Source organism: Odontesthes bonariensis, chromosome 8, assembly GCF_027942865.1.
Source record: "Odontesthes bonariensis isolate fOdoBon6 chromosome 8, fOdoBon6.hap1, whole genome shotgun sequence".
In the NCBI taxonomy this organism is placed as follows: Eukaryota; Metazoa; Chordata; class Actinopteri; order Atheriniformes; family Atherinopsidae; genus Odontesthes; species Odontesthes bonariensis.
Genome location: NC_134513.1, coordinates 17,714,535 through 17,948,209, shown reverse-complemented (window position 1 = coordinate 17,948,209; position 233,675 = coordinate 17,714,535). Strand labels below are relative to the sequence as shown.

Here is a 233,675-nt window from a genome sequence, read left to right as displayed (position 1 = left end):
AGAAAGGACAGGCGGCATGAGCGGGCATCGGGGTGTACGGAAGAGTATTAGGGCGAGGCATAAGAAAAAATATTTATCTTTTGCCTGTCGAGAATAAAGTCGACATGTCGAAAATAAAGTAATTAGATGATGGACCAGAGGAGTTGACTTTTTTTCGCGAAAATTCGACTTTATTCTCAACATGTCGACTTTAATCTCGACAGGCAAAATATTATTTTTTTTTCTTATGCCTGGCCCTAATACTCTTCCGTAGGGGTGCATGTCCGCTCTGGATCCTCAGCAAAGTTTTCTGTTTATTTAGCAAGAGTTTGGAATAGTCGATGCTTTTTAATAACCTATACGCCCTAAAGTTTTATCAGAGAGCAGTTTGCCTTGTTTTGCGTCTGAATAAGTAAGTGGAGCTGTTTGCAGTGCATCACACAGATTGGTCAGATAATGAAAACAGCAGACGGAAAGCTTGCGTGGGTCGGCCAAAATTCCTCTTTCCGTCAGGCGACGGAGACCGCAAGGGTTGTGATTGGTCGGTTGTACTCTAACAAGATGCTTCCGTACAATGCCAGATCGGATGACACAATCCCTTCAAATAGATCATGGCCAAGACATGGAGGCAATCCTGGCTGACAAACGTGAAAGTAATGCAGCTTATTGAAAACAGAATCAAATTTGACACCTCTGACTGACTGACTGACTGACTGACTGATATGTATTTCTTGAAAACCTTCAAAAATTTGTTGAATTACAGAAGATGGAAGCAACAACTTAGCTTTCAGTTTCAGGTAAAACAGAGCTAAATGTTTTAAAAACTCTGTTTCATCTACATTTTCCGGGTACACATCAGACTGCTCTCCATACGTCTTTTGGAGCATTAAGGTCAGTATCAGACAGTTGATCTGTTTGGGCACTCCCATGAAATGCTCCTGGTTGTACAACAGAGTCAACTAGACCATCTTCAGAACTGTGTCTGTGTTATATGTGAAGAGAATGAAGACAACACTCGAAATTGCTTGTCACACTGTTTAAATGGGCATGAATTCTCATGTGAATACAGTGTGGCACATTCACCAGCACAGACCTGACATGGGAACATTTTCAAAGCAAACATAGATGAAAACGTAACAGAAAAACTCTTTAAGTGATGACAAACTTGTTAAAACGTGTAAGAATCAACAGCAATAAAATACCAATTCAGCATAAGCTTCAAGCTGATTTACCACTGCATGATAAGTTAATGCTGGATTAACTTTCGTGAAAACTTATCCAACTGGTTGGCACATTAGTAACCCTAACCCATTTTCTTTTTCCTTTCAAATAGCCTATGTAATGACTTCGCGGAGGCTCCGAGACCTGCGGTTGCGGAACTGCTCTTTTATTAAAGGCCTACAGAAAGCTGACACTACACCCAATACATAATGATAATACATACACAGAGGAACAATAATGATCATTGGACTCTACACCAAAACATTTCATAAACGCATGAAATTTGCGATTTTAAATTTGCCGCTAGGAAACCTTCCTGGAATTCCAGACTGGGGGCGGGGCTTCCGTGTGACGTCACAAGTGCCATGGTTTTTCCTGGCTGCCTCAGTGTTGCCAATTTAGCTAGATTTAGCGACTTTTGGCCATCTCTGGCGACAAAAAAAAAAAATCTAGCGACAATTCAACTTGTTTTGTGAGTGACGAATCAGTTGCCCCACCATACAAGCCAAGACAGAAGCACTGCAGGACGGTGGCAACCCATAGACATATTATAGGTAGACGCCCCTTTCGCCTCTAGGTCGCGTTAAATGTCGCCGCCATCTTGCTAGGGAGTCAGTTGCGTCAAGATCGCCGGTCTGTATCGGGGCAAGCTGACAGTGTGTCGGTTATAGAGCAGTTTGTCCGGGCTGAAATTGGCTCAGATGATGTGTTTCTGCTCAAGGAGCACATTCAGGACACACAGTTTGGTATACTCAACCACCACTTTTCACTGTTGTCATTGGTTGTGTCCACATTTCACCAACTCAGGCTGCACCACATAGCCAAACTCAGTACACTGGAATTACAGAGTGGCAACAGCCGAAAAAGGCTTAGCAAAACCATACTTTTTAAAGGGTTCTAGCTCCAAGATACAAGCCTAGACACAAGCTTATATATACAAATATATACATACATATTTAAATTATTATATTATATTTTATAATACTACATGTGTATTAGAATTAAACTATTGAAATATTATGGTATTTATTTATAATAGCAGCAGGTGTTTTGATGTTTGTTTACATTTGTCTTCTGTATCAGAAGTTTTTGTTTGGGAAATTAATTTTTATTGTCAATTGCACTGTTGCTTGGATGTGAAAATCTTATGAGCATGATTGTATATATATATATATATACAGTCAAGCCCGAAATTATTCATACCCCTTGCAAATTTTGACTTAAATGTACTTTTATTCAACAAGCAATTTTATTTTTGACCAGAAATGACACAGGCATCTCCCAGGAGATAATACGCAAACTAAAGGCAATAAAGGCTTTTCTATTAATTATTGAGAAGGGTATGAATAATTTTGGACATGCCACTTTTTGTTCAAATGTGAATAAAAGCTGAGGAATATTTTTTTTCCACAATGATGCCCCTTGTACATCTTTGTATTATCTCCTGGGAGATGCATGTGTCGTTTCCGGTCGAAAATAAAATTGCTGGTTGAATAAAAGTACATTTAAGTCAAAATTTGCCAGGGGTATGAATAATTTCGGGCTTGACTGTATATATATATATATATACATATGTTATTCCATCACATAATACATAATACTGAGTCATTATATTATATTATATATTATGGTATTTATATTAGACTATTTAAATATTTTGAGATATGCATACTTTACTGCTATAGAAATATAGAAAGCTGCAGCTGTTTTGATGTTTGTTCACCATTGTCTTTTTTTGTAATGTTGTTTATTGTCAATTGCACTGTTCAAGGTGGTTTCTCAATGCACATATTTGAAACGCAACTAGCCTATAAAAAACAGACTGACTGCCAGTGTCTCACTATTTGATTTGTAGGCTATTTCTCTTAATGATGGTCAATACGTAGTAGCTAAAGAAGCACCATTTCGATAGTTTAGATTTGTGCACGAGCTGTGGGAGTACAAGAAAAGTGAGCGTCTATCAGCGATTATTATAGACATATGCACATGTGTCTACTATGGAGGTTAGAGCCTAATTAGCGAGATTCAAACATTCAAACATTGAGACAAATCTTTTGGGGGGTACTCCGCGTAGATCATACACCATTGAATGTAAAAACGACTCAGTGAAATCGGTTGCAAAATGTAAGACAATCGTGATTTTTATCCAGAAAAAACGATGCTCCCGGCAACTTGCGCTTGTTTGACAGACCTCTGGTCCAAATGACCCCCCTAGCAATATGGCGGAGACGTTTTACGTCACGGCAACGGGCTGAAGCAGTCAATGGGGCGTCTACCTATATATATATATATATTTTTTTTTTTTTTTTTTTAAATAACTTTATTGAAAAAGGTGGTACATACAAACAATTATACATTGAACAGCAGACATGTGCTTCAATATTTCTGTATCTATGTATCAACAAAAATAAATAAATGATAAATATATATATTTTTTTTTTAAACAATGTAAAGGACAATTTAGATTAGATTAGGCTACATTAAATCAACTAAAAGAAAAAAACAAACAATAAACAAAACACAAAACTAGAGGAATACATTAAAGAACATTCAAAAGTCTTTCATTTTTCTTATTATTGACAAACTAAAGAGACTTGAAAAGAGCGGACATTTCTAACATAAAAACATTAAAGAAAGGTTGATTTTTCTGCCATTTTTGTTTATGAATAAAAAACTTAGCTTGCAAAATATAAAAGTTAACTAAAAATTCAAACGATGGATCTTTTGAGTTTTCATAGTAAAAGAAAATATCTTTAAGAGAGAAAACATAATGGCCATGCTGTGCAAAAAGATAAGAACTGAGGTTTGCTAGAAATTGTTTCGCTAAGTTACAGTCAAAAAATAAATGTACAAGAGTTTCACCTTCTCCATCACAAAAAGAACAATTAAAACTTAAGTCTGTGTATTTGGAAATATATACATTTGTAGGATAAATCTTGTGGAGAATTTTAAAATGAGTTTCTTTTATTTTATTCGTTATACAATATTTATGAGGTAGCAACCAAGCCTTCTTCCAAATGATACCTTGAACTAAAGAATTCCAAAAAAATTTCCCTCTAGGAGTAATTCTGTTTCTTTGCTGAAGAGACTGACGCACATGTTTATTGGAACATTTTTTATCAAATATATTAATGCCATTCAATATTATTTCTGAATAGGGAGAAGGAGTAGGTAAATTATATGATAAGTGACTTTTAATTAGAAGAGCTAATCCTTGAGGGATTGCTTTGATTATTGTGTTAAATTGAAGGAAGGGTATAGGAAAGTAGTACCGTGACAAAAACTGCTCATATGTCAACAAAGTGCCAGAATTATCAAACAATGAAAAAATATTACATATACCATGTTCAAACCACTTGGGGTAAAATAAAGTTTTGTTTCTTACAGTGATGTCAGAATTGTTCCAGATAAACACTTTATGGGGGGAGAAGTTATGAACAAAGCACATTCTCCAAGCAAGTAGGCATTGCCTATGGAAATTAGAAAGTTTAATAGGCAATTTAGATGGGACAAAGTTGCACTTAAGAATAAAAGAAAGACCACCTAATTTGTTGAATATGTGATTAGGGATAAAAAACCACAGTGAGTTAGGTTGTAAAAGGCATCTTCGAATCCATCCAGTCCTGAAGGAATCAATTGTGTTAGAGAAGTCTAAAAAGTCTAGACCTCCATTAGCTTTACAATCTGTCAGCACTTCCTTCTTTAATTTATGAGGTTTATTTTTCCATATGAAATCCAGAAATATTTTGTTGATCTGTTTTATTGTTTGATCCTTCAGATATAGGGAGAGAGAGGGATAAACAAAATGAGAAAGACCATCTGCTTTAGATAGCAAAGTTCTTCCATATATACTTAGATCTCGTTGTAACCAAGAATTAAAGATGTTCTTGGCTTTTATTATTTTTCCTGCAAAATTCAGTTCCTCACTAATCTTGGGATCCTGAGTTAATTGCATTCCTAAATATTTAACTGTTTGTTTTACTGGGATGTTATCCAATATTGTGTCATTGCATTCCTTTAGGGGTAATATTTCACATTTTGAAGTGTTCAACTTGAGACCTGATGCATTAGAAAATTGCTCTACAAGAGCCAGCGCATGAGGAAGTTGTACTTTATCTTGTAAAAACAAAATCGTGTCATCTGCCAGTTGCGATATTTTGATTTCCCTCTCAAAAATGGTTAGGCCCTTTAAATCAGGATCATTAAGTATACTTAATGCAAGAAGCTCTGTCACTAATATAAATAAAAAAGGAGAAAGAGGACACCCTTGCCTTATTCCACGCTCAACATTAAATCTTTGGGTAGTGTTATGGTTAACTATTACAGAGCTGTTTATGTCATTATAAAGTGTCTGAATTACATTAATAAAGGGTTGACCAAATCCAAATAGCTTGAGAGATTGAAAAATAAACTGATGTTCAATGGAGTCAAAGGCTTTGTAAAAGTCTAGCAGTAGCATGAGAGCTTCAGAGTGTACCTCATCTGAATAATCTAAAAGATCAAGTACCAATCTTATGTTGTTTGTAATATGGCGATTTTTAATAAAACCTGATTGTGTCTCTGATATGATATCATCAAGCCCAGTTTTAAATCTTTTTGCATAGACTAATGCTAAAATTTTGTAGTCAATTGTTAACAATGATATCGGGCGCCAATTTTCAACAGAATGTGCATCTTTCCCTGGTTTGGGGATTAGAGAAATTACTCCTTGCTTCATAGTTGAAGTCATATGCCTCTGCTCAATGCATTCTTTCAACATACAAAATAATGGGTTCTCAATGTGTTCCCAGAAATGAACGTAGAATTCTATAGATAACCCATCTATACCTGGGGCTTTGCCTTTCTTCATTGAAAAGAGAGTATTCTTTATTTCAGCTTTAGTTATGTCAGAGTCACAGAGCGACACATAAGAATCATCTACGGTTGGGATGTATTTCTCTATATTTTTAATGAACACTTCCGCTGTACAGCTATTAAATTTGGATGTGTATAATTCTTTATAGAAATTATGAATATGTTTTGAAATTAGAGTAGCATCATTACAGATTTTCCCATTAATATTGAGAGAATTCAACATTTTCCTTTGACCATTCCTTTTCTCCAAAGCAAAAAAATAAGTGGAGTTTTTCTCCCCCTCTTCCAGCCATTTGGCTCTGGAGCGCACATAGGCACCTCTTGCCAAATTCAAATAAAGATCATCCAATTGCAAACTGATTTTTTTTTTCTAATTTTTCTTCTTCTGTATTATTTTCTTTGGTTAACCCATTTAAGCGTTGCAATAGCTCAGTTTCTAACTGATTCCTTCTAGCCTTAATCAGTTTACATCTTTTAGAGGCAATAAGTCTAGCTTTATATTTAAAAAACTCCCATGTTTGTTTGTATCCATCACTACATTCAGCAAATAGCTCTTTGATAAGTTCTTGAATACAGTCATTGAATTCCTCATCATTTAAAAGGGAATTATTAAATTTCCAGTATCCCCTTATTGCTGGTTTGTTATGTTGGTCACCAATCTTGAGAGTTATGAATTTGTGGTCTGTTAAAGGTGCAGCAGAGTGGGTGATATTTATAACTAGAGACAAAGCAGACTGTGAGACTAAAAAAAGATCAATTCTTGATTTCAATGTCATATTATTGTTAGACCAGGTGAAATCAACTAAGTCTGGGTTAAAGAAACGCCAAGTATTGGCGTCTACCTATATTATGTCTATGTGGCAACCCGGCATACCGTCATTTCCTGTCAAAACGGCAGTTTCAAGCTAGCTACAACGAGGGTAGGTTCAGTTCCTGTTTTCAAAACAACAGCACGTAATGGCTTTCCCTATGATAAAAGGCAACGGGTATTTTATTTTGTCAAAATAACCGGAAGTGCGTTGCTCACTGCGGCTAGCTTTAGTAGCACCGAATTCGTCGGAACAAAATGGTAAACAGCCGGTATTTTGTCAAGTTTTCAACACGTTGGGGATCTAAACGACTACTTTCTCACCTGAAAAGTTTCAAATGTTGCGGGGACAGAGGAAGCAGAGAGACCTGCGGTCTTGTGTCTGTGTCTCCCTGTCCGCCTGCCTCCTCTCTGGTGAAATCAGCCGGAGCCATCCCGCCGTGTTCAGCTCCCTGCGGTGCGGACACTCAGGGGGAATCCACCTGGCGGAGAGCGGACACACCGCGGGATGGTTGCCCTGAAATCAGCCGGCAGAGCGATCATCAAGAGCCCCGACGTGGACATGATCGCTCTGCCGGCTGATTTCCACTCTCCACCTGGCAGAGTGTGTCCGCTCTCCGCCAGGTGGATTCCTGTCCGACCGCGGGTCTCTGCTTCCTCTGTCCCCGGTGGTGTGAGCTGCTGCTGCTGAGGGCAACACACGCACTTCGTACATCTACTCGCAATTAAAACTGCACTGAACCCAACGTTTTATATTTCCAAGCGACGTCCCGCGGCACACATCGAAATTTGCCGTGAAGAAGCTGTCCAGGTCTGGCAAACTGCTGGCTTCGCTACTAGAACTACTGGTGATTGTTCCAGCAGCTGGTACTCGCGACGTCACGCACCTGTCGTTCCAGTTTGCCAAATTCGAGTCAAATGTGGTGATAGTTTATTGGGCCTAATCAGGACTATCCAGGGGCCTAAAATTATTTTAAAATCATAAAAAAAATTCCATGGTATATAAGGAATCGATCTGCTATTTCAGTTTTGTGCAAAAAATCACCTTTCTGTAGGCCTTTAAGCTTTACACTTCACAACTTCCTGTACAGTCATTCTGGCCAAGGAACACGGGTGACTCTCAGCACTGCTCCGCAACCAACCAGCAGGAAAGCCCCAAACCTGCACACAGACTGGCCCACGCCCACGCCCACTCCTCTCCACCAACCACCAGCCCACACCTGAGTGACAGTGATTGACAGGGAGAGGAGGAAACAAGCCAACTGTTTGCTTTACTTATGACTTACATACTACAAGTATTTTATGCTATTAGCTCTCCAACCACGGACGTGAAGAAGAATTAAAACAACCCTGATTACAAGTCGAATGTCAAGTAATAGTTCGCTAAAAAAAAAATGTAAAAAGGTTAAAGAACATTGCAAGACGGATTCTGTAATAGCTTTGTACTATTATATTGCTGTTAATACAGTATATCCATAACAGATACGGAACAACTTGCACACCTCTGCACTTCTTTATTGCAGTTCTCAGAAAACCCACAACCAGTTAACCTCAGGGTACCAAATGACTAGATGGCGGTGGTACAACATAAACTAAGCTAAGCAGTTATAGTATCAATATACTACAGATTCGATGACTTTTAACTTACCTGGGGATGTGCTCAGAAAGGGCAGATTAAGCTGGATATCCGTTGAAAAATAAAACGTTTGCTTTCACAATGTGTGCCCAAGAAATACTGTGCAGTTCTGCTACAGCAGAGCCTTCTAACCGTTCAATCCGACATCATTCCCTATCATTTATTTTTACATGGACTTGGATATCTTTCTTTTTTTACTTTCTCTAGAAAAGGTCCTGCTAAAAATCTGTTTCATCCATCCATCCATCATCTTCCGCTGGTCCGGGGATCGGGTCGCGGGGGCAGCAGCTTGAGCAAAGAGACCCAGACGTCCCTGTCCCCGGCCACTTCCTCCAGCTCTTCTGGGGGGACCCCGAGGCTTTCCCAGGCCAGCCGAGAAACATAGTCTCTCCAACGTGTCCTGGGTCTTCCCCGGGGCCTCCTCCCAGTGGGCCGGGCCCGGAACACCTCACCGGGGAGGCGTCCAGGAGGCATTCTCACTAGATGCCCGAGCCACCTCATCTGACTCCTCTCGATGCGGAGGAGCAGCGGTTCTACTCCGAGCCCCTCCCGGATGACCGAGCTTCTCACCCTATCTCTAAGGGAGAGCCCAGACACCCTGTTCACCATGGACACTCCGTTTGTTACTGTGCAGCAAAATAAATACGAACACGCAGGAATACTGAATTTCAAAATCAGGAGCTTTTATCATCTTTCAGTAAACATATCACGCTGTGGTTACAGGTGGAATATTTACCGCATAAGCAGTAATAACAACAACAGCGCATACATTGCTGCCCTCATCAAATTCAGTCTTCTTCTCAGAATGATGCAATGCGCTGCTGAAGTTGGTGTTGACACTTCAGGCTCATTTTTCCTCCCTATGAAAAAGAGAAAAGAGGCTTTTTACAAACAGGACATAGCCAAACACTTATTTGCTTTTCTACATAAGTTTCCCAAACTTAGTGTTTGGCAACCTGTGTGTTCTAATGTGGAGATGGAAACAGCTCCACTTACTCATTCAGACGCAAAACAAGAGCAAACTTCTCTCTGACAAACTTTAGGGCTATAGGTTATTAAAAAGCATCAACTATTCCAACTCTTGCTAAATAAACAGAAAACTTTGCTTTGGATCCAGGGCGGACACGCCCCCCGATGCCCGCTCATGCCGCCTGTCCTTTCTTTTGTTTAACTGTTTAACTTACATACGCGGTCTCCTTTTCTATGTACACTGGCTTATTTGAAGATGTTACTCTTCATCACACTCACAAATCACTCGAGCTCTTTCACCCACCTGAGGATAAGGCGGAGTGACAAATAGCGGCTAGGCCTACCTTCCGCTGTAAAAAGCAATTACCGCGGCCGTTTATGCAGCACCTTATAAGGAAGCAGCGGCGGCTTTTCTGTCCCTTACCTTCCGCAAGTGGTTGAAATGACTCCGGTTGCATCAGACCGAGCTTCCAGCAGTCACAACACACCTGAACACAGGTTGGGGATAAAGTGTAAGAGGTTTGAAAGAGGAAAGTGCTTCTTTTAAGAGTTACTGTGCTGTACTGCTGCTGATGCTGGCAGTGTGAAGGAGACACCTGTGAGATCCTCCTGTTGGATCCTGAAAAGAGGGGCCTCTTGCAGCCCCGTTGCCCCCGGGCCATCTTGATGCCATCATCGCAGGCTCTGCGCTCTGCATCAGCCATGCTGAAAATAAAGGAGATGGCACTCCTGATTATCTCAAGAAAACAGCGTTTTTATTTAAAAAAAAAAGTTTCTTTTTGCAGTATTTCCCCCCTGAAAATGTTTTCTCTGTGACCTCAGCGTTATGTTGCTCTGTTTCAGAAACAACCTCCATGTTCCGACAGTCAAACGGGCCCGTTAGTGTTAAACATGGAGCCAAGGAGACTCTTTGGTCGTCCTGCTGTTAATGACACAATTTAAACATGCACCTTTCACCTGAGATGTATCTGTACAGATGCCCCCGACTAAAGAGCTAATAAAAGTGTCTTTTGCTCGCTTCCTGTTGGCTTTATTTAACAAAAAGATATCCAGCACCCCCCCCCCCCCCCCCCCCCCTCTGGCTTTCTGGCCCTATGTGTGAGACCGTTTAGAAAGTTTTTTTTTTAAGTATTTTTTATGCCTTTAATGATAGGACAGTTGGAGAGAGACAGGAAGCAGGGGGCGGAGAGAGGGAAAGACACTCAGCACAGGGCCGCTCGGTGCGGGACTCGGGTCAGCTGCAGCGAGGACTATAGCCTCTGTACATGGGGCGCCTGCTTAAAGCGGCAGTAGGCAACTATTTTTTAGTCATATTAGCTTGAACTGTCATGGGATTCTGGAAGTAGAATATTAAATAGGCTGTTTAGGAAAAATAACGAAATCTGTAGCTCCCTCTGAAGCCTGTAATCATGCTTGCAAAAACCGAGCGCTCCCGGCTGTTTTTAACCAATCAAGTTAGGGTGAGAGGAATCCTACCTGTCAATCACAGCTTGTGCACACGCTGCTGAGCGTTAGTCTGCCCCGGCTTGTGTGCGCTCACACTGGTGTGAACTCACGTGCACAACCTCGTCCACAGAGGGGGAGGGGTTCGGGGGACGATTCGTAGCTTGTTAGAGGTTGGGGGAGGGACCTGAAAGTTGTATCAGTTCGAATTTTCCGACTTTAGACTCGTTATTTTGAAAACTTGCCTACTGCAGCTTTAAACCACTACGCCACCGACCGCCCCAGAAAGTTTTTTTGACCATTAAGAACGTATATGTGCTGCTTACTGGCATGAGAAGGGGTTACCACATTCCCGGTCTCTGGGAATCATCATTTCCCAAACATTAGAGCACTTTTCAGGAGTAGGTCCCCGCTGTCTCTCTACAGAGTATGAAAGTATACAGGTTTTAATAAAAGGCAGAAATACTCAGCATTGACTTAGAGTTGATTAAATAAACAGCACTCTTTCATTAAAAGTGTCTTCTTTACTCAAGCTAGAGGTTGGATAACAATGAAAATGAATTAATGCACCACAGAAAAAAGGTGTTCTTACCGTGTTCATCCAGAGGTCCGAACAGAGAAAACAATAGAAGCAAGGAAACAACACAACGGATTTTCCACCCCATCTGTCGTATCTTCTGTTTATGAAGAAATAAAACCGCGCGGGCAACCTGTGTCTCATTCGAGGCACTTTATTCTGCCTCATCATGTGACCCCACACACACAATCCCATTGGTCAACTGTAAATGAGAGTCAGTTGCGTCGAAAAGTTTGTTATTGTCGTTTTCTTGCAAACTATTTACATTTACTCTGAAACTGGGATCAACTGATTCGCTATAGTCACATGACTAATCAGCCATCACATCACATGATCGCCCTTGCATCTGGAGCATGAGCAACTGCTTTATATTAACAGATTTATCAGGGCTGCTCTGGACATTCGAAAGTTCTCGCGCCATTCTTCGGCGACAACAACTTGGTCCACGAAATTGTCCCACCATGCGCTGCTTCTTCCCGGTCTAACCGAAAAGCGGCGCTCCATGTAGGCTACGGCTTGCACTGCGGATCCTCGTTTCTCACCGTTTACAAGTGCTAAAATCAGCATCGTATGCGAATGCTTACGTGGGCTCCGGCGTCTTTGAATCCTTCCACCTATGAAGTCGTATTCCAGTATTTTAATGTAAATGGACAGTGCATCCGCGATAGAATAGAAACAGATTAGTATAAATGGCACTTTAGGTGCCACGGAAATGATATGAAACCAAAACGCAGAAGTGGTGTTTCGTTTCCACTTTTAAATCTGCATTTGCTGTAACTGCAAACTGTGTTGGATCGAGTACATTTACTCAATTCTGTTCTTAAGTCTTTAAGTACTTTACTTGAGTTTTTTTCTTTTCATATTACTTTCTACTTTTACTCCACTACATTTCAGAGGGAAATGTTATACTTTTTACATCACTGCATATGTAATAATACACACTTGATATATTATAAAAACCACAGGAGTCATTTCCCTCGGGGAAATGTCATCAGCACTGTTATATACAGAAATGTACAAAAAAGACAAAAGTGGAAAACACCCAACACCAGCACCCCTATAAAGATAATAATAATAATAATAATAATAATAATAATAATAATAGTAGTAGTATATAGTAAGTGTAATGAAAATAGTAATAATAGTAATCATGAAGCTAATAAATAATAACATGTAGGCCTATACATTTAAGTATAAAATTAGATTAAAATTATTAAAGGAAGATTATTGCACTGTCGGTTAGACAGACTGACTGCCTGCCACCTGTCCTAAAGTCTATTTTGTTGTTATTTTGTTTTGTTGTTACAACAAAATAGTTGATGGAGGCGTTTGGCAAACGCCGTTTGCTGTCTGTTTATCATAAGAGGGAAGTGGACATAAATGTCTTGGAATTCTTTTGAAGAAGCTGTTCATTTCGTTTGCCTTTTTCACTTCCCCCCACGACTCTGGTCTTTGTGTTGTGGCCTTCAGGGGTGTCAAAGTCAAATACACCGAGGGCCAAAAAACTAATTTGTTTCAAGCCGAGGGCCGGACTGGTTCAATGTTTATTAAAACATATTGAAATGATTGCACATAGCCTATTGAACCAAGACCTAACACACTGTATATTATTTAATGATTAAATAAAGCAATATTTTGTTATGGCTCTGTCAGTAACTTCAAGTGAAAACATTTTCAACGGGCAAACAGACAAAAACGAACTTCCTTCAAAGAAAAATCGCATGTAGGCCTACATTAAATGGATAAAGCAATATTTTGTTTTAATTATCTCGTTTTAATTCTTTCACCTTCTGTAGCCTTTGTTCTGTGTCCATATTCTTGTCTTTGTCTGTGTGTTTCTGAGACGTTTGATAGTGCCTTCTTAGATTATATTCTTTCATTACAGCCAAACTTTCTCCACACAGAAGACACACTTTGCCTTTTACCTCCGTGAACATGTAGCCTTTTCTGCCTTCCACTCGGTTTACGTTTAGCCACAAGACAAGCAGGATTTCCTTTTAACTCTGTGAACATGTATTCTGCATCTTAGCCACAGAAAATATAGGCTATTCATGTTGCTCTTAGCCACAGAAACATGCGCGTAATTTGCACGGGGGTTACGGGGGTCATGACCCCCTCAAAAATCAGATCCAGCTAATATAACCCCCCCAATATCATCAAATCAAATCATCAAAAAATATCATAAAATTCTGAATGAATAACTTTTGTTTGTTTTCTTTATTCATTCATTTCATTTCAAGATAGTATCATGTTTTAAATAATCTGTAATGTAAACACCCCCCCCCCCAAACCGACTACTTGGTATTCAAGGGCGTAACTTTGGGTCTACCATTGGGGGGGTTAAACTCGCAGCATATTTATTTATTTATTTAATCATTTTCTTGCTCGCTAATTTGCCATTCCTGTGTTAGAAATACATTGTGATACTTTTACTGATTTAGGCTACTTAACGTAAATGCAACAGTTCACTTCACTATTTATGCCATAACGACACAGTAGTTAAATTCAGTGTTTAAGCACTAGCCAACATTGGCAGATGACAAGAACTTAAAGATTAATCAATTTCATCACTGTATTGGCACCTACATGCAGCAAATGTATTATGCACAATGCAACTCTCGATACATCACACAATACAGGGTGGCACACTGGAGAGCAGCTTGCACCTTTATTCTGAACTGATTTCACATATTGCCCACTTACTATTACATTAAGATTGCTATAAATTAATAATAATATTATTAAAGGAGTCAGACCTGTTACTGATGGTGAACTTGTCTTTAATGTCGGGTGTGTTTCCAGAGCCACTAAAAACAGCTGTAATCAAACCTCTGCTGAAAAAGGACAATCTTGACAAGACACAAATGAACAACTACAAGCCTATCTCAAATCTCCCATTTTTAAGTAAGATCATTGAAAAAGCGGTTTTTCAACCACTTAATTACTTTTTAAAACAAAACAACTGCTATGACACCTTCCAGTCAACTTTTAGACAGAACCACAGCACTGAGACTGCTCTGACAAAGAGTTTAACAACATATGTCTGAATACAGACGGTGGAAAAATGTCAGTCTTAGTTCTACTAGATCTCAGTGCTGCATTTGATACAGTTGACCACAATATATTACTGAAACGACTGGAAAACTGGGCGGGTTGAACAAATTTCACGGAAAAACATGTGTTTTGACTGTTAAGCCCGGTGAAGATTTAACACATTAGCAGTCATTCCAGTTGTCAACGCCGCTTAAAAAGGTGATTTTCAGCTTTTTTTTCTTTGTTTTTCTTTGTTTTTTTTGTTTTCTTGTTTGTTTTTTATTACACTCTGTTGTGTATTGATTATTACAGTTATTACAACATTTGATGTCTCATCTTCTTTTGCCAAGCTATAATGCTGTAGATGTATGTCAGTAAGAGACAGAAGAATGTAACTGTGGAAACGTGTTGTTGGTAAAAAATAAAAATAAAGTTAAAAAAAAAAAAGGTGATTTTCTTCTCTTCTAGCATTATCCTGACAGGAGAACCATGCCAACTTTGGATGCAGTTATCTTAGCGATAGCAATAGCCTCAATATACATATCGTTGGAAACTTAGTTTATGGCCGTTCATGTGAGCACAATAACTTAGTTTTGTAAATTTTACCAAAGCGCCTGGTTTCGCCTTGCAGGATCACATATAAGGAACACATCAGGTGAACGTCTTGGTATGTGCAAGACAACATTCAAGATTTTCGCGCTAGCTTTGTGAACTTTCTGAGCAGCCGTCACAGCCCTTTTCCATCAATTTAACTCTCGTTAATCCACCTCTTAGCACAACAAACCCCAAAAAAGTGTGACTGTTTTGGAGCAAACAGCAACTTAAGATACAGTTCAGTGACACTGGTTCCACACAGTGATCCCTGGCACCCTCTGGCACCACTCACCAGGTCCAGCGGCTGCGCATAAACAAACTTTCGGTAGAGAAAGTGGGTTGGGTAATACCAAGTAGTCGGTTTGGGGGGGGTTTACATTACAGATTATTTAAAACATGATACTATCTTGAAATGAAATGAATGAATAAAGAAAACAAACAAAAGTTATTCATTCAGAATTTTATGATATTTTTTGATGATTTGATTTGATGATATTGGGGGGGTTATATTAGCTGGATCTGATTTTTGAGGGGGTCATGACCCCCGTAACCCCCGTGCAAATTACGCGCATGTTTCTGTGGCTAAGAGCAACATGAATAGCCTATATTTTCTGTGGCTAAGATGCAGAATACATGTTCACAGAGTTAAAAGGAAATCCTGCTTGTCTTGTGGCTAAACGTAAACCGAGTGGAAGGCAGAAAAGGCTACATGTTCACGGAGGTAAAAGGCAAAGTGTGTCTTCTGTGTGGAGAAAGTTTGGCTGTAATGAAAGAATATAATCTAAGAAGGCACTATCAAACGTCTCAGAAACACACAGACAAAGACAAGAATATGGACACAGAACAAAGGCTACAGAAGGTGAAAGAATTAAAACGAGATAATTAAAACAAAATATTGCTTTATCCATTTAATGTAGGCCTACATGCGATTTTTCTTTGAAGGAAGTTCGTTTTTGTCTGTTTGCCCGTTGAAAATGTTTTCACTTGAAGTTACTGACAGAGCCATAACAAAATATTGCTTTATTTAATCATTAAATAATATACAGTGTGTTAGGTCTTGGTTCAATAGGCTATGTGCAATCATTTCAATATGTTTTAATAAACATTGAACCAGTCCGGCCCTCGGCTTGAAACAAATTAGTTTTTTGGCCCTCGGTGTATTTGACTTTGACACCCCTGAAGGCCACAACACAAAGACCAGAGTCGTGGGGGGAAGTGAAAAAGGCAAACGAAATGAACAGCTTCTTCAAAAGAATTCCAAGACATTTATGTCCACTTCCCTCTTATGATAAACAGACAGCAAACGGCGTTTTGTCTGCCACAGACAGCCCACAGACCTGCTGCCTATTTATTCATTCAGCTAAAATTCAAAATTAGTAACCCGGATTTTTTTTAAGTAAGCGACGCACCTCCACGTTATCAGTGCTAGTGTACAGTAATTAATAAATTATAAACAGCATAGTTTGTGCCTGTATGAGCTTGCCCATAGGAAACCGTTTCATGGCCGAATATCTCAAGAGAGCAGCCAGACGCCTCTCGAATATCTTCGGAACAGCTCCAAATGACCAACAACAAGCAGGGGTGAGTAGAACATCATGTTATAATGTGAAATAAAGGGCCCAATGTCAAAAAACCGGTCTTATCCTTTAAATATCATCCAGGGGGCCATATATAATTAATTTGCGGGCCACGGGCCTTGACTTTGACATAGCGTGCCTGGGTGAGAATGGGTGAGACCACGTTTACTACCTTTGGCTGCCTTTGAACCAGGGGGGTTCTTCGGCTGGATCTCCCTCGGCAGATAATATGGCCGCAGGCTAATATCAAGTAGCCTGGCGACGCCATCCTACGTACTTCCGCCCAAAGATTTTGGCTCCGCACATAGTCTGGCCAAATCCCCCTACCTCGGTTCGCTCAGTGTTTTGCCAATCAGCAAACAGTTGCGAGTGGTGACGCAGAACTCACACGCGGAGTCCATTGTAGTCCATATAATTGTAGTTCAACCGCAGCGGAAATAAACATGGCGACGGAAGAACGCTAGAAGCTATCCATGAAGTTGTCTCAACTCTGGAGATCATTACACAATTAAAACGAGAGCAAGAGGAATGCCTCGTCAATTTTATTAGTGGCAAGGATGTCGAAGCTCTCCTTCCAACTGGCTTTGGGGAAAGTTTGACTTATCAAATGGTACCGGTATAATGAAAGCGGATGTGGGAGCCTCGCGAGAGTAAGCATGAACCTCGGCGCATAACCAACGTCATTTCTAAACATTATGATTGGTTAAGGGAACTCCGTTACTCCAATGAATTTAAGTTGCTGGGTAAGGTCCCGCCCTCCATGGAAACGGATTCCTCTTAGGTTTTCCCAGACTGTTTGACAGAGTCAACAGTCGGCTTTCGCCCAGGCTAAATATCAAGATCAGATTCTGATTTTCAGATACACGAAATTTGTCCTCCACTTTTAACCCATCCAGGTTGGCACCTGTTAAACAAACACGTCACAGTGATAGAGACAGACATCACCCAATCACAGCAGCCGGGGTACGATGCTGGGGTACGGTAAACTATTCTTTTTTGAGTGACGTTGACAGCACATGAAAAATTCTAGGAAACAGATTCAAGTGTTCCGTTTGCGGGACTCGAACCGGGGCCAGCTGCTGCGAGGACTAGGCTATAGCCTCTGTACATGGGGCCACCGACCGCCGACTAAATTAAAAAAATACTGACTCCGTAAAATAGGTACATATAACTTCATTCATTATCAGGCTAATGTCACTGTTATTTGCAGAAAGAGATTTTAAAAAACAAACTTAGGCTACCTTCTGTTCTCTCCTGCCTCTGTTTCTGTGGTGCATTAAATCATTTTCATTGTTATCCAACCTCTAGTTTGAGTAAAGAAGCCACTTTTAATGAAAGAGTGCTGTTTATTTTTATTTTTTCATTTCTTTTGCAGACGCTGATAGCGTTCAAGTTCAGTCAGATGGGGAGGAAAATCCGTTGTGTTGTTTCCTTGCTTCTATTGTTTTCTCTGTTCGGACCTGGATGAACACGGTAAGAACACCTTTTTTCTGTGGTGCATTAAATCATTTCCATTGTTATCCAACCTCTAGCTTGAGTAAAGAAGACACTTTTAATGAAAGAGTGCTGTTTATTTAATCAACTCTAAGTCAATGCTGAGTATTTCTGCCTTTTATTAAAACCTGTATACTTTCATACTCTGTAGAGAGACAGCGGGGACCTACTCCTGAAAAGTGCTCTAAGGTTTGCGAAATGGTGATTCCCAGAGACCGGGAATGTGGCAACCCCTTCTCATGCCAGTAAGCAACACATATACGTTCTTAATGGTCAAAAAAAAAACTTCCTTAACGGTCTCACACATAGGGCCAGAAAGCCAGAGGGGGGGTGCAGGATATCTTTTTGTGAAATAAAGCCAACACAAAGCGAGCTAAAGACACTTTTATTTGTTCTTTAGTTGGGGGCATCTGTACAGATCTAACTGAAACTTTTTTTTTAAAATAAAACGCTGTTTTCTTGAGATAATCAGGAGTGCCATCTCCTTTATTTTCAGCATGGCTGATGCAGAGCGCAGAGCCTGCGATGATGGCATCAAGATGGCCCGGGGGCAACGGGGCTGCAAGAGGCCCCTCTTTTCAGGATCCAACAGGAGGATCTCACAGGTGTCTCTCCTTCACACTGCCAGCATCAGCAGCAGTACTCTTTCAAACCTCTTACACTTTATCCCCAACCTGTGTTCAGGTGTGTTGTGACTGCTGGAAGCTCGGTCTGATGCAGCAACCGGAGACATTTCAACCACCTGCGGAAGGTAAGGGACCGGAACGCCTCAGAAGAAAATGCGCCGCTGCAGTCCACGTGCCTAAATAGTTTAGCAAAATGACTAAAGGGCGAAGAATGATGACACCGTGGCGAGGTGCACTGTATGCAATTCAGTATTTCCCACGGCGGACTCAACGACTGTAAAAGAGAGCTAAGTTGAACGCGCCATCATCTGCATTTTATTTCTGTAGGTTAAATGCTGTTGTAAAATAAAGCAAAACGTATCAAAGACTTATTTAAAGTATCAATACACATTTAGTTACTAAATTGTGTCTAACTATCCAGCTACATCCAGCCTATCTAACTATCTATATCCAGCCTGTCTAAGCCTTTTAAAAAATCCCCTATATGTTGATAAATAGGCAAAATAAATTAAGCGTAAATTAATTAAAGAAAATATGTAGAAATGATAGGCCTAATTATTATATTATATTAATTACCGTTAGTGAATAAACAGTTGGTGAAAAGTTGCTGGCCTTAAGTGTGTATGCGCGGGGCGGGGTTCGATAAGCATCTCCCTGAAATGAGTTTTTGGAACTTGAGATGTCTGATTAACACATTCAAATAAGCCAGTGTTGTACATAGAAAATGAGAGAACAAAAGCGGCCGCGTATGTAAAACGGACTGTTTTGTGTTTGTGTGAAAATGAGGTGTGTGTTTCTCTTGGTCCCTTTAGGAATGTTATCGTGTTGAGGCAGGTGTCTCTCTCTCGGTGCGGAGCAATAAAGAGTGAAGCAGAGTTGCATTGCTGGACACGCTCTCCCGTCTCCTGTCCCGTTGATCGGCTCGGGGTCCGTCGTTTGCGATTGGCTGTACGTCGTACAGACAGTTGTGATTGGCTAGTATTTTTCCTTCATCTTATAACGTTATGTGTGCCTTGAACATGTACAACCCGATTTAATTTTGTGTACACATGCCACATGTTTCTGTACATTTTGTTAAAAATCTTTGATAAAGAAATAAATAAATAATAGCCTAATTAAAAAAAGTTGTGATTAACTTAATCATTCCATATTCAAGGTATTCCTCAATGAACTTGTTTTTAATCATCATGCATCCTTATTTTATTTTTTCCTTTCTTACTTTTTGAATAAAAAAACCTTTTTGTATCACTACCCCTCTAATGCGCAACATGGGTCAAAAATGACCCAGCTTTCATTTTCTATGTTACTTCATGTATGGCTGAGGGTTTCTATCATATGTCTCTGAAATAAATTAATCATTTTCTATTCCAAGTATGCAGTAAATATCTTGTTTTTGTTCAGCACAAATCTTTATTTTTACTTTACTCTCTTACTTTATGAAGAAGCACACCTTTTGTATTGCTACATCCAGTTTACACACACATGGGTCAGACAGGACACACATGCATTTACTATTTCACAGCTCAGCACAGCTCCCATCACACATCTAAGTACAGTAAGTATTGTTTTTCAATTGTTCTAATATTACTTTAGAGATTTCTTGATGACAGTAGTGAAAGATAACATTACATTACATAATATGATGATTAGGTTTAGGTTACCTTGAGAGTGAGTACATTACTTGTCAGAAAGTTACAAATAATTATTATTAGCTAGCTGTTGACATATTCTATTTTAGTTAGGGTTAGGGTAGGGTTATCTGTTATCATGGTTCTGTTATTTCCTGTCTAGGTTCTGTTATTTAGTTCCTGTTTTATTTTTGTAGTGGTTGTCCTCTTGTGTTCTGTTCCATATTTACTTCCTGTCTTTGTCTTTTTCCTGCTCGTCCACCTGGTTCGTCACCCCAAAAACCTGACAGTATGTGTGTGTGAAAAACTGACAAACATGTTGCAAATACTAAATAATTGTTTGGCCCCACTCACTGCTAAAGTAACTACTTGAAAAGAGTTAAATAGTATTAAGTTTTTTTATTTTATGTCACACTTGGATGAATGGGTCATTTTTTGTAAATTCGATGTAGTAATATAAAAACTATTTTTGCTCATAAAAGTATGAAAGTAAAAATGAAAATAATGATCAGTGGTGATCAAAAACAAGATATTTAAAGAATACTTGGAATATTCAATCATAAATTAAATTGATTTCAAAAGATAGAACAAAGAGAAACTCAGTCAGCATGAAATAATCTGGGAAATGAATGCGGGTCATTTTTGACCCATGTTGCGCATTAAAGGGTTAAGCTCATTTTTCAGTGTGTGTATTTGTCTTATTTACTTAGACTGTATGTCTGTGTATATATATATATATATATATATATATATATATGTAGTTTATGTATGTACACACATATCCAACAGAACAATTTTTACAATTTTTATGTACATTCATATGCAGGAGTCCACACGCATATCAGAGGTGTGACCAGAATGGCATGTGTGGGTGGGCAGTTAATTCATCTGGGGGGCAGAAAACAATACCCGAAAAAAATTGGTGGAAAACCACTACTACAACTTCAAGCATAATAATAATAATAATAATAATTATAACAATCATAAATAATATTAATAATAATAATAATAATAGCAATCATAAATAATAATAATAATAATAATTATAACAATCATAAATAATATTAATGATAATAATAATAATAATAATAATAATAATCGTAATAATTCATCCAGCCAACTCCAGCTTTTTATTACCTTCATTAAGTCTACATTTCAGATCATTATATACAACAAAAACATCCGAAAATGTAAAATCGGCTTTTTTTTTTTCAGCAGCAAGGGGTTAAGGTTACGGAGGGGGGGAAACACGATAACAAAAAATAAATAAAGCTATAAACTTTGCAGATGTATGCTTTTTTAAAATCACCACCTGCATTTCTTCTATCAATACAAGACACAAACAGAGATAATAAATCGTGGCCTTTTTTCTGGCCACTTTTCTTTGGATGGACAGGGCATTTCTCAGGGGGGCAGGACTTGGAACAGTACTTGGTCCTTCGGTGATGACGTTTCAAAAGTACACGAGTACGCAAGTACAGACAAGTACACATATTGAGAAACGGCCACGGTGTATGTGTTGTCTCGCTTAAAGCAATACTATGTAACATTTCTATCTTAAAATAACAGCTTGAAAAAAAATTTGCGGCTAGAATGAGTTTTAATATTACGATTGGCCTGTCTCCTATTGGAATAACTGCGCTATGTAACTTTGCTGGACCGGCCCGGGAGCTGAGCGGAAGTACTTCGACTTGCTTTCTGGCACACCTACCGCAAAAACAAATAGATCCCTCTCACGCTCCCAGGAATAAGGCTAAGCTAGCGCAACATTGTCAGTACGATCATCATGGCAGAGGCACCCAAGAAACAGAAGAAGACGTTGACTGATGAAGCAAGGAAGAGAAAGAGAGAGGCCGACAAAGCAAGAGACCGTAACCGTACATTACCTCCAAGCCTGTAGGGGGAGCTCCATAGTGGGCTTTTTGAGAAGTTACATTGTATTGCTTTAATGTTATAATAAGCAGACGAGGCGTGAGAGCTGGTCTTTTTAATAAACGGTCCACAGCTTTATCAAACAGCTTAGCGCTACCTGCATGGCTACCTGGAACTGCCATAAGGCGGGGCTCCCAACATGCTCGTACCTATTGTGGCATGCTGGGTAATGGAGTTGTTATACTCAGAACATCACAGTATAGGCATAGAGGTACCAGATCGGCTCGGGTTCCGTCGTCTGCTGATTACGTCACACAATATGGCTGTCGGCTTGAATGGGAGTACATTGCGATTGGCTGTACGTCGGACAGTTGTGATTGGCTCGGACAAACTACGTTGCGTTCGACTTTCACGACAGATTGGTCCCTTTAGGCTTGACAGTCATGTGGCAGGGTGACACTCTCTGGACAAGATTTCTAACCAGCATGCACTGCTTCAGGACCATCACGAATCACATCAAGTCAGAGCTGCACAATTCTGCTTCCTTTTTTTTTTCCCATGCACCTACAGAACAAACACCAGGTGATATATATATATATATATATATATATATATATATATATATATATATATTTATATTGAGCTCATCATTTTTCTCATTGCAGAGTGCATAATGATATTACGAAATTGATCACTTGTCAATAATAATTACAGTTATTTGAAGATGCAACCAGCCTGAGTATTAATGATGGACAAGAGGCGTGAGAGCAATCAGAAGAGATTATTGTGGATTTTAGGAGGACCAGGAGTAAGCCAAACACTGTCTCGGTCTTAAAGGGAAAGTTCGCCTCTTTTGACATGAAGCTGTATAACATCCCATATTAGCAATATCATTTATGAACATTGACTTACCCCCCGCTGCGTCCTGTGAGCCGAGTTCCAGCTGAGTTTTGGCCACTGAACTCTGACCTATGAATCGTTCAAGCATGAAAAAGGCTCCTAACTCAAGGGATGAACCAGTGTCGCCTCTACATACAACAGACAGCTTAGTGAAGAACCAATTTGGATCTTTCGGCACTTTGATAAAAACAGCCTGTTACATTGATTCATAATTCTCCTGATTCATGCTCTCCTTGGAGGTGTGGCTGTCCAGCGAAGATTCTTTAGGGAGGGAAACAAGGAGAAAGGGTGAGAGAAAATCTGTGGCATCAGGTTTGATGGAGTGATGAATCCTCCCCAGAGCCCGAACCTCAAAGCTGTTGAAGCAGTGTGGGATCATGTCGACAAAAAAAAACTACATTTGTATATTTGTCAGGATGTGTAAATCTACGAGAGGGCACTTCCCAACACGAATATGCTACGCTGTCCATTAATGTTGTCGTCCATTTTTCCTTTTCTTTTTTCTCTCCTGGTGGGGGATTTACTGAGCCGTTTACACTGGATTAAATCAAAGTCTTGCCAAGTATATTTGTCTCATTTCTAGTCAAAATATCTCATTAGACTTAATATAAGACACAACTGCCTAACAAGTACTATTTCAGGGACTTGTTTGAAGACAATACATCTGGGATATCTTATTAAATGAAAAAGTCTTGAAAACAAATTGTTTTGAGTCGGATTTCATATGAAACAAGCTTTTTTTTTGACATTTGAAGAGGTTTTTAAGCTAATTTCAAGATCACTTTTATCTCAAAAGTCCTAAATATCACATCTTATTTCAAGAAATCTTGACAAGCCGATTGTCACTAGTTCCATTGGCAGATTTTTTTGCTTATTTCAAGCAAAAACGTCTCGTATTTGTTGTTTTTCTTACTTATTTTTGGAGGAGCATTTTTTCCAGTGTACAGTGACTGGTTCAACGTTGGAACCTGGTGAGTTTGAAATAGATGCAAAGCATGGGAGCTTTGTACACTATTGACTGTTTCCTTCATCTTGTATGAACAGGGTAAAATATAGAATAGTTTGTACATTAACATATGAAAGAACATTTCTATCTGAGATGTGCTACATGTGAAGATTTTATACGCGTTAGTGTTTCTTAAAATGTACTGAATTATGCATATAAACTACATTCCCCCCCCCCCCCCCCCCCCCCTTTTGGTCCGTACCAGTTGCTACAACTCCTGTAAACTATGTAAAATACAGATGTAAATTCTTGAACTACCTTTGAGCTGGCACTAGAAAGCAGTGGAGTTATTTATTTCTGCCGGTATATTGAATTGAATGAATGTTTTCAGCAAGAATCTGTACAGATAGTTTTAATGAAAATGATATGCATTAAGAAACAGAGTGAGTCTGGTCCATTTAAAAGGTGATTGAAAAGTAATAAAGCTTTTTATAAATCTAACATGACATGTTTTTCTCTCTTTTTTTTTTTTGTCTATTTCCCTTTATAGTTCTCTCACATTCACACAGAATCCAGGCCCAAACCTTTTGTTACATGTAGACTCATGCTGAACTCAAACTGGTGATGTACCTACATCCCTAAATATCCACAGACCATCATCTTGTGGGAGGCTGGGGGTTGAGGATGCAGCCATCAGGCCTACTGGCACTGCAAAATTAAGGAAAAAGGCAGAATCTATATGAATATTTGTTGCACACGTTTAGAACTGTCAAGGACGGTTATATATGGGAGCATAAAATGATTTTGTTTAAAACGGATGTTTCATGTCTTGACTGTATAACCACTGTTTATGTGTATAATCATTTGAAAGTCGACCTGTCATTAAACATTTCAATACGCACCACAAAAACTGATTTGTGTAGTGTCCTTTTGTGATGAAAGCCTTCACTGGTTATTCATAAACAATAACATTACTCTGATAGTACAGAAGAGGAAACTCAGCACCTCTATTGGGCTTTTATTAGTAGTATTATTGTTATCATTATGATTGCTATTCAACATCGGCGGAGGTTGCGGGAGGGTATTGTCCCCCCCTGGTGGTCAAAAGAGTTCATTACTGTGTTGCCAAATTAATTCGAAAAAATATAATATATATATAATATGATGAAAAAGATACATAAATATCAGATCTCGAGACTGCCTATTAGACAGGTGGTTTTTTTTGCCCTCCCTGGCAAGAATCTCAAACTCCGCCTATGCTCGTAACCATATGTGAGGCTTGTAACAATGAATATAAAATGTTTTATTAAATTATTATTATTTTTTTGTTAGTTCCTCCCTTTGTTGGCACTTTTCCAATATAAATGGCACATTTTCTGGGTTGTAGGGGGGGGGGAATGTTCCGCACACGTCAGTCAATGACGTTGTTATGGTTCAGCAGCAGGCTGACAGTGTGCTGGAACTCTTTCTTTGTGTTCAGTTACTGTTATTATCTATTTTGATCTAACATGATGAAACATGGCTCCGTTTTCATTATTTCATGACTGTTTTAATCAAATCACATTATTTAACCACGTTTTTTTTTTCTCAATTTATATAGATATTCACTTTAATTACTAATATACTTGTATCAACATGCATTTTGTTCAGCTCTGTTTTTATTGATTCATTTAGTTATTTAATCCCCTCGTGTATTACTGGTACACAGCTCTGCTCAGTAGACAGAATTAGGTCTAATAGGTCTCATGAATAGGAGTGTAAAGACACACTTGCGATATGACATTAGACTTTGAAACCAAAGTTATTTCAAAACACTTTGAGAACAGGCCAATTTGCCTTAAAAACTAAGCATTAGCTGAGCCAACAAATGAAAAAATAAAATTAAGTAAAGTTTTTAAACAAATGAACTTCACAGCATTATGAGCTTTGCGTATATTCAATGCTGGATTTAATACATTTCTATATAGGAGTTTTTGTTTTACAATCTAGGATTTAAGACTTTGGAATAAAACCACAGTGAATACAGCAGTTTCTATAAGCCGTACCGCTCAAGAAAGTCATTATGTACCACTTAGATTGCAGATTTTGACATGAACATATACACTGATCTGATCGAATACCAGAAAATTAACATGCAGAAACATTCATTGTGAAGCTTCATTGTTGCGAGAAAGTTAAAAAAGAAAAGCAAATCCATCCATTTTCTGTACCAGCTTAATCTGTCGGTCGGGCCGAGGGGGGCCAGACCCTATCCCAGCTGTCATCGGGTGAGAGGTGGGGTACACCCTGGACAGGCTGCCAGTCCATCACAGGGCCACACAGAGACAAACGTCTAAGGACAATTTTAGAGACACCAATTAACCTAACATGCATGTTTTTGGACAGTGAGAAAACCCACGCATACATGGGGAGAACATGCAAACTCCACACAGAAAGGCCGCAGCTGGGAGTTGAACCTGGAACCCTCTCGCTGTGAGGCGACTGTGCAAACCACCACACCACTGCGCAGCCCCAAATCCAAGTCATTTGTTAAAAAAAAAAAAAAAAAATGTACACGCCAGAAAAGGGACCAAAAACAAAAACACAATATGAGAAACAAATTAACCTTTAATTTAAGCTGTATAACAAATTACATTAAAACTCATGTATCCTTTAAAATGTGTTATGCTGCAACCCTTTGTGCAGCTCCACTCATAAAACACAATAGAAGACAAAAAAAAAATCTGCACACAATGGTACATATCACACGAACATAAATGTACAGCATTTACACTATATGCATTGGGGGGGGGGGTTATGGGGATGCATTTCAAGTGCATCACAAGATTGGACACCAAAATAAGCCCCATTACAGTCACTGAGGGCTGAGACACTGCAGATACAGCCCTCAGCCGGAGACTGAGAATCATCAAAGTGAAGCACCAACCACTGGCTCGTTTCTTAAAGTGTTCACTTTATTTTGATGTCTTACATGTCCTAACAATTATTACAAAGCAAAATGTAAGGTCAATCATCGATGGAAAAACAGTTTTAGAACATATAGAACACGTGTAGTGACTTAACGATAATACATCACCCTCGTTAAAAACAAAAGAAACAAGAATAAATAGAAGCTTTTGGTTTAATATCAAAGGAAATTGCTACAAAATACCAACTTTGAAGATGTCCAACTAAGAACTACGCCCAGGCTTTACTCACCTTTTAAACAATTTCTTTAATTTGGTACATTCTCCAATAAAAAAATAAGAAAAAAAAACCACATTCATACACACACACATATATATATATATATATCTATATATGTATATGTATGAACCAAAAGCACAAATTTAAGGCACAATCAGATCATCTGCTGCAAACTGTAGCTGCAGCCTTTGAACACGTGAAATGTGCACCGTTTTTGTACAATTTTACACCGCAAGAAGTGAATCCAGATTTTAAACTCACCGCATCAAATCGAAATATGCATAACTACTTGCATTGTGTTTCAGGAATACACAGCTGTTATATATAAAAAACACAGATGCAAACAGGAATCCCTAAGCTTAGTCAGCCTCCAGTGCTTGCAGTGGATGGGGATGTGTTTGAAATTAGTGTCGCAAACGTTTTTAACAAGTTCACTTTGCCCCTTTTGACCAAAAAAAAGAAAAAAAACAAAAGTGTTAGCATCTTTATAGGAGGCCTTTACAATAAAAAAAAGTAGTAGTGACACAAATGGGTGCAACCATGACTAGAAACATGTATCACCAACCAAAGTGTGAGAAGCACATTGTAAAATTATACATGAAACATCCCGACCTCCTGTGCGCTCCTGATCAGGTCATGTGCACCGAGAGACAATAAATACCGTGAATTAAAAATGTTCCGAAAAGGAATTCAATGAGGACAAAACACCATAAATGACCCAAGTTTAAAGAGGTAAACAAATTTATTAAGGATAGCATTAATTATAACGTGGCAATATAGTGGACTAAATCTGGAGAAGGCTTCAGATAACTGAAACAGAGATCGTGTCAAGTTTCTCACAAGCTCAATTTTGACCCACAATGATATGACTACAAAAAAAAAAAAAGAAAGAAAGAAAGAGGGGGTAAAGGCTCTTTTCTTCTAGCCAGAATGTCGAAATAGTCCTTCTCTGGCATTCCGCGTTTACCTTAAGAATACACATGTACACTGCTACGTTTAAGTGACATGCATGAAAAATGTGCCCTCAAGGTAAACTTTCAATGCATACGATGCAATCGAGCTTGTGCTTCAAATCACATGTACTCATAGCAGAAACTGGATTTATATTCCCATCTTCCACATTTCCCTCGGTAATGGTCATCATTAACAGGTTGAACTACTTCAGAAATGTTTTTTAAGTGTAGCACTGGAAGCTTACATATAGGACTACAGTTGAATATATTGCAGCCATTTTTCCATACAATATCCAAAATGAGCTCCACTGTGGCATTAGTTAAACTATAGAGGAAAAGGAGGGAAGATCAAGGTCTATGCACACATTTTAAATACTCGCGAGAAACTTTACTTAAGTTTTTAAATTCCGTAACATTTGAAATATAAAGATTATAGAAAAACACTGCAACCACTGAACAGCTTTTCTTGCAAATACGCTGTATTGGAAAAAAAAGACTGACAAAAGAAAAAAGGAAAAAAAAAAATAATAATCTTACATACATTTTCCCATGACAAAAACTGAAGTCTTCCGTGTTGTAAAACAGTGACTGAGCGACAGCAGAAAAAGTGCTGTGATGCTGGGAGGGTACAGCAGAATGTTAATGTACAGGAAATGGTCGTCTCATGCAAAGCCTGAAGAGTTGGCTGAGCCGTGGTGCTGCTGCTGCTGCTGCTGCTGGCAAGGAGTGGCGTTCGTGGTGTTCGTCATGTTCTGGTGGAGGCTGGAGGCCCTCAAGGGCGAGCTGCAGCCCTGAGCCTGTGGGAAGCGCTGATGGTACCGGTCCAAACGCAGATATTTCACCGTCACCAGCTTACCTGTCAAACAAAAAGGTAGAACCAACAACATACATGAATCACACGCTCAGAATAAAAAAATAAAATAAATATGGTTGCAAATTTGAGCTGCAATGTTTTCAGTATTTGTTTTAACTTTTTTTTTTTTTTGCAAAACTCAAAGTTAAACACATGGTCTCTTCATATATGAGATAGTGACCTTTTCTTCTGTAAAATGTTTATGATTTGTGTCCTCTTTTGACATGAAGCTGTATGACATCCCATATTAGCAATATCATTTATGAACATTGACTTACCCCCTGCTGCGTCCTGTGAGCCGAGTTCCAGCCTCGTTTTGGCGTTGACGAAGGTTGTCCGGCTAGTTTGCTGGGGCCACAAAAATAAAGCGTTTTGCTTCTCAAAACAATATGCGTTCAAAAGAGTAATACATTTGCATCACAAAATCGTTAGAAAGAAACGTTAGCCTCACAATCGCTTGGCGCTATTTTCTCTTCCTTGGTATCACTGCGTGCTGCCACCTAGCGATAGCAGCACCTGTTACAGTGTTTACTGCTCGGTCTGCACGGTCTACACAGCCCTTAGTGATACGAAGGGAGAGAAAATAGTGCCAAACGATTGTGAGGTCTGACTTTTTCCTGGAGAACGATTTTGTGATACAAATGTATTACTCTTTTGAACGCATTTTGTTTTAAAAAGCAAAACGCTTTATTTTCAGGACCCCAGCCAACTAGCCGGACTACCTTCGTCAACGCCAAAACGAGGCTGGAACTCGGCTCACAGGATGCAGCAGGGGGTAAGTCAATGTTCATAAATAATATTGCTAATATGGAATGTCATACAGCTTCATGTCAAAAGAGGCAAACTATCCCTTTAATGTAACATCAGTGTGTGTGTTTTAAGGTAAACATCTGGGGACATTTCATGTTAGGAGGGTTTCGTGTGTTAAGATAAATAAAATACTTGGAAGGAAACAAAGCATGGGATGTACTATGACAGAGTGGCAATTAAGTCCCAATCTAACAAAAAAATTTTAATATATTTTAGGTTTGATTGCATTTTTTAAATCATTTTCAAATACAAACATCATCACCGATATATATCAGAATCTATCACTAAATAATGATACAGAAGAACGTAAATTTCTCAAGCACTCCAACTCTTTGTTCCAACGGTCTTTTTCTTCTTCTTATCATCATAAAAAGGAAAACTATCACAATATCAAGAAGCACGCACATTCACGTGCGTTGTATGGGCACCTGCATGGGAGCAATTCTGAACAGTTAAGAAAAACCCTTCCATGCACATCTCAGAGCTCATAAATTTCAAATGAGAACACACATTGAGTAAATAGAACAGCAAGGAACGAGACAATAGAAAAGTGAAGTCTTGGGGAAAAGAGGAGAGGTTTAGCTAAACAGCTAAACTGACAGCTAAACCTTACTGAGATTGCATTTCTTTTAGTCTATGAGAAATTGGGTGGGTGCTGGTTAAACCCGTTTAAATTCTAAAGCCATATCCCTACCTTTCTCTGTGTGGCTGTGCAAATAGTCCGTGAGCTGAATACCTGTTCACAACTTCTCAGAACTTATCTAAACTCAAAACCGAGAGGCTTTCTGTTGAGGCAAGTTTTCAAAGCCCTGCAAAGACTGGTGTGTATTTCAAGTGAAAAGTCTGTCTGGACACACGAGGACAGCAGGGACATGGCTGTAGGACAGTAAGTTCAGAAGTAGCATGGCACCATTTGTGTGTGAAAGACTGGCAGACTTTCTGTGAGCTGCAGGAAAAGGACATTCATGGGTTTCCAGTTGCATCACGGACTAAATTTCTATTTTAGTGGGGTTTTTTTTTTTGAAAGGAATGAAAAGTATAAGTATGATTGCAATAAAATATATTTTTTAAATGCCTTACGTATCACCAGCATTGAAAACGCATAGTCATTAAAAAGGTACCTATTCTTTTTTTTTGGTTACTGCAAATATATATGTATGTATGTGTGTAATTTACCATCAAACCAGGAGCCATGAAGGGCTTTGAAGGCTTTCCCAGAGTGCTCTGCAGAAAGACACTTCACATATACACATCCCTGCGGAGACAAAAGGAGGCTCATTGTAAAGAAACTCCCTACAGCAAACAGCATTTAGGATAAACTGCACGTTTCACTCAAAGGACAAACCGTACCTCCCGTGAGTTCTTGTCAACAGCAATATGGACAATGCCATCATTGTCACTGCACTTCTCCAGGATGGCTTCATTGATGGCTAAATCCCAGTTCTCCCCAACCTCCCTTAAAAAACAGAAATACACACACAAAAAAAAAAAAAAAAATGAGCAAAAAGTAATACTGAACAAAAAAAAAAAAAAAAAAGAAATATATATGTACTCACATGATTGGGTCAAACATATTTCTTATCTTTAGGCATGGAGTAAGACTGTTGGGAGGTGAATTCCTCCGGTCCAGAGGGAAAGCTGAAAATAAAAAATAAAAATAATAATGTATAACTTGCCAGATTCCTTCCATTTGCCCAGACAAAGGCAAACCTTGATGTCAGTCACTGATGACTATAAATTCAAACTTGGGTTCATCTCAGATTTGCTTGAGAATATGAAATTGATAAGTACTGCATTGTGGTTTAATCAAATACACTGGTTTTCTACTCTGAAAAAAAAAAAAAAAAAAGAAGAAGATGCCGACACTCAGGAAAACTCAGAAAGTGATCGTGTTACTGTTCAAGTGGTTTCACCTTGGCAACTAGACTGTATATTGGTGGGTTCTGTTATTTTTGTTTGTGACATACATAAACTATGCATTTGAATAAACTTGTCTTAAATGAGTCAGCTGTAGCATGGAATGCTGGTGTGAGTTCCATGTGGACACGGCGATCATAGTTATCAAGTAAGAACAGAAACCACATGAATGGGAGGCTTTACATACATTTCCTCACGTTTGGTGATGTTTGAAACCAATCCAAGAAAAAAATACTTGAATGTTGTCAGGTTAAACAAAAACAAGCAAAAAAAAAGAAAAAAAGAAACTGTCAGAAGCCAACTACCATCAGCTCAGTTGTGGACACTTGCTCTATGCTGGTTCGCTGTTGATCCCATCATCAGCTCACTGATGAGCTAGACTTAAAATGCCTATGATTCTAAACTTGGGCCCCACTTTTATCTTATTTTGAGAAGCTTGAAGCCCTCCCACATGATTGAAAAGTAAACGGGAATGAAGACTCAGAGACCTCAGAAGACCTGTGTAGTGACAATTAAAGAAAGCAAATAGCCTACTGGTACTCTCCTGAATATCCAATTTTTCTTTATTTTATTTTGTATCATTATTGTCTTTTTCATTATTTTAATCTTGTATATTTTCATGTCTGTAACTTTTTTTCTAGTGTAACTCTTGGGGTGTACTTTTCACTCACTGTTTTTTTTTTTATTATTCAGCTTTTTTTTTTGTATATAAAGCATGGTGGGGTGGGGGGAAGAAAATAAGAAAAATATGTATGTTGAATAACTTTGATCAATACTCATTCTCTCAAATAAAAAATAAAAAAAGATAAAAAAAAGCCTATGATTCTGATGATGAATATAGTAACCGTTAAACTCATTCTACCGTTGCTTTACTTGGGAGAGATGGCCCCAAAATCCAGTTTAGATACAATTTGAGGGACTTATCAAGCAGGTGTTTAATGCCAACTATAAATATTAACTGACCAAACAGAATCTCAGGTAAGCTCTTGCTACAAGTAATGCAGATATTTGGGCTTTTGCCTCAAGCTTGTTGCTTGCTGGGGGACATTTGCCCAGAGGTCATAAAAGTGAGAGGGGAAACAATAAAGGAGCTGTGGTTTAATTACTAGTTCAGGGGTTATTCCATATCAAATCCAGCACTGGTGACAGGAGGTAGTTGGAGAGCCAGTGTGACAGTTTGCCTTTTGGATTAGAAATTCAGTTCAAATTACGCAATCTGTGGGGTTCCAAACGGTACCTACAGTGGGAGCTTAATGACCCATGACCTTAACCTTCCTGTAATAAGAACTACATGTCAGTCATCTGCCATGCACCTACTCTCTTTCTTGCCTCTTTCTCCTACTCTTCTGGTCTTCCTGTCAGTTACTGTTTCGGTTGACAGTGCTGCAGAGGATACGCCTGAATAGAGTATCCAGTAATATTTGCCAAATGTGTAACAAAGTTTTACCATTGTGGGGCGACAACTGTAATATCAAACCCTGAAAAATATCAGATCATGTACACCTACCTAATCATACCAATCTGTTAATGCGACAGCGAATAATTCCAACTTGTGTCACTTGTGTTATTTTAGGTTTCAAAAAGGTGGCTGTGCTCTAATTTGAGTTTCGAAATGAATGCCCGTGGTGTGCATTACCTTTTCCTTGCCAAACTTTCGAGGGCATCGAGTTGGTTTTATCACAACTGAGGGAAGGCTGGATCCACCTCCAAACCAGAAAATCTGCTCCACCGATCCTTTGAGTCTCGGTTCGAATTCTAGACTCGTTGGCTGAAAGAAAGCGAACGGCTCGCTCCCAAATCTTCTTCATTTTCTTCCTGTAAAACAATAACACTTCTGACACATATTCTTGACCAAAGATTAATGGAGTTAATGGAATCCAAATGTAAAATTTGTCTCAAATGTCCCTTTTCATCTTAAGGTCCATTTTCAGCGAAATATATCGATATTTCGTTTCCCGATAAAGTATAGATTTTTCAGCCGCGAGTATCGATTTATTTATTTTTTAAATTGATTTATTTATTTATAAAGCAAACTTTATTGAAAAGTCAGACGTTACAATTAGTGAAAACACAGAACAATAAGGTAATACAATACAATGCCAGGGGGTCACATTATACTAAACAGTGATAAATTAGTTCATAAAAATGTTGTACAAAGTGCACAGCTCTCAAGTTTGTGACATGTTCGTTTGCTTAATACTTTAAGCCGAATGAATGACTGGCGCGCGTTGATGGCGTCATCCCACTACACGCATGTGTAGAAAGCTTCCTATAAGAATAATTTTTAAACCGAAGTAATAATGCTTTGCCAGGCTCAGACATTAAAGACAGCATTGATAACATTGAATTGCGACACCTACTGGTTGTTAATGTAAATAGTTAATAATGTAAATAAAAAAGTGTTACAGCTCTTAAACAGCTTCGGTAATGCTCTAACAGACACCCCCCCCCCCCCCCCCAACCCCCACCCCCGGCCCATTCCAAGTAAACCCCCCCACCCCCCTGGCCAACGACTCACCACCTTGACTAAGCAATTTCCTGCGGGAAACACTGGATCTCGATTAATCCAAATATCTTCCGAAGGACGCTGACTTTCACCAAACCGTTATTAGTGAGTAGATGAACGCATCTTATGCCAGAAATAAGGTCCAGGTTTAAAAAAACGAACTTCCCCTTCAAGCATTTAACTCTATTCACACCATAGTTGCAACAAAGGACACAATGATTAAAGCAAAAAAAAAAATTAAAAAAAAAATTACCTTTTGTTAATCAGTTACAACTATTCAGTGGTTGACAATAGTTGCTTTACTTTTTACAAAGTCTAGAGAACAAAGTCTCAAGTGGAATTTATGTGTTACTTGTCTCTGATGTACAGAGATTAAAAATACAAAAAAAAAATATATATATACATATAAAACTCAAAATCTCAAGCTGAAGCACTGTTTGCACTCACCGCTCCTGTGGGTGGACCAGGGAATCTCTGACGTGAGGGATTGGCAGGTAGGGCTGCAGGTCCTGGTTTTCCTGGCAAGCCTCACCATGGTTTCTCAATACATCTGAACAACAACATAGTTGATCCTAAAGGATATTTGTTTTCACAGATCCCTCGGTGTATTTTGTCCCGATACATGTAGGTGGGGGGTACATCTTGGTATAGAAAACAAAACTAATTTGTGCGGAGTTCCTTACCAATGATCCTCTCCACCATGTCATACATTTGCCTGGTCTCCTCCTCTTCTCTTTTCCAGCGATATTTGATGTAGCAGACCACGCCCCACACAAAGCCAACCACTACACAGAGACAAGATTGACTGGTTCAAACATAGTTCATCAAAAAACTACTTTGCAGAAACTACACTTCACATCCAGGGCAGAATCATCATTGCATGTAGTATATGAAGAAGTCCCAAGCTCTTGAATTTAAGAAGACCCCAACCTATAACTGATGTTATAGAGAGGCATACAAAAATGCATGAGCCTAGAACGAGGCAACTTTGCCAACTATCTGGGCATCTGACAGATAAACAAGTGTGGAAATGTAAGCCAAGAGCCCAAGTAATTACCTATGGTAATGGAATTGTCCAATGGTTTGTGCAAGTACTTAATGAAAGTTACCTACTGTTGATAGCCACATGTTAAGAGGTTAGTGGGCCGCACACCTACTAAGAGACCCCCCAAGGTTTTTGTAATAATTACATTTATTTTTTACTGGGTGATCTGACGTGGTAGGCACAATGATTGAAAGCAAAAGATAAAGACCCAGACCCACCATTAATGATTCTGCAACTACTAATACTCATATAAAACTTGAGAAATCTTGAAAATAAAGCAAGACGGTGTATACCTGCGACCCCAAAACATAAAATCTTCCCTGTTCAGAGCACAGTAAAAGTTTTTTCTTGAGAAGAATTAAGATAAATGCATCTTCGGCCCGTTTCACATGCTATTCAGGGAGGGACCATTCATAAACTAACTGATGATTTGAGGCATCACATTGATAAATGAAGAGAAGCAAAAACAATCATTTTACCAAGAATAGACGAACAAATGTTACTTTCTGATTTTCTCATGGCGGTTAAGATTCTAAAGCACCAACTTACATGCCTGCACCTCAACTCAAATCTACTTCAATTAATGCTTAGTGCTCACTTTCCTCTTGTGACCTGTTGGTTTCTGCAGCATGTTTCTGGCCTAGAGCTACCTGGGTTACTCTCTGGTATCCGTTCCAACACAAGAGTTTATTTTGCTTTCTTTTTCTTATGTCTTAAGCAGATTTCTATTCTGCTTTCCATCATGTCAGCCATCGGTACCATTCAGTACCAATTAGTGACTCTGGCAGGAGTCGACACTAAGGGCTGCCGACACTCCACAGTCCTGCTATTGTTTGCTTTCATAATGTGGTCTACTCACCAACTCCAACGAGGAGGACTTTGCTAATGACCGCGAGGAAGGCTCGGCGAAAGCGGCATATGAAGGGCATCCTGGGATGTGTGGACTCCAGCCGTGAGATCTCAGACACGTCAGTCACAGGTTCATCGGGTACCTGCCCAGTCAGCCTGCAAATTCACAGAGTGGCGTACCACAAAGCAAGATCAATGTCATAGGAATTAGTGAGTCGGTGTCAAAAAAAGGTGGCTCTTTTAACCTGGCTTTAACTACCATGTTAACCTGAACACATAACCTGCTCTGGTTTATTTTTGGATTCAATTGTCTGTAAATACTTCCATCCTTTAAATAATTTTTTCCCTGATGATTTCCTAACAGCAATATTAGAATCAAGTGTCACCAGAAAGAAGTATTGGGTTTATGTTGATGTCTGACAATGTAAACTAACTTAAAGCACTTAACTGATGTGAAATAGATGTCAGATTGTTTACATTTTTTTTTTTTAAAGTGACAGAAAATCAAAATCTTAAATCGATCAGTGCATTTAAACACTGATCAAATGTTGGGATTTTTATAGCCAAATTGAACCAAAATGCAATGTCGCTTTATTCAGCGATAAATCTATCAAATAAATACTCTGTACCCTGAACTAACAAAAAAAAAAAAAAAAACAACATGGAGGCAACGTTCCTGTTATCATGGCACTTGAAAAAAATTATTTAAAGTTTCTGTTGTAATTTCAGCAGTGCAGCTTCCTGGAAACATGCCCCATGGTGTGTTTTTAAACCTTTCTAAAATTGTCATCATGTAGCTTATAGAACATCGGGAGGAAACGTAAACCTGTGTGTGTGTGTGTGTGAAAGTTAAATTCACTAAACGACCCTGTAATAAACATAAATGAAGGAAAAAAAAGTACATTTTCAATAGACAACTTATCTATTTTAGGGGACTTTTATTTCATAATAATATATCAATTTATTTCTTTGCCCTTTCAACTCTGGTGTACATCTTAAAAAAAAAACAAAACAAAACATTCAGTCCCCCGACTAGACAGTTGATAACTGTCTGACTTAATGATGAAGATAAGATGCGGTATCATCTCAGCATCAGGCAGATAATTTGCCCTTGTAGGACCCACTGCTACAGTGCACGCATATCTAATGTCATTCACTACATGTTGTTAACACTTATGTCATTTATTACCTTATACCAACATCCTGGCCTGCCCGGATGATCCACTCCAGAGAAGTATAAAGAAATTCCTTAAACTCACGATTTTGGCCCTTAAACAGACATGTGGCACAAATAACACTGATCAGAGAAATATCCATTTTTCTGATCTCGAATACAGAAAAATACACGCCAACTTTGCCAATTGCTTGATAAAAAGTTATGTTGAAAGCTAATTTTGCTTGCTACTCTAAATCTCATGCATTTTGCAGCTTTGTTTTTTGTCCGTTTTGTACTTCTATTAAACCAGTCTGAAATGTAAATTTGATAAGTTGCATGGTCGCAGCGAACAATTGTCTGCAACTAATTAACATGCCAAAAGAAATTAAGAGTCAAGAGAAACAGAAAACATTTAGGAAACAGAGGTCCATTGATGTTCTACATCAAAGTATTAACATTTTATCAAATGTTTTAATTTGTATTAACTTAGTCATGTACTTATTTATGCCATGGGCATATTTATTTATCAAAGCATTTACTCGTTTCTTTATTTTGGATTGAAACAGCAATCCATGTTTGTTGTGTGGACTTACCAGTAAATATGCAGAGGCCTCATCCATGGATAGACTCCTGTTAAGATGCTGATGGTCTCCACAGTCATGCTGGCCTGAAATCACAATGTGAAACCATCACTGATAAGACAGAGCACGCCTCTGCTCACTGACTTCTTGTATTGTATGAATATGAGATGTCTTGGTATCCAATTTCTAAACCGATTAGCATAGATGTTGACAGGAGAGGCACAAAGAGATGCTATCATCTTAATTTCAATATAACAGTCTATATTCAATGTAATTACAATACAATGTAATTTCAATAAGCAAAACATTATTATGCGTATATATATATATATATATATCTGTCACTCAATATCTATTTCAGCACTGATATCCGTTTCTACCCCGTCCATCAAACTGAGGATCTCTCTGGATCCTCGAACAATGTAGTTTCTTTTCTCAATCCAAAACATGAATACTTTCTTAATAAATAACAAGATTAATGTTTAGGTGTTTAAATGTCAAAGCCACTATAGTTCAAACTAACTTTAAGACCAGTGCTGGTTTGAAACTCAATTTCAGTACAGTGTAGTGACTCACTTATACTGCTATATAAGTGTTTGGTTGTTACAATCAACCTGGAGACACAGACAAATAATGCTTTTGTGTTACAACACTGAAATAGCCTAATGCTCAGCAGGAGGACTATAGCTACCAGCGATGATGGCCAAGTGGTCGTGAAGACTGAGGAGCAGCTTTAAGATGACATCTTTTTCTGCCTTGTCCTGCAAATGTAAATAATTAGTTGACATAAAAACAAACAGAAGTGCATATACCAGTCCAATCCAATACCAAGGCCATTTTCAGACATTATATACAAAATATCAATGGCTTCATGAATCTGATAAAAGTGATTAGTCGCAAATAAGGTGCCATTTCTCACATTTTTATTCCCACAAATCTATGACACAGATGGAGAGAGCAATGCTGGCCAACAATATGTGCCACTCAGACAAACTTAGACTAAGTTTAGAAAGTGACGCTGAAGGGGGATTGGATTTTCACTGGGAACAAGCTAACAATTTTATAGTATTTGTTCTTCTTTAGTTCTTGTGTGGCAGCATTCTAATCTAAAATCATGACCCGTCTACCATCTATCTAAATGAATAACCTGTTGCATTTCTCTGAAAAGCAGACCATAAGCAGAAGAAAAACAATTCCCCTGAACATTCAATCCACTAATGGAAAAATTGAAACATAAATGTTACCAAATAGGGCTGACGTTAAAAATTGTTAAGGAGAGCACAAGAGGGCGCAATAGTTGGCAAATACTCAGCTGCCATCTAATTATTGGAAAGCATTGAAGGTTTAAAATGGCTTTTTATTATAAGTGGTGGCATTTTTCCATTTTGGTATGGTTCGACTCTGCATTACTCTATACAACCAAACTCTTCCCTGCTCAATTTTCTTCTAAAACAAGTATCCCCTTGTCATGGGCACTAGAAGCTGATTGTCACAACTTTCATTTGTGTGCGTACGTCTATGCTGGGAGACATTACTAGACCAAATCCGAATTTGCAACAGACTTTCAGTATATAGAAGTTTGGCAAATATCTTGTAGGAGTGCTCATAACAACTTTGCACGTAGAGTCCAACTCTCGTCAGATGAGATAAAAGTAGGGCTGAGCTACGATTCAAATTTTTAATCTAATTAATCATATGATTTCCCTGATTAATCGCGATTAATCGCATTTGTACGCAAAATCCAAAAGATTTATTCAAAAGTAGTGTATAGCTTTTAGCATTTAGTTTTATTTTAAATGTGCTGCCATATAAATGAAAGTGCCATAACATTTGTTGTGCAAACACACTTTTAACATCAGCATCTTTCTGTAGTTTTTATGTAGAAGCCTCGCTCCACTGTCTGTTTCCTTGAATGACTTGCTGCTATCAGTTGTGTGTTTTTGCCTTTAAGTGATATTTTAGACTGGAACTACAATAGTGAGAAGACAATTCAACTTGGCAGTGTTTACAGATGACTTTGGTTCTGTCGACTCCGCCGGTTGGAAGAACTTTAAAATGAAAATGGCCGAGTAAAAGTTCCGTATCCTTCTCCATGTTTGGTGGATCCGCTGATTACTTTCTTTTCCGGTTCCACAGCAGACAGCAACAGACTTTTACAAAATAAAAGCCTGTGAGCAACAGACTTGTACATAAATAAAATAAATAATAAAACCTGAGCGAATGCGCAATAAAATATTTTTTGGCGTTAAATAATTAATGAGTTAATGCGATAATTATGAGTTAACTCGCCCAGCCCTACATAAAAGCCTTAATCTATACTCTTGATTGATTCATAATCCATCCCCATAATATCCCCTTGCACTCAAATGAGTTTTTCAGTTTGTGTCCTCAGAAGACATTGTGAATGTCGCTCTGTGCAGTACCATGGGCGACCTTCATAAGCACCGACTGCTCTTTGCAACACTTTCCATAAATGCAGACTGTACAATAAAAGCAAATAGCAGAGGCAGTAAGAATCACATTCCATTAATTACATTAATTATGCCCCATTAGATTGCCATGTACGCGTTGTCATTTGTGTGCCTTACATATTTATTAAAAACCTTGCAGTCCAAAGAATAAAAAAAAAAGGGAAGGATGTCAGAAGGGTGAAATCTATACTTACATATAAGGAGTCAAAGTCACTGCCAAATGGGTGGCTCTTAACTGTAAAGAAAGAAAAAAAGAAAAAGAGCATGGTCGTTAAACAACACTGCATACAATACACATCACATATGAAACCGCAAAGTGTATTAATAGAGGAGAAAACTAGGCCATTTACAAGCCGACTCGATATTTGTTTACATCTTATGCGAGTCAGTCCCTGCACATGAACCACACTGACCCCTACCACTTTATCTATTAGTTACGCTGGTTCAGTACAAATTTAGAAGCATTGCTTAAATCAACTCAACTCAAAACTTTGATATTTTCCCATATTAACTGCATTTGTGAAGAAGCTTTTGTAATTGGGTTAGGATAATAAACAACATAAGCAGTGCTATGTATACACTTCATTATGTAATTAATCCAATTTAACTCGTGACACAATACTGAGCTGCTTTGCATATCCATTTAGTAGCCAGATTCATTTAAATACTTCTGTGAACCTTTAGGCCTAAATGTGACCCTGGATGTTAGTAAATAGTGGACCCTTCTTCAGATTGCTATACAGGGCTTTGAATTATATTGTTAACAGAGAACCTTAAGGACACACATTGACAGTGCCTGTGTCCCCTCAACTGTTCACGTTTCAAGAAAGCATAATGTTGACTTTCTATATATAAAATGGATGGTGAAGGCAACTTAATGTAAACTTTTAATCTAAAATGACCTTCAAAACCCTGAGCTTTGAGAGAGAACTTCACTGTCCATAAAAAATAAAATAAAATTATTTGTCAGTTTCCTTCAATGGTTTAACCTTAAGCTCTTAAAATTGTGAAGCATTGTATTTGCCCATAAGTCTATCAAAAAAAGTTGATGCGTCATAAACACAGCATCAGGCTTAAAGCGACACTAAAGAAGTTTGCAAACATCAAAACTATGTGCTTGTGACCAGTTTTGAAGTGCACCAACCAAAACAACAAAGAACCCAAAACATCAAGTTTTTGTCTGACTTGATAAATAGCCAAATCCGCTTGTCTGAAATGAAAAACGAGGGCCTTCTAAAAACTTTTACTACCATGGACAAAAGTTCTGTTGTACGAGTCAACTCCACAAACACTGGACTCATACTTAGGATGTACAAGTCACAAACAGTGCGTTGCGCCTCCATGGCAACAGTGACTTCTCTCTGCACCACTGCTATATATATATATATGTTGTGAAATATATCACTTGTGCACACAAACAGGACTGTCAAACCAGACATATAAATAAGTTATACTGTGAGAAATAAGAGATTCACCTACAACTCATATTTGTATGAAAATGCATCCAAAAAGTCTTGGTTAAAAGTATCTTAAGGCCATACAATTTTGTTGTCTATTACATAAAATGGATTATGTTGCTTCTAATCCGATTGTGGTTTAACGACCAACCAAGGGAGGGGCAAACTGAAGAGCCAAACTTACCAAAAATACATTCATCTTTCAGAATTAGCTGTTTGAAATGGGGGGGGGGTTTACAGATTGGGGGAAAATATTATTTTACTATTCTATTTGCATTTTGTCACTTTACGCAGTGATGCGATTTATCCCTCTCTTTATCCTCTATACTGGTCATCTCCTTAAGCTCCATCAATGTGTTAAGCTCTTTTTATGCAAGAGATACACAACTTTGATGGCTTCGTCTATATGTTAAAGCTTTGGCATTCAGTCTTTCACATAATGGTCACTTTCACATAAATGTTTCTCACAAATCATTAAGACGTGAATAAAACATGAATGTGAGAAAGAACCACAGTGTGAATGCAATAGTCTAATAATGTCACATCGCTTTAATAATGGTGCCAAGCATTGCAGTGGATGGAAGCTGCTAAAAATATTAATTTAATACATTTTCACAGTTATAATTGTGAGGGTTTAATTACACAATGGCCTTAGCACAGTTGTTATCAACGTGAGAAAAATGGAATGTTTACCTCAACTGAGAACACCTTCTTCACACATTCTCTTCCGTTTGTCAGGAGAGAAAATGCAGCACTACAAAAAACCCTTTAAGTTTTCTGAAAGCTTTCCTAAACCTCTTGTTTTGCCATAAAAAAAAAAAAAATAAATAAATTAAAAAAAAAAATACTATCAAGCTAACAAACATGAAGCATTGTGTTAGAACAGAGAAACTTATTGCGCGGCTCCTCAAGTTTTAATTGGTGGCTCGCACCCGCATAGTAGCTTATAACAATATGGTAACAATAACAATACATTTTTTTTCAAATAACCTACAGCGAATACTGCACAGTATTAAGTATTTTTATTAAGTATTAATTAAGGCTTAATGGTGTTTCCTAAAGGGGGCTCTGTTAAACCTGGCAACGCAGCCCGCTTAAACCACCGTCACACTTGACTGCAGAGCACGCTAGCTCCTTTAGCCAGCGCGAGATGCAGGCACAATGGATCGGTTTTTAATTAAGAAAGGGCAAAAACCAGCACAAGAACCATGCCCATCTTGAATGTCTCACTATGATTACAACAACAAACCACAAATACAACATGAAGAAAGTCAAGGACATGTATGCCAGCTTCCGCTCATCCCAGTATTAAAGGTAAATGTGGTCTTAATTGAAAATGTATTGGCTGTGTTGTTTCTTTTTTGTGGGATGTTTTATATGTAGAAATGCATATTTGCAAAAGGGGACTTAGTATGTTGTCGTAAAAGTGGCTCTTCCCTTGATTTTGCTCTGCCAATGTGGCTCTTGTGAAAAAAAATAGTGAGTATCACTGTGTTAAAAGAATAGTGGATGAGAGCGGTTGAAAAAGTAAAGTTCTATGGGGGGGGGGTTGAAGTTGATCCATTGCTGAAATGCCAATGTGACAGCAAGGGAGGTGGTTATAAAGGAAAAACGGTCTTGATATGTATGTATGGGCAAGTTGGCATCACGAAACACGCCACTCTACTGCACGACTGTTGTCTATCTGAGCCTATTCCATTCCAACGACTTGACATGTAAGCACCCAACAACTGAGTCGCCCGTTGTCATGAATTACCAAAACAGATGGTAATACTGTGCGGTGGGTGAACGAGGATATCTTTCTTTCTCATCAATGAACCACATCTAAAATAGGAAAAGGACTTCAGTATCTAAACAGAGCCATGCACAAAGATAGCATCTCCTCTCAGCATCGTCATGCCCCTTTTGCTCTCGAAGTACTAACCTGCCTCAAAAGGTGCCTGCAGAGAAACTTGAGCGGACTTCCCATATATAGCTTTCCACCTCCGCTTATCCACATAAATACTATAATAGTGCAAGAATGCACAATACTGTTCATTACAGTATCCAAAAGCCAACCAAGAGCAAGAGATGGGTTTACATGCTTTTTTACATCTGTAACCGATAGCACTTAGCTAAACAGCAGAAAAAGCTCTTAATGACCTAAATTTATCATTTCCATCAATTCTAAAGCCCTTCCTGCTAAAGCTGTGTAATGGAAAATAAATTCTTATATGCATTGTATTAAGTGTTACTGTGTAGAACCTGCAGATGACCTTGCCACAAAAAAACCCCAACATATCCTGTTTTCTTTCCTCCCGAGAACACGGTGTGCTGGTTATATGATCAAAGTACTCTTTAAGGAGGATAGAAATGAAGCTGGTTCTTGCAGCTGTGTCTGTGCAACCTTGACTGTAGCTAGGGAGGAAAGGTAGACGAGATAAGAACGCTCAACTATACCCGAGGAGCAAGACGCGACAATGTGCATTATAACCGAATTGTTTTCGTCTCAGTGGTCAGAGCAGCTCTGTACCTTGTACTGTGTTGTTCTCTCTTGCAAAGCCTCTTATCGCCTCAGAAAATAACCGACTCTGTGTCTTACTAAAATTTCCACCACAGCAGCTGACATATCACTCTCAACATTGCTCAATTATAAACTGCTGCAGTCAGATAGAGATGAGCGCACAGCAGTGGTGGGTTAACTTGGCATTTGATGAACTGTTTAGAGAAATCTGATTGATCGTGCTATCAAATTAATAATTAACAAGGCTGTCCAACAGTACTCAGTCATGTTTTGACAGTGTCTAATGTAAATAAATTATACAGAAACCAAGAACAGCACCTGCTCTTTATCTGTCAATAATTTCAACTCCTCACATCCATCGCCTTTTTGTTTACATTACACAGCGGCTGTGTTCGAAACCGCATACTACATACTCATCGATCAGACAGTATGCAGAGCGTTTACCCACAATGCATTTCGCTCCTGCCCGAGCCGAAATCAGCCGGCCTGAAGCTGATTTTGCTTAAGCTCTAAACTCTGTAAACTTTAGCAACATTTGAAACATTTTCAGGCGAGAAAGTAGTCGTTTAGATCCCCAACGTGTTGAAAATCTGACAAAATACCGGCTATTTACAATTTTGTTCCGAAGGATTCGGCGCCACTAAAGCTAGCCGCAGTGAGCAACGCACTTCCGGTTATTTTCACAAAATAAAAAACCCGTTGCCTTTTATCATAGAGAAAGCCATTACGATACAATTGGTGCTTTTGTTTTGAAAACAGGAAGTGAATCTACCCTCGTTGTAGCTAGCTTGAAACTGCCGTTTTGACAGGAAATGACTATCGGCGAAGTCGAGTTACGTTGCATCTTGGGTAGTTTCAGTAAGAGTAGTAACCTCATGATGCATACCCAACATTTCGGCAAATCTAGTATGCATTCGGGGAAAAAGTCAGTATGAGTAGTAGGAGAAGTATGTGGTTTCGAACACAGCCAATGTGCCTGTTAGGCTGATAATGGTTTATAATTGCAAAAAGGACTTCCGGGTGACGCTAATGAGTAGACAGATGCGTACTCACAGCTCCACTAGACCAGTTTATAAATATCCAATAAAATAACAAAAAAACGATAAATGAGTACCACGCTGCAGGAAAAAAGTCGCAAAAGGAATGAGTTCAAGTCAGAAAACAGGCAAGAAAGATATGAAAGTTGGCAGAAATGACAGCGTTATAACAGCTTCCAAGCAGCTAATGTTAACCGAAGCTACACCGCTGAAATCAGCCAGCGATACTGGCGGGGAATTGGCGATGCTGGTGGAGCTGAGGAAACTTCCGACAGGAGAAGAGTGACTCCTTTCGGGACTTGAAAACCTCTCTCTACCGAGTGGAATCATCCATGGAGGAATTAAAACAACGAACTGAGGCTAGACCGACTAGATTGACCGACCGAACAGAGTGAGTACAATGGAAGAAAGAAGTATAATACGGCAAGCGCTGGGCTATCAGTTGCAGAGAGAGGCTAATTTCACTGACAAATGTGATGACACGGAAAACAGACTCCGCCGCAACAACATCAGGATGTACGGAGTTCCGGAGGGCACGGAGAAAGATGACATGGTATCTTTTTTAACAGACTTTCTGTAGAGTTTCAAGGAGAAGTCGACTTTAAACTCGAGATCCATTATAGTTCGGTTTCTGGACTTTAGTGAGAAACTAAAGGTGCTGCTGCAGGCTTGGAAGCAGAGAAATGTTCAGTTCCAAGAGCATACGATTTATTTTGACCATGATTACTCGCCTGACCTGCAGAGGAAAAGGAAGAAAGTCAGAGAGGTGATTAAAAAGAATCAACAGCTGAATCCAGCAGAGGTCAGCGCCATCATTCAGGGCGACTTCAGAGAGGCGAGAGGCGCTGGTGATTTCCGGTTTTATTTTGGCAAAAGCGAAAGCCTAGAATTGGAACGAAGTTGCTATTTAGCCCAAAGGGAAAAGGCGGTCTTAGCTTGCCTAATTTGAAGTTATACTATTGGGCAGCGCAACTACGTAGTATAGTTGAATGGGTTGTTCATGACGAGGAAACAAACTTGATTGGTTTAGAGAGCCATGCATGCCCGCTCATACCTTTTGGAGACAATGCCATTCATGGATAAAAAATATATAAATAAAAATGGAGAGATCGATGACGTCATCCCACTTGACGCATATGTCGAAAGCCCCCATAAGCCCCCCAATAGCAACACTGGCAGCTCTGAGCCAACAGTGCAATAGTACGTGTTCATTCATTCGGCTTAAAGGACTTATGAAACAAATTTTAATTGTTGGAATTTCACAGTTTTTGCTGCTGATTCTAAAGGTTCCAAGCCTTGCGATTAAAATGAGATATTGTCTGGATAATAATTTATCCGGGAAGTCATGTTAAAACGGGCTCAAAAGGAGCCACATTTTGTCTTTTTGTGTGAATTCATTTTTTTATGCGTGACGTCATAGGGTTGACACAGAAGTTCTAGTCGTCTAACTGTAATGGCGGCGTCTATGGCTAAGACATCAAAGCACGGTGGAAAATATTGTGTTGCTGGAGGGCCAAATGGTGTTAGTTGCAAAAATAGCAGCTTCACTGAAGACATCTCTCTGCACATGTTTCCCAAACTAAAAAATACTGGAACTGAGGCTGACAAGGAGAAGGCAAAGATAAGAGCACGGTGGATCGTATCACTGCCTGCTGCCGCCTGCCGATAGCTGCACCTGTTACGGTGTTTGCTGCTCGGAAGCAGGGGACTGCTCGCTCTGCACACATATCCAGCTAGAATTTGGCGACGTTGTGAGTGGCTGGCCGTCTACCTCTGCTAGCTTTTGTGTTTTGTCAAGTTTTTATCGTTTTCATCGCTACTGATGCATGATCGCCTGAGTCTCTTGAAAATCAGAGATTCTGTGGACATAATATCGATCACGTCAACGATCAGACAAAGCCACCGCCACCTGTTTTGGCGTCTGTACCCTCTTACCTATGGCATCTACCTGGTCGGTTACAACACAACAGCCGTCGCAGAAGACGTGGAAAGAGGTGGAGTAATATGCCGGCTGAAAGCCCACCTGGCTTTGCCCTCCACCAACAACGCTCGCCATCTGCTGTCTGGTCTCTCCGGTGATTGCGCCGGCTACGACATCCGAGGCTCCGTGGATCAGTCCTACCGATGGCTGCTGCCAGTCGTGCCGAGGCCGGGTGCCCATCTTCCTGCCGCCGACCCGTGAGGATCCGCACTGGGGCCGCGCACTGGAGGATCTCCGACCCGTTAATCCACGCCATTGTTTTTTAAGCTTACATTAAAACCATGTTATTATCACATACGTTTTTTTTAAGTGGCTGGATTTCAAAGTGCCCCTTCGTTAGGTTTCAACGTGTCAAAGACAGCGCAGCAGAATGCCATATCTGCGAAACCGGCATGTTCAAATCTTTTCCAGTTTACCACAGCAAACATACACTATAGTGTCATTTGATTGATAACATCTTAATAATAATAATCAGCGTGTAGTAGGAGCGATGGCTGTTTTGTGCCCGCCGATCCTGTGCCGAAAATGGTAACTTTCTTTAATTTCCATTACCCATACGGGAGGTGCAGAGAGCCTCTACAATATAGATATTAAATTGATTTGTGTGGCTTAAATTCAACGAAGGTTTTTCCACATAATGTTAGAGGTGTGTTCTTTCGACCTGCTGATGTTTGTATCAGAATTTTGGTTCCTTTATGAGATATAGGTCCATCAAATGTATGTTATTTTCGCAGCCAGCCATACTAGCAAATAAGGGAGTCAACCCTATGACGTCACGGTCACGTGGCCAATTTCGCTCCAAAGGCCACATAATTCACACTTTTAAATGGTTGTTTTAACAAGTTATGCCCGGAATATTTAGTTCAAGTTCGATTGATGGTTTTAGAAAAAGACAAAAATTTAATTTGAATGATAGATGAACATTCGTTTCAGTTCATCTTTAAAGTATTGGTGAAATAAAGACAGATAATGCCTTATTTAGAGGCTGTATTGTCCTATACACGGATCTCGAGTAATCTAAATATCTTCCGAAGGACGCCAACTTTCACCAAACCGTTATCGAAGAGTAGATTAACGTATTTAATGGCAGAAATAAGGTCCAGGTTTTAAAAAAAAAACCAACTAACTTCTCCTTTAACATGCTTATCTCTATCAACAAAAAATTAGTAGACTGGTGCTGAAGTTGTATGTGACTTAGGCCTACTAGTTATTTTTATTTGTTAAGTAGCCTAATTAATTGTTAGGTAGGCTATCTCTCTCTCGCCTATTTAGACTCGGTGCCTTTCGGATAGTTTTTGAGTTACATTTTGACAAAACCTGTCAGACCTAAGTATTATTATGTTTTTGGTCAAGTTATTGTTTAACAGGATTTTTAGTATTATTATTATTTTGGAACAAACAAGGGTCAATTGTGTTTAAAAGCGTCGGCTCCCAGCTGCAGGCTTCTCTGCTTTAGAGCACCGCAGAACACATCTTCAAGTTTAACCATTCAACGTCAGTTTAAACTGCCACAAGAGTTGTTCTTCTCGTAATAAAGATCTCATCGAGGAAAAACACGCTGTATTTTGTAATTTCATTGTGTTCTTAATATATAAAAAGTTAAATAATGTATTTTAATTAATACAGGTTTTAAGTGATTATTCGAAAATTGATCGTTAATTCTCCAGACGATCGATTAAGAAAACTTAATCGAATGCCCACCCCTAATTTGTATACTTGTTATTCCCCCTCCCATACCTTGGAATTGTATTGTTTTTTTTTTAACTTTTTTTAAATTTGTAACATCTAATTTGGTCAGATATTTAAACAGTACAAATACTAAAACAGATCATGTGGCTTGAATTATGGCTTAATTATTATATAGTATTGAACCACCCTTTATTTCTTCATATTACTTGGAAATTATGGTTCTTTGACAAGTTGTAGACACAAAACATATTCATTCTAATTATGGATCAGAGTTAAGCGACTTAAAAAAAAAATTTAAATAAATAAATCAGTTTCAACTGAAACCTTAACTCCGTGTTCATAAATCGACCAAGGCCCCACAAAAACTGTTCATAAAAGGCTAAAAAAAAAAACTTGACAAAGAGTCTGAGCAGTTCACCTTACCTCCAAACATCCCAGATACCAACCCTAATGGAATTTGATGGCGTCTGTAGAAGGAGAACCAAACCCACTAAGTTCTCATCCCATAACCCCACTATCTATTGCTAATGTCCCAGAGGCTCCAGTTAGAAGTTAGTCCACACCAAGGGCGTCGTTAGCCACGGCCATAGGGGGCTTTTTTGAATAGCCAACCCTGTATGTTTTTTTAATTGCCCCAGATATAAAAAGAGAACTGTTTGGAGAGGGGCAGTTATTTTTAAATCAAACACTTGGCAGGTGTCAGGATGAAATATTTGTCTATAACCACATGCTGAAAAATGGCAATACTCCTTTAAATGATTGGTTCATTTCTTCTTTCTAACCAATTTAATCTATCCCTAAGAACCAATGACAGCAGATCATTTCTCCCACTACATCCATCCACCTAGCTAGGCGAGTTGAGATGGAGGAAGATTTGCCTCCTTATGCTGCAGCAGCCGAGTCTGGATGCAAAGCGGCCTCAGACACTTGTTCAAGTATGTAAAGAAGACTGTACTTCTCAAAAGGTTTTTATCATAAGCTAAGCCCGATATCCAAAATGCTTGATCAAATTTTAATTAATTCCATTATTATAGTTGCTCAGAGTAATCCTCAGCCTTCAGCAGCGGCACCGTTGCTCCCCTCACTCTGTTATCCTGCCATTCTAAAACAATTGTTCTCGATGATTTTTTACGGTTAGTTGGGTCAAACAAAATTTGGAAACATACAATCAATGCTGACATATGTTGTAAATATATAAGCTGTATGTTGCTGCTGTATTCACAGCGGACCTAATGTCATCTCTAAAAGTATTAAAAACACCTTAAGCGTATATCTGTGTAGTCTTGTTTATATACAAATTACTGTTATTAAAAGATTATGTATATCTATTTGATCAAGATATGCTTATGATGATGGGTGATGCTGAGGTAACACACCAGATTACGTGTATTGAGAGGGCACAGAATTCACCGATTTCACTGTGGTCAGTAATAAATACTGCAACCAAAGACTGCTGACTGAATCTGTTGCTCCATTCAGCATTGGCCTGTTGCTGGCAACCTGTAGTGTTGCAATGTTATGACTGTCAGCCCATTTGGAACTGTGAGCTAACTGATGGCTAATTGGCCCCCACCACACGAGGCAGTACATTATTAATTTGCTTTTTTTTTTTTTCTTAAAACAAACAAAAAAAAAAAAAAAAAAAAAAAAAAGGTATTTGCTATAGCTGATGTTCAATCATTACATTTAACCATCAGAATTATTTAGAAGTTGTTTGGTATATACTTCGTTCATCCCTTTGATGATCAAGACAGGAGAGGGGAGCAACAGAACAGAGCAAGAGGTGAAGAAGGGGAGAGTATAAGAAAGTCAGAGGGAACTCCGTTTGCAACAATGCAAAACTAGCCTTTTAAAACAACAGAAGAACAACTGATCAGAATTAGTCAAGTTTAAAAACTGAACAAAGTACTGCCAGCAAACGATAAAGCATATTAATAGGCTACCTAAACACCTGACAGCAACCTTCAGACAGTACGGTGTCTTATTCTTAAATAACTTAAACATACCTATCAAGTCAACTTTCAAGTTAAAAAAAAAAAAAAAAAGTCTAAATATCTCTGGGCTGGGCTAAGCCCTCAATGTTTCAAGATCCTAAAAACGCTTCTGGTCAACATTGCCACTGGTCAGAGCTTTTTTTTGTGGCAACATGTGGAGGAACTTCTCAATGCTGTGTACATAGTTTAATGCACTTTTGTGAGAAAAACAATGTCCCTCATGAGATCAAATAAATAAATTAGAATTAAATTATCCATCTGAAAGCACATCAAATTAACCATCTGGACAGTTTTCAGGTAATCAAAACACGATATATTCCAAGTTTGATTGCGATTGGAACAATAAAGCAATATAATAATAATAATAATAATAAAGAGAGTACTGATTTAAAAAAAGTAAATAACTCGTGTTATTGCCATTATTTCTGATATCTGCACAAAACTGAGCAATAAACGCCTTAAGATGTGCAGTACAAATATGTCCCAATATGCAAAAGTAGTTAGGCTTCAAGAAACTGCAATTACAAAAATATATAATAATGATAACAACAACCACAACAATAACTGTGATTCATTTAAGAGGAAAATACAGGGTGCCGAAAGTGTGACCACCTACAGGCAAATCCTCTACTTGTCAAACTGAATGCCAAAACTATGGAGCCCATTCTGCCCTGCACACTGCATTTACATCAGGCAAAGCTGAAATAGCACATCTTGTTGAGATACTTACTGACGCCATCCACCTCAGAAGATCCAGAGCCCCTCATCCTGAGATACATTAGGCCGAGCAGCAGAAAGAAGAGGCAGGCTGCCGTGAGCAGGAACATGGACAGATAATGGGCGCTAAAGCTACCAGAGGAGGCTACTTCTTCCCTTTTAAACTGCAGAAGCAACTCATCCTCGGGTACTGATAGCTTTTTATTCAGCACTGCCTGACTGCAAGAGTGGTTTGGAGCGGAGGTGTGATTCGAGTGGTTGCCCTTGTAAATCTGTGACGGGCTGCTGTAGCCGGAGAAGCGCGGTCTCAGCCCAATGCTGAACGTACTTGTGCTATTACTTCTAAGTGTTCCGTCTTCCCCGTAAACGTGGTTGTTTTTCCCGGCCTTTCCTCCGTGGTCCTCAATGAGGGACACGTAGGATTTTAAGGGGAACCTGTGGCTCCGCGGGTCACCCGCTGAGTTGAAGTTCCTTCCCTTTGATTCATCTTCCTCTTCATCCTCCCCTCGGCTTCCCATCATGTTTCGAGTCCCCGGCGTGTAAGCCGCACAGTTTTTCTCTCCGATGTGGAACCCGGAATCGTCTACACGAGTAGAAAACGGCTCAATCTTGTGGCCGCGTCGAGGTTCCAATCTATTCCGCTGTCGAGCTCTGGCGCCAGGGCCCACAACTTCCTCGTCAGAGTCTGAGTACTCTCCGGCTAGTTTTGTAGTGTTCAGGCGAGACGCCCCGCGACCATTTACAGAGCGTGAATTCTTCAGTTCTTCCTCGCAGCCATCCTCGTCCCCCGATTCGTCGTAATGCCGAGAACTCTCAACAACTCCCCAACTCAACGAGACATTTCTCTGTCCGTCTGGAGCCGGGGATGAATTGATATTCAGAGTAGTCCCGGCGTCACGTTGCCTCTTGATAGCATCAGTCAGCGGTGAAACCGGTTTTGTCTTCGGTTGTTGTTGACAACCAGTGCCTTGGTTTGACCCCCCACTGTGACCAAGGCCCTTTCTTTTCAGTGGAATTTCAGCGTCAGACTCGTCGGAGCTGAAGCCGAGGACGGAGGACTTCCGGCCCGGTCTCCTGCTAGAGCTCGGGTGCGTGACGTCATGTCTAACTGGCCTGGTTACCGCCGTGTACTTACTGCTAGTAGTGCTAGTAATGGCCCCGCTGCCACGGGCTTTACCTGGTTTGCACCCTCGCTGTTTTTGCTCTTCACGAAACTTCTTCAATTTTTTCAAATACACCGGGCGAGTGTTTTCGGTGACTGGTCCTGGAGAATAACCAAAGTACTTCAATTGGGAAAAAAGCTCCTCGTCTGTTAACTGCGTTGACGCCATCTTGGGGATAAAAAAAAAAAAATCCCTTGAACAAGGTTCTTATTTTTCCGTTTTTATGGCGTGTGGCTACCAGCGTAAAGCTGCATTACTGCCACCTACCAGCTCGGAGCTTCGACCGACTTTTAATCCCCTATATTATTATATATTTTTTTCAAGTTTAGTTTGAATCCTATGTATTATATTCCATAAAAAATAAATAAAGGACATAAGAAAAACAAAACAAACAAAAAATTGAATAACACTTTTTCTGGTGATATAGTTCATTACATGAAGTCCAGTCTTGTTACACTTTTGGTGTTTTATAAGCTTAATTGTTGTGATATATTTAGTAAATTAAAGAATAATAGCAATCAGGTCAAAGTAATTTTCTTTGTTTTCTATTTATGAATATTAACTTTTTCCTGCAAAATCATATTCTGAATGTAATGCATCCAAAAGTCTGTGGAGTGCACAGATTACACTGATATGCCGGATATCTTAATTTTTGTTTCTCTTTGTGCCTGTCTATCTCTAAACTGTTTTCAGTTCCTTTATACAACATGTAAGTTGCCTCTTTTATGTCTACAGTCTGCCCTGCATACTGTATACTGTCATAAAGTTGGAGTTCAAATAATCGTATAATATTATGACACACAGAGCTGTCTTTGTTTGTTTATATATGTATGTACGTATACGTTTGTCCTTGTGCGGTATGTCGTGAGCCCATAAAAAAAGATTACATAGGACAAAACCTGGTACCACATCAGTGTCTTGGTGACTTGAACAGCAAAACAATATGACTAAAAATAATTAAGATAATGTTAAACATCCCATTTATTTAACTTTTGGTTTTGAAATCATGAAAGGGTACACTGCATAAGAGAATAACAATAACCCACAGCGGATGTTTTAACATGTCTGATCTGAGAAAACAGGTGTATTGATGATTTTTCTGTTAAGACCTCACTTACACTTTCTTGCAGACTTACAAATGGGCATCTGCGGACAACACGGACATGTAATGGTTGTCATTAGCTTATGTAATATTTTGCTTGAAGGCTGAAACATTTTTAATAGTTTTTTTTCAATGATGCATTTATTTATTTATTTTTTTATTTTTTTATTTATTTTAGTATTATTATTGTTTTAAATTATATAGCTGTTGTATGTCTTTTAATTTATTCTTGTATTTTATTCTTTAAATTTTTTGTTTTTTATTTTTTTGGTCAACTGAGGTTGTTGTAAAGTGCTTTATAAATAAAATTGGATTGGATTTTGGTTGTCAAGTGTACATGGAGTTGGTGCAATTGTCGGCTAGAGGGCGCACAGTCACTACAGTGTGAGGACATAAAAAACATCCACAGAACCTTGAGCTTTTGCTGCTGATCGTGTTGTTCTGTGTTTCTATTGTTATTTATGAGACACTGTGAAACTGAATGGTCCTTTTGGGATAAACACATTTGTCTGAATGGCTGAATATACAACCAAAATCAGGAGCATTCTGTCCCAGTGTGATGCAGAAAAAATAGTCTATGCATGTGTTTGTTCAAGATTTAACTACTTTAATTCCTTGTCAAAGGGCTGTTCCAGAGTGCTATGATCACATTTTTTTCAGTTTTAGCCTCTCTTTTTGGCTCCCTGTTAGATCCAGAAATAAATGAAAAAATCTTTTCTTCACATTCTTACATTATATCTCATATTTACGTAATTTCCCAGCAGAGCACTTCACTATCAGACTGCAGGCATATTGAGGTTCCTGCAGTTTCAAAAAGTAAAATGGGAAGCGGAGCTTTCACTTATCTGGACCCTCTATTGCAGAGATGGGGACTCAAGTCACTGTGACTTGGACTCAAGTCGACTCGAGTTGCTGTTTTGACTTGTGACTTGACAAAAAATAAAAGACTTGAGACTTGATTCGGACTTGGAAGTTAAAGACTCGGCACTTGACTTGAGACACGATGACTTGAATGACTTGAGTGTTAAGCATCTAGCATAACTTCAAACTTTGTTCGTCATTTGAAGATCCATTCTGACCAGTAAGTGCTTGTCAAATTAGCTAATATTATCCTGTTAGCCTAGTCGGTAGTTAGCTAACGTTAGCTTGATATGATACGGGGTGGACAGTTTGGACACACTGGCCAATGATGTTTACTGACAGTTACTTATATCTTGTCTTTTCACTTTATTAAGATCAGATTCTGCAGGTAAAATTGAAATAATAAGGTGACTTGACTTCGACTTGACGTGACTTGCCCAAGAAAAAAGTACTTGGGACTTACTTGAGACTTGAAAGCTAAGACTTGAGACTTACTTGAGACTTGCACATGTGTGACTTGGTCCCATCTCTGCTCTATTGTGAAACCAGCTGCCAGCATAGGTTCGAGAGGCAGACACCCTCCCTATCTTTAAGATTAGATCTTTCCTTTTTGATAAAGATTAGTTAGGGCTGGCTTTGGTGACCCTTAGCCATCCCTTCAGTTATACTGCTATTGTGGGAGAAGGATGTCATGAATTCTGGCCTAGTTACATCGTGTGCCTTGCTGACTGGTTCAGATGAATATTGTTGATAGCTAGAATGAGTTGTTTAACATTAGGCGCCTCCAAAGAGTGCCACGTACGGTTGTTTTGATAAAGACAAGCATAAAGAGGTATCACAGAAGGAAGACAGCGGACATTTTGTACATTCTGTATGCATATTTGCTGTGACAGTTTGTTCAATAAACTCCCCAATGGACGGCTGACCGACGCGTGATTCGTCTCCTATTTTCTCCACAACATAAGGCCTAAGCTGCTGGGGACCTCCCATGATGTATTAAGCACCTCTCTGTACTCAGCAGTCTTTACTTTACGTATATAAATGGGACATTACTGTTGTCTTAACTTGTTTTTTAATTTTTCCTTTCTCAGCAGGTATCTCTCCTTTAGTGTTATGATGCCTGTTGACCCCTCTTTCTTGTCCTCGCAACCCTCAACTGGTCATGGTAGATCTTAGTTTCATTCTGATTGAGGTTTCTTCCTGTTAAATATCTTTTCTACTCCACTGTTGCCTCATGCATACTCAGGACAGAGGGACTGAAACAAAGAGAAGATTTGGTGTGATCCATTGGTTTTTAATTAGCAAGGCAACTTTTTATGGAGTGGCATTATATGAATTGGATCAATTTGGATGACAATTTGGATTTAATTAGGTTCAAACTGGATTACAATGAGTTCTATTAAAGTGGACTATATTTTTAAACTACCTCAAATAACTTTTCGGTGAATTTGCACTACATATACAAATTTAATTCAATTGAATTGACTGGATATCTTTTCAGTGACAAGACAACATCAACCCAAACTGCTTGATTTAAAAAGCAAAGCCAGTTAAATTCTAATATGTAGGCTATCTTAACTATGTCATATATAGTTATGTAGTGGAACTAATGTTGCCACAGTAACAGTTACTTTGTAACGAGTGGAAGTGAATGTGTTGTTACAGAACATTTTCTCATGCCGGTATGTGTTGATATTTTGAGATGTCATTAAAATTAAATATAAACGGATCAAGCCGACCCTCATTTTACAAACTAAACTTTCAGATTTATGCAAAACTGTTTCCACTGACCGCTCTCATTTAAGATTTAGAGTGCACCATCTCGTGGTTTCACACACATTAAATCAACCCAATATGATGTTGCGTTTGATTTTTCCTCTCTTCCTTATAGTTCCACTCCTTGTATCCAACAGGTTGAAGATCCAGACTAGCAAACAGGATGTGGTTAGCCTCAACACAATTCATAGTGGGGGGTGGGGTGGCTGTCAGAGCGTACCATGTAGTTAGGAAACAGGAGGGTTATTAGAATGGTTTTCACTGAATGGTGAATGAATGAGCAATACGTTTTTCCTGCTAACACCACAGACTTATAGAAGATATGCAACATCTGGGTGCAGACATGAAAGGACCTACGCTTTTTGAAGAAGTACAGTCTCTTATGTTCCCTCTTATAGGCAGCTGGAGTGTTGAATTTCCAATCCAGTCTGCTATGCTATCTAGGTAAACCCCCAGGTATGTTTATTTCTCACCTCTACCTCTTATCCTCGAATTGTCATAGTCTTGCATTGGTTGTCTGTGGTTTTGGGTATTTTTTCTTCTGAATTGTAGGTTGGGTTGGGCAGGGGTGGATCCTCCTTCCTGGGAGAAGTCTAGGTTCCAGCTCCCCATCTGTCGCAACTGTTGCTCATCACCCTTATCACTGAAGCATCTCTTGAGGACCAGTTTGTGCACACAGTCTCTGCTAGATTGTTTGCTTGGTAATCAGGCTGCTTCACGACTCTCTCCTGAGAAACAAATTCATTGTGCTAACTAATTATCTCCTGTTCTTCATTGCCTGTCAAGAAGTGGCTCACTGACCTGTGCTTTTCCAGTACCCAACAAAGACAACCAGTGGCTCTCTTCAAAGCCTCCCTGACGATTACAACCAGTAAACGCAAACATTCAATTGAATACAATCATTCTGGATTATGTTTGGATTATCTTTGACCCTGCAACCGGATAGTTTCCTGGATCTCTCAATCACCCTGCTCAATCCTGCTTTCCGTATAAACCAGTTACCCTTGTAACAGCCTCCATTGGTTCAACATTTCATTGCTTTTCACGGCAGTGACAGATGGAGACAAATCTCTGCTCATGTTCCTCTTTCACTCTAATCTGTTTTAATAACTCCATCACTTGAAAATGAGCTGCAAAAATTCTTAAGCCTCGTTTCCACTATGTAGTCCGGTACGGGTCGGGTCGCTTTTGGGTCAGCTTGCGTTACCACTGTACAAAGGGGACCCTTAGGGGTGGGCGGAGTGCGTGCCGAAGCGTAAATAGCAAATAACAGCAAATAACAAATAACATCGCACAGCGCCATCGAGCTCCCGCTGCACAGCCTCCTCACCAACAACGGTGAGCAGAACCTGGAACCGGTCCTGTGTGCTAGGTACCCCAAGCAGAAGGGTTATAAAAATGGTAACGGGTTCCATGGGACCGGTACGTTTTCTTGGTAATGGAAACACTGAAATAAGCGAACCACTCCGACCCGACCCGTACCGGACTGCATAGTGGAAACACGCCATTATTTGCCATACATTATATGTTTAGCATATATCCCGAAGCTGTTCACACCACTGCAAGGGGTACTTTAAAGCAATGCTATGTAACTTCTCAAAAAGACCACTATGGAGCTCCCCCTACAGGCTTGGAGGTAATGTACGGTTACGACACTGTCGGCCTCTCTCTTTCTCTTCCTTGCTTCATCAGTCAACGTCTTCTTCTGTTTCTTCGGTGCCTCTGCCATGATGATCGTACTGACAATGTTGCGCTAGCTTAGCCTTATTCCTGGGAGCGTGAGAGGGGTCTATTTGTTTTTGCGGTAGGTGTGCCAGAAAGCAAGTCGAAGTACTTCCGCTCAGCTCCCGGGCCGGTACAGCAAAGTTACATAGCGCAGTTATTCCAACTCAGACCCCCGAATGGCATAGGAGACAGGCCAATCGTAATATTAAAACTCATTCTAGCCGCACAATTTTTTTCAAACTGTTATTTTAAGGTAGAAATGTTACATTTTGTTGTCAATTAATAGAAATGCTTTAACTGGTGCTCCTTAAATTCCACCAGCACGTTAGGTGTGCTTCTAGGTGAGATAATGCTCTGGACAAGGTTTACTTTAACATCAAGAGAGGCTACATGGCTAAAGCCACTATCACACTTGGGCCAGTCTTACCACTTGTCCCTACTCTTAATCCTAGCATATACGCCTCTCAGGAAAAGTGCTCTCACCACAAGGGACTGTTAAAACATGGCATAATGGCACCACTCATCAGCTCCAGGACTGCTTCGAGAAGACAAACTCAAAGCAGGATGTTTTTGAACAGCAGGACTGTCCTGGAGGACTACATCAAGTACATCATCACTGTGGATAAATGCAGCTGGGTCTATCCCAACCAGAAACAGGTGTGGCAGGAGGTCCAACAACCTCTCAGCGGCTGAGGATGATGCCTTGATGGTAGAAGAGCTGAAGGGGTGAACCCAAGGAAAGCTGCTGGACTGCATAGTGTTTCTGCATGAGTACTGCAGTGTTTTACCAGGATTTTGTCCAGTCCCTGTTCCAGTAATCTGTCACTGTCCCCCCTGCCTAAGAAGCCTTCTGAGGTACTGAGACAGTGGCACTTACATCAATTGCCATGAGGTGCTTTGAGACACTGGTTTGGGGGTCACATCATTTTAACTCACATACTTTGGATCCTCACCAGGTTGCCTACTGGGCTAATAGGTCCAAATCACATTTATTTGTATAGCACATTTCACGTACAAAACAATTCAAAGTGCTTTACATAAAATAAAAGCATTGCAGCAGGGAGTGGAAGCAGCATTAAAAATACATAAAAGAATATAAAGAGAAATAAATTAAATAATTTAAATTAATTTAAAAACAAGCAATAGTCCAGATAGATTAAAAGATATTGTGCAGATTTCATGCACATGAGAAAATAAATGTTTTTTTTTTATTATTTTTTGGGGCTTTTATTGTATAGGGCAGTGGAGAGAGACAGGAAGCAGAGAGAGGGGGAACAACACGCAGCAAAGGGCCGTCCGATGCGGGACTCGAACCAGGGCCAGCTGCAGCGAGGACCACAGCCTCCGTACATGGGGCGTCTGCTGTAGCCACTACGCCACAGACCGCCACAGAAAATAAATGTCTTTAACCTGGATTTAAAAATGTCTACATTTGGTGAAAGTTTAATCTCCACTGGCAGTTTGTTCCACTTGTTTGCAGGATAACAGCTAAATGCTGCTTCTCCATGTTTAGTCTGGACTCTGGACTGGACCAGCTGACCTGAGTCCTTGGATCTAAGGTCCAGAGAGGACACTATAGCCATAACTCTTCACACTGCTTCGAGCCACCTAGAGCAGCAGTGGACCCATGTCAAAATGCTTTTTGTGGATTTGAACTAAATCCTCTCCCACAGACTGGTTTTTGACCTAGCAGAACTGGTACGGTGTTCCTCCATCTTCTCTCCTGGACTTCCCAACAGATCACTCCCAGAGGGTGAGAATAGGCCTGATTCCCCCACCAACTATGTCCATGAGGAGGTCTTCCAGTTGCCGCCATGACAGGCACCGGCGAACTTCAGGCTACACCAGAGGAGGCCCTGAACATGGCCCATTCAGATTCCATGGCCTTTTCCCAGTACAGTTGAACATTTCTCCCAGAGATGTGGGTTGAAGATTTAATACTGGGGCAACTGATATTGACAAAAAATATTTTAACAAGACCTCAGGAAACTGTGCTCAATTCTTCTTCTTAAAGAAAAAAAAAGAAGCCAGCAATCTCCTTTAAAACTGCAAACATTGTTTTTTGGTGAACAACATTGAAAAAAACAAAAAACCTTGTTTTCATAACAAGTCAGCTGGTCTCCTTTATAAACATTTATTTAACATGTTTTTTTTATCTTATGTTAAATTTTTCAAGTTAGGGTTAACACAATATTTTGTTGTCAATTAATAGAAAAGAAAAAAAACAGCTTGAGTGAAGCAGTTTATTTATTCCTCTAATCCAAATGTATATGAAATGAAACATTTTACATTGCATTTGTAATGAATAACAGAAAATCATGTTACATACAGGTTAGGAAGACAGTCATGCAGTTAATCTGACGCATACCCCAAACTGTTGGTACCATAGTAAGTGACGCTACATTCCGGGCCATGAGGCTCTGAGGTTGAGGAGAATTAACACGTCACAAGGTGCTAAACAGTAAACCCCCAACTCATTCAGGACAGACTCTGGTGGAGGATCCCCTGCACCTTCACAATCTCTCGTCTCTTGCTCAGACTCTTTAAGGACAGACTTTAACAGAGCGGCAGAGCCTACAGGCAGACATAAGATGATGCTCGCCTCCTTCACACTGCAAAAAGAGAAAGACAGAGACCAGACAAATCATAATGCAGAAAGAAACGATGTTGTGTCTAATTAATCACATGATTTCCCTGATTAATCACGATTAATCGCATTTGTACGCAAAATTAAAGAATGAATTCAAAAGTAGTGTATAGCTTTTAGTATTTGGTTTTATTTTAAATGTGCTGCCATATGAATGAAAGTGCCATAACATTTGTTGTGCAAACACACTTTTAACATCAGCATCTTTCTGTAGTTTTTATGTAGAAGCCTCGCTCCACTGTCTGTTTCCTTGAATGACTTGCTGCTATCAGTTGTGTGTTTTGCCTTTAAGTGATATTTTAGACTGGAACTACTACGGTGATAAGACAATTCAACTTGGCAGTGTTTAGAGATGACTTTGGTTCTGTCGACTCCGCCGTCTGGAAGAACTTTAAAATGAAAATGGCCGAGTAAAAGTTCCGTACCCTTCTCCATGTTTGGTGGATCCGCCGATTACTTTCTTTTCCTGTTCCGCAGCAGATAGCAACAGACTTTTACAATAATAAAATAAATTTAAAAAAATGTTAAAAATCTTTTCTTTTTTTTTTTAAACTGCGTTAATGCGCAATAAAATATTTATCAGCGTTAAATAATTAGCGAGTTAACTAGTTATTATCGCGTTAACTCGCCCAGCCCTAGTAAAAACTGTGATAGGCCTCTGGACTACTCTCAAAGTCAGGTTTGTATGTACTTCTTCGTATTTTTTATACTTTGACTTTTAATGACTGTGATGGCCACACAGTCGGTAACCCCACACACCAACACGTTTTCACTCTGAGTTTCCATATACACACTTATTGCAGTACATGGGTTGTTTATTTTCATTTGACAATATTAAAATACATTAGTTCTATTTGTAGCGCGCACATTTAGTTAGCTTTTATATATTAAATTTTGTCAAATACTTAATTTGTTGTGCTTTCTTTTGTTGGTTCTGTGGGGGAGTACCTTGGACTGGGCTGAACCAAAGCACTCTGGCTGGCACACTCCAATCCCAGATTGATTGGGTGATACCATCTGGAGTTCCATGGGGGAAGACTATGGAGTCTTCATTCTAATTTTTGCATTAGTTCTCTTTGCTTTTGTGATTTGCTTATTTTGTTAACTTTGTTTGGTTATTAGTCATTTAAGTTGATTCTTAAGCTAACTGTGTTTAGTTACTTTTGTTAGTTAAATTTGTGTAGATGTTTCCCTTCTTCCTCAGTGTGTCACTATGGTCTGATCAGCCAATATTTAAGTCCCCTTTGTTTGTTGTGTGTCAGGTCAGTTTTGTTTGTTTTGAGCAGTTAGTTTGAGGTTTTGTTGTTAAAACCTTGATTTTTTGCCTTGAGTTTAGCTTCTTCATTTGACCTCTTTTAGGGGGCCTTGCAATGATTGTTTGAAGTTTGTTATTTTTGGGGGAATAAACCCATTTTTCTTGAAAATTATTCCTGTGTCCTCATGCTTGACCGGCTCGGTCCCTCACAATGACAAATGTTGTGAAAAGATGAGACAACAACAAACTGCTCCTCGTAAACCAGTAATGTGTATATCTAAATCTCAACTTTTCTTCTATTATTTTCAGGTCTTTGTTTGCCCCAAAAGAACACAATATTGCTGATTATAACATAAATTCACTTCTGCATCAGTTATACACACTAATGTAACAACATTAATGTTGTAAGAAGGTGTTGCAATTGACCACGGGCTATGTTGCTCCACAGATGTTATTGAAAGGTTGAAAAAAAACAAAAGAAAAAAACAAAAAAAAAAAAAACATCGTAACCAAATAAACAACCGAGTTGTTGATGCAGAAAGAACAGTCAGTGGGGTTACATGGCACTGAAAGGATCGGATAATTGGCTAAATTACAATAAGATTGAGTTATTAAGTGCACGTAGACACCTGAATCTGACAAGAAATTGGATCGGATCGGATTACTCGCGATCAGATTAAGACCCCGAGATAACTCGGTTGAAAGTGAGTTTGTTATTGGTTGTTGAAGGGATCAACCGGAAATGGCTCTATTAGCAATAGTTGAAATGGGTACAGCGCCACCTATTGTATCGGAGTATGACATGCTTTGTGCCTCTGATCCGATTCATTCACCGCCATATATCCAAGGATAATTACCCTTGCTCAACTCATTCTTATTGTAATTTAGCCAATTATCTGATCCTTTCGGTGCCATGTAACCCCACTGAGTGTAAAAATCAACAAGACAGTGTTGGCTCAGTGAGACATATATATATATATATATATATATATATATCAATATCAAAGCTGCTCTAAGCATAGTGCAGTGCAACTTCCACAGTTCAATTACCATTCAACACACAAGGAAGTATCTTTGTTTCCAGAGCTTCACTCGGCACAACAACAAAAAAGCTTATTCTAACCATATTAAATAGAAACTGAAGTAAAAAAAATCAAGCGGAAAGGACCCCCAATTGAGAAGGATGCATATCAAGTCTAGCTGTATCATAAATTAAAAAATTAAAAAAAAAAAAAAAAAAAGAATCATAAAAATCCTTAGTCGAGACTAACTATTGACACAATGCATTCCTTAGCCCTCCACCTTAACAACTGAAGGTGTAATCCTTATCAATACCTTTATCTCAAATATCAACTCCAACAAACACGAACACTTACTGCTTAAAGAAGTTCTCAGGTCTTTTGCAGTAGTGACCAAACAGAGGAAATAGGTTTCTGGTCATGTCAAACTGAAGTTGGGCTGCTCCACCATCACTGAAGTGATTAGTCAGGATCACCTGAAAGAGAGGTAAGTAGATAGACATTATTCAATTGAAATGGCATTGGTGAACAGTTACTCTAAGTATCAATCTGTATTCATAAAAAATATCAGCAGGATAGGCACTGTCAGTTATCAATTCCACAGAGCAAGGTTTGCTGTTCCATCAACAAATGCAGGTTAAAACACTATCATGCAAAGAAGAAGCAATGTGAGAACATGGGTCAGAAATGCTGTGGTTTCCTCTGGGCCAAAGCTAATTAAAAAATGGACTGAGGCAAAGTGGACAAACTGCTGTGTATACTTGCATACTTCAGCAAGACAATGCTGAAACTAGATAGCGCATCTACAACAGCATGGCTTCATAGTGGAATAGTCCAGGTGCTGGATTGGCCTGTCTGCATTCCAGACCTTTCACCAATTTTAAACATCGCTCCCGTGCCATCTCGGTGCATATCCCTTGGTGCCCTGGCTTCTCGTGGATCACCATTCAGAAACATGAAGGGCAACCCAGGGAGAGGAGGTAAAAGAGGCTGCCGAGCCAGCATACTGGTGAGGTTAGGGACAGCAGCCCTGCAATCCGCCACTTCCCAGCATTTTTCTCACCCACACAAGATCCCTCTAATCTAAGCCAACATAGATCAATTGAGGCTACAGGTTGCAATAAATAACATCATGAACGACAGCTGCATTCTGACCATCATAGACATGGTTTCACTCATTCATTCTTTAATTCTGGACAAAGCTATCAAGTTGGCAGGCGACACAGCACATCGGCTTAACAGGGCCAGAGACTCCAGTAAGAGCAGAGGGTGGGAGGTTATGCCAACAACAGCCGATGTGCAAACACTAAGACTGTAAGTCCTCGCTGTTTCCCAGAACTGGAGACAGCGTCACTGTTAAATGCAGACCTATCTGTTAGAGCAATTTGACTTCCTTGGAAGTACATTTGTCATGGTAACTGAAATGTACATGCCACAAGAGCTGCTAAGACTAGCCGGGCTCTTGGATATCGTTAGCAGTCGACAGAGCTTATTTCCTGAGGAGGTGCATGTCATTGCAGGGGATTTTAATAATGCTGATTCAAAGACAACTTTAAGCAGAGCTTCAGGGCTAAACTAAAAACAAACCTGGGTTTGTAAAACCACATGTCACTTGCTCTTGATTTGAGCATACAAACATGTAGACACCTGGCTGGGGTCTTTACCAAGATTTTCAACGAGTCCCTGTCACGCCCTGCCTGGTTTGACCCACAATGGTTTCTGACCTATCCTCTTAGCCCCTAATTGATTGAGGCAGATGGTTGCCCCTCTGCTAGAGATGTCTTCTTTTCTCTACTGTCGCTCAGCAAATAAATCGAATAAATCTAACTACGGGTAGAAATAAAGTCACCTTGACCTTGAACCGAACACCAAGTCTGAGTATCCCGATCAAATTGCAAAGATGGCAATCAAAGAGTTTTGTTCGTATGAGGAATTTAAATCTAAATAAAAGGAAAAAAATAGGACTCGTTTTGGTAAATCCCACAATATCTAAATGTATAACTCGATTGTTGCCTTTTCTACACTTGAGACCATACAGGGTTAGAGTTGGCGAAATATACGAGTTATAGATAAAGATGGACAAGCAGCTCATATGTACCTTGCACACAGAAACTGCAGAAAGGGGGCCAGAGCCTTTAAATGATAAAAAAAATCACATCTACCCATGCAATAGACCTCTTTCGGAGAAGCCTGCCAATCTCATGTCTATTTTCAAGTTTCTTTTTAAAATATTAGGTCACAAATGATCAAGGAATACAAACAGAATAGTGGGTTTTCAGTAGGAATTTAATGTCTTACTTCTTGGTAGAGAAAGTTGTCAAGTCGGTCCGCCAGGCCCTGCCAAGCCAATTGGAACAGAGACAGACTCAAGACCTGATGCAGGTTCAACAATCTGTCCCTCACACACAGCATCATGGGACACGCTGAACTAGACAGGGACATGGTGGACTGGTCCTGCTGGGATGGAAGGGACAACCACCTAAAGGTGTGAGTAAAAGTGAGAAGTGAGTAATATTTTTCTAAATTTTATACTTTGACCGACCTGTTCAAAACAGCAAGAAAACAGAGCAAAAAAAAAAAAAAGCATGAAAATATGATTGCATTGGCATGAACAAAACAGAGTTAATATTTTCTTTTCCTTCCATTTTAGAGCTCCTCTGTCTCTTGTCTTTGAATTGCAGCAATCTCTCTATGGGAAGCATTTTCATTTACCACTCAAATCACGCAACCAAGATATTTTTTGTTGCTGTCAAACCTGTAAACTTTGTTTAGACAATTAGATGCTCAGCAAGGTTGGCAGGAGCAGGACGGAAGAACGGGTGGAGTAAGTTCAGGCCAGGTCTTCCCTCGATACTAATGCCCAATGTTCCAGATCAGCGGTAAATAAAATGGACGTGCTTGAAGCACTCAGGAGGACACAGAAAGAAAAAAAGAGAACCCAGTTTTATGTGTTTTACTCAAACATGTTTGCAGGAGCATATACTGGACTCCAACGCCTCTCTAACTGGCTTCAAGACGATACATGCTGCCTGAGACATCAGGAGCCACAATCCTGGTCATCGTAGCGATTAAGGAAGTCTTCAAAATGCTCCTTATACTGCCTGACAATATCTCCAGATCAGGTCAATGGTTCTCCAAAAGACAAAATACAACCTGGTAAGGGCTCTGTTTTCCCCACCTGAATTGGTGAATAGTTTGCTATAACTGCTTTGAGGCCAACCAAGTCTTTCTCAAATTACTCAAGTTTTAGCCTCTTCAACCACCAACACTGCAAACAATTTGTCCGCTCCGTACTTATGAGCTGCTTTAGGTGACCTCCCAGACATCAGAGACCCGAAAAGCCCCCTTCTTCAACAGCTGGAAGCCTCATCTGCAACACAGGCTCTGAACATGGCCAAATAGCGTTCCGTGTCCCCAAGCTTTCCCTTTAAAAGGATCATATATGTTGTATGTAAATAGACACATCCGTTTGAAACATTTTCAAGTGTCACTGCCGACATCCTGCGTTAAGGCTCTAGCATGGTTGCCGCGTCTGCTAGTGGGAGCCGTGTTGATAACGTCACGATTTCGTGCCGGCTATATGCGGTGACGCAAGATGATGCGCCAGTAGTTGGAATTTTCTCCGTCACAGAGGTGTCGCTGCTACGTGAAGGTTACCGCTACTCTACAACCACGAAAGTCGAGAAGAAAACAATGCCACTGTCAAGAGCAGGAACACTGACATCAATGATACTGCTGCAGTATCTGGAAGATGAAATGCTTAGTGTGTTTCTGTGTTTGACGAAGTTCGTGAGCCAAGACAATTCAGTCAATAGAGGTGAAGGTCTGAAGCCCCCGGCATTACCACTTGGAGTCTCTGCCCTCTTCTTTGCCTTCACGTATCTGTCCCGTAGCTTCTTCCACACATTCTTACAGAACTCTCCCTCTTTCCCCAAAGTTCTGCCAATCTCTGTCCACGAGTTTTGTCCACGTGCTCCCTGTGCTGTTTCACTGCAGTTTCATACAGGTGCCTGTACAAACGCACCTCCTGACTGAGCCTGGTCTCCAATCGGTCCATCCGGTTTGTCGTTCTCGGCGCAGCCAAGTTACAAAAATCGACTGGTGCACGACAACGCGCTGCGCCGTCTTTTCAAGGCAAGCGCCAGGCCTGAAACGTCATTTTGACGTCACGGGTCGGCTGCGCCGTGAGCGACGCGTCAACTGTAAATCCAGCTTTACACTGGCATGGTTGTTAGGCAAAACATCTACCAGAGGGCAGTGCAGAGTTCACTTCCAAGTTCCGACATCAGTTTCAGACAGTAGCAAACATGGCGATGGTGGAGATCATGATAATGCACCTTCACAGAAAGAGACATAAGAAGGGGCAGCGCAGTAGATGGCAGTGGTCTGCGACATGTGAATGGAGTTCCAAACATTTTGGTTTTTATCTTCTTCTTGTTTGTTCCTTTCTCCGGTCGCATGCAAGTTATCCTGCGCAACACTGCCCCCACGATTATGGAATTCCTTTAAGGCTACAAAAGGAGCCATTTAAGTGCTGACCATTTACTATTAACAACCCTGGATTCTTTGAATAGACAGAAAAATAGACACACAGCCTTGAAGAACATCTGAAGTGTCTTTCTATTAAAACAACCATTAAATTGGTGCTTGATCAACCCTACTTGTGGTGAAAGCAGGGCAAAGGTCAGAAAATACCCCCAGACATTTATTTAACTGCTCTAAATTCATTTTAAGAAACTTTAAAACACCAATTAGCGTAGTACTTATCAAAAGGCTGATGTTTTACCTCTCTTGACAGTAGGGTTTGGTTTTTTCTGCAATTTCTCTCATGAGGAATTCCAACAGTCTTCCCAACATGTCTCCTTTTAAGCGATCCAACAGTGCCAACAGACCATCAAAAAGGGATCCCTCCAGTGATGCCAAGCGACCCACTTCCATCATCCCAAGGTCCCCCAGTACCGCTTCCTCACCAAGTGAAACAGCTGCCTGCTGCAGCTGAAGGAAAAACTGGAGAAAAAAAACACCCAAAAAACAGTAAACATAAATTGCAAAGAAGAAAACCAAAACCTTACATTTTTTGAGCAAACTTTTAATATTACATCACTTCTGGACAAATTTACTTTTCAGAAAACATCCGTTATGGTTACTATAAAGTTGTTATGTCTACCGCTTTGAGTCCATTTACCATTCACCAGACACCCAACTGTCATTGCACTGTAACGCGTTTTTTTTCATTGAATGTAAATATATTGTCAATATAGTGAAGTGAACAATATTGACTTTCACTAAAAAGCTAACATATTGGGCTCAAAGCGCACGAGTCCGAGCATCCGAACTTGTCTTGATGAATTACAGGAATCAATTTAACTCTTGATCTTTACTGTTTGAACGGTTCTATAAAAAAAACCTCCATCTGGCCAATAAATTTCATTAAACAGCCTAACCATACTTAAAAGAAAATGAGAGGTAGCACAATCCATCAACAAAGCTGTTCTACTTCAGCTCATCCTCATTACACCTGGCTCACATTTAGCTACGCTAGTTTGACCGTTTGAAAGTGAAACGCAGGCCAGTATATGTATGGAAAAAAAGCCATTCACATACCCCCAACACCAGGGCAAAGTCCAAAACAAGTCCAGCTGTGGCAAAGACTTGAGGACTAACACACACACACACACACACACACACACACACACACACACACACACACACACACACACACACACACACACACACACACACACACACACACACACACACACACACACACACAGAGACAGATATGAAAGCCAAATCTCATCGCGAAACGACACACGTCAAAACAGCAGCTACCGTTAGTTTCAGTAATAATCCCCCACACAAATAGTGTTTGGCCACACAACAGCGTTTTATGAAACATTGCCCTGTGCCACCTCTCAACACTATTTCCTATTTCCTATTTCCAACCGTTGCCATTCCTGCAACTTTAAAGAAAGAAAGAAAAAAAAAGTATTGTTTTTCAATTATACCTGCAAGTACATTATGGCACCTGTCTAATAGCAGCGCTCCTTTGATGGTACTTTAGGAGTCTATTATTATTATTATTTTTAAACCCACAATTCTGTCATTAAATCTTGCAAGAAATATCACATTACATTAAATTTAAGTAGTGTGCATCTACATAGAAGTTTAAGCTAGTATGGCTGAAAAACTTTTTTTCCTTTATGCTAAACATTTTATTTTATCAGTTTTGACGTCGTAAAAGCGGTTATCCATTTCATCGTTGAAATTCATCTTATATCCTCCTACATGGTACTATGCCACCTGCTGCCATACACTGATGGGCTACTTGCACTGTGGGACTGTGGCGATACACGAATCTCACGATACGATACGATATTCAGCCAACGATTCGATACGATTACATCATTTTCTGAAAAAAAGGGACAGTGTGATTTCACATGAATCGTCGGTGATTGGACTGGTGGTCCGTCCTTTGAAGCAGAAGGACAACACCGCCAGACAAACAGAAACAAACATGAGAGCTGTGCACTTTAGTTCATAAAAATGTTGTATAATTTATCACTGTTTTGTAGAATGTGACCCCCTGGCATTGTATTGTATTGTATTAATGTTCTTTGTTTTCACTAATTGGAACGTCTGACTTTTCAATTAAGTTTGCTTTAAAATAAATAAATAACTAAAAATGAAAAAAAATATAAAAAAATAAATCGATACTCGTGGCAGAAAAATCGATACTTTATCGGGAAACAAAATATCGATATATATCGCAGTATCAATAAAATTGCTCAGCCCTACTGCACTGCCCCTTGACCAGTGATGTATGAAATATAGAAACATCATTGTACACTTTGTGTTTTCAAGGCTTAATATAATGTCAATATAATATCAAAACATGCATTTTTCAAGTTATTAAATAAAAACAGTCAACAACAATTGGGAACTTCAGCACAACCTGTGAGGTCAGCTGCTGACTGCATCACGGTGCTTCCTGTTGGGGCTCGTAGGGCACTTCGTGTAAGACATACAAAACATGTGTTTTCATCTGTTCATTATAAACGACTTTTTGTAAACAGTAAAACACACACCACATCGTCTCCCCAGTCTCTCAAGATGGTAGAAATATAGTGGACGGCATTAAGGATGGCACAATAGGGAACCCCCAGTGGATAGCGAGACTCCTCTTTCATAACCTAAAAAAGAAAGGATAAATTTATCAAAAAAGGGCAGTATCAGCCTCCTCTGTCGTGCAAATCTCGAAGAAATTCTTCCTTTTTAGGTTAAAACATACATTTAAAAACATAAATTAAAAAAAAATAAAAATAACTATGTTTTTAAAAAAAACAAAACCATACAGTTAAAACTATTAAAATGATAGAACACTGATTCCAAAAGGAACCAATACTGAGACTGATACTTTGATGCCTGCCTGTGTATCATTAATGTACATACATACATACATATACATATACACACACACACACACACACACACACACACACACGTATAAATTTATATAAAATATACACTTTTGAGAGTCATTGTTACCTGTGTGAGGCGTATGCGGAAGTCATCAACCAGCTCTGTTTGCAGCCTCAGAAACTTGAGTTGTGCAGAAGGACAGGGCAGGGCCCGATACCGCTCTATGGTACAACGGGGCAAAAAAAAAAAAAAAAAAAAGTAACAGTTGAATAAGTAAATAGATAAAAACACACATACACAGAGGCTTTACTTCCAAATGCTATATATTCACTCACAACATAAATTACTCTTAGGAGTTGTACGTCTTCATTCTGTTAAATTTTTGTTAACTAGTGAAGCAAATCCAGGCAATTCTTTTGTTTACATCTCATGTTTAAAATATGCATTCTCATCTATGAGCACACATAAAAAGCGTGTAATCTCAATGACTTTTGATGACAACTGCACAAAATGAGTAAAACCCAATATGGGCAGATTCCTGAACTTGTTCTTCAGACCGTGAAATTGTTCGTATCCTTGCTCTTTGATTGATAAATGCCAGTCTCTTGATAAATTGAAAGGACATGCCAGCTGTCTCTAATTTGCATAGGTAAAATGCCGATAAAAGGGCAAAAGGAGAGAATGAAGGGCCGTCTGCAAACACACCCAGCATACTTTTAAGATGCCTATAGTGCGCTTCATTGTAGGGCGAGTGTGTGTGTCCATTCGATTAATGAAACTTCCTGGTGAGTCTGAGGATTGGTCAGTGTTGTTATCAACCAGGGGGCCAGGGCATATCCTTGATCTCCAAATAAAACAAACCCAAATAAAAAAATTAAAAAATACATTTTTGGCAAGATACTGTACAGTATGTACCAATGAGCCACAAATCACCAGTGCTCCTCCTATCCTGGGAGCAGGAAGACCACATTCATTGGGAGTCGCAAATGAGTTGGACATTTATGGAGTGATATTGATTGGGTTTTAGGTATGAGCATGGATCTGGCGAGGGTGCGCCTCTTTTGACATGAAGCTGTATGACATCCCATACTAGCAATATCATTTATGAACATTTTCTTACCCCCCGCTGCGTCCTGTGAGCCGGGTTCCAGCCTCGTTTTGACGTTGACGAAAGTAGTCCGGCTAGTTGGCTGGGGTTTAAAAAATAAACTTCTCAAAACAATATGCGTTCAAAAGAGTACATTTGCATCACAAAATCATTGTCCATGAAAAAGTCAGACTTCACAATCACTTTTTATTATTTTCTCTATAATAAAACTATTTCTCTATTTTCTCTCCCTTTGTATCACTGCGTGCTGCCACCTGCCGACAGCCGCGCCTGTTGCGGTGTGAGGCTGGAACTCGGCTCACAGGACGCAGCAGGGGGTAAGTCAATGTTCATAAATGATATTGCTAATATGGGATGTCATACAGCTTCATGTCAAAAGAGGCGAACTATCCCTTTAATGCGCACGTGTATGCAGTCTACTGCACCGATGGCGCTTGAAAGATCAGCAATAGAATTAAATCCCCTCTTGACTGCGACTTGTTCCACAGCTGTATATGGAAACTGTGATTTGTCCCCCCGCCCGTCTCCCAGCTCCCGCTGAAATGTTCCAGTGGCCAAAAAGCCCAAAGTCGAAAAAACCTGCACATGTGGAACAGAGTTGGACTATTGTGTGTGGTTTCACAGCGCTGGCTCCAAACGATTGCAAAGTTCCATGAGAAAGCGTCCAAATAGGTCCTAACCACTCTCTGCAAATAAATCTGCACGGTCATGAAAGATTTTGTTCTGTCTGTCGGGCATGATCTGCAATATCTTGCAGCAACAGTTTCTTTTTTTTCCTTCAAAAGCCTGTTGATATTACAGCTTTTAATGCAAAAAAAAAAAAAAAAAAAAAAAAAAAAAAAAAAAAAAAACACGGGAAAAAAGGGGATTTCACAAGCCACAATACAGTGACCACATTTTTTTTTTGACCATTTGGAAATTAAAAACAACTATCTGTGCTGTGTCCGTGTTAAACCCTTTTTCAAATTAAAAAGGCTTCCAGAAGTAGAATTGCCAAAAGTAGCGCTCTTACCAGTGATGACCTGTAGCAGAGTCATGAATGTCTCAGCACAATCTGGAGCCTTCAGCTCGTCCATGTCACTGATATCTTTATACTGAGAACTCCACGCACCCTCGGTTGACAGCATAGCATCCATCTTCTCCACCGCCACTGTGAGTACAAACGGTGAAATGCACTGGTATTGGTGGGATTTCACTGTTCTCAATCAAACTTCTCGACCATTTCGACAGCATGTCTAAACATGTGACTTATTATAACTCAAAGCCTGTGCAACAGCTGATTTTTTACTTGCATTTTGAGTTTTGTGGATTTTTATAAAACAAGTTTTTTCTTTACTTTAATCATTTACATGGACTACCTCACAAACAGACCAGTTTGTGACACGGTCCGTTTCTCTTCGTTTTCTACTTATTGTATCATCAGCGAATCAAATTCCACCTCTTGTGCCAACTCTATAAAATTGTTATGTCCACGTGTACGTTCACACATGACACCGATTTGTAAGAAAGGCATTGTTGACCCAATGTTTTTGTGCTTCTCCCCGTCAAGCTTGATGCAACATGAGCACTTTATACACAATGATTTTCTTGTATTGATGAAGAAAAAGGGAAACAAATTGCCATAGTTGCTTAATATACTGTACACATCATTTTTCTCGGCCAAGATAAGAGCCATTGGTTTATTTTTTAGTGTCAGATTCTGCAAAAACAACCACAGAAAACTTTCTGGAGAGTAGCCCCACAAAACAGTTTAAAGCAACAAATTGATGAATGAACCAACAATGGTAATGGCATAATATATAGCTTTCTCCCTAGTCAGAAATCTCACAAGTTTTTATAAAGATGGGCTTGTATCTACATGTCTATTTCTTTACTTAAGTGAACTGAATAAAACATCTATGATAAATAGAAAAGCAACCAAGCAATCCTTAGGGAGCCATGTCTTCTTTTTCTTTGATCTTCCCCAAGTATGTGCACTGAATCAGTGGAGTTGAAAACAAGTTACACTATCTTCACTGGGCTGAAATAATCTTTTAGCCCCTTGGAAAAAGCCACAAACCTGTTAATCACTTGGTGTTGTTGGTCAAAAGTGGCTTTAAGTCTGTGTTTCACAAGAACTACCAACTTTGTAGGTGTTGTAACATAACAGCTACTTGCCATTTTAAATACAGGTTATTGTGACTGAATTGCCATCAAGAAATCATCTTTGTCGCACCATTGTCTTTCAGCTACCAGAAGACAAATTAAGGGTTTATACTGAAAGAGGAGAGCATTCCAACCATGGTGTAAAACTTGGAGTTGGGTAGCTGAGCAATTAAACTGACAGAAGATTTTTTGAAATACAAATAAAATTGTAATGCATTTCATATTAAACTTTAGTAACAATAATATAATGAAACTGGTTGAAAAATGTTGGGGTAGCTGATGATAATGCTGCTTGTGGAAGAAAAAAAAAAAGATGGTTGTTGTGGTGTGAGGAGCAGTGTTGGCTGGCATTAGGGGAGTGACTCTGGGACGCCAGTGATCACTGTCTAGCCTCCTGGAGGTGTCGTGGGCCCAACTAGACGAAACACTGATGAAAGGAGGTTCCCACCTGATGACCCCAATGACATGTAACAACCCATAGTCTGTTGTTTTAGTTTTGTTGTTTCAGCGGCTGTGTGGTTATCCATCAGGTTAATTCCTTATTCATGGGAGGCTGTACCGATGCATGTCTGGGATTGGTCCAGTCCCCTCCAGCTCCTCAACTGATGCACCAATCCTGGAGCCGGCCAGGATTATTTAAACCTCATTGTTCCTGGTGTTCAGGGGGCAGCTGAAAAGACTGTGTGGTGATAGCTGGCCCCCAGTGCTCTGCTCATTTATGAGATTTGTTTGTAGGCACTTGTATGAGACTTGTTAAGAGAGAGCACTTTTGTGTTACTTGATGAGTTTCTTTAGTTAAATCCTCCTTAATTTTGGTTACTATGTCAGTGTTTGGTACTTTAAGAGTTGATTTGTTCTGTGTTTAATATTGTCCATTAAATTCCGGCTACTTTCCTGAATCCTTGTTTTTTTTATTTTTCTTTATGCTACCTCCCCTTTTCCCAAAGAGAGAGGTGGGGGGGGGGTAACATAAGTGGGGGCTTGTCCGAACAAAGAGAAGTTCAGAGTGCAGGTGATGTCACAATTATTTACCACAGCTTTGAGCTCATATTTCACTTGCATAACAAGACTCCATATTTACACAAGGCATAGAGCTGAACGTCCCTATCAGTCAAAACTGCGCCAATGCTTAACAATTAGCACAAGCTTTTATAGCACCAAATCCAGACAATATTGGCAACAACTGGATATCTAAATAAAAAATTTACACTAATGTCACAAGATTTGCCTTAAAGGTTTATCCCGGACGAGCCTCCACTTATGTTACTCTCTCTAGGTAACATAAAGTAAAATAAAAAAACAAGGAATCAGGAAAGTAGCCAGAATTTAATGGACAATATTAAACATGGTCAGCACTGCTCACTTTTATATAGGGATTATAGGCAATTATTCACTGAGTCTGGTCCATTTTAGCCTAAGTTTCCTGTGTTTACTTTGAATGAAAGATAACAGTAAATAATACTGGACAGAAACACTTGACAACTCACTCTTTTTTTCCACAGCAAGCCACTTCTGAAGGACTGTATCGTCAAGCAGGATATGAAGCAGACCAGGCAACACTGCAGGGTATGAATGATTGGTTCGCAGCTCCTTCTCAAACTGTAGCATCTCCTCCACCAAGTGGCAGAAGAGCACATCATCATACAGCAGCCGAGAGGCATCACTTGCTACCTTCTCCTGGACGAGAGACACCATGCCTCGACACAACTCCACCTGCACACAAATGCACATTCAATAATTAGTTTTAGCTTACAGTTAGCTGACAGATGTTTAACACCCCAATGAGCTTTCTTTAGAGGATCTTGTTGAAATCTTTGAAGATATTAAAGCTGAAAGTTTATTGTAGTTTTACGGCTAGATATAAAGTGGAATGTCTGTTTACAGATGTTAATCAATTGTTAACCAACTGCTGCTAATAAATAAACGATTTAAAAAATGTTAACCTATTAGACAAATATATTGTAGATTTCCTGTAGTACTTGGTTGTGTCATTTGGTGTTGACTCCTAATCTTTATTCAGATGAGTTGCATTTGTGTTTACCTGTCTCAAGGGATCCAGAAAAGTAGTGCTAAAAACAAACAGCTGGATCGAGTGATGATTTCTTTTTCAGGGAAGCATACTACATCTGTACTACATCTATTACAACAACATGACTTTGTAGTGGAAAAGTCCGGGTGCGGGATTGGCCTGCTTGCAGTTCAGGCCTTTTACCAAATGAAAACATTTGGCACATCATGAAATGCAAACTGCAACACAGAAGACCCAGGACTGTTGATCTGCAAGAATCCTATATCAGGCAAGAGTGGGAAAACAGTCCTTTCTTAAAAGTGATCTACTCAGTTCCCAGATGTTTATGGACTGTTGTTAAAAGAAAAGAAGACGCCACACAATGGTAGACATTGACCTGTCCCAACATTTTTGAGATGCGTAGCAGCTATAAAATTCATGATGAGCTAATATTTTCATGAAATAGTAAACCGTCTCATTTTCAACATTTACGGTTATATTAATGTAAATAAAACATACCCTGGCACTGATGGTTGCACCAGCTCGTTCCAAGACGGGTTGGATCTTTTCGTCCATGAAGGTTGAGCTGCTCCCTATCCATATCAGAACCTGTGTGAGGTACCATTCTGGCTGAAAAATAAAAAAAAAATAAAAAATACATTTTCATTTGAGGTTTTAAAACTTTGGAAGATAAAAATTATGTCGAATGTGATTTTTTTTTTCATCTTTAGAAAAGTAGTACGTATGAATAGTCAGCATTTTATCTGCAGCAGATAGCGATCGGGGCGATCTCTATTTGGAGAGGTTGTTAAGGTTTCTTAACATACTGCAAAATATTCTATCAGATGCACTGTACTGTGGCCTTACCTTGTTTTTGTTTTTAATTAAAATTTTTTTTAAATTTTCCGAGTTTAACCTTGTAAAACTTTTTTCTTCAATAATAATTTTTCATATTACCTTTGTGTTGCTGTTTATCTTTTACCAAGTTGATTCTGTGTGTTAATATTTCTATGTAAAGCACCTTGCTTTTAAAATAAACAATATGAATGAAAAGTTGCCTTGCAAATCAGTCTCACCTTAAAAAAAAGAGAGCATAGAGCTCTGTCAAACCTGGCAACGCAGCACGCTTTAGGCATCGTTTACAATTTGACCACAGTGCACGCCTGCAGGTTACTAGAGTGACGTGCACAGGGCACAAAGCTAACATTTATTAACACGTGAGCTAACATTCACATGATGACATTTTATATTTAGATGGAAAGCCATAGACGCACGTTAGCATTTGTCTGAAGTCACCTGACAAAATATAATTCTGAAACTCTGAAAGTGAGAAACTTAAGTGTAATAAACCAGTTAGATAGCTACTTACATTCATCTACAGCTACTTGCAACACAGCACTCTGGCGCAAAAATGTTTTCCGTGCAATCGCCAACTTGGACGTGAGCCAGTGACAGGCAGACAGACAATGAAATGGTATAGTCCGCTTCAAGGGTGTCTGATATTTTACTACAAGCATCTTCCTGGCATGAATATGGAATATACCGTGTATTGTAATATTTATGATTACGGATAAGAAAGATAAATGTTTCAACCTCCCCAATCTGATATTTGTACCTCTTTTAGGGGGGTTGTAATTCGCACTATCACAACATATTTAAATGCTGTGTGTGTTCTGTGTGTGAAAACCTTGCTTAGGGAATTGGTCTGCCGATTTCCATAGAAATGATATCTGAACCTCCTGCTGAGTGGTAAGAGCATGATCTGAATAGGTAGACACAATGAAGGAGCCTGTGATGGAGGTTTGGATGAAGACGCAGACTGGACAGAGGGAAGGCCTTGCGAAGAGGCTAAAGCCGTCTGTGATATGAGGTCATCGCTGCCAGGGAAAGTTAAAGAAAGAATCACGTTTCTCATCTGGAATCCTGATGAGGGGGTTATAAATGTCTAACAACTCGTTGCAAACATAGCTCTGGTTATAAGGGTGTGTGTGAATAGGTGAATGTGATTTGTAATGTAAAAGCGCTTTGAGGGGTCAACTAGACTAGAAAAGCGCTATACAAGTATAGTCCATTTATTGGCCACAAGGACCACGTTGCAGTTACAAGGCATCTAAATTTGAGTTTTTGTGCCTATAATTCATGTGTATGGTCAATGTCAGATTCTAAACCAAATACTCAGAAGAAAAACATTTGTTAGTTATCAAATTGATCTCCCCTCAGGTAAAAATACATCTTTTACTGTACCTGTAGTCATTTCAGTGTGTAGACAACAAGTCAGGCACATTTGAAACAGTTTTACGTGCTATGATAATGCTTGATGAGAATGAATTCTTTTCAGTTTATTTCAGCAGTTGTAATATTACTGCTCTCGGGTGTGGCAACTTTCACACCTTCCCGTTCCGAGTCATAAAACTTGGATTACACAAATCTGGAGGTCATTAGCAGAGGCATCCCTGTGTCTAGCTGACCACTCAAAGGGCTTTTAAGGGGATAGTTCGACTCTTTTGACATGAAGCTGTATGACATCCCATATTAGCAATATAATTTATGAACATTGACTTACCCCCCGCTGCGTCCTGTGAGCCGAGTTCCGGCCTCGTTTTGGCGTTGACGAAGGTAGTCCGGCTAGTTGGCTGGGGTCGCAAAAATAAAGCGTTTTGCTTCTCAAAACAATATGACGAGTAATACATTTGCATCACAAAATCGTTCTCCAGGAAAAAGTCAGACCTCACAATCACTTGGCACTATTTTCTCTACCTTCGTATCACTGCATGCTGTGTAGACCGTGCAGACCGAAGTGCAGACCGAGCAGTCCCCTGCTTCCGAGCAGTAAACACCGTAACAGGCACGGCTGTCAGCAGGTGGCAGCACGCAGTGATATGAAGGGAGGCAAAAATAGCGCCAAGCGATTGTGAGGTCTGATTTTTTTCCTTGAGAACGATTTTGTGATGCAAATGTATTACTCTTTTGAACACATATTGTTTTGAGAAGCAAAACGCTTTATTTTTGCGACCCCAGCCAACTAGCTTGACTACTTTCGTCAAATGCCAAAACAAGGCTGGAACTCGGCTCACAGGACGCAGCAGGGGGAAAGAAAATGTTCATAAATGATATTGCTAGTATGGTATGTTCTACAGCTTCATGTCAAAAGAGGCGAACTATCCCTTTAACACTACATGCCACATTCACCCACTCACTCACACATTCATACAGCACATCTTAGTCTATACATAGCTACATGCTTCCTACTCCATTCACACACATTCATACATCAATGGATGCATCGGCAGGCAACGTGGGGTTCAGCGTCTTGCCCAAGGACGCTTCAACGAGTGACCACTCCCTTCCGATTGGTGGGCGACTGCTATCAGGTAAAGATAAAGATAATTAAAGCGTTTGATCATCTTTGCCACTTATGGTTCCAAACGTGATCAAAACCTTTGAGAATCCCTTAAATTTACAACAATAAATAAAGGCAGTCATCATCAACCTCGGTGAAGCCAAATATCAAAACATTATGATGCCCAAAAGTAATAATATCACGTTTTTCAAGTCAAATTTTTTTTGCTCTCTAGGAAAAATAAAACGGGTTTTTAAAAGATATTTACATTTGAAATAAAACAGTCATGTCATTTTACTGTGTGTAGTAAAAAAAATAAATAAAAACAAACAAGAAACAAGTTACATTGTGACGGAACAAGGTGACAACTGCACATTGGTTAGCACCTTCGCCTCACACCCTAAAGGTTCCTGGGTCAATTTCGACCTTTCTGTGTGGAAATTGCATGTTCTCCCTGTGTAGGCGTGGGTTCTCTCCGGGGATTACAGCTTCCTCCCACCATCCAAAATGTATATTAAGTTAAGTGGTGCCTCTAAATTGCCTCGAGGAGTGAGTGTGAGTGTTGTTTGTCTGGTTTGTCTCTGGGTTGCCCTTTGATGGAATGGCCTCTCGCCCAATGACAGCTGGGATAGGCTCCTGAGTTGGATTAAGTGGGTATAGAAAATGGATGGCTTGTGGTTAAACTAGTCTGTGAGTATGTCAACATCAACATAGGGGTACATTTACAATATGACTTTATACACATCTGCGCATAGCTACATGAAAGGATACGAGGTTTGCAGGGCAAGCAGCTGCGTCACAAGCACTTCCAACTGGCTGTTGATATCCTGACAATTGGCAGTGGGTGTCAGTGACTGAGTAGAGGGGGAGATGATTGGCCAGTGAAGTTGAGTCAATATTTTCTCAAAATCACTGTGAAAGAACCAAAGAGTATAATTTAGCTCAGTGTAGGATAATGATGCAGAGCACTTCTTTCCATGGCTGAACTATGCTATGTTTAGACAAAATGTTACATAAAAGAGCTGTGTAGGTTAACTGGATGGAGGTAGACCTGGTCAGTCGCTCCTTGATGATATTGTGCCAGAAGCAAAGTGTTTCTCGAAGATAGTCCTGAAGATGAGAACATCCTGACTGGTTCAGTCCAGAGTAAAGTACCGCCATGCTCTCCACTGCCCTTATAGCTTCCCAGACGCTGTTGATCATCAGACACTGCTGGACTGCCCCACTGTAACACCAAGCACATTTTCTGGGATTATACAGCAGAAAACAAACATTCTTGAAAATTCAATTCAAGCCATTTAAAAACTATGGTTACATTGTTGTCATGAGCACAGGGTAGCAGGGTATTTTTATTTGCCATATCAATTGTACCCCACTATCTCCTTGTTTGACATCAGTATTATCTCCCCTTTATTGACATGGCAACAGGGGACGCAAAGACCTTGTTCAAGGGATTTTTTTACATGTCTGCACATATATATATATATATATATATATATATATATATATATATACATATATATATATATACATATATATATATACATATATACATATATATATACAGTTACTCTTCAACCAACACAGAGCCAGTTTTGACAGAAATGTTTATTTAAATTGTGCTTTGTGAATGCAATTTCTTTTGGGAACGAAGGAGGAAAGAAAACAACTTGTCAAAATACTGTACTTGAAACGATTCCAATTTGGTCCTAAATTCATCAAGTGGATACAAATACTATACTCCAATCCACAAGCTGCTGTTAAAGTGAACGGGTTCCTATCAGATCGATTAGCCTTGGAGCGAGGATGTAGACAGGGCTGCTGTCTATCGCCTCTGTTGTTTGATTTAAGTATTGAACCATTAGCACAGCTTATAAGGGATGATAACAACGTAAAGGGATTGAATATAAATGGAGAACGACACAAGATATCATTATACGCAGATGATGTGCTCCTGTACCTAGGTGAACCTACAATAACAATTCCACGTTTAAAGGACGCCATCAAAACATTCGGATACCTTTCAGCCTATAAAGTTAATATAGACAAAACGATGGCCGTGGATATAGGCAATACAATTTCTCAAACACCCAAGGCCCAGAGTGGGTTCAAATGGCCTAAAGATGGCATTAAATATCTTGACATCAAAATTCCTCCATCATTAGAACATTTATATAACACAAATTACAAACCCATAATACAAAATGTTAGTAAGGAGCTGGACAGATGTTCAACGCTTCCCTTATCTATGGCAGGCCGCATTGAGAGCATACGAATGAATATCCTACATACATTATGCATGTTTACAGTACCTGAGTTCCTGTATGTGGTGAAGGCACTGTAGGTATTTCATGTGTCTCTTTATAGAGTCCACTTGGTTACACATCTGGCCAAGATCATCCATCCACAGCTTGGCCCCCTGTAGGTGCTACAAGACAGTTAGAAACAGAGTATAATCAAACTACTGTCATCGCATTGCACAGAATAATATTACTGTATATATACATGAATGAATGAATCAATAAATGACACCGCTAGCATCACATGGACAAGTTTTTGATGGGGCTCCCATGTAAACGCAAAGCAGAGGATGAAGCATTGCCAAATGTGCTTCCAAAGCAATTTCCGTCCATGGCAAAGTAAAGAAGATATGATGATACGTATCGTGCCTCATTGGTAATGAGGAGAGACCGCAGCAGTGTGTTGTCTGTCTTAAAGCACTAGCTTGTGACAGCTTGAAGCCGAACAAGCTAAGACGCCACTTGGAGACAAAACATCCAGAGCACAAATACAAGCCATTTGAGTTTTTCAGACAAAAAAATTTCTTATGTACCAAAGGGGGGCCCCGCAGAGAACGTTTGGGAACCACTGTGCCAGTATAACCATGGTAAACTAGCTTCATCCTGGATAATCCCTACATATCCAAAATGCAGCGCAGATAGATAAATACATACTAACGTGAAACAGACACAACAACATTCACTTTGTTTGGTACTTTTGGTTACATTGTAATTGTCGTAGTGGTACCTACCTGGTGCAGCGTGTTGGAGATAACTTGCTCTCGCTGCAGCAGATCCCCCAGGAAACATCTGGCCTTCGCTGCAGCAGACAGAGCCGCTGAAACTTGAGGAGGCACCACACTGCACACCGTCAGAACCTGAATGACACAAAAGAGACATTTCACACAGTTAACATTTCTGTGCTCCAGCGTAGGGACAGTTTCAAATAGCGATATCCCGATTTGAGATTTTTGTTTTTGCTCCCGATAGTCAATCTGATGCTTTGCTGATTTTCCTCAGAAGTTATGCCGTAGAATTATCTAAATAAATTATGTATACGCTTTTCATATCAATGGCTTAACAATGAAGTAAGGAAAGCTGCCTTTGTTCATGCCGTTCCTTTAGAACTTTTTTAGATTTAAAAAAAAAAAAAAAAAAAAGCCTGATGGCACATGACTGAATACATGACATGGGGAATAGGGAGCAACACCCAAGGAGCTAAACACCAACTACTGACTGACAGAAATGTCACTCGAGACTTAAGCCGCGTTTCCACTATGCAGTCCGGTACGGGTCGCTTCGGAACGGTTCGCTTATTTCAGTGTTTCCATTACCACGAAAGCGTACCGGTCCCATGGTACCCGTTACCATTTTTGTAACCCTTCTGCTTGGGGTACCTAGCACACAGCACCGGTTCCAGGCTCTGCTCTCCGTTGTTGGTGAGGAGGCTGTGCAGCGGGAGCTCGATGGCGCCGTGCGAAACGAAAACGTTTTCCAGCTGATTGCCACAAAAATGGCAGAGAGTGGTTTCAGTGTCGCATTAAGCTGAAGAAGCTTGGAGGTGGTTCGAAATTATGGATGTTATTTGTTTTTTGATGTTATTTGCTATTTACGCTTCGGCACGCACTCCGCCCACCCCTGAGGGTCCCCTTTGTACAGTGGGAACGCAAGCTGACCCCAAAGCGACCCGACCTGTACCGTACTGTCTCGAACCGACCCGTACCGTACTGCGTAGTGGAAACGAGGCTTTTGATCACACATTCACATCTGTGTGCATCGGGTGGTCCGTGGCGTAGTGGGTTGAGCAGGCGCCCCATGTACAAGAGGCTATAGTCCTCGTTGCATATAGTGCTCGTTGAGTCCCGCATCAGACGGCCCTGTGCTGCATGTCATTCCCCCTCTCTCTGCCCCCTACTTCCTGTCTCTCTTAACTGTCCTATCCATTAAAGGCATAAAAAAATAATTAAAAAATAAAAATCTGTATGCATCAACTCAATGTTACACACATGGATACTGGAATGCTTGAAACTCTACAACATCCACGGGACACTAAGAATTCACTGGGACTGTGGAGGACAATCCTTTAGGCTAATTGTACAAGTTAACATCAATCGCGGTACCTATCAAGGAGATGCTCTGTCCCCCACCGCTGTCCTGCATAGGCCTGAACCGCCTCAGCCACATCATCCCAAAAAGTGGCTATGGATACAGTTTCTGAAGTGAAACAACCATCAGCCACTTTCTCTACATGGGATGTCCAAAGTCGGTCCTCGAGGGCCGCTGTCCTGCAGGTTTTAGATGTTGCCCTGCTTCAACACACCTGATTCAGATTAAGACATAATTAACAGGCTTGTGCAGAACTTAATCTGTTGAAGAGATCCATTTAATCTGAATCAGGTGTTTTGGACATCCCTGACATAAAGCTATGTGCGAGGACTGAGAGAGACAGCAACTCACTGATACACACTCACTAAGATATAAAGCAAGGACGTTGGGATGTCATTGAGACCATATAAATGCGGCCACACTGAATTATATCATAGAGAGGCAAGGCGATCACAACTAAAGAGTAAGCTCCAAACACCTTGGGATCCCACAGGTAAATGGCAACCCAGAGGAGGCCACAAGGAAGTACATACAAAGAGTAATTCAGGTCCTGAAGAGTCTGCTGAATTGGAGGAACAAAGTCGGAGCCATCAACACATACATGCATGTCATCAGATACCCCGCTGGCATAATAACCTGGCCAAAGGCAGAGATAGCCGGTTGGTAAACTGGTCATTTTTATTACCAGATCTAAATATTTACAGGAATTGTTACAATAATCCAAATTATAGAAATTAAGAGTAAATGTTGCGCTTTTACAATGGTTTGGATGAGTTAAGGGATATGTCAGCCTTGCTGTTGAAGATCGAGTGAAGAGCAGCGGAATGTCATCAAAGTGGGAGCGTGTCTATGTTCCCACGGCCCACTGGTCCCACGTCACTAAGACTTTTTTTTTTTTTAGGCCCATTGGTCCCACAGTCCAATGGTCCCACAGCTTAGGTCCTATGTCCCACAACTCCATGTTCTCACATTTCTGAGTAAACTAATAGCGAAAAAGGTGTAAAGACATTTGGCCTGCACATGCTAACCTTTTTTTTTTTTATTTGTTTTTTTTTATTATTTCCTCAGCTGTTTTTTTTAGCTTAATTTCCAAAAGTAGAAAAACACTTACAACTGCACTGGTATATCTAATACTACTGCTACTACTAATAATAACAATAATAATATGCATTTCATGGCTAAATTGGCTTTACACAATAAAAAGTGGCCTATAAAATATCATCACAGTCCGGGGTGGCGCACTTGACCAGTGTCATTCATGACCCGGTGGTAAGCTGCCATAAAATAAAATGTATTTATTGGATATGTTCCTCATGTAGTTGAGGAACATTCCCGTGCAGACCCCACATAAAAATTCTGTATGGACCTCCCTCACTGTGCTAAGTGACAATAAAGATTAGTGAAAACTTTCATTAAAATTCTAAATTTTTGACCAATGGGCCTAAAAAAATAACGTTAAAAGTCTTTATGCTGTGGGACCAATGGGCCGTGGGAAGATAGAGCTGCCACCAAAGTAAGCCACGTCTACACAGTATCTCACATTTCTATCAGCACCAGCAAAAAGATCGCGTGTCATGCTAACGTTTAGTCACGAGCAAACATGCGCGCGATTTATTATGAGTTTGTTGCGATTTTTTTTCTTTTTTTCTAGGCGAAATACAAAGGAAGGATCACCTGTTCCTCGAGAGTTCTGTTTTCCTTTCTCAATTTTCCCAGCAGGTCGCCAACACTCTTCAGAGATTTTAAGTCAATGTCCAATTCTTTCTCCAGGAAATCCTCGCAGTCACGTTCCTTCTCTGAATCCTCATCGTAAGATTCATTACTTTGTCTATTTGGGTAGACGGGGTTTGTCAAATAATCCGTCACTTTCCGCATCGTAGATTGTTGCATATCAGTTATAGACGTTGTTTGCTTCTTCTTCTTCTTCGTCTTTTTCTTCTTCTTCTAAGTTTTGTTTACGGTGAACCAACCAACTGGAAAAACTCATTACCGCCACCTACCGAATTGGAGTGAGAAGAGAAAACTGTCAGAGGGAAAAACAAACAAAACCAATTCTCCCTATTAGGTTAATACCTTTTTAAAAAATGACATCAGTGAACCACATGTTTACATGTTTCCAACACGTTATACCAAAAGAGAACCTACATTGTAAAACTGATTCTGATTATGCTATTTTAATGCTTCTTTAAAATACTTTCTCTCTACCTCATGTTCTGCGCATTCAATTACAACAATCTGGACTGATTGGAATTTACTGCAGTGAGCGCATTGAATGATTGCCTGTTGTGTGAAGTATGTTGCTGAGTATTGTATGCCTTATTCTAATGACTGATTCCATCTTTCTGTTTCCCCCACCTTTCCTGCACTATCAACATGACTTTTAAAGATGTATATTTGTTTTGTTAATTTCCCAATAGTCCTGCTAAATTTTGTGAATGTGAACACTGATGATTGCTTCGGCTTCTGCCTTACCTAATGGAATCTGAATATCAGCTGTTTTTTTTTTTTTTCTTTTTTTTAAATGTTTTTTTGCAAAAAAAAATGCAAAAATCTAATTTTTAGATTATTACAGTTACATGGTAAGAATAGCAAACAACGTATTCTTTTTCAGCATCTGCCCAGTCTTTTTTTGTTGTTCTTTACAAACAAACAGATAAACAAAACAAAAAAAACAAACCACAACACCCTAGGAAGTCTACATAGCATACATATCCTGTACCTGAAAAAAAATAAATAAATAAAATAAATAAATATATATATATATATATATATATATATATATATATATATATATATATACATATATTTATGCAGAGGTAGTTAGTGTCATCCTTACATATCCAGCAGTTGGGCTAGGAATGGGCCCCATACTTCATTAAATAGATCTTCCCTCCCTGCCACTCTATAGGTGACACGCTCATAGCTTGCCTTTGAGCTTAGAACCTCTATCCACTCCTTAAAAGTGGACAAGATGGGAGATTTCAAGTGGCGTAAAGTTCAGATGTTTTTTTTTATTGTTTAAGCCAGTACATCAGCTTCTTTATTTCCCTTAACAGTGACATAGACAGGAAATCAAACTAAGTTAACTGTAAATGTTGTAATGTATAAATCATAAAATATATCATAGGTTTGATAAGTAGTTAATTGATCATTATGATGGAACTTGGTCATTAAGAGCTTTATATGCGAGAAGAAAGAATCTTAAATTCTATGCTGAATTTAACTGGGAGCCAATGAGGAGAAGCTAAAATCCTGGGACCCGTGCTGTTCAATCTGTACATGCTTCCACTAGGCCAGCTAATACGCAGCTATAATGTGTCCTACCACAACTATGCAGATGACACTCAGATCTACGTGTCACTGACGGCAGGAGAACACGGGCCTGTAGATACATTGTGTCGCTGCATCGAACAGATCAGTGTGTGGATGCAAAACAATTTTCTCCAGCTAAACTCAAACAAAACTGAAATCATTGTCTGTGGCCCACAGAAACAAAGAGAAAGTGTTATCAGTTACCCTGAGACTCTCTCTAAAACCTAATAATCAAGTTAGAAATCTCGGGGTAATATTGGACTCAGACCTGAACTTTAACAGCCACATTAAATCTGTAACATCAGCAGCTTTTTACCATCTAAAAAACATTGCCAGAATCAAAGGAATAGTGTCTAAACCAGACTTAGAGAGACTGATCCATGCGTTTGTCTCCAGCAGGTTAGACTACTGTAACGGCCTGCTCACTGGGCTCTCTAAACGGGCTGTAAGACAGCTGCAGTACATCCAGAACGCTGCTGCTCGAGTCCTGACTAGAACCAGGAAATACCACCATATTAGTCCAGTGCTCAGGTCTCTGCACTGGCTTCGTGTCGCTCAGAGAATAGACTTTAAAACAGCTCTGCTTGTGTACAAGTCTCTTCATGGTCAAGCGCCAAAGTACATCTCTGACATGTTAGAGCCATATGAACCAACTCGGGCTCTGAGAACCTCAGGGAGGGGTCTCCTGCTGGTGCCCAGAGTCAGGACTAAACAAGGTGAGGCTGCGTTTCAGTTTGATGCTCCTAAAATCTGGAACAGTCTTCCAGAAGATGTGAGACAGGCCTCAACTCTGACAATGTTTAAATCCAGGCTGAAAACAGTTCTATTTAGCTGTGCATATGACACCTGAAAGTATTTTATCTGCACTCTTCACTTTTAAATGAATTAATTAATGATTATTTTTAATGGGTTTTTATTTTATTTTTTAATTTTTATTATCATTATTATTATTATTATTATTATTATTATTATTATTATTATTATTATTATTATTATTATTATTATTTATGATTTTATTGCCTTCTTGTGATTTTATGTAGCTGTGAAGCACTTTGAATTGCCCTGTGTATGAATTGTGCTCTATAAATAAAATTGCCTTGCCTTGCCTAAAACTGGAGAAATATGATCTCTCTCGTTTGTTCTCATCAGAACTCTGGCTGCAGCCTTTTGGATCAACTGAAGACTTTTCAGAAAACCTTTGGGACAGCCCAATAATAAAGTCCAATCTTAAAGTAACAAATACATGAACCAGTTTTTCTGCATCACTGTGAAACAGGATGTTCTTATTTTGGCAATATTACGAAGGTGAAAGAAGGCAGAGCTATCAAGATATAGGACAAGACTAGTTACAAAGGGAAGTAGAGTGGACAGACAAGAAGTGATATGTTCAAGGAAGATCTAAGGAACAGCATGAGGAATAAATTATTTGAAATCAGCATACCCCACAATACCATATGATGTCATAGCAGCCTTCTCAGTAGCAGCCACACCCTCAGCTCTAGGAGATCTTGTCAAAGCTGCTACAACAGAATCAAGTTTAGCAGAGAAAAAATAAATAAACATAAAAATATATATCTGTGAAACACTTTAAAACTATGGAAGCAAATCGTGATCAAAATTCAAATTCAAATGCATTTGCAGAAATGCTTTTTCATTTTAAGAATGTGGCTGCATTATTTGACTCATAAATAAAATGACTAATCAATCATCCTATTTGCATTTCAATTTTCTTCTTCAAGACTGCTCATTCTTTCACTTAATTAAAATGAAAAGGACAAAGACATTTGAGATTTAATTTTCAAAATATGCCTCAGCCAATAGATACCAAAATTCAATTTGAAATGTAAAAGTTGAAAATTCACGATTTGCTTCCATACAAAACAGGCCTGAAAACCTTTCTTTTTACCCAATGTTTTTAACTATCTCCCTTTAAATGCTCTGTCCTGTTTTTATTTCTTTTTGCATTTAAAGGGGAACTCCGGGGCATTTGAAGCGCAATCCCATTGCCAAAGGTTGTCAAATACTGATAGTAGGACACAGACAGGTGCAGATCTGAGCTCCCTGTGTGGAGATCGCGCTGTTCGCTCAGCCTGTCATGCGAGGCTAATACGTGGTGGCTAAGGGGCAAAAACTGCGTTCAAGCATTTAAAACATTACAACAATACATGCCCAGTAATATTGTTGTAATGTTTTAAATACTTGAACGCAGTTTTTCTAGAGAAAATAATTGTTTTGTATATGTGATTATCGTCCATTGACTCTTTTGGGCTTTCACATGCGCGAGCATACCGACAGCCGGTGAGTTACATGCTGTTTATAAAGTTGTTTTGTAACGTCCCCATGCCAGTAATGTGAGAATCATGCATATGGTTTTGATGGTAAGGCTTGTGACTTTATTGTCGGATGGTTTATAAAGTGGTGTGATGTTTCTGCAGTGTGCAAGTTGTTGTTTTACGTGGAAGGGTTAGCGCTTGCCCCTAGCCACCACGTATTAGCCTCGCATGACAGGCTGCCCAAACAGCGCGATCTCCACACAGGCAGCGCAGATTTGCACCTGTCTGTGTCCTACTATCAGTATTTGACAACCTCTAGCAATGGGATTGCGCTTCAAATGCCCCGGAGTTCCCCTTTAATGGACTCACTACTTTTATGTGTGTATTTTATTTGCATTTTACTGTCCCTGCTTTTGATCTTAATAGTTGTCTTTTATCCCACTGTAGCACTTTGAGATTTTGTTGTAAATGTAAAGTGCGTTATAAATACAATTTATTACTAATATTTATTATTATTATTATATAGAGATAGACAGACAGAGAGACAGTTTTCTTATTAAAACCAAAGTTGATGAGCATATTGATTGCCATCTTTTCTAATTCACATGTCAAAATGTCCATGGGTCCTTGTCACAGTAAAAAGCGTAAAAAAGTGTATGATGAATTAGTAAAATGTAATGTAATGCATACAAAAGTTAAAGCGCTGATTTCACCACTGTGGGTCTCACTTTGATGTCTAACTCTTAAAAAAAAGCAAAGCACACAACACAGTTGATCCGAAATATTTGCTCTGTAAATATTCATTGAAAGGCTAAAGCCACTGAGGGTTGTAGCCTGTGGGCATTTATGAATGTAACAGTCACCCTGTAACTGTGCAGGTCAGCCTGATTATGACAGCATGAGACCATCTGCCCAACAACACTATTTCCTGAGTATGTTTTTGTGTGTTTGTAAATGTGCAGCGCGAGTCACATACAGCACCAGCTTCTATCATAACTGGTTGGGTGAAATGTGTGTGGAAGCATAATGTTGTCCCTGAGCTTATGACGTCAATAGTGTTGGCAATTGTGTCAGGTAATATATACTGTTACTATACCAGTCAAAAGGTTGGACACATCCGCTCATTCACAATGTATGAAAAAGTGTTTCCAAATTTTTTGACTGGTATTGTATATACAGCTTTTATGTATGTATATATATATATATATATATATATATATATATATATATATATATATATATATATATATATATGTATATATATATATATATATATATATATATGTATATATATATATATATATATATATATATATATATATATATGTATATATATATATATATATATGTGTGTGTGTGTGTACATGCAATTCTGAATTATTTTTCGCAATAATTTTTGATGGATTTATTTGTAATTTGATAAATTGTTTTTTTAGATTAACTGACAATGGTTACATAGTTTATTTTTTCCTTTAAAAAAGTGTTGTTTCTTTCCACACTGTGAGGTTATTTTAACACTGTCACGGCCATGGGGTTTTCTCCATGTTTTTAGTTTTATGTTTTATCATGTTTTAGGTTGTCATGTCTTGGTTTTTGAGTTTTAGGTTCATGTTTTTAGGTTTTGCCATTGTTTTTTCCCTCACTCAGTTCATTAGTTTCACTCACATCACCTGTTTTCATTGTCCCCAGCTGCACTCATTCACAATCACCCAGTTCACTATTTAGTTCCCAGGCTCCCCTGTCATGTCAAATCCTTTTTCTGATTTTCACCCCTCACGCCACGCCACGCCACGCCACGCCACGCCACGCCACGCCACGCCACGCCACGCCACGCCACGCCACGCCACGCCACGTGCTTTCAATGTCACGTCAAGTCTCTTGTTTTGTTTTCTTGTCATAGTTACATTGATGTTTTTGTCCCCACAGTTTAGTTTTGTCTTCCTGCTTAGCTGTGCTTTTTGTTAAACCTTGTGTTTTTGAATAAACCCAGTTTTTGCTTTATACCTCTTGAGTCCGTGTCCTGCCAACCAATATCTGAAAAACACTATAAGAAATATGACAGGTTTGTTGTTTTTATGACAAACCGATGTCTTTGTCTTCCTAGCACTGATCATGGTGAAGGCCTGAAACATTGTGTCAATAAAAGCTAATGCATACAGAACTGTTTAAACACACAGGTTTATTTTTTTATGTTCCTGATCCCCACCTTTGGTGTGCCGTACTTTTCTACCTTTCACAGAGCACATGTCCCAGAAACCCTTCCTGCAGGTACCCAGTACTGTGACTTATACATTTGTGATGGGCTTATTCCATCCTCACCATCTATTTCAAACCTCGTTGAAATCAAACCAAACTCTTTTAATTGCCCTGTTTAGAATCAATGGATGAAAGATGACTTTAAATACATTAAAACTGGATGTAGACCCTTAATTTCTTAGGCTTATTTCTTGTGGAACCAGCTTTGGCATTCGGCAAACACTATTGTTTGACTTAAACCTTACTTTTTATGTAGTCTTACTCTATCATTTATTAACCCCCTTAAATATCATCTTGCTTTCTCAAAATTGAACATAAAGTTTTTCCTATGGAATGAAACTCATGGTCATTCCATGGCTTCAAATCCCCTTTTAAAGGAAACCAGGTATCAGCAAGCATGTTTACCATTTACCACTCCAATCAAAATCAAGCTTCGCAAAACCGGACTAATTATTGCACATAAAGTGGTTGGATGTTTGCATCATTCTTACAACTACACTTAAATGGGCTTAGATGATCTGCCCATGCTCCAAAGTTCCACTTTTTCGCATCTTTTTGTAAAAAATAGTCAAGTTTTACTTGCCAAATATCCAATGAAGTTCCGATTCACATTTTTTTCCTTTATCAGACTACTTAACATCCCTTGACAATGGCGCGAGAAATCTTGCATTTATTATAGGCGGTTACCTCAGGCATGAAGGTTGAAAGCACTTCATGAGTACGATGGGAAGGGCTAATCTGTGAAAGCATTAAATCAAGGATCCCAGTATCCTAATCATCCTTTCCTATATTCCTTCCACGTGGGAGGAGTGGGGTGAGTTAAACAGTCAAGTGCATCTACCCATGCAGAGATATTGGCCCTCATTTATCAAGCCGTCGTAGAAAGCATCGTAGATATGAGCGGAGAACTCGTCGTACGCAGAGGTTCAAGTGAGATTTACAGAACATGCGTACCACACCAATCCCATCGTAAGATCGAGTGGCTGTTGATAAATCCGGCGGCCGAAATCCATCGTAATGATCATAACCACGCCTTCTACAAAACAGGGCTGAGAGGCCGCACCTCTAGAGTTTGCGACATGGATAGACGAAAGGCGGCAAAGAAACGCTGTCAACAGCGTTGACAGCTGGGACGGCTGTCAACAGCGTTGGCGATGTAAATCGCAGACTGGACGAGGTATGTATTTTCCCCTACTGTGATGGTCAATAAAATGTGATGAACTCCAGATTAAATTAAATCTAAAATTGAGCGATGTTTTACTTTTTCTCCAGTAAGATCAGGAGGAAGTGGTCCGATATGAAATTGGCCAAAAAAGAAGGTCGCAGCTCTCCGACGCAGCATGTCACAAAGGGGAGGAGGGGGGGGGGGGGGGTCCAGGTTTGGATTTGAGTGCCTTGGAGGAGAGGGTGGTTGGCGTGATCGGAGCTACGTCCTCATCAGGGGTGCCAGGGAAACTTGACACTGATGCGCCCATGCTAGAGCTCAAGAATGGTAAGAATGACTGCACACCCAAGACGTTTAAAGAAAACAGTTGCTTTAATTTTCAATACAAATGAGGTTCCTAATCAAACTAATATTTTTCATTCACAGATGAATCAAAAATGGCATCCGGGCAACCTGACCCGCGCAACGAATACGCGGCCCCGTCAACATCCGAAGCGTCTGCCTGCCTCTGCCCCCCGGTCTGCAGCGTCACACCGGCCAGCCGTGTTAACCACAGAGGTCCTAGAAAGACAAACAGAGATCGTGAAGTGGATGATGGCTTTAACACACACCGTGCAATCTATCGACAGTACATTGAAAGACATAAATGAAACACTGAAGTCACAGAATAAATGCTGAAAGAAATCGTTGTTCTCCTTTCTTTTTTCCTTGAATAACAGAATGCTTACCGAAAGTCAGAATAGCTGAATAAGTTCCTCTCTCCTCCTGAGCGCTCTTGGCTGTGCAGCCTGGTGGTAGGGATCTCTGGGTGCGGGGTCCTCTGGATGTACATCTGGAAATGGCACTCCATTTTTTTGGGCAATGTTATGGAGATCCCCGCATGCTATAATAATATTGCATACCTTTTCGGGCGTATAGGGTTCCCCCCGCAGCCGAGAGACAGATCCAGCTTTAGGAGCCCTATACACCTCTCCACAGTGGCACGCGTGCGCGTATGCGCAGTGTTAAAGCGCCTCTCCTGTTCGGTGTGAGGGTGCACGGTTGAATAATGAGCCATCACTCTTCCAATTACGGAGTTGTACTTGTTTAATTTATTTAATTTGCGTTTATGTTTATATTTATGTTGAAGTCAAATAAAACAGGGGCCTTCTTTAAAGTGATAAGTCTGTCATTTTAACCTAGGGATTTGTTGCGACTCCTGAGCACGCACTAGTGACGCTGCTGTATTGCAGTCACCGCAAGTCAAAATGGAAAAGTGCGTACACGGCCTCAGACCTGTCGTGGCGATTTCATCTTTCCTGCGTTCACGATGGATTTGATAAATGCCAACCTTTGCGCAGAAAAGAACGTACACACGACCTACGCACGTTTTTCGTCTTACGCAAGTTTGATAAATGAGGGCCATTGTGAGATGCTGGAGTGATTTTAAAGGTAACATATTATGCCATATTACGCTTTTTTAATGCCCATTAACAATTTGACCCAATTTTGGCTTTGGTGAAAATAGTGTTTATGAATGTTAACTGTCAACAAAAACTTGGGTATCTACTGTGTAGTCTAATACGATAAACACAAACCTTTTCTCTAGCTATACCAAAAACACTTCGGCTCTGTATGGATATAGATCGTTATTCTAGTGATCCGAGAAGGAAAAGGTTTATAGGTGAAGCTGTTAGTTAGCAACAGATGCGAGTAAAGAATGATTTTTGATCAATTGTAGTGGATCAAGCTGAAAATGTACACCACTTAACTCATAGTAAGGCATGTGTTATACCTCCAAGGCCTTCGGAGAGAGTGGGCTGACGGATCCGTTACCTGAATACCAGCGCTAGGATTATCTTTTTGAAACACAATAATCAGAGGCGATAAGATTGCTTTCTATTTTTATTTGAATAAGAGGGTTTTCCCGGGTGTGTTATTAGTGAGACAAAGATTTCACGGGCAAGTGAAGTCCGAAGAAGTGTGACTGAAGTACTCCAAAGAAGTTTGAGTACAGATTGAGGTCCTCATTGGAGATGTCCTTCGAGTAAAGCAATATATTCCCCCATTCCAAGTCCGAGAATGGGAAACAGTGAGTCTCAGGCTTCTGTCCCTCCCGGGGGACCCAAGCATGATGAAATGAAAAAGAAATATGGTCCGGAGAGTGTAAGATGGACTCCTTATTGGATAGAAAATTGGGGTTTTCCCCCTTGAAGGTTCTTTTAGAATGACAGAAATAAGAAAATTAAAAGAAAAGGTTTGCGAATATGAGAAAAATATGAAGCAGAAAAAGAAAGTGAAGGTTAAACATTCGGAACAGTTGGAGGAATGTAAGGTAGGTATAGAATGTTGGAAAAAGGGAAATGAATTGAGAGAAAGAAAGAAAAATGCTAAACAAATTCCAGGACAGAATGATGATAATAATTTAGTATGTGGACAAAAAGATCATTTATCTCTGACTAAGACTGAATCTTCTTTTTTTTTAAAATTATTATTATTATTATATTTTAAGGCTTTTATGTCTTTAATGGATAGGAAAGTTCAGAGAGACAGGAAACAGGGGGCAGAGAGAGGGGGAACGACATGCAGCACAGGGCCTTCAGATACGGGACTCGGACCGGGGCCAGCTGCAGCGAGGACTATACCCTCTTGTACATAGGGAGCCTGCTCAACCCAATACGCCACGGACCACCCCTGAATCTTCTTTTAAGCCACCACCATACTCCACTGATAACACTTTTCCTTCTCTTTCTGCACCGCTTTACCCCACCCTGAGTGCTCTCACTGTGCCGGACTGCAACATGCACTCCTGCCCTCCACGACGCCTACAACAACGACTACCAGACCCGCCACAAGCATCTGGTTCTCGGGAAGAGGGAAATTCTCCAGTCCTCACTCCGGGAGAAATCCCACCTTCCCCACAACATTTGTTAAGAAAGGAAGATGTTGGGTTCACCAGTGTAACAGCCCAAGACTTCTTAACACAAGTGACAAAACTCCTCTCCTCACAATCTGGACTTCGGAGATCTCAACATGTTATGCCTGCCATGCCCAGAACCAAGTTAAGACCCGTAAGACAACCAAAAGGGACAAGACAGAAAAGAGCTGCATTTGGCAGCAATGACCATGTATTACGCAGTTGGTGGTATGACAGGTCACCCCGGAAACAGATGACCAGGGTCGACGTAGATGCGGGAGAGGCGGTCGACATGGGCCTGAGCTATGACCCGGATGTTTGTTTTTACGTGGCCAGACCGGACACTGGAAGCAGGACTGTCCACAGCTGAAAAGTGATGAAATTGAGCTAAAGGCTGACTGAGGGTGGGAGGCAGGTTCTGGACGTCATGCCAAAAGTCAAAAGTCAAAGTTGCTTTATTGTCAATTTCTTCACATGCCGAAACATACAAAGGAATCGAGAGGACGTTTCACACACTCTCACGGTGACATATAAAGTGCACAGGCACAACAGATAGGACAGGACATATCAATACAAATGAAACATTCAGGGCACACAGGTAAGACATATACTAAGCTAAAACTAAAGGAGCCAATAAAAAAATGTATATAAAAAAATATGCAGTGTGGTTGGTATGTATAAGTTATGTACAAGTTAAGTTACAGTGCACAGTGAAAATGAGTACACCCCTGTTGAAAAGTAACATTTTGAACAATATTTTAATACACACACAAGTTATTCCCAAAACGTGCATAGAGTAAGTTTAATACAACATCTATTGAGCTTACAACAGAAAAGAAAGGTCAATAATATACCTTAAATGACATATTTGTCCATTTTTGTGAAATTATGCTGGTGCAAAAGTGAGTACACCCCTATGTTAAACTCCCTGAGAATGGGCCGTGTTGGCCCGAAATGTCATGAAATGAAAAGGCATTAAAAGGGAGGTCATCGTTGTGCGTTTCATCCTTGCCTTACATTGAAATTTTACATTTTGAGTCTGCACCAGGCTAAAAGAGACGTGTGTGAGATTTGACTGAAATCCTATGGAGAGTATCATGATCTGCTTCAGTAGTCACAGTACATGTTGACAAGCATGTTTCTTTTGGTGAAATTCAGCTTCCTACTGTTGATGGCATCCATACAGCCCCAAACCATGTCACTCCCACTACTATGCTTGACTTTAAGCATGGGGCACTTTTCTTTGTACAAATCACTTTTTACCACCACACAGGCTTGACACCATCTAAAGCAAATTTGTCAGACAAGTACCGTTCCCCTGGCAACCGGCAAACCCAGACTCGTCCATCAGATTGCCAGATGGAGGAGCGTGGTTTGTGACTCCAGAGAACGCGTCTCCACTGCTCTGGCTTGGATGCAGCTGCTCGGCCATGGAAACCCATCCCATGAAGCTCTTTACACACTGTTCTTGAGCTAATCTGAAGGCCACAGGAAGTTTGGAGGTCTGTAGCGATGGACTCTGCAGAAAGTTGGCGACCTCTGCGTACTATGTGCCTCAGCATCCGCTGACCCCTCTCTGTCATTTTACGTGGCTTACCACTTCATGGCTGAGTTGCTGTTGTTCCCAATCACTTCCACTTTGTTAAAATATCACTGACAGTTTACCATTGAATATTTAGTAGCGAGGAAATTTCATGACTGGACTTGTTGCACAGGTGGCATCCTATCACGGTACCATGCTGGAATTCACTGAGCTCCTGAGAGCGACCCGTTCTTTCACAAATGTTTGTAGAAACAGTCTGCATGCCTTGGTGATTGAATGTATATACCTGTTGCCACCTTGATTTAATTATTTGGATGGGTGAGTGAATACTTTTGGCAATATAGTGTATGCTGTGAGACTGGACCACCAGTTAAAGACTTTGTCAGACTTATTGATTCTTTTAACCTAACAGTTGGTAACTTGTCCAGTATATGAAAAAGGTCACACAACTTTTGTTGTTGTGTAGACTGAATGTTTATATCAAGGAGATATAATGTGAGACTTGTACATCAGATCACTTTCCTGATTTATTTACAATTACAGTCTCCAGCTTTGGTATAAATCGATGAACCTCTGTGCAATGTGTGAGTGCAGTTAGCCCTTCAAGTGCAGTTGATTTTGTCACTGCTTTTAAAAACTCTGACCTAAGCATTGTGGACTTCACCCCTTTCTGAGTCACGAAGACCTCAGACTGCTTTATGTCTACTTGTATTGCTGTAATGGACTGTGTTGCTCCTTAAAAAAAACAAATGCACCAAATTAAAAGGACAAGGTCCAAGCTGTCCTTAGGTATCCTGTAGGACTGCTTGTCAAAGTATCAGGAGTTGTCAAATATGCCTAGTCTGTTTAGTTTTCAAACATTGTTTCAAATAATAGTCAATAGTAAATTCCTGCTGTAATTCTGATCTTGTTGTGGCATCTGCTGCCCTTGGTGCTAATTTCATGAAATTTTTTATTGAAAAACAATTCTGCTCTCAGACTCTCATCGCAGGCTGAAAGAGACTCGCCTGTACCTTGTCCCTGCATAGCTGTCTTTGAGCAGTTTGAGCCGGTCAACTCTATACTAAAGGAGTTTGTTCAGCATATGCAGCCTTCCAATTCTCCCACAGACTGTATTCCCATTTGCCTCTTGAAAGAGGTTTTTGACACGATATTGGGCCAACCATTTGTCACGACCAGGCTGGAACTCAGGACGTAGATGCAGGATTTCAGGTTCTTCAATAAACTTTATTGAAGAAAACAGGTTCAATAATCCAAGACTTTAAGCCCCTTTTCCACTGAACATTTTCGTACCTGTACAGCTCTACAGTGTACGACTCTACCCTGGTTGGGAGCTTTTCCATTGCAGGTTGAAGGTGGGACCCGTTACGATTTTTAGCCCCGGCTAGTACCTGCTTCAGAGGTGGGTCTAGTCGGGCCGAGCCGACACTAAAACGTCACGTAATCAGTGCTGTCCACTGATTAGTCAGGGGAAATTACGTCACAAACACGACGAAGCTCGGGGAGCTTTAAATAATCACCCGCCATGTATCTAAACACACCTGCGAGAGCAACAGAGAATAAACAGAACTACGAAGATGGAAGACCAGAGAAGGAAAGCCAACCCATGGACGATGAGCGAGGTGCAGACCTTTCTGTGTGTGGAGGCCGAGGACCGCATACAGAAGGAACTGGACGGAGCGACACGAAATGAGAAGGTGTTCCAGGATATAGCCAAGCTGATGGCTAGCCATGGCTATCACCGTAACTCTCAGCAGTGCCGAGACAAGCTGAAGAAGCTGAAGAGTGATTACCGGCAGGTAAAGGACCACAACAGCCGGAGTGGGTCAAACCGAAAGACATGGAAGTGGTTCGACCAAATGGACGGCATTTACGGTCACCGCCCGGCGAACCGAGAGAGTGGCGTGGATACGGTGACGTCTTTGTTGGAGGCGATGGAAAATGATAAGTGTTGTTCTTATCCCCTTGATGCAACGCTTATATCTTAACAAATGCATGTTTTATATCGTAACAAATACATGTTCAGTCTTTAACTTGTGTAAAAAGTTACACAGGTGTCTCATGTAAGTTGTTCTGAGTGAGCTAGCAAACACGCTGTTTTTGTAGGCTAGCACAGTGTCTCACCTATGCGGTTACGTGTATGCGTTTCGTATGTTCACACTTTTTTTTTTTTCCCTCAAGACTCGGTTTGTGCAACCGATGAGTGTTCGGTTGCTGAGGTCAGCGAAGATCCTCCAACCCCGCAGGCTTCAGAACCGACACTGGCATCGCAATCTGCAGCTGAGACAACTCCTGCTGTTTACTTTTGTCCTGTCTTTTTTACTAAAGAGCTTGGTTTAACTAAACAATATGAACTGTCAACGGCATTACACATTACACTCCATCGTTGTGTTTACTTTTGACTAACCGCGGCGTGACACTTTGTAGTCGCCTGAAACCGACGTCACGTTAGTGGTGACCGGGCCGACTCCGCCCACTTCCAGGTCACGGTTTGTGTGGAAAAGGAAATGGTACTGGTGCCGTGCCGTGTAGTGTCGCGCTATATGGAACCGAGTAGAGTAGATGTCAAAACAGGCTATGAAACTTGATGGAAGAAGAGAAGCGTGGCTACAAAAAAATACCAAAAATAATAATCGCTCCACTAAAAGGAGGAAAACCCAAAAGACTATCATACGTTATCAGTTACTGAAAATCCCTCCCACTACGGAGTCAAAAGATCTAGCAAAATAAAGTCAAAACAACAGAAAACACTCCTGGAAACTGGAGCATTAATCTATGAAAAGGTACAAACTGTCAGAATGGTGGGTGTGAGGCGTGGAAGGACACGGATGTGGACTTTCAAAAAAGTAAACTTGGTTTATTAATTCAAACACAAGGGTCAAAACAAAGTGTGGCTGCTTTGCTTTGCTTTGCTTTGCTTTGCTTTGCTTTGCTTTGCTTTGCTTTGCTTTGCTTTGCTTTGCTTTGCTTTGCTTCGCATTGTTTTGCTTGATAATGGTGAAAGGATCTGACAAAGTGCATGGGGAAACCTGGAAACTAAATACTGACTGGGTGATAGGTGAGTGGGTGCAGCTGAGGAGAAAACGACATGTGAAGTGAATGAAGGTGATGGATGAGCAAAACATGTCTAATCTTAATACCGGACCTGGACCAGAAAACTGAGGCGTGAGGGGAAACTAAAACATGGGAAAGCTGAGGACTAAACAGGAACTAAACGCCATGGCGTGAGTTGAATCAAAACATGATAAAACACAAAACTAAGAACTAAAAACATGGCAAAAAATCCCATGGTCGTGACACAAACAAAGAACCGCTCCACACGGAAGACACACAAGGAGACTGAAGCCTATCTCAGCTGTCATTGGGCAAGGGGCGGGGTAGACCCCGGACAGGTGGCCAGTACATCTCAGGGCCGCACAGAAACAAACGAGACACGCAATCATGCCCGCTCACACATACCCCAAGGGACACCTTAAGTCTGATTCTTACTCGGCGCAACCTCGCTTTGACCCATTCTTACTAGCTGGTCGCAAATGGCGCAAACGGTCACGTGACCCAAAATTCCGCCACACCCCCCGTCGCAAGCTAAAAAATCCTCGCAAGGGTGCGCACACAACTTTTTTTCTGACTTCGCGCCAGCTCAACCGGAAACAGCTGACCAAGAGAAAGGAAAAATGAACACTGCAGAGACCGCGGTGACCGAGAGGATGCGCCTCTACAAACATCTGTACGACACGTCTATGAAGTTACACTGGGACAACGTTTGACAAAGTTCGTCTTGTTGCAAAGGACAAACATTCCACCTTCTCTTCTATTTTTGCCGCAGCCGCTCAGCTCTGAGATACATACACAGTTCTACACCCAGAGTAAATTCATTCTGCATCAGATGTGCCAGCCTCTGCTGACGTGACACCACAGGTGGCATTGTGTATGCTTTCTTCGTATGTTTTTCAGCTTGTTTCCTCAACAGTGACGCCCGCTGGTCTGGAGAGAACTGCAAATGTGACGCATACTGGGCGCAAACTGCGCTTATGAGCTGAAGGAACTGTGAAGGGGCTGGCGCTTTCGATGACGTCATTAATGGTTCTCGAGCCAGAACGGTTGCGCGGTTGCGCCGAGTAAGAATCAGGCTTAAGGGTCACCAGTTCACCCAACATGCACGGTTTTTGGTCAAGAGCACCGCTGCCCACCAGGAAGCAGAAACCAAGCACAGGGAGAAAAACATGGTGTAGTGCCTCTCTAGTGGTGTGGCTATAATGAGAGGTGGCTAACCTGAGCTCTTTTAAATATATATAAATAGCGAAGGCTTTCTCTGACAAACAGCTTAACTCCTCTTAAATGATTTTAAACCATGATTAATAACACTCACAAACTATTACATGTAATTACCACATTTTTAAACATCTATGAAATCTATCTTTTAAACTTTTAAACTATTAAGCTTCAGACCACCATCAATATGTATCACACGTCAATGTATCAAATTCACTGAAATCACCAACACTCAATAAACACACTTGATTATGTAAAAATATGAAACATTTACTAGTACAATAGAATGAATTAGTTTGTTTTACTTTTTCACAACATTCAAAATGACAAATGCATTTAAAGTATCAGTCAAACTCAAAAGATTCCCCATGGGCCCAGATATCAAATCAAATCAAATCAAATTGATTTGTATAGCACATTTCATGTACAAACAATTCAAAGTGCTTCACATAAAATAAAAGCATTGCAGCAGGGAGTGGAAGAAGCATTAAAATACATAAAAGAATATAAAGAGAAACAAATAAAATCATTTAAATTAATTTAAAAAACGAGCAACAGTCCAGATAAGTTAAAAGATAGCGTGCAGATTTCATGCATAGACACATGAGAAAAGAAATGTTTTTAACCTGGATTTAAAAAGGTCTACATTTGGTGAAAGTTTAATCTCCACTGGCAGTTTGTTCCACTTGTTTGCAGCATAACAGCTAAATTATAAAGATAACCTAAAGCCAGCAGTACACTGTAACACAATAATACTCAGTTCAGCACGTTACAGGCCTGAACGCTGCTCGGGTACGTTGAAACGTCACGTCCGTTTCACCTCAAGGGCCAAATGAAAAAAAAAGGCACCTTTACTGATGTCACTGCTGGCACACAACAGTCAAAGGCGGCAGGAGGAGAGGAGAAGGTTTGCACGGATGGAGCGATGATTCCCGCAGCCGGGAACACAGGCACAGTCCCTCACACGGCAACGTTGTCTGTCGTTGTCAGGCTCACTCGTCCACACAGGCTTTGCAGGTCAGGTGTTATGCCGAGAAATGCATCCCCATTCGCTGGAGCGCACGTAAACCGGTTCAGGTGTGGATTATTACATTTATCCAATAAAGTTACAGTGATAATATTGAGCTGCCAATGGTGTTTCACTGCTTCATCTTTTTTCTCATTTCTTCATGTAGATGAATAATACATGTACACCTATGACAATCCAACAATTATACAGTTTAGAGCATCTCTTTCACCTATTATTATATTATTGTACAAATATTCCAAAGTAAGGCCCGTGGCTAACACTTTTATAGTAAGACGGTGGGAGACATTTTCTATGAATATCCCTCTTTACTCAGTATAGCCCCAGATGAAATGATATAAAAATGAACCAAAGCTATGAAATTTGAGTATTTCAATTTTAGAGACAATTTTGGACTTGTTTGAAATGTGCATCTGTTAATTCAATCAGATAAACAAATTTATGATGTAGTTATGTTATTCTATTCCAGACCCTTCTACTAAGCGTGACCAGCCTCTCAGCAAAGTCCATGGAAAAGCACTTTAGCCACTGACTTAGCAGCTAACTCTGCTAACTTCGTCATTTTTTTTTTTACAGATAAATAAAACTACTTTTAACCGATACATCAAAACAACAAATGATAAACATTTTCAATGACATTAAATAAACATCATCAACATTCTCACTGAGCAATACCAAACACCATTGCTGATTTATGAATTTGAACTTTTTAACCTAAATGTTATTTATTAAACTATTAACTTATCTATTCAACATATATTCTTATGAATTTACTTCAACCGGGTTACACCGGGGAAAAACACAACAAAATACCCTGACACAATTCTATGTTAAAGGGATAGTTCGGCTCTTTTGACATGAAGCTGTATGACAATACAGATTATAGAGAGAAAAATAGCACCAAGCGATTGTGAGGTCTGACTTTTTCTGGATGAACGATTTTGTGATGCAAATGTATTACTCTTTTGAACGCATATTGTTTTGAGAAGCAAAACGCTTTATTTTTGTGACCCCAGCCGGACCACCTTCATCAACGCCAAAACGAGGCTGGAACTCGGCTCACAGGACGCAGCGGGGGGTAAGAAAATGTTCATAAATAATATTGCTAGTATGGGATGTCATACAGCTTCATGTCAAAAGATGCGAACTATCCCTTTAAGCTTTATTTCAGTCAGCCAGCAGATTTTGGATAAAGTAAAACGGTAAACTCAACGTGCAACAAAACCATAAAGAAAAAACCCAGCAAAAATGAACACGTTTTTTGTCAAAGAAAGTTTAACAAAACTCAACCTCAAAAGGCACACACTATCACCGTAACAACATTCTATTTCATCATTTTAGTTCCAGAGCAATGTTATAGAAAGTTTTTCACTTACTAAGTCTTTCCTTAACCTTTGCACTTCTTCTATTTTAATGACGGCTCACACAGCAGATTATGAAACAGCTCTTACAATTCGCCTTCATTTCCCTCACACAGACCTTTTTAAATTTGAATTCAGAACTAAAAAATACATAAATCAAAGCCGTAACAACATTTAAGAGATTTTCAGCAATACAGCTCTGTTAAAAATACTTTTCAATTACAAAATTCTTCTTTTAACTTCTGCACTCTGATTCGGTGATTCACATGCTCTGATTAGCAGTGTTGGTCAAGTTACTTTTAAAAGTAATTAGTTACAGTTACTAGTTACTGCTGCCAAAAAGTAATTGAGTTAGTAACTCAGTTACCACATTGTAAAAGTAATTAGTTACTCAGTTACTCAGTGAAAACATTTTTTAGCTACTTGACTAATTTGAATTTCCCCCATTGGGGGATGAATAAAGTATTTTTCTATTTTCTATTCGATTCTACATGTTCAGCATTTGGTTTTGAGGATTAGAAATTGGACTAATGATATGTTTTAGAGGCTGTTCCTACAGTTAGAATTAAGGGTCTGTACATGCAAAGAGACATCCTAAGAGCGAGCCTGAATACAATACGGCATCCAAATAAACCAATGAGTGACGTCAATTTCACATTCTCAATTGAGGTTCTGCCCTTCTCTAGCTCACCCCTCTCTCTCCCTCCCTCCTGCTCTTTGATATTTACATTTAAATAGGACATTTTTTTTTTAGTGAGGGACCCTCGTACGAAGCTCCCGTGGTCTTTAAATAGAAACACTTCTTTACTCTGTGCTTTGAGAAAGGAAATCCTCTTGCGTTCTACAGGATGCCCGGACACATCAGATCAGGCAGGTAGCAGGCAAGAAAAGAACTTTGCACAAGGGAAGCGAAAAAAAAGAGGCAATGCAGGTGGAGACTTTGAATGGATTTTGAATGCTTTGTTATTTTTTTTTTAATTCTTTTCTTTCTGTTTGATCTCTTCCTAGTGTTTACCGTGTGGGTGGTGCTGGTTTACTTGGTGTGGTGCAGCAGGCTGACCAGCGTGGGAGCAGCACCTCACTGTGCCAATGCCCAGGCTGGGTGCCACATCCTCTCCCTAGCCAACCTTTTTGACCGGGTAATTCAACACTCAGCCAGGATGCATGGCATTTCAAATGACCTTCACTCCGAGTTTGTAAGTATCCTCATGCAAATAGTCTGTGAAAAATTTTCTACTTGTGTTTAATAAAATCAAATTGAGTTGGAGTTTAGGACATATATGTTTGGTCAGTGTATATATGTTGTTTCAACTATGTACTGATGCTACTTAAACATGACATATATTTTCTTATAAAATAATCGAAGATATTATATTGTTTAAGGTACACCTATCGGAGACTGAGACGGTTAACGGTTGAATTGGGGTTCTCATGTTTGGCTAACTGTTCGGGAGAATGTTCTGATTATTTGGGATGATAAAATTGGCTTTTTTTCTTTAACTGTAGGGGGGTTACTTCTCCCCAAGTGATATAAGTGGGAAAGATATAATATTAAAAAGCCTGCCCGGATGACACACAGTTCAACAACATCACAGGCTGCACTGTGTACACACCATACTACTATTTCTTTCATCACTTCCATACTTTGGCCACAGCTGACAGTTAGATGACACCTGACCTCCGACATTTCATTCATGTTTTTTTCTGTCAGGAACTTTACTTCCTTCCCAGTAAGAATCAGATTGGCCGGGTCAGTCGCAACTGTCACACTTCCACCATCCTTACCCCAAATGGCAAAGAGAACGCTCAGAGAATGGCGGTGAATTAACCTTTTTAAAAGTTATTTCCTCTCATTGACATCAACTGTCCACGTCATATTTGCTAAAGAAAGTTGGAGTTCTCCTGACCTTTGTATTTCCACTTTTTAGTTCCCCCTTGTGCAACAGTGTTTGAAACATTTTTCCTTTTCATTTTTTCAAATACATGTCTGTAACCCTAACCCACATCACTCTTTATTAGTCTTTCTTTCATTTTACTGTGTCCTTTTACTTTTGCATCCACTCCATTATTGGAAAAAAACTATTAGGGACTTAATCATGCAATGATGATCTACACCTGTCCTGTTGTCACTGTAGAGAGAAGAGCTGACAGAGGTGATTCTTAAACTCCTGGTGGCGTGGCAAGATCCTCTGTGGCATTTTCACCAGAGTATGGCTCAGCACCATGACTTCAATAAGTACAACTCCAATAAGTCTCTTGAAATGAGTGACATGGTGCATGAGCTACGGAGAGGCGTGCAGAAAGTGGTAGAAAAGGTATACACACAAATACATTCATACCTATATGTTTCTTGGAAAAAGGGAGACGTTTATTGTGACAACAGTCAACATCTGTTTTGGTGGCTCTTCTGGAGCCCCTGGAACTGATTATGCAAAACAAAAAAAGAATGCCTGACATAATCAACAATGCTGCACACCCTCTACACGACAGCGATTAAACAACAAAGTGTGTTCAGTCAGAGGCTTCTTCAGCTCTTCAGTAACAAAGAGAAAACAGGAAGTTATGTCTAATAACTATTATAAAATCTTTAATTAGAAAGAAAACAATTTTTTTGATTAAGTGAAGTATTACACAGTCAAATTAAACAAGGATGTTCTCCTCTGTTCTCATTGGGTCATGGAATGTGTACACTTTATGTTACAGGGTATTTTTGGTTTAAAATCAGTGATATCGGTTTTTAAGTTATACAGTAAATGGGTGCAATTAAAAAATAATTAAATAAAAAAAATAATTCAAACATGCCTTTTAAGAACATATATTCTACTTGATCGAACTTTAAGTTCCCGCACCTGTTACATTTTAGACTTTTTGTGCACTTGGTTAACAATGAGAGGTATGTGTTCTTGTCAATGTGTTGCTTACTTTAAGAGCCTAAGTAATAGGCAGATGGATTTCTTCTTTGGTTCTTCATTACATTTCATTCCAGATCATGGGACCCAAGTATGGGGGCTGTATGGGACTGAGATATGTTGACATAAAACATGACAGAGTGAAGGTTTCTCCAGTTTAACATAGATTCCTTTATATCTTTTCCTCTCAAACCATCTGTCTCATCAGAAAAATGAGTTTGTGACGTCTTCAAGAACCAAAACAGAAGTCTAGTTACCTTTTACCTAAGATCTTATTATTAGTGTGATCTTGAAGTCTTGGAAACTACACAAATCTATTGGTTATATTTGTACAAAGCTAATCTGAGTTTGTGTGTTCTTTCTGCCCCAGATGCAGATGCTAGGAATATTAAGTAATTCTGTCGGCAACCTGAGTACTCCAGCTTTGTTGGCATCTAATACTTCTGAGTGGCGCCTCATGAAAAACTATGATCTCCTCTACTGCTTTCGCCGGGACTCGAACAAGATCCAGAACTACCTGAAGATACTCAAGTGTCGAATTGTTCCAGAGCATAGATGCTAAAAACCAGAAAGCTATGAGATTGGGTTTTAACTTTTGGAGATATCAACACTGGAATGGAAATACATCAGTCAGAAAATAACACAGACAAAGCGGCGTCTTTTTTGCTGTGTTTTCTGTGTTATCAGACAAGAACTGATACGCGGATAATTTGTTCAGTTCTATCATGGCTAAAGAGCCACTGGATAAACAGAAACTCTACCAATCTTGCACTTAATGCTGGATGTTATGTTATCCATCCTCATCAAACAGATGATGGAAAGGATGGAAATGAGTGTAATACATGTTATAAAAGACTAATGTAAAATGCATATCTTGTTGAAATATTGTGCTATTAAAAAAATGGGAAAAAAAATAAAAAATGTTTTGTCAAACGACAGATGGTATAATCCTGTCCATATCACTGAGAAGGTGTCTCTGCTCCCCAGATGTTGTCTACTGAGTGAGTTCCGCTGTGTTACCTGTGAACGCTGTGTGACATTATCAGCTAAATTGGTGCCAAGCTAATATATATGTATATATTTTTGAAAACACTTTCCTTCTCTTAATTAGATAATTCAAACCCTTGACATTCCAGCTGAGACGGTTTAAGTTCCTATTCATAAACTATTACACAGGATAAAGTAGTGACTGGATAGTGTAGTGGTGAGATTGCTGCCTTTCAAATCCTGAACCCCTGTACGAAAGGTACTATCTTAGGCAAGACCCTTTTACGCTATCGCTGATATTGACTGAAAACAACACAAAGGTGGCGGAAATAAAACAAAAACGTTAAAACTACAGACTAGCAACAAGCACCATCCAAAAATGTTATATATATATATATATATACCCATCCAACTGACGCTTCTATGTAGTTGCTGCTAATCAGCAACCTTCTTTCTTCGTTGTTCTTAAGCCGAGCCATAGATACATCAGTGAACAACAGTACCATCTACTGGATGGTGCTTTGTGAGTCACAAGCTATTTGTTTGTGGATCTGTGTGGATTTCGAAACCGCATACTTCTCCTACTACTCCTACTACTCATACTGACTTTTTTCCCGGATGCATACTAGATTCGCCGGAATGTTGGGTATGCGTCATGAGGTTACTACTCATACTCAAACTACCCAAGATGCAACGTAACGTGACGTCACCGATCGTCATTTCCTGTCAAAACGGCAGTTTCAAGCTAGCTACAACGAGGGTAGGTTCACTTCCTGTTTTTAAAACAAAAGCACCAATTGTATCGTACTGGCTTTCCCTATGATAAAATGCTACAGGTATTTTGTGAAAATAACCGGAATAACCGGAAGATAACTCACTACGGCTAGCTTTAGTAGCGCCAAATTCGTCGGAACAAAATTGTAAATAGCCGGTATTTTGTCAGGTTTTCAACACGTTGGGGATCTAAACGACTACTTTCTCACCTGAAAATGTTTCAAATGTTGCTAAAGTTTACAGAGTTTAGAGCTAAAGCGAAATCAGCTTCAGGCCGGCTGATTTCGGCTCGGGTATGAGCGAAATGCATTGTGGGTAAATGCTCTGCATACTGTCTGATCAATGAGTATGCCGTATGTAGTATGTAGTCTGCGGTTTCGAACAGTCACGAACGTGTGATTGGTGATCCACAAATGCTGAGTCACGAATCACAAACATAATTTTCAGTTTTACAAATGGAAAACGATATATTTACAAATACACATTTATTTGTAAAAAAACAAAAAAAAACAACAACACACAAGTTACAAATGGGAAATTTGATCTCAAGGCATATGTGTAGATCACCATCTGTGCATTTGCAGTTATTTTTTAGACAAATTTAAGCCTATATTAGAGAGCTTTAGAGTGTAGTTTGATTGAAAACAGAGTGGAGCTGAACCACCACACATAAACTCCGAGGCTATCAGGAGCTTATCGGGGGCTTTCTACACACTACTGGGATGACGTCATCGACGCGCGCTGCAGCATCTTTACACGGAATTTGCTACTGCTGCATGGTTCGTTATTGCGTATTTCCAAATTGCCATTTTGCACAAAACTAGCAGTAGCAGTGCCTTGTATGGCACAACGTTTAGCAAACATTGGATTTTGAACACATGTACACATGGTTTTCTTGTATTTTTTTCCTTTGTGATCCTCTACTGAATCAATGTACACAACTATGAACGAAGCTATTCCAAGTTATTATCTTTTGTCATTTTATCAACATAAAAACAATATAAAATCAGTTAAAGGAATGTCAGTAAGAATCAGCTAAATTTCATGATTTTTGGCTTCATCGTTTTAGAGGCCAAGAACTTCCATTAGTGTCCAGAAGTCTTCAATTAGGAAAAGGGACCAAAACTCATCCAAAATTAATCCACACTTTGTTTTCATTGCTATTCAGACCACCCCTGTGCCCCATCTACGTCCATATTTCCAAGAACAGCCCACACAATGGCCCTTTGTTTTCAGATTTGCAGGCTGTCAGCTGAGCTATTGTGCCACACGCTCCTAATGTGTCCAAAATGCACATAATTCTTTGATAAGCTCCACCTGACACTGAGCAGTTTACTGTTGAGTGTCAGGTGCCCCTGTGCTCCCACACAAGAGACGCAGAGATCTTCAAGTGGCTAATGATCTGCCGCTGCTCTCGAACTATAAAAAAGCCACTTCTAATCAGCAGGTACTGCCTCTCAGTGGCCTCCCACTGTGGGCTTGTCGTCAGACTGTTACATTAATAACACTACTTAATGCATATACATCACCCAACTTTATGGCAAAAGGTGCCATAGGTCTGCACAGCTAGCTGTTGAAATGGACCTCTCTGACAACTACAGTTGTTTAAATAATTCTTCCTTGCCCTTAGACTAGCCTTTTGTGTAGAAATCATGAACGTAAACAGCACTGTAATCTAGCTCTCAGCTTCCTACTGTACCTGGTATCTCCCCGTATTCACTGACCGCTCTCCGACATCGACTTCTACAGTTTTACACCAACTGACCGCTCTCCGACATCGACTTCTACAGTTTTACACCAACTGACCGCTCTCCGACATCGACTTCTACAGTTTTACACCAACTGACCGCTCTCCGACATCGACTTCTACAGTTTTACACCAACTGACTGCTCTTTGACATCGACTTCTACAGTTTTACACCAACTGACCGCTCTCCGACATCGACTTCTACAGTTTTACACCAACTGACCGCTCTCCGACATCGACTTCTACAGTTTTACACCAACTGACCGCTCTCCGACATCGACTTCTACAGTTTTACACCAACTGACCGCTCTCCGACATCGACTTCTACAGTTTTACACCAACTGACCGCTCTTTGACATCGACTTCTACAGTTTTACACCAACTGACCGCTCTCCGACATCGACTTCTACAGTTTTACACCAACTGACCGCTCTCCGACATCGACTTCTACAGTTTTACACCAACTGACCGCTCTCCGACATCGACTTCTACAGTTTTACACCAACTGACCGCTCTCCGACATCGACTTCTACAGTTTTACACCAACTGACCGCTCTCCGACATCGACTTCTACAGTTTTACACCAACTGACCGCTCTCCGACATCGACTTCTACAGTTTTACACCAACTGACCGCTCTCCGACATCGACTTCTACAGTTTTACACCAACTGACCGCTCTCCGACATCGACTTCTACAGTTTTACACCAACTGACCGCTCTCCGACATCGACTTCTACAGTTTTACACCAACTGACCGTTCTCCGACATCGACTTCTACAGTTTTACACCAACTGACCGCTCTCCGACATCGACTTCTACAGTTTTACACCAACTGACCGCTCTCCGACATCGACTTCTACAGTTTTACACCAACTGACCGTTCTCTGACAGTGCATGCTGTAACTTCTCAGATGAGTCGCACTTTGGAATTAAATGATTGATCCAGTAATTTTGTTGTAGACTTTAGATTGGGCCCTTTCAGTCAATTGCCACTGCCCATACAGTGTGACCATTAGCCACTTTTGACCTCAGCCCTGCTGCCCCACACTGTTGCAGTGTGGAACTGACACTGGTACTCAAGGGCATAGGAATGAGTTTAACATTGGGGGGGGGACACATATCGGAAACCTGAAAGAAATGTCATAAATTAATGCGCACAAATGCACCTTTCTACAATATTGGGGGGGGGGTTCCTACGCTTGTACATGCTTGTACATTCCTGTAACATAATGCAGCTACAGGACACAAAGCCATCCTGTCAAAGCTTCAGTTTGTGCAGTAACAGGTGACCTTTCTGGGAAATTTCTTCACACTTAAAGATGAACAACTCTCTCCAATATGCATACAGGTAATTCAGCAGAACCCTTAGCCAAAATGTAAGAAAAAAGCATGTCCTTTCTGGAAATGTATTCATATTGTCTTTCTACACTCTTTAGCTGCTGGATTTTCTAAATGTCTATGTGCTGTAGCGGCTGCCACAAAGCAAGGTCCATAAAGACATGGGTGAGCGAGTTTGGTGTGGAAGAACTTGACTGGCCTACACAGAGTCCTGACCTCAACCCAATACAATATCTTGAATGAATCGGAGTGGAGACTGCGAGCCATGCCTTGTCGTCCAACATCAGTGTCTGACCTCACAAATGCGCTTCTGGAAGAATGGTCAAAAATTCCCATGAACACACTCTTGAACCTTGTGGAAAGCTTTCCCAGAAGAGCTGGAGCAGTTATAGCTGCAAAGGGTGGGCGAAATGTTTATTAAACCCTAATGGATTAAGAATGGGATCTCAATTAAGGTCATATGTGCGTAAAGACAGATGAGTGAATGCTTTTGGCAATATAGTGCATATTACCAAAAGCATTTTTTGGTTAAAAAAATAAATAAATAAATCAAGATTGGCACTCTATCCAAAACAGATTATACAAAAACAAATGCTCTGAGACACAGGCCCATTCTAATCCACATCTTACATCTTGCCACTTGTACAATCTCTGGTAACTGTGACTTCATGTGGGGCAACTGTGGTTGGAGAATCCCTTCGTGAAGGGATAGTGTAGAAATGCACTTGCAAGCTTTGTGAAGGCCTTGCCCATCTCCTGTTAGGAGAGATACTTCCTTTAGACAGATACTTAAGCGACCCATTCTGTCACTAATGTTTGTAGAAGCAGTCTGCATGTCTTGAAGTTATGCATCTGTGGCCATGGAAGTGATTTAAACACCTGAATTTAATTATTTGGAAAGGTAAGTGAATACTTTTGGCAATATAGTGTAAGTGTAGCCAATAACAGCAACAACAATAGCAGCTTGGTTGAAATGGCCTACAGTGTTACAGCTCTTATATAACTATTTATTACTGAAATGATCCGGCAACATGTTTTTTATTAAAACACTCATTGTTAGTTGGATACTCTGGAGCACTGGCTATGCCCATTTTTGTTTTTTTCTAGTCTGTGCCCACACACTGATTTGCCTGGTTTAATAAGTCTGGGCTCAATGTGCAATACTTTAAAATTATGCTTGAAAGCACCTACTTACAATCTCCAATATTTCATGACAATACAGTAACATACAAAAAAAAGAAACATGGCACCGATATGTGCGTATTTGCTTTAAAGGAAATGGTTGCCAAATATGTGAACCAGAACTCTACTGTTTTTATGTGTTTTCTTGATGCCTCTAAGGCTTTTGACAGAATCAATCATAGTAAGTTATTTATGAAATTACAGCAGAGAGGGGTGCCTAAGGTCATCATTAGGATCCTAGTGTACTGGTACAGCCACCAGACAATGCATGTAAAATGGGGGTGTGGAATATCCTCCCCATTCCACGTATCAAATGGTGATTAACCATCTCATGTATGCAGATGACCTGGCCATTGTGAGCCCATGTAGTGCTGGTTTACAACAACTTCTTAAGGTATGCACTCAATATGGTCTTTTGTATGACTTTAAATTCAATGCAAAGAAGAGCAATGTCATGATAGTGAGGAGTAAAGAGGATAAGAAGATGACATTCCCTGTTTTCCATCTGTGTGATAGTCCACTTATGGTGTGCAAGGAAGTTAAGTACCTCGGTCATATAATTTCAGATGATCTCTGTGATGATCGTGATATATACCGTCAACGACGTAAATTGTATGCCCAGGCTAATATGCTACTTCGCAAGTTTAGTATGTGTTCTGTTAATGTCAAATGCTCTCTGTTCAGGGCCTTCTGTACACCCATGTATACTGCCCACTTGTGGTGGAAATATAAGAAAAACAGCTACCAGAAGCTCACAGTTGCATACTATGAGACTACTGATGCAGTTACCTAGATGGTCCAGTGCCAGCTACCTGTTTGCACACTCCAATGTCCCTGGATGTGATGCAGTCCTGAGAAATGCAATGTATAAATTTATGTGCCGACTGGATTGCTCTCAAAATAGTATAATTGGATCTTTAGTAAATCCAACTAAGAGCTCTGTGAGGTTCTCTTCTAAGCTTAGGCGACACTGGAGAGAGTGCTTATATGCCTGATGGCTGTGTACTTGTCTTGTCTTTTATTTTACAATTTATTATTATTATTTTTTTACTATGTATTTATATTGTGATATGGACCATGCACTTGTGTCTGATATAAATAAAGAATTGAATTGAATAACATACACCAACGGATACAGTTTCAGTGTTATGTTTATTGAGTTAAAAAAAACAAAAACAAATCCCAACACTAAAATGTTGTGTGTGGTTTGGGCCGTAGATCACAGTCTTCATGATGCTGCTGGTATTGTGACGACCTCCGACTTGCCATGGTTCTGTTCTACACATGAAATATGAACAGAGCCATCCCTGCAACATAGAGAAATAATGATAAACCAACTAATCACAACAAGCAGTACACAAACTGATCCTGAAAGGACAAATACCTTTTCATCGTTAACACAGCATCTATGTTGTGGTTCTCCTCTTTCGGCGGCAGGTCTCTAAAGATAATCTGTATATTGTGCACAAAGATACATAAAAGTAGCTCAACGGTGCATTCGTATGCTAAATAACTGATCATAAATATGTTTGAATTAATTTTCTTGTTTATTTTTTTATAGTTAAATACTGAATCTTCTACTATGTCATCCAAAAACAACACACAGACTGTTATATAAAACTTCAAAATCATTTTTCCATTTGTAATTCAGCATTTTCAGAGAACACTTTTTGTCACGTCTTGATTGAAGTAAGTCAGAGTTCAAACTAAATACATTTTGAAGGACCAGTTGATATCTGAGAACTCAGACCACTACATTTCTCAAACTCTTTATACGGTAGGTTGTAGATTTTATCTTAAATCTACAAAAAAAAACTGACACAAAAGTGTGCACTTGATTTGTTACACATTACCCAATGACCTTTTGATCTTAATCAAGTTTCAAGTCTTTACCAAAACAGCATGATGTTCATACACTTTTTGTACAAACCATCATGACATTTCGAGGAGGTGTGCTGAAACCCAAAGACAGTAGCCGGCACAAATTCCCTCTGCATAGGACGCTGTGCTTGCATTAGAAAAAATCTAGACTGTCAAATACAGTTAAGTTCCCAGCTCACTTGTGCTTTGAAAAGAGATGAGCTCATTTCCAATTTTCTTGTACTACTCATAACACTAGCAGCAGCAGCAATAGTTTGATCTTAGCGTGTGCTTTTTTTTCCTTCCATACCTTCGATAGCTTTTCTGGCTGCTCCGTGACAAATCTCTGATAAATTTCCAAACAGAGGGAGGACATTTTTCCCTCTCCACAAAGCAGGTGATGTCTGCGGGCAGGAAGGGGAGTGCCCGACGAAAGGAGAACAGTGAACGTCTCCGCTCCGTATTCATCCAGCTCCTGCAACACCCACACACCATGAAGAGAAACAGAGTATGTTAGGCGTTACACTCTTCTCTACTACAGTGGTTCCCGAGGCAAGTCCAGGTGTGCCGTGGGATTTTGTGACAACCATAGGTTATCATTACAATATACAACTACACAAAAAATATTATTGTTTGATTTACTATATCAGTACTTTGTATGCACTCATTTCATAATACAGAGGCAAACTCTACACCTAAAAAACAATTATTTAAAAAAGATACCCATATTTTGCTGTTAACGCAGTAGCGCAGGTGGGAATTATAAGACCGGACACATATCGCTCTCAGGAGCTCAGTGAATTCCAGCATGGTACCGTGATAGGATGCCACCTGTGCAACAAGTCCAGTCATGAAATTTACTCACGACTAAATATTCCACCGTCAACTGGCAGTGGTGTTAAGAAGCTCGAAAAACACCAAAACTTGAAGAAAGAAGTCGAAAAGATGTGGGAAGAGCAGGCAGCGGTAATTAATAGTACCAGCGGTAATTGGAGCATATAGGTCCGTGACACCCAAACTGAAAGAATGGCTCCAGCAGTTCTAGGAACAGCTAAGATGCGCTGTGGAACCCTCAAGCTCCCAAGCCTCTGGTAGAAGTCCGGGCCCTGAAAGCCGGGGTATTTGACCAATATATATATATGGATATATGCGGAACTAAATAGTGTCGACATCAGTAAGTAGATGAACGTATTTTATGCCAGAAATAAGGTCCAAGTATAAAAACTTCTCCTTTAAGGTTGGAGGGTGTCATAGCTATCATCATCAACGTGGTTTTTAGTTCAATTCTCAGGCTGAAGGGGTTGAGGTCTGGACTCTCACTGGGCAACATCAAAATGCTGCTATTTCTTACTGTTAGCCATTTCTGGCCACTTTGGATGTGTATATCAATCATTGTCTCAAATGTCTGATGCTGTGTAAAATCAGGTTCTTCTGCAGTCTGCTTAAGGAAGGAGCTTAAGATTAATTACATTCGATTTATTACACATTAAATATTTGCCATGCTATGTATACATTTGTGATTATTATATTAAATACAACGTACTTTCCAATCGATTAGTATACCTTCAATAGTATGTCAACAGCAGAAACGTCCACTGTGACAGACTCCTCTTCAGAGTTGAGGCCATCTCTGCCAACAAGTAAGCCTGCTTCTATGGCTGCTCCGACAGCAATAACCTCATCAGGAGGTGATGAATTGAGGAGTTCCACATCAGGAAACATCTCCCGGATCAAATGCTGTAGACGAGGGATCCGGGCTGAGCCACCGCAGAGAACCACCTAAGAAACATACATACCTATCACAACATTCAAGCACAGAAAGTATGAAAGTATTAAAGTATGAAAGAAAACATACCTTATTAATGTCTCCAGCAGAAAGCCCTGCTTCATCCAGCAGGGACACGATTGGCTGGATGCTTTTGTTGAAGAGTGAGGAGCAGAGTTGCTCAAATCGAGCTCTGGCAAAAAAAAAAAAAAAAAAAAGATGCCAATAAAAACATTTCTGCATGTCATTTAAGTGCTTTGAGTCAGTTTTTTTTTGCAGCATTTTCTTGCATTTATTTAGCAACATTGGTCATCAATAGTAATCACCACAAGGGGGCAGTTTTACCAGATGAGGCGTATGTTTGCATTCCTTTTTAAATTAGTTTATTCAAGTGTCAGATGGAGAGGTAATTCTAAGGTACAGAGGTGGCTCAGCACCGCATCAATACATACAGTCAGCCGACATTATAGAATGATCTCAGAAAAGTAAACTACAACATAATCTGCCTCCACAATATGAACAATACATGATCTTTACATACCAGCCCAGAAGAAAGTTGCAAATTCTGCATTAGATTTCAATCCAGTGAAAAAAAAAAAAAAAAAGCCACCACAGTATTTACGACTAGGTTTTTTTTTTATTCCCCTTCATTTCATATCTTTGCTGCAATTTCCATTGTCAGAAGAAAATAGTACAGAAGGTCATTTTCACACTTTTTTTTTTTTAAATCATGATCTAAGTCACATCATAATTTCTTGTATGGATGTCATAACTTACTTTTTACATTTTTTTATGATCTTTGTGTCAACTTGCCAAACTCACCTTGAGACTTTGCATTCAAAGTCAACGCCATCATGCAGGGAATCAACAAAGCAGTTGGCTGTTCCCAAGGAGGACAGCGTGTGCTTGGCCATGTCTGCACTGTTCATCAGCTTCAACATTGCTCGAGCATTGCTGCTCACATCATGCTTATAGATTCTATGAAAACAAACACAGAGAAATAGCATTAGGATTTCTGTGGGGGGTGCTGCAGGAGTATTGGGTACCGGAGTTGCTTTTGCAAGCTATTCGGTGTAACCAAAGCAAGAGCCGTGTCCACATTCTTGGCACGAGGCTGAACTTGTTTAGAGTTCATGTTGTACTCAAAGATCCTTCATTTCAGAAATCTTAATTTTGTATAAAGCCGTAAAAAATAAATAAATAAATAAAAAATTTAAAAAAAATTAAAAATTAAAAAAGTTTCAACACGTATCAGTCACAGTGGCTACCGTTTAAACTCTGAGGCGAGGTGCTGGGCAAAGGCTTGTGTGAAAATCTCTCCTCCAATGCTGTGGTCGGTGCATGTGCTGAGAACCCGAGACATCCCTCCATTTATCCGCAGGACTGTTACACTGAGGGAGGTTCCACCGAGCTTATACACTAAGACATGGCTGTGAAAGAAATGAACATAATAAACATACAGACACATTTATACATCAAATACCAAAAGCGTTGTCACATTTATTTTACCAATATTGTATATACATTTATAAAAATTAATCAAACAAATTAAATGCGTATAGCAACAGACATATAGTATATAGCAAAGAATTGTTTATATTGCAATTGTTATAAGTCATTCTTTAACATAAACAGTCATTGTGTAGGGCTTCTGCTGTGGGCAGGAATTGCCTCAAGTAGTGTTCCAGTTAAAGGGATAGTTCGCCTCTTTTGACAGGCGCCTTTTCTGCGTGCTGTGTAGACCGTGCAGACCGAAGTGCAGACCGTGCAGTCCTCTGCTTCCGAGCAGTAAACACCGTAACAGGTGCGGCTGTCGGCAGGTGGCAGCACGCAGTGATACGAAGGGAGAGAAAATAGGGCCAAGTGATTGTGAGGTCTGACTTTTTCCTGGAGAACAATTTTGTGATGCGAATGTATTACTCTTTTGAACGCATATTGTTTTGAGAAGCAAAACGCTTTATTTTTTTAAACCCCAGCCAACTAGCTGGACTACCTTTGTCAACGCCAAAACGAGGCTGGATCTCCGCTCACAGGACGCAGCAGGGGGTAAGTCAATGTTCATAAATGATATTGCTAATATGGGATGTCATACGGCATACGGCGAACTATCCCTTTAAGACAGCTGGGACAAGTTTCCAAAAACACACCATACTTCTGGAAAGATTGAAAAGTCTTTCTAAAAAAACTCTCCATAACACAGTACAAGCTTTTGCCAGGGCACACTGTGTAAAGGGTGACATGTCAGCTCTGGACTGCTCTGCAAAGTCTCCTCCAACTATGGAAAGCCAGCACCACTGTGCTCATAATGTAAATACCAAACAGCAATAAATTTATGATCAGGGCTGCTATAACTCTCACGACTGCATCTGCTTCTACTCACTTTATTTCAACTGAGATGCTTGCAGAGTTTCCCTGGTTTCACTAACCAACGGTCCCGCAATCCAAAGTCGTCTCTACCCGGGTTGGAGAGTCATAAGCCCCGTTTCCACTATGCAGTCCGGTACGGGTCGGTTCAGAACGGTTCGCTTATTTCAGTGTTTCCATTACCACGAAAGCGTACCGGTCCCATGGTACCCGTTACCATTTTCGTAACCCTTCTGCTTGGGGAACCTAGCACACAGCACCGGTTCCAGGCTCTGCTCTCCGTTGTTGGTGAGGAGGCTGTGCAGCGGGAGCTCGATGGCGCTGTGCAAAACGAAAAAGTTTTCCAGCTGATTGCTGCAAAAATGGCAGAGAGTGGTTTCAACCGAAACCGCGAGCCAGTGTGGCATTAAGCTGAAGAAGCTTCGGAGCGATTGACGTAGTGACGCTACGGCACGCACTCCGCCCACCCCTGAGGGTCCCCTTTGTACAGTGGGAACGCAAAGCTGACCCCAAAGCGACCCGTACCGATACATAGTGAACCGTACTGACGGTGGAAACGAGGCTAAAGACAGTAGGGAGCCGGTGCAAACCTCTTGAGCAATGAAGACTTAACACTAAACCAACCATTCATCTGAAGAGACACCTTAAGTACAACCAGGCATGTTGATCAATCAGCAAGTTGGTTTTTCTAAGGTGCTATCTGGCCGACCACCGCAACCAAGCTTTCTACCATAGACACTGACTTGGTGACACAGGAGCCAGGGAGTCAGCGAAGGCCTCTCAAGTGATGGACCTCAAGGCTCGGGTGTCTCAAGCAGATCAACCCCATTGAGGCTGCCCTCAAGAGACCCACAGGGGAGATTGGGGCACCAGTGAGTCAGTGCATACCTCTTCAGCAATACCCAGCAGTTCAAGTTTTTTTTTTAAGGCAGCTTTGTCAGCATTCACTTACTCTCAGTCCAGCTCAGAGAGTCAGTGCCAGCAATGAAAAAACAAACACAAAAGAACACATCATGATAAGCCCTCCAGGATGAACTGTGTTCTGCTACTTAACAGAGGGGTGACGAGAGGGAAGAGGAACCATCTAGAGGACTAAGCCCCTGTATGAGATCCATCTTCAGCATATTGAGAAAGTGACTGATATCAAGAAATACTACGAGTAGAAAGGAAAAAAAAAACTCTTAGTGGTAATACCATACCTCTTTTCAGTGGAGCAGTCTTGTCCAATATCATAGGCCAGTAAAGCCGCTGCAGGTTCATGGATCATCCTCAATACATGGAACCCTGCAGCTTCAGCTGCCTGTCTGCACAAAAAACACGCAAGAATCAAACGATTTTTCACAATCACGCAGCAATACTGTACAGAAGTAATCCAAAAATAAATTAATTAATCAAAAAAATAAATAAAAACACAGTTTACCTCACAGCCTGCCTCTGTGCATGGGCAAACTCAAAAGGGACAGTAATGACGGCGTCAGAGACATCAGAATCCAGAGCCGACTGAGCCGTTTCTGTGAAAAATGGGCATGAACAATCAACTCGCTGCTTATTTGCAAAGTGTGCGCTCGTTGTATAATGACTACCTTTCATTTTGTTGAAGATCAGCTTTGCAACATCCTCTGGTGCCACATACTCTGGGTGCTCTCCAACTGCAATCTCATAATATGGCTTCTCTTCTCTGCTGACAACCTGTCCACAGCAGTAACAATTTTGACTGATTAAATGCTTTCTAAGTTCAGTCAACTGTGGTTTGAAGAAAGAAAAAAAAAAAAAAAAGCTCCACTCTTTCCATATTTACTTCTCAAGTGGACATGGGGTTTTTAAATCTGGTACAATCTGGTAATTTGCCAAAAATCAACACAGCAGAAATCGTTAGTGAACTTACTGGTAGTTTTGTCATTTAAAAGCCTATCTGCTGCAATATCTTTCAATCGTAAAACAACTACAGGTTACGAGTTAAGTTTGTCTTGTTAAATTTAAAATCCCCTGTATTCTGTCTAAATGGGCCTAATAACATGCTGCTACTAGGGCTGCAATAACGAATCGATAGTCAATAAAAATCGATTATTAAAAGAGTTGGCAACGAATTTCCTTATCGAATCGTTGTTTTGCGCGATTTATGCGTCACGCGCCATGTCGCAGAGCCCTTTACTTCTTCTGCAGAGCTTTGTCAATGCTGGCTGGCTGAAATAAAGTTTAATAAAAATAAATAAATAAATAAAAAGCTTAACCTGCAGAGCGAGTTGTACAGAGGCGGTATTTTCAAAGGAAATTAAGTAAATTCTACAAATGACAGACGCAGAGAAAACGGTTCGACCCAAGTCCAGTTTTAATTTGCTGGTCAAGTCAGAGTGAAGACACTGCACTGTATGGGAATGAGGAGTGAGGCAGGATGAATTGCATTTAGAGGTAATTTATTAGATCTACTCAAATTTGTGTAATTAAGTATTTTTTATGGTACTAGTACTTACACATATACATTAACATATAACATATTTTTTGCAGGTATATAGCATACATTTTAGGGCTGGGTATCGTGGCCAATTTCCTAAATCGATTTGATTTCCATTCATAAGGTCCTGAATCGATTAGTCACGATTCAATAGTATTAATTCTTCATAACTTTATGGAAAAAAAATAAATAAACAAACATCTCATGCCCTACAAATCGCTTTTGCAAAATTTTAAATTAAATCTATTCAAAATTGATTGAATCGATTTTTTTTACCCAGCCCTAATACATTTGTAGATATTTTTATGAACACGTTTTTTTTTTTTTTTTTTTTTTTTTTTTTTTTAACTTCAAGCTATTTGATGAACATTGGGGACGTCTGGGTTTCTCTGCTCAAGCTGCTGCCCCCGCGACCCGATCACCGGACAAGCGGCAGATAATGGATGGATGGATATTTGACGAACATTTATTGGGGGTCCTAGCAGCGAAGCTGCAGGAACCCATTGAGTTAGTAGCTTTTCCTATTATTATTAATCCGTTTCTGCTGCAATTGAAGTCTATGGCAGCCCCATGAATGCTATGGTAAAAAGTTGTGAAATTTGGCACACGTAATCAGCTAAGTGCCAAAGCCAATATCAAGAATTTTCATGCCCCCAAGATCTTACTCTCTAGCGCCACCAACACACCAAAGTTCAAAGTGCATTCAGCCTAATAACATTGGACTACTTGGTCCAAATTTCACAAATGAGGCATCGTTGGAATCCTTGGATCATGACGAGCCCAACGCACCCTATGACGTCAATTTGCGTATACTTAGATTTTCCGCCATTTTGAATTTTATCAAAAAGCTTAAAAAAGCATTTCAGGTCACAGAGATTGTCCAATTATCACGAAACTTGGCACATAGACTCTTAAGACCAAGCCGCACAAAAGTTATCGTGTGGAATTTTTAATTAGGCTTCCATTTTTCCATAAAAGCCAATCAAACTCGAGGTTGACGCCCCCAAACCGGAAGTGAGGTCATATCTTGGCAACCATTTGATATCATGACGTCAAACTTATAACACAGACTCAAGACTGCTAAGGTAAGAGGCCCAAGAAGTTTGGTGACGTTCGGCCTATAGGTGGCGCTATATGTAGCAAAAATGCATTTTTGCTCATATCTTTGGACCCCTTGGTCCACATTTCACAAATGAAGTATCCCTAGAATCCCTGGATATAGAAGAGGTCAACACACTTAATGATGTCATTTGTGCCATCTTGGATTGTCCGCCATTTTGAATTTAATCAAAAACCTTCAAAACGCATTTCAGGCCACTAAGATTGTCCAATCTCCACGGGACTTGGCACATAGAATCTTCAGACCAAGCCACACATAAATTATTATGTGGATTTTTTTATTTCACTTCTGTGTAACCGCGGCAGCCAATCAAACTCCATGCCGACGAGCAAATGGGACATTTGGCCGTATCTCTGCGATGCATTGATGTATCGATGCCAAACTTGGTGCATGGACTCACGACGCATTCCTGAGCGGCCCAAGCCTTCCCTATTGTAACATTCTGCTAGGACCCCCACATTGCTGCTTGCAGCTATATTTTAGTTTTTATTATTTGATATTATTGTAACAGAACTTTCTGTCAGTCCAAATATTCTAATTTGGAATAAAGATGTGGAAATTAAAAATTTTCTGTTTTCTTCTCAATTCATCGATTAATCAAAAATAAATACATAAATCTATAATAATAGTTAAAAAAAAAAAAAAATTAAATTAAAAAAAAAAGGAAAAATAAATAAATGAAGAAAAATACAAATAAAATAAATAAATAAATCGACCGATAAATCGATTATTAAAAATAATTGTTAGTTGCAGCCCAAGCTGCTACAAAGCCATAATCCTACTGACTGAAGTCAGATGCGATATGAGCAGAATCAGAAAAATGAGCAAAGAGAGGACAATAAAAGTCATTGAAGGACACAAAATTCACAGCTTTAGGGAATAATTTTTTATTTTATTTCGTGTTTATCGACACTCACCTGGCACTTGGTCTCCTTTTTATGAGCTTGTGTCTCTGGCTCGTCAAATCTAACCAATTGAGATAGAAAAGAAAAAAAATTCCTTTGAAAAACGTACTCATTTATATAGTTGTATCATGTCATGCATTTTTTGTTTAGTAGGAAAGAACGAGCTGAATTTAACACAATCATCATGTCAACTGAATATTAAACAACTGGGCTATATTAATATAATGCTTTGTCTCTTGCAGCTGGACATTTGTAAACAAATCAAGTCACCTTTTCCCCAGTACTTGTTTCACTTTAACAACGGTGTTGGCAGCATTGCGGACCCGTCCTTGCTTTGCAGCTATTCCTACAATCTGCAAAACAAAGAAAAATAAATTGAGTGACAACATGCCAGAGCTCTGAGAATATGAAATATCAGAAATACAAAATCATTGAATCTTCATTTATCCCCACAAGGGGAAGCTCCAAATGTTACAGCAGCAAGGAGAGCAATAGAAATAAAAATAGAAACAAACAACAGAGCATTAAAAGTTAAAGATGGATTTTAAAGACAACCAAAGCTGTATATGTTATTGAATTGTACATACAATTAAAAATATTTATATTTATATACCCTGTTACATGTCACATGTTATGTTCAACTTTGAAAGAAAATAAATATTTAATTAAAAATTAACCTTCCGATATCATTAAATCTCAATTAAGAGTAACAGGGAACATTTAAAATTCACAAAATAGTGATTTGTTTTATATCGTGATATATTGATATCGACTGATATGTATAAAAAAAATATATATATCTTGATATGATTTTTCCCCATATCGCCCAGCTCTATGAGAAATATAAACTTTACCTGCTCAGTATCTCTGTAGCCCACTACAGCTGGAGTCACACGGTCTCCTGCATCATTAGCCACCACTTCAGCCCGTCCATCCTGAATAATACACAGAAAATGACAATTCTGGTTACTTCTTCTCGAGCTTGGCGGTAAAGAAAAGAAGAACAAACAACAACAAGAATGTTTACAGATTAGCTTGTCAATCAATACTGCCTATACCGCTAGTACACTCACATAGCCTAATAAAGTGAGAATTTAAATTAAAAAAAAAAAAACTTTTCGGATCAACTGAATATGTACCACAGCGTCCATAAATCAGCCTTTACAATTATTTTAATAATCGATTTTTATTTTATCTGTCGATTTTTTTTATTTTTTCCCCATTTTCTTTTATTTATCATTATTGATTTTTTATTTAAATTTTAACAGATATTTTTTACTATTATTATTTATTTTTGATTAATCGAAAAATTGGGAAGAAAACAAAATTTTTTAATTTCCACATCTTTATTCCAAATTAGAACATTTGGACTGACTGAATGTGCACCAATGTTACGTGTGAGAGTGTGTGTTAGTGTGTGACACCAGTCATTTGAATCAGTATAAACAATAGATAGAGATTCTAAAAGTTTTGGGATTCACATAAAAAATTATGAGTCTTTTCACAATTGGGATTAACATGCATCCAGGGTGATCCGATCACAAGTGGGTAGCACTAAATACAGGTGTGAACACAGTGAGCAACATGCCATGACAGTGGTCATCAAATACATGGGCCAGAATCTTTCTTGGCAGACACTGTGATGGACAGATGCTCTCATAATATAAAATAAAATAAAGATTGTATCCTAAATCATACATCATTATTTTATCAATTATTTTTCCTTCCAAATGTGTTATCTTTTAGCTTTTGTCGTGTTAACAGACTCATATTACCTGTACTACAGCAGGCCACTAGGGGGCCATTCCAATAAGTTCGGCTTCATATTTATGAAGATGTATGAGCTGTCCGTCACCAGCACATGCAGTGTCGTAGTTTGTCGAGAAGATTGACAGAAGAAAGGCCTTCAAGCATGAAAAACAGCACTTGAAAGTTGATGCAGAAAACCACGGCTTTAATGACGATTGGACTGATAGGTATGTATTCATAGTGCCAACTTTTTTAAGAAAAGTTGTACCTTTTATGCCTCTGAAACTGACGCTAAGGAATATAATCTGAGGCGTCACCCCGACACAAAGCATTACAAGCTTCACGGAGTCATATCCTGAACAGACAGAGGCCCATCAGAGGTCTGCTAAACTGTTGTTCACCATGTCCATGTTTTGGATGACGATGTCAAGCAACTTGTAATTGATGACGTCAAAAAAGCCAGATACCTATCGCTGGTTATTGATCAGTCCACAGACAACACAACATTTTCCAAATGTGCGTTTTTGTCAGATAATTTTATGGCAAAGATTTTAAAAGAGGAGCTGCTGGCTTTGATTCCACTGGAGGGCATTACTATGAAGGTAAAAATTAGGGCTGGGCGAGTTAACTCGTTATTATCGCGTTAACTCAATTATTTAACGCCGATAAATATTTAATCGCGCATTAGCGCAGGTTTTATTTTCCATTTTATTATTGTAAAAGTTTGTTTCTCACAGGCTTTTATTTTGTAAAAGTCTGTTGCTGTCTGCTGCGGAACTGGAAAAGAAAGTAATCGGCGGATCTACCAAACATGGAGAAGGGTACGGAACTTTTACTCGGCCATTTTCATTTTAAAGTTCTTCCAGACGGCGGAGTCGACAGAAGCAAAGTCATCTGTAAACGCTGCCAAGTTGAATTGTCTTATCACCGTAGTAGCTCCAGTCTAAAATATCACTTAAAGGCAAAACACACAACTGATAGCAGCAAGTCATTCAAGGAAACAGACAGTGGAGCGAGGCTTCTACATAAAAACTACAGAAAGATGCTGATGTTAAAAGTGTGTTTGCACAACAAATGTTATGGCACTTTCATTCATATGGCAGCACATTTAAAATATAGCTAAATGCTAAAAGCTATACACTACTTTTGAATTCATTTTTGGATTTTGTGTACAAATGCAATTAATCATGATTAATCAGGGAAATCATGTGATTAATTAGATTAAAATTTTTTATCGTTGCCCAGCCCTAGTAAAAATGCGCCAAAATGAACAAGCTTGTTAAAATACAATGTGAAAATCTGAACCCGTGTCTACCTTTGCTCTGGTAAAGAAAATTCACACACATGTGAACTGAATTGGAGTCGCACATAAAACCTAGAAACCTAGAACATAAAACATAAAACAGAACCTGAAGAAAAGCACTTCACCTGCAGATTTTCAAGGGTTAACCACCTCATGCCAACAAAACCTTACCCTATATAGAGAGGTTCATAGTATACTAAACTGAATAGGCACTCTAGTCAATCGGCTGTCACAGGTGGTGAATTTCTCTGCCGGATTTGATGACTTTGCCATTTCCAAGAATGTCACTGGATTCTTGCATGACCCCCTTGTGATGTGTTCAACCTGCATTATTATAAGATGCCTCATCTATACAAAAGCTGGCCAAGAAATTTAACAGAACCTGAAGACATTTGAGTTTGACAGGTGGTCACTGAACAAACTGACTCCCCACATCAAAAAGTGGAGCTGATTCTCCAACAGGCTCATTCAGTTCTGCTATCAGAATGAAAGCTTCAGAAAAATCAGTAATTCTGCAATTCAGTGAACAACAACTTGCGTCTGTGTAACAGGTGACCTATCATTGGATTTCACATCTGTATATACTGTTAATATAAATGTGTAAATGATCATTTCCATCTATTGCACTCTTGTACACACCATTCTACTTTGCACTAATGTCAATATTGTCTGTTTTTACTTTTTCCATTTATTTTTACTATGACTGGGTTTTGACTGCACAGCTATCTCAAAACTCGTATGAGCAGGTGTAGATACTCTTCAACTTGATATTTTCCACTACTACGTATTATTCTTATTGTTAACTAGTCTTGTAACAGCCAAAATATTATTTTTGCCCCATGCACTTTTTAAAAATTATTTTCATTATTTTTTGGGGGGCTTTTATGTCTTTAATGGACAGGACAGTTAAGAGAGACAGGAAGCAGGGTGCAGAGAGAGGGGGAACGACATGCAGCAAAGGGTTCAAGTGTTAAAAGCAACACTTGAAAAGTTTGAAAACTATGTGCTTCTCACAAAATGTATCCTTAAGTTCGTTTACTTAAACTACTTAAGTTCACGACTTTGATATATAAAGCCCCACACCATACAGTTTCACTTTACTGTCTAGTGACATTTTTGTGGCCTTGTGATGGAAACCTTTTTAACCACTTCAACATAACAACAAATTCATTTGCAATACTGTCCAGGTGCAGGGCGCACACAGAGTTTTGTTTTTATGACACTCGTGTTACATATGAATACATTTTAAAGCTCTTAACGGCCTCGCCCCATCATATTTATCTGGTAGAGCTCTGAGGTCAACAAATCAATTTTTTTGCTGGAAGTGCCCAGGTCAAAAGACAGACACTGGGGTGACCGAGCCTTTTCCGTCGCTGCCCCCAGGCTCTGGAATAAGCTCCCCGTCGAGCTGCGTCTTCTGACCTGGGCCTCTTCAAATCTAGGCTAAAAACCTACTTATTTAGGATTGCTTTTAATACCCAGTAGTATGATGGCACTTTTATCTTATTTTATCTTAATAAATTGTGTTATATTTTATTGCTTTCACTGTTCTTTTATTGTTTTTAATTTGTTTTTACTTATTCTTCTCTTTATTTATTACCTGCTGTAAAGCACTTTGGTACACTGAAAGGATTACCTGTAAAGGGCTCTATAAATAAAGCACATTTACATTTACGTAGCACAACTATAGCAGAGCACAAGAGCAAAAAAAGTTGCAATATACACACCTGATTCAGATCAATGCATCGTTAGCAGGCTTGTGCAGAACTTGACAATCTTTTGAAGAGTTTAATTTCATCTGAATCAGGTGTGTTGAAGCAGGGGAACATCTAAAACCTGCAGGACAGCGGACCGGCTGTGGACATCCCTGCTTTAAGGGATTTAGCTTGTGCCTGCCCAACATTTGCTTGTTACTACAACAACCACCAAGGACTGGCTCCTTATACCGTTTCCTAAATTGCACATCCTGAAGTGCCGACTTTGTTTTTAGGCTTCCCCCACAGAATGGAAGAAAGAGGTAACAAGATTTTAATCAAATGAGACATCCTTACCTTAACTTGTCATTTTAGATGGATTCAATTTATGAATAGCAAAGTGGCATCACTTGATCATTGTTTAATTATATCTTTTTGCTTTATTCTATGATCTCTAGTTATTCTGGACGACTTGTTAGCATTTTTATTCCATTCAAAGCTGGGCCTAATGTGTCACGCTCCTTCACACACCACACATACAGAAAGAATACACCTGTCCATCCATGCTCATAGTTCCTCTGACAAGCTCCTCAATTCAATCTTCTCTCCTCCAGGTAAACTTAAAAAAAAATTGGACTTTTGTTTTGTTGTGCTGAAATTTCTACATGCAGAAAAAACGGAGGAGGGAGGAGACACCAAATTAGGGAATTAGTGGGAACGTTTAGCGTTTCTATAACATTGGTAACAGCGTCAATACATATTATCCACGCTCGGCCTTAAATTGGTTATATTCAGACCCGAACCGATGTTTCAATGAACCAGTCAAGATTATATTTTCTTAAGTTATTGTACTGGTGATATCCTACCGTATCTCAAGTGGGATTTAATGGACGTTATGACTAATATAATTTGAATTATCGTTATATTATGTAGCTAGCCGGCAGGTTGACGGCCAACGCCATTAGCGTGGCTATACGGTTTTAAGATTAGATTGAAGACTACGCTGTCGATTATAAGGTTATGTATGGAACGTAAATATCCAGTCGAGTTACAAACTGAGTGGCACTCACCTTAAATATCGCTACACAGGCACATGTATAGCCAAAGTGAACCCCAATCGCAGCCATATTGTGAAATATCGACTCAGTGGCAGCTACACTGATCCACGCGGCGACTGCCCTGCAATGAGTATCAACTTCCGGTAGAACTTTTTTTATGAACTACGGAGCACCTTAAGGGACACTAGGGTATTGTTTTTCTTTTTTGCGTTCCCTCACTTCCGATTGACAGCTTCCGATTCACGACTTAAAGGCTTTATATAAAGTAAATTTAGCATTTAGCCTGTCCTATACTAGGTCCTGTATAAAAAAACACAATAGTAAGACTGGTCAGATATAGACTGAATTATTCTACTGAGGATATAGGTTATTTAAAACGTACTTTGTGCAGGAATAAGATTTTCGACAAGTCAGTTTAAAAAATGTCATTTGACAAATTTCTTAAATAGATAATGGATTAAGGCACCTGGAAACGAGCTTGGACAATTTCTTTCTTGATATCACAGCAGCAGGTAATCAAAGGATATCACAGCAGCAGGTAGACAAATCTGAAGGTTTACAATGCTCATACTAAGTAAAACAACTGAATGTATCCAAGCTAATGCACATTTGGACAGAGGGAACTGTTAATAATGGGATGAAGAAGGTCCTGTCTGGACATAGATGGGAGGTCAGATGACTGCAATCAGGTGCATAGCACCAAATTCTGGGCCCGATGCACAAGCAGTGCCCATGTTATGACCCAATAATAAATATCAATTCAATTTTTGAATTGGTATACTATTGCAATGGTGTGCAAACCTGATTTTGCTTTCTTGGGCATCATCTTCAACGTGTTGCGCACTGCTGCTTCAGCAGAATGAATGCTGAGTTAAATGTGCAGTCTTAAAAAAAAATGCGCGCGCCTAAAAAGCCCAGTGAAAGGCGGACTAAACCATTTCGTGCAAGGGGTGAAGGTGCCTGCTAGGACAAAAAAAAATAAATCCATCAATCAACCGATTTATTTACCCAAAACATAAATTTACATTATTAAGCAACATTTACTGTGATCGTTAAATCATATTAATATTGAAAGGAAATAAAGTTCCAGATTCAGTTCAGGTTTACGGTGCCGCAGGAATGAATGGCAGGCAGACTGAATAATGAGGAGAAGCAGGAGAAGCAGGTTTCCTACATACCATAAAAAAACTCAGATTAAAACCTAAAAGACAAAATGAGACTAGACTAGATTTAAAAATGTTGGCCACATGTACCACATTAGATGCTATAACAATCTGGCAATGACTGAAGGCAGGACCAGGGTTTAACCAACCAGAGCAGCAAGGGTTGAGGAGATGATGAACAGTATTTGCGCTCGACCCTGCTGGAGCAAAAGGAAAACCATGCCCAAAATCCCCACACCCACATGCCAGGTGGAGAAAAGGAAGAAAATTCTACAAGAGGGAAACAAAACTGCCAGAATCAGAGATTCATGACAAATCCAATGCAGACAAAGGGCATTTTAATGGTTGGATTGTGATATGTCAGTCAACAATAAAGGCTCTGAACATCAAGAGAAAAATCCAACAGACTTAAAGGGGATAGAGAATCAAAATCATCTTTTTCATGTTTTTGGTGTTAGTTCTGAGTCTCCCCGCCGTGGGGAGTACACACGAAGTGCCAGCAAGTGTCAGAACCTCTGTTTCAAGTACTCCCCTTTTTTGAATATCCCCCAGAAAAAGTGCCAATCCGTTTTTGTGAAAAAGTCACTTTTTCAGCAATCGCCCCCCCCCCCCACACCCAAATCCACTGCCACCCCGTTTCAGACACGCCCCTTCGGCGAGAAACAGGAACTGGTGTGCCTTCCAAGGCTGTGAAAGCGGACTATGATCGTTACATATTCTTCCCCCGGAAAGCAATGTTCGCGATCAATGGCTTTTATTTATTTTTAACAGCATCCCCTGTACATACAACCGCCGACTTTTCCTTTGCTCTGCGCATTTCACGGAGTACAGTTTCACAAACCTTGCACGATTCCGAGCAGGCTTCAGTCGGAATTTTGCTCAGTAGATGGTCAGTTCCGACAGGAACAGACAGACTGCAGCGAGGTGTGCGCTCCGCTGAGAAGGTGATCGGCTGCATCTATCCATGACCTGCACGTCTCCAGGACTATGGGGCGAGCAGGTCGGATCACAGCTGACCCTTCTCTATTTACACCACTCCCCTCGGGCAGGAGGCTTCGGTCCATTCGGACCAGAACCTCCCGTCACAAAAACAGTTTTTCCTCCTTGCAGTTGGACATATGAACACTTCATAATCACCTCATAACCTGCCCCAGTCACTTTACCATCATTAAAATTGCACTAATGAAGCTGCACTGTTGTTGCTCTGTATATTGGATACTGTGTATTGTTGTACACACATTGTACATTTTATATTCATGTATTTTTATTCTTTATTTTTTATTATTATATCCTATGTTACATGTTTACGCCGCAGCAAATTCCTAGTCAGTGAACACTGTTCACTAACAATGGCAATAAAACGAATTCTGATTCTGATTCTGAACAAAATCAACCCCAGCAATCAGTACAGCCTGTAAGTATCACATTTTATTTTGTTTTAAATGTGTGTTGTGCCATATTCCTGTTGTAGAATTGCACGTTAGCTCTGGCTTGTTCATCTAAAGGGAATGAGCTTTCTTTCCAGTCAGTGTATTACTCTATAGCTCTGTTTTCAGTGAGAGCAAGGGCAGCCAATCAAGCAACGGCAACCGAATAGCGCCAACACCTACCTGCATTTCATAATGAGGTTGCCAGATATGCTCTGAAACGACGCCAATAAGGGCAAACGACGCATTCTAAACCCAGCATAGTAACATAGCTGTTTCAGAGAGCCTTTTAGGGAGGTTCTGAGCCATTACAGACCCAACTAATTTTTTTGGGGCTACATATCACATCACAGAACAAGGATTAATGCCCCATTCAACCTTTCTCTATCACCTTTAAGCAACGGCGGAGGTTGACAATGGGCAGATGGAAGAAAATGCAACAATAGTCACTATTTTTAGATAAAAGAAAATAAAAACAAAATGAACAAAACTAAAAAGATATGAAGAATCTTCTTGGTGAGTAGTAAAAGCATAGCTCTTCATGCAAATAAAGAATGTCATGATAAGACGAGGACACTGAATCTTGTGATAAAAGAGAGGTATCACAAAGATATTTTTTGTATTTTATGTATTTTAATAAATATCTCTGTAGAGTCATTCAGTCTGGATTTGACCAGCTTGATCAAGAGAAATCAAAACATAGCTGAATATAAGTTTCAGAATTAATAGCTGGAGAGGTAACAAACTCAGCTCTATGAATCTGAATGGATCAATTAGGACATAAGAGGATAAAAAATTCAGGATTAATAACTATTAATTAATAACAAATAAGATGAATTGTAAAACTTGTGTGTGAATCTCGTGGAAATGGTGGCTGATGGTGAATTTCACAGCTATTAGGATGTGAAATTTTATTTGTCTGAGTACACATTTCCTTATCAAGTCTGTGTTCAAAGTGAAAACAAGCATTGTGTACATGACATTTTCTGTCACTGCTAAAGACAGCAGTTTGTTGAGAAGATATAATGCAGAAAGTCCGTTTCACAAGTGTACAACCTGCTTTCGTTTTTGTTTTCTTAAACCGCTGTAGAAAAGTTTGGGCTTTCACACTTTCCAGGGTAACTCCCTGGCACGAAGGCAATGCGTCTGGAAAGAGTTTTCAGCGCGCGCGCGCGAGCACATGACCCGGAAATAAGGAGAAATTCTATTTCTGATAACGATAACTTGAGCTTTTAGTTGACAGCTGTGATTATGTTCGCCGTGCTGGTAATTGCGAGAGTGACGTGAAGGCAATACAATGCCATGACATTTTATACCAGTGCTGTGTCAAGGACGGTTTCCCCTCCAGTTCCGCTCCGTCATGGTCCTCACGGTTAAAGAAGCGAGCGCTCGACGTACTGTATGGCACAAGTTACTACGGATAGTGTGGAGGCCCAAAATGATTGTTACAGCGATTTTTTTTTTTTAAATTTTTTATTATTATTTATTTTTTAGGTAAATGTTTGAAAAAACAAAACTTACTTTTACATTATCAATAAACTTCAGTTTTAAGCAGTAACACACTATAGTGTACACTTACAATGTTTTAAGGGTTTTAACTTTGAATGCAGACGGAAAAAAACCATGATAGCTTTGTTACAAATCATATGTCTTTATTTTTTTCTTCAGCTAATATGTTGTAAGAGTTTCTACAAGAAAATGTTGTTGTTCTTTTTTCATCTTACAGAATACCCTAGGCTATATAACCTTTCATCCGAAAGAGAAGAAGAGAAAGTGAAATTAAAGGTGGGTTTAGCAAACCGATGAAAATATGTTTAACATTTTTCAGTGGTTATTTAAGGAGCTAAGTTTTTGTTTTTTCTTTTATACTGATCAAGTTGAGGTTCTTCCTTTTGTTGAATACTTTTGGTACAATGAAGTAACCCCTCTGATCCTACTTGCATGTGTTTTCAACTGCTGACCATAGAGAAGGCCTTTAATCTTTTTCCAGCGGTGTAGTTTCTTTTCTTTCTGGGATGTGCTGTTCTTTGCTATTTTTCAGATTAAATGAGCGAAACTAACGGAGAATGATGTTTGCATGAGGATGAGTGTTTGTTGTCTCGTGTCTTTCTTACCTGTGAGTGACATCAGTTCCCTCAAATACTCTCTTGTTCCTCCATACCATACAACAGCAAACTTAATCTTGTAATGCTCTGTTATTTAGCTGTTTTTTTTTCAATTTTCCAATCACATGTTCTTTTCCTTTTCCCTATCTATCTATCTATCTATCTATCTATCTATCTATCTATCTAAGTTTTGAAAGACATCGACACAATATTATAATAGACATCGACACAATATTATAATATATAACTATCATATATATATATATATATATATATATATATCATATATATATAACTATCTATCTATATAACTATCATTTCAAAGGGCCTTTTTTGTTTGGTCCCCTGATGAGGTTTTGTGTTTTGCACTTCACTACCACCATATACAGTAACCACAGTAATGCTTTACTGAGTCAACTAAATTTGTTCTCTTGTGTATTTCTTAAAGGGCCACAAGACGGATTTGGATTTTTGTAGGTCAACAACTCTGTTCCTTTGGCCTGGATTTTGTTTTGTTTTGCCATCTTATTTTTCAAGTTATAAAAATAAAATAAAAAATCACACCAGCTTTTTCTCGTGTTTGGTCATTTCTTCAGTAGGTTTCCTCATCTTAGACCCCAAGATGAGTCTCAACAAGACTGGACCACTGCATGCCACCATTCAAACAGTATCTGTGGGGACCATAATGGCATGTAGCCACAAATTCAGACCATTATTCTATGTTTTCATATTTGACATACCATTTTATCATGGTTGTGACTCCCTAAGTGTGAAGGTTATTCAAGGTCATAGAGTGTAAACCAGTTCTGGACAGAATTAAAATGCACAGTAGTCCACATCCGGTTGAGTGCTGGTTTACTTGGTCTGATTTTGTTTGACATCTAGCATTGTGATGGCTTGGTTGTGGCCCACTTTTGGCAAACATGAGCGGACCGCCCAAGTTTCATCATTCCATGCTGTATGTGGGCCGGATGAACATGTCAGGTGTGGGCCGGATATGGGCCAAAAGAGTTTTGCTATCTATCTATCTATCTATCTATCTATCTGGACCAAGTCACACATGTGCAAGTCCCAAGTAATTTTTTCTTGGTCAAGTCAAGTCCTGTAATTGGTCAAATCAAAGTCAAGTCACCTTATTATTGCAATTTTACCTGCAGAATCTTATCTTACTAAAGTGAAAAGACAAGATTTAAGTAACTGTCAGTAAACATCATTGGCCAATGTGTCCAACCTGTCCACCCCGTATCACATCAAGCTAACGTTAGCTAACTACCGACTAGGCTAACAGGATAATATTAGCTAATTTGACAAGCACTTACTGGTCAGAATGGATCTTCAAATGACGAACAAAGTTCGAAGTTATGCTTGATGCTTAACACTCAAGTCATTCAAGTCATCGTGACTCAAGTCAAGTCAAGTGCCGAGTCTTTAACTTCCAAGTCCAAGTCGAGTCTCAAGTCTTTTATTTTTTGTCAAGTCAAGTCACAAGTCATCAAAACAACAACTCAAGTCACAGTGACTTGAGTCCCCATCTCTGCTATCTATCTATCTATCTATCTATCTATCTATCTATCTATCTATCTATCTATCTATCTATCTATCTATCTATACCAAAGCCCTCTGGAATACTGGAATACATACTATTATTTTAAGATTAGTCTCTTTGTTGATATATGTGTTAGGTATCCTATGTGTAGCTATATACTGCTGAGTCAAAATGATAATAACAATAACCACACTGTTATGTTAGAATTTATGTAGTTTTACATATCTTTCTTGTCTGCCTAACCTCTCTTACGGTTTCTTGCAACTTCACTTTTTCACTTCTTACTGCTGCTCTTTGATCCATCTATCTCTGTCTGATGCTGATAGGTGGTAATGTAATTGGGGGATTGGATTTGCAATAAACGTCCTCACTGTATTATTAACTAAAATATCAGATTGTCAGTAATCTTATGAAGGTGGTTACTGGGTTTTACTGACATTCCCCAACTGTCCACAGTGAACCAAACATGTTTGCTCCTATTTCACCTGGTAACAACAGGATGGAAAATAGTCATTGGCGAGCGTCATATAGTGGGCGGTCTTCATACGGTATATTAATTTGGTCTGCCTCATTGTTTCACTTTAATGTAGCACCCTTCGCAGAACTAAGGTGGTCGGTTGTTCTGAACGCATTCTGACTCTCGCTAACAGCAAAAGAAAGTCGATTCAACATGAAGCTGGTTCTGTGTTTTGCAGCTTTTCTCATGACTCTGCTGAGTTCAGGGGACTCCAAGGAAAGTAAGTACTTTATTTTTTATCTAGGCTTCCTGTTAACTCGGAGCATTTTAATGACGAATATAATACGTCCTTCATTCTTCATTGCTACACTACAATATTTTCAATCGAAGAAAACTATTTGTCGTTACTACTACTTACATCGAAGCAATGCTAAATTTCATTACAAAGCGCATTTTATTTGAAGAAATGGTCAACGAAACAGAAAAAACGCATTTTACTGAAATAAATAGTCAGTCAATGAAACTAAAAAGTCCTTAAACATGGAATGTTTGAGAATATTAGGGTTAAAAGCAAATAAGAAACACGATTACACTTGTCTATCTGTCTATTCGGGATGGAAATCCCCTCAGTCTTGAGTTAGTTTCGATTTTCACTTTTGCAATACCTGCTGCGCCACTACACCCCGTTGGCTCCAATATGACGTGAATTTATTAAATCTATCGATGTTTAATTATTTTTCCTTTTTGGTTTTTAATTGTGAAAGAAAAAAAGCATTTCTCCCATTGCCCTATTTTTCACTCTCGTCAACGATTTCGTGTGAGAATGACCCTTTGTTTACACCCAAGTTTTTTTTTTTTTTTTCAGAAAAAAATCAAATGTAGAATCTCTAATAAGCAGATTCTCAGAACATTAAAGACAATAGCCTAATTTAAGGTTGCCTATTTTTACAGGCATTCATGCTATTTTATTTCAAGCAGATGATTTATTTTCAATTTAACAACAGTGGAAATTAACAGACTGGCATGATGCCAACATAATGTAACATTGTAATGGCTGCTGATACAAAATATTACATTGGATGCAGTTTTTAAACATTAATGTGTAATAACCTATTGAGCTATGGAAATATAGATATTTTACAAAATATACTGTGCCATCAAGAAGCTATAACGCTCATAAATGTTAATGTTTCTTGCTTCATTCAGTGCGTTATTAAGATGAAGGGAAAAATTATGCGGCTTGCAGTATTTTGTATCTAATTGTTTTTTTTCTATATTGCCTTAAGCTCCACCCAAGGTTCAGTTGTACAGCCGTGACCCAGGACAGTTTGGAAAGGAGAACACGCTGATCTGTCACGTGAGCAACTTCCATCCCCCTGACATCACTATCGAGCTGATGGAGGATGGAAACGTTCTCCCCAATCACAAGCAGACCGACCTAGCCTTCAAGCAGGACTGGCACTTCCATCTGACCAAGAGTGTTCCCTTCACACCCGTGGATGGCCGCAAGTACAGCTGCAAGGTTACTCACGGGAAGACTACTAAAGATTACGCTTGGGGTGAGTTCAAAATATCTGTGTCTAATATTAAAGATGTCTCAAAATCAAGATTTAGACCAAAAAAAAGTAAGAAAAAAGAAACATTGTAAGCATTTAATGAACATTTTAAGGATGCATTTACCTTTACAAAGGTATGTTTTTTTCAAAAAGTAATTAGAATTTTAGGCTTTTTTCCAAATTGCGATCTTTTATAAATGTGAATTTAAACAGTTTAGTTCTACATATGAATTATTTAAACCAAATGTCTAATTAAAAATTTTGTGAAGAGAAAATAAAAATCCTAAAAGTGAGATTTGAATATGTTCTTTTTTTCTACTACAGTACAGAACGTTTCCAGTCTTGTTGTCTTTGTGCAATTCTTAGGCATCGGTTTTACCATGATAATATATTTACTGAACAAGGATACAAAATGTTACATCTCAGTTTGAAGTCTTCTTTAAGCTTTAAGGTGTTTTATTTTAAGAAACTTTTCAGAAACTTTTCATAGCATTTTTTATTTACATTATATACAACAATAGCAGTACAACGTTGTGGGAAGTGATAGCCATTCGGCCCTACAAAACACGGGATTATATTGTGCACGATAAAACATGACGATACAAAAAGAGATACAATTAAATGACAAATGCAAATCTTTGCATTTAAATAATAAACTATTGTTTTTATTTTTCAGAGTCAAACATGTAACTGTCTTGGAGGCCTGCCTCGGTGAGTTTACTGATTTAACTGCTCCTACTGGGTGTGATCAAATTGTCTTTATTGCTTAGGAAAGTCCCTAACTTGGTGAAATGACCCAGATGTATTTAAGTAGTTGCCATGGTGAGAACTGGTAAAAGTTTCTTCATGCTAGTGAAAGAGCGACGCTTTTATTATCTCTTGGCCCAGAACCATGAAAGAAGACCGTGTCGTCCCGCGATTCCTTTCCTAGCGGCTGCAACATTCAAAGTTGTCTCGTTTCTTTTTCATGTTGTCATACCGATTAGAAAAGCAACAAGAACCTCTGAATTTTGTTATTTTGTACAGTAGTTTTCTTTTTTAAGCTCTTATTTTTTACATACACAGCACCGCAGGGAGTTGGACAGCCCTTTCAGCTTGTTTTTTTTTTCTTCTCTTTTAGTCATTATGAGTGTCCCCATTCATTTTTCCTTCTAATCTTGCCATTTCCCAGTAAAGTCTAGTAAAATTGTTTTAGAACATTTACAAACTGTGATTTATTTGACCATTCAACCGTACACTTTGTGTTTCCACTAGAATGTGGAATTTGAGGATTATCAAAGCAGATGGTGATTTGTGTATGACGCTATAATGTATTTATTTTATTTTTTTAGAGCGCTCCCAGATGCATCACCTACTGCTGAGTCTACTCATCATGTCTTCAATCAACCACATCACAACATAATTTCTCATGACAGTCTCTTACTCTTACTTTCTAACAAAAAAAAACAAACAATTTATTAAGGTGATGGTTTATGTTTATCTATTTGTGCGATTCAATGCAGGGGTGTCACTCGTGTAGAATTCAAATTGCTTGACTTGTATGCTGAAAGGTGTGTAATGTTGAAATGCCAAAATGCTTTAATGACCTTTTAATGAACAAAGCGTTCTGTTTATCTTTAATAATTTCAACAGTTTTTATATAAATCAGAGGGAATTATATAGATTTGACCAGACTATATTGGGTACTCTTTCTAATTTTCCAGTGTGTGTTTTTTTTTTTTTTTTTTAAGTTGTAATTTTTCAATGCCCTCTACTAAATAAAATTCTCTTAAAAATTTTTTGACGTCTAAATGTTTTCTTTTTTTACTAACCTTTACAATTTAAGCTTTTATATCTCAGGGATATTGGTACAATAAACAATTCAATATACTGTATATGTATCCATAAACATCCTCTCCGCAGCATCCAGGCAGGTCAGAGGAGCAGCTGCAGTGACTAATGACTAAGTGACTAATTTGGATTTCCCCCATTGGGGGATGAATAAAGTATTTTTCTATTCTATTCTACAAAATACTTGGTTTGGCAACTTCTGGACTTGATAACACCGAGAGGATCCACTTCACCATACTTCTTTAAAATAGTGATGAATTGTCTGAACACTTAAATCAGACAGACATTGCCCTCATAGCCTCATGTTGTTCCATCGACTGGTCTGTCTTGGTAGTGGAACTACAATACATAAGACTAACATCTCTAAGGGTTGTATTGTGAAAAGCAACGGATTCTTAAGAATTGCTCAGGCTGAACCCTTAAGAGACTGACCAGTGATTAAACTGAGACAGATGTATTTACAAAGGTGTGAGAGTGTGACATGGTGAAAATTGCAGGCATGTTGTGGATTCCACAGGATGGAATGGGACTGATGTCTGCAATTAAGTCATCATAGCCACCATGCCCCCTGGAAAAAGTTGAGAAGCACAGGCACACAAAAGAAAATGCTGACCTTTCATAATACATTTCTGTCATCGTGTGCCATTATAATTTGTATATTTGTCATTTTTGAGGGGGGAAAAAAAAACATGAAATCTGTACATTTAATATTCATTAACCAATCTTAATTCAAAAACATATTTTCTGTTCCTAAAGTACATGTCTTAGGCACTGTCCACACTATCACAGACTTTTTCTACTCTCATCCAGTCGTCCACATACAAATAATGCTTTTGAATCAGAAAAACAGATTTTTTAAAACAGTTTCCAAAGTAAATGTTCTGTCTTAATCTATTAATTACCCTACCCAGGCTCCGCCCTCGCAGTGACGCAACACCTTCGAAGAGATTTGAAAGTCGATGTTAATCAGGCTATAATTACCCTGAAGTTATGTAGCTGAAATTGTGTTGTGTAGAACAAGAAGGACACCTACTGGTGTACCACAGTATTGCACCATAAGTGCCTTTATTTCGCCTCGTAACTCATAACGTGTTCAGTTCAGCACGAGTAGTTCCCACTGTCGGATCCCTGGAGTAAGTAAGCAAGTAAGTAAGTAACTTTAATTTATATAGCACATTTAAACAGCAAGAACTGACCAAAGTGCTGTACAGTGTCAAACTAAAAGACTAAAATTAAGCATAAAAATAAGATTAAAAGCAAAGCATGAACAAAAAGCAAAAATAAAATACGTAAGATACAGAAGGCAATCTACAGTGTAAAAAAGGCAAGATAAAATAATAGGGATACAAAATTAAAAAAAAAGAAGAAGAAGAGAGAGAGAAAAAAGAAACTAGGAAGCAAAAGCCAATGTGTACAAATGTGTTTTAAGTCTGGATTTAAAAGTAGTAGTTGTGGGAGCAGATCTGATATCAGGGGGCAAAGTATTCCAGAGACGAGGAGCTGCCACAACAAAAACGCGGTCCCCTTTGTTTTTGAGGCGGGACCGGGTAACATGGAGGAGACCTTTGTTGGCAGACCGGAGGGACTTTGGTGCAGGGAGGTGCTGAATCATGTCAGAGATGTACATAGGGGCCTGACCATGAAGTGACTTAAAAACCAAAAGTAACATTTTTAATTGAATTCTAAAACAAATGGGGAGCCAGTGCAGAGAAGAAAGGACAGGGGTGATGTGTTCTTGCCTCTTTGTGCCTGTTAAGGCTGATTTATGGTCGGAAACCAGGTCGTCTGCGTGTGTGTCGCAGTTAACGCAGACATGCCCCCCCCCCCTTACGCAGACACTCTGGTGCACCTCCTCAAAATTGTAACTCACCGCAGACAGTGCCGCAGACATCGCCGCAGGGAGGAGAGAAAGGAGGCCTCTGATTGGTCAACTCTACATCCGCTCTACACTATACGTATTTCCGGTTTGCTAACTGGCTAATGGTGACGCTAACCGTGCTAACCGTGACGATTCTTTCGCCTCTCTGCCAGCTCCAGTAGTAGCAATATTTCTTCTATTTCTAGATCGATCAGCTGCATCTCAATCAAAGTGCGCATTCGTCCAGTCGCCATTGTTGTTGAATGACCTCCGTAACCGTTAACACCCACAATCCTAGCTTGTTCGTGATTGTCCCTCTTGCGTTGTGGCGTGGGATTTTCATAGCGCAGACAGCGCTTCAAAAGTAGGCATAAATCAAAAATAACTGCGTCGTGTCTGCGACAAGCTCACTGCGACACACTGCTGCGAGAGTATACACGGCCCTTTAAAAACCTAGCAGCAGCATTCTGCACCAACTGCAGGCGAGCTAGCTGGCATTGGGGGAGGCCAAAGTAAAGGGCATTGCAGTAGTCCAGCCGAGATGTTATGAAGGCATGGATGACTGTTTCCAGATCTTGAAAGGACAGTGAGGGCTTGAGTCGGGTGACTACTCTCAGCTGATGGAAACCACTTTGAACAACAGAGTTTATCTGTTTTTTAAAACACATGTCCGAATCAAAGATAACCCCCAGGCTTTTGGCAGACGGCTTAACAAAGGAGGAGAGGTGAGATAAGTTTTCAGCAACTGTGGGAATTGATTTTGGGGAACAAAAATCACAACTTCTGTCTTGCTGTCATTAAGTTGTAAAAAGTTGTTCGACATCCAGTGCTTAATGGCCTCTATACAGTTCAGGAGATTGGGCAGACTCCTTTGTTTTTAATGGCAGATAAAGCTGTGTGTCATCAGCATAGAAATGAAAGGAAACAAGGTGGTTACGGATTATGTCCCCTAGGGGGAGCATGTACAGGCTGAAGAGAATTGGCCCTAAAATCGATCCTTGGGGGACGACGTCATAGGAGACCGGGGCAGAGGCAGAGGAAGAATGACCGATGGAGACAGAGAAAGTAGAAAGGAGTAGAGACGTCCGTAAGTTTATGCTATTCTAAATATTCATTAAATATATTCATTTATGTTGCATGTCGAGCAAATTAGTTGTTAGTTGTTTAAACGGTGCTATTGAATTGAGAGGTTGTGTGGATGTGACTAGCCTGCTAATTTTATGTAGCTCATTTTATACATGTAGCTCGTGGTGTTTTTTGTATGTGTAGCAATTTGACACATGGTAATTTGATGTTTTGTGTTTATTTTTAGTTTTACGGTAAAAGAATGAAAGCAGTACTTCACTAAAGCTCATGCAAAGGAAACTGGAGCCTCACTCATCTTTTAGTTATCTATATGCCTGTTGCAAGCACGTAACGGCTAGGGCAGAATAGTAAAGATTTAAAAAAAACATTTTTCTTTTAAGTTTTTAGTGTGTCTTTGGGATCACGATAAACGGTGTCATGTGACATCTTGGTCTACTTTGCACTGTTTTGTGTAATGAGCTTGCATTTAAAACCATAACAAAAAATGTATAACAACCATAACAAAAAAATAATCAAATTTTATTGGACTTTCATGGCCTTGTACTATAATCTTAGTTTGAGCAACAATTCTTGTTCATCGCCTGATTCGACTAACAAATTGCATGCAATAATATTTTATAAAACCCTGAAGAGAAATGATATAACTGTTATATTATTTATTATTAAAGATATGCTAGTGTTATAGATAGAATATATATATATATATGTAAATCAGTTGACAAACATGCATTGGCAGATCAAGTGAGGCATACACTAAATTGCCAAAAGTATTCGCTCATCTGTCTTTACACACATATGAATTTAAGTGACATCCCATTCTTAGTCCAGATGGTTTAATATGACGTTGGTCCACCCTTTGCAGCTATAACAGCTTCAACTCTTCTGGGCAACCTGTCCACAAGGTTTAGGAGTGTGTTTATGGGAATATTTGACCATTCTTCCAGAAGAGCATTTGTGAGGTCAGACACTGATGTTGGACGAGAAGGCCTGGCTCGCAGTCTCCGCTCTAATTCATCCCAAAGGTGTTCTATTGGGTTGAGGTCAGGCCAGTCAAGTTCTTCCACACCAAACTCGCTCATCCATGTCTTTATGCACCTTGCTTTGTGCACTGGTGCGCAGTCATGTTGGAACAGGAAAGGGCCATCCCCAAACTGTTTCCACAAAGTTGGGAGCATGAAATTGTCCAAAATCTCTTGGTATGCTGAAGCATTCAGAGTTCCTTTCACTGGAACTAAGGGGCCAAGCCCAGCTCCTGAAAAACAACCCCACACCATAATCCCCCCTCCACCAAACTTTACACTTGGCACAATGCAGTCAGACAAGTACCGTTCCCCTGGCAACCGCCAAACCCAGACTCGTCCATCAGATTGCCAGATGGAGAAGCATGATTCGTCACTCCAGAGAACGCGTCTCCACTGCTCTAGAGTCCAGTGGCGGTGTGCTTTACACCACTGCATCCGATTGACTCTGCAGAAAGTGGCGACCTCTACGCCTCAGCATCCACTGACCCCGTTCCCTCATTTTACGTGGCTTACCACTTCTTGGCTGAGTTGCCAGCCAAGTTGTCGTTTTATTCGTTCATTCGTTTTCCTTTTTTTCCCTTGCAGATTCCTTTTGTGTAACTGTTGTTATGTTAATGCTACACTCAGGAGCTCATGATGGTAACCTTTACCATTTTGTGTCAACAGCCAACCGGAGACAATTTGACATAGTGGATTTAAGATTGTGCCACTAAGGCACTTTGATGAGCACCAACTGACTACCTGCACTAGCACAAATTATGAAAATAAGTCTTAGTGCGATTGGCCTTGAAGATTGTATATGCTCATGCCATATTACGCTGATGTGGCATAAATCCTAAGTAGTTTGAGTCAGGTTCATACTCTTTACAAACAACATGAGTGTAATGGTCCACTTACAGGCATTTGAATATAATAAAAATGTGTTATTCCATTTTATAAATAAATATTGTAATTTGTAGATAAAATTGTTGAAAGTCATTTACTGTTAAAAATGAAAACATGCAGGTCAAGTCAACTTGTGCTCCTTTTGAAGAGATGATATTCCTAAGATTTTATTTTCTCTTCATTGGCTACCTGTAAATCCAGTATTCAAAATGACTATTCTCATAAATATAGTTCTCAATCACCAAGCTCCATTGTATCTTTAATATCTCATACCTCGATATTTTTCCAACAAAGCACAGATTCCAAAAGTAGATTCAGAAGCAATGTTTTTAAATACCAGACCTCCTTCTACCTACAGCTCCCATGAGTTCCAGATGCAGACACCCTCTCAAACCTGAAGATTAGGCTTCAATTTAAAAAAATATATATTTTTTGTAAATCTTATGGTTATGGCTGGCAGAGCTGTTTCTCTTTCTTCTTTGCACCTGTACTATAAAGTAGGTTCAACTTTTTCAGGGTGATATGGCTTATCTTACCCTGGCAATACAGATCTGACGAAGTGGTAGTATGATTTTGGTTATCAACCCGGTAAGACAACCCAAGCTACCCAACCCCGAATGTGTACATGTTCATGTATGGGAGGAGTTTATATCAAACGACTAATCACAATTAGAGATGCAACAATTGTGAAATTGTGGGTTGATACAGATCACAATAATTTGGCGGACCTGTTTTGCCTTATTTTCTTCCTTTAATTTCAGTGAAACAACAAAATATGGATGATGAAAGAGAAATGGAACAGTTACTATTTCAGCCCTTCATCACACCTTCGTTGAACGAGCACAAATCCTTTCATAATAATGTATTAGCTAACCTTTATTTCTAACCTTTGACATGAGAAAAATCCTTTGTCAGAAAAAATTTCAAAAGCCCTTTGAGCCCTGTTAAACTATTAACTAATAATTACCCAACCGATGGATTAAGCGGGTATAGAATATGGATGGATGGATGGAAGGAATTAGGCTGCCTCCTACTGGATGTGTTTAGATTCTACAGCTGCAGGCTAATCCTGTCAGTTTCAGTGCAAAGTCAATGCAACGTTAGATAAACATCAGCTACTGCAATCAGTTTATGTTATCCTTTATGCAAATAGGCCTCGTGCAGTCAACAAGCTGTATCACTGCTCTGTGTACTATCAGATATTTCTAGCAGACTGAATAGCAACACAGCTGCTCCAGGCAAAGCAGAGCAAAAGGCCAAACATATGAAACTATTTATTAATAAGCTGATCGATATCACTGCCACAACATTATGCAAGCAAGCAAATTACAAGCAAGTTACGAGATGTTTTATTTCAAATTTTTACATCTTTATATCTCAACGGGAACAAACTAGGTAGAGAAATTAGTCCATTTTAGGCTACATAAGAATTCCCTACGGCTGATATATCACTCTTAAAAGCTGTTTTCACACATTAACACTGGAGATATTGTGGACAATTTGATCCTTTGTTTTTTTCGCAGATGCTGTCCACACAGGTACATCACAGTGAGAAGCTTTCTTCTGGAGACACACTCTCCTGGCTGGAATGTCAGAGAGGCGGAAAGAATGGGTCTGTAGAAGCCTCAGGAGGAAGCACATGATATAGGACATGATGCAGAAATTATGCTGCAGAAATCACTGTTTTTATTCAATTATTTATTTTTTGTTTGAGAACAGCAGGTGAGGTTCCTTTTTGTGTTGATATGAGGACTGTATGTATCTTTACATAGAGTGATAGGATATCAGCACTCAGTAAATAGGACAAACTCTCACCAGCACACAGATGCTCACTGGGGCGGCTGTAGCTCAAGAGGAAGAGCAGTTGCCCACCAATCGGAAGGTCAGTGGTTTGACTATGGCTTTCCCGGGCATCCTTGGGCAATACACTGAACCCCACGTTTACTACCGATGCATCCATCGAGTGTGTGAATGTAGTAGCAAGCACGTACCTGTATAGACTAAGGCTGTGTTCGAAACCGCATACTACTCATACTGACTTTTTTCCCGAATGCATACTAGATTCGCCGAAATGTTGGGTAAGCATCATGAGGTGCTCATACTACTCATACTACTCATACTCAAACTACCCAAGATGCAACGTAACTTGACGTCACCGATCGTCATTTCCTGTCAAAACGGCCGTTTCAAGCTAGCTACAACTAGGGTAGGTTCACTTCCTGCTTTCAAAACAAAAGCACCAATTGTATCGTAATGGCTTTCCCTATGATAAAAGGCAACAGGTATTTTATTTTGTGAAAATAAAAGGAAGTGCGTTGCTCACTGCGGCTAGCTTTAGTAGCGCCGAATTCGTCGGAATTTTGTCAGATTTTCAACACGTTGGGGATCTAAACGACTACTTTCTCGCCTGAAAATGTTTCAAATGTTGCTAAAGTTTACAGAGTTTAGAGCTTAAGCGAAATCAGCTTCAGGCCGGCTGATTTCGGCTCGGGTAGGAGCAAAATGCATTGTGGGTAAAAGCTCTGCATACTGTCTGATCGATGAGTATGCAAGTATGTAGTATGCGGTTTCGAACACAGCCTAAGACGTGCTGTATGGGGGAATGTGGCATGTACGGTAGTGTTAAAAGTGCTTTGAGTGGTCAATATGACAGGAAAAGTGCTTTACAAGTACAGTCCATTTACTTGCACAGTGGCTGCAAATGTTCTGGGATATTTGCCAACATGATCATAAATTTTCCCACTCGTTGATGCTCTGGAAATTTTATGAAGGTTTGTGTAGAAAATCTCGACAGAAAGTCCAGACACTTGAGGACACTTATATTTTCACATGCTATCGCTCCAGAACATCTCTTTAACATTCAGGACTTCGGTGCATGTGTGAAAATGGCTAAGGAGACTTCTCAGTGAGAGTCAAACAGCATAATTTTTGCATAAGATAAAAAAAATATTTGCAATGTGGATCAAAAAACTAGATATGTAATTTTGGTAACGACCAAAGCAGTGGTCCAAGGACAGCTCTCATTTGACAAATGTCCAAAAGCATTAATAAATGTTCCACCACATCTGCTAAAGAAATAGACAACTGTTTGTTGAGATATTCAAATATCTACTTGTTGAATTACAGTTAAGTCTAGAATTATTTCAGCACTGATACCATTCACATGTTACTCTGTTAGCCTAGACATACTTAGGTTAATTATTCAATCAATGTGATATTGGCTTGAATTTGACTACCTTCAAATTAAATCAAAGCAATCTTAATGTGAGTACCAGATGCGTGGCTTTTTTTTTCTGTAGGTGCCACAGTGGGACTTTGCTAAATAGCTAAAAAAATACCCTTGGGATTTTTGTTTCAGCTATTTCTGAACTTTTCAAGAGGTTAGAAGTTTGTGGGCTTCCAATGCTCCCTTGTTTTTTTTGTTTTTTTAAACTGTTCTTTGATATGAATACGTGATTTCCATTGTAAATATGTGGACATAGGCAAAATCCATAAGAATGTCCAGTGTAAACACGTAATGTACACAGAAGTATGAATATATAGTGTAGGTATAGATAGAGGGAAGTTTGGTATAACTACAGTATTGACTGAGGAAATTCAGTTACATTTGTACAATTCTAAAGTGACTTTTTTTTTTTTGTCAGACCACAAGGATGCGATGACTGGTTAAATTGAAAAAGAATGCGTTTTGTGAAAAAGTCTTCCAGTGTGATTCCACTGTCAGATTGGACTTAATGGAGATGTAGGAGTGTGGTTTTCAGCAGGAGGGTTAGCACTTGTAGACATCAGTGAGAGCAGCAAAGTAGCAGCCCATGGTGAAGGTCAGGTCAAGTGCTCCTCACACACCGAAGTCAAAGGTTAGATCGGACTTTCCCATCTTCTGTCTATATATGGCATCAAATTTTTCATTCATAGAGACTGTGAAGACGTCCTTCCACAGACCAACACGACCTGCAGGGACAGAAGCGACTATCAGAATTCTCAGCAACACATTTACTCACTACACTTTTTACACACTAAAAACATCCCATCTGATTTAACATTTCCCAACTGCCAACTGAGTGAATGGATCTTGCCACGGCAGTTACTTATGGTGGTAAATCTCTATCTTTAATCAGGAGCATATGTTTAAGATTCGAGAGAAGGATTCCTTGTTTTCATGCTCAAATTTTGTTCTTCTCACTCTTAAAACTCTCTCCTCACACCCAAAACCTCACTGTTCGCGAGCAAATCTGCTCGGCTCACATTTAAGACTTTCTCCATGCATTCAGATTGTGTCTGAGTTCTTACGAAGTTTTCGTACAAATGGCGGCAAAAACAGCACCATTTGTAATTCTACTATTACTTGAGCTGCTTGGCTGTCGGGATGGACTCCTGCGTCTATTCCAAACATGGGTAAGAACAGAAATGGCGTAATTTCCTCCTGACGCAACAAGATCACTGTTGTCTTTGGGTCTCTTGGGTATTTATTTTCATTTAAAGAAAATTTCAAACTATTTTAACAACTCTAAAATTCCCTGAACAATTGTGTAAATTGATCATCATGATAATAATAAAAAAAAGAAAACCCTAGATGAAAGGATCTGAATCCGGATCATTCTCAACTTCTGGTGGGGACTCTAAAGTAAAAAGAGCGCACCCTTAAAGGGATAGTTCGCCTCTTTTAACATGAAGCTGTATGACAACCAGTAATGCTTTACTGAGTCAACTAAATTTGTTCTCTTGTGTATTTCTTAAAGGGCCACAAGACGGATTTGGATTTTTGTAGGTCAACAACTCTGTTCCTTTGGCCTGGATTTTGTTTTGTTTTGCCATTTTATTTTTCAAGTTATAAAAATAAAAAAAAATCACACCAGCTTTTTCTCGTGTTTGGTCATTTCTTCAGTAGGTTTCCTCATCTTAGACCCCAAGATGAGTCTCAACAAGACTGGACCACTGCATGCCACCATTCAAACAGTATCTGGGGGTACCATAATGGCATGTAGCCACAAATTCAGACCATTATTCTATGTTTTCATATTTGACATACCATTTTATCTTGGTCGTTACTCCCTAAGTGTGCAGGTTATTCAAGGTCATAGAGTGCAAACCAGTTCTGGACAGAATTAAAATGCACAGTGGCCCACGTCCGGTTGAGTGCTGGTTTATTTGGTATGTTTTGGTTGACGTCTGGCATTCTGATGGCTTGGTTGTGGCCCACTTTTGGCAAACGTGAGTGGACCGCCCAAGTTCCATCATTCCATGCTGTATGTGGATGAACATGTCAGGTGTGGGCCGGATATGGGCCAAAAGAGTTTTGCTATCTGGGATATTAGCAATATCGTTTATGAACATTGACTTACCCCCTACTCTATCGAATCCTGTGAGCCGAGTTCCAGCCTCGTTTTGGCGTTGACGAAAGTAGTCCGGCTAGTTGGCTGGGGTTACAAAAACAAAGTGTTTTGCTTCTCAAAATAATATGCGTTCAAAAGAGTAATACATTCGCATCACAAAATCGTTCTCCAGGAAAAAGTCAGGCCTCACAATCGCTAGCCGCTATTTTCTCTCCCTTCGTATCACTGCGTGCTGCCGCCCGCCGCGTCTGTTTCAAGGTGTAGACCGTGCAGACCGAGCAGTAAACACCGTGAAACAGGCATGGCTAAAAATCTGCACAGAGAAAAATCCCCAGAGCACAGACACAATCTGAGTGGAAGAGGTAGAGGTTTTGAGTATGAGGACAGACTTTAAAGAGTGAGCAGAGCAAAATCTTAGCATGAAAACAAGGAATCCTTCCATTGAATCTAAGACATATGCTCTTGATTAAAGATAGGGATTTACCCCCATAGTTACTCCACTCAACTGCTATAGCATGTATGACACAGATGATACGGCCAGCTCGGTAAAATCTATAGCAAACAGGACTTTAATGCACTAAATGACGAATTGATTAATTACCAAGAAAGCAGACAGAAATCACAAGTTAAATAGAAATAGCAACATGAAATTTAACAAAGGAAATATATAAATGGAAGTAGGAAACAAATGTAAGTGGCATGGACAATTTTAAAAAGTCAACAGGTTGAATTCCTTTATCCTTTATCACTGGTGCACATGTGACATTTAGCCACAGAATGGTGCTATAATCATCTCAACTCGGTTTGAAAAGTTGACTGAGTCCAGGCCTCTGAATCTGTCTACTACTACAGTTGACTGAAAATAGAGTAATGAGACGACAGCTATGTCTGACAAGAGGTCTATAACCTTGTCTGATATGAGATCCATTATTTAAGACTGGAGCTAAAATATCCTATTGTACCTACGTTGTTTAATGGTATTTTTCTTCTCAAATTGATTGATTGATTTTTATTTATTTGTTTATTTTGCCATTTAGTCATTTATTATTATTTAGTTAGTAGTAGTATTATTATTGTTGATTTATTGTTGTTAATTCAATCATTGTAAATATTTAAAAAAATGTTGAGCTACTTGACAAATTTGAATTTCCCCCATTGGGGGATAAATAAAGTATTTTTCTATTCTATTCTATTCTATTCTATTCTATTCTATTCTATTTCTACTCTATTCTATTTCTATTCTATTTTCTATTCTATTCTATTCTAACAAATCAGTATACCATTTAAAAGCAACTATATACCAATAGCCAAGATGTTCTAAACAACAAAGAAAGCTTTCTGAAGGTGGTGAACCTTGCTATTAAGACGCTTAACGGGCTAACTTTGACATTCTTGGACAGCCTGTGTTTGTGTTTAAATTGTCCAAATCCTAAAGAAAGAGCTTCAGTGTCCTACATTAAACATGAACTTATTTCACTAAAGGTCAGTGTACACAAAGTCAGTTGTTCCTTCTGTTGTTCAGGGGAAGAAGATCAAATGAAACGTGTTTAATAAGCTCTCTTGACATTATTTTTTAATGTTTCTAAGAATCCTGAACCATTCGTGCTCTGTCAAGGTAATGTATTGAGGTCTGTTAATTTAAGAGCTGAGGGACCCTTACTGAGCTTTTTGAAAGCATTGAGTAATAGTTTGAAGCTTCCTGTCCTTTACCAAAGACCTTTAATATTTGTGTAAGGAAGTTTATAGTGGGGACAGGTGTGGATCCAAGCAGCAGGTGTCGGAGCTGCAGGTGCATCCAGAACTGTCTCTGAGTTAACTGAAACTGGGATCTGACTGTTATGGTTTGTAAAACCAATTCAGTGCGGACACTGAAGCTGACATCAAAGGAGGCAGGAATAAGTCAAAATGATTTATTCTGAACTGTGAGGAGTAAGGTTGACAGAGGGTTTGAGGTCCGATCCAGACATGAAGTATGAGTCTCTGGAGAAAGGGAGAGGTTGGTTATTTCTGGTAATAGGTTCTAGTGAGTTTTCCAAGATTAATCCAAGCGGTGTAAAATTCAAGGATCCCCTGAGTCTGTCAGTGGGGTTACATGGCACTGAAAGGCTGAATGTCTGAAAAATGCTCAAGGGGAAAGATGGGAAGACCAGATTTAACAGCTAGCTCCTCATCAATAAAATTTGCTTCGGCACCAGAATCAACAAGAGTGGAAAGAGAAAGGGAATTTTTTTCTGCCTAACGTCTGCACTGCTACTGTCCTCAGTTGTTGACAGTCGTAGAGTTCTCACTGGAAGACGGTGACGGGTTGGTGGATATTTTTGTGACAAATTTGTCCATTTTGTTTGCTAAATCAAACACTATGCTAATTTAACAGCAAGTTGCCATCCAGCCTTTTTGGCGGTTTATTTGACATCACAACGCAATGCGTTAATTAAAGAATTGGGCACACGGCAAGGCATAGGGAATCCTTTTGTACTGAAAGTGCATTGTATTGAGTTGTCTTCTATCTCCAATTGCTTGTGTATTTTGTACATGGTGCTAGCATAAAGGTACCACTGATATAATCATTGTGCTAACTTTAATAAACTCTATGGTATTATTTCAAAGGAGGAGTTGTGGGTGGCCATTGGGTATGTTTACATATGTTTACCACCCAGATCCTCCCTTGACTTAAAACATCATCCTCTCTGTAAATAAAATCAGTTTTAACTCCAACAATCTGTGTCTGCGTCTACTCTTGGTTCCTGTTTGTGAGTCGGCTAGGCACCTAGCTGTGACAGAACATTCATATTAATAGTTCTTCCTGTATTTTCATCTTCACTTGGGCAGAAAAAACATTTAGACTCTTACTCTTTGTTGAGGCAGATAAGCTGTCTGAAGTCACCATCAAATGTAAAACTCCCCAAAATCACAACCCTGGCATGTTTTAAAAATGTCACACATTAAAGGTGGGGTAGGGGATCTTTTTCTGGAACATTTTTTTACATATTGCTTGAAATACTCTTCACACCCTCATTGCAACCAATTAATTAAAAGATTTGACACACACAAATATGAAAAGTTTTAGTGGCCTCTAGAACGTACAATCTAGGAAAAACACTATCCAATCATACTGAACGGACCGTTAACAATGATTGGATTCTGATGCCGTCTATCAAACTGCAATCTGCTCCTCCCTCCCCCTCCTTCCTCCTGTGCGCGTACCCTGCTCCGTGAACGAATTACGCGTCCAGAAGCTTGGCAGGATGCTAAACTAGAGCCAGCTTGGCTAGCACCTAGCATTATTAAACGTATAGTTAGCATAAACTAAATACGGCAACGATCGATGCTTGCTGTCAGAACAGCACTCGTGCACCTTCGTGCTCGTGCGCGTTCATGTACTCTAGAGGCCTGCCTTCGGGGGGGAAAGTGAAGAAAAGGGTTGGGACTTTTTACCTGTGTATTTTCAAAATGCAGCTTCGCTGGACTCAAAATCCAGGATCTCCTACCCTACCTTTAAGTTTCGTCCACCTCCTCTGCTAAGCCTCAACCTCTGAGTCCAACCCACTTGCATTCACCCGAATAGACGAAGCCAGCTTTGTTTGGAAATGTTCTGTTGTCAGCTGTACTGAAGGAAAATGCATCTAACATCTACCACTAGCCTCGGGGGATATACGAACCCAGTGGATAAAGTATATTTAAGGGTAATGTTCCAGCAAAAGCTAGCTAATGACTATTTTATCTGTTTATTTTTTTGTTTAGCAGTAGTTAATGGTCTAGGAAAGGAAGATGACTTACACCAACTTCTAAGAAGTAGTTATATGTGGCACCATTACTTTGTTAATTCAATGCTTTCTGGTTGAGCAGTTACATTCTGTAATTCAGACAACCTGCAGCTGTGTGGGTTTAAGGTATGTTTTCAACACGACACAGGTTCTCTTCTCACTCTCTTTACTACACTGAACGTTGTGTCCCACTCTTGGTGTGTTAACATTACCATTGTAGCGGCCTCCTGGCTGCCTCAGCTGGAGTCGCTTTGACGGGAGTATCCAGTTAAGTTCTGACGCGCGTTCTTATTTCTCAGTGCTCGAATTTATTTTCTTTCGGGTCTCTTTACGTTACAGATCTTCTTGTTTTCTTCTCAAACTAAGCAAATAACTAAGTATACGAAATTAACACTGTTCAGCATGGTTACACGACACCTACACGGTCAAAAAACTGTTTCCCTTCCTACACCCACCATCAGAAATCCAATTCATTACTGAGCCACCTGTGCTCCGGTTAGATAGGCGAGACTAGGGAGGAGCAACCAATCAGAGCCCACTATAGCCCAAGCACCAGTGCCGCTCCCAAATGCATTGTACATTTACTAGATATTGCTAAATTAATAATTATCAATAAGCAGACATAAATCTAAATAACTAAATATCACCATAAAGTTAGGAAAATAGAAAATATAGAAAATGGCTCCAACAACCATATTTGCATGTTTTTGAAAAGATGTAGGTCTCCAAGTACAATTGTTTACAAAATGTTTAAGTGCAGTAATATATGGTACTCACGCATTACTATGAGTTCTGCAGTGTACATCTATGGCTTGTTTCACTATAGTTGATCACAAAGCGTTGTTAACTAGCATCTGCTGCTAACAACTACACTGCTACACTATTTCTCTCTCAGATCAATTGAGTAACTGTCTATATCTATATTTAGAGCTTAAGTACTTTTGGCATGACTGGTGGAATAGCTTCATAATGTTTGCGTTTACCGGTTTAAATGACATAATTGATGCCCAAGTTTTATTGGAAATTTCTGAAATACAATAAGAGCTACAAAAAGTCCTCTCTAACAAGAAGTTCAACAATTTGATATTTTTGCCATTTCCAGATGCTGCATTTTGTGCATTTTCCCATACAGCCATGGGATCTAATGGGATCTACATCATACTGGCTTCAGCTAAACTAGGTGGGGAGGCAATGTTAGTTTGAGGGGTTTGAGTTTTCACCCAAGTTCACACTCAGCAATCTTGAACTGGTGGTTTGTTTTTCATGGCCAGCAACACAGTCTGGAAAAGGTTTGAATTAATTTACCATACTTTACGGACGATAGTTTTATTAACAATACCAATTACAATGCTGGTTTTGGAGGGAGCCTCCCGCTATAAACTTTAATACGATTCGTCTTGCTGCTAACTTTGATATTCAAAATCCAATTCTGGCTGGACCATGTTCAGCAGGATCTCATGTGTTGTCATGATTGAAAAGGTAGTATGTTTCTCAAAGTCTTTTCTTGTTCATGTGCTGTCGCAGTTTCCTGGTCAGTCGCCTGAGTCGTCTGCATTCCACAAATCACGGTCACCCCCATCCCCGTCCTCTTGGTAAACCTCCAGGAGTTTGCCCAATCAGAAGACACTTATGCCAGATCTTCTAATTCTCAGGAAGAGGTTTCCCCCAACGGAAGTGTACAGTTACAAAGTGTACAAAGCTAATCTAGATGTAACCAAGATCAAGAATTAAATGACTGAAAATGATCATGTCACATTCACTTAAAGACATATTTCAGTGGAACTGATATAAACAAAGACCTTTTCATCCATAGTTGGATTTGTTGGGAGCAGTCCGTGCATAGATATTCATGTCTTCCTTTGTTTCCCCTTCCACTCACCCCTGCAGATGGACAGTGCCTCTGAGCTGCAACACTGCTCGATCAGCTGATGGCAGCTCTCCACCATGCTCTCCCTCTGAGCTTTGTCACAGTTGACACCCAAGAACCTGGCTAACTGTTCCACCATTGACCCAAGGTCCTAGAGAAAAGTGAAAGAAAAGTAAAAGTAAATAATCTGTGAAATCTTCAAAAGCAATAATCACCAACATGCATGGGACTGGATAATGTAGTGGTAAGATTGCCACCTTTCGTGTAGGTGACCTGGGTTCAAATCCCCTGCATGAAAGATACTACCTCCAGTAGGGGTCCTTAGGCAAAGACCCCCTTACCCTACCTGCCTACCTGTAAGTTGCTTTGGATAAAAGTGTCTGCCAAATGTGTAAACATAGCATATGATAGCTTACATCTGAAATTAGACCAAGACCAAATAAACCATGCAAATATAACAACATCAATATTAATAGTTTAGTTCAGGTGTGTTAGGAATGTTTGGCTGAGGGCCCAGTCCAGGAGATCCAAAAACTCCCATCTCCAGCAGAGCTACTCCAACTTTCCAAGAGAGGCAGGAAACGTTGAATCCCCCTGTTGGTTTGCATTGCTGGCAGTTTGTCAGTCGCATTTCCGGTGCATGTTGGACTCACCCAGGGCTGCCGTTTTTCACTGATTCTGTTCATAAATTTTATGGAGATACTTTTTAGGCGCAGCCAAGGGCCAGATGGTTTCCTGTTTGGTCAGCTTAGGATTGTATATTATGTGGTCGTGTTGGCTTCATTGATCAAAGACTGCCAGCAGGCACAGGAGCGGTTTGCAGCCAAATATGAGGCAACCAGGATGATTTTTAGCATCTCCAAATTTGATGCCATGGTCCTCAGTTGGAAAAGGGTGCCCACTCCAGGTTAGAGTAGAGTCACTGTCTCACATGGGGAAGTTTAAGGCCCTCTGGGTCTTGTTCACAAGTGAGAGTAGAAAGGTGTGGGAGATGGACAGGGGGCAGTGTCTGTAGTGATGTGGATGTTGTACTGCTCTGTCATGGTTAAGAGAGAGCTGTGTCAGAAGGAGAAGCTGTTGATTTACCAGTCAATCTTTGTTTCAACCCTCACCTATGGTGAGGAGCTGTGGATAGTAACTGAAAGAATGAGACTGCGAACACAAGTGGCAAAAATGACTTTCCTCCAAAGGGTGGCTAGGCTCACCCTTAGGGAAGAAGGCGAGGAGCGCGGTCATCCATGAGGGGCTCAGAGTAGAGTAACTTCTCCTCTGCATCAAAATTGAACTTTTTAAAAAATTAATTAATTGTATTTGATTGGAGGCTGCACGGTGGTGGTGTGGTGGCTAGCACCGTCACCTCACAGCAAGAGGGTTCTAGGTTCAACTCCCAGCTGGGGCCTTTCTGTGTGGAGTTTGCATGTTCTCCCTGTGTATGTGTGGGTTCTCTCTGGGTACTCCGGCTTCCTCTCACTGTCCAAAAACATGCATGTTAGGTGAATTGGTTTCTCTAAAATTGTACATAGCAGTGAGTGTGGTTGTGTGTCTGGTTTGTCTCTGTGTAGCCCTTGGTAGCTCTATGATGGACTGGCGACCTGTCCAGGGTGTACCTTGCTTCTCACCCGATGACAGCTGGGATAGGCTCCAGCCCCACCACAACCCGACCGACAGATTAATTATTTAACTCCAATTGGCTTGAATTGGACGGTATTGTTGAAGTGCCTTGAGATGACACTTGTTGTAATTTGGCGCTATATAAATAAAACTGAATTTAATTGAATCGATCAGAGCCAATTATGGTGGTTCGGGTATGTGGTTAGGATGCATTATGGAAGAGTCCCTGGAAAGGTGTTTCAGACCCACCGGGCCCCTGGGCAGACCCATGAGCTCCTGTAAACACTGTATCTCTTCGTTGGCTTAGGAATGACTCAGTGTCATGTGACATTTTCTTTCATAGCCATTTGAATGGCTATGAAAGAAAATGCAATAGACTGCATGTCTATATATCATGTATAATGTCTCAAATACAGTGAATCAGCTCCTGTATTTGCATCACGTATTGCAATTGTTGCATATAGACAATAAATAACCCCCAAAACATAGAAAGGTACAGCCTCTCAAAAGAGTCCAAACCTTGTAAAACACATAGATCAATATCATCTAAAGAATGACCTTTAGCAAAGTAAAGAGTGAATATTGATTTGACATATTATGGAGAGTTTCAGAAAAGACAAGGCATGTGGACAAAGATATATTGTAAAAGTGTAAGGATTAGATTAAATGTAACTCAATTTTTTTTGTAATTTTCTCGCAACACCATCATATAAAACATTCTCTTGCGATCACAATATCCATGTTGTCCAATATCATCTCTAAAGAATATATTTAAGTTAAATTAACTTTTGAAAGTAAATTTGGAGTTTGTATCTCTTAAACTCTTAGCCTCCAAAAGAGACACATAAAGTTTAATATATTGTTTAATGGTTAGATTCCCGCTTCCATTTGTCCAACATGGATGAATCTCAATGAGATGGTGGTCTGGGAACTAGGTGTGCATTTTCTCGTATTTGAGGCGTGGTTTACGAATGCCTAGAGCCGTTTATTGGGCGCTACGAATGTCTATCAAATGGCGTCTGGTTCTTCCCATGCTGCTTTGCGTGCGATTCATAGCCAATTGTATCACTTATACCGGATGACGTATGTAGAGCGACAGAAATTCGACAAGGAAGAAGAAGACGCTTTACTGTGGATGAGAAGACGATGGCGTTTAACGATTATTGTCGTTTGTGCAAAGTTAATATGAGGGTAGAAGGCATATACGGTCACTCTGCAGACCTATTTTTATCCAAAAAAACACAGAGTTTATCTGAGAGGATAAACAGTCTACAAGCTTCGGTGTCACGCATAGACGTCGTCATCGTCTTGCTGCCCCCCCCGTTCTGTGATTGGTTCCCTAACTCAGGCAAAAATAAGGGCGGTGGTTTCCAGGCTGACTTTGCAGTGTGAATGAAATCGCGCGCAAAGCATCATGGGAATTCCCAGGCTATCCTGCACCATACATTTTTTTAATTTTTCTGACATAAATGTCATGAGGTTAATCTCCTGTCACCAGTTCTCCAGATAGGTGTTGGCAATGGAAAAGGCAACAGTACAAATAATTTTTCATTACATGTCAATTTAATGTGCTTTACATTGAAATAAAGTTCATAAATGTACATTTAAAAAAACCTAAAGACAAAATAAAAAAGACTATATATATATAAAACCCCAATAAAAAACTGAAGTACAAGAACATGTAGCAAACTGAACTAAAATTACACACCACACCATGCAGAGACAGTAATTAACCAAATTAACCAAGTGTGAACAAGCAGGTTTTAGGCTGTGCTTTAAATGTAGAGTATGCCTAACATAAATATACCTTAAAAAGTATTAAACTTTTATTACCCAAAACAATCTGTGGGATTAACCATTAACCATACTATTAGGATAAGAGTTTGAAGTTTCATATTGTCCAGATCATTATATAAGCAATAAAAAATAAAAATTTCTTCTTATCAATGCTACAAAAAAAGGGACACTATCAACATGCAAAAAAAAAAAAAAAAACATCACAGCAGACTGAGATATTACCTTGTACATGTCTTCATATTTCAAGAAGAGGACATTAGTGTCCATACGATGTTCCCAAAATTCCTGAACATGTTCAAACCAGGAACCATATCCCACTGTGTAAAAAAGGAAGGAAAGCACTCAACAAGAGAGCTGGACAGGACAAAATGGCATTTCAGTTATATGAAGTGAAGCCTTAGCCTTCCAATAAATGATAAACTTACATTTGTCATGCATGAAGCGTCGGCAGAACTCTTGAAAGGTTCCTCGATAGCTCATGGTCCTTAGAGAGCGATGGAACTGGTAATAAGAGACCACCAGGTCCTTCGGGTTCCTGGCCATGTAGATCACCTGGAGAAAAGTCACAACAAAATTCAATGTAGTTGGTAGCTAAACAGCTTTGTGCTGTTCAGTCCTTTTGGATTTCTTTGTTGTACTGAGGTGGAAAGTGGAAAGTTAGCACCACCACTGAGTGACAAAAGTGACACTACTTATATAAACCCAAATTGTTTGTCATTGCAAAGTCCCGAGCCAAGGCTTTTAAATGTCCCATGACGTACTTATTCATGCTTTCTGTCAAGTGAAGTAGGTAGTTTTATGTAGAAGGAGTTTGTTTTATCTCGATAGTTTCAAAGTCTCCCTCGTGTTCCTTTTTTCTACACCCCTGTCACATACACATCACAGTTGATTTCCTTTTGTGATGAAATTCTCCATCCAGTGTGCACCCATGGGAGCTAGAGCCTGCATTTTATCCACCACAAGCATTTTAGAAATGTGCACTTCCAGTACTTTTTAGAGCACTGTACTTTGTTTTTGCTTCAAGGGATAGTTCGCCTCTTTTGACATGAATGATACATTTGCATCACAAAATCGTACCTCCAGAAAAAGTCAGACTTCACAATCGCTTGGCGCTATTTTTGCCTCCCTTCATATCAATGCGTACAGCCACCTAGCGATAGCCACACCTGTTACGGTGTTTACTGCTCGGAAGCAGGGGACTGCTCGGTCTGCTCTTCGGTCTGCATTGGACGCATTCATATGAAGGGAGTTAAAAATAGCGCCAAGCGATGTGAGGTCTGACTTTAATCATGCACAACGATTTTGTGATGCAAATGTATTACTCTTTTGAACGCATATTGTTTTGAGAAGCAAGACGCTTCATTTGTTTAGCCCCAGCCAACTAGCCGGACTACCTTCGTCAGCGCCAAAACGAGGCTGGAACTCGGCTCACAGGACGCAGCAGGGGGTAAGTCGATGTTCATAAATGATATTGCTAATATGGGATGTCATACAGCTTTATGTCAAAAGAGGCGAACTATGGCTTTCAGAGATATCTACAAGAAAATGTGTTTTTGGTTGTTGGGGACGTTGACCCATTTCATCTTCCCCAAAGAGCCAGCAATCTTTCATCAGTGGATGAAGTTTGTTTTTATTAGCTAGAGTGCCAGTGTGAAAGAGTTTAAAAAAAAGTATAGATTTGCTTACTACACTCTACAGACAATAGTTTAGTAAACTAAGCCCCAAAAACTCCCCATGTAGGGAGACTGAAGCTAAGCTGTTGTAGCTTCCTGGCTAGCAACTGTAATTGTGCGCTTTCACAAGTCACCCTTCCCTGCGCCCTTGGCAAACCTCCAGGTATACAACCATTCAAAAGAAAAGCGGAACCTTCCATTCTCAGGAAGAAACTCCCCGCAAGAAAAAGCTCTCCTTCGTTCTGAACTTATTACAAACTATTTGGACTTACATTTTGTGCAAAGCTATTGTAGTGGTAATCAAGACTAAGAATTGAATGACCATGCCATGATCATTCCAATTCCATTTTAAATATCATACCAGACACAGAGCACTGACCTTGGCTTCTCCATTGTGCATGGCTGTGGGGAGAAATCGGTAGGGAAGGTGGCTTTTTATCAAGCGAGGTGACGTCAGCTCCTGTTGAAGCACAAATGAAGTCAGTCTACATTACACCAAACTCTGACTAATCCTGAACTAATACTGAATGAACAACCTTCTACTGGCAATCCGCATTTTTGTTTACTAAATTTCAGTAAAATTTACAACAACCTTGTGTTACATTTGGAGTGAAACTTAGCTTTTAGCTCGATATCAACACATGCTAGTGGCGGGAATGATTCCAAATCAAATAGCAGAATCTAGATTACACTCTGAGACAGCTTCTTACTGGAGTCAAAGGTTGCTTCCATCACCCAAAAGGTTTACATTCAACGGTGGCGTTTTCTTTTCATACTTTGACACCGACCACCAGCTATACCGATGGCAGTTTCAAGTTTCAAGTTTATTTATTTAACAAAGGGACAGCATGTATTACTAGCATTTAAAACAAAATGCAAAATATACAAGATTGTAGCCATAAGGCTAATTTCCATCTTTAGTCCCTTGACAGGTTTGATGTTCCTTAAAAAAGAAATAAAAAACAAGTATTGCACACAATTGTAAAATTAAAAAGTCGAAGATATCTCACTCATTTTAAAATAAATGATACAAAATACAAATACAAAGTTCAATCCAACAATAATTTAAGAACAACTGCCAGTACCAACTATATTGAATTATGTTGACAGTATTGTTTATCCAGTAGCCATGATTTTACCTGTTTACTAAATGAATTTAATGTTGGCAATTCTCTAATTGTGCTGGGAATTATATTCCAGGTGTGAGAGGCTCTGTGGGAGAATACAGCCTGACTAAAAGCGCTCTTCCTAAATGGGACAGAGCAATCACCCCTGGAACTGGCTCTGGTAACCCTGTTTGTGCTTTTTGTAATACACTTCTGTAGAAGTGTATTACCAGGCCAGGCCATGAAGAAGTTTGTAAAGAAAACTGAATCATTATATTTAACATAGTTATCCCAGTCCAACAGTCTATGTTTTTTCAGTATTTTTACAGTGATGGTATGTTTTGGGCTTTCTATCTAAAAAATTTCAGTGCTTGTTTGTATAATATTTTAATGGCTTTTAAGGTTGTGGCATTAGCTACGGAAGAGTATTAGGGCCAGGCATAAGAAAAAATATTTATATTTTGCCTGTCGAGAATAAAGTCGCCATGTTGAGATTAATGTCGAAAATAAAGTCATTAGCTACGGAAGAGTATTAGGGCCAGGCATAAGAAAAAATATTTATATTTTGCCTGTCGAGAATAAAGTCGACATGTCGTTTTCTCGAAAATTCAACTTTAATCTTGACATTTCGACTTTTTTCTCGACAAGCAAAATATTAGTATTTTTTCTTATGCTTGGCCCTAATACTCTTCTGTAATTAGCTGATGCCCAACTAGTTAGACAGTAAGACATATGTGACATGATCATTGCGTTAAAATACAGTGTAGCTGACTCAAGGGTTAAATTATTCCTAATGTACCTGAAATTAGCTAGGTTAAATTTTATTTTACCTATAGTTTCTTTAACATGTTGCCTAAAACCAAGTTGTGAATCTATTATTACACCAAGGTATTTAAACTCTTGAACAACTTCCAGTTTCTCACCATGCACCATGATGCTGAGGTCAGGTTCAGTAGTACCTCTTTTTGATAAATACATACATACTTATGTGCAGGTATTCAACATTTTACTATGTTGTAGCAAATCATAATCTAAATGCCTGAGATGGCTCAGGCTTCCATCAGTCCAAACTTGTCTATGGTACTTAATAAATACTAATCCAATGTTTGTAACATCTTTGTACCTGGATGATGTCCAGCCCAGGTTGCGGGTATTCTAAAACAGGCAGCTGTTCATCGATGTTCATGAGGCCAATCTCATCAGGGTCTGCTCCCTGACTCACTAGATAAACTACTTCCTGAAGTAGACTGGTGCCTGCATGAAAAGAACATCCAGCAAGAGGACAATTAGGAAATACAATTGCAGAAAAAGAACACAGTAAGTCATTCCTGAGTACACAGATGATGCACTTAGTATAGAAAGACACAATTCAAGCCAAAGTTTCCTATCAAGGGAGTGTCAACAATTGCCTTCCCTGAATATTGGGCATATTGTTTGCACAAGCATACCCTGTATCTCTCCATGCGGTATGTCCAGCAGTACAGAACACCACTTCCATGTAAGATGTCATTTTTATTATCAAAAGACCAGTTTCTTAACATTGTATTCAAACAAAAATCAGAAAAGTCTACATTTGGGCTCCATGCCAACATAGGGGTTTTAAATCCCACGCACAGAGACAGCTTTCTTTTTCAGTTTGTTCAGTTTCTTCGAGTCACTGGCTCTTATGCTGCTGCCCAAACAGATGACTGTAAAGCAGATGACAAGAGATATATACAGCATCTTGGTGAAAACACTTAAGGACCTAAGCTTCCTTAAGAAGTACAGTCTGCTCTGTCCCTTCATGTAGCAACTACTTGATGGCGTCTTAAACACCATCCCCAGAATGATAAGCAAACTGTAGTGGGTCCTTAAGGTGTTCACTTGTTTACTTCTGCTGCCTTGATCCAGTTCAGTATCTCGTTATTTCTTCACCTGACTGTTTTAGACAGACAGGCCTTTAGTCTGGAGGCAAACTGATAATGATGATGAGGTCAGAGTATATGCTGATATGGGAGGATATGTTGGGGATATTGTGTTAAGATCCATGACTGAGGTGCGGGGTCAAACTGTTGAAGCTGTGTGTACAGGGAGTGTAAGTCTGTGTAGCTGGAGCTACACTCTCAGAAAATAAAGTACAGAATTGTACCTTTAGGGGTATGATGGCTTGTCACTGGGGCAGTACCCTCAGAAGGTATAGTTTTGTACCTTACAGAGACCAATCTTGTACCTCTGGTGGCAATTTTGTACCCTTATACTGAAGTAGCCTAACACAGACTGTCTATTGTACCCCAGCATGCACGGGCGGATCTAGAGGCGGGGCCAGAGGGGCCGAGACCCCGCCTCTAATTTGATTGGCCCCTGAAGTGCCCCTGTCCTGTCAATCACCAGGCGAGAAAAACAAGTGGAGAAATAAATGATCACTGCTGCAGTTCCACCCCCAAACTGTGGGTGGCAGTGCGCTGGTTGTGTCAATACAACTGAATAGAAGAAGAAAAGTACTAAATCTCAAATGGTGCACTTTACTTCAGTGTTCATGTTTTAGTGTGCATGGCGTATTAATTACTTGAATTCGAGCTGGAAGCTTAAGAAGGTGACTTTGTTATTTGGTGAGTCAAATCTTCTTGTTTGTTGTTAAGTTTAGGTTTATATTAAATTAAACTGTCACTACATAAAACGGTTGGCTTCTAAACTTGTTATCCACTGCACTTGTGTCATAAGTTGCTATTTTGTTGGTAGGATAGCAATAGCTTTGACCTGCTTGTTCAACGCTTAACATTAAGATATGTGATTTTGTGTTTTGTGTAATATTAAGATTTTGGCAGAGATAGCAGCAGACAGCATGAAAAGAAAGTCAAAGGGAATTGAGCAGTTGTATACATGGTTTTTGCTACCTTGTTAGGACTAGCGACTAAACAAACCTAAGAAGGAAAAGCTGCTATAAATATGTTTTGTTGTTGATGAAAGTACTAAAAGTGCAAAAACATTTGTTTACTGACAGGTTAGGGTTAGGGATTGTTTTGGTCAGGGCACAGTTCAGCATTCACTAATTTTGAATGCTAGTAAAATGCATTGGAGTCAATGGAAGGTGCTCACAAATATAGTAAGGTGTGTGTGTGTGTGTGTGTGTGTGTGTGTGTGTGTGTGGGAGGGAGGGAGAATGAGATTGAATATGTTGTTGTATATACAGTTAAAAGCTGTTATGTTTTATGTTTTGTGTGTTTTATGTGCCCTTAATGCACACTGAATTAAAAAAAATAATTATTACAAACGTTACTGATTCATGATTTTTTTATTTCAGTTTCAAAAGGGATACTGAATTATTCCTTTTTGTTTTTGGATAGTAGACTAGAAGTAGATGTTCTTTACTGTCAGTATACTGTAGAAGAGTAAGTTTAAAAAAAATTGCAATATGTAGGTATGATGTATTACAGTATGCAATACACTGAACAAAATATCCAAATCAGGTTGGTAGCCTATTTACCATGAGGCTATGATTGGTAAATTAATTTAGTAAGACTATGATGTTTTCTCACCGCCTGCTGGATAATGCGTGTATTGCCTTGTCGCCAATTGATGTTTATTTAAGCAGCGTCATCACTGGATATCAGATGGTGGTGACACTGTTGGCCCCTGAAGGTTACATTTGGCCCCATGGTGGCCCCTGTTTCAGAAAAATCCTAGAACCGCCACTGCCAGCATGTAGAAAAAAAAGTTACATATATGAACCTTTTACCACTTGAGTACATATATGTACCTTTTGGACCCTCAAAAAGGTACATATATGTACCTTTAGGTCCAATAATTAACCCTAGGGGGTACATTAGTATAGATTGTACCTCAGGGGACAAAAAAGGACTCGTACTGTAGCCCTATTTCTAAGGAGCAAACTGAGTGTTGTTCTGACTGAGCCTATTCAAAATTGTTCAGCTTATTGATTACAGATTTCCACCAGTCTGATTCCCCTTTTGAAGGTGACATACTATGAAAAATTCTCCACCTCTTCTGCAAAGCCTCAACCTCTGAGCCTTGCCTGCTTGAATTCACCTTGCTAGACCAATGAAGCCAGCTTCTCCTGAAAATGTTCTGTGAGCTGTACTGAGAAGCATGCATCTTATATCTACCACCAGCATCAGAGGACACGAGAGCTCAGTGGATAAACTATATACAAGAGCGTAGTTCCAGCAAGAGTTAGCTAAAGAGACTGTTTTAACAAACTTGGTTCAGTTCAAGGCTAGAATGAAGAAACTGAGCCATAAAGAGTGATTAGTTTGAACTTCAGATGAGGGAAATGCAAGTATCTGAGAAATAATTCCTCACGGTTTATTTATCCATTTATTTGATCCTTTAGATAGCTAACAACTTATGTAATGAAGGTGACATACGCCAACTTCTGAGAAGTTTGGTTTTATTTATCAAAATATCAATTTTATTGTCACACCATTACTTTGTTAACCTAATGCTTTCTGGTTGAACGTTTACATTCTGTAACTCAGACAGCCCACACCTGTCCTCTCCTCACTGTCGTTACATTGAATGCTGCGTACCACTCTTGGTGTGTTTGCGTTACATTACTGGCAGGTTTCTGAAAAAGATCTAGGGTCTCCAAGTACAATTGTTAAATCATGTTCATATGAATAAAATGACACCGTGTACATCTCCAGCTTGCTTCACCACAGTTGGTCACACTCTTCCTTCCTTGGCTGCTTACAAGATATTCAAACTGGGTTTTTCTCCCAATTTGCACAAGCTCAATAGAAATATAACAGAATTTCATCTCATTGGTACCAAATCTACACTCTCCAAATCCGACAGTTTTTCATTACCTATGTAACCGGTATGAAACCTCTGCGTTGTGTTAAGGTTAGAACGAATGGAGACCACACCGCTGCTCTTTCGAAGGTCTTTTTATTTTCCAACCTTTCCTCACCGAACATCAGAAAAAAGAGATGCGATTACAATGACGCAAACATTAGCACAAATAACCACAAATATCCACGGAGCAACATGGACAAAATAAAACGACAAATATAAGTGACAAAATGGGAGCTCACCTTTCCTCACCGAACATCAGAAAAAAAGAGGAAGAATTTAGGCGGGACCGTGTCTTTTGTCACAGATGTTGCTCCCCCATAAAAGAATGTACAGAAACCGAAAAAGAAAACAAAAGTTCCACCTGACTAGTCTTATAAATGTTATAAAAACAATTAAAAACAATGATTTTGTGGAACTATACACAAGCCAAATTAACCCTTTTTAAACCTATTGATAACTAGGTAACAATATTGATAATAAAAATGGATAACAATAATTACCTATTGTCCATCCCTCTGCTCAGGTTGAGCGTCTGGGTGTCATCCTTTACCGCATACATGAATAACATCACCTGGTTTGCTTACTTCAACCTCTGCCTTCGGCTATCACTCATACGCAACAGCACTGCCATACTAGTGAGATCCCAATATTCCTGTCACCTCTCATCAAGATTACTCTACTACTCTTTTATATGGTATAACCGAAATATTCCTCCATAAACTTCAATTGGTCCAAAACTCTTCTGCCTGTATCATCTCCAGAATCCCCTACACACAACATATCACCCCTAGCTTCATTGGCTCCCAGTCTGCCTCCGTATAGATTTTAATATCTTGCTTTCATGATTTATGATTGTATGAATTGGATTCTGGATGTGCAATACAGGAAGCCAACAGTCACAAACTTGGGTTTTAAGATGGACAGTGATTTTAAATTGGACCGGCAAATTTGTGCAGTAGTGAAGTCCAGCTTTTTTTTATCTTAGGCAGCTGGCAAAGATGAAGCCCTTCCTCGCACGCACGCACTTTGAGACAGTAATCCACGCCTTCATCACATCACGGCTGGATTACTGCAATGCACTTTATCGTCTCCAGTTGGTCCAAAATGCTGCCGCTCGCCTCCTGACTGGAACACGTAAGAAGGAGCACATCACTCCCATTTTAGCCTCCCTCCACTGGCTGCGTGTGCATTTTAGAATCCTTTTTAAGATTCTTTTATTTGTTTTTAAATCTTTAAATGGACTCGCCCCGCCTTACCTCTCTGAGCTGCTCCATGCTTATGCTCCTGCCCGGTGCCTCAGGTCAGCTGATCAGCTGCTCCTGGAGGTACCGAGGGGCCAAGCGGAAGCTCAGAGGAGACAGAGCCTTTTCCGCTGCCGGTCCGAAACTGTGGAACGACCTCCCGTTTCACATCAGACAAGCCCCTTCACTGCCCATTTTTAAAACCCGTCTTAAAACCCATTTTTATTCCCTGGCTTTTAACCCAGCATGAGACTCTGTTTCTAGTGTTGTTTTATTGTTTTTATTATTTTAATATTGTTGTTGTTTATTGTTGTTTTTACATTGTTCTTGTGTTTTTAAGCCTTGTTTTATTTTGTGTTGTACAGCACTTTGTTTCAGCCACGGCTGTGTTAAAAGGCTATATAATAAAGTTGATGATGATGATGATGATGATTCTGATAGGCTTGCATATCTGAAATGCCTTGAGATGACATTTGTTGTGTTTGGTGCTACATAAATAAAATGAAATTGAATGGAATTGAACGTCTTCAAATATACACTTCGTCCCATATGCTCAGGTCCACCTCTGCCTCCCTCCTCTCCACTCCTCTGGCACATCTGTCCACCACGGGACTCAGATCTTTCAGCCGCTCTGCCCTATGACATTGGAATGCACTCCCTCTGGACATTGGTACATCAACATATCTGCCCAAGTTCAAGTCTCAAAATCCACCTGTTCAGACTGGTGTACCTCACGTGATCCTTTTCTCCTCCCTACCACTACAGCACCTTCAAACCATTTTGTGTATTTTTATTCTGGGGTTTTATGGAATTTTATCTTGACTGTTTTCATCCCGGTTTTATTATTTTTAACAATGGTATCATCATGTAATGCCATGTTGAGAGCAAATGTGCCTATAAGTAAAATTAATTATTAAATTGTTGAATTATTGAATTTAGCTGGACTGTTGCTTGTTTTTAATCATTTTAATTATTTTATTTGTTTCTCTTTATATTCTTTTATGTATTTTTAATGCTTCTTCCACTGCTGCAATGCTTTTATTTTATGTAAAGCACTTTGAATTGTTTTGTACATGAAATGTGCTACAAATAAATTTGATTTGATTTATTATTATTATTATTATTATTAGTAGTAGTAGTAGTAGTATCATTAGTAGTAATATATAACATTGTTCACTAGCATCTGCTACTTACTTATAGCTACAACGCTAAACTATTTCCCTTTCCGATCAATAGAGGAACTGTCTGTATCTATATTTAAAGGTGGTGTGTTTTTGGTAAGACTGGAGGAATAGCCTCAAAATGTTTGGAGAAGAGGGGCGTTTTGGACCGGGGATAAGAGAAGCCAGCGCTGGACCAGAGGCAGGAACTGTGGCGGTGCCTTTGGCTGGGGATCGTCCGAGATATGGTCAGGAGTAGCGCTCAGCTGGGCCCCCTCAGGACCAGGAACAGAAGGAGAACCTGACTGGGCCCCTTCGGAAGCAAAAAACTGGAGGAGCACCCCCCTCGGAGACATGAAGAGCAGTGACGCCTGCAGGCTCCAGTGTGGTCCTGCATGCAGGTGCTGACTGCAGAGTCACAGACGCTGGCACTGGCTGTGGCTGTGGCTCTGGTGGGGATGCAGTGCAGAGGTGGTGAGGCAAAGCCGCTTAGACGGGCACACATGGTCAAGATGGTTTTATTAAAACATCTAAGGGCGCTGCCAGTAGCGGACTAGGACTAAAAAACAGCCCTGGACTTTGACTCGGACCAGCCCACAACGGATGCGCAAAAACTCATCAGCCACAGACACGGGTTAACCTTAATCTTCTTTCATGTTCCTCCACTCTTTGACTAGTATGTTTCCTGTCCTGCATTCCACTTATGTAGGGATTGGTTTCATTTATTTTTTTGGTCAAATGCTAGACATACTGCACAATACAGTGTATGGTTCTCTTCACAGCATGTTAGCCATCTTCTGTCTGTGCCATCTTTGCGTGTAAATGCTTTTTGTACAGTCAGGTGTTTTGTCTTACTCTGAGGGTGGTAAGAAAAAAACACTTCTAAGCTGTGACTGTCTGACTTGGGGTGCTCAAAGTAACGCAGGGTAGAGCTGGAGTGGGGGTCATATGTTCTACCTAAATAAACAAACGAAATAATGGATTTAAAAAAAAAACAACAGGGTTTATGTATTACATAATCTATTCCATGCAATCTTAAAAATGGATTTCTTCTGCATTCATGTTGCCTGCGACATGTTTGTGTTTTAGAGCTAAACAACTGTAACAACTGTAATAGTTTTGTTTCATTTCTGGGTATAGATCAAAATGTAGCAACCAGAAATAACGGCTCGGCACGGCTCGGTTTGGTTGTGTTTCCATTACAACCGAGTGTCAATTCGTGCCTCCTCGACGTGGGCGGGGTCGTCGTAACACGGCTGCGCGACCAGAACAACAACAACAACGACATACGAGGAGGATAGCATGGAGGACATCGAGGCGCTCGTGTCGCACAGAAGGCAAGAGAAGAGAGCCAGAGAAGACTCCTGGCCGCCAGACAAAACAGTATTGAAAAGTGACGACACTCATTGGCCAATCAGTGGAAGGCAGTCGGCTGACGTCACGTTTTAGTAACGCTTCGGCTCGCTTGGAACCAGGGCTGAGGTGATACCAAAAGTGTACCCGGTTGCAGGTACTGCGCGCTAGTAGAAACACGCTCGCCAAGCCGAGCCGAAGAGAGCTAGTGGAAACGTGCCATAGCTGCCTAATTTTTCTCTCACCTTCTCAGCCCCTCCTTTTTCTTTCATTTTTTTTTTTTTAGCAGCAACAGTATCCATCTCTAGTCTCTCCCATCTGCACTTGCACACGACTGAGTGACGAGTGAGCTTGCGCATATATGGGCCTGCAGGCGCATTGTTGCCTCCTATCGGTCTGGACATGGAACAACAGTATATTATAAGCATATATATATAAAAAAAAACAACAACAACAAAAAACTGTTAACATTAGCGTAAAATTCTGTATGTTGACTTGTCTTTTTATTGATACCTGTCTAAGGTTGATAATGCTAGCTTTACAGTGGGGGCTTGGTTGCATGTAGAATATGTTACGACTAAAGGTAGTGACATTCTCCATGAAGCTTGTAGCTTTGTCACCACTGTTCACCCTTCACATTAAAGTAGAAATAAACAAAGTTATCTGTTAGTTACATTTGCTTCCATTACGTCATCAGCAATCCAGAAGTGTCCGCCAAAGGTCTGCCATCCAAACAAATGCTCCCACGTCAAAGCAGTGACGACAGCACCGTGCCTGGCTCCCTATACGCTGGTATTTTTGCTTCAGACGAGAGAAGACTTAGTGAGTGTAAGGAATGCAAGCAGAATGGTTCAGACTGGAGAGTGTTACATTTGTACACGCAACATTGTATTTGAAAGCAAAAAAAAGGGGGCTTTAGGTCACGGAGAACATCTTTTCACACAAGCGAGGACTTTTTGAGTGTGAGGGCAGAGCGGTGCAATATCTGTGAATGAAAACAAGGAATTCTGCTCTTCTTTTTCAACTGTTTTTAACAGTCCTCAGTTAGTTTATCTGGTGAAAGTTCACCTTGTAAACATTATTATATTGTTTGACTCCGTTTATTCACTTAAAGTCCAGATTGATATGCCAAGCGGCTTGGTTTATTCTTGTCCTACACATCCCGTTGCCATGTTGACCCTGTGTTGATACAAATATGGCAAATAAACTAAACTAAAGGAGACGTTGCATCTTTCATTCCTGTTATTAGCCTGAAGGGCATCAGATTATACACCATAAAAGAGACCAGGTAATGAGGTAGAGCCAGCGCATTCAAAGGTAATTGTTTCAATTTATAACCAAAGTCCACAAGGAATTGCTGTCATGTTCTATGAGTTTTTGTATTTGACTTTGTCTGATGTTTTTTTTGGTTTTCTTCTGCACTTTGGTTTCCCTGCTTCTTGTTTTATTTTGTAGAATTTGTCCCCATGTTGTTTCTATTGTATTTCTTCCTGGGTTACACTTGGTTTCTATTGCAAATTGCCACACCACTTGTTTTGTTCCTCCACTATGTATTTTCCTGGTGTTCTTTTGTTTCCTTGCTTGTTCATTGTCTTGTCATTATCCAGAGTTTTTGTAGGTGTATCCTGTGTTTCTCTGTGAGTTCCCTGTAGTTTCAGTCAGTTCTTGTAACCTACAGTTTATAGTTTTTGTTTTTTTTGCTCCTGCAGCACTTTTAGTTTGTTAATAAAGCCTTTCATCATCTTACTGCCTGTCCTCTCCTCACCCTTCTGAAAGTCCAGCATTTAGGTCCTTACCACAAGAACAATTCATTCATGACAGTTAGCGTTAGCAAAGGAGAGTTTATATTTGGCAACGAGTCATTTTTCATGTAATATGACTAATTACTTTGATTTGTTATTTTTACAAGTAATATTACCCAACACTGCTCGTGAAACAGTACCATGAGTCACATATGGTCCCTATAAATAATGCTGTATTTTTGATAGTGGCATTTTGACAAGCTTCTGGCAAGGGATGTGCTACTGCTGACAGTGGTAAATACACTGGAAAAAATAAGTAAAAATACAACACATACAAGACGTTTTTGCTTGAAATAAGCAAAAAAATCTGCCAATGGAACTAGTGAAAATCGGCTTGTCACGATTTCTTGAAATAAGATGTGATATTTTATTCAGGTTCACTGTGTACAAAAATGTATTTTTGTGGGATTTGTTTACCTATACATTTTTGGAATCTGCAGACTTTGGGGATTCCAAAAACCAATGTTGCCACTTGAACAGACACCTGTATGGCGGCCATTTTGGAATTTCAAAACGGGCGCCCTAAAATACAGAATTTCAGCTACCTTGGCCTCTAAACAACCTAAAAACTCAAATTAACATGCCAATCCTATGTTTTATTTAGGATTTTTGAAATAAAAGTGATTTTGAAATTAGCTTAAAAACCTCTTCAAATGTAAAAAAAAAAAGCTTGTTTCATATAATATGTGACTCAAAACAATTTGTTTTCAAGACTTTTTCATTTAACAAGATATTCAAGATGAATTGTCTTCAAACAAGTCCCTATATCTGGCTGAAATAGTACTTGTTAGGCAGTTGTGTCTGATATTAAGTGTAATGAGATATTTTGACTTTAAAGGAGACAAATATACTTGGTAAGACTTTGATTTTTTCCAGTATAGCAGGCAGTCAGATAATGCTAAACACTCGATAATGACTCGCTTATATAGTCTTACTGCTGTCTTACTTGGATAGCAAGTTTACAGGTGAGTCTGCAGATTTGTTGCTAAGTAAGATTTGTTGAGAGTAAATAAAGCCTCGTTTCTACTGTCAGTACGGTTCGGGTCACTTTGTATTGGTACGGTACGGGTCGGGTGGCTTTAGGGTCAGCTTTGCGTTCCCACTGTACAAAGGGGACCCTCAGGGGTGGGCGGAGTGCGTACCAAAGCGTAAATAGCATCCATAATTTGGAATCACCTCCAAGCTTCTTCAGCTTAATGCGACACTGGCTCGCGGTCCGGTTGAAACCACTCTCTGCCATTTTTGCGGCAATCAGCTGGAAAACTTTTTTGTTTCGCACAGCGCCATCGAGCTCCCGCTGCCCAGCCTCCTCACCACCAACGGAGGGCAGAGCCTGGAACCGGTCTTGTGTGCTAGGTACCCCAAGCAGAAGGGTTACGAAAATGGTAACGGGTTCCATGGGACCGGTACGCTTTCGTGGCAGTGGAAACACTGAAATAAGCGAGCCGTTCTGAACCGACCCGTACCGGACTGCATAGTGGACATGGGGCTAAACTGCCTCATTTGATGTCAACAAACAGCCTCTCAACTTTCTTCACGAGTATACATTTAATGTAGTAATGTATTCTCTGATTAATTGGTGTTATGATTGATTTCTTTAGACCACTCTTCTTGCCAGTTTCCTCTATTTCCATAGCAATGTAGCAAAAAAGTAACACAAGTATAGTTCATTGAGAGGTCAAGTTTATACTACAGTACCCTGTGCTGAGTAAAACTGTACTTTTAACAGTCAAATTGCTCCATTTATACAGCCTATGGACTGAAGCCTTTGCACATTGTAACTTTTTCAGTTTGAATGGTGTACTGCCATTTAATGTTTCCCCACGTTGACCAGGTGTTTGAACTTCAAAGAAAAATGAGACCACTATAAGTTAGTGTAAAAAGAGAGGTTAAAAAGATATGAATATGCTCTTCATTGTTATGACATCAGTTATTTTTGAACATTACATGACATTGAACTTGGTGGAAACACTTGCACTAGCGACCGCAATCATGATGCTAAGGGAGGACCTAAAACCATTTGTCAATTTTTATACTCCAAGCAGCTTGTAATCACCTGGCTGAGCAATATTCTTCTGTTAGCTTTGAAATGGACCTAAAAGACCGCCATTTTGCCCATATCTGAACAAATGCTCACATTCCTTCACATTTTGTACTGCAATACGACTGAGGTGAATTACCTGAAATCTATATGTTGATGTTGGCCTAGATACGATAAAAGTAGAGTCAATCTCCACAAGTGTGATATCAGAAGCTATGCTTAAGTTGAGAAGCACATAAGATAACAGCACATAGATAGTAAACTGCTATCAAATCTTGAATAATACTGTTTTAATCAATTATTCTTTGCTTCGCTGACATACCGGGCACAAATACTGGACTTTCACATTCACAGGTATCCAGCTTAAAGTGCTGCACAAGGAATGGTGGCTATTTCATTTTTCTCCAGTTCCGGAGAAAAGCATGGCTGGTGTTTGGTTGAATATCAGTAAACTCAATAGTCCACACAGTTTTCGGTGTACTCTGGCTTTCTCCCACCGTTCAGAAGCATGAATCAGTCTCTGTGTTGCCTCTGTGATGGACAGACAACCTGTTGAGGTTGTACCCTGCCTCTTGCCTGGTGGAAGCTGGGATAGGCCCCAGACCTAGCCCGCCAAAATCTTCCACTCAACCCTGAATTGCATAAAGTGAGTGTGGAAACTGCATGTATTCATTATTTTTGTATTTGTCTGTTCTTTATGGCTGAATAACCCCATGCTTCTGATCTTTTCCCTCAAGGAATGATAGCATTCCTAAACAGCCTGTGCTTAATGCTCACGATGCCAGTTGTTACACACTTGAGCACTAAGAGACTTCCAAGTGAAAAGTTGCTTGACTTAATTTCTGGAAACACAGAAACACAAGCATCACATTACATTACATTACGGTCATTTTGCAGACGCTTTTATCCAAAGCGGCTTACAATAAGTGCGTTCCACATCGGTAGGCAAAAGAACTTCAGGTCACAAGAAATCATAAGTGCATTTCCTTCCAAAACCAAACAGCTAAGAGCACAACTAGTGCTTGAGTAAGTGCGGTAAGCTAGGTACCTAGACAAATGGGAAGACAAATTAGGAAACAAATAAGTGCGTAAGGAGCTAGGACGAAACAGGTGATGTCCTAAGAGGACGGATCAGGGTAGTGTTTCCTGAAGAGATGGGTTTTCAGCCTGCGGTGAAAGATGGGCAGCGACTCAAGCACAACGCGCAATTACGATGTATGACTATCGGGGTCTAGTGAACTAAGCATGAACGTCTCTTCCCTTTAAGCTTGCAAATAGCCATACGTCAGTTTAACTAACTCTCTAAGCACATTCGCACCAACAATATTTTGCACTCTCAACTCGTATTCAAGCAGATGACTGGTGGTTATACCCAGGAATTTCTGGTTAGCATGTAGCCAGCTGAGCACTGTTTCATGCAGCATATCGCTTGTAACTTACAAAACTCCTACAAACATTTGTGTCACCACTAGTCTGTTATTCACATACATTTATGTATCACCTGTAAGCAAGACTAGGTTGTTTAGATTGTATGATGCTACTCAGCCATAGGATCTTCTCATTGCCTTAGTCTGAGGTTGGAAGGTTTGTTTTCTTTGTTTTTCTGAATCACCTAAAAAAATAATGCTTGTCTTAATTAAGAATGTAGCCTCATTACCAAAAATGTGTTGCTGTTCTCCGTTACTATACCTCAAGCTCTCCAGCTGTGTTTGTTATCAAAGATCAGCATGGTCAAGATGGCTTGTGTCAAGTTTTATTAAAATTGCATCAAAGACGTAAAGACATGAAGTTTTGCTTCATCCGGATTCAGATAGAATTTCTCTACTGTAATAGAAGATATTATAATTAGGTCTTTACTGTAATAGGTGATATAATTGGGTTAGTAGCTTAAATTAGAAGTTATGTTGTAACATGCCAATGGCGAAAGATAAAAGGGTATGAAAACTGGGCAAGAAATGACAGAGACATGACCGAGCTTACATTTAAAGTGCAGGGTTTTATGTGAACCGACAACAGCTACAGATTACACTTGCATATACGTTTAAATGAGGGGATTGTGGAGTGTATACTACTGTGCAAATTCTGTCAGATGATAAATCAAATCGAATCAAATTTATTTGTATAGCACATTTCATGTACAAAACAATTCAAAGTGCTTCCCATAAAATAAAAGCGTTGCACCAGGGAGTGCAAGAAGCATTAAAAATACATAAAAGAATATAAAGAGAAACAAATAAAAGAAGTTAAATGAATTTAAAAACAAGCAACAGTCCAGATAAATTAGAATATATAGTGCTTATTTCATGCATAGACACATGAGAAAAGAAATGTGATACAGAGTAAGAGAGTGTGAGAGCCAATTCTGAATTTCAGAATATTGAGAGAGCCTATGTGTAAACTTGAATATCTTGAACATTAATTAGGCAGCAAACAATTGTTTATCTTGTAAGACTGATCATCAGACTGATATGTCTAAATTATATATATATAACAATAAAGATATATATAATTTATAGTCTAAATTATATATATATATATATTGTTATAATAGGCCTTAACATTCATTCTCCAGATTGAAGTTAGTGGAAATGTCAATAATAAAGGTTCTCTCATTGCAAGGTGTCAGTTTGATGATCACTGTGTGAAGTGTTAGTTTACTTTCCTTCAAAGATCCTCATTCCCGAATGAACCTAACTGAGATTCTTCATCCAGACAATCAGTAACCACTTCCCTGTTCTTTGCATGCACTGACAGACAGCTCTGGCAACTCACCAGCCATTTCATGGCCAGACCCGAACCAGCAGGGCACAACACAAGGCAGTCACCAGCCTGCACTTGCACCGCATATTGCCAGCCTGCAAGTGTATGTAAACATCAGCCTCCACAAATACATAGTCACTGAAGTGGATGTAGAAGACCAGATTACATGTAAAGGCTGATTTGCTGCCATTTGATTAGAATATAACAGGCTGGCTTCTAAGCGGCCTGTAAAACATGACTCAGCTGCACATGCTGATACAGAAATACATAAATATTTTGCTACATGCACCATTATTAAATAACTATAGACCAAGACGTGACCACTTTAAATATGGGAACACAACAACTTTAATCACGTTTGCAACATGTAGCCATAGCAAAATAATAGCCATGTACATTTGATGTACCCCAGCAGTTTTATTCATATTGTCAAAACTTTCATAATAACAACAAGGTGAACCTCTTGAGACCACTGATACAGATATGAGCACCACACAGGGAAGAAAAAACGCAGCCAAAACCGATTAAAAAAAAAACGATAAAGAGATTTGTTTACCTGATTTTGGGTAAGTGATAATCCATATGTCGCTGCTTCTGAGGGAGAAGTCCGCTATCTCTTCCATCTTCCCTCTGCAGAAGGGCGGAAGCCGCACGCCATCAAACTCGAAATATTTGCTCTCGAACTCGATCGGTGTGCTCGGCGTGTCTGCCTCGCTCTCGGCCATCGTCGAAACTATCCGCCCGTGCGAGAATAAATAGAAATTTAAAAAAAAAAAAAAAAAAAAAGCGCCCTCCCACACGAACAGTTTCCCTTCCAACGAAGCCAAAGATGAATATGAAGGTGGTGGAGCTGAATCAAAACGCCGTTGCCGCTTTAGCCAGGATGCTAAGGCTCACAGTGGATGCTGCTCATCAGGCGGAGTTGGCCTGTACAGCAAACCGTTCGATGGAGAAGTGATGCAATGCGCGCACACGGATACTAGCATCAGGACCACTCTGCGTCTGCAGAGGGAGGATGCGTCCTGATACAGTCTGTTACACATGCTTACATGCACTACTGAAAAGCACAGAACTGCGAATGATGATTGTTGCATATATCATAGTCAATTCAGTTATTTTGTCTGTATTATTTGAACCCTTGTCCGGTCTTAACATTCTGTTTACTTTGAGTTTCTTTTCCCCCTCTTCTTTGATTGCTTTTAACTGTGTTTTTCATTTTAATTCTGTTTTTTTCTCTTTAAATTGCTTGTTTTTATGCTGTTCTTTTAAATGCCTTGTCTTTATGTAAAGCACATTGAGTTGCCCGTGGTATGAAATGCGCTATATAAATAAAGATGCCTTGCCTTGCCCTACGAGGCAAAAATGACCCGCCCTACCAAAGCCCCAAAATAAAGCAACTTAATTGAATTTTAAATCCAAAATCTATTTTGTATGATGAAACCACCTGTTATTTATCTATTCAACTCAATTCAATACATTTTTTTTATCATGTATTTTTTTGTTACACAATACAAAAAGACAATCACCAGTTTTCAAACCAAACCAACTGTCATAACAGTTTTCTTTTACATAATAAAGGTTTATTATTGCTATTATATAAATGTGAAGTAATTACTTCTGAATTTGAGAGAGTTTGCGTTGCCTTTGAACTTTTTTTCTGGTGCTTAAATGCTTTTATAATTCACGGGTCAAAAATGACCCATAAGACAATCTTTGTACCCTAGTGGTGTACAGCCCACATGGAAACATAAACAAAAATAAAGTATGACTTTGTCTAATGATGGGGTCCCTTTAGGAAAAGTCATAAAATTTCAAGTTGGAAAAAGATAGTTTAAGGTATTTTTTCTACAGCGAAACATGGTAGTGGGTCACTTTTGAACCGCAAGACAACAAGGAGGGTTAAAGCTTTTGATTATTTACTGAAAAGGATATAAGAGAGTGCTCAGATAGTGTAATACTCAATGATAAATTATAGATTATGCTATAACAAGGTGAGAAAGAATCAGGATTTTTAAATGTTTTTTTATTATTTGGTCAGAGAGATTGGTCAGAGTTCGGGGCAGGAGAAAAACACAACTTCTGATGTCCTTCAACAGAGCTTGGTTAAGAGTTCAGCAACCTGAGGCGGTGCGGCACCCACAGCTACAGAGAAGATCTGCCAAGAAGAATAGTATAAATGGCACAAATTCAGCCAAGCTTGTACAGATAAGGCCTACACAAAGACAAAATTGTAAATGCTGCTAAGGGTAAGAATATTAAGTCTAAACACTGTTGTAAATGAGAGAAATCTGTTTGATTTTTAAAAAATAAATTCCTAAAAACACGCTGTTACATGGGGTAAAGAGTGTAAATTCAGATTAAATACATTTCAAATCGGATCTGAGGTAATCAGTGCGAAAAGTGTGAGGTGTAAGATTAAAATTGCATTCAATTAAAAAAATACTTGATCAAACCTACCGAGAAATTATAATGTTGCAATAAGGATTATTGCATTATTCTCTATTGTTATGATCCATGGTTATTTGTGTTTTGGTTTTCTTGTCCTTCTGGTCTTTTCATGGTTTGCTTATTTATCGGTTCATGGTTTTACTCTGTTTGGTGTTCTCAGCTGGCATTTTTGGCTTATAGTTTAGATGTGTTCTTATTAGTTTTTATCAAGTTTTCTTCAGTTTATATTAGTATAGTCTATAGCTGTCTTTTTTATAGTTACTCTGATGGTTGGTCTTTGATACTATGTTCAATAAGCCTTGTCATGCCTAAGTTGTGTTTTAGTTTCTAGTTTCTTCTTCCTTGTTTGTTGTTTTCTACTTAATTTTTTGTTTTCTAAGATTTGGTTAACCCTCTGGGTGTCTGAGCCGTAATGACGTCATGCGATCTGATCACGCCGGTGTAATCATAGAACTCAGAGGGTTGATGGTTTTCTGGCTGTGTCATGCTTTTGGTGTTTGTTTTTTCCAATAAACCTTCTGTCCAGTTTCCATCTGCCTCCAGTCTGCTGTTCCATATTTTAGGTCCCCTCCACCTACACCAACCATAACATTTGCATATCATATGGTTATTACTTTCTGATTGGACATACCTTGTGCAAATAATACATCTTGATGGTGTTGACTATTATGTGCCTATCCAGTGTGTTTCTTACACCAAATTAAAATATTAAGAAATTTATTCACACCTCATCTGATAGCATAAATACTACAAAAAAGTGTCCCAATATGCTAAATTGGGTTCAGTGCAGTTCTGAACCAACTGTTTATAAGCTTGTTTTTATAGAATGCATTTATTTATTCATTAACAGTGAGCCATGTGTTTCTTGAAGTTAGTAGTATCTGAGAAAAAAGCAAATACTACAAGTCATAGACAAAGAGGTCAAAACTGATTGTATCAAACTGCATTGTTCAGTCTATCTGTTTATGACTAGCTGCTGTGTAGACCAAACTACCACTAGGGTGAATTTGGGTAATTTGGTATACTGAAGCTCACCTTCAATTACTTCTTGATCTAAAATAATCAAGTCACCAGCACCTTTATGATAGGATAAACATGGATGTCAAATGTCATGACTAAATATGTATGGCCTTATTGGGCTAATGTCACTTGTGAATCACAAAGATCCCCTAGGAATTGCATGACAACAAAATAATAAATTGTTGACAGTACAGTTTGTTGTAAGTTTTAAATTTTTATTAACAGTTTCAGCTGTTGCACTTTATTGAATATGATTGACAACGTAGGACAGTTATAGATACCCTATTTCTTTAAATAGGGCCAGATATAAATTAAAAGTATATAAGTCTTATAAGTATATAAGTTGTTTCAAACCAAATGAATAATAAGTTTATCCTCTTTTTGCTTGTTGCCATACAATTGTTCAAATGTGCTTTATATGGATACAAATGTTGACTATGATAATGTGTGTAGACTATTATACTGCTGATGTTTTACATATCTAGATTGTTATGAAAGATTCGTTTTTTGTGTTTACATAAACATTAGTTTTTAGTAAAAAAAATAAAAGAAGTATATTTTTCCAATTTTTTCTTTTACATAAATATTTCCAAAGAATTTTTGATTGAACTTTGCACTCATAAAGTAAGGTGATTTAAGCTTTTTATAAGACTATAACAAGTGTCCCAATGTACATAGTGACCCATCCTACACGATTAAATCAAGGCATAATTATCTATATTGGTCCAACGACTGCAAAAAGGTGTGGCATAGCGATTCTTGATTCCTTCTTTTTGTGTAGATAGAAAACATCTCAGGGATTTCACTAAAGTCCAATGTGCGTATCTAAGACATAGGCTGTTACACAGATATTAAAATAACCTGGGGAAGTCAAAATTGAAAACTAAAGCCCCTATAAATCCAAATATGGCATGAGCTTTTAGCTTTCTGAAATGTGTTTCATGTGAAGATGGCTGATGCCGGCTGAGGGGCTGGAGTTAAACAACTGTAAATGTAAAGTTTAGGCTGTCCACAGTGTGGACCACTTCACTGTACAAATTGGACATATTGAATAAACTGGGTGCATGCTGTAGCTATACACTGCTCAAAAAAATAAAGTGAACACCTAAACAACACAATGTAACTCCAAGTCAATCACAATTCTGTGTTAATTGTTAATCAATTTCACCTGCTATTGGGCAAATGGAACAGACAACAGGTGGAAATGAGAGGCAATTAGCAAGACAAACCCTATAAAGGAGTGGTTCTGCAGGTGGTGACCACAGACCATTTCTCTGTTCTCATCCTTTCTCATCCTTCTGAGCCTCATTTTGACTTGTCTTGAGGAATTTCCACTGAAGTTGGATCAGCCTGTAATGTGGTTTTCCACCTTTTATTTTGAGTATAATTCCAAATCCAGACCATCACAGGATAATGATTTTGATTTACATTGATAATTTTTATCTTATTTTGTTCTCAACGCATTCCACTATGTAATGAATAACGATTTTCAACTAGAATGAGATCTAGGAAGTGTTATTTTAGTGTTCCCTTTTATTTTTTTTTTTAGCAGTGTATAGGACCTCACAGTAGTTGGGTGAGTGTGGACGGGTTGTTTGTCTCGTTTGATGGACTGTCGACCTGTCCAGGGTGTACCATAACACTCGCTCAATGCCAGCTGGGATAGACTCCAAGGGCCCGTTGCACAAAAGTAGGATAAGGGATTAAGCGGGGATATGTTGGCTATCCTGGATCAACTTATCCGTGATCCGGTTGCACAAAAGTAGGATAAGGGAAGTGGGATATGTTCAGACCTAAGTTACCATGGAGATTTATTCTGTGAAGCTAGCCTGCTCCAGACCAGGCTAAGTTCCAGGATCTATTTAATCTCATTCCTTATCTCAGTCAGCGGTCGCCACAAATGGAAACCAATATTTATTCCACTGCCTAGCACATATTGTTAAAACATTTAACTATACCCACTATCATTATTGAAACATTTGTGAGCATTAATTACAATCATTTTAGATAACTGATGATTTTAGATGAACCACTAGATAATTAAGTTTCCCACAGACTACACATAAAGTACATCACCATATAACTATAAATACACATTAGAGCGTACCATGATGTTCCTTTATTGAACAAGGATGAATCAAAGCAAGTAAACCATCAGCTCCTTTCAAAACTGAAGTCACACAGTGCTCTACAAGACAAAAAGCACAGAATCAAAGCATGCAGTTTGAGACAAACTGTTTGTAAAAATGGGCTATACAAATAAAATTGCCTTGCCTATACAGCACAAAAACCTAACAAAAATTCTTCTGCCATTGCAGGCCCAACTTAAATCAACATGCATATTAATTGAAATAATTTAACACATATTGGTCTCTGACCAGCCGACCACAGTCGTCATCCGGGAAGATGGCAGGATTGTCCCAGTCTATGAGAGCTGGCACTCTGGGGGCCCTCTCCTGTCTCAGGCTGGCCACATTCTGGAGGACAGCACAGGCCACAATGATATCACTCTGTCACCCAGCAATACACCCAGGAATTCACCTGTGAATACAAAATGTTACCATCACAACCTCATAAGTAGTGACAGTCTTAACACAGCCATGATGTTAAAAGTAGTTATCAATAGAGGTTCTGTGGCTCACCTTGTGATAGGCGCCGATATCTCTGAGTTCCGAAACACTCGGGAGTCGTGGACCGAGCCGGGCCACTTTACCACAACATTACTGATCAAATAGTCAGCATTGCAGACCATCTGAAATGATAAGATGTTAAACCAATTAATGCACATCACGGCAATGTACAGTGTTCATTAATTAACTTTATCAAAAGTCATGTTCACCTGTACATTGATGCTGTGGAAGTTTTTCCTCGTCACAAAATCCCCCTCATGGCCACCTGAGGGGGATTTTATTTTGATGTGTGTGCAGTCCACTGCACCAATGACATTGGGGAAACCTGTAATACGATGCAATGAGTATCTTACTCTGAATGTTAAAATTGTAATTGTAACTGTAATTAAAAAAAAAAAAAATTCTTACCTGCAATCCTATAGAATTCCTCCTTGATGTCACAGAGTCTTCTATGCCCAGGGAAGGAGATGAAGATGCTTGCAAGTCCTTTAATTGCGTTTTTTTTTTTCACTGCTAAAACAGTACAGGCATTGTGTGGGCTGGCACATTCTTAATAAAAAGTTGCTGCCATGTCCATTTTGGTTGCTTGCTTGCGCTTGACTCAGAGCGCGGATCTCGAAAACACATGAGAAGCTATACAGAATCATACGCTGCGGACAGCACAGCTTTATGCCAATTACGCACACAGGCTCCACACGCATCGCGTCTGCAATCATAACTCATCAGGGGAAATCACATTTTGCCAATATTTTAGAGACCCCTCAACATTTCCCAAATCATGTTTTCGGGGGAGTCTCGTGTCAGTTTCAGGGGGTCTCGGGTCCCCCGTAGTTCGAACACTGCCTAATTGTGATAGTTTCAGTGGAGAGGTGAGTGTGTATTTGTGCACTACTTACGCATTCAGGCAGTCAGCAATGGTTTGCCACGCTTGCTCCCTTTCTTTTTTAACTGTGGCAGTATTTCCTTTTTGTTTTATTTTCTCCGTCACCTCTTCATATGCTTCCATTAATAATTATTGCTCCGCTGGGGAGGAATACGCCGCCCTTGTTCCCATGGTGAATCAGTGAATCTATGATCGATCGTGGGGTCTATTTAAGAAAGCCGTGTGCAGCACTTATCCAGGATCGCTTTCACCTGGCTTAATGAATCCGTGTCTGCTCATCCTGGATTGGGCTTTGTGCAACCAACTAAGCCCGGGCGCCCATGTTTTGGATTCCTTGAACCTGGCTAAGTAACTCATCCTGGATGTCTAAATCCTACTTTTGTGCAACGGGCCCCAAGAAAATGGTTGGATGTATAGCTCACTGTTTAGAAACAAGTGGTTTTTGTGATTTATGGCATTTGCTACTACAACACTGACATTTCTCCGTGCAATTTAAGGTTCAGTTATCCTGTATTATGAATAAAGACAAGTTCTTTGGATTCTTCAAGTCTTCCTTCATTTCTCCTGAACCGAATTTAGCAGCTGAATTTCGATAACGCATCTCCTAACGGAACAGATTTAGTCCATCAACTTTTACAGTGTGTAAGAGTCGAAAGAGTCGTACATTTTTGCGCATGCGCGACCCATATAAACAACTCTCCTATTTGTAACTTGCAATGCCTTTTCTGTGAGTTGTAAAGCTTGAATGGCTAGCAGCTACACTTCATACGCCCTCTAATGTGCGTTGATTGGAAAGGAAACGGGTAATCATTAGAGGGCCAACTTGTGGCACAATATACAATAGTTTAACTTCATGCTAACTACTGTAGTTTAAGTGTCCGTTCAAGATAAAAACCCGTAATTGAAGTCTAACCATTGGTTGACTTTCGGAGTTGTAATAGTTCTGACAGTACGCGAACGCATCTTGGGCATTTCATATAGCCAGTGCTCGTGCGACAGTCACCCCTCCTCGTCTGGCGGTAGTGACAGTTGTATAAGTGCTCCTCAGCGACCTGTCCGAGTTCCAGCTGGGGTATGTACCACCATGTTCGGTCTAAACGATGGCTGGAACCTGTCTTTTGCCGGCTGCGGGTTTCTGGGGATTTACCACATAGGAGTTGCCAGTTGCCTGCTGGAGAAAGCCCCCTACCTTGTCGAAGGGGCGACAAAGTTGTATGGGGCCTCTGCCGGTGCTCTGACGGCGTCGGTACTCGCGAGCCAGGCTTGCATAGGTAAAACAAACCGCTTTTTACAAATTGATACCCAGCATAATTTTTAAACTAATTGACACTAAATTCTAGCATAATGTACTCATTACAAACAAGCTCAACAACTGTAGTTATGAGTCGCTGTTAGATTACGTAAGAAATTTAAAGCCAGCCATTTGTTCAAGTTGTTTATGTTAAAGTAAATTGTTTTACGGAGTTACTGTATTTAGTCATATGATATGGTGACATACCTGTGCTTGAGTCAGAGGGACTCTTTAGCTTTCCCTTGCATGAATAAGCATAAACAGAACTGATAACAAGTGTGTGTTCAGATCGACCTATGCACACTGGCAGATAGAGAAGCAACAGTGACCTCAGCAATAGGAAGAGGGACTACTCGGGTCACAATTGACTACTGTTAGCTTTACAGAATATTGATCCATTCACAGAATCAATCAATGGGGGTTTATTTTTGTTTCAGGTAACTTTCCAGGCACAGATGTAGCTTCAAAGTGCTAATCTTTGCTTTGCCTTTTCCAGCAAAATGCTGTGAAGATGTGCTTGAGGTGGCAAAGGAAGCCAGGAAGAGAAATCTGGGCCCACTTCATCCAACTTTCAACCTGGTAAAGGTGTTGAGGTCCGGTCTGAATCGTGACCTACCCTCTGATGCACATGTCCTGGCCTCGGGGAGACTGTGTGTGTCTCTTACCAGAGTATCAGACGGGGAGAACGTGTTAGTGTCTGACTTTAGTTCCAAAGAGGAGCTCATACAGGTGTTGGGAGTTGTTGGTCATCTTGCAAGCCACTGGAAATGCTCTAATGCTTTGATTTTTTTTTTCAGTGGTTTAACCCTGTGCTGTGTTCTCAGGCGCTGATCTGTAGTTCCTTTATTCCCGTCTACTGTGGGCTGATTCCCCCATCCTTCAGAGGAGTGGTAGGTGAATGGTTGAATCACTACCAATAAAAGTTTAGATTTGTTTTTGCCGTTGGTTAACTTATGATCATATCTGTTTTTTTTATATAGCTTCATTGCACGTTAAAAATATGAATATGATAATATAATAATACCAGCTGCAAGTCCTTCTTTCTGATGGCTTTGTTGTCGTCACTGTTGGACGTCATCGAGTAATCAAAGCAACATCCTGGCATTTGTCGCCAGGAAATACCCTATCATAGCTGAGTCTTTCAGTTTGGGTTCAGATCCCATTTTATAGTAAAGTGCATTGCAATTAAATCATATGATAATTAACCATCAAACATGATGTTTAAAAAAATATATATAAAAATTCAACCCTGTCCTCTTGGAATTTGCTCCTATAACACTAAAACACAACAAGCACATGGACTGGATTATTATTTTTAACTTTAAAAAAAACAAAAAGATGTGAACAAATTAATGTGTTTGATAAAAGCGTTCAGAAACGGTGCACAGCCAAATTATTGGTGAAGATTTATGGAATGATTCTTGTGATCTTGTGCAGCACATACGAGATCCACGAACAAACACCCTCTTTGTAGACATCTTGGTGCACTTCAGCCTTAAAAGAGCCTGTTGTCTTTTATCCTGGTGTCAGATTTCAGCTCAAAACATTATAAGGAACACAAGTCATTCACTATCAGATTCAGTTCAACAGTTTGCATATTACAAATATGTGTTTATAGACTTTGTGTAAAGATATACTGCCAGCAGGTAGCCTATTATGTATATAGCTCAGTCCACTTTCGTGTCTCTCACAAACTTTATATATTACTCTCCATTCACTTGAGGAATGACAAGTCATGGACAAATTTGCCAAGATTTTTGGAAAATGTTTGCAAAGCTTGTTGCTCATCTCTGTATTCAAGCTGTATTAGTGCCTTCGGTCTCCTGAGTTAAATCCAGGTAGAAGAACTTAATGATGATAGGATTAAGGTCTTAAAATCTAGGTTTTATTATCTGCAAGGACTGCTTGTGCCTCTTTAGGCTCAAAGCTTTTGTCTCATTTGGGTTTGCTGTATTGCTGCAAACTGAAATTTTTAACCAATCACACATCTCTGACAGGACTGACTTTTGTACTACTTTTGGACTGCTAAATGATTCTGAAATTTAAACTATGTAAAATGGGTTCCATATGCTGCACATCCTATGTCAGACTTGGGTATATAAATGACTAAAGAGCACGTGTGCGCAGTTAAACATCCTAAACTACATCCCTTCAATAACCTACAGTCCAATTCATTGTAATCATAATTCAATCAAATCCAATTCATTCAATTCAAAATGAGTCCAATTCACATATATAGAGCCAATTCAAAAACAATTTCCTAGCTAAGGAAATTGCACGGAAACTTATTTTCGATCCAGTCTCCCATCCTGAGCATGCATGGGGTGACTGTGGAGAGAACTGGCTCCCTTTAAACAGAAACTTCTGGCAGAACCAGACTCAGGAAGGATAATTCCTTCTCTATAAGCTTTACCTCCTGAGACCTGACATTTAATTTTTGTCCTCTGTTGATGAGATGAGTCTGCACTGGAAAAAAATGCCCCTCCAAAAATAAGTAAGAAAAACAACAAATACGAGACGTTTTTGCTTGAAATAAGCAAAAAAATCTGCCAATGGAATTAGTGAAAATCGACTTGTCAAGATTTCTTGAAATAAGATGTGATATTTGGGACTTTTGAAATAAAAGGGAGCTTAAAATTAGCTTAAAAACCTCTTCAAATGTAAAAAAAAAGCTTGTTTCCTATGAAATCCGACTTTTTCATTTAACAAGATATTCCAGATGTATTGTCTTCAAACAAGTCCCCATATCAGGCTGAAATAGTACTTGTTAGGCAGTTGTGTCTTATATTAAGTATAATGAGATATTTTAACTAGAAATGAGACAAATATACTTGGTAAGACTTTGATTTTTTTCCAGTGTGTGACATCTGTGTGTGTCAAGCATAACTTATGCAATCTCTTCAAGGCCTATTATAGAATGAGAAGGACACCCTTGGCCTTCTAATCATGTGCAGATGGCAGGCAGTGCATTTTCCACAGATTACGGTGGCAAGAGGCGATTGATTGATTTATTTATCTTTACAGATAATTTGCTTCTTTTGATGGTTCAAAATATCTTTCTAGAATTTGTGGAATTAAAAGACTTTGTGTTGAGCTCGACTCTGTTGCTAGAGCACTAGGGAGGCTGTAGCTCAGAAAAAAACAATCATCTGCCAGTTGAAAAGTTGGTCTTCTCCAGCCCACACATATCAAAGGGTCTTTGGGCAAGGCACTGGACCTCACATTTTGTACACGTGCGCGATGCAGAATGCACTGCATAGCCTGTAAAGCCAATCTCTTAGATCTAAGGACTCAGGTCAGCTGGTCCAGTCCAGAGTCCAGACTAAACATGGAGAATCAGCATTTAGCTGTTATGCTGCCAACAAGTGGAACAAACTGCCAGTGGAGATTAAACTTTCACCAAATGGAGACATTTTTAAATCCAGGTTAAAAACATTTCTGTTCTCACGTGTCTATGGATGAAATCTGCACAGTATCTTTTTAATTTATCTGGACTGTTGCTCGTTTTTAAATTTTATTTGTTTCTCTTTATATTCTTTTTTGTATTTTTAATGCTTCTTCCACTCCCTGCTGCAATGCTTTTATTTTATGTAAAGCACTTTGACTTGTTTTGTACATGAAATGTGCTTTACAATTAAATTTGATTTGATTTGATAAAAGTGTTCGAGGCTTTGGATTGTATTTTCTCTATCATACAGACTACTAAATGCTGAATAGATGTGTGTAACGGGAGAGCATGGCTCATAGTGTAAAAGCCTGTTTAGTGGTAAAAAAGACTAGAAAAGCACTAAACAACAAAATGCAGTCTGTCTACCTTTTCCTTTTGGTTTGTCATACATAGCACAGGCTATATTGCAGTTAACCGTTGCACGTTTTGAAATTGAAGTTTTAGATGAAAGTATATACACGCATTATTTGTGTGTCTTTTTACTCCATGTTTTTTTCTTTTTTGTCTTTAGCGTTATGTGGATGGTGGGATTAGTGATAACCTGCCCCAGTCGGAGCTGAAGAACACCATCACTATATCTCCTTTCTCTGGTGAAAGCGACATCTGTCCTCGGGACAATTCCACCAGCTTCCATGAGCTCCGCTTCACTAACACGAGCATCCAGATGAACATGGGCAACATGTACCGCCTTAGCAGGGCTTTGTTTCCACCAGATCCTAAGGTAGGTAACAGACAAGCTTTTCAGGGATATTCTGCTTTTTTTTATATAGCATGGAATGTGCATCTGATGACATGGGAAAATATAATTTTGAACAGAGTGATAATTCTGAATCCTGACTTGGTATTAAAGGGATAGTTCGCCTCTTTTGACATGAAGCTGTATGAGATCCCATATTAGCAATATCATTTATGAACATTAACTTACCCCCTGCTGCGTCCTGTGAGCCGAGTTCCAGCCTCGTTTTGGCGTTGACGAAGGTAGTCCGGCTAGTTGGCTAGGGTCCCGAAAATAAAGCGTCTTGCTTCTTAAAACAATATGCGTTCAAAAGAGTAATACATTTGCATCACAAAATCGTCCCTCCAGAAAAAGTCAGACCTCACAATCGCTTGGCGCTATTTCTCTCTTCCTTCGCGTTAACTAGTTAATTATTTAACGCCGACAAATATTTTATTGCGCATTAACGCAGGTTTTATTATTGTAAAAGTCTGTTGAATGCATCACAGTCACACAGTTACAGCAAACACCACGAAGCATGGAGTAATAAAATAAAAATAAACTAGCAGGTAACATCACCGTTACAGGTGCTCCTCGGTCTCTGTGTGAAGCTCACGGAGCTAACCGGCGCTACTTCCTGTTTGACTTGTTTCAACATAAAAGCACGTATTTCAAAATAAATTTTAAAAAAAAACTCCTGCATTTACAGCCAAGTTGAATTGTCTTCTCACCGTAGTAGCTCCAGTCTAAAATATCACTTAAAGGCAAAACACACAACTGATAGCAGCAAGTCATTCAAGGAAACAGACAGTGGAGCGAGGCTTCTACATAAAAACTACAGAAAGATGCTGATGTTAAAAGTGTGTTTGCACAACAAATGTTATGGCACTTTCATTCATATGGTATTACATTTAACATACATGTTATCACATGTCTTTTAGGTCATATGTTCATTGACATATCCCATAATATAAAAATAGCTTAAAGGTGGGGTAGGGGATCCTTTTCTGGAACATTTTTTTACATATTGCTTGAAATACTCTTCACACCCCCATTGCAACCAATTAATTAAAAGTTTTGACACAAATATGAAAAGTTTTAGTGGCCTCTAGAACGTACAATCTAGGAAAAACAGTATCCAATCATACTGAATGGACCGTTAACGATGATTGGATACTGATGCCGTCTATCAAACTGCAATCAGCTCCTCCCTCAACCCCCCCCCCCCCCCCCCCCCGTGCGTGTACCCTGCTGCTCCGACCGTGAACGAATTACGCGTCCAGAAGCTTGGCAGGAAGCTAAACTAGAGCCAGCTTGGCTAGCACCTAGCATTATTAAACGTATAGTTAGCATATACTAAATACTAAATACGGCAACGATCGATGCTTGCTGTCAGAACAGCGCTCGTGCACCTTCGTGCTCGTGCGCGTTCATGTACTCTAGAGACGTGCCTTCGGGGGGAAAGTGAAGAAATACCTGTGTATTTTCAAAATGCAGCTTCGCTGGACTCAAAATCCAGGATCTCCTACCCTACCTTTAAATTAGAAAAAAATTATTTTATTTTTTTTCTTAAAGGAGTAATATTTAAGGTCTTAATCATTAATATAACTTGCGCAACAAATAAAATAGCTGACCTAACTGTAGTTGAGTATGACAAAGGAAATAGACATAAGAAGAAATGGCAACCTTAATGGTTGAAGTTGTAGCTCCACTAAATACAGGGACTGATGATTGTTATACATGGACATCTACCCCCTTCATTGTATTCCTCTCTACAGGCATTGGCAGAGATGTGTCAGAGCGGTTATAAGGATGCGCTACGCTTCCTTGAGGAGAACAGTGAGTACTCTACTGTTGTGACATAGCGAGATATCCTGGATTAATTTAATAAGGAGCTCAAAAGCTTTATCGGTCATCTGACAATCAGAAGATTGGTGGTTTGATCCCCTGGCTTCCCCAGAACACATGTTCAAGTGTGCTCGGGGAAAAAACGCTGAGTCCCACGTTGCCCATGCATCCACTGGTGTGTGTGTGTGTTTGATAAAGAAAAATATTGTTTAAAAAATACTGTAAAGGTTAAGCAGTGTGTGTGTAAATAGCTGCAGCTTGTGGTGTAAAAGCGCTTTGAGGGGTCTACTAGAATAGGCATTCCATTGAATATTTAGCCTTTGTTCCTTGTCTTGATCTTTGTTGCCAGATCTGCTGATGCAAGTGTGTCCTACCTTCGGCCCCTCTGTGCCAGAGACCTCCATCAGCTGCTGCAAATCTCCTGAAACAACCAGAGAGTGGGTCCTTCGGAGACTCAGGCTACTGCATAAGCCTCACTGGTGTCTGGATGAACAAATCATTTTGCCTACCCCAATAAAAGAAGGTGTGACACCTTCCCAGAATGTTTTAAAAATGGTGATGGTTTTAAACGAGCTGTGTTGTTGACGGATCGTGCTTGTTGTGCCCATCAGTGTTCTGCAAGGCCTGCCAAGACAAAACAGGCCTGTACGCCAAGGTGTCCAGGATGTTGCCAATGAGAGTGGCTTCTTATATGCTCATGCCATACACTCTTCCCGTTCAGTCGGCTTATTCAGTGGCCCAGAGGTGAGGTGCATGTTTCATCAATGGCTATGTTTGTATGTATGTATGAATTAGACTAATTTTGAATTTAATTAATTGGATTTGATTGGATTATGATTACAATGGCTGTGTTCGAAACCGCATACTTCTCCTACTACTCCCACTACTCATACTAACGTTTTGAGTTAATAAGCGAGTTTGAGTAAGCGAGAACTTCCGGATGCATGCTAGATTCGCCAAAATGTTGGGTATGCATCATGAGGTTACTACTCATACTGAAACTACCCAAGATGCAACGTAACGTGACGTAGCCGATAGTCATTTCCTGTCAAAACGGCAGTTTCAAGCTAGCTACAACGAGGGTAGGTTCACTTCCTGTTTTCAAAACAAAAGCACCAATTGTATCGTAATGGCTTTCTCTATGATAAAAGGCAACGGGTATTTTATTTTGTGAAAATAACCGGAAGTGCGTTGCTCACTGCGGCTAGCTTTAGTAACGCCGAATTCGTCGGAACAAAATTGTAAATAGCCGGTATTTTGGCAGATTTTCAACACGTTGGGGATCTAAACGACTACTTTCTCGCCTTAAAATGTTGCAAATGTTGCTAAAGTTTACAGAGTTTAGAGCTTAAGCAAAATCAGTTTCAGGCCGGCTGATTTCAGCTCGGGTAGATGCATTGTGGGTAAACGCTCTGCATACTGTCTGATCGATGAGTATGCCGTATGCAGAATGGAAGTATGCAGTTTGCAAGTATGTCGTACGTAGTATGCGGTTTCGAACACAGCCAATGAGTTGAACTCCAATTGTCTTGAATTGGACCGTATTATCGAAGTGCCTTGATGACATTTGTTGTAATTCGGCGCTATATAAATAAAACTTAATTGAATTGAATGTTTACATGCATAGCAATATTCTGATTTCTATCATTATTATAAATTAGACAATATTCCAATAGAATATTCCAATCATATCTCCCATGTAGAGCTGCTTGGTTCAGCACTGTTGCCTCACAGCAAGTTTGTATGATTTCCCTCTTTGGATGCTCTGGCTTCCTCCCATCGTCCAAAAACATGCATGTTCAGTTGATAGGGATTCTAGATTGTGCCTTTCGCCCATTAGCAGCTAGGAGACTCTGAATTAGATTAAGAGGGTATAGAGAATCAATGGATGTTTCACATTTTCATATTTCAAAACAGTCAGATTAATGATTGCCAGCTATGTTATAATCCCCTACATCAATGTGATGTGATTTCACATCTTGATTTTTGAGATATTTTTCTCCGCTGGTTTGGAAGCTGTGCTGCTTGACTGCATTCTCCTTGTATTTTCGATACTTTTTGGCATCTCCTATGATGAGTTGCCATGCCAACGCATGAGTTGTTTACCAATTGGAGCACCTGATTGAGCTTTCCTAATGCTAATTAAGGCCCAAAATTTGACACCAAATCCCAGACAATTTGAAGAGGAAACGCTGTGGATGTCAGGCTGGAGCAAGACGCAAAAACAGGTGGAAGAAGACGTATAGACCAAGTAAAGTTTATTTGTATAGCACATTTCATAAAACAATTCAAAGTGCTTTACATAAAATAAAAGCATCGCAGCGGGGAGTGGAAGAAGCATTAATAATACACAAAAGAATATAAAGAGAAAACAATGAAATAATTTCAATTAATTTAAAAACAAGCAACAGTTTCTAAGAGCTCTGCTAGGTTCATATTCTCTGAACACATCACAGATGTATTTTGGGCCTAAAGCGTTCTGGGATTTGTAAACCATCAGCAGGCTTTTACTGGTGCTCCGAATACTGGTGATTGCAGTTGTTGGGTGTATCAGTGATGGACAAGAGTTAAAGTACAAGGAACTGGTCATTCACTTTGTGGCATGTTGCGGGAACAATCGCCTCATCTTAAACACAAACAAAATAAAAGAGATGATTGTGGATTGTAGAAGAACCAGGAGTAAGCTAAATGTTGTCTCCATCCAAGGTGAAGAGTGGAGAGGTGGAGGTGGTGGAAGAATAAAAACAGCAGACTGGACTGGAAATGCAATATTCTCTGGTTTAGTAGATCACGAACAACAAAATAAAACTTTGGCATTTATTTTACAAGCGGCCTTTCTGGGCAATGTGTGTAAAATGGGAAAATCGGGGGTTGAAAACTAGAATGGCTCTGCACTAGTGGTTGCCTGCGGTGCTGTCTCTGGACATATGTGGTCTTTCTTTGTATCCCATTGAGAATTCTCTCAATTTCTTCCCTTGATCACTAGCAAATTAAAAAGGACGACCTGAGAGCCCTGACAAAGAAGCAGGGGAACCCCAAGAAGACAATATTACGTGCTACACCAAGTTCCACTTAGCTATTGGAAAACTCGTGACACCTCTCCGCCTGGCTTTTAGACTATACAGGCAGACAAATAGTGCAGACACATGGTAAAGGAGGAGGTAATTTTTTGTTAACAACAGATGGTGTAATCTTGGACATGTCCCGAGAGGAGGCGTTCCCACACACAGGATTCTGAGCTGTTAGCTATGAGTTTCTGTTCATGTCGTCAGCGTCAGTTATTTGATCTATTGATGGTCATCTCTGATCACTGCTACACATCAACCTTCCAAAAGGGTGTCACTGCCGTTTAAATTTGAACTCTCTATAAAGACGACATATTCAGAACAATAATTTATGCTGCACAAATATAATTCCCACTCGGGATTAACAAAGTTGAACTGAGATTATTGAACTGGCAAACGTTACTCTACTTACTATGGAGTGGACAATGCATTGTTGCAACTTCTGTTGGCTATAATTTCTGCTCTTCCAAAGGTTTGTGGAGTGGATACCAGAGGTGCCTGCTGATGTGCGCTGGCTGTTTGGTGTGGCAGGTGATGTGTACAGACAGGCCTGGAAAGCCAAACCAGCCGGCTTCACCAGGTAATAAATGACGGATGATTTTCCAAGTGGTTTATTTTTAGGATTACAAATGAAAAAGAGTCATTTTCTTTCCTCTCACAGGTCTACATCTTAAGGAACAGTTCAAATGACAATTTTATACATTATAATAACTGTATTATAATTAATACCTTAAAGCTGTTGACACATACATATTAACCAACAATGTACAAGTTAATTGTATATGAAAATGCATAAAAAAAAATCAGTGTTTACCGCACGAGTCAGATGTTGGTACAGTTTTGTTGAGGGCATTGTCAGCATGGAGCTTTCATTGCAACAGGTCTTATGCTGATGATGCTCAATTTTGGAAAAATAGATGTCTTTGAAAGAATCCATTTGCTGTCTTGAATTTAGTATTTAGTTGCCTATTGCTTCTGTGCATGAATAACCTTTGAAAGAAATGATATGATGGCAGATTTTGTCATTGACTATGCAGTGAGCCATGCCTGAGGAAATGCATGAGTGAGATGCCACTGCCTTCAGAGAGTGAAAACCCCACGCAGAACATCTTGCCTGCTTTTTCCTCAATTGAACTTCATAGCAACTACTGGGAGATCCCAAAGCCGACCTCCTCATCCCATCACCACAATCCTCCTCTCATTGAACCTCTCCTCTCCTCCCAACCGCAAGTTTGCTTCTACGTCAGCTCGCAGGATGACCTCAGTAATGTACAGCAATGAAATAATTCAAGACCTGCAACTTTAACAAGGACAAGGGGACATTCCACTTGTCTGGGTGAGCTTCAGGTGGATTAATAGGTGGTAAACATTTCAATTAGTACTGTGAGGGATGGTGTTTAACTGTTCGTCAAATTGATTCTGAACACGACAGAATGCACCTAGTGATGCACTGCCTGGCCTAAATCAAGAAAAAAAAAATCACGCATTTGTATGTTTTTAGACTACGGAAGCCCAGAGCGGTACGTATAAACCTTTTTTTTTTTATGGTAAAATTAACTCGAGATAACGAGTTAATTTGCCTTCGTTTTCTTGTGATAACGAGATAAATAACTCGTTATTTTAGAGAAAACAACGATGGTTTTCTCGAGATAACGAGTTAATTTACCGATGGTTTTTGAGACCACGAGACGACTATCTTTCCTTGAACGCTCATGATCAGTTTCTCAGTGTTCTTAGGGCGTATTCACACCTACCTCGTTTGGTCCGGACCAAACGACCAAACGGACCAGATTTTCGTTGGTTCGGACCTTTTGGGATGGTCTGAATACAAACCACGAACTCTGGTCCGGACCAAACAAGCGGACCGAGACCGAGCTGAAAGGTCGGACTCGGTCCGGATCAAACGAACCCTGGTGCGGATCTTTTGGAGGTGTGAAAGCAGACCGGACCTAATCCCAGACTTTTTGCTTTTTTGTACCTCGGGAGCATCCGTCGTTTGTCTGCTGCTAGGTAACAGAACAGAGCGTCGTTCTTCTAATTACTAGACCGGCTGTGGTAAAGCTAACGAAAGACCGAAAATAATATTTCTAGACCGAAAATGAGTAGGGGACAAACGTGGGCCGAAGAGGAGACCCGTGCTCTTGTGGACGTTTGGGCAGATGCCCACATATCATATATGTTGGAGCGCACTCATAAAAACGCTGACGTCTTTGCCTTATTCACAGATAAGTTGAAAGAAAAAGGATTCGTTCGCTCACCAGAGCAATGCAGGCTAAAACTGAAAAAACTCCGCCAGACTTACATTAAAATTAGGGACGGTGGTTCCAGTGACGCTAAACAAATGTCGATTCTGACCAATAGCCGAACGACTTCAGGGCGCGTGGCTTTGTTGACATATTTTGGTCCGTTTACTGAAATGTACAGTCTGAAAGCGAACCGCACCAAAATGGAAAAAAAAAAAGGTTCGGACCAAAGCAAGTGAACTATCGGACTTTCCTGGTCTGAATACGCCCTTAAAGCCTTTCTGAGAACGGACTCGAGCTGAAAATGTCAGATTTTGGAGAACCCGACATAGATCAACGCATCAGATTTAACTTTTGTTGAGGTCTAACAGGCTGAAATTGCAATTTGTTTGTCTTGTAGAGATAACTCATATCGGCCCGCGTCATTTATGGAGACGGCTGGCTCGACTGCAGCAACTTCATAAGTGACCAGCTGAGGGGACCAGGCCGTCTCCATGGTTACCGAATAAAGCACGAGAGGTGCCGTTATCGTTTTCTCGAGATAGCGAGACAAATAACTCGTTATCTCCAGAAAACGATAACACCATGATTGGTGTGTGTTAAACCTGATTCCATTCTTCAAATGCCTGTCACACCAGCGGGGTTTGCTTTGTGCATTTTCACAGCAGAATTGTTACACAAACGCTCCACATTCCATGTTTGATTCATAGGCTACTATATTCAGTTTTCAATGAAAGGAGGGGGTAAAAATGGGTACACCTTTGCCAGAAATACATATAAAACACATATAAACAGGGACTGGGGAGAAAAAGTGGCCTCGAAAACCATTGGTAAATTAACTCGTTATCTCGAGAAATTCATCAAAAAAAAGTTTATACGTACCACGTCCGCTCTGGGCTTCCGTATTAGACTGTCTGCAGTTATAGCACACATTCGGCATGCTATTGTTTCCAAAAGCTTATGCAATGTTGCGACATTCCCCTCAATCCACAGCTCCATTCATTTATTGCCAACATCTTGTGATTGTTTATGACGGGAGAGTTGCGTATGTAAAGTAACATCCCAAAGATTCTACATGAGATTATGGTGTAGGTTTTGTGTGAAAATGATGTCCCGTGCTCCCTGTACCCCTTTCTCCAAATTTTTGAGTAATCCTAACATTGTCATCTTGAAAAATTGTTTGTGCCATAAGAGGAAGAAAATAACCTAGAAATAATCTGTTGATGGGGAAAAAAAAAATCGGGTTATTTAGGTAGTCAACCAATAAAAACATTGCTTTATCCTTACCTGCTGAAGCAACCCCAGATCATTTTGGTTATTTAAGTGTGTGTGGGTGTGTGTTTTATTTTTGCCAGGCAGTATATGTTCAGAAACTATCCGGAACACATTTTCACAGGTCACACATATATATATATATATATATATTATTGATATATTTCACATACTGTCTTAATCTGCAGCACAGAGAAGTTTTACTTAGACAAAGTCTATCTTTCAGTAATTGTAACATTTCGAACATTGGGTAGAACAAGATTATAAAGCCAGACAAACTTACCAGGGTTGGTGCTTAGTAGCTCTGAGTACTTATTGTCAACATAAAGCTAGCTGATTATTAAAAACCTACAAAAAAAGCATGCTTCTATGACTTTTTGTTTAAAACACAGAGAACTGTTTTCTAAGTGCTCCTGCTCCGCTTTGTGCAAGTTGGCTTTGGAGAAAGGGATACAAGGGAGAGAAAATAGCACCAAGCGATTGTGAGGTCTGACTTTTTCTGGATGAACGATTTTGTGATGCAAATGTATTACTCTTTTGAACGCATATTGTTTTGAGAAGCAAGACCCTTTATTTTTTAAACCCCAGCCAACTAGCCGGACTACCTTCGTCAACGCCAAAACTCGGCTGGAACTCTGCTCACAGGACACAGCAGGGGGTAAGTCAGTGTTCATAAATGATATTGCTAATATGGGATGTCATACAGCCTCACGTCAAAAGAGGCGAACTATCCCTTTAACACCTTGGTTCCTGTGACAAAAATTCTAAGGGCGAGCTCGCCACCTTTTCCTGTGTTCTTAATTTGAAGGTCACACTGTACCTCTGCAGCAAACTTCAAAATTCCCAACGACCTCAGTTTTAGTCTGAATTTCTTATACTTCCCGATATCATTCTGTGCGTACGTGGCAAAAAACCCAATCTGTGTCTGAGATTGCCACAGTATCTTCGTCATCGCCTCGACAGAGAACATTCTGACCCTAGATAGTATGTGGTCTGAGCAGTGTCACGTTTCCCTCGGCTTGCCATCGTTGGGAGTCCACAAACTAAAAGAAAAGTAGCGTGAAGTGGCCGGCTGCAAAATTCAAGCTTGGTTCCGGCAAAAGTTACCTCTTTGAAAGAGCCTATATTTAATTAATTCACACACCAGCGAGCTAATAGTTATACATATTTTTTGTTGGTCTTTAGTATTCTTTGAAAGCTTCTCACTTCTTGCTTTTAATGTTAATTTCATTGTGTGTGGTCTTAACATAACATTTTTTTATTTGAATCTTTTTTCCTTGTCCGTTATGTTTAAGCTGTGCTTTTGCGCTGTAAAGGACTTTGTGTTACACTTGTGTTTGAAAGGTGCTTTGTGAAACAAAGTCGAGTAATCATTTGTGCATTTTTCGGAAACTGAGGTTCATTGTTTGTGGTTTTCAAGACCGACTGACCAGGATTGTGTGCTCCCCAACCAGTTTATGTCCTTACCGGAGGTAGTAAAGAATTTCAGTAGGTCGCCCTTTTGGGAGCCTTCTCTCATCAGGCCTGCAGTAGCTTAGTTGGTGTAAAATAAGAGGTCCATCCTCAGCTTGTGTCTACAAATGTCAGTGCTCCTTTGTCCCTGTAGACTAATTTGGAAGGGGAAAAAAAACTTTATTCATCCCAAAGGAAAATGATATGCTGTTAAGAGTAAAACATACACATAAAAGTCTCTTTAAATCCAGAACAGCCACATCTTAATTGTTGACACTGCAGCTAACTGCTGTACCTGCATGGAAGTTGCTAGGTATTTTCTTGGGGAAAAAAAACAAAAAAAAAAAACAACCTCTCACAAGCTGCGAACACAATCTGCAAGAGCAGTTATCGTTTGTTTCAAAGATGCAGTGAAGGTTAAAATACCTTAAGGATTTTAAGTTAAAATACCAAGATCTCTGGTCACCTTGCTTCTTTCCAGTACCAAGAAAAATGCCACCCATCTGCCCATTTAGCCCTCGAGGACTGTTGATCTGTTAACCTAAAATCCAAATCTTGAAAGTCCTGGAGAGGTACTTATTGGCCCACCCTAGATGACAATCTTTCAGGATTCACTGCAGTTTCCTTACCATTCTTGGGTTGTAGTTCATGATGATATAAGCACTGGATGATGTGCTCCGATTCCTCCTGTGGGGTTTGAAACAATTTAGCCAATGCTACTATTTTAAAAGCTCCAAAAATAGTGATGGATGCCTCCAAAAACTGCATAGATCATTCACTGATAGACAACAGACAATTCTACTTGTAACAATCTATTTTAGGGCCACTTTCTTACACTCTACACAACAAAGCACTTTTTTTTTTTTTTGTTTGGTGTGTTGTTTCTCTGGACCAACTCAGCCAGGTCACATTATGAAAATAGTCTCCATGATCTATGGATCCAGGATCAGCAGGTAAAAAACAAACAACAGATGGGTGGACAGAGTGGAATGTAACTTTAATTACAAATTATCTTGAAACAATATTTTTTTTCATGCAGTATTTAATTTTTTTTGAATGGAATGGGGAAAAAAAAAAAAAAAAAAATGGAATAAAAGGCAAAATGTTGAGTTGATCACACTATCTGTGTGACAGGGCAGTCCTCGGGCTTGTCCAAGAACAGAGTCTGGAACATGTGGTTGTAGAAGTCGGGATGGTAGACGCAAGCCCGCGTGCAGTCTGGGCTGAAGTTCAACTCCAGGATCTGAGGCTGCATGACCCGCTCACCTGACCCAGGAACAGAATTCATGCACATTAGTTAAAACAAACCAAAACAAAAAGTGAATAAATTACTCTCTAGAATGGAGCTACATTAGCCTGTAGCAGTAGTTCTGCAGCTTTATTTATTTTTGCAACAAAGAACTAAATAAGAATTTAAAAGACTGCATTGCAATCATTAATGGTTCTTCAAATAGTGAAAACTGAAATTAATTTCACCAATTATCTCATTATAACAGATGCTACTTTGGCACCCATCATTGTGCATCCTCTCAAGGCAGCAAAACTGTCAGAGGTCAATAGGCCTGCCCAGCACAACTATGATCCCATATTGATACATTTAACATTTTGGACCAATGCTTACCATCTTTCCCCCGACTCCACTTCAGCATGAGGTCTACAGCATAGATTGCCCGGGATGACTGGTATGGACAGATTCCGTAAGGAGGCGGTCGACAAGAAGCTGCTCGGAAGAGTTCCTTGAAAACTTCAAACAACTCTGCCTGAGAGAGTGCGTAGGGTAGAGAGATCGAATACATCGGATTAATACAAGCATTCAACACACCCTTAGGAAAAATAGAAACATTATTTGGTGTGGTTCATGTTTTGATGATTTTCAGGGTAGTTAGGATTAGCTCGTTCTGATAACAGGTTTACAGATGAACAAATGAATACTTCCATCTTTAAAGGTCAGTATAGCGCAGTGGTCATTTTGCATCCTGAAAGCATGGACCTAGTGGTCTTTGCCCTGTTGCAAATATATTCATGGTTGTTTCCCTTCTAATGCACAATAGTTGAGAATAAGAGCACTGAAATTATTTTCAATTTATTTACTAAACTTTTGATCCATCCAGCCATTATCTTCCACTTGTATTCCACTTATAAGAGGCAATAGGTCCAAGAGATCCGTCTCCCCAGCGACATTCTTCAGTTCCCCCCAGGGAAATCCTGAGGTGTTCCCAGGCTGGATGGGATATAAAACCCCTCCAGCTAGTTCTGGGTCTGCCCTGGGAACTTCTCCCAGTAGAACATGCCCAAAAAAAAAACCTCCAAAGGGAGGCAACCGGGAGGCATTCTAAAGCCCTATTCGGACGGGACTAGTTTAATGGGGGGACCTGGGGTAAAGTAATAATAACCGGGAAATCCAGTCCCGTCCGAACGCGCCATGTCAGTAAAGATAGCGGAGTATGTCGGTAAACTTTGCCGAGAATTCTACCTCCTGTGAAACGGTCCGGAGTATCTACCATAGGTAATACTAATCCCGTGCGAATGCGACCTTTGGTAATAAGTACGGAATATGTCATCACATCCTTTTAAAGAGAGAAACAATTAGGTGTGTCTGTTTGCAAACATGGAGGTTCTGGATGAAGCGCTGCTTGCAAGCACGCATGGTCGGCGCCATGTCTGTTTACAGATGGGGTTTACGGAAGTGAAATGAAGACGTGCGTAGCATCCAGGATGTGACGGTTGTGCGTAACCAACAACTCCTCCCATGTTAGATGAATAGTACAGGGATTTCTTGTCCCGTCCGAATTGGTCATTTCTTCTCCCTGGCGTCGTCTGGTTAACCAACATTACCATACGTCCCCCCATTGAACTAGTCCCGTCCGAATAGGGCTTAATTAGATGCCCGTACCACCTCAGCTGACGTCATCCAGATGGTTGAGCTGCTAACCCCATCTCTTTAGACTGAGCCAAGCCACCCTCTGAAGGAAACAAATTTAAGCTGCTTGTATCAGCAACTTTAGTCTTTCGGTCACTCCCCTGATCTCGTCACCATAGGTGAGGGTTGAAACATAAATTGAGAGCTTTGCCTTCCAGCTTTTCACTACAACGGACTGGAGAGGCGCCTCCTAAATACTCGCAATGGTAGAAAGGATGTGGAGGCAGAGATTCCTCATGTCAAACTGATATTTGGAAAGTGGAAGATATTGGAGAATACTTTTGCTGTTGGTCTTTGTCAACTGGGGAAGTCAAAGATGACCTGAAATATTTGTATAATAAAAAAAAGTGTAAAAAAAATACTTGCCTTTTGCAGATCCTTACATTTTGTTGTTTGTTTTATTTATGTCACTTTCTTTTCTTTTTTTGAGCTGGTTGACGACATGCTTGCAGATCAGCATAGTTTTGACATGTCATCCACATAACTCCATAGGAGCCATTTCTGATTTGCAACCACGCAGAAATTTGCCCAGGATTGTAAATACAGGCCTTCATGTGTACTATGATCGAATAGACAAATAACTAAAGAATCCCAGATCCTGCGATAGCCTTTTTCCAGCAGCTCGGGGGCTGGTTTGGAGCCGGTGCCTAAATGAGAAAAGGTTCTTTCTATTCTTGCCCAACTTTTCCTGTAAACAACAACTGCCTATTATACAGGAATACACAGCATTCTTACATACATTTTACACTATAAGAATACCATTCCATATCAACTTAAAAATTTCTGCAGTAGTATTTTCATAATGTAACTGGACCAGTATATATATAAAAAAAAAAAAAAGACACAAGTACTAGCCAGTGAAAGGAGCAAAGGGTCAGCAAAAAAAATTAGATAAATAAATGATTGGAGCACACCACTGAATGTGAAACACAAAGGAGGGGACTTGAAATTGGGTGTACTCGATGCCGACTGAAACATGAGTATACTCCACATACCCACGTACTGTATACCCTGCACTACACCAGCAGGTTTTCAGGGACAATAACACTTTGTTGAGTGAAGATACGCCGTCTTTCTGCACTGCGGCCTCCAAGGAAATTCTGAATACATTAGATAGACATTAAAATGATATATTGGGAGATCTGTTTAGAGAAATGCTTTGGCTCTCAAACCAGTCGTAAGACAGTTCTGAGTAGAATTTGCTCTGAACTGGGTCTTGCACCTACCCTACATCAGAACATAACACATAATAAAAAGTTAAAAGTAGAGCCATGTTACTGCAGCTGAAACATAAAACTTAAAGCTTAGAACTGTTGCTGGCTTGGGTCAGACATCCATTTAGCTTTCTGTTGCTAGTTTATGAGCTCCTCTGTTCTCTCTGTATGGTATTTGCACATTGGGATAGGCTCAAGCCCCCCCAAATCCCTGAATTGGACAAAGCCCAAATGAAAGCTTGATGGATAAATTCAACTGAGTTTTTTTTTTTAATTGGATGTATGAAAAAGTCCACACTTGAGTCTATAAGTCCATACTTACTTCCACCTCTTTCCATGGATACTGTGGATACTGCTTCTCAAACATGGGGATAAACTCATCGTAGTGCACCTATGCAAAGGGATTCAAATTCAAATGTTGTTACTCGACTTAAAGGGATAGTTCGGCTCTTTTGATATGAAGCTGTATGACATCCCATACTAGCAATATTGTGCATGAACATTTTCTTACCCCCTGCTGCGTCCTGTGAGCCGAGTTACGGCCTCGTTTTGGCGCTGGGGTTTAAAAGATAAAGCGTTTTGCTTCTCAAAACAATATGCGTTCAAAAGAGTAATACATTTGCATCACAAAATCGTTCTCCAGGAAAAAGTCAGACCTCACAATCGCTTGGTGCTATTTTTGCCTCCCTTCATATCAATGCGTTCAGCCACTTAGCGATAGCCGCACCTGTTACGATGTTTACTGCTCAGTCTGCACTTTGGTCTGCTCAGTTTACACAGCCTGTGGTGATACGAAGGGAGAGAGAAAATAGCGCCAAGCGATTGTGAGGTCTGACTTTTTCTGGAGGGACGATTTTGTGATGCAAATGTATTACTCTTTTGAACACATATTGTTTTGAGAAGCAAGACGCTTTATTTTCAGGACCCCAGCCAACTAGCCGGACTACCTTCGTCAACACCAAAACTCGGCTGGAACTCGGCTCACAGGACGTAATAGGGGGTAAGAAAATGTTCATGCACGATATTGCTAGTATGGGATGTCATACAGCATTATGTCAAAAGAGGCGAACTATCCCTTTAAAACCATTACCAAAAGCAGCAGAGACTAAAAACCTACAGAGTTGTTTTCCAATAAAACATTCAATTTCACTTTAGCAAAGTAAGAAAGAAAAGACAATAAGGACCAGCCCATCTCACAGGCCTATTCCAAAAATGGAAAAGTATGAGAAAATGTTGCGACAGCCTCCCATCACATGGTAAAGTACAGTACGGTTGGACTCGACATGCTTTTTTAGAGCCTGGTTTATCATTACATACATTATCCCTTTACCGTGGGTGGGATCATCTGTTTATCAGCACAGTGTTTGTGAAACTGTGGCAACACGAACAAGACACAACTGTGCTGTGTTCTTATCCTTTACCTTGCACTGACTTAGCAGATGTTTAAATCAACTAACAAGTGAGGACTATAGAGGAGTAAAGAGTACTTATTGCACGTTATGAGTTTTCAACACAGTTATTTAAGAAGGGCTATTTTAATTGATGAAAATCTCACTTGGAAAAATCATATTCCGTCTATTTCAAATAAAATTGCAAAGAATATTGGAGTAATCAGAAGAATACGTCATCTATTGCCTGGTAAAATCTTGATCAATTTATATTATACTATGATCTTTCCTTTCATATCTTACTATAATATTATTTGGGCAAGTACTTTCAAGAGTTCCCTAAACTGTATTCTCACCTTACAAAAACGATTCATCAAAATGATGACACTTTCTAACAGATTCACTAGGTCCATTCCCATGTTTCGATCCCTGAGTATTCTTCCTGTTTTTGCTGTAAATACGCTTCAAATATGTATTTGTTTATAAATCCATTCACAAGTTACTTCCTATTTGTATCCAATCTTTATTTCAGTTCAATTCCCAGATTCATAATTTCAACACAAGGTCAGCAAATAATCTCCATCCCACTTTTTTCAAGTCTAATTTCTCTCTCAACATTCTCAATTAGATTCAGAGGGCCGCACTTTTGGAATTCATTACCAATTCACAGTAGAAATTGTACAAGCATAAAATCATTTAAGAAACCAATAATTCACTTTCTATTGGTCCAGTTGAGCAATGCATAACCCACATATTTTCTTTATATATCACCAAATTGCTTCTTTTTTTTCCTCTCTCTTTCTCAATTGCTTGATGTTGTTTTTCACATTACTTTAAATTAAATTTATGTAGAATGTTTATCTTTGGAGGACCACTTGACAAGCCCTTAGGTTTTTTTTTTGTTTGTTTCTCCTGCACATGTGCTTTATCTACCGTATACTTTATAGGTTTTTGTTGTTTTTCTACTTTTTTAATATGTTGTTTTTTTATATATTTTTTTTCATGTGCTAATTAAAAGAAAAAAGAAGGTGCTCCGCCTTTTAGGAGAGATCTTTCCTCTTCTTTGAACAAACAGTGCTCTGTAGTGCTTTCATGTCACCATATACGGTATAGCCACAGTGCACTTGGAATCTCGGCTGAGGTAGTATCAGTTACATGGTACTATCTACAATGGGAAACAGAACAATAAGGAAGCTGAGCCATATCGTACCGCACAGTACCATATCTAATGGGAAAGCGGCATAAATGGCAACACGATAGGAAAAAGCTACCTGTTTAAGCTCCACCCCCTCTGCGTAGTTCATGACAGTGAAGTGCTTTTGGTAATCGTCCAAATGGTCCAACGAGAAAGGCCTAAAAAGAGATACAGATCAAGTCCAGGCAGAAAAAGGGATTTACTCTCTTGACGTAAACGCGAAAGATCTTGATATCAATGCAAATAAAATGGTTAACAAAATTTCATGTTGTTTAAATATGGCAACATCTGTGCTGCTGAGGAATGACATGTTGGTCAGTTAATTACTGTGGTCCAGATTGCCTCAAAACTTAGGGAACTGATCAGTGGATACGCTGACTTTTGACCTATTTTTTTACCAACTTAAAAGTATAAAACTTACTAAGTGAGCAGGGAGGCGCAGACATCAGTAGTTACTTTGAGCCAATATAAAGCTCCATCAGTTTGATTTAGACTATTACAGTAGTTAAAGTCTATCAATAAATAAAGATGAGTACTGTAAATTCCGGACTAAAGAGCACACCTGAATATAAGCCGCACCCTCTAATTTTAAAGGGACACTATGTAATAAATTAAGTCATTTATTAGCTCAAATCAACATATTCATTCATAAGTTAGTCCTCATTGGTGTAAAATGATCTCTGTCAAAAATCTCACTTATCCTCCTGAGTGAAGAATAACTAGTCTGTATCTACATAGAGCAGGTAAGCTCTATGGAGGCTGCCATGTCCTTCTGCTCTATGAAAAATGACGAAGTGCCGAGAGGGACATAAAGCACTTCGAATCGCGATTTCCCCACCAGGCCTACAAGCAGAAATGACGTCATTGTGACGTCATTTCCGCCAAATGGCTTATTACAGCCGCTAATGCTAAATAGATTTTATTCCTTGGCACATATGTCTTTGTGTTCATTAGCTTTCTTTTTGTAAGTGCATCATCATCTTCTTTTTATTATTATTCCTATGCTCCCCCTGGATATCTTCTTTTTGGCGTTATGCTCACATTTGTAAACTGTTATTTTGTTGATTTACTAATAAAGTTTTAAAAAAAAATGCTAAATAGATTTTATCTCGTAAATTATCCCACTAATAATGCATTGATTGTTACCAAACTTCTGCCGTAGTACACATAGGCTCTTAGCTCACAAAACGAGGCATTAGAAAGTTTGTATGTTTACCGGGAGTTTATTTACCGCTGCTAATGCTTCTATTGCTAACACAGGCTAATGCTAACGCTGCGTCAACGTCACTTCTGGTAACTCCCGGAATATGACTAATTGCATTGCTTGCACACCAAAGGAGATGTTATGTTATCTGTCATCTGTATTCATAGTGTTGTTGTATGTGTGTTATATAATTCTTTGTACTGTGTGTCTTGATTTCTTTTTGTTTGTATGGACCTTGAGTCTGAAGCTATAGCTTCTTGAATCTTGACACATTCCGCTTGCCGTAGTTCAAGAAGTTGCAGCGCACATTTGAAAACGTGAGGCGCTAGAGAGCAAATTCATTCAACTTTGCAAAATAAAATTGCACCACTAGATGGGGGAAGAAATTACATAGTGTCCCTTTAAAAAGAAAATCCATTCTGTACTTGTATAGGCCGCACCGGATTACAAGCTGCGGGTGGCCACATAAGCCGCTTTCGGACAGACCGTTCTAAGAAAGTAGTTATCAGAACTACCCTCCTCGAATTTCGTTCTGATAACTGTCCTTCCCCAGCGGAACTGTTTCAGTCTGCATTCGCACATGAGTCGGGACCTGATAGGGACTGATGCGCCGTGCGCAGCAGTCTGCTTCAGTGACGTGTTAGCCGTTAGCCGTTTAGCGCTACATTCAAACACAAAACAAAACGGTAAAAGTAAGGAGAGAAGAAAAACACCACCAAGAAGCTAATATGGAGAGCGGAGAGGCCACTGTGTTCATGGTCTGCATGATGGTGATATTAATCATGGACAATCACATCAGGCGTCTAATATCGAGGCTGGAAGAGCTCACAGAGGTTTTTTATTTCATGAAGGAAGAAAGGAGAGCAGGCTGCAGACAAATGAGACCAGTGTAAGTTAACTTATTAAATGAGGAGACATTTCAGCCGTGATAGCATGACATGGGGCGTAGCTACCGACCACCACACACCTCCCTTAGATTAGTTCTATAGAACCATGAAAAGACCCGACCTCGGAGAAGGAGCTAAATAGTTATAGGAACTAAGGGAGAAAGCCCCGAGTTCCTGTATGTCCGAACACGGGAGAAAACGGCCCCGCGGATTAAAAGGTTATTAGAACTGCCAAAGGTTCCTACAGTCCGAAAGAGGCTATTGTAACATGAGATATTTACACAGAAAGATGTTACAAGTGAGGATTTTTAAACTTAATTAAATGCATATGGTAACAGAAACAAATACATACATAAATGCTTTTTTTCCCGAACAGTGCCTGTAACACTGCTGGTTAAAAAAAGAAAAAAGAAAAAAAAAAGACAGTAGCCTACCAGGAAAAGTCATTGATCGCCTTCAATTTAAAAAGCTGCATCATACGCATTTCTTTGTTTGTTTTCCATGTTGAGAGTGAGTACAAATGACTGATACAATAATTTAGTAGTGTAAGTATGTTGGATTTATCGTACAATTTCATTGGACCACTGTGAACTAATCCTTAATTGTATTGGTCTAATGTTACAGTGCAAAATGTTTTTGGTGGCATGAAAACAAAAAGACAAAAAGCATATATTAGCCGCACCGCATTCTAAGCCGCTGTGCTCAAAGCCTGGGAAAAAGTAGCGGCTTATAGTCCGGAATTTACGGTAAATAGAGCCCTGTTGAGAGTAAAGGCTATTTTTCTATTTCGTAAATACAACAGTAATTTTGTGATGAAATACTTTGTAACTGATTTAAAATTTTTTTTTATTTTTTTTTTTTACATGTAATATTAACTGAAGATCTGCAGAAAGAAAAACTTTTAGAAGGGGATTTTAACCATTATAACCTGAGGTGTCATGTCAGCGTGGAGAAACTCATGTGGTCCTATTTCCTATGTTGTATAATTTAAAAGACACAGTAACTATTATAACTTTTTAAAAGACAACAATAATTATAGGGACAAAGTCAATAATTAACAAAAAGTTTAACCTTTGAAATACTACTTATCAATGTTTGCAGTTTTTCAATATAATAACATGAAATACTTTAGGAAACACTTAACTTTTCCAGAAAACCCTTAAGTTTCAGAGGGCTTTTTTTTAAACCTAAAAAATTTGGTCCCAATGGGTTAATGCATCTATGTATAACTTACCTATTGGCAAAGCGAAGCCAGAATACGTTATAGGCATAGAGTTGCAGAGGTTGCACAGAACGCAGCATCAGCATGTATCGAATGTCAAACTTCACCATTCCCACTTCCTCCCTGTTGAATAGCACTGGATCTTCAATGTACTTACAAACCACCTACAAAAAATAACAAACAAACAAGAAAAGTTTCTAAATATAGGCATCGTTTCTCTGGACCTGATATAAGTTTGAAATTGATAAATTTTGACAGAACGCAAAATGAACAGTATCCCAACTTCATGATACCTCTCAGCCAGATGTAGCAAATGCTGACTAAGGACTTCCTCAGGAAAGGAATTATGTGATGTTGCCAAAAAACTTCTTGAGGCCCACTTGAAGCTACTAAAACGGTCCTTGTTTTTCAATTATTCACCGAATGTAAATGAGAGTCCAAAGAGACAGAAGGGCTACACCCGAACGCTGGACCTTCCAAACAGGCAGATAAAGGATGCCATGGGAGACAGCGTGTGTAAGAAGGGGGCCACACTTTGTGGACATATATTCGATAATAGGATGCAACTGGACCGAATTGGCCAGAAAGGTCATAAAATTACTAATTAAGTAATTGCAATTATTAGTATAAAACAGGGATGTCATGCTTAGATTGGCTCAGGAATGAGAGTCCCTTACGCCGTCCAATCTTTTTCCCCACCTTTTATGGGAGGTGTTTTTTTTTTTTTATTGAATGGACGAAGGGAAACCTGCAGGTTTCCCTACAGGGAACACAGAATTCATTGGTGAAAGAGACATGGATGTTTAGCCATGTTAACCTTGTTTTATAGTTGGCGCATGACGTCAAAATGACGTATTTCCACCTGGCGCGCACCATGAAAAGGTGGCGCGTAGTCGTGCACCACTCAAAATTTGTAACTTGCCGTGCGGAGAACGACCAACCGGATGGACCAATTCGAAAACAGGGCTCACGGCTGACGGTTTTGTCATGTAAAATACTTTGTGCAATTATTTGTAAATAAATGATGTCATTAGGAATTTGTTGTTGTCGTTTCATTCACAGGAAGTATTATGAAAAGCGCTACATAAAACTAATCTTTTTATTATTATTATTGCATCCTGAAAGGCAACGATAATTCCCAAGAGTGTCCATTGAAGCACACCATTTCATAACACAAATACATCACAAATAAAGAAAAGGTAACACAATACACTTAAAAGTCCTATAGCAATATTCTAAGTCCTATTTCAGACTATAATGGTGATAACACACCTATTGAAATTTCAACGTCTGCAGGCTCAGCAGCTGTTATGTAAGAAATCTTTCTCTTTCGTCGCCAAGGTTCTGAGCAACATTTCATCTTCCAGATACTGCAGCAGCATCATTGATGACAGTGCTACTCTTCCTGCTCTGGACAGTGGAATTGTTTTCTTCGCCACTTTCGTCGTTGCAGAGTAGTTAGCGGCAACCTTCAGGTGGCAGCGACACCTCTGTGACGGAGTTTGCAACTACTGGCGCATCGGCTCGCGCCATTATACTGAGCCCTTTAGGAGAGTGATGAGCTATGTGGCTGAAAGGAGACCTGTAGGCTGGCTTTTTACTATAGCCAAATTTGGTCTAATCACTCAATAGATTTAGCTTATCTAGTCTAAAATAGTTAAAATAATGTGAACATAGGTACATGAATAGGATCTTAGTTAATTTGTTGACTCTGAAATTGAGGATCTATGTTCAATTCATTTTACTAATACTTTGTACATATATTTTTACTATTTTATAGTTTATTATTTTATTTTATTATTATATTTTTTGTTTTATTGCACCAAACAGAGCAGGCCAAATTCCTTTTGATGTGAAAATTACTTGGCAATAAAATCTTTTCTGATTCTGATTCTGATAGATAATGTCGAACGATGAGGCTTTTTTGGGGGTTCAGTCACTTGCTATGACATATTTGTAATATCATTTCATTTTACGGGACACCGAGTAGTCCCAAAGTGAGGAAATATATAGTGCCTGTTACTTAAGAGATGTTTCCAAAGAGGGTCAAACATAGACATTTTTAGAAAAACACATTCCTTAGTTAGTACGTCCAACAGAGGCCCACCAGATATGTATACATTATATTCTAGATATGTATACATTATATTCTAGATATGTATACATTATATTCTAGCTTTGTGCCTGTTGACTGGGGCACACAGCATCTTCAGGGTTACCAAATATGGGAAGGTTTTACCCTACTTAACAGGAGAAGCACCAACAGTGAGACAGAGATTGCATTGGACATTTGGGCTTTGAAGATCTCTCCAGATTTGATGCATCATTCTGTAATTCTGGTATGGACCTGGTTGGCAATAAAAGGTAAAAGAGTTCTTCCTGTACCATCTACACATAGGCCGTTTCAATGTGACCATCCCTCATACACCACATATATTTGCAAGCTAAGCCCAAACTTGGCAAACTATTTATTGCATTGATTGTATGATTGTTTTTGGACTAAATATGCTTTTACCACTTATCTTTGAGCAGTTTTACACCATCCTGCAACAAAGTATAGTTATTTTCTAAGATCTGGAAGATGCCAAGATTCATTTTCTAAATGTAGATATATTGGCTATAATATACTAATATATAGAAATTGTATTTCTATTGTATCAAATTATTACATTTACTGGAGCACTTTTGCATAGAGTGAGGCCCATTTTTCAAGGAATTTGGGGAAAAGCAAATGAAAGAAAACGTGATATTAATTCCCTAAAAGATCAGGAGATGCATTTTGATGCTTGTTAGTCATCTTAGTGTGAACACGGAAATCTGATTAGATTGTGTATATATATATATATTTGGTGATACCTTTGGTGTACTCTCCCTTTGCCTGATTATGTAGGCCAGGTTGTTAGTAATGTGTGTGTCCAGTCCACGTGCCAAATTCCAGGGCTTACAGATCCAGTGGTTATCTTCTCCCCTAAAGCATACAGAAAACTTTTATGCAGCCTGTATAATTTCAAACTCAAAATACCTCTCTGGGCGAGAGTTTCACGGTTTATGCAGCACCACCTGTCGATTGTGTCACAATAACTCTGAATTTTCTAAAAAAAATTCAATATGGTTTAGTGCTTACTGATGAGATCATTTTTTACACTTTCACATATTACATATGGTGATCATTTAAAAAAAAAAAAAGAAGTTGTCCCTAACCTGTTTTGTCTCAGCTGATAATGCTTGATGAACTGTGGCAGCTCAGTCTGCAGGTTGAAGGTCTCTGGAAGCCACTCCGGGGATGTACCGCCTTTCACTCTGCGGGCCACAGAAGCGAGACAGTCCTTGACTGTGACGATGCTCTCACAGGGAAACTGGTTAATCATGACACGAGGTCGCTCCTCGCTCAATTTCCTGCCAGAGAAACCAGAAAATGTTTTCAAATGAAAATTCACGTCATCTTTGTCATCAATGAAGCAATTGTAACAACTTGTTTTTCAAATCAGACATGTGGTCAGCTCAGCTCTTAGCCTACCGAGAGCTGTATGTGTGCAGGATGAACAAGTAGTTGTCTTATTTTTATATGTACCACCTGTAAAACTGTCGGCTTTGTTTTCTCCACTGTCAAAGTGTAACCAATTTATTTGATCTATATTGCTGTTAGCTATTGCCACTGCTGTTGCAACGAGTATAAATATCTATTGAATTTTGTGATTCCACATAAAAACAGATACCCATTATTATAAGATTAGCTGTGTAATATATGTTATTTATATAGGAAAATAATCCAAGGATAAAATTTCAGGTTTCAAGGACCGCCTTTATTCATCATTGTACTGCAAAAATTAGGTAGAAAAACATGTGGATGTATTTAATACTTCAAGATTGGATTAATTCAATACATTTTTATTTATATAGCGCCAAATACAACAAATGTCATCTCAAGGCACTTAGATAATAAAGTCCAATTCAAGCCAATTGGAATTCAATTAATTGTAATCATAATTATTCATAAAATAATCCAATTCGTTCATATAGAGCCAATTCAAAAACAATTTCCTCGCTAAGGAGATTGGATTACTTAAATTATTGGGCTGTCTGAAAAAAAAAATCCCTGAAAAAGCCTGCAGCTGATCCAAAATGCTGAGGCCAGAGTTTTGATGAGAACGAGCAAGAAAAAAATCATATTTCTCCAATTTTGACTCCTCTTCATTGGCTCCCTGTTAAATACAGGATAGAATTTAAAACGGTTCTCCTCACATATAAAGCTCCTGACGATCAAGCTCTGTACCTTAAAGATCTCATAGTTTGATATTTTTCCAACAGCACTTCACTCTAAAACTGCAGATATACTTGTGGTTTCTACAAGCAGAATGGGCAACAAGACTTCAGTTATTGGGTTGCTCTCTTCTTGAACCAGCTGCCACGTTGGAATTGGAAGGCAGACACCCACTCTACGTTGACAATTAGACTTAAAACTTTACTTTTTGATAAAGCTTATAGTTGGTGATGGCTCAGGTGACAATGAAACATCCCTTAGTTAATTTAGGGGATCTCCCATAATGCACTGAGCACCTCTCCTCACTCTACTCTCACTCTCTGTACTCTCCATATATGTATAACATTTGTGGTTCTCTTTCTCAGCAGTGGCCTGGTGTCATGGTGCTTGTTGACCCCTCATGGTCCTGCAAGAGGCCTCTTGTTAAAAAGAGAGTTTCCCTAGTGTCTTTTTTCACATCTTTTAACTTTTAACTGTCAAAATAATGATCTTTTTAAACATTTTTCTGTGTTAAATTGAATGTTGTGCTGCTGACATTATTTCTGCTCATAACTTTGGCACTTCTGTACATCTGTTATGATGTATAACCATGGCGACAGGAAAGTTGTGTGCGTGTGGGAGCAGCTGACTGAGCTTTCCAAAAACTCAAGTAATGCCAGGAATCAGACCGCAAATCCAGATGAGTTAAAGAAGAGTTGCCACAGATGTAGAGCAAGAACAAGGAAGGAAGTTTAAACCATTTTATCTATTGATCAATGGCAGATAGAATGCAAAGGAAGATGCAGCAGAAATATCAGGAAGGCAATAATATTTTCCACCAAAAGGTGGCTTCAGGGACAACTCTAAATCCTCTCGACTCACCTTTAAAACTATATGGGCAGACAAAGACTGCGGACATAGAGGGAACAGTGAAGGAGAAGGGGAATCCAGTTCTTTTTAATATGGTGAGGACAGATGGTGTCATCCTGGGCATGTCACAGAAAAAGAGCGTCTTTGCACTCCAGATGTTGAACTTTTGGCTGCGAGCTTCCGTTCATGTTGTCGACTGAAATAGTTCACCTGTGTTACCGGTATATTCTGTGTGAGTACTCATCAGCTAATTTGCCAGAGTACTAAGACAACACCCAAATCCATTCATGGCGATTTCAGAAAAACTCTACCATACCTCTTAACTTTTTTCCCCCCCTTTTTTATTTTCTCATCCACCTAAATACAATAGCATATCTTAAACAATAATTTAGACTGCAGCTATATAATTCCCCTTCCAGGATTAATTAGTTTGAAATTAGTTGAACTGAACTGAAAAACATAGTTCTAGTCCTTTACCTGGGCTCTCATCAACACCAGATCCGTCGCAAATAAGACTTTTATCCTAATACCCAGTAATATGATGACATTTTTATCTTATTCGATTTTGTTGTATTTTATTGCTTTCACTGTTCTTTTATTGTTTTTACTTATTCTTCTCTTTATTTATTACCTACTGTAAAGCACTTTGGTACATCGTAATGATTGTTTGTAAAGGGCTGTATAAATAATATACATTTACATTTAGTTTTTGCTGTTAAGTTCAGATATAGCCATTATACTGCACTTATACTTAAGGAATCTTATTTGGCAAACCCAGGGGTTCTCTAGCACCACGTGAGACCATAGAGGGAAAAGTTTATATAATAAATGTAAATATTACTGTTGTAGCGTGCTCTCAGGAAAGACAGAGAATGGAGATGTTTACATTAACCTTCCCCCCTTTTTCAAATGTCTTGACATCGAAAACATTTCACTGTTTATGACCCTTTCAACAGATTACCCAAAGGAGATAAGGACCCAGATGTGAATTCTAACCTACTGGAGTTCCTTTGTGAGATTCTCTCCTCCACGCCAGCCACGCATAATAAATTATGCAAACTGACACCCTCTGACAGAGAAACAAACCAGGCTTGCTCTTCTTTCCTGGTCTGTTACAAGGAATGTTCAACTCTCCACTTTTTTTTTTAGAAGAATAGAATCAACCCTAATCATCACTTTTCTTGGAATAAAACTGTTGAAATCGGAACTGCATAAATCTACAGATCATTTTGAAACATTCGCCATTCTTTTACATGAAGTATTTACCAAGTTATGGAATACTGGATTTAATAGAATCCCTTTTGTGGAGCCACAGCGCCCCCCAAAGGACATGGATAACGGACACTTTTCACTATGTCAGCCTAATGACCATGGACAATTTCAACTATGGATGTTTAATGTTCTCATTATATGCAATGCATAACCCAATAGTGTTTAATTCCACAGGTATTACCCAAAGAGCTGCAGATCATTCTAATTAACAGTGACCAAAAGTTGTCATACCATTTCTATCATGATAATACGAAGTATTGTATGCTGATAACTGTTCCATGCTCATATGTGTGTTTATGCCTGCTCGTATGCAACATTATTGTCTGTTAGGAACATTATATTGTCTAAAATCACTGTCATATGAGTTAAATACGGTATAAGGAAGAAGCAGGAATTCTCCCCTTTTTGTCTCATAAATTCAGCGTGGTCAACCCCCCTTTTTTTTCGTTGGGTCAAAAGCCAGCTGAACTCTGATTGGACGAAAGCTGACATGTGATCTCCAGCTTAAAAGAGAGGCGCGCATGAAATCACGCTCTCTTGTCATTTACGCTCTTATCATTTTCTCTCTTATCCCTTACGCTCCGCAACTCTCTTGTCCTCTCTCTGTAACTATTAATTACCATTTTTTTTTAGACTTCCCCTTTCTTTTATATAAAGTCTGGTCCAATACACGCGAGTGTGTGCCAACTCATACAGCCGGTCCAAGCCGCCACTTTCCATCCAAGGAGGAAGACTAAAGAAGTCGATTCTACATCATCCCGCTGGTTACCACGGAAACACAGCCTTCGACACCAACGCCTCAGAAGGAAAGAACCACGGGACCCCTTACGCTACCACGACAAAGTAAGGTGCTGGTTTGAGATCTTTTGAAGCCGTGGATAAAATGAAAACTTTCTCTGAAAGCGACGAATGAGCAGACCTCCGCCGGCAGAAGACAGTTGGCACAAAATCCTTGTTACGAACCCGATTTAGTCACATTTTGATAGGTAACCCTGTTAGTGAACTGCTTCTTTCTTCCCTTATGTGCCCTTCTGAGTATTACCAATAATTCTAATTTCTGTCTCTTTATCAATTGTTTATACACCTATATACCTGTGCAATGTTGAATAAATGTTTGTATTACTCCATTTAAGAGCGTCACGGACAGTTACTAAGTCGGTTGTCACTTCAAACAGAACGTACGAATCAGAATGAGACTGATTATTAATTTAACATACCAGGATTGTAAGATTTTAAACAGTTTTCCTCTTTGGACTGTATAACTTAAATAAGTCAAAACAAAACAAGAGGTGGTGCCCCCAATTATCGAGAGAAATATTAATTAATAACGTGCCAACGCTACACTGTTACTAGTTAGGTCATAAAATCCAAAAAGTGACCAGATCTCTTCTAAGCAGCAGGAATCTACACAGCTACACTAAATAAAAACAAAGCAAAAAAACAAACAAAAACGCAGTGTTTCAAACCTGTAGTCTTTGATGTGGTTATAACTCCAAATGATATCAGCCTCCTCCTTTTCTTCTGTCTGCTGAAAACGTGGATGTGTCAGATTATCTGTTACTTGGGACATTTCTGAGAAGACTCTGAAAAGAAAAGCATAAGAAAAATTCTGAAATCTTTGGTCAAAAATACAACACTGATAATAATTTAAATACATCAATGTATAAACCAAAAACACTTGATTGTCTCCCATGGCATATTGGACTCAGGGGAGGGGACAGGCGAAGAGCAAAGACCCCGATGGAGTGCCAGCAGACAATTAAAGTCACCTCGCCCAGAAAAGGGAAACCAGGGCACCCCCCTGGACCCAGGCCTGGGGGAGCCTTAGCTCCTGGGGCTCAGTTGGGCTCAGCCCAAAGAAGGGTCCCTACATGGGCCACCTCTACATGGGCCACCTCTACATGGGCCACCTCTACATGGGCCACATCTACATGGGCCACCTCTACATGGGCCACCTCTACATGGGCCACCTCTACATGGGCCACCTCTACATGGGCCACCTCTACATGGGCCCACCACACACAGGGGGGAATTTCGATATATAGATATATAGATATATATAAGAATTGGCCATAGTCTTACGTCTACATCTCCAGCAATAAGATACAGAGGTTACACTTACTTGAAAATTTTATCCTTTGCAAAAATGTAGGGTTGGATTTCCAAAGGAAGCTCTTCCTTGTTCTCACATGCAATAGTCTGAAAAGATTGAGATAGAAGAGAGCACATTATCGATTGAAAAATTGAACATTTAAAGAGCATGAAAAAGGAATAGAATATAAAAATAGTAATAAAACTAACTAAGCATATAAAAGAGCAATATGTGTGTGGGTGTGTATATATATATTTAGCAAATAGAAATAAAAAGTCCAACAATGTTAAAAATAAGTTAATATATCCATAATGATACATAGATACATACATATAGAGATATTTGGCTTTCGGTTAAAATTGATGGAAAATGTCAAAAGGTCACGCTACATTGATATTATGTCATGAAGGTAGGGCATTTAAGTAGAAGTATGGACTGGTGATTTCCTCATCTCAAACAATTTACTGAAACAAAAGCCAACAACAGTGGTGGGTATACCACAACAAAAAATGGCAATAACTTGTCATGTGCCCTTGAGCATCAATTACAGCTCGACAACGACGCCTCATGCTGTTCACAAGTCGACTGCTGAGGCATGGCATCCCACCCTTCTTAAAGGGCGGCCCTCAGGTCATCGAGGTTCTGGGGTACAGAGTTACGAGCCTCTACACGACGACTCAGCTGATCCCATAGGTATTCTATAGGATTCAGGACTGGAGAAAATGCAGATCACTCCATTTGAGGCACCCGTCTCCAGCTGCCGTTCCCTACTGATGCAACCTCGGTGAGCTGGAGCATTGTCGTCCATGAAGATGAAATTAGGCCTGTGTTGTTCATGCAGGGGTACAATGACTGGATTAATGAGGTTATTCAGGTAGTATGGGCTTGACACAGTACAGAACTGACTGCCCTACACTTTGTGAGTGGTACAGACTAGACACACCTGCCCACACTGTAACAGCCTAACTGCATAGCGCTCTCCTTGAAAATCTTAGAAAATCTAGATTCCCACAATTTGAGACACTTGGCACATGCAAGAATATCTCATGCAGTCCATGGTTGCCTAATGTCCTTGGGACAAAAAGGTATGAATCGGTATATATAAGGACGACAAAATGGTAATCACAAAGAGCATGTTTAAATGTGCACTACGTCTCCAATTTTCAACTCCTCAACACCACACAAATCCCTTGTTTTCTAAGCAGCCAAAGTTCCACCAAGTTCACATTTTAATATGGTGTCCAAGATAAGCTTTACTGTCCCAATGAGATTTAGAAACTACGGACCCCCATCCTTGCATGTGAGAGGTCTGTGGTTGCCCAAACATCTTTCTCCTGTTGGGAGATTTTGCACATTGCCAACTTCTTTCTGGACATCTGGCACATGCTAGAATGGGGAGTTCATGGTCGCTAAATGTCCCTTCAAAGTTACTCAAATTAGCCTTTTTGTCTCAAGGACATTTGGCACACAGACCACCGATTTATGTGTATACCAAGTGTGCTAACTGCGCTTCTTTCTGAAAATTTAACCCACTCTAGAATGGTGGAGGTCCAGGTCTGCAAAATGTCCTTGGAAAAATAAGGCTCATCTGGGCCATCGGGAAAGGACATAAGTCAACCGTGTAAACAAATGTCCTTCTCCATGCCCCTCTCTCATATCTGGCGCACATTGGAAAAAGGGCTCCGTGGTTGACAAATGTCCTCCTCACGCTCAAGTCAGGACATTTGGCATACGATAGAATAAGAGCTCCGCAGTTGTCAAATATCCTTCCTCACTCTCATTTTGGCACTCAGCAGATTGAGCTGTCACATGTGTTCGATGACTGGGCATTAGGCAACTGTTTGTAGATGGACGTCAGGGAAGAATTTGGACAAGATAGCGGGACGAAAGGGCAATACAGTGGAAACCGCTTATAGTGGTCACGGATATAGTAATCAACCGCTTATATGGATCAAAAGGCTTGGGACGGAATCATTTCTATACAAGTGCTGTTTAAATAATTCGTTTATAGTGATCAAGAAATCCGCTTATAATGTTCATTTTTGGCCATTTTATGAAAATAAACATGTGCAAAAATAATTTTAAAACTACGTGTAGCTATTTTATTTTTTACTCCCTTGATTCCTTTCTGGACGTCTGCTTCTGCCTCGCTAGCCAACGTAACGAGTTGACACCGGGCAGCAAGCGCGCGAATCATGGCTGGAAAAAGGAAGTCATGGAGGAGCATGTGTCCGAGGATGGGTGCTGGAGAGCGGATTGAATGCGCGTGTGCCTGCTGGAAGCTCCAGGCTGGTTCTTGTAAAATGGGAGGCCGGTGCTCATTCGATTTCTCCTACTTGTCGACAATTGCTACTTTGCGGTTTTGCGCATGCGCCAAGCGGATTTTCTAAGTTTCGTTTTCACACCAAGTAGCACAAATCGACAGAACACCGGCACGGAGGAGCATAGATCCGAGCAGGGGTGCTGAAAGGCGGATTGAATTCAAACTTTATTTTCTGACTTGTAAGAAAAAAAATGCACCGGCGGCACAGCAGAGAATAAGTAACGTACTGTATTTGAGTTAGCCTACAGTATGTCTGCGCACTGCGCAGTAGGCCTACTGTAATTAAATTTGCATGATAATAAAATTCAGTAAATGCTGAAGCTATCCGTTTTATTTAGTTTTTCTCATTGAAAAACGATACAAATGGCATTTAGATGATATTCTCCATAAAAAATAAGTGAAATACCTGTACTGTAATACAACTTCGATTTTAGTAATCAACCGCTTATAGTGTTCAAATTGGCTCTGGACCAACGTGATCACTATAAGCGGTTTCCACTGTATTTGGACATTCTGAATGAATTCTGCTCCTAAATGGAAACAGGACACATGGTAACAAATGGTTACCAAACTTAATATTCTGGTGAGACACAGGGTGAAAGTTGACTTTATGGACATACAATCTCCCAAATTCCTATTTTCTTTTCTGTCCCTCACAATATATAATATCTACAATATAAGAAAATGTGCGTTGAAAGGGGATCTGAAATATTTCTGTAAATATTTTAACAGCTCTGCTTACCCAAGATATTCCAACCCCGTTCAACACAACGATCAATTTGTCATTGGACCTAGTTTGCATTAATCATAATCATCACCGATTCTGTCCATGAAAACTTGATATCCTACTACATCTAAAGTGCACTCCTACTAAACTGAGCTATCCCAGATTTACTGAAGATTTTGCTAAACACCAAACTTTGGCAATGGCCTGCTCAAAACTAAGCATACAATATTTCTGTTTTTGCCAGGGCTCTTTCTAGCAGTGTATGTGTAAATTAAAGAGATGATCGTCACCTCATAATATGAGTCCGGGGGCTCTGTAATGATGCTGCTAGCCGTTTCGAGATCATCTGGTATCCAGGGTAGTAAACGGCACCGTCTCACCAGTGGGTTCGTCTCTCCATATGCGTAATCACGGGATACTTCATCTGTGGAAATCGTCAAGAGTTTGAAATATCTTAAGTGGCTTATACCACTGGTTGCTTACAGGTTGAGATTAATCCACCTTAGATGCTCTCGTATCTAAGGCAACAGCAATGTGTGGGATTGAGTTTAGATAAACTAGGGGCAGATGAACTATATAGTTTCTACGTCTAGGGGATGAATAAGGTCTTTATTGCTTCTAACTGCTTACAGGGTGAAGTGGCTGACAAATTGGTAAGCAGATCGGATTTAGACCCCGAGATAACTCGGTTGAAAGTCAAATTAAACGTTCATGTCGACGGGTGAAGCATGTGGTGAATTAGACTCTGCTTTCTGCGCATGCTCGAGATTTTTTCCCAGGGTCGTGAACCGGAAGTCGGAAGAGACGATATTACTGTTGTTGTCGCCGCCTTAATCAAATCAAATCAAATTTATTTGTATAGCACATTTCATGTACAAACAATTCAAAGTGCTTCACATAAAATAAAAGCATTGCAGCGGGGAGTGGAAGAAGCATTAAAAATACATAAAATAATATAAAGAGAAACAAATAAAATCATTTAAATGAATTTAAAATCAGGCAACAGTCTAGATAAGTTAAAAGATATTTCATGCATAGACACATGAGAAAAGAAAAGTTTTTAACCTGGATTTAAAAATGTCTCCATCTGGTGAAAGTTTAATCTCTACTGGCAGTTTGTTCCACTTGTTTGCAGCATAACAGCTAAATGCTGCTTCTCCATGTTTAGTCTGGACTCTGGACTGGACCAGCTGACCTGAGTCCTTGGATCTAAGAGCTCTGCTGGGTTTATATTCTCTGAACATATCACAGATGTATTTTGGGCCTAAACCATTCTGGGATTTGTAAACCATCAGCAGGCTTTTAAAATCTATTCTGTGACTGAATGGAAGCCAGTGTAAAGATTTTAAAGCTGGTGTGATGTGTTCAGATCTCTTAGTCCGGGTTAAAACTCCAGCAGCAGCGTTCTGGATGAGCTGCAGATGTTTAATGCTCTTTTTGGGAAGTCCAGTTAAAAGAGCGTTACAGTAATGGAGTCTACTGGAGATGAATGCATGGATGAGTTTCTCCTGGTCTTTTTGGGAGAGGAAACCTTTAATTCTGTTGATGTTTCTGAGGTGGTAAAAAGCTGCCTTGGTGACAGCTTTGATGTGGCTGCTGAAAGTCAGATCTGAGTCTATCAACACTCCGAGGTTACCAACTTGGTCAGTGATTTTAAGGGCCCGAGTCTCAAGATATGTACCAACGCTGACCCTCTTCTCTTTGCTCCCAAACAGAATGATCTCAGTTTTGTCTTCATTTAATTGTAGAAATTTCTCTCTCATCCAGGTGTTTACTTCCTCCAGACACTGACACAGTACGTCTGCTGGGCTGCAGTCGTCCGGTGACAGAGACACATAAAGTTGTGTATCGTCTGCATAACTGTGATAATTGATGTTAAAGTTCTGTGATACCTGACCCAAAGGGAGCATTTACAAGTTAAACAGAAGAGGTCCAAGAATTGACCCCTGGGGGACTCCACAAGTCATGGCCACTCGCTCAGATTCATAGCTGCCAATTGTAACAAAATAACTCTGGCCTTCTAAGTAGGACCTGAACCAGTTAAGGACCGCTCCAGAAAGTCCAACCCAGTTTTCCAGCCTGTGCAACAGGATTCTGTGATATACAGTATCAAACGCAGCGCTGAGGTCCAACAGAACCAGGACTGAAACATTACCCGAATCAGTATTCAACCTAATGTCGTTTCACACTTTGACCAGAGCGGTTTCAGTGCTGTGATGACGTCTGAAGCCTGAATGAGAAAGAAAGAAACAAACAACGCGATGGAGAATGCGTCGTTGTGCATCCCGTTTGTGCAACAAGCAGCTCATCACAAACGAAATGTAGAGGGGCGTAGCTCCATCTTGCTCTTCATTCGCCATTTTCTTGAATACCTGAGTTTGTTGTTGTTGGTGGTGGTGGTGAAGAGGTCAACCTGAAGTGGCTCTATTAGCAATAGTTGAAATGGGTACAGCACCACCTATCGTATCGGAGTATGGCAGCTTTGTGCCTATGATTCGATTCATTCACCGCCATATATCCAAGGATAATTACCCTAGCTCAAATAAGGAGCAACTCAGTTATTGTAATTTAGCCAATAATCCGATCTTTTCAGTGCCATGTAACCCCACTAAAAGACAAGTTTATTTGCCATCAGATAATTGGAGCACACTACATTTTTAAACCCAAAACAAGTCAGTGACTGCTGACATGTTTTTCTCAAATTTATTTATTAATTTAGTATTATTATTATCATTTTTGTTCTAATCATTGTAAATATATATATATATATATATATATATATATAAAAAAGAGCTACTTTATTCATTTGAATTTCCCCCACTAGGGAATGAATAAAGTATTTCTCTATTCTACATGTCTGAAAGAGGCTTTTGTGTATGGATTAGTGTTTGCTTTCACCTCCTTCCTGCAGGTCATGCAGAGGCCAGAGTACAGTGTAGGCCAGCTGGCCATTGATGAAAAAGAAGGGAACCATGCCACAGCTAGGCTGGTCAGAGTGCTGTACTTGGGAGCCAAACTCATCCATGATGTACCACACTGGAATCTTTTCCTCTGCTGACTGCATATGAAAAAAGACCTCAGTTACAAAGTGATTCAAAAGAAGATCATTTTCATATTGTTAGATCATAAATCAGTAATATCATAGAAGGAAACTCATGAGGAGTAGAAGTCTAAATAGAGATCAGGGGGTGGTGTAACATACCCCCTGTGAAAGGTGATAAGTCTGGTTGTACTTCCACATGCGCTCCAGTATCGCATCCACTATGCCTGGACATGCGGTCTCATCATGACAGTCCACTCCCATGAGGGCAGCCATTCTGGGTAAAAGTCTGGGGATCTGCTCGAGTTGCTGACGGGCATGCTCCACACGGTATGTCCAAGCATGATCAACCAGGAAAACACTGCATGAATATGGAAGAGGAGTGCACAATAAAGTCTAATTTTAGAATTTTTTTTAGCATTTTCCATTCAAGATTTAAAAAAAAATAAAATAAAAAAGCCAATGGAATAATCCTCTATCTTTAATATAGCTAAGTATTTATGAACATGATACCACTAAAAACTCCAGCTGTGATGAGCCGTAGGTAGCGACTATTGAGACAGACTGCACACCAGTCTATGTTGACACAAACACAGAGCCTGTCACTGTGGGTCTTATTGGAGGTCTAAGTGTTTCTATCCGCACTAAACAGTGACAGTTCCTAGCTGAGTAGCTGTGTCGAGCACATCAAATGATTGAAGCCACGTTTCAGTGAAAATAAACACACAACAATTCCTCATTCAGGCTGTATAGTCAGATGGCGTCTGAGGTAGTCTAGTTTATTGTTCAGAGATTGTATGTTGGCCAGTAGTACTTAGGGGAGAACTGGTCAGCTAGGGTTAGCCTTCAGCCCAAAGCATTAGGGGTGGGACGATTTGGTCACGATTCGATTTGTATCACGATTCTTGATAATTGCGATTTCTACAAGTATTGCGATTCGATATAATCAGTAATTGCAATTTTCTTCCTCTTTAAAAAACAAAAAAGTTGAATCATACACTTCCAGAATGAATGTCATTCCCATAAACAATGCACATCAGTCTGTCAGTCAGTCCAGCAGCTGACATTTATTTCAACTGAGACAAAAAGAGGTACATAACATGTACAGCAAAAATCCATTTTTAAAATCATCCCGTAAAAAAAAAAAAAAAAATTTTTAAAAATTGCGATATGTACATGAATCGATTTTTTCGCCCACCCCTACAAAGCATACACCTGAGTGCTAGCCCGGCTTCTGCATCCTCTTGTGGCGTCTCCTCTCTTCGACAGCTCAGTCGGGTGACATCGCGGTTGGCAGAAGCAAATCTTGGGTGTGTTGCAACAAAGCTGGGTGCCTGCACCCAAGATGTGTTCCAAGGCAACAGGAAGCAGAGGAACAAGCTAGTGATCTCTAAGGTGATGACGGTGGAAGAGGAGTTGCATAAGATCAAAGCAGTCGGACAGCTGTCAAAGGGAGGTGGGGGACTGAATAGTGTAGTGGTAAAGATTGCTGCCTTTCATGTGGGTGACCCGGGTACAAATCCTGTATATTTATACACACATATATATATATATATATATATATATATACAGTGTTGTGGGTAACGCGTTACAAAGTAAGTACTCTGATTACTTTTATCGAGTAACGTAACCTGTTAGTTTCGTGCGTTCGGTAATCAGTAACTTAGTTATTTAAAAAAAAAAAAAAAAAAGTAATCCGTTAAAATCCCGACTGTAGCCTGCTTTTTGTCAGATAGTTCTGTGCCGCCTGCGGATGTGTCAGCGGAGGGCTATGCCCTGCTGCTGACCTACATTACCTGTGTATTACCACTTCGAATTAAAAAAAAAAAAACATCTTGCATCGAAGCACCACTCTATCCCGCTGGTCTTCCTTTGCTACGTTTCAATCACTACTTTGAAGAGTAAATGTAAATGACTGATGCTATTCATTGTCAGGATGTCTCGGTGCATTTAAAGTAGGCTGTGTGTCTGCGTCAGTTAAGCTGCAGCATGTGCGAGGCGCTGCAAACGGCTTTTCATTTTCGGTACCGCAGGAGTACTCTTAACGCATTACTTTTATTAATAGGTACCGCTGTAAAGTAACTGAGTACTCTTAATTGATAGTAACGTTGTAACCTAATTAACTACTTTCCAAAGTAACTATACGCAACACTGCATATATATATATATATATATATATATATATATATTTATTTACACACATATATATTCTATATATAGCAGGAGAACTGCTATATGAGCCAAACACTATTTCTATCCTGGGAGAAAAAGAAACCTTTAGGTGACTTTTCCACACGGGAAATACCCAAAGCTTCTACCCATCCATCCATTGTTTTCTGTTTATGTGACGTTATCCCGAGGCATTCACAGCAAGAAGGGATACATAATCCTTCCTGCAAGTTCTGGGTCTGCCTCCTCAATAGTCTTGCCTTCTTAAATCAATGCGACATAATAAACACACTGCAAAGTTGTGCCTCTGTGTCGCCAATGCTTTACACATACTGTTAAAAAAAAAAAAAGAGATAAGAGATAACTGTACTCTCTACAGTGCAAAATGAACTGGGGCAGTTGAACCGCACTCCACAATCCCGTGTAATGGAAAACCACTAGGGGCACCAGCTTTTATCACTTCTGTAACGTTCTGCTTTTAGTGCCCTTACCTGCTCGGCTCAGAGACTTGCAGCCCACTCTCCCGGGTAACCACAGCTTTGGAACTGATCACAGTTCCAGGATTGTCCGTCTTACTCTCCTCGTTTTCTCCATTTTCCTCTTCCTGTTGGACCTGCATTATTCCAAAAACCTCCCCCGCATCATATATCTACGACAGAGAGAAAGGTATCATGAGCATCCTTGTGCCATTACCAGATGGGATATAACAATGTATCATTAAAGGTTTCCCTGAAGTCATTTTTTGCACTCAATCCAAGGTGCCAGATGAACACTTAAACGCAGTAAATATCAAACACACTTGGTAGCACTAGTGTTAAAATAATACTACAATGTTCCTGTTATTTTAGAGATTTAGATCTTTAGATGTAGCACTGTCAATTTTATGCACATATCTTTGTTACAACACTGAAGTTGGCTTCCGATTCACAGCTTGACTCGGTCCTGTATGACAACAGTTAGGACTGATCAAATCTGGATTGAATTGTACTAAAGAAGGGATAGATTCTTTAGAACACAATTTCTGATTTGAAAAACTTTTCCTTGTAAAAAAAGCTAAAAAACAACAACTTCTCACTACATGGGAAAATGAAAAACGTTGCATGCATTTGACTTTATAATTACTTACAAGATTCTTCATCACATGGTGATTTTGCTCATCTTTATCCCTCTCTTACCTTTCATCAAGCAATTTTTCTTGCTACTCCCAGAGCCTTTATTGTTGCTTGTATTAGACATGTCATAATTCAACCATTAACATATCCTATTTTGCTTGGATTGTTGAGAAATGTATTCATATATTTTAAAGTTGTGCTTTCATAATCTAAAAAAGCGGTGTACACGTTTTGATTTGACATTTTATTACTCTACTCTGGAGCTACTGGAATAGCACACATTTGTAATTGGTGATATTAAACATTTTAGTATCTATGTTACAAAATCTTAAAAGGAAGTGTCATTCTCACCAATTACTACTTGGCTGGGGCCACAAAACTAAAGCGTTTTGCTTCTCAAAACAATATGCGTTCAAAAGAGTAATACATTTGCATCACAGAATCGTCCATCCAGAAAAAGTCAGACCTATTCACGTTTGATGTGCACGCGGAAAAAAGCAGAAATATGCCTTTGATTAACTAATTGGAAGCCAACTTGTGTGTCGCTATCTACGTAGGCGTGTTTCACCCTTTCATAAAATTTACCCAATTAACATGCTAATTAGTTAGCATCTTATTTCATCAGTAAACAGTTATTACAGAAACATCTGGATTGTACTTTTACAATTTACATTCAAATGTCTCGCCTGTGATATTACTTGGGAATTTTAGCCGGAACACAACAGACCTCGTTGGTGATTTTGTGATGCAGGCTCCTCCAATACATGTGGGGAATCCCAGAGGACCGGAGGGCTCCGGCGTGGAGCGCCACGAAGGTCTGGAACTCCTCGTCTTCGACATCATTCAAAATTTCCGGGTTTGTTGACATACCTATGTAAAAATATTACTCATGTGTTTGCCACTTCAGAAAAGAAAAGCTCAGTTATCTGCTGCTGCTGCTGAAGAAGAAGTTTTCTTCTTCGTGTTATTCTGTGGAGTGTTACGGCAGTTCGAGTCCTAATAGTTGCACTACTGCCATCTTCTGGAGTTACTTCATTCCTCCATTCCTGCCGCTGTGTCCCCTCCCCTGCACGCTCATTGGTGCTCCGTTGGGCACGTGCAGCTACGTTTACTTGTCATCCTTTTTTTTTTTTTTTTTTTTTTAACTTTATTAACAATTATATACTGTACATAAAAACTGTTTAGCCAGGGGAAGAAGAAGAAGAACATATATATATATATATATATATATATATATATATATATATATATATATATGGGAAAACAACATTACCTCTTTATATAAAAATAAACAAAAATATTTATAAAAGTGCAAATTTCAATCAAAATCAGAGGTTGCTAAATAACTTAACAATAAAAAATAAAAAAATAAATAAAATGACTGATCCCTTTTTAGACCAGCAGGCATATTACCTGATATTTAAGTGGAACAGGGAATGTCAAGGAACTTGAGAATTTGTGAACATCTCGTCTATGACAAATAGACAACCCTGCGTTTCTAAGGACTAAGAAAAGGGCATTTATTCAAACCTAGGCCTCTTAACTTTGACATATCAAGTGAGAACTTCTGACCCATTTATATAGCCTTTACCTCCTACAAAGTAGGCTGCTTTCCCTTCATCCCGAGCTTTCCTTATAGAGGGCCACAGCTTTTGTCTGTTCTCTTCTTCTCAGAGCTAAAGAGTAATACACCAATCTTTTTACACCACTCTGCTTTATGGAAGTTTTTCTGTGCCATCAGAGTTTGAACGCGAATTTCTAATATTGAATTTTTACAGCATCAAAATCAGACTTTGAATTTGAAAAACAAACAGTGTAAAAAAAAAATCAATTTCTAAAAACAAAAATCAGTGGAAAAAAATTCAAGTTAAAAAAATTCTTAGAAATTGTTTTTTTTTTAAATTCAAAGTCTGATTTTGATGCTGTAAAAATTCAATATTAGAAATTCGTATTCAAACTCTGATGGCACAGAAAAACTTCCATACTACTTCTTCTTCTCTTGCACACATTCTTCTTCTGCGTCTCATTGTGGGCGTGGCTCAACGTTGAGCTCGGGCCCGATCTGCGGTCTGCAGTCAGGGGGCTACTCGTCAGTATTAAGTCTGATATCAACCTCCTCTCAGCTATAATTTCCCTTTTAGTGAAATGTACCAACCAAGCGGAACTCAGAACATCATTAAACGTCTTGGAGTTACGCTGAATCACTGCTGAAACTTTACAGGCACGGTCAATCTTTTGGATTGGATTTCTTCAGCTCAGGATTTTTCCTTTCTGCTTGGAGTTTTGTGCAGTGGAAAGTCACAGGTGGAAAACGGAACATTTAATGCTGAACGAGTTTTAAGGATGCCACATTGGATTTTTTTTAATCTATGGAATGAATCAATCCAGTGATTTGGTAAGTAGAGTTGAGTATCAAGCTGAATTTTTTTTTGTTTATTTGTTTCCTTTCACAGGTTAAACAGAAAGATAGCACTAATTTACAGGACACAATACGTTCATTGCGTCCAGTAAATGGACGTAAACGTGACGCAGTGTTAAATGTTTTCATAAATAAACATTTTTAAAGACAGTGAAAGTAAGCTAGGTTCAAGCCTTTCGGTGTTCAAAATTGCCTCATGATAAATGATGTCAGGAAATGTAATCCTTTAGAGTCTATTATTTTCGACAAAACATGTGGCCAGGTCCAGAAACTGTATGAATTATTTCATTAGGCTACTTTATTAATTGCAGAAACACATTTCTGGTAAACGGCATCAATAAGCGGGATTTGTGAAACGAGCCTTTATGTGGATTATCTTAAACTAAAGACTCCCGCACGAGATGCATTCCATACAGCAATTTGGATTTCTGTAAAACGTTTGCATTCTCCGTGCTCTAATGTACGGAGCCCCTGAAGGGACATGGAGGGATTTTTTTTTTGCATATCTCGCAAAAGTTTTTTTCCCACGTCAGTGAACCGGAAGTAAAACAGACACAGCGATGGAGGAGCCTACCCATCATCCGTGGGAGAAGTTTATTGATTTCTATTTTAGTATTGGCCTAACATATAAAGACATCAAATCCGTTCTTGCACGTAGACATGGCTTTGACATAAGTGAGAAACATCTGAAATCGCTGTGTCTGTTTTACTTCCGGTTCACTGACGTGGGAAAAAAACTTTTGCGAGATCCCGCAATACTTTTACTCGCAAAAAAAAAAAAATCCCTCCATATCCCTTTAGGGGCTCCGTACTAACGGGTGGTATTCCCTTTCTTTGTCGGAACGTGCGCTCTACGTAATTCGCAGTACACACTACTCTGTTTCATGTCATACTTAAAAAAAACAAAGTACCTCCACACCACCTAACTTTTCGGGCCCTTCTTATCAACAATGTCATCCCTTACACCTTGCGCTGTGTCCTCCGTCGTTTCTTCCGAGGGAGCACTCGTTTTCTTTTTTTTTTATACGGCTGCAGCAGCACAAACAAATACGCCATGACGAGCTGCTGGCATGGCTCTATTCCAGCCACGTGATTGGTCCAGCGCGGCGCAACTCTCGTTGTCATTGGCTATTCGTATTGTCTGTCAAAAGGTGGACGAATGTAATCTATCAGACTACTCTGCAACAGCAGACATACACTGATACAGTTCCTTGTTCCATAAAGTCATTTTATAGACAATTTACAACATGAATCCTGGATATCTCATTTTTAAGAATGGATAGCCTGTTGTTTGCATGTCTAATGAATACACAAGCATGTTTCTTAACCTGGTAATAATAGATTAAGCTTTTTTTAGTCCGCTAACCTGAAGCTGAGCTCTGCAGTACACAGTCGTTACGATTACTCCTAGAATATATTAAAATAAGCTTTCGGTTCAGAGGAGTTTTGAATTGAAAGCCTGTTGCAAACTCTATCTATACTCTTCTAAAATCCTCACTTGAAAGTTGCCTTGAATACGACATTCAATTGATATCTGCTGCATCAATATAATAAACACACAGGGAAGTTGTGTCTCCTCTGTGTGGCATATGATGGGAAATTGGCAAATACATGTGCATTCAGTTTTTTTTATTTTCAGAATTCTTTAAATACTGATGCTATTTCTCATTTAGCTAATTCACTGATGCACAAAACCCTTTTTGAAGTGAATGCAAATAGGACTTGGGGCCACTTTCTGATCAGTGTTCCAGTTTAAGTTCAGTAGCATAGTAGAGCAGATGTTCAGAAGTAAACACAAAAAAAAAACTGTGAAAAAGAGTGCATTACAAAAAGTACATTGTTTATTTCTCTGTGTTGATCATAATATAGTTAAAGTGAAAGTAGTCATCCACAGTTTTTCTTTTTTTTTTTTTTTCCCAGGTGAAAGAAGTGCTTTATTGAATTCATCGCTTGGACGATTGCTCTTCATGTACTGCAATCTTGATGTACCTATAGCTACGATGAGGTCTACCCTCCATTACCTCAGGACAACAGTATAGGACCTGTACCAGTGTTTGTTCCAAAAAACATTATAATAATCCTGAAGATACCTTGGTGACTTATTATGCTGCTCAGTGGCATCAAGGCTATGCACACTCATAAAAAAAATCTTCAGGGACTATATTACCAACAGGAGTCACAAAAAAAAACATAGCAAGCTCTAAATTCTAGCACCCAAAAGTTGGAAAACATACTGCAAAGCAGTCACAATCAAATGAGGAAGAAAGCAGAGGCTGACTGAGATTCAGTTGTACAGCACAGCAGTTTTGGAATATCTTCAAGTGAGCACTCAAACATTTGTGAAAGAATGGGTCGCTCTCAGGAGCTCAGTGAATTCCAGCGTGGTACCGTGATAGGATGCCACCTGTGCAACAAGTCCAGTCGGGAAATTTCCTCGCTACTAAATATTCCACAGTCAACTGTCAGCTGTATTATAACAAAGTGGAAGCGATTGGGAACAACAGCAACTCAGCCACGAAGTGGTAGGCCACGTAAAATGACAGAGAGGGGTCAGCGAATGCTGACCCGCATAGTACGCAGAGTTCCTCAACTTTCTGTAGAGACCATCGCTACAGACCTCCAAACTTCATGTGGCCTTCAGATTAGCTCAAGAACAGTGCGTAGAGAGCTTCATGGAATGGGTTTCCAGGGCCGAGCAGCTGCACCCAAGCCATACATCACCAAGTGCAATGCACAGCGTCGGATGCAGTGGTGTAAAGCACACCGCCACTGGACTCTAGAGCAGTGGAGACGCGTTCTCTGGAGTGACGAATCATGCTTCTCCATCTGGCAATCTGATGGACAAGTCTGGGTTTGCCGGTTGCCAGGGGAACGGTACTTGTCTGACTGCATTGTGCCAAGTGTAAAGTTTGGTGGAGGGGGGATTATGGTGTGGGGTTGTTTTTCAGGAGCTGGGCTTGGCCCCTTAGTTCCAGTGAAAGGAACTCTGAATGCTTCAGCATACCAAGAGATTTTGGACAATTTCATGCTCCCAACTTTGTGGAAACAGTTTGGGGAGGGCCCTTTCCTGTTCCAACATGACTGCGCACCAGTGCACAAAGCAAGGTCCATAAAGACATGGATGAGTGAGTTTGGTGTGGAAGAAGTTGACTGGCCTGCACAGAGTCCCGACCTCAACCCGATAGAACACCTTTGGGATGAATTAGAGCGGAGACTGAAAGCCAGGCCTTCTCGTCCAACATCAGTGTCTGACTTCACAAATGCGCTTCTGGATGAATGGTCAAATATTCCCATAAACTCACTCCTAAACCTTGTGGAAAGCTTGCCTAGAAGAATTGAAGCTGTTATAGCTGCAAATGGTGGACCAACGTCATATTAAACCCAATGGATTAAGAATGGGATGTCACTTAAATTCATATGCGTGTAAAGGCAGATGAGCGAATACTTTTGGCAATATAGTGTACTTCATAGGGCTAAAGCATAAGTGAGAGGGAGGGGGAGATTGCCATCTAGTGATGGCACTGTCACAAATAGTGTATTTTTTTCTCCATTTGCCAAATATGGTCAAAAATATGGTGGAGAGTAGTAAAAATGATCAATTCCACGGCAAAAGCCCAGATTGGTACCAAGAAATGATGGCAAAGATAAAAGACTGTTGGAAAACTTCAGACCTATAACTTTGTTAAATACAGATTACAAAATATTTTCTTCAGCAAAAAGATTAAAAAGTGGACTCTGGAATTTATCAATATAACTCAATCAGGTTTTCTTAAAGGTAGATCAATTCGCAACAATATCCATTTGGTCCTGGACCTTATTGATTACCGTGACCTAATAAATGAAGATGGCTTTATTTTATTCTTAGATTTTTTTTTACAAAGCTTTTGATTCGATTGAGCACAACTTTATTTTTGATGCCCTTAAACCTTTTGGTTTTGGAAATACATTTTTAGATATAATTTCTATGTTGTATTCAGATATTGAATAATCTGGCTAAATGTGAATTCATGAGTGTACATGAATGTTCCTCAGCATCATATAATATATCAGTCAAAAAACAAATTAAACGCTTGGGAATTTGGTTAACTAAAAATGGTAATAAAAGTGAAGAAAATAGTGTCCAGATGACTGTGGCCAAGTGCAAAGGTGTACTAAATAGCTGGTTGCAAAGAGATATCAATTTATTGGGAAAAACTTTGCTAACAAAAATGGAAGTTATTTCCAGGCTCATTTATCCAGCTTACTCACTGGCATTGTTTCATGATTTTATTAAAACAATTAATCAACGGATACCAATTTTATTTGGGGGGAAAAACACCAATATATCAGGAAAGGGGATTTGGTTGAAGATTATAAAGATGGTGGATTAAAAGCATTCCATTTTAAAATTATGAATGTCGTTTTAAATTTTTTTTAAAGTAGTTCCAATCCTTTTGAAAGAACAGAAAGAAAGAAGGTATGGTTCTCTGTGTCTTCTATGCTTTTTGATAAAGTTGGTGAACTGTGATTTTGAATTATCCAAACTACCTGTCAAGCTTTCAGCCTTTCACAAACAAGCCCTGTTGTGTTGGAAAAATCATTTACAAACATAATTTCAGTCCACACAATGTGCCTATATGTAACAAAAGAGTTGTTTTGATGGGGGAGTAAATCCATATTTAAATAAAAAAATGGATGGAAAGAAATGCTTTGTCAGTT

The 233,675-nt window shown here is 39.5% G+C and overlaps 8 protein-coding genes across 9 annotated transcripts; 3 read left to right on the top strand and 5 right to left on the bottom strand.

Annotated features, from left to right (window-relative positions):
* Nucleotides 1–27,090: 27,090 nt before the first annotated feature.
* Nucleotides 27,091–53,224, bottom strand: lemd3 (LEM domain containing 3). The gene is made up of 13 exons (XM_075471986.1): nucleotides 51,876–53,224; nucleotides 40,679–40,719; nucleotides 38,705–38,774; nucleotides 38,026–38,099; nucleotides 37,466–37,545; nucleotides 36,287–36,432; nucleotides 35,066–35,167; nucleotides 34,830–34,932; nucleotides 33,513–33,691; nucleotides 31,516–31,597; nucleotides 31,310–31,415; nucleotides 31,136–31,214; nucleotides 27,091–29,152 (listed from the first exon to the last, which is right to left on the bottom strand). Exons 1-13 carry the CDS (start codon nucleotides 53,191–53,193, stop codon nucleotides 28,959–28,961), a joined length of 2,574 nt encoding a protein of 857 aa, XP_075328101.1. The 5' UTR covers nucleotides 53,194–53,224; the 3' UTR covers nucleotides 27,091–28,958.
* Nucleotides 53,225–60,718: 7,494 nt separating this feature from the next.
* Nucleotides 60,719–85,758, bottom strand: rint1 (RAD50 interactor 1). The gene is made up of 15 exons (XM_075471987.1): nucleotides 85,493–85,758; nucleotides 82,465–82,590; nucleotides 81,746–81,861; nucleotides 80,485–80,658; nucleotides 80,205–80,345; nucleotides 77,781–77,970; nucleotides 76,613–76,723; nucleotides 75,573–75,798; nucleotides 72,953–73,090; nucleotides 70,959–71,053; nucleotides 70,499–70,603; nucleotides 68,197–68,417; nucleotides 65,709–65,889; nucleotides 63,768–63,886; nucleotides 60,719–61,101 (listed from the first exon to the last, which is right to left on the bottom strand). Exons 1-15 carry the CDS (start codon nucleotides 85,706–85,708, stop codon nucleotides 60,888–60,890), a joined length of 2,373 nt encoding a protein of 790 aa, XP_075328102.1. The 5' UTR covers nucleotides 85,709–85,758; the 3' UTR covers nucleotides 60,719–60,887.
* A 19,013-nt stretch (nucleotides 85,759–104,771) lies between these two features.
* On the top strand, nucleotides 104,772–107,446 carry prl2 (prolactin 2). Its single transcript, XM_075472541.1, has 5 exons — nucleotides 104,772–104,793; nucleotides 104,932–105,119; nucleotides 105,635–105,742; nucleotides 106,059–106,238; nucleotides 107,203–107,446. Exons 1-5 carry the CDS (start codon nucleotides 104,772–104,774, stop codon nucleotides 107,392–107,394), a joined length of 690 nt encoding a protein of 229 aa, XP_075328656.1. The 3' UTR covers nucleotides 107,395–107,446.
* Nucleotides 107,447–113,994: 6,548 nt separating this feature from the next.
* On the bottom strand, nucleotides 113,995–129,272 carry hspa14 (heat shock protein 14). Its single transcript, XM_075471985.1, has 14 exons — nucleotides 129,144–129,272; nucleotides 124,182–124,262; nucleotides 123,598–123,680; nucleotides 123,340–123,388; nucleotides 120,434–120,539; nucleotides 120,271–120,361; nucleotides 120,050–120,154; nucleotides 117,755–117,916; nucleotides 117,309–117,464; nucleotides 116,577–116,679; nucleotides 116,285–116,500; nucleotides 115,032–115,196; nucleotides 114,246–114,313; nucleotides 113,995–114,168 (listed from the first exon to the last, which is right to left on the bottom strand). The coding sequence occupies exons 1-14, from the start codon at nucleotides 129,198–129,200 to the stop codon at nucleotides 114,090–114,092; spliced, it is 1,521 nt and encodes a 506-aa protein (XP_075328100.1). The 5' UTR covers nucleotides 129,201–129,272; the 3' UTR covers nucleotides 113,995–114,089.
* Nucleotides 129,273–135,947: 6,675 nt separating this feature from the next.
* On the top strand, nucleotides 135,948–139,162 carry b2m (beta-2-microglobulin). Its single transcript, XM_075471984.1, has 4 exons — nucleotides 135,948–136,109; nucleotides 137,116–137,388; nucleotides 138,062–138,096; nucleotides 138,717–139,162. Exons 1-3 carry the CDS (start codon nucleotides 136,043–136,045, stop codon nucleotides 138,073–138,075), a joined length of 354 nt encoding a protein of 117 aa, XP_075328099.1. The 5' UTR covers nucleotides 135,948–136,042; the 3' UTR covers nucleotides 138,076–138,096; nucleotides 138,717–139,162.
* A 6,587-nt stretch (nucleotides 139,163–145,749) lies between these two features.
* sult4a1 (sulfotransferase family 4A, member 1) lies at nucleotides 145,750–177,348 on the bottom strand. The gene is made up of 7 exons (XM_075471983.1): nucleotides 176,925–177,348; nucleotides 162,341–162,471; nucleotides 160,491–160,571; nucleotides 158,864–158,990; nucleotides 158,661–158,755; nucleotides 155,043–155,181; nucleotides 145,750–148,017 (listed from the first exon to the last, which is right to left on the bottom strand). The coding sequence occupies exons 1-7, from the start codon at nucleotides 177,091–177,093 to the stop codon at nucleotides 147,905–147,907; spliced, it is 855 nt and encodes a 284-aa protein (XP_075328098.1). The 5' UTR covers nucleotides 177,094–177,348; the 3' UTR covers nucleotides 145,750–147,904.
* A 6,899-nt stretch (nucleotides 177,349–184,247) lies between these two features.
* Nucleotides 184,248–197,579, top strand: pnpla3 (patatin-like phospholipase domain containing 3). 2 transcript variants are annotated; one of them, XM_075471980.1, is made up of 9 exons: nucleotides 184,248–184,620; nucleotides 185,137–185,219; nucleotides 185,465–185,530; nucleotides 188,600–188,809; nucleotides 190,582–190,642; nucleotides 191,001–191,174; nucleotides 191,263–191,395; nucleotides 194,189–194,296; nucleotides 194,754–197,579. In XM_075471980.1, the coding sequence occupies exons 1-9, from the start codon at nucleotides 184,434–184,436 to the stop codon at nucleotides 194,995–194,997; spliced, it is 1,266 nt and encodes a 421-aa protein (XP_075328095.1). In that variant the 5' UTR covers nucleotides 184,248–184,433; the 3' UTR covers nucleotides 194,998–197,579. The 2 variants fall into 2 exon arrangements, with proteins under 2 accessions (XP_075328095.1, XP_075328094.1); XM_075471979.1 differs by having other exon boundaries at nucleotides 184,249–184,620; nucleotides 185,137–185,369.
* Nucleotides 197,580–199,661: 2,082 nt separating this feature from the next.
* On the bottom strand, nucleotides 199,662–227,604 carry ttll12 (tubulin tyrosine ligase-like family, member 12). Its single transcript, XM_075471978.1, has 14 exons — nucleotides 227,286–227,604; nucleotides 225,938–226,095; nucleotides 223,440–223,638; nucleotides 223,136–223,295; nucleotides 220,528–220,661; nucleotides 217,218–217,294; nucleotides 216,562–216,678; nucleotides 211,915–212,109; nucleotides 211,570–211,681; nucleotides 208,726–208,877; nucleotides 205,477–205,558; nucleotides 203,140–203,208; nucleotides 200,305–200,443; nucleotides 199,662–199,949 (listed from the first exon to the last, which is right to left on the bottom strand). Exons 1-14 carry the CDS (start codon nucleotides 227,424–227,426, stop codon nucleotides 199,798–199,800), a joined length of 1,887 nt encoding a protein of 628 aa, XP_075328093.1. The 5' UTR covers nucleotides 227,427–227,604; the 3' UTR covers nucleotides 199,662–199,797.
* Between the last annotated feature and the right edge of the window lie 6,071 nt (nucleotides 227,605–233,675).

Bases quoted from the DNA above. Each gene is read 5' to 3' on its own strand.
- lemd3 (XM_075471986.1), bottom strand. From the start codon at position 53,193: ATGGCGTCAACGCAGTTAACAGACGAGGAGCTTTTTTCCCAATTGAAG. The intron at 40,720-51,875 runs GTAAGTATCTCA...CTTTCTTTACAG, and splicing joins TTCTGAGGTGGATGGCGTCA to TTAAGAGCCACCCATTTGGC. The intron at 34,933-35,065 runs GTAAGGAACTCC...GTTGTTGTTCAG, and splicing joins CATGGTGGAGAGGATCATTG to ATGTATTGAGAAACCATGGT.
- rint1 (XM_075471987.1), bottom strand. From the start codon at position 85,708: ATGCAACAATCTACGATGCGGAAAGTGACGGATTATTTGACAAACCCC. The intron at 80,659-81,745 runs GTACTGTAAACA...TTGGTGTTACAG, and splicing joins CACCACATACAGGAACTCAG to TGGGGCAGTCCAGCAGTGTC. The intron at 63,887-65,708 runs GTAAGACATTAA...CCTCTCTTTCAG, and splicing joins ACAACTTTCTCTACCAAGAA to GTGATCCTGACTAATCACTT.
- prl2 (XM_075472541.1), top strand. From the start codon at position 104,772: ATGCCCGGACACATCAGATCAG. The intron at 104,794-104,931 runs GCAGGTAGCAGG...ATCTCTTCCTAG, and splicing joins GCCCGGACACATCAGATCAG to TGTTTACCGTGTGGGTGGTG. The intron at 105,120-105,634 runs GTAAGTATCCTC...TTTTTCTGTCAG, and splicing joins ATGACCTTCACTCCGAGTTT to GAACTTTACTTCCTTCCCAG.
- hspa14 (XM_075471985.1), bottom strand. From the start codon at position 129,200: ATGGCTGCGATTGGGGTTCACTTTGGCTATACATGTGCCTGTGTAGCG. The intron at 124,263-129,143 runs GTGAGTGCCACT...TGTATTATTCAG, and splicing joins CCTGTGTAGCGATATTTAAG to GATGGACGGGCTGAAGTGGT. The intron at 117,465-117,754 runs GTAGCCACTGTG...TTGTTTTCATAG, and splicing joins CTCGCCTCAGAGTTTAAACG to AATCTATAAGCATGATGTGA.
- b2m (XM_075471984.1), top strand. From the start codon at position 136,043: ATGAAGCTGGTTCTGTGTTTTGCAGCTTTTCTCATGACTCTGCTGAGT. The intron at 136,110-137,115 runs GTAAGTACTTTA...TATTGCCTTAAG, and splicing joins TTCAGGGGACTCCAAGGAAA to CTCCACCCAAGGTTCAGTTG.
- sult4a1 (XM_075471983.1), bottom strand. From the start codon at position 177,093: ATGGCCGAGAGCGAGGCAGACACGCCGAGCACACCGATCGAGTTCGAG. The intron at 162,472-176,924 runs GTAAACAAATCT...CTTTTCATGCAG, and splicing joins TATCACTTACCCAAAATCAG to GCACCAGTCTACTTCAGGAA. The intron at 158,756-158,863 runs GTAAGTTTATCA...TTTTTTACACAG, and splicing joins ACGCTTCATGCATGACAAAT to TGGGATATGGTTCCTGGTTT.
- pnpla3 (XM_075471979.1), top strand. From the start codon at position 184,434: ATGTTCGGTCTAAACGATGGCTGGAACCTGTCTTTTGCCGGCTGCGGG. The intron at 184,621-185,136 runs GTAAAACAAACC...TGCCTTTTCCAG, and splicing joins CGCGAGCCAGGCTTGCATAG to CAAAATGCTGTGAAGATGTG. The intron at 191,396-194,188 runs GTGAGGTGCATG...GCTCTTCCAAAG, and splicing joins GCTTATTCAGTGGCCCAGAG to GTTTGTGGAGTGGATACCAG.
- ttll12 (XM_075471978.1), bottom strand. From the start codon at position 227,426: ATGTCAACAAACCCGGAAATTTTGAATGATGTCGAAGACGAGGAGTTC. The intron at 205,559-208,725 runs GTAAGTTATACA...ATCTCTTTTTAG, and splicing joins TGGCTTCGCTTTGCCAATAG to GCCTTTCTCGTTGGACCATT. The intron at 203,209-205,476 runs GTAGCTTTTTCC...CCCTTTGCATAG, and splicing joins AGGGGGTGGAGCTTAAACAG to GTGCACTACGATGAGTTTAT.